This window comes from Dama dama, chromosome 5 (genome assembly GCF_033118175.1).
Source record: "Dama dama isolate Ldn47 chromosome 5, ASM3311817v1, whole genome shotgun sequence".
NCBI lineage: Eukaryota > Metazoa > Chordata > Mammalia > Artiodactyla > Cervidae > Dama > Dama dama.
The window spans coordinates 19007246-19229187 of NC_083685.1; the positions used below are offsets into that span (position 1 = coordinate 19007246).

The 221942-nt window shown below is 46.8% G+C and overlaps 4 protein-coding genes, 1 long non-coding RNA gene and 1 other non-coding gene across 12 annotated transcripts; 4 read left to right on the forward strand and 2 right to left on the reverse strand.

Moving 5' to 3' along the window:
• Nucleotides 1–23166: 23166 nt before the first annotated feature.
• On the forward strand, nt 23167–41778 carry RNF34 (ring finger protein 34). The gene is made up of 6 exons (XM_061141968.1): nt 23167–23293; nt 35076–35294; nt 36518–36925; nt 38414–38515; nt 38774–38975; nt 40836–41778. Exons 1-6 carry the CDS (start codon nt 23288–23290, stop codon nt 41024–41026), a joined length of 1128 nt encoding a protein of 375 aa, XP_060997951.1. The 5' UTR covers nt 23167–23287; the 3' UTR covers nt 41027–41778.
• Nucleotides 41779–45027: 3249 nt separating this feature from the next.
• On the reverse strand, nt 45028–159019 carry KDM2B (lysine demethylase 2B). 6 transcript variants are annotated; one of them, XM_061141963.1, is made up of 24 exons: nt 158882–159019; nt 157660–157804; nt 154598–154676; nt 153181–153227; nt 135073–135251; nt 134771–134877; nt 123430–123523; nt 122005–122158; nt 114393–114508; nt 108663–108789; nt 105877–106361; nt 88683–88769; nt 61249–61473; nt 56442–56585; nt 55141–55227; nt 54699–54959; nt 54403–54516; nt 53679–53717; nt 52867–53546; nt 51919–52082; nt 51672–51833; nt 50807–51025; nt 46156–46348; nt 45028–46025 (listed from the first exon to the last, which is right to left on the reverse strand). In XM_061141963.1, the coding sequence occupies exons 1-23, from the start codon at nt 158912–158914 to the stop codon at nt 46167–46169; spliced, it is 3930 nt and encodes a 1309-aa protein (XP_060997946.1). In that variant the 5' UTR covers nt 158915–159019; the 3' UTR covers nt 45028–46025; nt 46156–46166. The 6 variants fall into 6 exon arrangements, with proteins under 6 accessions (XP_060997946.1, XP_060997945.1, XP_060997948.1 ...); XM_061141962.1 differs by having other exon boundaries at nt 54699–54967; nt 55140–55227; XM_061141965.1 differs by lacking the exon at nt 158882–159019 and adding an exon at nt 158483–158512.
• Nucleotides 100293–100364, forward strand: TRNAC-ACA (transfer RNA cysteine (anticodon ACA)). The gene has a single exon. It is a non-coding gene; the product is annotated as a tRNA-Cys (tRNA).
• An 886-nt stretch (nt 159020–159905) lies between the features above and the next one.
• Nucleotides 159906–177681, forward strand: LOC133056557 (uncharacterized). Of its 2 annotated transcripts, XR_009692850.1 has the most exons (4): nt 159906–160141; nt 169116–169559; nt 173784–175326; nt 177564–177681. It is a non-coding gene; the product is annotated as an uncharacterized LOC133056557 (long non-coding RNA). The 2 variants fall into 2 exon arrangements; XR_009692849.1 differs by having other exon boundaries at nt 173784–177681.
• An 8703-nt stretch (nt 177682–186384) lies between these two features.
• On the forward strand, nt 186385–201391 carry LOC133056555 (calcium release-activated calcium channel protein 1). The gene is made up of 2 exons (XM_061141970.1): nt 186385–186854; nt 200368–201391. The coding sequence occupies exons 1-2, from the start codon at nt 186555–186557 to the stop codon at nt 200971–200973; spliced, it is 906 nt and encodes a 301-aa protein (XP_060997953.1). The 5' UTR covers nt 186385–186554; the 3' UTR covers nt 200974–201391.
• Nucleotides 201392–205150: 3759 nt separating this feature from the next.
• Nucleotides 205151–216627, reverse strand: MORN3 (MORN repeat containing 3). Its single transcript, XM_061141971.1, has 7 exons — nt 216420–216627; nt 214001–214174; nt 211371–211528; nt 209616–209775; nt 207041–207225; nt 206711–206794; nt 205151–205735 (listed from the first exon to the last, which is right to left on the reverse strand). Exons 2-6 carry the CDS (start codon nt 214143–214145, stop codon nt 206717–206719), a joined length of 726 nt encoding a protein of 241 aa, XP_060997954.1. The 5' UTR covers nt 214146–214174; nt 216420–216627; the 3' UTR covers nt 205151–205735; nt 206711–206716.
• Between the last annotated feature and the right edge of the window lie 5315 nt (nt 216628–221942).

The window sequence follows — 221942 nt, forward strand, 5'->3', positions numbered from 1 at the left end:
TATGTTGTCACCCTGCTTATTTACTTATACGAAGAGTACATCATAAGAAAGGCCAGACTGGATGAAGCACAAGGTGGAATCAAGATTCCTGGGAGAAATATCAGTAACCTCAGATATGCAGATGACACCACCCTTATGGCAGAAAGTGAAGAAGAACTAAAGAGCTGCTTGATGAAAGTGAAAGAGGAGAGTGAAAAACTCGGCTTATAACTTAACATTCAGAATACTAAGATCATAGCATCTGGTCCCATCACTTCATGGCAAATAGATGGGGAAACAATGGAAACAGTGACAGACTTTATTTTCTTGGGCTCCAAAATCACTGCAGATGGTAACTGCAGCCATGAAATTAAAAGACACTTGTTCCTTTGAAGAAAAGCTATGACAAACCTAGACAGCATATTGAAAAGCAGAGACTTGACTTTGCCAACAAAGGTCCGTCTAGTCAAAGCTTTGGTTTTTCCAGTATTCATGTATGTATGTGAGAGTTGGACCATAAAGAAAGCTGAGCACCAAAGAACTGTGGTGTTGGAGAAGACTCTTGAGAGTCCCTTGGACAGCAGGGAGATCCAACCAGTCCATCCTAAAGGAAATCAGTCCTGAATATTGATTGGAAGGACTGATGCCAAAATTGAAACTCCTATATTTTGGCCACCTGATACGAAGATCTGACTCTTTGGAAAAGACCCTGATGCCGGGAAAGATTGAAGGCGGGAGGAGAAGGGGATGACAGAGGATGAGATGGTTGGATGGCATCACTGACAAAGTGGACATGAATTTGAGCAAGCTCTAGGAGTTGGTGATGGACAGGGAAGCCTGGCATGCTGCAGTCCATGGGGTCACAAAGAGTCGGACATGACTAACTGAACTGACCTGAACTGAACTGATTAGGGTTGTTGTTCAGTTGCTAGGTTGTGTCCAACCTGCCAGGCTACATGGGGTCCATGTAATTAGTCCATGGGGTTTTCCAGGCAAGAATACTAGAATGGATTGCCACTTCCCTCTCCAGGGGATCTTCCTGACCCAGGGATCAAACCCAAGTCTCCTGCACTGCAGGCAGATTCTTTACTTTCTGAGCCACCAGGGAAGTCTGTACTTCCATGTGCAGGAAATACTGTAGATTATAATTGAATGTCATATGCAACTGTCTAGTGCTTTGGTCATGCACATATTTCTTCATTGTGGCTCATTGGACAAGATGCTGTATCTCAAATAATATAACATTCCTCTTTTAAATCTACCCTTTCGCCTTGTTTTTAACTTAACGTGGGATTCATCTTGCTTCACCAGGGAATTTTTCTTCAAGTGTCAAATGATGAAATGACTATTTGAATAAAAGAGGCCATTCTAAATCAAGAGTTACCTTGAATTAGAAGAGATAAGAATCGAATAGAATTGAGCTAGTTGAAACGAAAACATCTTCAATGTAAGATCAAAAGAGCTATTTTGGATATCTTTTCATCACCACCAGTGATGAAAAGAAAACACCATTTAAAGACAGTTGTGTGTTAGGGAATACCATTCGACATCATGATCTATACAAAATTATTAATGCTACAAGCATCATGACCCCAGCAAATGTAAGGGTTTTAGAATAAAGATGGACAGAAGATTGACATTTTAGGGAACAATTATGAGACACTTACATAGTATTATGTTTAAGATTTATTTATTTATTTTTGGCTGAGCTGGGTCTTTGCTGCTGTGCAAGGTCCCCAGATGTGGTGAGCAGGGGCCACTCTGTTGCCGTGTATGGACCTCTCATTGCAGAGCCCCCGCCCATTGTGGAGCACAGGGTCCAGGTACAAGGGCTCAGTAGCTGTGGCTCATGGGCTTAGCTGCCATTCAGCATGTGGGAGCCTACAAGACCTGGGATCGAACCCTTGTCTCCTGCATTGGCAGATGGATTCCCAAGCACTGGACCACTCGGGAAGCCCTATATACCCTTACATGATTGTCAACGAATATGGCGTCAAAGAGAAAAAAGTACTAAGCCTACAACTGGAGTTTTTCAAGATGACTATCCTTATCTCACAAAGAGTTGGACACAGCTGAGCAACTGAACTGAACTGAACTGATCCTATCTCAACCATCTGAATATCTCCATCCCTGCATGTTTATCTTGTTCATTTATGAGTTGACAGTGTTTGTATTCCATTGTCTGTCCAATTTGTCTGTAAATGTGATTGAGCGTCAGCCTGTCTGCCTTGGACTGTAAATTGTTAAAGAGAAGAGACAAGGCTTAGCTAATTATCTCTGTGAATCATTGAGCCCAGCATAGCACCACATGCAATTAGAGATTTTATAAATGTGTTTATTATGGCCCTTGGAAGGAGGCTCAGTCCCATTTATTGCCTTCTTGATCCTGCCGGCACTTCTCAAGAGAGTAGGGAAAGTCGACTTGATTTGCACTGTCAGCCTGGAAGCAAATGCTCAATGTGATGCCATATTGCTGAGGCCTCTCAATGATATCTGCTGGTGAAAGTCTGTGTAGTATAATAAATACATTTGGCCTTTATCCCCAGGTTCATGGCACAGAGAACTTAAAACCTTTGGAATTTCATGAATGATCGGGGTATCTTTTGTTATCCCTAGGAGCCCCTTTTGAGCGCACCTGAGCTAATGAGGGGTCTTAGGGTGGGGTCCGTAGATGGAGCTTGGTCATCAGAAAGATCAAATGATTAGAGAGTTGGGATTTTCGGTTGATCTTTTTGCCTCTTCAAACTGCCCATGGGGTTCTCAATGCAAGAGTACTGGAGTGGTTCACCGTTTCCTCCTCCAGATTGTATTTTCTTGGGCTGCAAAATTACTGTGGATGGTGACTGCAGCCATGAAATTAAAAGACGCTTGCTCCTTGGAAGGAAAACTATGGCAAACTTAGACAGTGTATTAAAAAGAAGAGACATCACTTTGCCAACAAAGGTCCATCTAGCCAAAGCTATGGTTTTTCCTGTAGTCATGTATGGATGTGAGACTTGGACCATAAAGAAGGCTGAGCACTGAAGAACTGATGCTTTCGAACTGTGGTGCTGGAGAAGGAAGACTCCTGAGAGTCCCTTGAACAGCAAGGAGATCAAACCAGTCAATCCTAAAGGAAATCAAACCTGAATATTCACTGGAAGAACTGATACTGAAGCTGAAGTTCCAATACCTTGGCCACCTGATGTGAAGAGCCGACTCATTGGAAAAGACCCTGATGCTGGGAAAGATTAAAGGCAAAAGAGAAGGGGGCAGCAGAGGATGAGATGGTTAGATAGCATCACTGACTCAACGTACATGAACGTGAGCAAACTCTGGAAGATAGTGAAGGACAGGGGATCCTGTTGTGCTGCAGTCCATGGAGTCACAAAGAGCTAGACATGACTTAGTGACTGAACAACAGCCACTGATCTTTGGGGAAGTGGGTGGGACTGGAGATTAAGCTCTATAAAAATTCTTGAACAAGATTTGATGAGTTTCTGGATTGGTGAATGTATCTGTGTGCTGGAAGGGTGGCATACCCCAGTTCCGTGGGGACAGAAGCTCCTGTGCTCAGGACTCTTCTAGACCTTGCTCTCTGTACCTCTTCATCTAGCTGTACATCTGTATCTTTACAACATCCTTTATAATGAACTGGTAAATATAAATAAATGTGTCTCTGAACTTTGTGAGCTATTCTAGCAAATTATCTGTCCAGCGGAGGGGATCATGGGAACCCCAATTTATAACCAGTTGGTCAGAAGTACAAGTGACAATGTGGACTTGCAATTGGCATCTGAAGTGGAGGCAGTCTTGTGGGACTGAGCCCTTAACCTGTGGCATCTGATGTTATTTCCAGGTAGATGGTGTCAGAATTATGTTGTTTGTGGGACCTCCAGTCAGGGACCACTGAAAATTGAAGAGTTGGGTGGTGGTGTTGGAAAACATTCCAGTCTGAAATGTTATGTTTTCACTTATTTTTTTTTGGCCATTCTGCGTGTCATGTGGGATCATAGTTCCCCAATCAGGGATCAAACTTGTGCACCCTGCATTGGGAGAGTCGAGTCTGAACCACCAGATGGCCAGTGAAATTCTTCAACAGCAATTTTTTTATTGTCACAGGTTGGATGGGGGCGATACTACTGGCTTAACTGTTAAAGGCCAGGGATGCTACTAAATATATTACAGTGAGCAGGAAAGTCCCCCCGCCCCCCAGCAATGTTTTCAGTCCAAAATTTCAATGGTGCTTGCATATTACTGGTTATATTTTCTAGGAGAATTGGCCCCTTTATCATTACATAATATCTTTTTTTATTCCTGATAACTTAGCTTACTTTGAAGTCTGCTCAGTCGGAAATTGATAGAACTCCTGCTTTCTTTTGATTAGTGTTAGCATGATATGTTTTCTCCATTCATTTACTTTTAATCTATATTTGTGTGTGTACTTAAGGTGAGTCTCTTGTAGACAACATACAGTTGGACTGTGTTCTTTGACGCACTCCAACAGTCTCTTTGAGTTGGTTGGTGCATTTGGAGCTTTGACATTCCAAGTGATTATCTGATATGGTTGGATTACTATTTACCCTATTTGTTACTGTTTCCAATCTGTTGCTTCTGTTCTTTATTTGTTGTCTTCCACACCTTCTCTGCCTTTTGTGGTTTCAGTCAAGCATTTTTAATTTCATTTTCTCTCCTTTCTTAGCATAGCAGTTATACTTCTTTTTTTTTTTTAACTCTTTTTAGCAGCTGCCCTAGGGTTCACAATATACATCTACAACTAATCCAAGTCCACTTTCACATAACTCTATACCACTTCATAGGTAGTGTGAATACCTCCTATTAATAATAATAAAGTAAACTAATTCCTTTCTCCTTCTCGTGTCATTGATGTCATTAATTTCACTACATATAATTATACATGTGGTAGTTTGGTGGTTTAGTCTATGAGTCGTGTCCAACTCTTTCGACCCTGTGGACTGTAGCCTGCCAGGATCCTCTGTCCATGGGATTTTCCAGACAAGGATACTGGAGTGGATTGCCATTTCCTTCTCCAGGGGATCTTCCCGACCCAGGAATCGAACCTAGGTCTCCTGCCTTGCAGGCAGATTCTTTGCTGACTGAGCTACGAGGGAAGCCCTAATTATACGTAAGTGTATATGTAATGTACAATATGTAAAGAAGCAAGTATAATCAAATACATTGTTGCTATTATTATTTTTAACAAACTGTATCTGTTAGATTAATAAAGAAAAATAAGTTCCTATTTTGCCTTCATTTACTCCTTTTTTAACGTATGGTCTTCCTTTCTAAATGTAGACCCAAGCTTCTAACCTATATTATTTTCCTTCTCTCTAAAGAACTTATTTTTTTAACATTTTTTGCAAAGGAGGTCTACTGGCAACAAATTCCCTCAATTTTTGTTTGTCTGAGAAGGTTTTTTTGAAGAATTATTTCCCATGATACAGAACTTTAGGTTGGTGAGTTTTTCTCTCAGCACTTTAAATATTTCACTACGTTCTCTTCTTGCTTGCATGGTTTATGAGGATAAGTTGTATGTAATTCCTTTTTAAAAAAATATTTATTTAGCTATAGTGGATCTTAATTCCTGTGTGTGGGATCTAGTTCCCCAACCAGGGATTGAACCTGGGCCCCCTGCATTGGGAGAGCAGAGTCTTAGACACTGGACCACCAGGGAAGTACCTGGATATGTCTTAACCTTGTTCTTCTATATGTAAGTTGGGTTTTTTTTTACCCACCTCTGGCTTCTTTCAGAATTTTTTCGTTGATTTTCTGAGCTTTGAAAATGATATGCAGAGGTGTAGTTTTCAGACATTTATCCTGCTTGGTGTCCGCTGAGGTTCTTGTTATCTGTGTTTTGGTGTCTGACATTAGTTTAGGGAAATTCTAAGTCCTTATTGTTCCAGATATTTATTCTGTTCCTTTCTGTATTTCTTCTCCTTCTGACACTCTCAGTATGCGTATGTAACACCTCTTGCACTTGACCCACAGTCTTTGTACAGGGTCAGCTAGAAGTTTGTTTGGGTTTTTTTTTCCATATGATGTAATGGAAAAACCAGAATGAAATTTTTGGCCAACCCAGTATAATTTACTCTGGTTTTTTAGCTTTGTTTTCTTTGCTTTTCAGTTTTAGATTCTATTGCAATAGCCTCTAACTCTCTCCTCAGCTATGTCCAGTCTACTAATAAGCTCATCAAAGTCTGTCTTCATTTTTATTGTAGTGTTCTTTAGCATTTTGGGTGTTCTTTCTTAGAATTTCAATCTCTCTGCTTAGACTGTCCATCTGTTCTTGCATGCTATCTACTTTATCCATTAGAGCTCCACCATATACATATATATATATATATATTTTTTTTTTTTTTTTTTTTTTTTTTTTAATTTTTGGCCACACACCCCAGCATATGGAACCTTAGTTCCCTGACCCAGATTGAACTGGCGTCCCCTGCATTGGAAGGCAGAATCTTAACCACTAGACTACTACCAAGGAATTCTAGAGCCCTTACCACACAAATCATAATTGTTTTACATCCCCCCAGTCTGATAATTCCAACATCTCTCTCATGCCTGGTTCTGTTGCTGGCTTTGTGTCTTCAAATTGTTTTTTGCCTCTTGATACGCCGTCTAATTTTTTTCTGATAGCCAGTCATGATGTCCCAGGTACCTGTAGAACAGTGATGGTGAGGTGTGGGGAAGGGGAAGTCATCTATAGCCCTATGACTAGGTCTCAGTCTTTTAGTGAGCCTGTGCCTCTGGATCGAGAACTTCACATGTTTTGAACTTCAAAAGTGTTTCTCAGTTTTTTCTCCCACCTCTCGCAGGATGGCTGGAATGGGCTGGAGTTGCCTATTTCCCTTCTCCAAGTCACTTAGGCTCTGATGATATACCAGTAGGGTAAGCTCTGGTTAACTAGCTTGTCCTGAGGGCAGGCCTTGTTAAAAACAGTGTTCTGGGGACTTCCCTGGTGGTCCAGTGGTTAAGAATCCACCTTGCAATGCAGGGGACACACATTCAATCACTGGTTGGGGAACTAAGATCCCACATGCTGCAGAACAACTAAGCCCATGTGCCAAAACTGGAGAAGCATGGGCTGCAACTGAAAGATCCTGAATGACACAATGAAAATGTCACATGCCACAACAAAAACCTGATGCAGCCAAATATACAAGTTAAATAAAATTAAAACAAACAAACAAACAAAAAAACAACAACAGTGTTCTGGCTATTTCAAAGTGGTTCCTTTTCCTGCCTGAAGCCTGAGGAGACTTTTCTTTGATATTTGCTATGGGAAACTTGTCTTGCTCCTAGAGGTAAATCTCATGATGCTATGGGTCCCCCACCCCCACCCCGTGACTGGATTTCCCTGGAGTCTTACATTCTCAGAATCAGTTGTGGTTCAGGTTTCCCTGCTCAGGCCCTGGTGCCCACTGGCCGCTTCTCCTCCTGAGTCTCTGCTCTGGGAAACCAGCCTCATCATTTCCCGTCTGTCAAACTAGGAGGCAGTGGTTTGCCTTGGTGCCCTCTCCTCTCGTGTGGATTCAGAAAGAGGTGTTGATATCTCAGCCCCTTCAGCTTTTTGCTTGTCGACATTCAGAAAACTAACATCATAGCATCTGGCCCCATCACTTCATGGCAAATACATGGTGAAACAATGGAAATAGTGAGAGACTTTATTTTGGGGGGCTCCAGAATCACTGCAGATGGTGACTGCAGACATGAAATTAAAAGATGCTTGCTCCTTGAAAGAAAAGCTATGACTCACCTAGACAGCATATTAAAAAGCAGAGACATTACTTTGCCAACAAAGGTCCATCTAGCCAAAGCTATGGTTTTTCCAGTAGTCATGTATGGATGTGAGAGTTGGACTATAAAGAAAGCTGAGTGTGGAAGAATCGATGCTTTTGAACTGTGGTGTTGGAGAAGACTCTTGAGAATGCCTTGGACAGCAGGGAGATCCAACCAAGCAATCCTAAAGGAAATCAGAACTGAATATTCATTGGAAAGACTGATGCTGAAACGGAAGCTCCAGTATTTTGGCCACCTGATACGAAGAACTGACTCATTGGAAAAGACCCTGATGCTGGGAAAGATTAAAGGCAAAAGAGAAGGGGGCAGCAGAGGATGAGATGGTTAGATAGCATCACTGACTCAACGTACATGAACGTGAGCAAACTCTGGAAGATAGTGAAGGACAGGGGATCCTGTTGTGCTGCAGTCCATGGAGTCACAAAGAGCTAGACATGACTTAGTGACTGAACAACAGCCACTGATCTTTGGGGAAGTGGGTGGGACTGGAGATTAAGCTCTATAAAAATTCTTGAACAAGATTTGATGAGTTTCTGGATTGGTGAATGTATCTGTGTGCTGGAAGGGTGGCATACCCCAGTTCCGTGGGGACAGAAGCTCCTGTGCTCAGGACTCTTCTAGACCTTGCTCTCTGTACCTCTTCATCTAGCTGTACATCTGTATCTTTACAACATCCTTTATAATGAACTGGTAAATATAAATAAATGTGTCTCTGAACTTTGTGAGCTATTCTAGCAAATTATCTGTCCAGCGGAGGGGATCATGGGAACCCCAATTTATAACCAGTTGGTCAGAAGTACAAGTGACAATGTGGACTTGCAATTGGCATCTGAAGTGGAGGCAGTCTTGTGGGACTGAGCCCTTAACCTGTGGCATCTGATGTTATTTCCAGGTAGATGGTGTCAGAATTATGTTGTTTGTGGGACCTCCAGTCAGGGACCACTGAAAATTGAAGAGTTGGGTGGTGGTGTTGGAAAACATTCCAGTCTGAAATGTTATGTTTTCACTTATTTTTTTTTGGCCATTCTGCGTGTCATGTGGGATCATAGTTCCCCAATCAGGGATCAAACTTGTGCACCCTGCATTGGGAGAGTCGAGTCTGAACCACCAGATGGCCAGTGAAATTCTTCAACAGCAATTTTTTTATTGTCACAGGTTGGATGGGGGCGATACTACTGGCTTAACTGTTAAAGGCCAGGGATGCTACTAAATATATTACAGTGAGCAGGAAAGTCCCCCCGCCCCCCAGCAATGTTTTCAGTCCAAAATTTCAATGGTGCTTGCATATTACTGGTTATATTTTCTAGGAGAATTGGCCCCTTTATCATTACATAATATCTTTTTTTATTCCTGATAACTTAGCTTACTTTGAAGTCTGCTCAGTCGGAAATTGATAGAACTCCTGCTTTCTTTTGATTAGTGTTAGCATGATATGTTTTCTCCATTCATTTACTTTTAATCTATATTTGTGTGTGTACTTAAGGTGAGTCTCTTGTAGACAACATACAGTTGGACTGTGTTCTTTGACGCACTCCAACAGTCTCTTTGAGTTGGTTGGTGCATTTGGAGCTTTGACATTCCAAGTGATTATCTGATATGGTTGGATTACTATTTACCCTATTTGTTACTGTTTCCAATCTGTTGCTTCTGTTCTTTATTTGTTGTCTTCCACACCTTCTCTGCCTTTTGTGGTTTCAGTCAAGCATTTTTAATTTCATTTTCTCTCCTTTCTTAGCATAGCAGTTATACTTCTTTTTTTTTTTTAACTCTTTTTAGCAGCTGCCCTAGGGTTCACAATATACATCTACAACTAATCCAAGTCCACTTTCACATAACTCTATACCACTTCATAGGTAGTGTGAATACCTCCTATTAATAATAATAAAGTAAACTAATTCCTTTCTCCTTCTCGTGTCATTGATGTCATTAATTTCACTACATATAATTATACATGTGGTAGTTTGGTGGTTTAGTCTATGAGTCGTGTCCAACTCTTTCGACCCTGTGGACTGTAGCCTGCCAGGATCCTCTGTCCATGGGATTTTCCAGACAAGGATACTGGAGTGGATTGCCATTTCCTTCTCCAGGGGATCTTCCCGACCCAGGAATCGAACCTAGGTCTCCTGCCTTGCAGGCAGATTCTTTGCTGACTGAGCTACGAGGGAAGCCCTAATTATACGTAAGTGTATATGTAATGTACAATATGTAAAGAAGCAAGTATAATCAAATACATTGTTGCTATTATTATTTTTAACAAACTGTATCTGTTAGATTAATAAAGAAAAATAAGTTCCTATTTTGCCTTCATTTACTCCTTTTTTAACGTATGGTCTTCCTTTCTAAATGTAGACCCAAGCTTCTAACCTATATTATTTTCCTTCTCTCTAAAGAACTTATTTTTTTAACATTTTTTGCAAAGGAGGTCTACTGGCAACAAATTCCCTCAATTTTTGTTTGTCTGAGAAGGTTTTTTTGAAGAATTATTTCCCATGATACAGAACTTTAGGTTGGTGAGTTTTTCTCTCAGCACTTTAAATATTTCACTACGTTCTCTTCTTGCTTGCATGGTTTATGAGGATAAGTTGTATGTAATTCCTTTTTAAAAAAATATTTATTTAGCTATAGTGGATCTTAATTCCTGTGTGTGGGATCTAGTTCCCCAACCAGGGATTGAACCTGGGCCCCCTGCATTGGGAGAGCAGAGTCTTAGACACTGGACCACCAGGGAAGTACCTGGATATGTCTTAACCTTGTTCTTCTATATGTAAGTTGGGTTTTTTTTTACCCACCTCTGGCTTCTTTCAGAATTTTTTCGTTGATTTTCTGAGCTTTGAAAATGATATGCAGAGGTGTAGTTTTCAGACATTTATCCTGCTTGGTGTCCGCTGAGGTTCTTGTTATCTGTGTTTTGGTGTCTGACATTAGTTTAGGGAAATTCTAAGTCCTTATTGTTCCAGATATTTATTCTGTTCCTTTCTGTATTTCTTCTCCTTCTGACACTCTCAGTATGCGTATGTAACACCTCTTGCACTTGACCCACAGTCTTTGTACAGGGTCAGCTAGAAGTTTGTTTGGGTTTTTTTTTCCATATGATGTAATGGAAAAACCAGAATGAAATTTTTGGCCAACCCAGTATAATTTACTCTGGTTTTTTAGCTTTGTTTTCTTTGCTTTTCAGTTTTAGATTCTATTGCGATAGCCTCTAACTCTCTCCTCAGCTATGTCCAGTCTACTAATAAGCTCATCAAAGTCTGTCTTCATTTTTATTGTAGTGTTCTTTAGCATTTTGGGTGTTCTTTCTTAGAATTTCAATCTCTCTGCTTAGACTGTCCATCTGTTCTTGCATGCTATCTACTTTATCCATTAGAGCTCCACCATATACATATATATATATATATATTTTTTTTTTTTTTTTTTTTTTTTTTTTAATTTTTGGCCACACACCCCAGCATATGGAACCTTAGTTCCCTGACCCAGATTGAACTGGCGTCCCCTGCATTGGAAGGCAGAATCTTAACCACTAGACTACTACCAAGGAATTCTAGAGCCCTTACCACACAAATCATAATTGTTTTACATCCCCCCAGTCTGATAATTCCAACATCTCTCTCATGCCTGGTTCTGTTGCTGGCTTTGTGTCTTCAAATTGTTTTTTGCCTCTTGATACGCCGTCTAATTTTTTTCTGATAGCCAGTCATGATGTCCCAGGTACCTGTAGAACAGTGATGGTGAGGTGTGGGGAAGGGGAAGTCATCTATAGCCCTATGACTAGGTCTCAGTCTTTTAGTGAGCCTGTGCCTCTGGATCGAGAACTTCACATGTTTTGAACTTCAAAAGTGTTTCTCAGTTTTTTCTCCCACCTCTCGCAGGATGGCTGGAATGGGCTGGAGTTGCCTATTTCCCTTCTCCAAGTCACTTAGGCTCTGATGATATACCAGTAGGGTAAGCTCTGGTTAACTAGCTTGTCCTGAGGGCAGGCCTTGTTAAAAACAGTGTTCTGGGGACTTCCCTGGTGGTCCAGTGGTTAAGAATCCACCTTGCAATGCAGGGGACACACATTCAATCACTGGTTGGGGAACTAAGATCCCACATGCTGCAGAACAACTAAGCCCATGTGCCAAAACTGGAGAAGCATGGGCTGCAACTGAAAGATCCTGAATGACACAATGAAAATGTCACATGCCACAACAAAAACCTGATGCAGCCAAATATACAAGTTAAATAAAATTAAAACAAACAAACAAACAAAAAAACAACAACAGTGTTCTGGCTATTTCAAAGTGGTTCCTTTTCCTGCCTGAAGCCTGAGGAGACTTTTCTTTGATATTTGCTATGGGAAACTTGTCTTGCTCCTAGAGGTAAATCTCATGATGCTATGGGTCCCCCACCCCCACCCCGTGACTGGATTTCCCTGGAGTCTTACATTCTCAGAATCAGTTGTGGTTCAGGTTTCCCTGCTCAGGCCCTGGTGCCCACTGGCCGCTTCTCCTCCTGAGTCTCTGCTCTGGGAAACCAGCCTCATCATTTCCCGTCTGTCAAACTAGGAGGCAGTGGTTTGCCTTGGTGCCCTCTCCTCTCGTGTGGATTCAGAAAGAGGTGTTGATATCTCAGCCCCTTCAGCTTTTTGCTTGTCGACATTCAGAAAACTAACATCATAGCATCTGGCCCCATCACTTCATGGCAAATACATGGTGAAACAATGGAAATAGTGAGAGACTTTATTTTGGGGGGCTCCAGAATCACTGCAGATGGTGACTGCAGACATGAAATTAAAAGATGCTTGCTCCTTGAAAGAAAAGCTATGACTCACCTAGACAGCATATTAAAAAGCAGAGACATTACTTTGCCAACAAAGGTCCATCTAGCCAAAGCTATGGTTTTTCCAGTAGTCATGTATGGATGTGAGAGTTGGACTATAAAGAAAGCTGAGTGTGGAAGAATCGATGCTTTTGAACTGTGGTGTTGGAGAAGACTCTTGAGAATGCCTTGGACAGCAGGGAGATCCAACCAAGCAATCCTAAAGGAAATCAGAACTGAATATTCATTGGAAAGACTGATGCTGAAACGGAAGCTCCAGTATTTTGGCCACCTGATACGAAGAACTGACTCATTGGAAAAGACCCTGATGCTGGGAAAGGTTGAAGGTGGGAGGACGAGATAGTTGGATGGCATCACCGACTCAATGGACATGAGTTTGAGTAAGCTCCAGGAGTTGGTGATGGACAGGGAAGCCTGTCGTGCTGCAGTCCATGGGGTCACAAAGAGTTAGACACGATTGAGCAACTGAACTGAACTGAGGTATAATAGAGTGACAACTTCCAGGCTCCTTACTTGCAGAACTGGAAACCAGAAATTCCATTTGTAATATTTTGATAGCTATCTTAGTGCTTAAATTGCCAACATCTGTTGAATCATAGAAAAGGCAAGAGAATTCCAGGAAAACATCTGCTTCATTGACTATGCTAAAGCCTTTGACTGTGTGGATCACAACAAACTGGAAAATTCTGAAAGAGATGGGAATACCAGACCACCTTACCTGCCTCCTGAGAAATCTGTATGCAGGTCAAGAAGCAAGTTAGAACCAGACATGGAAGAACAGACTGGTTCCAAACTAGGAAAGGAGTATGTCAAGGCTATATAATGATACCTTGTTCATTTAACTTATATGCAGAGTACATCATGAGAAATGCCAGGCTGGATGAAGCACAAGCTGGAATCAAGATTGCCAGGAGAAATAGCAACAACCTCAGATATGCAGATGACACCACCCTTATGGCAGAAAGCAAAGAGGAACTAAAGAGCCTCTTGATGAAAGTGAAAGAGGAAAGTGAAAAAGCCAGTTCAAAACTCAACATTTAAAATACTAAGATCATGGCATCCAGTCCCATCACTTCATGGCAAATAGATGGGGAAACAATGGAAACAGTGACAGACTTTATTTACTTGGGCTCCAAAATCACTGCAGCTGTTTACTGTAGCCATGAAATTAAAAGATGCCTGCTCCTTGGAAGAAAACCTATGTCAAACCTAGACAGCATATTAAAAAGCAGAAACATTACTTTGCCAACACAGGTCTATATAGTCAAAGCTTTGGTTTTTCCAGTATTCATGTATGGATGTGACAGTTGGACCATAAAGCAGTCTGAGTGCCAAAGAATTGGTGCTTTTGAACTGTGGTATTGGAGATGATTCTTGAGTCCCTTGGACTGCAAGGAGATCAAACCAGTCAATCCTAAAGGAAATCAACCCTGAATATTCATTGAAATGATGCTAAAACTGAAACTCCAATACTTTGGCCACCTGTTGCAAAGAGCTGACTCATTAGAAAAGACCCTGATGCTGGGAAAGATTGAAGGCAGGAGGAGAAGGGGATGACAGAGGATGAGATGGTTGGATGGCATCACCGACTCAATGGACATAAGTTTGAGCAAATTCCAACAGATGGTGAAGGACAGGGAAGCCTGGTATGCTGCAGTCCATGAGGTCACAAAGAGTCAGACATGACTGAGCAACTGAACAACATCTTAGCATTCACATCTTATAGTTCTGTGTGCTCTCACTTCATTTTTTTGATTATTTTATTAACATATCTTAATTTAAAAGTCTTTTTATACTTTTGTATATTTGCATCCATAGATCTTGCCTCTGATAGCTTCCACATCTTTTATAATCCTAAACCTATTTCATGATACATCTGGAGTAAATAAAATATGCTTTCTCTTAGTTTAAAAAATATATATGTTAAATTTCTTGTTTGATATAGACTTTATTGTAGATTGGAGTATAAGATCTGTTTGGGAAATTCCCAAAACCCACATTCCCCACGTTATCAGACAACTCCAGATTCTGAGTGCTGGATTGTCTTCAAACTTAAGAACAAAGATGGATCAGATTTTCCCTAAGTTGTTAGTGAAAAGCATGAGCTTGGAAACTAGAGACTTAACTTCTGCGCCCAGCTTTGCCTGCAGGTAGATGAGCACATTTGACTCTCTGAGACACAGTTTCTTCAATTCTAAAATGAGGAACATGTATAAGGTCACCTTGAAGGGTCCTTTATGGCTCAAAAATTCTGTAGCAAACTTTGAAGGACTCATTATTTAAGTCCTGAATCTATAGGCCATAGTAAGACTCTTTTCAAACTATACCATTCCGTGAAATAACTGTGAAATAAATGGGGTGGGTAAGGGGGTAATTAAGTTAATTCATATATTAGGACCCACAAAATGGAGACCACTCCAGTGGCCCAGCCCAAATCACAAATCTAAACATAAAGTCAGTCAGGTATTTATGGGAAATACCTACCAAGAAAACCTAACATACACCAATTACAATCCTCTAGCTCAGCTTTAACTAGTTTAGCTTATCCTTGAAAACAGGACCTGATAACCTTATAAGGAAATTCTCACCTTCTAGCCAGTCAGGTCCTGTTTCCATGTTGCTGCTTGTATTAATAACAGCTCTTATAAAATTCACTGTCACTCAAAATCCTTCGAGATGGTGCTCCATAACTTATGAGGTCCTATACTCCCCCAACCCATGGATTGCTTTTTCTTGAGTTAGGGACATTGAACTCGTTACTAAATCATCTTAGTTTTGTCATTTGACAGTAGTCAAAAGGTACACACCTTCAGTTATAAGTTTTGGGAGTGTAACTAAAGTACAACGTGGTGACCATAGTTAACAATATGTATTCTATATTTGAAAGTTGCTAAGAGAGTCAGTCTTAAAAATTCTCATCCAGAAAAGAAAGTAACTATGTGAGGTGATAACTAAACTTATTGTCATAATCATTTCACTATATATATATATATTTGTATGTATGGATCAAATCATAATGCTGTATACCTTAAACTAATATAGTATTACATGCCAATATCTCAAAACTGGAAAACATAAAATTAGAAATGGGGAGGAATTCCCTAGTGGTCCAGTGGTTAGGACATGCACTTCCCTTGCAGGGGGCATAGTTTTGATCCCTGGTTGGGGAACTAAGATCCTGCAAGTCAAGCGGCACAGTCAAAAAAAAGAAAAAGAAATGGGAAACTGACTAACTTTTTTAAAAGAAGTGGTTTTTTTTTTAACTGTTTAGCATGTTATTTTCTTTTGGTGGGCGTCCCTGTTTAGCGCACTTAGTACAGAGCTTGCTATAAGTAAGCAAACCAAACTTCTCTTAAAACTTAGAAAGGCCAAGAAATATACAACCAGAAAGAGCACATGGAATGAGACAGGTTTTGCAGTACGTGGGAAAGTTGTGCCCTAACACTCTGATCTGGATACAGCTCATCTCCAGTTGGTGAGTGAATGTATTGTTTTCATGCTCAGTGCTACCATTTCACATAAGTTTACTGCTGAAGACCAACAGTCACCAGGACTTCCCTGGTGGTCCAGTGGCTAAGACTCTCTGCTCCCAATGCAGGGCCCATGGTTTGGTCCCTGGTCAGGGAACTAGATCCCACATGCCACAGTGAGGATCAGGGATCTGGAGTGCCACAACTGAGACCCACACAGTCAAATAAATAGATAAATGTGTGTGTGTGTGTTTTTAAAGTAATTGTCACCAACTGATGATGTGACCATAGTTAGCTGAATCATCACCAACCATTGTTTCTTTCCAAACCCATTGTTCACCCCTCTCTGTTCCCCTTCCATAAGTGTTCTTGGGCCTTTTGTCCACTGAGTTTCACCCGAAAGCATTGGCTCTGATTTTCAAAGAACAGAGAGGCAGAGAGAGAGTTTTGTTTTAAAGAATAACTTCTTGGGCTTCCCTAGTGGTCCAGTGGTTAAGAATCCACCTGCCAAAGCAGGGAACCAGTTTGATCCCTGGTCTGGGAAGATCTCACATGCTGCAGGGCAACCAAACCCGTGTGCCATAACTACTGAGCCCAAATGCTCTAGAACCTGTGCTTGCCAACAAAAGAAGCCACCACAAGGAGAATCTCACACACCACAGGAAGAGTAGCCCCCACTCATTGCAACTAGAGAAAGCCTGCGCTCAGTAATGACGATCCTATGCAGCCAAAAATAAAATAATTTTTTAAAACCCCAAACTATGAAAGCAGACAGTGACATAATGTTTACTAGGGCCTGGGGGTGGGGTGGGGAAATGGGAGAGATGTTTAAGAAATGTTGAGAGAACAGCATCGAAACATATATATTATCTAGGGTGAAACAGATCACCAGCCCAGGTTGGATGCATGAGACAAGTGCTCGGGCCTGGTACACTGGGAAGACCCAGAGGGAGCGGGTAGAGAGGGAGGTAGGAGGGGGGATCGGGATGGGGAATACATGTAAATCCATGGCTGATTCATGTCAATGTATGACAAAAACCACTACAATATTGTAAAGTAATTAGCCTCCAACTAATAAAAATAAATGGAAAAAAAAAATGTTGTTGTTCAGCAACTAAGTCATGTCTGACTCTTTGCAACCCCATGAACTGCAGCATGCCAGGCTTCTCTGTCCTCCACTACCTCCCGAAGTTTGTTTAAATTCATGTCCATTGAGTTGGTGATGCCATCCAACCATCTCATCCTCTGATGCCCCCTTCTCCTGCCCTCAATCTTTCCCAGCATCAGGGTTCTTTTCAATGAGCCCACTTTTCACATCAGGTGGCCAAAGTATCAGAGCTTCAGCATCAGTCCTTCCAATGAATATTCAGGTTTGATTTCCTTTAGGACTGACTGGTTTGGTCTCCTCACAGTCCAAGGGCCTCTCAAGAGTCTTTTCTAGCACTACAATTTGAAAACATCAACTCTTTGGCATACATAATTGCAAATGGTCGATAAGTAAGTCCTGGAGACCTAATACACAATTTAGTGATTGTAGACAATGATTGCATTAGACGTTAAACTTGCTAAGAGACTACAATGCTCATTGTGTAGAATTTCATCTTAAAGCTAGAGAAGGAATATTCGGTAGAATACTGAATATGTATTTCTTTCCTTAGTAGGCTTGCCTTGTATAGGGGGTTGTATGGTGCCCTTCCAAAAGATATGTCCATCCAGAACCTGTGAATGTCACCTTATTTGGAAAAGGAACTTTATAATTAAGTTGGGGATCTCAAGATCAAATCATCCTGGATTATATAGTTGGCTGTAAATCCAATGACAAGTGTCCCTTTAAAAAAAAAATTGAGGTATAATTGAATATAACATTAGTGTCAGATGCATAACATGATTTGATATTTGTTTATATTGCAAAATGACCACAATATGTCTAGTTAATGTCCATTACACACATAGTTACAGAATTTTTTTCTTGTGATGAAAACTTTGAAGATTTGCTCTCTTAGCAACTTTCAAGTATACAATACAGTATTATTAATTTATAGTCACCATGCTGTACATTGTGTGTGTGGATGCTAAGTTGCTTCAGTCATGTCTGGCTCTTTATGACCTCGTGGACTGTAGCCCACCAGTCTCCTCTGTCCAGGGGATTCTCCTGGCAAGAATACTGGAGTGGGTTGCCATGCCCTCCTCCAGGGGATCTTCCTGACCCAGGGATTGAACCGGCACCTCTTACATTTCCTGCATTGGCAGGTGGATTCTTTACCATTAGCGCCACCTGGGAAGCTCCATGCTGTACATTACCTCCCCATGATTTATGTTTTTTTTTTTTCTTTGATTTATGTATTTTATAACTGGAAGTTGGTACCTTTCACCCATTCCACCCATCCCAATGACTAGCGTCCTGAGATGTGCACCTGAAACTAATACAATGTTACATGTCAACTATGTCTCAACAAAACTGAGGGAAAGAAAGACAGGAGACCATATAGAGAAGGCCATGCAAAGAAGGAGGTAGAGAATGGAGGGACATGGCCACTGTCAGGGAACACCTGGGGTTACCAGCAGCTGGAGGAGGAAAGGAAGGGTCCTCCCTGAGACCCTATGGAGGAAGCATGGGGCCCTGCCATCACCTTAATTTAGGATGTCTGGTCTCCAAACTGTGAGAGAATACATTTCTGTTGGTTTAAGCTACCAAGTTCATGGGGTTTGATATGGCAGCCCCATGAAACATAGATGCCACTTCAGAAATTTCTCTCATCATGGCCATTTAAGCTCCATGAGGAGAGGCGCTGAGTCCCTCTTTTCAATGCTTGGCACATAGTGGGTGCTTAATATATATCAAATGATATATCAATACCAGTGGGAAATTGTACTGACTCTACATTTCAGTGGTAGGTGAATTGTTTCCCCAATACTTTATGATATCTATGAAGAGGTTCTATGTGAATGCAAATCTAATGTACAAGAATTAACTTGTTTTGCAAGGTCTGTCTCTTTATTAGAAGAATAGTAATACAGGTGAGTACTGGGCTGGGGAGAGAAGTCTTGGCAACTATTCTAACTTTCATCATGGCCTCAGGAGCCTCAGGCAAGAGGGTTCACTTCTGTGGCTCAGTTTCCCAAGCCATGAAAAGAAAATCCTGTCTCCTTTCTAACTACTAAGGAGGATCATGGGGGATTGGACTGCACGGGGGGAGTCTGTAAAGTGCTCCAGCTTACTTTTTTTTTTCTGATGTGGACCATTTTTGAAGTCTTTATTGGATTTGTTACAAGATTGCTTCTGTTTTATGTTTTGGTTTTTTGGCTGTGAGGGATGTGGGATCTTAGCTCCCAAACCAGGGATTGAACCCTCACTCCCTACACTGGAAGGCAAAGTCTCAACGACTGGACCAAAAGGGAAGCCCCTCCAGCTTACTTAAGAGAAGTATGATGTGGCCCTACATTATTTGACTTACTCTCTGGGAACAGTTTCAAGTTCTGTTTCTGTCTCACTTTCTATATCTGTATTCTTCAACCATTCAGCAAAGTGGAAGGCAATAGCTGCCCAGTTAATAATCTTTTTTTTTTTTTTTTTTACAGATGGAGAAATTTAAGGCAGAAGGGGGTTACATGTTCAAATCAGCGAAGTAATTCACCGAGAGAATTCCGAAAAGATTCTGTGAGTCCAGAACAAAATGATTTGGTGGAGCCATCTGTTCGCCAGCTGCAGAGATGGTTTGCTAAAGTGCAGTGTTGTTGGAACCATTTGACTGTAGCACAAATCAATCAGGATTCAGATAAGACCCAGATTAAGCACTCCAGTGAAGAGATGCTTCTTCATCATACAGGTGAGCAAATTTTGTGACCTCTCTACAACTTTGGCATGTGTAAACCCAGGTTAAAAGAGGATGGAGAGTCCTTGTGGTCTTTTAAGTCATGCAACTTAAGCAGTGACCACAAAGAAGATGTATTATCTTGACTGGGTGAAAGAGTTTCACTGTATTTGTGAAGGTGACCAAGGATAAACAACACAGCAAACCAGATTCAAGGCTCAGATACTTTTGGCTCATATCTAGGCAACAGAGTCATGCACTAATCTCATGATGCAACTTAACTCAGATGGGGGGTGGGTGGGGAGTGGGTGGAGAGATGCTCGTGCTGGAGATGAGACAAGAATGGCAGAATGTAGAGAGTTGTTAAAACTGGGTGAGGGATATATGGAAATTCATTACACTATTCTGTTTACTTCATCTGTGTTTGAAATTTCCCCAAATAAGAAATGGCTTAGTACAGCACGTTGCTAACATTGCAAAAGGCTCAATGACTTACTTCCATGTCTTCCATGACTTACTGTCTTTGAGACAATCCATTGCTAGAATAAAAACTGCTGTCCTTCTACTATATTGTCTAAAGAGTACACGTGCTGTTGAAAGAACCATTTATTCAGTAACTTTTAAACATTTTAATAAAACTTTTGCTGCTTCCTGAATTTGAAAAAGGTTTTGAAATTATGTAATTGACTTAAGAGTGCATTATGAATTCAATAAAAGAATTCTTTTTCGGGATTAAATAAAAGACAAAATCAGAGAACAGCAAGTAAGTTTAGCTGCAATAAATTATCCCACATGTCTTGGGAATACTTTTATTCTGAAATACAAAGTATTAGGCTGTTGATGGTTATATCAGCAACAGACCACATTTTCCTGAACCCTAATTGGTACAATTAATATACAATTGAAAGAAGGGTGTTATTATACAAAGTTTGAAACAAAGAAAAAATTTCAATCACCCAATGTGTCTCTTTTATTGAAAAAGTATGATGCTGAAGCACAAAAATGCCTCTCAGGCTTCAGGGGGTTCCAATTTCAAGTATTTAGCAACTGTGAACTTGTGTGTACCCTATTTACTTCCTTTTTAAAAAAATATTTTTCTTATTTTTCTCAATGTTATATTCCTTCTTAGTCTTCCAGAAGAAAGAACTCACTCAAACATTTATGGGGAGCTTTGTTTTAAGTTAGGCACAGAAAAAGACAGGTCATCCCCAAGAATTGCAGTGTTAAAATGGTTTCCAATACAATCTCCTCCTACTATTGTTTTCATTGCTTTTTCCTGGTCACTCTCCAGGAAACTGCATTAACTTTTGTGTGTGTGTGTGTGTGTGTGTGCTTTGCTTCTCAATATCTTTATTATCATGATCACAGCTTTATTAAGATATAATTCACATACAACTCACTCATTTAAATTGTACAATTCAGTAGTTTTTAGTGTATTTACAGAGTTGGGTAACCATCACCACAGTAAATTTTAGAATATTTTCATTGTCCCCCCCACAGAAAGCCCTGGGCCCATTCACAAATCCCCCTAACCACCTCAACCCTAAGCAACTACTACTCTACTTTCTGTCTCTCTGGATTTGCCTCTTCTGGATATTTCATATGCGTGGACTCATATATGGCCTTTTGTAACTGGCTTCTTTCACTTAGCATCATGCTCTCAAGGTTCATTCACATTATGACAAGTATCAGTACTTCATTCCTATTTTAGTTAATTTTCCATTGTGTAGACCACATTTCATTTATCCGTCAAATAATGGACACTTGGGTTGTTTCCACCTTTGACTATTATTGATTATGCTGCTATGAACGTTCATGTAATAAGGCTTTTTGGTGGACTTACTTGGGTTTTTATACCTAGAATTACTGGGTCATATGGTAATTGTGTTTAATATTTTGAAGAACTGCCAGTTTTCCAAAGCAGCTGCACCATTTTAGCATCCCACCAGCAATGTAATTAGAGTTCCAATGTCTCCAAATCCTTAACAGCATTTATTATCTTTTTTATTTTAGCCATCCTAGTGGGTGTGAAGTGGTGTCTCATTGTGGTTTTAATTTGCATTTCCCTGATGGCTCATGATGTTGAGCATCTTTTCATGTGCTTAATGGTTAACTCTTCAGGTAGACCTGCCAGCTTCCTTTCTAAAGAGGGAGAAATATGACTTTACAAAGTCATACCACCAGCAAGATTTTACTGAGTTTCTTTGCGCCTGGATCATTAGAAGAATTAATACTTTCTCCTCCATTGAGATTCAGCTGCTGCTTCCACATAGTGAATTAAAGTCTTTCTTTGCATTTTTCCAAAGAAGAAAATCCAGGACTAAAGAAGCTAATCTATATTATCTGAGCAGTGCTTTAAGCCAGAAAAATAAGCAAGTACATAACGAGTATTATTGCAGCCTAAGGAAGTGGGATGGCTTTACGTTTTAATCTGACACAGTACATATAAGCAAATCTATTCAAAAGCAATAGGCTATACTTAGGTCCCCATGAGAAGAACTGATATCTTTATATCTCTTTCTCTACTTAAATATTTAAGTACTGGTTAGAGGGGAGAAGAAGAAGTATAGGAAAACCTACGGAGTGTCATCAAGTCAGACTGAAGAAATCAGTACTTTAATTTACAAACTAATTTTCTCGGTCCAAATAAAGTCAACTCCAAGGACTCACCTTAATTCTCTCACCGGTGCTAGGATTTGGTTATTTTGAACATCGCTCTAAAAGAGCAGTTGGGATTGAGAACCGTTGGTTCTTCAAGTGTTTTCAATAAAACCTTGTTTTTTAAGGCCGAGTCCTTGTGTGAGCAGCTGCCACTGCTCAGTGGACGCTCCAGAGAGGAGACCTGAGGTCATTACCGAGTGTGAGAGGCTTGACCGTCTGAAGAGGAAATCCGAGGCCCTGCTTTGACCGTTATTGTAACAAAAACCTTCCAACCAAACCCGCTTTTTCAAATTTACCACGCCCCTTACCGCCCTCACCTCCCAGAGAACTTGACTACCCAGCCTTAAAGCCAAATCTTTGCCCCACAGATTCTTCATGGGACGCTGACTCCGATTTCAGCGACCCAATGAAGAAAACCTCTGGGAGTGTGCCTACCGGCACCCCTCAGACCCGCCCATCTCCGTCTGCGGCGGAATGGATTCTTCCTTTCAGGGCTAGAGGCCCCGCCCCATTCCCGCCCCTTTATTGGCTTTGGTGACCGGCCCCCGGAGTGTCGGCTTCGGATTGGCCGACTCGGCCGCCACTCAGGGCGCGCAGCGGGCGTGACCACGCCCCTTACGTCTGGACGCTGGGTCGCCTCGAAAGGCCTCGTAATCGCCGCCCAGAAGGAAGGAGGGCGGTAGTGCTAGAAGCTGCTATGGTGCTGAGTTCCCTGGCAGAGCCGACCCAGACGCGGCGGTCGCGGCCATGAAGGTGAGGGGCCGGTGGGGTCGGGCAGTCCGTCCTCGTCGCTGCTATTTGGCCAGGGCGCCTGAAGCGCCTTCTTTTCGCCTCAGCTGTTACCTCGCCGGCACCACGGAGAGCTCCGCGGAGACCTGGGGCGGCGGGGAGCGGGGGGAACCCCGACCGGCGTCTGGGGCCCTGACCCGCAGGGTGGGTGTCCTGGGCTGTCGTCCTTTCCCAGTTCCCACAGCGCTTCGGTCAGCGAGGCCGAGGCCGGGCGCCCCCCGCCCTCATGCTTGGCCGGCCCCTCTCGGCGCCGGGCCCTGTCCGCGTCCTTGGGGGCCGGAGGCAGACCCGCTGGTGCTCACCTCACCCTGTGTGCCTTTGCCCACAGCATGCCCTCTCCCGTCCCGAGTCCTTGAACGAACTCAAATGTCGGGAGCACCGCGATACTGTCGCAGAAAGGCAACCACAGGACGAAGGGAAAAGGAGTGGTGCGGAGAGTCGTAAAGGCTCGGGCTAGGCTCCCTGTTAGAAATGCCTCGGGGCGGGGATCCCAGCCTGAAGGATCTGTTTACAGGCTTAACACTGGGGCCGTGACCTAGAGCGCTAGCAAACCCAATGTGTCTCCATCGCCGCTAGGTACGCAGCAAGTAATTTGACAGCTTGAGTCTCCAAGGTGGGTGTGAGAGCGTGGGAGCATCACTGAGTGAGAAGTTTAGGGGAAGGGTGGGGGGTAGATTCTGGCCCACTTTTCGGAACTGATTCTCTCAACTCGATCGCTGAGAGTTCTGAAGAACTCTGGGTACAACAATCAATTCAAGTATTGATTCAAACAAAGTGGGGTGAGTCATAAGGTGGATACTCTTTCAGACCTAGATGGTTTCTTTAAGTTCCGTGAAGATGTGTGATTGACCGTGCGTTAAGAAAAATAACAGAGTGAACCGCTGGCTTAAAACTCTACTTTCACAAAGCCCCAAGGAAATATTTTGTTGAGCATTTCCCATATGTTAGCTAAGAGGGATATATCATGCATAGAAGTAATTCACAATACAATCCCATCCTTTGGGAGTTTGCCAACCAAAAAAGAAGAGACATTCTCAAGAGACCACATTCTGAGGGAGAATTTTATGTAAGGTATCAAAAATGCAAAACCCTCAGGAGCAAGAAAGGATTTTCTCTGGCTATAGGAAGCAAGGAAGATTTTTGGAATAACTGGATGTTAAGTATGAGTATATTCAAAGAGCTTATTTTACCTTCCCATTTCAGGTATAAAATGTTTCAACTTTGAATTTACCTATTAAAATATCTAAAACTAGCTTTCTTTGCTGAAAACCGTCATCTTGCTGTGTTTTATTAATAAGATCCAAAACCAAAGCAGGAATCTTTATACATAACGCCTCAAAGAATGTTAGTATCTTTATTAGTATTAAATTTGTGACCCACCAAGAAACAAGGTGTCAAAGGAGAGAGTGAGGGGCAAGTCCAGCGTTGAAATCTTTTCAGCAGTGTTTTTGAATTTAGGTGGAAGATGCTGCTTTCTGAGTTGAAGTTTTAGAAACCAAATTGGATGGGATTTGAAAATGTAAAAAGACCTATATACTGTGAAACAAAGTACAGACCTAATAGACCAGTCTGAACAAGACAATTATGAAGATTCTGTTTTCCATTTAAGTTTCTGTGAAAATTGGATTCATAAAATTTAGGATTTGAGCTGTTTATTAACTTTGTTTCTCACTGGGATTAATTATGTGGTGTCATCTATAGATTTCTGGGCAGGGTCATTGATTCCTGATGTCATGAAATTCTAACATATGAATGTTCATCAAAGCAAGTACTTCTTTCACTGGAATTAAAATTGATTTAAAAGTCAAGCAATCAGATAAATACATCTTCACACAAACCCAGGAACAGTAGCTGATTTTTAATATATGTGTAAAATGGGTATTTACTTTCCTCCTCTAATTTTTTTTGGGGGGGAGTCTAGAAAACATTGTTTTGAAATAGGTTTATGTCTCAAAGATTCAAGTAACTGTTTTACCTTAGAGTAGTATCTAATTAACTTCCTATAAGGGATTTTAAGAAAATACAAATTACTATCGTATGTTCAGTTCAGTTGCTCGGTTGTGTCCTGCTTTTTGTGACCCTATGGGCTGCAGCATGCCAGGCTTCATTGTCCATCACCAACTCCCACAGCTTGCTCAGACTCATGTCCATTGAGTCGGTGATGCTATCCAACCATCTCATCCTCTGTCATCCCCTTCTCCTGCCTTCAGTCTTTCCCAGCATCAGGGTCTTTTCATCAGGTGACCAAAGTATTGGAGCTTCAGCTTCAGCATCAGTCCTTCCAATGACTATTAGGACTGATTTCCTTTAGGATTGACTGGTTTGATCTCCTTGATGCCCAAGGGACTTTCAAGAGTCTTCTCCAAACACCACAGTTCAAAAGCATCAATTCTTCGGCACTCAGCTTTCTTTAAGGTCTAACTCTCATATCCATACATGACTACTGGAAAAACCATAGCTTTGATAGACAGACCTTTGTCAGCAAAGTAATGTCTCTGCTTTTTAATATGCTGTCTAGGTTGGTCATAACTTTTCTTCCAAGGAGCAAGTGTCTTTTAATTTCATGGCTGCAGTCACCATCTACAGTGATTTTGGAGCCCAAGAAAGTAAAGTCTGTCACTGTTTCCCCATCTATTTGCCATGAAGTGATGGGACTGGATGCCATGATCTTAGTTTTTTGACTGTTGAGTTTTAAACTGGCTTTTTCACTCTCCTCTTTCACTTTCATCAAGAGGCTCTTTAGTTCCTCTTTGCTTTCTGCCATAAGGGTGGTGTCATCTGTTATCTGAGGTTACTGATATTTTCCCCTGCAATCTTGATTTCACCTTGTGCTTCAGCCTGGCATTTCTCATGATATACTCTGCATATAAGTTAAATAAGCAAGGTGACAGTATATAGCCTTGACATACTCCTTTCCTAGTTTGGAACCAGTCCGTTCTTTCATGTCTGGTTATAATTGTTGCTTCTTGACCTGCATACAGATTTCTCAGGAGGCAGGAAAGGTGGTCTGGTATTCCCATCTCTAAGAATTTTCCATAGTTTCTTGTGATCCACACAGTCAAAGGCTTTGGCGCAGTCAGTGAAGCAGAAGATGTTTTTCTGGAACTCTCCTGCTTTTTCGATGATCCAACGGATGTTGGCAATTTCATCTCTGGTTCCTCTGCCTTTTCTAAATCCAGCTTGAACATCTGGAAGTTCTCGGTTCACGTACTGTTGAAGCCTAGCTTGGAGCATTTTGAGCATTGCTTTGCTGGTGTGTGTTTTATGTTAGTTTGATTTAATCCTCCTTCCTGTTTTTCCATATTTATATTGATTTCCCCCTTAATTGTACTAATAATGTTCATTGTTCCAAATTAAAAAATGAAACATGAAGAAGAAAGGAATCTGTTTAATGTAATCTCTTTTTTCCTTCTCTTTTCCCTGAAAAGTGGGGGAGTGGTGCTAAGGGTTAAGTATACTGTTTAAAAAAAGAAAACCCAAACAGGAAGAAGACAACATTTATGATCTCCAGAACACATTATTGTAAAAATCAATCAATTTGGCCAATTGTCTTGCATAAAAATATTACATTTTTAAGACCAGCATTTGTTTTTGCAGCCTACTTAATGTCCATATGGTATGAGAGAAAGAACTTAGGATGCAGAATTTCCTCCTTTGTGGTATATGGCCTAATACTTGGTCATTAAGGTAGCAGAGTTGCTGGCGTATTATATTTCAGTTGAAGCACCAGTTTCAGTAAGAAATCCTTTGATGTTTTAAGGAACTGTGTTCCTCCAGTGGCTCTAAATAGGGTAAAGGTTTTTGCTTATTATGGTAACTGTTTCTTCTGGTTTACTTTAAGTTCTGTAGGGAAGTTTAACCTCATTAAAACTGTAAAACTTACTCTTTTGTATCATGGGTACTGAGATTTGAAACACCTTTTCTTATTGTTTAACATAAGGACATTGAGTTTCAGCAAACTGAAGGTTGTTCAGAGTTGAAAGACAGAGTTTGTGGTGATTGAGTTCTCTGAAGAAGCTTCCACTAGTAGAACTGAATTCCTGCCTGGTCCTTATAACTTCTTACGGCATCCAAGAAAACTAATGTTTCTGAAATGGAAACCTTTAGGTTTATCCTTAACTGTGTAAATTATTACCACATTTAGAGTTGAAGCAAACAATGCTTAGGAGGTGGCTTCATGATCACCTAGTTTAATCAAAAGCAAATGATTTAGACCATGATCATTTAGATCATTTAGCTTTCCTGGTAGCTCAGCTGATAAAGAATCCACCTGCAATGCAGGAGACCCTGGTTTGATTCCTGGTTCAGGAAGATCCCCCTGGAAAAGGGATAGGCTACCCACTCCAGTATTTTTGGGCTTCCCTGGTAGCTCAGACCGTAAAGAATCTGCCTGCAATGTGGGAGACCTGGGTTTCCCCTGGAGGAGGGCATGGCAACCCACTCCAGTATTCTTGCCTGAAGAATCCCAGGGACAGAGGAGCCTGGTGGGCTACAGTCCATGGGGTCGCAAAGAGTCGCACATGACTGAGCAAGTAAGCGCAGCACCCATGATCATTTAGTTTTTTGCTGTTTTCAAACCCATTAACTCCCCCTGCTTCCAGATTTAGTCTTCATGGAAGTCAGTATAGCTTTTCTTATTCCTCATTCTAGTCTGCCTGGCTACTGTTAAATTTGGTGGGCCCACTAAGAGGGATCACATCCTGATATAGTTTAGAAGAGCATTCAAAGTTTGTGGTAAACTTTTTGTTAATTCTCTCAGCTGAGCATTTTAGAAGTCTCCCCCGCCCTCAACCCCTAGCTATTCTAAAAAACACATTAGAACACACACAGAGACAGCTGAACCTTGAGTCACTCAACACACACAACATATACACACACACACAGGCAACAGCTGAACCTTGAGCCACTCAAAAACTCTGGCACTGTGCCAGAAAGAAGGCTGGGCTGCTGCTTTCCCAAAGAAACAACACGTTTCTTCTTGCCTTTGTTGACTAAAATGATGATTCAGAATGGGCCTCTATTGTGACTCTGACTGAGGAACACCAAAGAGTGCTTATAAAATTGGTGGTCTGGTACTGTTGTGGAAATAAGTGTCACAGCACTGGAAACTGTTAGTCCCACTCTTCTGCAAATTGTTTAGGTTTGTGAATAACAGTCCCTGCCCCTCCTCTGTACCACTCTGGAGGAGAGGGACTTTCCTATTCCTTCTCTAGGAAGAAACTACAGGAGGAACACTTTCAGCCTTTCTGCTATTAGAAAATAAAGAGAAACTTCTATGTTGGTGATCTTAACAAAGGAGCTAAACATGCTTGTCTCAGTACTTTCCTGGGACCTTCTCAGATCTCACTTCCTTTGGTTGGTATGACACTCTGGTTAGCTGGATGGTAAGCTGCTGTTGGCCAGCTGTGTAGGTAGTTGGGTGACATGTTATCAAGACCAGTTGGCTGCAGAGCTAAAGTCATGTTCTCCTATTGGTGTTACCAGTAAAAAAGCAAATATTTAAATTTCTATTTGTCTTATCTCTTTACTCAGTTTTAGAATGGGAAACAAAATTAAAAGAAAACAACAAAAAAAACAAAGATAGTATTATTGGCTCCCTAAGATCTTGGTGTACTGGCTTTGGAAAAAAAAATAAGAGCTGGCATTGGAAACCAGAATAACATGAAGAGATCTAGGTGTCTGGGGCAGTTCAGATAGGAAACTTTAGAACTTAATTTCTTACTGTGGGTCATATAAGTTTTTAATATGATATCTGGTTCTTAACTGATGCCAGGCAGGCCATGGTTCTGTGGCTCATCTGTTCAGAAATAATTTTAGTCTAACAGGGTGTGTAGGAAAGGGATTAGGTTTATCAAGAAAGTCATTTATTTTCAGTAGTCATTGATGGCTAGAAAATCAGCTGAAAACAGCTAAATTCCCTGAGCTAGGGGTTTTGTGCCAGATATAAGTAGATGGTTGCCTTATTCAGTTATTCTCTATATTGTTTTTGAACTATATTAATGGCCAAGAGAGGAAATGTCGCCATCTTTAGAGATTATTGTTCCTTCTAACTTCTTGGGTTCATGTGGTTTAGTCTGTTGACTCCTGCTGTCAACCATGGCCCCAGGTAAGGTTTAGAATTGTTAGTCACATATACCCAGATCATAGCTTTAGTTTTCAGAGTTCCAGACTTCGTCTTTTTTCATGAAAGGGTAGTAGATTTTTTTTTTTTTTTTAACAAAGTAAGCAACTGAAAGGTGGGTGGTGACCTATATTTAGGTAACACACCTCTTTGTAACTGAGGCATAGCAACAACTCATTGAATTTACTGCAAATCCCAAAACCAAAGAGCTGTGTCTTGTGTACTGTCTGCCTAGAAATTGTGTTTGCTCAGAATATTCAGAAGAAAATGGAATAGTTTGGAAAATATGCTTCCATCTTACTATCAGAAGATGAACAGAGTGTGAATAAAAGCAAAATAAGAGAATGCAGGTTGATTAAACTGGTAGAAAATCTTAGAGGACAGGGAAAACAGAATTGGAAAGAACATGAAGTTGGGTCTCTAAAGCTCTTTGGGGGATGGTGCAAGAAAGGGGGCTTTTTGGTTATGACTCCCCTAGATTCAGTAACTGGGCTCCAAGAAAATGTAGCAGAGTCAGAGAGTCAAAAGCTCAGAGAATAAATTCATGTTCCCCTACCTGCCCCCTTCCTAAGAGCATACATTCAATTCAGTTGTTGGGAAAATGCTCTCTTAAATTGTTCCTTAATTGCTTTTGTAGATTCTGTCACTTGAAAAATGGGACTGTTATGTGTGTGTGTTGTTTACTCAGTTGTGTCTGACTCTTTGCAACCGCATGGACTGTAGCCCACCAGGCTTCTCTGTCCAGGGATTCTCCAGATAAGAGGACTGTAGTGGGTTGCCATTTCCTCCTCCAGGGAATCTTCCCGACCCAGGGATCGAATTCTCTTGCGTCTCCTGCATTGGCAGGCCTCCCTGCACCATCTGAAGCCCTGGAACTGTAATATCAAGTAGTAACAGAAGTTTGGATAGATTTGAAAGGGAAAGATTAGTATATGACACTTCAAGTACTATTAGCTGAATGGCAAGGTAACAGTTGTTAGGGAGGGATCCTTGTGCCCAAGGGAACATCAGAAGAAATTTAGGCAATTAGGACTTTAAGGGAAAGTGCTAGAAGATGAAACATACTAATGGAAGTCAGGGAGATGGAGCCCAAGCCTGGAAGCTTCATCTTTTGCATGGATCCTTCAACTTAGAGGTGAAGAGTGACAAAAATAGTTTGTGCAATGGCTGTTTTTGATGGACGCAGAAATCACTGTCTTTCTCCCATTATTGGAGATTGCACACAAGAAAAAGTGTAGAGGAATAAGTTAGGAAATAAGAAATGTGGGCAAAAAAGCAAAGAACAAATAAAATGAAGAACGGCATCAGATTTCAGCCTAAGTTCCAGGCTAATAATCTGTGGTAAAGGAGAGGAACTAATTTAAGAATCAGAGTAAATTGTTGAAAACTCAGGCTGAGTCTTTCTGAAAGAATTAGGGGAAACCATGCAGGGAAAGGAAAAACTGAAAGCATATCCCACTGCTTGGGACCTGGGGATGGGACATGGGGTGGGGCATGTACACAGGTCGTGTATACGAGGAGCACGAGATGGAGGTATTGGTCCTAGAACTCTAGAGGCACAGGCTTCAGAAGTAACTACAGCCTCTTCCACTTTGGAATCTCTGAGTGATTCTCCAGCTGAAATGATGGAGGCAGGAACGAGAAATCTAGACTCAGCAGTTGTTAACCATTTAACCTCGCCTGTACATGTACATCACATGGGGAATTTTTTTAATGGTTGACTTTTTTTTCTTTATTATACTTAAAAAATTTTAAAATTGGAGAATAATTGCTTTACATTGCTGTGGTAGTCTCTGTCATACATCAACACGAATCAGTCATATATGTCCCCTCCCTGATGAGCCTCCCCCACAGAGGGAATTTTTTTTTTTTTTTTTTTTAATTCTGATGCCTAGGTTGTACCCAGACTAGTTAAATCAGAGTCTTGGGGGTAAAAAAAAAGAAGAATCTTGGGGCTCAGTATTTTTTATGGCTCTCCTGGCCAGTCCAACTACTGTCTTAAGGGCAGTTTCACTGGCCTAGGCAACTCCTTGGTGAAAGGCAGTGACAGCAGCTCCTGTAGTACAGGATTAAAAATACCTGCTCCAAAGAAGTGGGGGAGGTTGACTCACTAAAGACATCACTTTCATTTCAGCACTGGGGTGCCAGAAAACACAGTCTTAAAGGGGAAATAGAAATGAAGTTTTTAAGGTATGCTAGACAGTAAAGAAAGGTACCTGGAGTAAAACTGGTAACTGGGCTTCCACTGTTTGAAATTTCTGCACTTTTTGAGAAAGGCTGGAGTGTCGCCAATGCTCCTGTCAGAGGGTGACAGTACACGCAGGTAGATTTACTCTTCACCGGGATATGAGGAATATTCTCTTACTGGGAGATTATTCTCATTTTGGGAGATTTTATTCAAAATTGAGTTCACAGATCTAAGGAAGCGGAAACAGATTTTCGGTGTTTCAGATTTTTCTTTTTTTTCCCCTCTGGTATGGTCTTTGGCTGACTTGTACCAAATATTAGGTTATAACAACACATTTTTGCCTGGGACAGTGCTCTGGGAGTTGGATTGGGCTTTGTGTTTTAATTTTTATTTTATAATGAAATAACTGAAAGAAGCATTCTTTCCATTATTTTCCCTTCTGGGGAATGAAGAGGAAGTTCTCTCCCCTTTACAGAAATGTGAGGAATTGGATGCAATTGTTACCCTTCAATATTGATGTCTACACAGAGATTCAGTTGTTTTCCCAAAAACAAATTCTTCTATTCCCTTCATCGGAACTGTGTGTGTTTTCAGCCTAGAATTTTAATGGTTGCACTCATTAACATGGTTTGAAAATTTGTATCCTTCCTTTACTCTCATTGTAAAAGTGTTTTGGGACAGAAAGAACAAAATGTGCAACAGAGCTACTTTTAAAAGGGAGTATCATTCATTTTTTCCACCCGCAAGTTCAGAATTTTTTCTATCTTTATTACTCTTTCTTAACAAGATACAATTTGAACTTTTTAGGTAGCAGAAAAAATTTAATTACATTGCCCTTTTAAAGAAGTATCATAATGAAACCTTTTACAGAGTTATTTATCAATTAGTCATAGTGATGCAACTATATGCTGTGGAGGAAAGAAGTTCTGTTCACAAGGAATTTTCACTGGAGTTAAGACAGTATCACCCAGGAATTAAAAGGGTCCTAACAACAATTTAATCATTTAGAAGCTAGATCAGCAGGAAGCTAAAGTTTCTCAAACCTATACCTCTTTAAAGTCTTAGAATGAAAAAAGTGTCTCCTGGTGGTACTTTCTGTAGTTGAGGTATTCCCCCCAAAATATGTGCAAGTTGAATATTTTGAAAACATTCTCAGTTATTTTAAGAGCTCACTGTTTAAAGCACTGCAGATGAATCCTTTGCTAAAAAAAACGCTCACTTTAAATGGACTATTAGTAAATCTGGATTTTTATGCTTTTATGTTTAAACAAATCATGGCTCTAGGGTCTGAGGTATATATTTATTTAAAGGTATGAACTATTAATTATAACTAACCTGACTTTAAAGGCATCACTATTTCTTGAGAATTATAGGGTTTGGAGCCATATAATACTTAAGTCAGTGACCCTGATGCTTAACACTATTTGAACCTTGTATTGTGGTTTCATGTTTCTTTACCTTCTCTTTTCCCGGTATTTAACATAGCATTACTACTTCTGCTGGGCTTCTCAAGTGGCGCTAGTGGTGGAAACCTGCCTGCCAATACAGGAGATACAAGAGACAAGGGTTTAGTCCCTGGGTCAGGAAGATCCCCTGGAGAAGGGAATGGCAACCCACTCTAGTATTCTTGCCTGGAGAATCCCAAAGACTGGCAGGGTACAGTCCATGGAGTCACAAAGAGCCAGACACGACTGAGCACTTGAGCGCACACATACACTACTTCTGGGTAGTAGTAAGAATGGCAAGATCCTTCTATAATATTCCAAATAACCTTTTAAGATTGTTTATAAGAAATTTTTTTTTAAGAGCTCATTGGACAAATAGTAAATGTTTGACAGAGTTAGATAATGAAGGGAACAGTGTACTATTGTCATGTTTTGCCCTTTTAACTTGTAAGACCTCACCTACCTGGAATTCCATTACTTATCACATTATCTAGAGTCTAGAATATGCTTAAGAATCAGGACAAGGGGCAAGAGCTCACTGGTTCCAAACACTGTAGCTTTTTGTTTTTAGCACGGGAAAATGCCTAAAGCCCTCACTGAAAATATATTTTTATATACACTTCTAACAAGCTTGGTTATCAGGTTTCTGAGTACAGTTAAAAAAAAAGTTGCTAGAGGTAGCTATAGTGATAGCAGTGATGATTCACAGAAAGGGAAGAGATGGGAGAAAACATAAAAGGCAGCATATTAGTTTCAAGCCACTTAGTGGTGTAGAAAATAGCCCTTAGACCTCATAACGTCATTATGGTTATCGAGTCATCAAAAATTGTGTTCAGTATTCTCAGTTTGCTTGTAAAAATATTTCCTTAATGTTAAATTAATATATATATTCTTTTTAAAAAATATTTGTTTATTTGGCTGTGTTGGGTCCTGGTTGCAATAAGCGGGATGTTCATTGTGGCATCCCAGCTCTCTAGTTGTGACGTGTGGGCTCTGGAGAGCTCTGACGGGCTTCGTTGGCCTGTGTCATGTGGGATCTTAGTTCCCCGACAAGGGATCAAACTTGCGTCCCCTGCACTGCAAGGCAGATTCTTAACCACTGCACCACCAGGAAAGTCCCTAATATTTTCTTTATAAAGATTTGGAAAGCAGGGGAAAACTCCAAAAAACAAATTACATGAGATCTACATGAAAACTTAGCGCCTCAGTTGGCATTTTGATGTTTTCCCAGTCATTTAAAAAAAACCAAAAAAGTATTCATATGCCACAGTTTATTATGTCCAGTTACAAATGAGAGGAATGAGAGGACCGAAGTTTAACGAAATTAAATAATTTGAATTTATATTCTTTCTGCTAAATGATAGGAAAAACTGCTTCAGCCTATAGAACAGTGCTATCTGTGGTCACCAGTCTTTAAGGTTGCCAGGTGTAGAATACAAGACACTTAATTAAATTTGAATTTTAGATAAAGAACAATCTGAGGAGGGGGAATAAGCATAAACCCCAAATATCACACAGCATGTACTTCTATCCAGTCTTTTTTTTTTTTTTCCCTGTGTTGTATGCACATCTCTAAGCATTTATGTGTGGGTTTTTTTTTTTTTTTAATGAAATTGGGTTCATGTTATATCTTCTCCTTTTCTTAACAGTGTATCATGAGTATCCCCAAAGCCAAATATTCTTTGTAAATACCAGAAAATAACCCACTGTCAAATAGCTTAAAATTTTGATGCTAAAAATATAATCTTGATGGGACTTCCCTGGTGATCCAGTAATTAAGACTCCATGCTTCCACTTCAGGAGGTGCCAGTTCAATCCCTGGTCAGGGAAGTAGAATCCCAGACCAGGCAGTGTGGCCAAAAAAAAAAACCGCCCACAATCTCAAAATTATTTAGGGCAAACGTGCTTCTGCAGAATGGCATTCCTTAAGAATCCCAGAGAGCCCAGGTTCCACTCAGGTTTAAACTGATGCCTGTTTTTGTTCCTTTTCAGGCGGGTGCTACGTCTATGTGGGCTTCGTGCTGTGGGCTACTGAACGAAGTCATGGGGACTGGAGCTGTCAGGGGCCAGCAATCTGGATTTGCAGGAGGCACTGGTCCATTCAGATTTACACCAAATTCTGATTTTTCTGCTTACCCACCAGCATCTACAGAAGGGCCTAATATAGTTTGTAAAGCCTGTGGACTTTCATTTTCAGTCTTTAGAAAGAAGGTGAGTTGCATGAAATGTTACATACTAAAAACTTATGTGTCAGAATTCTCAACTGTATGTTATTTTGAATACTTTCATTTCTTCTTATACCTGTCAAAAAGTTAGTCCTAATAACCATTTCCCACTTGGAAAAGTACTAAGTTGAAGGGGCTGTGTATCATTGCTCAATTTTTCTGACTAGACACTATTACTTCTCACGATGCTCAGCCATCCTTTCTCCTGGACTCTGACTTTGTTTATCCACTTTGATTCTTCCTGATGCTGCTTACGTTCTGAAGCAAAAGATTTAATTAGTCAACGGTGTGTTCAGAGATGATTTACTATAGCTCTGACCTCAAGTTTCAAAAAAATGTCTCCCTACCCATATGAACTCAAGTGAAGACGTGAGTATATTAATATTGACTATTGTTTAAAGATTCAACATACCACACTTGGGCTAAAACAGTTACTTTTCTTTAGGACAGAAAGGCATTCTTTCTGAATACCATCATATTGCTAGGTCATCTCCCAGTCTGTCAGTTCAGTCCTTTAAAATACTTAAGGAACAAGGTGTTAACAAGCATTGGTATTCCTAACCCCAAGCGGAAATGACCACATCTTAGTATCTTTAAGCTTTGCTCATGGAATGGCTTTGATAGTGATTTAAGGCTCTGTAGGATACAGATTATTGTGAAGTGGCGTCCTCTGTTTGCTTGGCTTGATGCTGAGAGATCAGTTGCCTTTCTCTTTTCCTCTCTGTGTTAGGCTTTCCCCTCTTCTCTTTACTTACTTTTAATTTTATGTTGGATATAGTTGGTTAACAACGTTGTGTTTGTTTCATGTGAACAGCCCCCCTTCTCTGTAAATGGGGAAATTTTCACAGGAGAAGAGCAGGAAGAGAGTTTGTGCTTGCTTGTGCTTTTCTGCTCTTTGTGGTTCAAGTCAGCTCTGCTTTGCTAATTACATGTTTGCACCCATGGGTGGAAAGGTTTTAATTCATTAACACAAGAGTATATTTTTCTTAAAGGACTATATTTGAACTTTGGTGAATCCAGACTGCCTCAGCAATGACTGTCTTGATTTTCACAGCTTTGAGAACACGAAATGCCCATGGGTCTGGTGCCATGGGGGGCTTCATAAAAACTAAAATTTAATTTTAATAGAAGGCAAAAGGAAAACTAGGGCTTTTGCAGTGGCTTATGTCTGGCTCTCATTAAACGCTTCTTTTCTCTCTGTCTCTTCAGCATGTATGTTGTGACTGCAAGAAAGATTTTTGCTCCGTGTGTTCGGTCTTACAAGAAAATCTCCGTAGATGTTCCACTTGTCACTTATTACAAGAGACGGCCTTTCAGCGCCCTCAGTTAATGCGACTGAAAGTGAAGGATCTCCGACAGTATCTCATCCTTCGAAACATACCAATCGATACCTGTCGGGAGAAAGAAGACTTGGTGGACCTGGTCCTGTGCCACCATCGGCTGGGCTCTGAGGACGACTTGGACACGAGCAGTCTCAATTCCTCAAGGTCCCAGACTTCTAGCTTTTTTACACACTCATTTTTTTCAAACTATACAGCCCCGTCTGCTACTGCATCTTCGTTTCAGGGAGAGCTTATGGTTGGAGACCGGACCTTAGGATCTGGAGCGCTGGCACAGGTACGAGGGTGCAGCTACCCCAAGGGCCTGGTACATCATCTGCTCTTGGCCAGTGTGGTGGGGCCTTCAGGGCTGATGGCTCCTTGCTGAGCAGAGTTTCCACGTTTTGCTGAACTCCGCGCCTGCAGGCTCCCCTGAGGCTCTGCACTTAGGTGCTGTACACAGGGTCTGAAAAGAGCTCATCAGTCTCTTGACCTTAGTTACCTCAGTTTCCTTATCTCCTATAGTTAAATACTAGCTGTTGAAATAATGGCTGTGAAACGTAGCACATAAATGTTTACAGGGTGTAAACATTTTTACTATTTGTGTTTACTATTAAAACTAGTAAAAATGTTTACTATTTGTGTGTCAGTGACCATGGAAACTATAAGGTAACCTAATGCCCAGTTGTCTTGCTACAGTAAAGTTGTGCTTATCTAGATATTGGGAAAGAGCCATGTGAATTAGCAACACGATACGGTTATTTACTCATTTCAAAGAAATGCCAGTGCAGAATGTTGTCCCAGTGAGGTCCTTAGGCACTCTGATGGAATAACATGCAAGGGCTTGTAATTAATATCCAATTTGTATATATGAATGATTCTAAAATGCTGAAAGAATTGTTTTGAACATTTATCTGCCCGTTTAATTTTCTCCTCTGAGGAAAGAGGTTAGAAGCAGAGGGAAATGTGGTCTAGTTGCTTTCTAAATAGTCATAAATTAAATAAACCCAAGTTAGGCATTTTGTTGTTTTGCCAAATGGCAGCTGGCACAATTATGATGCAAACACAAGATGCATGTGTCTGACCTTCGTGTCACTTTGGGGTATATGACACCACTCAGGAGGTGTGGGTTTTGGGTATTACAATATGGTGCTTGTGAACTACTAGGATAGAATACTTGAAATTGGAAATTGACATAGGCTTTCTGTTCTCCCTAAAGAAAAAAGTATCTGATGGTTGAGGAACTTCTAAAAACTAGAACTAGCATCCATCATCAGTGAATTATTCTAGAAAGCTTTGTTTGGAATTAGAATGTCTAAGTATGAGATAGTAGGACTGAGATCTTTGAAATCAAATAGCCCTGACACTAGGGCTGATCTTAGAACTTTAGTTTCTACCTGTATCTTAGAGGCTCCAGTTAAACTAGCCATGTGCAGGTCCTTTGATCAGGACACAGTGCAATTTCATACACTATTGGCTTTGGTATCCTGTGATGGGCCCTTCTTAACTCCTTGGGGAGTTAATATTCTGGTTAGATTTTTACAGATTCACACTCTCGTAGGTATTTGACTTGTGAGATAATTATGGAAGGTTAGTTGTTTAGAGAATCATGTGGGACCCAACTCTTTGGGAGGGGCAGTAGCTCTCAGGACCCTGGGAAGGTGTGGAGTGTACCAGGTGTTGGGGTCATTCTTAGGGAGGATGGCTAGAAGGGTTTTCTCCAGTGATAAGGATGAGTTGATAACTGCTAGGAAAAGTCCTGGCCTAATATCCATTATGTGTGTAGGAGCCCAGTGAAATAGCTTCAGCAAACACAGAAGAAGATGAAGATGATGACGATGACGATGACGATGATGACGATGATGATGAAGAAAACTTGGAGGAGCGGGTGAGATTGCCTGTATAATTTGTTTTCCTGACACGTCTTCACCCTTGTAGGGAAAATGTCCATGTGGACTTCCACTAGATTAGCACAGGTTGTTGCTTCTAGTTTGAATGCAGCACAGCATATAAAACACAACAAGGACTCATGAAAAGTCTGGGTCGAATCTCCAGGACCAGTGATGCCCATAGGGTGAAGGCAGTATGCTGTTTTCCTTGCTGGATTTGCAGGAACAGAGGTAATGGATATACTCTGTGATTTCAGACGCCTGGCCTCGCCAAGAAGAGAGTGAGAGCTTCTCTGTCTGACCTATCAAGCCTTGAGGATGTAGAAGGGATGAGCGTGCGCCAGCTGAAGGAGATCCTGGCTCGGAATTTTGTCAACTATTCTGGCTGTTGTGAAAAATGGGAGCTAGTAGAGAAAGTAAACCGGTTATACAAAGAGAATGAAGAAAACCAAAAGTCATGTAGGTTTATTTTTCCGTTTTTTTGTCCTTAGAGTAGCCTTCTTTAGGCTTTTTAAAACTGGGCTGTCTGTGTCACAATGAAGTCCAGTTTATTTTTGAGAAACTATCCTTTGAGTGTGAATTAGTCATATGAAGCTGTTGATAGATCTTTTAAGCAGTAGGTTCATTATGTGATGTTGGCTTTGAGATCACCATTACTTCACCATTGCTGGTGAGTCAGGTAATCATTTGTTCAGTCTGTTTTTTCTTGCCATAATTTGTTAGAACTCTAATGAAATTCCTTGGATCTATAAAAAGGCTTCTTTTCTCACTCACCTGTCTTGCAAACTGGTACTTAGGATTTAAAAGCTACAATTGAGATAATCAGTGGGGAAAAAAATTCCCTAGAGCCAAGATATTAAGTAGTTCTTAGCATCAGTATTAGTAGGTTTCTGTGTAAGTCGTGAAAAGCTGAGGTTAAGAACTTCTAAACTACATACTGGAGTGTGGAGCAGAAATCCTCAGCTAGTAAAGGGTCAGGGCCACAGAGCATTTATAGGCAAGAGAAAAGAATTCAGTGGTGTTCAGACTGACAGATATTACGTTCTAATCTCAAAAACGGTCCTCGCATCATTAACTTTTATCATCTTGAATTTTTTTCTTTAAAAGCTGGTTATAACACAGCGTTGGTTGGTAAACAGGTCTATGCCCAAAATATGCAGAAAGCCTTTTGGCACACCTGTTTCTAAGATGATGCCATAATAGTAGACACAGGCATCTTAGTCATTGGAGCCTTCAGAGGCTCATGTGTCATCTTATTCCATGCATGCTTTCTACCTACTTTCCACTAATGGTGTGGGCCGAGAACTAGGACCTCAGAGGACAAGAATCTCTTGACATGGCAGTGTTTATTTCTCTTAAATCCGGGGACTACTGGACTACTGGCCCTTTGAGCTTGGATTCCTGTTCGGTTTTTTCTAACCTTCATGCTTCCCGTTGTGACCTTTAGAAGGGGAAACCTCACTCTCCAAAGCTCTGTGGCCAAATCTCAGGCTGCAATGAACTTTTTAAACTCATTCCACACCTTTCTTGTTCAGAACCAGAAGGTCCCTTTTGAGTAGACTCAAATAGTACTATCATAGTACTATCATAGCCAGAAACACAGATTAATTTTAAGATGCTTCCAAGCCTCAGGGGGTGCCTACCCACAACGACAGGCAACTCAATGTATGACACTTTAATAAACTCTGCTCACACTCTTCCTCCAGAGCTGAGACTCTGGAGTCTGCGACTTTCTCAAGGCCATGTAGTTGGGCTGGAAATTCCAATCTTGTTCTGACTCTTGAGGCGCTTGTATCAACCAGTCTGGGTTTCTTCATATTTGTTTACAGAAGCAAGCCATCATTATCACAAAAACCTTGTATTATGTATTCTATAAAATAGAATTGGGGGTCCCAAGGTGGCTCAGTGGTGAAGAATCCACCTGCAATGCAGGAGACACTGGTTTGATTCCTGGGTCGGGAAGGTCCCCTGGAGGAGGAAGTGGCAACCAACTCCAATATTCTTGCCTGGAGAATCCCTTGGATAGAGGAGCTTGGCAGGCTATAGTCCTCAGGGTCACAAAAGAGTCTGATACAATTTAGCAACTAAACAACAGCAACATAAAATAGAATTAAATAGCTAACATTTGCTAGGCACATCATCCCTGGCCCTCAGCTTAGCATTTCTCATTTATTCTTCACACAACCCTACAAGGCGTCCTTATTGCCATTTCTAGGGGAAGGAAGTGAGGTGTGAAGAAGTGGGGACTGCTTCTCACGGTGGGGTCAGTGGGTCCCTCCACGGCCGTGCCCGCCACCCCAGTCCTCTGTTGCCTTTCAGATGGTGAGCGGCTGCAGCTGCAGGACGAGGAGGACGACAGCCTGTGCCGGATCTGCATGGATGCCGTCATCGACTGCGTCTTGCTCGAGTGCGGGCACATGGTCACCTGCACCAAGTGTGGCAAGCGCATGAGCGAGTGTCCCATCTGCCGGCAGTATGTGGTGCGCGCTGTGCACGTGTTCAAGTCCTGAAGCCCAGCCCCCTGCGCTGAGCTCCATCCTGGACATTTCCGTGCACAGAAGGGGACTGGAAACTTCCTGTTTGAAAGCTGAAGCTATTTTTAAAAAAATTATTTTCACTCCTAACTGGGGACGGGAAAGATTCATCCTGAGTTGCGGCCACACTGGTCCATGCCGTATGCCCGTCAGCCTGAGCACGGGCTCAGTTTCCCAGGTTCTGCTGGGCTCCCTCACAATGCCTCTGATGACTCCTTGCTCAAGTGGACTGCTTATGGCATCAGCTACTGCTCTCTTTGCAGGACATTTCTCTTGTTTCTCCTTCATCCTATTTTTAACTCAGATGTTTGAAACTTCTATTCTCTTTGGATGAGATCACTGTCTGCAAATGGCTGACACGGTACACGCTGAGCAGTGGCACCTCTGAATGTTCATTTTATTAGTCATGTATATTTTAAATGCTACTATTTGATGAATGTAAGTTTCCACATTGTTGCTCTTTCTGCGTTTCAACGTCATTGGGAACAACTGACATTCTATAGTCAACTGCCAGGGCCTTAGACTAAACGTGTCCAGTTTTGTTCAGGTACAGCTTTTTCTAGCAAGGGCTGCATCTAGCTTCCTTCATTAGAGAAGTGTGTGTGTTAAATTCTTTATTAACGTGTAATCAGTTTACACTGTTTTGTATAGTGAAAGTGTATTTTCAGTGCTACCCACTAGCTAATTTGAACTTTAGGAATAAAATTAGATTTTAAGAAATGTTTTTATGGACACTATTCCTGGTCAGTTCTTAATTCACTTGGGTACAGCATGAATGAGTGTCCACACCTGGTCCAGCACCTCACCTCCTTCAGGAGAGCAAGGAGCACCTTCAAAGATGTTGCCCCCATCTACCCTTGGCTGCTGACTTAATGGTAAGTTTAACTACATTTTCACCATTTACTGTGACCAGTATTGTGCCAGGTGCTTTGTATATTACCTCATGTCACAGATGGGGAACTCAATCTCTGAGAAATTAAAAAACTTGTTTGAAATCTGTTAAAAAGTCACCACAAGGAATTCCCTGGAGGTCCAGTGGTTAAGACTCTGTGCTCTCATTGCCGAGGGCTGGGTTCAATTCCTGATCGGGGAAATAAGATCCTGTGAAGCCAAGAAAAAGTGAAGCCAAAGAAAGTTTTTTAAAATAAGCCCCCACCTCAGAATTTGAACCTAGCTCTAATGTTTATTCTTAACTCCTCTAATACCAGAGATGTAAACCTGAGAAACTAACTTATGCAAAAAAGGTTCTTGGGATATTAATAATCTGAAATCTCTTTTCTTTTAGATCGAATTCTGATCACGGTGGTTGAATTGAGACCAACTGTGGATTCACTCCCACTGCTTGTGAGGAGGTATGTTTTTGGGAAATTACATAACTCTTTGGGTGAGTCCTGTGGGTTTCTTATCTTTTGACTCTGTGCAGTGGGTAACACGTACCTTCAGGTGCTCAGGATCCAGAAGTCAATGAACAAGACTTGAAAATTACAGCAAAGGAGGTAAATAGTCTTCCCTGCTGTGCTTAAGGCTGGAAGTTTGGCTAGCTATGAAATAAAGTTGCCTTTCTACGTTTTCTGATAGGGTCAAAGCATGTAAACCAATGCTTTGTGGATAGTCTCAAAACCTCTTTTCTTGTGCCTGCCTGCAGACCCAGAGCTCAGTCCCTGCTGAAGCTATATGTGCACTTAATCTGTACTTCTAGTCAGACAGTGAACTCCAGAAATTCAACATTACCCACAAATTACTAATTTGGTGGAGGGGTCTTCAAATCTAGGCTAGTGGGTGAGATAGTAAACACACCTAAATAGAAGCCAAGCAGCAGGTATTGGTGTTATCTTAAATTAAAAAAATTAGTTAAATTAAATTAAATTAAAAAAATTAGTTAAATTAGAAAATTGAGATTTGTTTGCTCATAGTCTCAGCTGAAAACAGCTTATTTACTGTTTCCTCTTGGACTTATATATATCATCAGGTGCTTGTTTTAGCAATGAACAAAAACTCCTAGTGGTGTATCTTCTTAGGTAGCATTTTCAAACAACCTTGGCTTAGTAAGAAGCAAACACATTTTCAGCCTAATATGTTGGAATAATAAGGTACTAATTTATTTGGCAGAGGGCAAACATGTCTGTCTGGAACCTGCATTTTCTAGCTGCATGCCATGTCTCTATTTCTGAATAGGTAACCTGTCATATGGATCCACAAGGGAATAGTGATGTCTCTTTATCCTCATGGTACGGAAGGATGCCATTCGATGGGCCATGGTATCTCTGTCAAGGTCAGCATCCCTCGAGGAAGGAGGTTTGGAGCCTGTCCTCTTTCCTGGGTTAAGATGTGGTCTTACCCAGGAAGTGCTCCCTATACTTTATGTGCCTTCCATTACTTCATCAGATATATTTGGGCTCAGAATAGCTGTTTGCAAGCATCTAGCTTGGCCCAGCCTCATCTAAAGCTCATTTTCTAAGGACTAGGTCTGTACTGGGATATACTAAGTACCCTAACATAATGTACCTTCAAGTTGTGAACATGTGCTCACATGCCCAGTCACGTGAGTTAGTTCACATACCTGGCATACATTGTCATGTGCATGCCTCCTCTATGAGTGGCTGTGTACTTCACAATACTGTAGAGAAGACAGTGTTTATTTCAAGCCCAGGATGTCTGGAAGCAAGCGTAAAAGCAGCAGTGATGTAGCTGGTACTGTACTTAAAAGTCTGTACTAGAAGATTAGAAATGTTTGTGTTTTTTAGGTGTTTGTGTCCAAAATATTATAAACCTGTATAGTTCTATATATCTGATTACATTAGTTGGTTATCTAGGCTAACTCTGCTGGACTTCAGAACAAATTGAATTTAGGAATGTGCTGTCAGAACAGAACTTGTTTGTGTGTAAGGGACTTAATATAATCTTAACTGGATTGTTTGGTATACCTGGGGAATGGTCATCTGACCAGCGCACTACAAACGTGACCGGAAAACAGGGTCAGTTTCTAATGCCAAGATTCCACCTGGAAACCACTGTCACCCTTCAGCAGTTCCCAAAGAAGATGCCTTTACTGGACATCAGGGTAACTCTTACTCAGAGGTTTGCAGCACTCAGGCTGCCAAGAAAACTGCAACTTGACCTCTGGTGTGGGTGCTCCACGATGAGTGATCAGGCTTGTAAAGGTAAGCCACATTTTTATAAACAAACCATCATGTGTTAAACTAATCTTACCTCTGTCAAATGCATCCCCTGAGTTAAATTCCAGGGTGCAACAGCTTCAGATGTCTCCAGTTTGAGTCAGAAAGGATCTCTGGATTTAAATGAATAGGAGGCATAGACCTAAATGGGATCTAAAACCATTTTACCATGGGGGGAAAAAAAAAAAAGGATTGGGGTGGTGGTGTGAGTATGAAATGACTATTATTGGGAAAGGCTAGTCCCGTGAAACCCAAGTCTGGTGGTGCTGTTGATGACTAAGGAAGGAAGCTGGGCTATCTTTATTTTCAGATGACTAGTTGCATCTTTCTGTGATCTCAAGTTGATGTCCTACCTGGAGCAGTTACCTCCTAGCTAAGGGCCTCCAGCCACCCCAGCCCAAGGTCACCAGTGCAGGTTGTGGTCTCCTTGAGTTGCCTCCACTGGAGTCTGAGCAAGTGGACCCCCATCCCCCCTCTTTGGCAGTGGAAATGCCAAGTGGCTGTGGAAGTTACCTTATACAGGTGTGGTCAGAGGCAACTACACAGGTAAGCCACTCTGCCCCTTAAAGCAGTTCGTACCTAATTCTTACATGTGGACGTTACCTTATTAGCTACGAACAGCAAGATCTCTTTCTGAAGATGGAAAAACATGTACCAAGGGGCTGCTGCATTTCTCTGGTGACTAAGAAATGATACCTAGTCTGGCTTCAGAATATATAACACTGGTGCTGAGACTGGCCTCTGGACCTCCCACTCAGACTTCCAGTCCGCCCCAGAACAAAAGCCCTCAAAGTCCAAGAGTGGGTTTTTTTGTACAATTGTTTATACAAATTCAACAAAGGTAAAACCGCATCAGGGAAGGTCTAGGAAAACAACATCTTACAACAATGGCACTTATGAATGCGTAACTTTACAACTGGGCAACAGCCATGTTCTAAACCTCAAATGAGAACTCAGCTCACTTCAAAGGAGAGAAAAAAAAAAAAGAAAGAAAAGGCTGTGTTGGGTCATTTATTCTATTTCTTGACTCACTGTATAAATTAGATCTATGTAGAATATAAGAGTTCATGCTGGAGCAAACCCCTCCTGAGTGCAAAGGCTGAAGTCTGAATTTCAAAATTTTGAGGGAAAAAAAAAAAAGGTGAATTCTATACAGAGGAAATTTAGCAAAGTGTCTCTCTCACTTTGACTATAATTTACATATATCCACATCATGCTTATGCAATTTCTTGACATACAAAGCAGACTCTCAACTTCCAGTTAGACATGCTTTTAACTGGAGGTCTTAGCCTGCTTTGCCGGATCTGGGCACATGTATAGATGGGTTTGTATGAAGTACAGGGAAAGTTCTCTCCTACCTTAAGGAAACCAGGAAAGTTGGCAATCTCAAAACAATAAAAACACTGGTATGCATTCAAACCTTGCATAAATAACTTTTAAACAATTTGTACAAAAATAGTTCTGCATAATGTAAGATGTAACAAAACCAAACAAACATGTTGAGACGGCAGATGTGGTGTGTGGTCCACTTTATGTTGACACCAAAACCTGCAAAGTTGCCAGGAGTAAGGTGTCCAAAACAAAAACACCACCACCCCCCCAAAATTTCCTAAGCTCATGCTTCAGTAAGAGAATGTCGCCCAAGTCCATCCTCCTCTCCAACGGGAATGTCTTCTCGGTAAAGGCCGTCTGAGCAATGGTCCAGAAAGCAGTGCAGTTTTGATTCAGAAAGACCAGAGGAAAGCACCAGGCTCGCTCATCCCCCAAACGGTGGCAGACTGGCTTCTCCCTCGGCAAGACTTGCAAAAGGGAATTGTTTGGGGTTTGTTGTTCCAAGTTCCAAATTGAAAATATTTAAAGGCCCTAGTTTTTGTAAAGTCTTTCCCCCTCCCCTGGCGTCTCCCCTCCCCTCACCCCATATTTACATACTTGTCCTTGGACTAACTCAGTTTTTGCAGGAGTTTTTCTTCCACTTGTCCGAACTGGACACTAACAGACATTTCAGCTATGAACTGCTCACAGCCTTCCTTGGTAACTTGCTTGCAGTACCTCAGGTCAATGTGACAGATATTCCCACAGCGTTTGAAGAAGGACAGGCACTGGTCAGTCACCTTATTGCAGTCTGGAGGGAAGAGGACACAGGTGAGGTGGAGGAGGCATGGAACCGAGGACCCCCCTCCCCTGAGCCCCTAGCAGCTCTCCTGTTCAGTCTCCTCAGATGGGGCCTGGTTTCCTCTACTACTTACAAAGGTTCATACATGCCTGAAAAACACCCACAAGTTCCAAGTGAAATTGCTCAGAGTCTTGTCCCATGTAAGAGTCTTACATGTATACATTCTCACATCAACAGGTCCTGTCCATATTGTTTTACAGATAAGATCACACAACACATGAAAACAGCTTGCTTTTCATGTCTACTCCTACTGAGGAACACCTCTCTCTACACACTCTTGTGTGCTTACCTGCTCATTCCCAGGGAAGAGATGCTGGGGGAGTGAGGACACTTGTAAGGCCATCTCGGGGCCCTCCTGCTCCCCTGGACACCAGTGCTTTACTGCAAGGCCCCACATGCTTGATCCCCTTTCATGGAATGTCTACCTCAAACCCACGTAGGAAACCAATGCACTAGAAGTGGCTGGAGAGATTCCATCCTCAGAGAGCAAAATCGGAACTCCAAACCCTCAACTGAGTATTTTTATCAATGTGGACTTGGGGTCTGTCATATTCTTTTTTTAGAACTGAACCCTCAGCCAATGAGCTGCAGTGCCAGCTCTCATCCAACTGAGGCCAAGTCCCTACCCTGAGCCCAGAGATTCCTTCATCTCAGTGGTATTACTGACCTTTGCTTGTCATTGCTAGCAAAATTTCATTTTGCTATTGAATTGAGTAGGAACAAATGTTAACAGTAAGGGCGAACTGCAGTAATGCACACAAGGCCCGTGCCAGCTCCATATGTCACAGTCCCTCCAGCTTAGGAGGTGGTCCAAAGAAGTCACGTCATAGCACCGCACGAGTCACCAAAGAGCACTCTCCTCAGGCCTGCACAACATCCTTGCACAAATGCTCAAAGTCTTGGATACACATGTCAGACAATGTCAATAAAATCCAATCCTGAACAATGAACTCATGAACTTAGAACAAGTGGTGATGGAAAGCTGTCTGCCTCCCATGCTAGCCAGGCAGATGGGAAAGTGACAAGGATGCTGCCAAAGAGGTGACTTGGAAGATTAACACCTCTGATTTTCCAAGGGTATCCCCTTACCTCATAATCCCTCAAATATTTGCCCCCATAATCTTACTGTAAAAGTCAAGTGAGAAAGGATGGTGTATAAACCCTGTAAGGGGCAGACGTATAAAGCTGGAAGACTCCCCAGCAGAAGAGGGGAGTTTGTCTCTGGGCAAGAAAAAGGCTCTAGACTAGGCACTACCAGGCACTGTGGAAGGCAGGGGGACCCACTGGAAAATGGGGTTACAGGGAAATTTACCTGCTGACTGTTGAGAGCCCCAGACTCCTTTCCTGCCAAGCCCTAGAACACCAGCAGCCTGGCCTGAACCCTTCAGTTGGGAGGTCAAGAAAGTGTCCTTGGGCAACTTTGACCAGCTTAAGAGGAAAGATGGATAGATGTCAAGTCTGGATTTCCCCAAAGAAACAACCCATGCTGACCACCCAATGACATCTACAGTCCCAAGCTCCCACCTTGTCCCAAGAGCAGCCCATCAGCTGAATAGAAAACCACATGTTGACGACAGAACTGAGAGAAGCCCCTTAGGCAGGCCCACTGACTGCTTCTGAAGGAATGCATGGTCTATGTGGAGAAGAAAATATAACTACCAGTATCCTCAGGATGGACAATATCTGGTCCAAGAAACAAGAACAGGCCACTCTCCAAAAGTTCTGAGTTAAAAATATAGGCTAAACCATGTGAGAACTGCCAATATGTGACTTTTTGACCTACATAATAAAGCAGTTTCATATGTCTGAAATGAAAAACTCACTACAGTTAGTTGATCCTTGAACAACACGTGTTTGAACTGTGCAGGTCAACTTATCTGCCCATGTTTTTCAACAGTAAATACTACAGTGCTACAAATTTGTGGTTGAATCTGAGGTTGTGGAGGAAGTGTGAATACCAAGGGCCAACCATCAGTTATATTTGGATTTTCCACTGCAGAGGGCTCCCCCCCTAGCACCTAAGTTGTTCAAGGGTGAACTATGAACTGTGTAAGAAGTGGGGGAAAACCAGAGAATAGAGCAAAAGACAAGAGGTGGGGAAAAAGTAAAGGTATAAAAAGACTACTAAAGAAAGAAAACAGAAGGGAAGGAAATTAAATAATTCAAGGAAATTTTCCAGAACCACAGAACATATATTTCCAAGTTGAGAGATTGATTATACCTTACAACATGAAGGTATAATGAAACCATTTCAGACACAGGAGGTCTGGATTATGTCCTCCACCAAACAAACAGATAAACCAAGAAGATACAGGACCAAGGAAAGAGGGGCCCCTACACAAGACAGAGACCAAGGCAATCCTAGGAAGCAGACGTGCAGATGGCAGAGGCAGTCAAGTTCAAGTGGGGACAGGAGGAAAGAAATGTAGGAGGGTGGTTTCCTACCAAGACTGGTTAAGGGCCTGACGAGTTCATGAGGGTAAAGAATAGTACTCGAGTCTGTTGTAGAGTCTGTTCAGAGACTGAGCAAACAAAAAGGAGGCAATTATTAACTCTAGGGAAAACAAAAAAATTGTGCAAGGAAAGAAACATAATACACACTTTGGCTCAACAGTGGACAATCCATGCATGGCCATAATGTGGTAAATAATAGTGACTTAACCACACAAACTGGGAAGACTGGCGGCGGGGGGGATGCGACGGCAGTGTAGAGAATTTAAGAACAGTAATCCTTATGCTCTACAAGGCAAGTTAACAAAAAGAGCATCTGAGTGAAAAGATAAACAAGAAATAGCAATGTAGGCTGTTTAGAAAAATGGAGGTAAACAAACAGCAAGAGCTCAAAATTTGAAGGTGGCTCTTCCATGTGAGAAGCAGGGGCAGGGAAGGCAAGGCACCAAAGTGGCTTCACTTTTCCTACTAGATCTGATCTGACCACACTGAAGGATCTGGAAATGTGTCAAGCACATTCCTTTCTGTGGCAGAGGCTTATTTTACCATTAACTAGTTACACTTACAGGAACAGAAAACATGTTAAAAAGAACCAAATATAGAAAAGACTGGGTATGGAGATTGCCCTTCATATATGTCACAGCTCTTAACACCAACGGAGAGATATGAATGTAGGTTCTGAGACGAAAAGATGAGGTGACTGGATTATGGCAGAAAACAATGCAACAGATGATTTACACAGACACACATCATGGACATCCTCTTCACTGCAGGGGAGGGGGATTTTATACCTGTATCCCTGCTATACACCCTAGTGACCCAGTCAGAACAGAGGGAAAGAGTTCATTACTACCAAGCACTTAGAACAAGCTGCCTCCCAGGCCCTTCTCCACGGGGCAGCCCGGCATCAGTTTAAGACCAGTAGCTGAGGTCTTGGTGGAAGCTCACCTCAGTGTGGTTCTCTGTTCTCTGCCTCCTTGGGGGGCCACCACCCCACTGCCACCTGCCACCAAAACTCCCTGAGGCGGGAGGGGCCTCCCAGGCACTAAGGTACAGCTTTAGCTCATGTGAGCTAAACCTCCCCGCTCCCAGTCGGATGGGGCATTAGCAACAGGAAGGAGGAGTTTCTTAGGAACAAACACAGGGTGAAGAGAGGCAAACAGCAAAACAGCATGTGAATGCTGACCAAGTCAAACAGCAGGTTGGATTGTGTCCAATATAATTTACATGAGGTGAGGATATTATTTATTCCTTGCTAATTTCTGGAGGAAAAAAAAAAATGTGTTTTTTTTTTTTTTTGGTCTCATCCTAATCTCCCACACCCAACCTGACCATCCCGAGCCATCAGACCAGTACAGGGTTATTGACTGGGCTGAGAATGGGTGGTGTCACCTCTGTCCACCTCCCTGTTGGTCATGCCCCAAGCTCTTAGGAACAAACTCCAGCCCCATCAGTAAGTGGAAGGAGTGAGGACTCCACTGTGGGGTTCTCTTCTTGTCAACAGCGGGCCCCTTGATGGCAGAGTCAGGAGGGGGACACGTGAGCGACAACAACAATGGGAGCCATCAAGCTGGGTACTCCATCCACCTGGCCTGGTCACACTGCCAGGCGCCCTCCCACACCGGCTGCTGCCCGGCACCAGCTCATCCAATGGGCCCGAGGGAAGTTTTCCTAGCCCCTATTTTGGGTCAAGAGCCACTGCTATGTGCTCACGTGTGCTCACTGCTACTGGCACTAATTTTTTGTAGCAATTATTGAAAATCTAATAATGCTTAATTGTTTAACGTGTTTCTCCGCTAGACTAGGCCGTGTCTTGTTCCCTGGTGTGTCACAGCACCTAGGACGTGACCCTGTAACAAGAGGCAAGCCAGTATTTCCCTACAACTGTGAAATGCACCCCTCCCCCCCCCGGACTATGGGGTCCTGGGCAGAGCCCTGTGGGTGCCCCTGACTGACCTGACAGGTTGATTTCAGTTAAGGAGTCCCGGGTGGTGGTGCCCACAGCAGTGAGCAGGTTGATGGACTGGTCAGTGACATGGTTACAGTAACTGAGGTGGAGCTTGGAGAGCAGGGGCATGTGGCGGATGATAAGCCGCAGGGAGGCGTCCGTGATGTCCAGGCCGGCCAGACGCAGCTCCACGATGTTCCGGAGCTTACTCCGATTGTCCATCTGACCTGAGAGGGCGGGGTGGAAGAGGCAACAGGTCACCTGGACATGACACTCTACAAGGCCCACCCGCCAGACGGGACACCTGGGTTTCATTCAGCCAGTGAGTGTCTCCCCTAAAAGATCAGGACTGGTTCCAACATTTAAAGACTGGCATATTCCACGTCAAGTTTTACACTTGCAGATTCTGTAAAAGTCAGAAGATCTACAAACACAGCCTGCATTCCACCAGCAGTGCTTAGCCAGTTAAAGCAGAGATAGCACAGCATCTCTGGGTCAGCAGAGTTTCCTCTTTGAAGGTATGGGTTTGGAGCAGTGAGCCCTGCAACCTGTTCTAGAGGGCTCCATCCCTGAGGCCCTGTCCAGCCACACAGACCCAGATGCTTCCGAGGCTTAGAGCTCAGAACAAGAAGTGAGTGAGCAGCGAAGCAGTCAGACCCACACAGAGCTCCCAGAGTGGCATGATGGGAACTGCTGCCCTCTCACGGATCCCTTCTGTGCCCAAAGCTGACTGAGAACAGAAGGGCTGAGGCCAGAGAAGATGAGGACACAAGCCCCAGACATGTCTGTAGTGAAAACCAGACCGACTCACACAGCTTGGTCACACCACCTTTACACAACCCCATTGGCTTGGCCCCTGGCCTAGCCACTCACCTGGCCTGTTATCTGTAGGCGGGGATAGGAGGTCCCGCATCTGGGCGTCCTTCAGTCCTTCTACCCACTGGACATCCAGGGTCCGGAGCAGCGGACAGCTGGAGCTACAGAGGGCGGAGACTGCGATCCATGAGCAGCCAGACAGCACCAAGTCTCGGAGCCCTGGGGGGAGAGGTGGCGATAGGTAAGGTGACACGCCCTCCAGCCCCCAATACCGCACTCGGGGGGTCCCTGGTCCAGTGCTCACCAGGCAACCGGTTGATGAGCCAGCTCAGCTGTTTCTTGGAGATATTGGTCCAGCTGAGGTCCAGGGAGACAGGCTGTCGCCGGATGATGCCGCTTAGCATAAGGGGCGTGATGGACTTGCAGTGGTTCAAGTCGATGCGGGTCCATAACCGCTTATCACAGCACCTGGGGGCCAGGCCCGGCAGAAGGGGCAACATCAGAGTTGGGAGCTCACTCGGGGAGCCTCCTGCATGGCTGTGGTCAGTCCCCCACCTACCAAGCCCAAGGGGAGGCTCCTTAACTTTGCCGTCTGGACTCTTCTGTTTAGTTTCTGTCTTATTCTCACCTGGAAGAGGCTGCTCTGGGGGGGTCACAGCCCTTCCCCCCCACTCCCCATGGAAAGTACCGGTACCTATAAAGTATTTACTGGGGGCTTTATGACACCTTCCACAGATCACATCTCAAAACAACCCTGCAGCATGCCTGTTCACAGATGAAGGTAAGTAACTTGACCAAGGTCAGAAAGCTGGGGACTCGCGAAACAGGAACATCAGGAACTTGCAAAGTGCCCTTAACCTGGGCTCGTATTTTTTTTTTGGTGCCAGACTGCTTGGCATATGGGATCTTAACTTCCTGGCCAGGGACTGAACCTGTGCCCCTGCACTGGAAGCACAGATTACCAACCATGGGACCACTAGGGAAGTCTCACCTGGGCTAACTCTTAAAGAACAAGGACATCACTTGGTTCTTAGTTCACCTCCAAAGGAGTTAAGCCAGGAAAGCAAATAGGGTTCACCTCTTTCAACAAGACCACACTGACGGGACTCTGGAACTCTCTGAGGATACTGAAGCTGGACTGACTTAGAAGGGGAGAGCATCACAAGCAACTCCCATGGGGATGCCCTGGCCCACCCAGGTGTAGCCACAGGCTGGCCCCCTAGTGCCTCCCAATCTGAGCCTGGCCCCTCACCAGCGGTTCCAGGTCTTGCAGACCCGCATGCAGACACACAGGTCTTGGTGGCTGAGGTAGCTGAAGACGGCCATCCACACCTCCCTGTGCATGACGTGGGCCGCCCCGTCATCCAGGGGCAGCGAGTCGGGCGGGGGGCTGATGGGGGGCGGCCGGATCACATGTCGCTCCATCTGGATGCACTTGGGCGGGGACACGGAGGGAGGGGGCCGGGAGATGACGCGGGGCGGGCTGCGCAGGCCGGGCCCCAGCTGGTGCCGCAGCTCCCGGGGGGTGCCGTTGAGCCCCTTGCTGAAGCGGTGGGGGCGCTCGCAGAGGCCCAGGGGCCGCTTGGGCTCCTCGTTCTCGCTCTCAGGCTCCGACTTGATGGGCTGGTGGTTTTCCTGGGCCAGGCTGCTCTCCGTCTTCTGGATCTCCTGGTTTAGCTCCTTGCTCAGCTCCTTGCTCAGCTCCTTGTTGGGGAGCCGCCGCTTCCGCCGCATCTTCACCTTCTTCTTCTCCTCGGGCCCCTCTGCGCCCTCAGTGCTTGGCCCGGCGGTGGGGGAGCTGGAGCGCGAGTGGTCGCTCTCCCTGGTCTTGGGGGGCGCCTCGGGCAGGTCCTCCTCTGGTTCCTGCTTGAACCGCCGGAGAGGCTTGTTGGCCAGAGTTATCCGGTCCTCGGAGTTCTTCCAGGACCGCCGCTGAGGGAGGAAGGGGAGCACGGGAGTAAGCCCCCAGGCCCAGGGATGAGCCCACCGAGGTCCTCCTACCCTCCACCCTAAGACTACTGCCTCAAGAGAAGTGCCGGGACAACGGCGAGGGGGAGATGGTACCTTTTTCCTGAAAAGCTTATCTTCTTTGCCAGGTTTTAGCTGTCATGGGAAAGAAAAGATGCAAAGCTTGCTCCCAGGGGTCGTTCGTAGGATTTGGTCCCCTCCACACCCAGCCCCACCAAGATTCCACAGTCTCTACAGAGCAGAGGCTATGGGGTCACCTTCCCAACAAACCCCCATCTCCTCCGCTCTGGGTGGGCCCTGCCTGCTGGCTTTAAAGGAAGATCTGGAAGTGGCGAAGGCTGATGGAACTGTCCCCACCCAATTGACCTCCCACCCCTGGACAGACCCAGGGAGCCGCAATCGCTCATTCAGGTCGGACTTGGCTTTGGGAGCCAGGCCTGGAGGCAGGGCCTGAGAGATTTCCCCACCGAGCCTTAATGGCTAGAGCTGGGAGAAGACAACCCGGCGCCACCTCGTGGCCGATGCTGGAAGGGTCGGTGGGCGGAGCGGGGCCGCCAGGATCCTCCGAGGTTCCCCAGATCCACCGGGCTTCCCTGCGGCAGCTTCAGCTTCCCAGGCCCCACGCCGGAACCAGCGACCCGGGGCTGGAGCCTGGGAAGTTACGGTGAACCGGTGCCTGGGAGCGTCTGCTTAGCGGGTTCGAGGACCGGTGGGGCGGGGGCGGGGTGGGAGTGGGGCGCGGGGGGAGGGGGGCCTGGGACTCGCGGTCCCGCGGGGGGGGGGGGGGGGGGTGCCTGGGTTGGGGGCGACGTGGGAGCACCTGCTGCTGGAAGTAAGTGAGACTGGATCTCCACCAGGGGCTGAGGCTGCTGCCTAGAGGGGGCCTCGGCGAGAGGTGAGAGGAGGAACCGGGGGATGTTTGAAGCGTCGAGGCCTAAAGGGGTGGGAAGAGGAGTGACTCGCTGGTTTTCCCCTCCTTTTCTCTTGGGCTGGGCTCAGGACTTCTGTGACTTGCTCGGGCGGCCCGCTGCCCGTCCCCGCCCCCGCGCCCCTGCATCCGGGACCAGCCAGGCCATCCCTCGCTGCCCGCTGCCCGCCCCCCGCCCCTAAGCGTACTCGCTTGCGTCCACTCAGCTCCTGGGGCTTCTCGTATTTCCGCTTCCTCCTCAGGTGCACGTCGTCCGACTTTCGGCGCAGGATGCCGTCGGGGGGCACCTTCTTGGGGTGCTCGTCGGGCCTGCGCCGGGGCGCCTCCTCACACTCACTCCTCCGCTTGGCAGGCTCCTGCCCTTCCTTGTTGTCCCGGTTCATCTTCTGCTCCTTGAGCAGGGAGCCGGGCAGGTTGGAGGCGTACTTAAAGCCAGGGCCACGCTTTTGCTTGTAGGCCAAAAACAGAGAAGGCACACACCAACTGTATATCTTTGGACTTGCCCCTGCCCCCCGAGTCCGCAGTAGCCCCTCCCAGCCAACATCGCCGTGGTGGGGACAAGCTGTGTCTGGCAAGGCCAAGGTCTACCCCTCCCGGGCTGACCCCTGGGACTTGGAGCCCGGCACTCACTTTCCCGGTCTTGCCGGCGTGGTTACACTTGGGACACTCCCAGCAGTTTGGAAGCTCATCGTTGACCACGCCCTCTGACTCCTTAATCTGGGAGGGACACACACCAGTCAGCAAGCAAGGAGGTGGGGGACAAGGCCAGCTCTGCCCCAGGCATGGACACCCCCCTCCCAAATGCTACTTCCATACCACCTTTGACCGAGAAAAAAACAAGAGTAGTAGTTAAGACGGGTGGCTCTGGATTCAGGTCAGGGTTCAAATCCTGATTGTGCCTCTTCCTAGCTCCATGATCCTGGGCAAATCGCTTAATCTCTGTGGACAAGTACCCTCAGCCATAAATGGAATGTGCCTATTTCCCTGGAGTTATGTGAGAATTCAATGAGGTAACCTAGTGAAAGCAATTAGCTCAGAGCCTGGCACCCAGCAAGGACCCACAAACTGTTCAGTCATTTTATAGCACCGTACTGGGTACTTGGTATCAGCCCGTCCAAAATGTGCTGTCTCTGAACTCCTGGAGCTTCAGATCCAAGAGAGAGAAGTGACCAGGGGCTGGGGGAAAGTCATAGCGCCCCTTTTGGAGTGGGAGGTGGGTGTGTTGGGGAAAAGGGGATAAGTGTCAAAAGAAACCTCCACTAACGTCACTGAGGGAAAGGGGACAGACACCCCAGAGTCGAAGCACCCTTTGAGGCAGGCCCACTGGCGGGCCCACCCTCATCTTTCTAAACAGAGATACACCTGGGCTGACAGGAGGTGCCAGGTGTGACGAAATTCACTTGAGACAGGTGTGAGCTATGTGCCAGCGCAGAGCAGTCGCTTCCTTTCAAAGGTGGAACCGGCTGCCTAAGAAGGGCAGGCCCAGCATGACAGTCCCCGGGAGAAGGCAGGCCTGTCCTAGGCACACCGAGGGAACAGGTTCCTGGCACAAAGGACAGGAATGCAACCACCTGTTGTTACACGACCTGCCCTCCCCTGGCCCAGGCCTTACTTTCCCAGAAGCCCCAAGAGCAACCCAACTACCCAGTCTCTCTGGCCCAGGTGCAAGACTCTGGGAACTCTGTGGGTCTGAGGTCCTGGCAGGTGGAGCATGTGCATGTGCACGCATGCATGTGTGCAAGGTCTGAGTGAGTCCAGGCCCTTCTGCTCTCAGCTCATCACCGGATGCATAGAATCCCCCAGACTCCCAGGTTTTCCAGGGAAGGAACTTACTCCCCTCCACCCCAAACACCCCCAGCGTCAGCACCACCAGAGAGAGAGCCAGGGTCAGGTGTTGAGCAGTGCAGCCCGACGCCCCCAAGCCTGCTCACCTTAAGGCATCCAGGGTGGATGATTTCATTGCAGATGGAGCATTCCATGAGCATGAGGTTAAACTTGCCTTCTTCCTCTTCCACTGTATCCTCTTTTCCCGCCTCGCCACACACCAGGCACACGGCGGTGTGGGGCAGCACTGGCTGCAGGGTGGGGAGAACACAAGGAAGTCGGCATGGCCGGGACCCCATGGGGAACAGATCAAAGGCAATGAGCTCTCCCCTTGGGCCTTCCAGGAGCCCTGGGAGTACCAGCCCAGGGCTGCCCATTGTTCATTCATTCATTCAAATCCTTATCCATGTACTACCTCCACATGCCAGGTACTGCTCCAGCACTGAACCAGACAGAAGTCTCTGCCATCCTGAGCTTACATTTTAGTGGAGAGAAGCAGACAAAATGCAGAAGAGTCTGTTAGATGGTGACAAAGGAAATGGAGAATAAAGCAAGGATGGCCAGGCCAGGGGAGAGGTGAGGGAAAAGAGGGCTGACCTGAAACAGAGAGGTCAGGGACCGCCTCACACTTGAGACAAGACCTGCAGGGGGAGGTGGGGCACAAGCCAAGCCTGGATGTGTCGGGGCTGAGGCTGTGTCTCTCCAGCGGCCATCAAAGCACGGACCGAGGATTCTGGGTCCTCAGAACTTTAAAGGGAGGTCAAACTATCTTCAGAATACCACCAAGACGCCATCTGCCTTTTTCACTGTGTTGATACTTGCCCTGGTAGGTGAAACCACTGGCACGTGTCAGGGCAGAGGCTCCAATATGCCCGAGCAGTCACTGGACCACTCCTGGCTATATGCTCCTCAAAGAAATGGCCAGTTTCATTTAAGGATATCGTCGACAAAGCAGTAGAAATGATTGATTTTATTAAAAGTCTGACCTCTGAGGTCACATCCTTTTCAGATTCTGCATGACAAAATAGGAAACAGCCATTAGCTGAACACCAAAGAATGATGGTTATCTAAAGGAAAAGCACTTGTGACCAAGTTGTGAGCTGAACTGGTCCTTTCTTCACAGAACATCAGTTTTTTTGGAAAGGATGACTGATTAAAAAAAAAAGGGGGGGGGGTAATGGCACATTTTTTCAAGGATGAAAATAAGTGAGCCTGTCACAGAAAAATAAAAGAAGACATTTGTTGCAGAGGATGAAATACAAATTTTCAAACAAAAATTAGAATTTTGGAAAACTTACATTAACCATCATGAAATAGACAACTTCCCAATACTTAAAGACATTTCTGAGAACACTACTGGTGGTGTTAACAAATGTGTTTGTTTATTTTTTTAACATTGTGTAACACTATGTGCCCCTACTTGGAAAATCTGTAAAAACTAAGTGAGCCAGTATTTTCCAAATGTCCAGTGTCTGATGTTACAATATTATGCAGGAATACATGAGGGGCAAGAAAGACTAATGAATTTTAATGTAACAGTGTGAAAAGTGTGTTGATACAGTTTCAGATTCCACATTGCAACTAACCGGTGAGCACTTGTCGCCTGTCCAGTTCTGGTGGTGGGTCAGAATATTCACAATTCCCTGAAAACACTAGAGTAAAAGACTACTCCCTTTTCCAACTATGGATCTACGAGCCCAAATTTTCCTCAGAGTTCTTCTAAGGCATTACCACAAGAGAATAAATACAGGAGCATACATGAAAACCCAGGTCTTTTCTAATGAACCAGGCATAAGAGAGATTTACAAAAACATAACAATGCTATTTTTCCTACTCATCCCTTTTGCTTTGGAAGATGTTATTTCTCATAAAAATGTTGTTTATGCTAACATATAGTGTGGGTTTCTTGTCATTTTTAAATGAATTCAAAACATTAAAAAATTTTATTACAGTAATGTTAATAAATAAATAGCCCACATAAACAAAAGCTCTTTGGGGGTTCTTATAATTTTTAAGAGGGTATCTGGAGACCACAACGTCTGAGAGCTGATGTAGTCCTAGACTGTAAACCCCTGTGGGTAGGCTCTCACTCTCTCCTCCTTATACATGCCCACCTCCTAGTGCTCAGGATCCAGAGGAAACACACGACCAATTTTTAGTAAACTGAGTTAGAACAGCTTCAAATAAGCTGGGATACACACTCCACCAATAACTAGTAAAAGTCTGTAAGATGACAACACATTTCTGTTCAAGTGAATGCAACACTGAAGACGAGTTCTCATTCATTCAGGTGAGGAGGCCTGAATGCGCGCACGGAGGCCAAGTGAATGCCTCTGTGAATGAACAGAGACACAGGAGGGGAAACCCCGGCCCAGGCTAGAGGGAGAGGGTGCTGCTGGTGGGAAGGGATCAAGCCAGTGGGGGAAGCGTCCTTGAGAAGGGGTGCAAGGGAAAGCTTCTAACAGGAAGAGGTAGACCCACACTTCAGGGAAATGGGCCTGGAGAAGCAGGAGGGGGCGGGGGGGGGGGGGTCTGCCTGGGTCACAGGTGGATAAAATGTGGCAAGAAGTGCCCCAACAGATGGCGAAAGCTAGAAGAGAAGAACAGAGGGTTGGGCTGAGGCTGCATTTGCCATCAGTCCCAGAAACGTCAGACTGGAGACACACACAAAGGTGAGGTTTCCTACAACCGACAATCCCTTTGCCAGGCACCGGGCCAGGCACCAGGGCTGCAAAGAGGTGATGGCAGGGACAGGTTCCTATAACTGGGCCTGGTTCACTGCAGGGGAGGCAGGGGTGAAAGAGAAAGCACAGCCAAAGAGGAAGAGACAGTCCTGGGATACCGCTGATGTGCCAGGTTTTAGGTGACACCATTCTCTAAACCCAGAGTCCCTACAGAAAACCTCTCTTAAATCGTGACAGAATGCAACAGGTCATGGACCCTCACTCCAGAAAAATGCACACGCACTCATGAACACAGATAACGATCTGTATTTAATTTCAGGGGAGCATTCAAATTCCCTGAAATCCATTCCAATGGTCTGGGCACAGGTCACAAAAACACAAGCCATGAAACTGTTTAACTCCCACACAGAAAAGAAAGACAGTCAACAGAGAGAAACGGCAACCTACAGAACGGGAGAAGGTTATTTACAAACCGTGTATCTGATCAGGGTTAACATCCAGACCATATGAAGAACTCCTACAACTCAGGGACAGAAATACAATCCAATTTTAAAATAGGCAATGGACTTTAACAGATATTTGTACAAAGAAGGTCTACAAATGACCAACAATCACATGATAGCATGCTTGACATCAAGAATCATCAGATAAATGTGAATCAAAACCACAATGAAGTGGCACCTCGCACCCACTAGGAATGCCCACTATCATAAAAAAGAAGACAGCAAGTGTTGTGGAAAATAAGAAGGATATGGAGAAACGAACCCTTGTGCACTACGGGTGGGCAGGCGAAACGGAGCAACTGCTGTGGGAAACAGTATGGAGATTCCTCAAACAATTAAAAACAGAACTAGCAGACGACCCAGCAATGGTACTTCTGAGTATATACCCAAAGGAATTCAAAGCAAGATCTCAAAGGGATATTGGCATGCTCATGTTCGCTGCAGCATTACTCACAATAATAGCCAAGAGGTGGGGGCAACTTAAATGCCCATCAACACATGAACAGAAAGAGAAAATTCAGCATATCCATACAGTGGAATATCAGTCTTCCTTTACAAAGAAGAAAACCCTGGCAAGGATGAGCCTCAAGAACATTAACACTAAGTGAAATAGATAGACCCTGCCTGATTCAACTTCTAAGAGATGTAAAAAGTAGTCACAATTAGAAACAGAAAGTAGAAAGGTGGTTGCCAGGGGCTGGGGTAGGGGGTGGGGGGAGGTGCTGTTCAATGGATATAGAGTTTCCATTTGACAAGATAAAAAAATTCCACAGATCAGTTTGCATTAAAAAAAGCACATTGGTAATATCACTGACATGTACATTTAAAAATGGTCACATAAGTTATTGACCACAATTAAAAACAGAGACAGAAAATACAAGCAGTATGCGTCGGAGGGAGAAGAGGAAGGTGCCCCAGGCTTGGAGGAGCAGTGGCACAGGAGGAAGGCTCCCTCGATGCCAGGCTGGGCCTGCAATGGGCTCACCTGGGCCGGAGGCCTTGATCCTCCCGCTGAGCCTGCTGTCCCCAGGGAGAAGGGAGATGGCCACTCCCTCCTGGGGGCTGGGGGCACAGTGCCCTAAGGAAGCCAGAGTGCGTGAGTGTGTGCAGGGCGGATGCACGCAGAGCTGGGACCCCGCCGAGTGGCCAGAGTCGGTGCCCACCGCCCTGTCCAGGGGCGAAGCAGGAGGCCAGGTTTGGAGGGGCTGGCCAGGCTCTCCAGCAGCCCACTCCTGGACACCATAAATCAGTCCTGTTTCTCTGGGGCGGCCCCCTCAGGAGGGGCGCTGACCTTCCACCCAGACCTCTGACTTTGAAGGCAGGACAGGAAGGAAGGGAGGGCCCACAACCATCATGAACTGGACCATAAATGTTGGCAACGGGGTCACAGACAGGACAGGCTGCCCCGACATTTTTAATGGCTGAGACTTCAAAGTACTGGGTCATCGAGGGAAGGAAGGAGTTATAAGACCATCGGACTATGAAGGAAAAGGAGCCCGAGCACATGGTAGAATCATCCTGTTGTCCTGCAGCCAGCAATCTGGAAACAGCGCTAGTGCCCCCCTCTTTCCAGGAGGAAGAACCCCTCCGCGATTTCTGCTGTGGCCACACTGTCAGCGGAGGGACTGCAGAGACCGGCCCCACGCGGAGGAGGTGGGGCCTGGATTCCGGCTCCGTGAGTCAGGGAGTCAGGGTCGGGGGAGAAGCGCAGCCCCGGGCGCACTCACCGCGATGCACTGCCGCATGATGCAGCTCTGCTTCATCCGCCCGGGGCCCCCGAACTTCTTCATGTCCTTGCAGAAGTGGCACTCGCCGCACTCCGTCCGCAGGCAGGCCTCGCACTTGCGGCATCGCGTCCGGCGCCGGCGAGCTCCCGCCGTGGTCCGGTTGGCGGCCAACTTCACCGCGGAGGCCGGGCCCAGCTTCCCCTTGGGCCGACCTACCGCCCGGTTCTGCGGGAAAAGACACGGGCGACTCGGTGAGACGGGGTTTAGGCGGTCAAGTGTGCCCCACCCACCAAAGACATACTGAAGTCCCGACCCCACAGCCCTAGAATGTGATCTCATTCGGAAATAGGGTCTTTATAGAGGAAATCACTAAAATAAGGTGCTTAGGGGGGGACGCTGCTCCAGTGGGACTGGTGTCCTGGTGAAAGGGGGAACGTGGAGGCAGGCAGAGAGATCTTATGTGAAGATGCAGAGAGACGACTGGAGGGCTGTCACCGTCTCCAAGCCAAGAAATGTCAAGAAAGCCAGAAGACGCCAGAAGCTGGAAGAGGCAAGGGTCCTCGCCTAGAACCTTCAGAGAAAGCAGGGCCCTTGACTTCCAACTTCCAGGCTCCAGAAGGGATCCGTTGTTTGGTGCTTCATTATGGCAAGCCCAGAAAACTGCAGGGGACATCCCCTGCTTCTGAGGGCAGCTCAAGAGCCTCCCGTGGCCCCCGTGCCTCCCCTGGCACCCCCGAGGCCAGGCTCCTCAGGCTATCTGTGTCTCTGCGGGGAGGCCACACAACCCGCCTCTGTTCCCTCTGCCAGGAACACCACCCCCTCCGCACACCGCTCAGCTAAAGCCAGCTCCGGCTGCAGGGCCCAGTTTACACACCGCCTTCTCCTGGCTGCCCTCCCTGACCGCCTGCTCCAGCCGTCACAGTGTAACTACCCGTCCTCCTGTGGGAGTCTTCTTTTGGAGACAAGAGCTCAGGGGGCAGTTACAGAGGGTGCTTGTCATCACTGTCCCTCAACTAGATGGCTGACACTTAACATGTGCTCAATAAACCAGACCTCAGGAGGAGACCAGAACCCTAAGGAACTGATTTCTGGGACCTTCTCCACATGGGCTCCAAATCCTATCAGAGAAACAGGTAAACAGAAAGTGGTGCTAAATGCTGAACAAGGCACGAGCCAGCCACACGTCCTGCTTTGAGACCCTTACGACCTGGCCACCAGCCCCAGAGCCTCTTGCAAACCATGATCAGAAGCCAGCTGCTGGGACACTGTCCACCCGGGATCGGATTTGGGAAGGACCCTGATGGCAGGGAGAGTTTGTCCAGCCTGGGGCAGCTTTCTGTTTGCTGAAAATTGGTTCATCCCTCAGTCAGGAAGACACACTTTCTTCCCAAAACTATCTGATCTAATTGGCATCGAATGCTTCAAGCCCTTCTTAGCCGGCTTCAGTCCATCTCGGCCTTTTCATTTTAGTTGCTTGCCAAACTTGGATCCCTCAGCAAAATCCTGCCCAGCGCCAGCTCCCAGGCCCAGAAGTGTGGTTACGATGTACCACAGTGCAGAGAAGGTCTTCCTTCCAGGGATGTCCCCCGACACACACAACACACACTTACAGTCCCCTCCCCCAAAACTACAGGGGCTGCTGAGAAACTTACAACCACATCAGTCCACGTTTCTCTGAGAATCACGCCTCACTCCCACCATGTTTTCTGAATCTTGATCCCTCTCAACTTGCTCTCAACTCCAGAGGAAAGGAGAGCCAGCTCCGCAGGTCCCTGTGTCCTCACTGTCCCCTGCCCTGACCCCACCACTCCCGCTAAACCGTGCCAGTGTCACCGGGTGGGGTAAGGGGCTGCCCCAACGCAAGTCACTCCTCCTGCGAGCTGTGGAGGGGCTCCTCGCACACCACACACAGCCCAGGGAGGTCTCGGGGCGGGGGTGGCCCGTCATTCACATGGGCAATTCCACAGCCCTGGCAGGCACCTTCAGAGGGATATGTCAGCCTATGCATATCCTGTCAATTCAGGTCAGGTCTTGCTGCCAGACGAGTAGTGAAAAAATAAAAAAGATCAGTTTTCAGAGTCTCTAGATTTGAGAACAGCACATAAGGAACCGTGGACCTGAACACTAAGCAGTAGGCAGCCATGACAGGGATGGTGACCACAGTACAGGTGGGCACCTGCCGGGGGCCTCTGGTCCTGCTCATCATTTCACATAGGGTATCACCTAATTTCCCAATAATAACCCTGTGGGAGATGAGGAAACTGGAGCTGGAGGGTAAGGGACCTGCCCAAGGTCAGGGAGCCAGCAGAGGATGTGCGAACCCTGCAAGTGTGTGTAAATACTATAAACCACAGTGATGCGCAGGCCGAGTAGGACGAGCACCCCCAGATCCATGGGAACTGACCACATGCCCTGGAAGGGGCCCACAGCTAGTGCCTCGACGCCCTTAGTAGAATGGAGGCCAACATGAGGTGCAGAGGAGGACATCAATTTCCAGAGAAATGGAGACCAGGAAGGTTTCTCCCTCTCTTTACAGCCCAGAAGAGTCTCTGGTAAAAAGCCCGAGTCCGGTTAGCAACTCACTCCTCAAATCCCTGAAACGTGGGAGATTCAGAGCCACGAGTCAGGTACAGAGAAGAGAGAACACAGTCCAGTCCCACAGACAGAACCAAGGCCAAGGGCTCGCACGCTGACCCTGGAGCAGGAGAGTCTAAGGACTTAGCTTCTTTGATAGAAGGGAAGAAATCCCAGGTGTCCAAAACTGACTTCTGCCTCCCACTCAGGAGCATCAGGTATAAACAGCCGCTGAGCGCCCCTAGCCTCACTGGCCACTCAGAAGCAACAGAGTTGAGTCAATTCGGCCAGTCATAAAGCTCATACTTGATTGTGAAATAAGCCCACTTTCCTTTGCTTCCCAAAGTTCATTTTCATCTGAAGAAGCACTTTCCCAGGCTATGGGAAAACCAAATCTGCCTGGATCTCGATGGCAGCTGAGACATCCTGGAAAATGACAAGAGTCAACGGCGGACAGAGCCTCAAAGGAAGAGGTGTAAGCCTGGCTGCTTATAGAGACCTCGATTCAGGCCCTCTTTGCCAGGCCACCAGACAACCAGAGAAGCTGCTACTGCCTGCAGCTTCATGGGCCAGCGGGAGTCAACTGCTCGAGAGTCAACCGAGCAACACCTGAAATGCAGGAGCCTCATAAGGACCGCTGAGAAAATCAACAGGTAAGATCAAAAGGTCCCTATTAGGGAAGGTGACGGTTCTGTCCTAACCTCTTTTGGGTGACATCTAAACATTCCCAAACTTTTTTTAGTCCCAAACTTTGGTGTCCGACTTTTTGTGACCCTGTGGACTATAGCCCGCTAGGCTCTTCTGTCCATGGGATTTCCCAGGCAAGAATACTGGAATGGGTTGCCATTCCCTTCTCCAGGGATCTTCCTAACTCAGGGATCAAACCCGGGTCTCCTGCATTCAAGTCGAATTCTTCACCACCTGAGCCACCAGGGAAGGCCAAACCAATACTCCTCTTTACTCTATCCTACCTGTACCTCTATTCAAATAACCCAGGATGTTCCTTTGTTAATTTCAGCCTGAAGTGTTCTTCTCAGCAAAAGGAATGGTAGCAACCACTGACTTTCACATATAAACCAGCCTCCCAAACCCCAAGGTTTGTTGATTTTATCAGCCTAGGACTCAGAGTCTCAGCTCCATCTGGTTAGGAAAATTGAACCAACACAAATCTTAAGTATTTCAACACTTTATCCCCATCAACATCTCATAAGTATCATCCTTAAAAGGAATGTTACCGATAAAAGTTTTAAATAATGAAATTTTAAAAAAGCAATACTACTGAAGTAGTTCATTCATTCCACAAACATTAACTGAGTGCCTCCTATCAGATCCTATTCTCCAGAATATTCATGGGCAGAACCTTCAACCCCTCATCTCTAACATACTGGGATTAACATTGTTTGGATTAACCTGAATTAATAAAAAGACATCCCACATTCATGGACTGAAAGATAATACTGTTAAGATGGCAGTACTCCCTAATGTGGTCTACAGATTCAGTGCAACCCCTATGAAAATCACAGCCAGTTCATCTGTAGAAACTGAAAAGCTGATTCTAAAATTCATGTGGAAGGACTTCCTTGGTGGTTCACCAGTTAGCACTCCACACTTCCAGTGCAGGGGGCAGGTTGGATCCCAGATCCCACAAGTTATACTTCATGGCCAAAAAAAAAAAAAAAAAAAATTCACGTAGAAATGCAAAGAACCTGAAAAACCAAAACAATCTTGAAAATGAAGAACAAAGTTGGAAGACTTACACTTCCTGATTTCAAAACTCACTTCGAAACTACAGTAACCAAAACAGTGTGGTACTGGCATAAGGACAGATATACAGATCATTGCACCAGAATTGAGAATTCAGAAATAAAGCCCCATAAATACAATTATTTATGACCAACTGATTTTTGACATGTGTGTCAAGACAATTCAGTGGGGAAAAGAAGTCTTTCTGACAAATGGTGTGGGAATAATTGGATATCCACATGCAAAAGGATGACGCTGGACCCTTACATCACACTACATACAAAAATTAACCCAAAATGGATAGAGGACCTTAATGTAAGAGCTAAAACCATAAAACTCTTAGAAGAAAAAATAAGGATAAATCTTCATGACCTTGGGTGAGGCAATGAGTTTTTTAATATGACACCAAAAGCACAAGTGACAAAAGAAGATAAAACTGGACTTCAAAATTTTAAATTTATGTGCTTAAAAGGGCACTATCAGAGATTTTCCAGGTGGTCCAGTGGCTAAGACTTCACTCTCCCAATGCAGGGTTCTGGGGTTCGATCCCTGGTCAGGGAACTAGATCCCATGTGCTACAACTAATACCTGGTGCAGTAAAAAAAAAAAGGGGGGGGGGGGCACTATCAGGTAAGAAGTACACAGAGTGGGAGAAATTATTTGCAACTATACATCTCTTAAGGGGCCAGTATCCAGAAGGTATAAAACAGGAACAACAGAAAGACAAATATCTCGGGATTTCCCTGGTGGACCAATGGTTAAGACTCTGCGCTCCCAACCCAAGGGGAGCTGAGTTCGACTCTTGGCCAGGGACCTAGATACTCTGTGTTGCAACTAAAAGCCCAAGTGCCATAACTAAAGATCCCGGTCATAGCAATGAAGGTCCTGCATGCTGCAACTAAGACCCGGCGCAACCAAAAAAAAAACCCAACAAATATCTCAATTTTAAAAGAGACAAAGGATTTAAGCAGATACTTCTCCAAAAAGAGATATAAGAAATGGGCAATAAGTGCATGAAAAAATGTCTCCAAACTAGGCCAATAAAGCACGTGATCTGTGCCAGAGACTCACTCATTAACCCCCTCACACATCCACCCACCTACCCACTCAACCATCTTCCGGCTCTGAATTATATACAGACTCAATGCTAGGTGCTGGGACTACAAACCTGAGTAACGTGTGTTTGTTCCCTACTCTCAAAGGCACTACAGTCTAGGGGGAGAAAGATATGTTACTACATAAATGCACGGCAACACAATGATGATAAAATCAAAAGCTAGCATTTACTGAAGTAACACTCTTTTTTCAATATTTGTATTGATAATCTATGAGGGAGGAATTATTATCATCTTTCCAGGTGGTTCTGAGGTAAAGAATCCACCCGCCAATGCAGAAGATGTAGGAGATGCAGGTTGGACCCTGGGTCTGGAAGATCCCCTGAAGAGGAAATGGCAACCCACTGCAGTATTCTCACCTGGAAAATTCCATGGACAGAGGAGCCTGGTGGGCCCCAGTCGATGGGGTTGCAAAGAATTGGACACAACTGAGCGCACGTGCGCACACACACATCCATTTAGAAATAAGGAAACTGAGGCACAGTGCAGTTAAGTGATCTCCTTACTATCATACTGCCCATAAATGAGAAGCCAAGATACCCAGGCAGGGGCTCTAAAGCCTGGCCCTGGCATGCTGACCCAGAAGTGCCTCATCTCATGAGGAAGAGAGACTGAGACAAGTGTCACACACAGTGACTGTGACTAAAGTGAGATTTAGAGAGAAGATAGGCTGCTGCAGGCCAGAAGGAGGGGTGGGGTTCGGAGGTGAATATTCTAGGCAGAAGGAAGAGTAAGATAGAGAAGAAGCTAGATGACTTGTACAAGGAATAGATTGATATGGCTCCTGGAAAACAGCCCTGAGGTAGCAGGAGCCTAAACCTGCAGGGCCCCATAGACCACATTATGGTGTTCTGTGTAAGAGCGGTTTAAAGGACTTTGCATGCAGGAACAACACGACTGTATTCTGGCCACACTGTGGGGAGTGAATTTTTCGGGTGGTGGGCAAGATGAAAGACAGGGATGTGAGTTGAGGATGCTACAGCAGTCAGGCGGAGGGTTGTGAAGGCTGGGGTAGAAGCCACAGAAGAAATGCCAGGGAGGGAATGATTCAGGGGTGTTTTAGAAGCAGAGCCGGTTTAGAAGACCTGGCAGGCTGGCTGCAGGTGGGGCTTACAAGTAGGTAGAGTCCTGGAAGACTCTGAGGTTTCAGGCTTGAGCAACAGGAGAGGAGAGAACACAAATCTGCTCTGGACACATGGAATCCAAGGAACCCATGAGACAGCCAAGGAAGATGGCCAGTAGCAAGCAGCCAGGAGGGACTGGAGCTGAGGCACACGGCTGGGAATCAGCATCGTGTGGTGCCGAACTACTTAAGTCCACAGGGTTGTTCAGGGACAATGGACAGCGTTGACCACAGGGTCCTGAGCAGGACCCTTCAGGAGAGAAAACATCCTAGGGCCGGGTGACAAAAAGCACCCTAATGAGGAATGGCCAGAAGGGCGGGAAAAGCAGCAGGAGTTTGTGGCATGGCAGACGGAAGCCAGAGACGAGTCTCAAGGAGGGAGCAGGCCAGAGTTTCAACTGTCAAGAGGAGTCAGTCAGAAGAGAACAGTAAACGCGCTGTGTCTGTTTTTACGATTTGGTGTTCCCCACCAAACCGCCCCTAACAGCAGCCCGCTGACACCTGGCCCCAAGAAGGGTAGCCAGAGCTGCCAAACAGCAGGGAAATCTTTGTCATACTAACATTACCTTCAGTTGTATAACAGATTTTTTTCAACATCATGTCTGTTCCCAGATCTTCAAGCATAATGGACATCCCAGGAAAGGCTGGTTTTGAGCTGCGTGGCAGGCTCCTTAACACACACCTGCAAACTCCAGGGAGGGCTTGGGTTTGTTTATATACCAAGAGTAAGGAGCAAGAGAATAAAAACACAGGAGCTACCAGAAACCCAGGGGAGGGGAGGGCCTCTGGAGAATCCGAGGAAAGCTGAGGACTTTTATTCCAGAAAAATGCACATACACACAAGGCCATAAAACTTTAGTATGGGATTTGGGGAAGGTTCAGGGGCACATATGAGAATGTCACTCTTAGTATTAACAGTTACAGCGAATAATGCAGTGGTTACAGCCATATAAATTTCTGAGATCTTCATCATAATTTCCTAATTTTTTTTTTTTTTTGGCTGTGCCATGGAGCATGTGGGATCTTAGTTCCCCAACCAGGGATCGAACCCATGTTCTCTGAAGTGGAAGCAGAGTCCTAACCACTGGACCACCAGGCAAGTTCCCCTAATTAGTATTTTTAACAAACAAGCAGTAATCATTTTTAGTTGGGAAAAAAAAAAAAAAAGGAATAATGGTATTTACTCTTCAGGAGTTTAAAAAAAAAAAAAACCACAAGATGGGATTCTCCTTACTAATAGCCCTCAAACTAAAAAATCAGAGCTGAAAAGAATCTTCTAGCACATTCTGCACTGGAGAAGCAAAGGAAGTCCATGGGAGAAGGCCCAACCAGGGGTCTCTCCCATTGCATGGGCCCAACACTGGGAGCAGGGGAGACCCAAGGTACTGTGGGAAGGTGCGGGGCACAAGGCCAGCTCGGCGGTACATGCCTAAGGAAGCCTGATGCCGCCCAGGACTGGACAGCACCCTCCAGCAGGGACCAAGGAAGTGCAGAGACTTTTAAGGTAGAGCAGGCAAAATTCTGATCAAGGGTGAGGGGCCAGGCTCAGCTGCAGGGACAGACCAAGCAAGAGAAGCTTCCTGACAGGGCCTCCACTGCAGGTGGCCCGCAGCAGGTGGCCGAGCATATCTGCATGCCCACACTCCAAGACTTCTGCCCCTCCTTGAAGGAGACTTCAGAGAGTGGGGTCTACAGTCTGTGAGCTGCAGATTCCATCCAGAGGCTCTGGCTCCCATGTGGAAGACACAGCTGCCTCAGAGGAAGCTGCTCTTCTCAGATCCAAGAAATCCTGGGGCTGAGGAAAGGGTTGGGGGTGGGAGGGCAAGCAGCAGGGAGCCATGGCCTGGAGGGTTGGCAAATGCAGGGTCTGTGGCTGACAGCCAACTTCTCTACTGGGACTCTGGGGAAAACATTCTGCCCACTGGCCTGGCTTACAGGTCATCTCCCTCAATGCTCCTGAGTGGTAGCATCATCTTAAAGCTAGCATGGCAACCTGGAGAACTTCCATTACTAACAACTCCAGAAGTGCCACAGTCTGGCTGACTGATGTGAGCAGGAGGGGGAAAAAAAATCTGCCTACAGGGAGTATGGGTCTTCTCAGGAGTGGCAAAAAGTGAAAAGGTGATTTAAGCCCAGAGACATACAGATGTCCTGTCCCATGTAGTGTCTACCATAGGGTGTGGCCAAATTAAAAAACCAAAACAAAACAGGTAACAGGAACCTCACCTGACACACCAAAACACAGTCAATACTGAATACAGGTGTCTTATGAGTGACAAGACACAGGAACGGTACCCTGTTGGCAGGGATCAGGCAGACCCACACTGAGCTGAAAATTTTCAGAGGAAGAGTGAACTAAGCAGCATGAACTGAGTACCTCACAGGTTGTGCTACTGCCCTGATGAAAGTTCCGAGGCAAAACCACTTGGGTTGTCTCTGTGTTCATATGATCCAGAAGACAAGTGAGATTCAGGAACACCTCATAAGATACACGATGAGCCTGAAAAACGTCCAGCAAAACTGAGAAAATGCACTTTAACTTCGTCTCTGCTACATAAAACCACTTAATAATATGTGTGTTACGACTTAAGTGCAGTATATATAGTACTTCCTCAACCACGCCTGATAGAAGGGAAAAAAAAAACGTTCCTACATCTTGGCCTGAACATTCCAAAACATCATTCCACTGAGGAAATGCACCCGGGATTATAAGTAAGCATCTTATTCACCTAGTCTCATGCCCACACGATAACTCAACCCGTCAATGCTTAATTCCTCAGGCAAGTCTACCAAGCCGGTGCCCTGTTTCAAATACCGTGCAGATTCTACTTCGTAAAACCTCAACTTTCTTCCCCAGCTTCCTAAACACGAATCTCCCCGGAGTAAATTCACGCCGTAAACACACCCAAGGCTTTGTTTTATACAGATTTCAACCCCCTGGTCCCAAGAGAGGTTGCTTTCCCTTCTAGATCCAACCGAGGCCAAATACTGCCATCTGGGGTCACGGCTTCCTCTCGCTGCTGCCGCCGCCGCGGAGCGGACTTGCTGGGTTCCGGATTCCCCGCGCCGGCCCGAGCCTCGTACCCCTTCCTGTCTCCGTCTGCCCACGGCGGGCGGCAGGCGCGCGGCGCCCAGACAAAAGCTCGGGCCGTCGGGCCCACGGGCCCCGGGCCGCCCACCCTCCGGGCCGCGGGCGTCCTCCAGCCCAGAGGCCGAGGGTCCCGGTGCAACTTTGCAAACAGAAAGGAAGGAGGCGCCGTCGGCCGCAGGTCCGGGTGCGCCCGGGGCGGCCGGCACGCGCGTGGGCCGCGGGCGAGGGCGCGAGGGGAGGGCGAGGCGCGCCCGGCCGCCAGCGCCGGCGCCCGCAACTTGCCCGCGGGCTGTGGCCCTCGCCCCTCAGGGCCCGCCCGACGGCGAGGCCCACATTGTCCCCGCGGCACGACCGGCCACCCTCACGCACGGACGCTCGCACACGCCCCCTGCCCCGGCCGGCTGCGGGGCCCGCGGCGCCCGGGCGGCCGCCGGCCTGCCGCGCTCCTCCACGCCCCGCTCGGGCCCGGCCCTGGCAGCTCCGCCGGCGGCGACTGCAAAACTTTCTCCTCATCGTGGCGGCGGCGGCGTCGCGGCCGCCCGGGGCGCGTCAGTCGGTCGGTCGGGAGGTCGAACGGGCGGGTGGCGGGTCCCTCCCTCAACCCCACCCCGGGCCACAGACCTGGTCCGGCTCCGATTCATAGTCGTCGTCCTCGGCGCTCACGGACATGGCCATGGCTCATGGTGGGCCCAGGCTCGCGCGCGCTGACATGGCTGGAGCGGCGCCGCCGCCGCCGCCGCCCGCCCGGAGCAGGCTCGGCTCGCCCTGGCTCGGGCTCGGGCTCGGGCTCGGGCTCCCGCTGCCGCGAGGAGGGAGCCGCGCCGCGCGCTTCGCACGCCCGCGCGGGAGGGGGCGGAGAGGGGCCGGCGCGGGGAGGGCCGGGGCGCTCATGCATATGCATGAGGCGAGCCAGGAAGGGGCTGGCCCCCCGGGCCGGCGGGCCAATGGCGCGGCCCCGGCGTTCGGGCCGCACACAAAGGGAGCCCGGCCTGCGGTGACACGGGGGCGGGCCCGCCGAGGGCGGCCCCTCGCGGTCGGAGCTGGGGGACTGGGGCTGCGTGGGGGCGTGCCCCGCGCCCCGCCCGGCCCGCGCGCCGCGGGATGCACATGGGTGGCTGCACGCCCCGCGTCTCTAACAGGAAATGCACGCCCGACCTGGGGTGGGGTCTTTTGTGTGGTCCTGCGGGGTGTCTTACAGGAGCCCCGGGGTGCATGGGCCGCGGGGAACGGCCCTGCACGCGACACCGGGGACGGGTCCCTGTGCCCCCGGCAGCGGGCACACGTACTCTCGGGTTTGCACAAGCTCTGGGACCACGACCTGATATGCCTGCGAACCCGGGAGTCCCGTACCCTCTTCGGGCCCGCTGGCCTGGGTACGGTCTAGGGAGCCAGTTCTGCAAGACGCCGTCAGTTTGGTTAGGCTGGTCCCCTGACGTTCCCCTCAGGTTTGCCTTTCCAGGTCGCGAGGGAGTCAACGTAAAATGCGGCATGGTGGTACAGGCGGGAGCTGTACTGACTTGGGCGGTTGCCAGACAGAACACCATGAATGCACTCTGCCCTGAGGTGGGCGCCCTACTGTCTTGGACAGGACCTCACCCACACCCCGCCCTTTCGTGAGGTGCCCAAGGATCGCCCTCGGAAGGGGTGAGGGCAGGCCAGAACCCAGTCTCTTAGAAGCCTTGCAGTGCCTGAAGCTGGCCCAGAAGGTGTGGGTTTCTAAATTCTTAAACTGGAAACATTCCTAAGGCTTACTCCTAAAGCAGCCCACTCCTGTAGAAAACTGTTACTGGAAATCCAGATTGAGACTGATTTTTTAAAAAAAGAAAAAAGCCTAGGGGGCACTTGGGCCAGCAGTCCTTACTCTGAAGGAAGAGCTCAGTGACCATTAGCTAGAGTGAGCAATTCTGTTACAAGCATCAACCAGAGCTAAACTCAAGCTAAGGACCAGACTGACTTAGCTAGGTAGCTGGCATACTCATCATCTAATCAGGAATGTCCAAGGTGACACTAACCATGTAATCCACTCTGAGAACTGAACGGACCCACAGGCAGGTCATGCCCTGGACTTTCAAGGAAGGCAAAATGAGTGATGGAGGTAAAATTCAGGAGTTTCTATCAGGGAGTCTGCCGGAGTGGATAAACACGGATGTCAGTTTTACTGAGTGGATTTTAAACTCTGAAATTTATACAACCATTGACACTTATGGGGGAAAAAAAATCCCAGCCAACTTGCTCTTTACTGAAACACACCTTTTCTGAATTACCTTTCTCCCTTCTTACATTTTTCACAATTCACTCAAGGATAACAACAAAAACTTGTCGTTTTGCAAAGAATACTCCCCCCTCCATCTCAGTCCACCCCCCATAGTCTCAGCCTTTATAAAACTACCTTGTCTGGATTAAAGTCTCTATCTGATGTAGTCCATGAACTCTCAGGGGCCACTCAACCTGGTAGGAAGTCCCTTAAAGAAAGAGGAGGGGCTGGGGAAAAAAAAAAAAAAGCGAAATCATGCTTTCACTTCACTGTAATTGGTCAAAACTGCCAGGATACAGAGACATACAAATAACACAATACACCAGGAGAGAGGTATGGAAACAGGACTTTTTCTCAAAGATTTTTCTCATTACCTAGCAGGAGTACAAGATTATTTAGACCTGTCTTTGGGCTGTTTTCTTTTGAGAATTCGCAAATGCTCACTTCTGTATTTAAGGAAGTAAAAAGACAGTTCTCATTTATCATGGTTCAAAGAAGAGAAAGGGAAAGTGTTAATGAACAGAAGCTGCAGCTAACATAAAACTTCCTTCCGTCACATCATTTCTGAGCTAAAAGGGGCCTCACCGGACACCACCATCCCTGACTTCACAGGTAAGGAAAGCTCAGAGAAAAGATAAGGAAGCCAAGAGAAAATCGGAAAGTAGCTCTGAAGCCCAGGATTCCTTATAAAACACCATCCAGAGACCCCCTCTAGGGGTCCAGGCAATAACAGGAGCTAATGTTTACTAAGCATGATTGAAGGGCTAGATCCCATGCTAAGTGTGGTGTAGATATATCTCATTTATTCTTTTAGACAGCCCCATGAGGTATGTTCTACCATTCACCCATTTCACAGATGAGGAAACTGAGACACATGGCTGCTAGGAAGTGAAACGACCTGGATTTGAACCTATAAGCAGCTGGAGCCTGCAGTCTGGGCTGTTAATCACACTGCACAAATGCCAGAATCAAAAAAGGAGGATGCCATGTGAGACCAGTGTAATAATCCAAGCAAAATACTCAAGATTTATGTGGAAAATTAACTGTCCCTTACTAAATTTAGCAAATTCTGTGTTGTCAGTTCAAATTCAATTTCAGGACAGGTAGGTATGGTTTTGGTAACCAGACTGCTGCCTGATGGATCCGTGGAGGTTGATGTGGAAGGAGGAAGCCAGGACTAAGATATGACAATGTGGTGGGTCCTCTCCAAATTCTAACAAGGCTCATGCCAGCAGCCACTGCCCTAACACCTCTTAAAAATTCCTCTTCTGACACTTGCAAAGAGCCTCTTAGCATTTTTACCTCCTTGATCAAAACTTCCTTTAGCTAACTGGTACACACAACTACCCAGCGTTTCTTTTCTATTAATAGTGTACTGGACTATATACAAAATACATTATTTACTTGCCCAGAATCACCACCTTAAAATTTAGCATTTATATTGCGCCTTAGGCTCGTCCTTTCTCCCTTTCAACCTCCTCTTCCAGGGACCCTAAGAACTGAACGGTCTCCCAGCTCCACTTAGCCAAGGTTTACTTTCTTTGAAAGAGTTCCCCAAAGCTGATGCCACCAGGGCAATCGGTGCTTGCCCTGAGCCAGGAGGGTCCAAAATTTTCACCAAGTGAGGAAGAAATAAATAAAAACAGATGGAAGCCAAGCCTGCCTCGGTCACAGGCGTCACCCAGTTCTTCGCTTTCTCTGAATGTCATTTAATTTTCTGGCCTGCCTATTAGATCATGAGACTCTAGGAGTGATCCCAGTCTGCCCAGAGATTTTGCCCAGACTTAGCCATCTGAGGGCACTGCAGGCTGTCCCAGGGCAAAGGTGGGCAGTGATCTAAGGTAGAAGGAAGAGGGCAGCTGTCCCCTCTAGTCCTTTACATCCTCACGCCCAGGACCAGTAAGAAAGGGACAGATTGAATAAATGCCCCCTGGACTCTGGGCTCCCTAGGGGAGGGTCTCTCTGGCATGTGGCCCATTTCCTTGTATCCATGTTACAAAGGGCATGGCTAAACTTGGAAACATTTTTTTCCAGAGGATCAGGACAGGGAAAGAGAATGCATTTCCTGTGTCCAGACCAGTAACTGGCTGGCACACTCCTGAACCAAGGGACACCATCTGTAAACATGCCCCTAAGGAAGGAACAAAAATGACTTGGGAGGGTTGCTTCCTAACATACACAATAATGTATATTTAATAAGCATTAGAGAATGCATGCTTCAGTTATTTTACTATTATTTTACCATTCATCTCTCTGTTCTTCAATGGGTTTTTCCCCATTCACAGCCCAAGAAGAAGGTCTTTTGGAGAGTTACTTTTCTAATAAAACATAAATAAGAAAAATTTTTGCATCGTGTCACATAGCAATTTAAGACTAATTTCAGAGCTGCCTGGATAAAACTATGGTTCAAAGAGTGACTGTATGACAGACCAAGGGCTGCACTGATTTTGGTTAAGGAAATTACTAATGTTAATTGCTTTTTATTTTGCCCCTGGAGAATCATTCCACAAACATTTAAAACCCACATATATCTGTCAGATGGCTCCTTTAAAGAGACCAAGCTTTAGAGTTCCTCTCCTAATACTGTCTCCTTACATTACAAAGATCAACCAATAAATATTTATATTCATTGGAAGATTTGTGACTGCACAGGATTTTTTTTTTTTAATTAACTAATTTAACAGGTGACTAGCACTGATCTGAGACATGTTTCCTGCCATCCATCCCATTTCCAACTCAATCACTGACCTTAGAAAGTTACTTCCCTTCTCCATTCATTTCCCTACACAAATCCAGGTTAAGGCTGAGCGCTCAGACAATTCAGACAAGATTAATGGATTCACTTTGCAATCCCACCTCCCAGCCCAGAAAATAGGGACTAAAAGTACATAAAATGCCAGCATAATTTGGGCCTACAACCAGGACTTTTTATTATTATTTTTATTGTTTTTTTGCCAAACTACTTGGTATGTGGGATCTTGATTCCCCAACCAGGGACTGAACCTGCATGCTTGCAGTGAAAGCATGGAGTCCTAACTACTGGATCACCAAGGAATTCCCTCATACAGAACTTTTGTAATTTTCTTTTTCCCCTGTCTACTTTGCATGTGGGATTTTAATTCCCTAACCGGAGATCAAACCCCTGCCCCCTGCAATGGAAGCACTGAGTCCTAACCACTGGACCACCAGGGAAGACCCCAAATATTTTTCTTAACAAGACCAAATCTCACCCTTGGTTTCCTTCCGAGTCAGAGCACCTTTCACTGTCCATCCCACCATCCTTCAAAGAAAGACCTTTGAAGACCAGGTTATAAAAACTTAAAAAGACCAAATACAAAGCTTACTCAAAATGGGACGATAAAGCAGTAAAGAGGCAAAATAGGAGTAAAATTAGCAGCTCTGTTCACAATGGTCAAATGGTGGAAACAAATCAAATTCTGTCCATCGATGAAAGGTAAACAAAATGTGGTCTATCCATACAATGGCATGTTATTCAGCCATAAAAAGGAATGAAGCAGTGACAAGCTACAATGTGTTGAATCTTGAAAACACGCCAAGTGAAACCCACCATATAGTATGATTCCATATATATAAAATGTCCAGAATAGAAAAATCCACAGGGACCAAAAGCCAACTCATGATTGCCAGGGGCTGGGTGGGGATGCGAGGGGAGAATGGAAAATGACGCCCTAATAGGCACGGGGTTTCTTTGGGAAGTGATGAAAATATCCTGGGGTTTAGAAAGAGGTGATGCTTAAACAACACTGTGAAAATACTAAATGTCACTGAATTGGTACTTCAAAATGGCTAATTTTATGCTAATTGAATTTTACTTCCATTTTAAAAAGTATGTATTAGGGAGTTTGGGATGGACATGTACACACTGCTATATTTAAAATGGATAACCAACAAGGTCCTACTGTATAGCACAGGGAACTCTGCTCAATGTTTTGTGGCAGCCTGGATGCGAGAGGAGTTTGGGGGAGAATGGATACATATTTATGTATGGCTGAGTCCCTTTTCTGTCCACCTGAAACTACCATAAGATTATTAATCAGCTATACTCCAATATAAAAAGTTTTTAGAAAGTGTATCTGTATATATACACACATGTGTTTGTGTATATATGTATATATATATAATATTTGCATATATATTATATATATTTGTATTTATATACAATACAAATATTTGTATATATAAATATACATACACACACACACACATATATATATATACACACCCACACATAATTTTTTTTTCATCAGTTATCATTTAAGAGTGATCTTAAAAAAAAAAAAAAAAGAGTGATCTTAGTTCCTGTCCCTGAAAGGTAACCTGGTTAGGAAATGTAGCCCCTCAGCCCTGGAGCAGGTTGAAATTTACCAAACCAAGGTGATAGTTGAATCACCTCCTAAATGAGCTGCTAACAGTCACCATGGGGGTCTGATAGGCTTTGACAGCACTTGAAAGCCTTTCACTTAAGGACGCCTAACAAATGCGAGTACGCACTGGTAGGGGGAACAGACACACACTCTCTCTCACACACACACTCTGGCTGCCTTCTTCACATATATTCTTGCTTTCCTTTAAAAATGGCTCAGCTCCAGCAGGCCAATTTGCCTCTACAAGCCCCATGGATCATGAAAATCCATGAGTTTACCAAGGCACTCAAAATAGAGAAAGTCTGACAAAACTCATCTGTCACCATCTGAAGCAACCATTATACCAACTCCTTGGTTTGAAACTGGTGTTTAAAGGGGAAGAACTAAGCACGTGTGCAGCAGAAGCCTTTTCAGGAGTATATTCAAGGGAAGTATATTCAAGGGAAGCTCCCATTGATGAGGGAAAAATGCAGAAAAAAGCCAGCTAGTGCATAAAGGAGGGATGATAATTCATTTATTGAAAAGATTCATCTTCTTTTTTTTGGGCTGTGCTGTGCAGTGTGTGGGATCTCAGTTCCCGACCAAGGATGGAACCCATGGTACCCTGCAGTGAAGCGTAGAGTCTTAACCGCTGGACTGCCAGGGAAGTCCCAGAGGTTCATTTTCATCTTCTGAGAAAATTACTGATACAGGAAAACTGTTGTTGAAATCATCAGTGAGTGGTAAATGAAAGCAAGGGCCTAACGTATTCCCTTCCAAATTATTCTCTGGAGCAAAGAGGGATGAATATAATTGAATGATGAGGGAATAATTAGACCACCATTGCTTTAATCCACTACTTATGATATTTAACTTCAATCTAACCAAACCTTTAGACCTAATTTCTAATTTACAGAAATTACAAGAGATAACGAAAAAGCTTAATATCACCACAAGGAAGCAATCAGACAAATGCATAAAGTGAGATACCAGAACATGGTTCCATCTTCTCTACCAATCAATATTCTGAGAAAGGTCAAGATTAAAAGAAAATTAAGAACAGACTCCTGGAGTGGATCCTGATTTGAACAAAGTAGCTGTGAAAGATAATTTATATGACCCAGTCTCAGGAGGAATTGTCAGTTTTGCTAGGTATAATGTTATTTCAAGAATGGAGAAAAATATTATTTTTCAGGGATGCAAACCTAAGTATTGAGGGATGGAATGACATGATGTCTGTAATACTCTAAAGAATACTTCAACATAAAAAATAAAGTTAGTTGAAAAACAACATACCCATTAGGAAAGCTATTATGAAAAACAAACAAACAAACGAACAGAAAATAACAATAGCCAGGATGTGGAGAAACTGGGACCCCTTGTGCACTGTTGATAGGAATGTAAATCGATGCAGTCACTGTGGAAAACAGTATGGCAGCCCCTCCAAAAATTAAAACATAATTATTCTGTGATTCCAGCAATTCATTTCTAGGTATGTACGCAAAGGAACTGAAAATAAGGATTTGAAAAGATTTTTACTCACCTCTGTTCACAGCAGCATTATTTATAACAGCCAAAGGTGGAAGCAACCCAAGTACCCATCGACAGATAAATGGGTAAATAAAATGTATATACATACAGTGGAAAACCATTCAGCTCTAAAAAGGAAAGAGATTCTGGCACATGCTACAGCATGGATGAACCCTGAAGACATGCTAAGTGAAAGGAGCCAGTCACAAAAAGACAAATACTATGTGATTCCACTTACACATGGTATCTAGAAGAGTCAAATTCACAGAAATAAAAAAAGTAGAACATGGGGGAATGGGGATTTAGTCTTTAAGGGATTAAGAGTTACAGTTTCAGATGATGAAAAAGTTCTGGAGACGGACGGTGTAGATGGTTAACAACAATGTGAATGTACTCAATGCCACCCAAAATACACTCAAAATGCCACTCAAGTACACCCAAAATAGCTAAAATAGTCAATTTTATGCTGTCTCTTTCCCACAATTCAAAGAAATGTGATAAAAGATAAAATAAAAAGATGGACCTAGAGATTACCATACTAAGGGAAGAAAGTCAGAGAGAGACAAAATTCATCTGATATCACTTATATGTGGAACTTAAAACATGATACAAATGCACTTATTTACAAAACAGAAATAGACTCACAGACATAGAAAATCTTATGGTTACCAAAAGGGAAAGGAGTGGGGAGACAAACTACTACACATAAGTAAACAACAAGGTCTTACTGTATAGCACCGGGAACTATATTCAATATCATGCAATAACCTATAATGGAAAAGAATCTGAAAAATGTATAACATTTACTATACAAAAATGAACCACTCTGCTATACACCAGAAACTAACACAACATTGTAAATCAATTATACTTCAATTTTAAAAAATAAACTAATAAGTAAAAAGAAATAAAAGAACATCCTCCCCCAGAAGAATCAATCAACTGGGTACTCTCAAACCAACAAGTTTCCCCAGATCAGTCCCCAATACAACCCTTCCTGCCATCTTGTCCCATAAATATTAAATAAGACAGAAATCAATTTAAATACCCCCTCCCAAAATCATTCTTTTAAGGGAGATTATCTCTGAATTCCTGCAACATGCTTTGCTGTTTAGTCATTTACATTCATTGAAGAAAGTGAGTGACTTAGAGCAGGTTTTACCAGAGCTTTCACTTTCTACCTATTTTCTTTGTATATAATTAAAGTTCCCCTTGTCCCAACAAATGGACTTCCCCTTCCCCCTTTTGTAACAGGAAGCAAACTTAAATAAAGCAAATATTTCACCTGTATTCACTTAACTGTGCCCCTTTTTCCTCTAGATCACCTAAATTTGGGGAGCAGATTATCTGGCAACATCACTTGGTCGCACACACATCCGTCTTCCTGATAAAGCCAGATTAGATACGCAGGGGTTGGGGGGAGGGGGGTGCTGTCACAACTTACTCCCAACATCAATGATCAAGTATCCTCCTTTGAAACAGGAAATATATAATGCCATTTGATAAAAACAAGAAAAGCCTGAAGGACAGACCACTGTTCTAGAAATAAAACCATGATAATGGCAAGCAATCACTTACAGTGCCAGCCAGGCCTTCTAATTGCTCCACCAAAGGCAGGAAAGCCTTCAATATCTCAATTGCTTTCCAAGAATTTGTCTTTGGCATTATTAACACAGACAGCCGAGCAGGTTATCAGACTAAGAAAGAAATCCTAGGCTGCAGACTTTAATTACAGGTTATTTCAGCTGATCGCTGTCTTAAAGTTTCAATAAAATGATACGGTTGATGGCTGAAAAGTTCCAGGTGAGATAAGATCTTTTTAAGTCCAAGAGGATGAAGGGAGATGCCTAAATATGAGGGACAAAAGGGTCTAGGGAAGACCAAGAGCCCTTCTTGGCGCTCTTCTATTCAGCATTCTTTTATTGGCTGCAACTGGGACACACAAGTTAAAGGAAGGAGAGAGGCTTGCTTTCACCAGCGGTGACTCTGAGGCGTCTGGAGAGCAGGTGAAAGACAGCAAGGAGACTGAACTGACCGACTACAACTTCATCTTCTAGAGGCTCTGGGGAAACCTTGCTATCAAAGTTCATTCATTCACTGAACATTTTCTGGGACCAATCTTGCATGACAGGATACAAAAAAGGATGAGAAAAAAATTAATAAGATGAGCTCCAGTCTCAAGAAGCTAATGGAAGCTTAAGACAGATATCCAACAAAATGCAGAGTATAGGGACTTCCCTGGTGGTTAAGAATCGGCCTTGAAATTGCAGGGGACATGGGTTCCCTGGTCCAAGAAGATCCATCAGGCCTCGAGGCAACTAAGCCCACGTACCACAGCCCCTGAGTCCTTGCGCCTGGAGCCCGTGCTCCTCAACAAAGAGTAGTCCTGCTCGCCACAACTGGAGAGAGCCAGTGCCCAGCAAAAAAGACCCAGCACAGCCAAAAATAAATAAATTTTTTTAAAAATGCAGAGTAGAATGTGGATGTCCAGCAGAAGGAGAAAAAGGGAAGTCTATCAGTCAGGATCTTAGCAGGAAATGAAATGGCATCCTGGCACCCTCCCACCAGGTCACAGAGAGGAGCTGAACAGAGGCTCAATTTACAGAGCATCGTTGGGGTCAACTAAAAAAGGCAGGGGGCTCTGATGGGATCCCAGTCACATAGTTCAGAGATTACGGATTCTGGAATCAGAGATCACATATCTGATCAGAGACCTGGGGTCTCAGCTTGTAAGAAACGGTGGCATTCTTTGACCATCAATGGGATTTTTCTCTTGCTGATGTTGGAGGCAACATTATCCAGAATTAGCAGACCATCTCTTGTGAGTATTCTGTGATCAGGGGTTTTTGCTGCCTGAGCTCCTGGGAACCTGCTGGCCTCCAAATGCCACAGATGACTTAGCTGTCACTTAGGGAAGCCCTGGGGACTCTAGGTGGATGTCCCGGATTGTCCACTTGCTGCTCGTGCCTCTCCGCCCTATGGCCCCTGCTGCCAGTCTCCCGGCTGCCTGTTCCTGATCTCCGAGGCTGCTCTCATGAGGCTTCTTCCAGCACATTCTAAGGCAAGTTACCCTTCCACTCATAGGCCTAGCGTTCCTCCCTCCAGTGGAGTGCAGAAGGCATAAAGAAGCAGTTCCTTAAACCAGCCCCCTTGCGGGAAATGCCAGCTGTGACTACCTCCTCGAAATTGAGCCATTCAGGCCCTTGCCTGAGATTGAGCTTTTGCACCAGCAAAATTATGTAGAGATGGGGACTGTCTCTAAACTAATCACCCCTTCTGACCCAGCTCCTCCTCTAGTGTCTTCTATTTCTGCCTTCTAGTTGGGCAGATTCGGGATTATTATTTATTAACTAACAGGACTATGAAAAAGCCTAACTGCTATCACTGATGGAAGGGCTACTATGGAGGTATTTTGCAGACAGCCCCTCACAGCAACCTTGTAGGAAAGCGCTATGAGCCCTTTTCACAGGTGAGTAAACTAAGGCTCAGACTGTCCCACGACCACACAGTAAGTGGCAGTGCCAGGGGTCAATCTCCAGGTGTACCTGACCCCAGAGCTCACCCTCGTTGTGCATGAGAATTACCTGTGAAGCATTTAGCAAGTGCAGATTCCTAGTACCCACCAACACCTAATGAATCAGAGTGTCTCAGGGGAGCACAGGAAACAACTTAGGAAAAAAAACGTTTCCCAGGTAAAGCAGATGTCACCAGCCTGAGCACAGGTCCTCATGAGGCCAAACGGCCTTTACAGGAAATGATCTGGCCCTGAGCAGGCAACAATAAATAGCAGGCATTATCCTCCTCCTCAACTGTACACCATCAACTTAATTACTTGGGGGAAACAGGAGCTGGGAGCAGGGCAGTGGGAACAGGAAGTAAATGGGGGCCTCTTTTAATGACTTATGTGACTATCCTTCAGGGAAAGGCTGTGTGTGTGACGCTCCCGGTGGGACCCCAGACTTATCAGGCCTCCCAGATCTAAATGACCAAGTATGGAGGAAGGGGAAGAGAAATAGAGCAGAACTGAGCATGACACAGACATCAGGTGTGTGTGTGTGTGTGTGTCTGTCTGTCTGTCTGTCTGTCTTCCTCCCGTGGTTCCGGTGACGTCACCGTAAGGAAGCTGATCCACTAACTGCTGTAGAGGCCTGTCCCCATGTCCCCGTCAGGGTTCTTGTTGGTACACTCTGTAGCCTCTCTGCTCCTCCACTCCAGAAAAATTGACAATAACTGAAATTCAAGAGGCAGCCTGGTTTGGCCACTAGAGATTAAGAAGCAAATGCATTAACCTGTTCTCTTTTTAGGAAAACCGTGGCTTGTGTCTCACCTCCTTCCTCGGTTTCCTTTTCTGGGAACCAACCTGCAGCCTGGCCGGGTAGAAGCATCTGGCTGCTGTGAGGAAGGTCAACATGCTAATAAGGCTGAGGTCAGAAGCCGGGCCTCAAAGTAGTTCAGTTTCCTCGGTTTGGTTCTAAGGTCACAGACAGGCCTCTCCCCCTCCAAATCTTACCACTTGGTCATCAAAGGAAGTGGCCAGAGTATAGACGGATCAAAACAAATCCATCACCACTGGTGAAAACAGCCAATGGGGTGGGGTGGGGGTGGGGTATGGTAACCGAGGGTGATTCAGTAGCATCTCTGATTTGAAAGACGCCACATCAGAAATGACCTCACGGCACCTAATCAGTTCCAGAAAGGGACTTTGTTCTCCAGGAGGCAAGGTGGGAGATCAAAGCATTTCTTGCTAATCATCATTTAGCATTAATTATTTAAGTAACCTGAGCCAGACCCAGGACCACTCCCGACTTTGCATCCTGACAGCCTCAATGAGCACCCTTGATCTTTCAAGCCAACCTGCATCAAATTGGGAGGAAGCCGACTGCAAACCTGGGAATCGAAAGACCTGGGCAGCCCAGGCAGTGAGTCGTTTACTTACTTCTTCCTTTCCTGTTAACTTTTTAACCCCACCAGCCAGGAAACGCATAAATACAGCACCGGCCTCCCCTCCCCCTGCCCCTGCCCTCCGCCACGTCTCATAGAGTTCCTCAGGCGCAGGGACAAATCTGGAGATGAACACCTTAGATTCATAAACTGTGTGGCCTCAGACTTACCAGTATACCTCTCTGAACCTCCAGTTTCAGATGCATCATGAAGATAATCCTATCCTCCCAGCCTCGTTGTAAGAATTCAGTAAGACCTCAGAACTGTTGCATACATTTAGAAGGAATACATGGGTGTTTGGTTATACCAGAAATATTTATTTCTAGAGTTGAAGGGGGAATCATGATATTCATTGGTTATACCAGAAATATTTATTTCTAGAGTTGAAGGGGGAGTCATGATATTCATTATTATATGATTTATTCCTTTTTGTATACTGTGTAATACATGTTATGGGCTAAACTGTGTCCTCAAATCCATATGTTGAAGTCTGACCCCAGCACCTCAGAATGTGACTGTATTTGAAAATAGATCTTTTTTTTTTCTAATTTGGCTGCACCAGGTCTTATTTACAGCACAAGGCATCTTCACTCTTTCATTGCAGCATAGACTTTTTTTTTAAATTGCAGCATGCAGGATCTAGTTCCCTGACCAGGGATGGAACTGGGCCCCCTGCAGTGGAAGCATGGAGTCTTAACCACTGTACCACCAGGGAAGTCCCTAGAGATAGATCTTTAATGAGATAATAACAAAGTTAAAATGCCATCATTTGGATGGACTCGAATTCAGTATAAATGGTGTTCTTATAAGAAGAGATTAGAACACACGCAAAAGGAAGACCAAGTGAAAACGCAGAGACAACGGCCATCTCTAACCCAAGGAGAGAATCCTCAGAAGAAATAAATCCTGCCAACTGACATCTTGATCTCAGACTTCTGGCTTCCAGAAAGGTGAGAAAACTAATTTTTCTGTCATTTCAGCCACTCAGTCTGGGGTATTTTGTTATGCTGGCCCTTGCAAACTCATACAATTAACTTCAAATAATTCATAGGGGAAAAAACTCGAATGGCTCTAATGAAAAAGACAGGCAATATGCGACTTCCATGGTGTCCAGTGGTTAAGATTCTGAGCTTCCAATGCAGGGGGCATGGGTTCGCTCTCTGGTCAGGGAACTAAGACCCCGTATGCCATGTGGCACAGCCAAACATTTTTTTAACTAAAAAAAAAGATAGGCAATAGGTGTTGGGTGAAGATGTGGAGAAATTGGAACTCTTGTAATTGCCGAGGGGAATACAAAATGCTGTAGCCACTTTGGGAAATAGTCTGGCAGTTCCTCAAAAACTTCAACATAGAGTTACCATCTGGTAAGCCAATTGCATGCCTAGGTTTCTACCCAAGAGAAATGAAAACATACTTCACATAAAAACCTGTACATAAATTATTCATAGCATCATCAATCACAATAGCCGAAAGGGAGAAAGAGCACAAATGCCCATGGACAGATGAACAGATAAACGGACTGTGGTCCACCCATACAATGGAATATTATCCAACCCTATAAAGGTATGAAATATTGATAGATGTACAACTGAGATGAACCTTGGAAACATTCTGCTAAGTGAAAGTAGTCACAAAAGGCCACATACTGTACAATTCTATTTATATGAAATGTCCAGAATAGGCAAATCCATGGAGACAGAAAGTTTCCAGGGGTTGGGGGAAGGGGAACTGACTGCTGATAGAGTTTCTTCTAAGGGGTATGAAAATGTTCCAAAATGAAGATTGTGGTTGTGGGGATGGATCCACAACTCTGAATATTTTCAGTATACTAAAAACATTTAACTATACACTTTAAGTGGGAGAACCATAAAGTATGGGAGTCTTATTTATTATAAGATTAAAAAAAAAAAAGAAAAGCCTGCTACCATGAACGTTGTTAAATGTCAAAGGCTCTTACTTCTCCCACCCACTCTTTCCCAACCAGCCTAAGGGCTGCAATTTCTCCTACTCATGTTGACACCAGCCATGCCATGTAGTCCCATGCTGATAAACCAATCCTCCAGAGGAAAAAGCTGAGGGTCTCCAGCACAGAAAACAGGGCACATTTATGGTCCTGAAGTGATCTCCAGAGGGGCTGGTCTAAACACCTCCATTAATTCTGAGATTACAGTGAGCAATGTCAAGTGGGTTCCTTTAAAAGCCCATGTTCTACAAACCCCAATCCATCCCATGAAGCAATTCCTCCACCATGAGGGAAGTGGGCAGCAAGGCAAAGCCACGGTTTCCTCTACAGGTTCAAAGCAACCATGGGGCCTGGCTGGGCTACTTCAAGGTGCAAGTACAGTCTGTGGTCTGACAAATGACATTTATATTTTTGCCCATTTAGGGGAAAGTCAGTTCTGAAACCCCACGCATGTCCACAGATTGGGGAGCTAAAGGTAGAAGATGTGGAGGCAAATCCTTTTCAATTCTATGGCCACTTCAGTTCCCACTAAGCTTCAGAGAGAATCAGAATTCAACACCCACAAGGAATTGGGTGCCTTCTCTCCATTAACAAGTCCACATTTAGAAAGATAATCAAAGATAATCAAAAAGGTGAACAGGATAACCCAGAACAGCAATGTCCAACAGAAATACAATGTGAGCCACATAAGTACTTGAAGCCACTCTTTAAAAGATAAAAAGAAACAGGTGAAATGAGTATTAATAATCCATTTTGTTTAATGGATTATCGGGCTTCCCTGGTCACAGATGGTAAAGAATCTGCCTGTAATGCAGGAGACCTGGGTTTGATTCCTGGGAAAGGAAGATCCCCTGGAGGAGGGCATGGCAACCCACTCCAGTATTTTTGCCTGGAGAATTCCATGGACAGAGGAGCCTGGTAGGTTACAGTCCATGGGATCACAAAGAGTTGGACACAATTGAGTGACTAACACACAAATATGATCATTTCAACGAGGGTTGCCAGATTCAGCAAATAAAAATACAGCCATATTACATTTCAGAAAAGAAGAAAAGCTCTTTTTTTAGCATAAGTATATCCCATGTAATATATGGGACATATTAAACTAAAAAACTGTCTGTTTAATTGTCTGAAAATCTGAAGTTCAAATTTAAATGAGCATCCTTTTTAAAATCTGGCAACTGTAATTTCAACATGCAATCAATATAATTGATATTGTGCACTGTTCTTTTTTACATTGTCTTTAAAATCTGTTATGTATATTATACTGGCAGCACCTCTTAATTTAAGCTTGCCGTATCTGAAGTGCTCAATGGCCACACATGGCTCATGGCCTTTTGGACAGTACAGATCGAGAAAGTTCTAGAAAGTTCCTCTCAGTGTTTTTTATAACAGTAAAAAATCAGAAATTAGCAAAATACCCATTAACAGGAAGGCTGCTTAGGTTACAACTAACATTTAGAGAACTTACCATGAGTCAGCCCTCGCCCTATGGACTCTGCATGCATTATTTTTAGTCCTCACAATGACTATTCAAAGTAGATACTGGTATAACACCTTTCTACAAACGAGGAAGTAAGGTTCTTGGAACTCATATAACTTGCTCAAGAAAGTGAGGAAGACAAGACAGACTGATGATAGATGAATGGGTTCATATATATATATCCCACCCTAGACACACCAAAATGTTTTTGGTTTTCTCTGGACGGTGGACACTGGGGCAGGTATTGGTTGAAAGTTAGGTCTCTGCTGTCAATTAGACCTCTTTGCATCCTCGGCTCTGCCAAGTAACCTAACAAGTAACTTCGCCTTTTTAAGCCTCGGTTTCCCCATCTGTAAAACAAATCATAAATGTTTATCCACAGGATTGTGGGAGTCTAAATAAAACAGGGCATGTAAAGGACTAAGCAAGGCAACCTGCCCCTGGCAAGTTCTCAGTGACATCACTGCTACTCTCCTCAGCATCTTTGTCCATTCCTGTTTGATTAGATTTTTCAGAGACAGCATCAACCCTTCTTGTGTTTTTGGTTTTTTGGTCACACTGCAAGGCATGCAGGATATTAATTCTCTGACCAGGGATTGAACCTGTGCCCCCTGCAGTGGAAGTACAGAGTCCTAACCACTGGACTTCCAGGGAGTTCCCAAGCATCCATTTAGGAAGAGAAAATAAGTTAACTTTGAAAAGAGGAGAAAACAGAGATTTCCTGTGGTGAAACAGGGATTTCATGGTGGTTTAGTGGCTAAGACTCCGTGCTCCCAATGCAGGGGGCCTGGGTTTGGTCCCTGGTGAGGGAACAAGATACTACATGCTGCTACTGAAGATTCCACATGCCTCAACTAAAACAGACACAGTCAAATACATAAAAATTTTTTTAAAGGAGAGAACAGCCCATGAAGCAGCTGGAGGACAAAGGAAGGAAGGAGACAGAGAAGAAAGGAGAGAGGGGAGGAAAAGAAGAAAGATCACCCTATGACAGGCAATGGTGAGGTGTCATCTCCCCGCAGTTTTCTGAGTGACCACAAGGGGGCACTGCCTGCAGTTTCCACAGCAAGGGAAAATGATCCCCCTTTGAAAAACAGAAACTTGCAAGGAAAAAAAATCACCAGCACCATTCATCTTGACTCTCGCAGGCCTCTCCCTGGAGTTCCCCCTGAAAAGCTGCTGACATTCATCTTACAGGAGATGTGAAAAAGCAGTGGATACAGTTTCCCAGCGGTGGGTGATCTGTGTCTTACCTTTGGAGTCTTCTTTGGCCAAGTGACTACGGGGACCCCAGTGATGGCCAGATTGGGGTCGTCCTCCGCATGCTCCTTCAGGACATTCTGTGGTCAAGCAAAGGAGCCAGATTAGCCCAGGGTACAGGAGATGTCTCTGAAGGGAGTGGAGGCTGGCCCTTACCGAGCAAAGCACAAAGTTCTCTGCAGCTTCACTGCCTGGCCCTTGACTCCACCAATACTCACACGCTCAACAGAAGCCAAGTTGCCAGGGTTCCCCAGGGTCCGCCAAACACAAAACATCCCCTTCTCCAAGAAAGTTCCTAAAAAACAAATCGCCCACCTCCCTGAGACTTCCACGAACGTATTGCTCACTGATCATACGACAACAAACATTTGTCCAGAGCACGAAAGACTCTCACGGACCCAACCTCCTTTAATCCTTACAGAGTCCTCTGGGAGGTGCTGGGCAGTGGTCTAACAAATCCTCTAATGTACACGAATTCAACTACATCCTCAGAGAAAACAAACAAAGCAACCATGAGGTCTCACCTATAAGCCCTGACTCTGGCTTTTCTACCAGTCAGCAAGCAAGCCCTAGGTCCTCTCATCCTGGTGTGTAAAGACATGTCTTTGTTTTTTGCATCAAGGTCCCTAAACGTAAGTATATACTCAGTCAAATGGGCTGTGATGGACACACTTCCAGACTTTGTGCGGGCCTCCCACATGGCACTTCACGGTCACTCCTTTGTAGGTGGTTTCAAAGCTTTACAGGGTAATCCCGACTTTATCAGCTTTTGGTGTTGTGTGCAGCCAACTGCAGAACCTCGTTAAGGTGTAAGATGTCACTCCACTGAATTATCCCTACCCAGTAAGGCAACCAAGATTCAGAAATGCTCCAAGGATTTGGATGCCATCCCAGACCAAGAGGGCAGAGCCCTGAACCCTGCTCTCTGGCACCAGACTTCCTGCCCCATGACCATGTCACACACGAGATTTGGGGCTGCATCCACACCATGCCATAAAAAAGTGTTGAGGGATGGACAGGAAACTCTTACTGGTCTATTCTGACCCCGACTATTAATTTTTGGATTGTACAAAAAACACTCCTGCAGAGACATCCAAGGACAGAGTAAGTTGCACTGGAGCACTTAACAGGAAGTGCAAAAGAGCTCAGAGAAGATAAATGTAGGTGAAGATGATTTTAACTCACTTTCCCTAGTCTTCACCAGAAAGAATCCAATTCACTTCTAATTTATTCTCCTTATTTTCCTGCTTTAATTTTCAATTGGTTGCCTGATTTTTCAAACTGTGCTTTATTACCTCCAACACACCTGAATAACTCCCTCCTCTTCCCACGGAAGGAGGCCAACAGCAAGGTCAGGGGTTTGGGCTCCGGGTTCAATTCTCAGCACGTACAACTTTCTTTAACTCCAACAGTCAACGTCAATGATTTATAAATGCTGTTTTTATAAAATGTCTTGGTTCACTGCGATATCCCCCAGCCTTATACAATGACTAACCTACGGTAAACCTCCAGTAAATATCTTAAAAAAATGAAGCCACAAATCCCCAAAGAGGGACTTTCTGCTGAATGTCTGACCTCAAGTCTGTCAAGGTTGACACACACAAGCGAACTCTGAGAGACTATCACAGCCAAGGGGCGAGAGAAAGGACACAAGGAAAAACTGAGGAAAACTGAATAAATTATACACATTACTTAACAATAATCTATCAATACTGGTTCATTAGAAGTAACAAACGGACCATATTAAGGTAGGAAAAGGAACATATTAAGGTGGGGGAAACTGAGGGTGAAGAGTATGTGGAAACGCTGTATTACAATCTACAGAATTTTTCTGAAAATCTAAAACTGTTCAAAAACACAAAGTAACAAATTACACTTCTAAAACAATTTTTAAATAATTTTAAAACAATAGCAATGAGCAAATAATCATTTTAAAAATGCCAATCAGACAGTAGTAACAGTTACAATAAAAGAAAACAAGATTCTTAGGCTGCCAATTTTGCTAACACCTATGCAGCATATTTAAAAAGAAATAGAACAGAAGAGAAACAAGCAGACACGATTCATCTCACGTATGTACTTCACATGGAGCATCAGAGGCAACCAAAAGCTGGGGCAGTGGCAGCGATCGTGCCTGGAGGAAGGAGTATTTCATCACTAACATTGTTTTTTGTTTGTTTGTTTTGGGTTTTTTTTTGGCTGCACCACCAAATCTTAGTTCCCCAATCAAGGATACAGAACCCGTGACCCCAGCAATGGAAGCGCAGAGTCCTAACCACTGGATTGCCAGGGAATTTCCACTGACAGTGTTTAGAATTGCCAATTCCTGGTGATGATAAAAAGCAAATCAACTTTTTATCAGCTTCTTTTTTAATTATTGCTTTCACAAACACTGCAGACACTGCACCCCTCAGAACTTGCATCTGAATGGGTCATTTCCAGGGCCCTCTCCCCACCTCGGTCCACTTCTTGGAGTAGATGGAACTAGCCAGGTTGAGAGGTAACTGTAAACATCAGGAGGGCAGGCACCTCACATTCTGTTGAATGAAAGGATGAGAGTAAGAGGTACTGAGGTCTTGCTCTGTGGCGGGTTATGTCCACACTCTCATCCAATCCTCTTGACCACCCTGTGGGATGAACTATCATTTCCACAGTGCAGATGAGAAGGGCAGGGCTCAAGGCAAGAAGGGAACTGTTGAATATCACTCAGCCAGGAAGGGGTGGAGACTCTTGACAACCTGGGCTCTTTAACCTTGGCATCATTCAGCCCATCTCTGAAAAAGGGAATGGAGCTGTGTTCACAGCTACACTGTTCACAACAGCCAAAAAGCAGAAACAACCCAAGTGTCCATGGATGGATAAATGGATAACATACAAACCATGAAATATTATACAGCCTGAAAAAGGAAGGGAATTCTGTCACATGCTATAACACGGATGAACCTGAACGACATTAGGCTCAGTGAAATAAGCCATACACAAAAGGACAATTACCACATGATGCCACTAATATGAGGCACCTAAAGCAGTAAATTCATAAAAGCATATAGTAGAAAGCTGGTAGCCAAGGGTGGGGGGAGGGGACAAGTGGGGAGTTACTGTTTAATGGATATGGAGGGGATTTTCTTACTTTAATTTTTTTTCTGGATATAGAGTTTTAAGTTTGGGAAGATCAAAAAGTTCTGGCTATGGATGGTAATGGTTGCACAACAATGGAAATGTACTTAATGTCACTGAACTGAACACTTAAACACAGTTAAAATTTTATGTTATGTGTATTTTACCACTGGCTGAGGGGTGACGAATCCACTCGCCAAAGCAAGGGACTCGGGTTCAGTGCCTGGGTCAGGAAAATCCCCTGCAGGTGGGCATGGCAACCCACTCCAGTATTCTTGCCTAGGAAATGCCATGGACAGAGGGGCCTGGTGGGCTGTAGTCCACGGGGCTGCAAAACAGTGCAGACACTACTTTGCAACTAATAACAATATTTTTAACTATTATATTTTAAAATATTTTTATCTGTTTTTAACTGGGGAGGAAGAAGTGGGGCAAAGCAGTCCCTCCCTAAGGAATGGATCCAGGACTTCCCAGAATGGTGGTCCAGTGGTTGGAAATCTGCCTGCCAATGCAGGGAACATGGGTTTGATCCCTGGTTGGGGGAGATTCCACATGTTGAGGAGTAACTAAGCTGGCGAACCACAACTCCTGAGCCTGAGGCATGCCTAGAGCCCATGCTCTGCAACAAGGAAGCCTCCACACTGAGAAGTCCACACACCACAACAAAGAGGAGCGCACTCTCATGGTAACTAGAGAGAGGCTCCCTGTAGCAACAAAGACCCAGCACAGCCATAAAGAAAGAAAGGAATGGATTCAAGACCGTCTAGAAAGTACAAGTTGGGTACATACTACCTCTCTCGTTAAACTTCTGCTGTTATGCCTGGGACAACACTAGTTTTAGGGTCAGAAGATCTGGGACAACCTGTGTGATTTCAGGTAAGCCACAGCTTCCTAATGTGTGGTCCTGGGGTAGAACAGTGATGTCTGCACATTGATAGGAGGTTACGAAGCTGGAGCATTTGTTAGGAACAAATGCCTTGGAACATTTGTTGAGTGCTTGCCCTAAACGTTAAAATAATCCCAACTGGGAGACTTCCCTGGTGGTCCAGTGGTAAAGAATCCACCTTCTATGCAGGGGATATGGGTTCAATCCCTGGTCTGTGAACTAAGATCTCACATGCCATGGGGCAACGAGGCCCACAGGCCACAACTAGAGAAACCTGCACGCTGCAATAAAGACCCAGCAGGCACAGCCAAAAAAGAAAAAAAAAAAAAAATTCCTATCTGTGGGGTAGGACTGATTCTCCCTGTTTCACAAAAGCAGAAACTTGAGAGAGGTTCAGTGATATAGTTCAAGGTCACACAGCTGAGAGGTGGGCGGAAGTTGGCATTGACCTGGTCCATCTGACGACAAGCCTAAGGAGTAACACTGGGTGATAAAGCCTCAGGAAATTGTGGTAGCAACCTCTCCAGCTGATCCTACCCCATTATTAAAAAGACACCTAGGAGAAAATCTGGGCTTATAGTTACCATTCAACTCACAAATACAGAAGTGAATCACTGTCACCTATTCCTTGCAAATAAGAGAGAACTAATTTGACTACTAATGCCTTTATAAAGCATCTCAAACAGCTCCCCCCAAATCACAGAAGAGGTTGGCACACCCTCCCCCCCATATCACAGAAGAGGCTTGCATGACCAAATTGGGCCTGCACAACGATGAAGTTTTGTTGACATTTCATGGTTCTTACTAACCCATATGAATTTCACACCCTCCTTCACAATACATCAGTTTGTTTTATCTAAAAATAATGTTTCCTGCCCACCCCCCAAAATCATTAACAAAAAAAGAGCTTTTCAGGAAGATAGTGCATGTTTAACCAAAGCTTATATGGTTATGAATATATGTACAGATACCTTGCCATATGGTTGGGGGGGGGGGCAGGGCAGAGGACTTCCACAGGACTTTCTGCCCCCACCCCTCATCCCAATCTTTAACTCTAGGCTGGGGATGACAAACTCAAATGCCTCTAGGAACCAATCAGGTAAAATGAAAAATATAAATGGACCAGAAAGATAAGAGAGTGGTGTGGTCACCTATGGCAAACTAGAGACCACATGCCCTGTTTAAAGATAGCAGATGCTTCCTAATTTCAACCTATTAACCTCCTGTGGGAATAAAAGCCCCACTAGATCTCTGATTTTCCAAAAGAAACCTAAGATCCAGAGTTTTATTTGAAATCTCTCCAATTTCAAATGTTGGCGACTGAAAATTTTTAAAAAATAAAAAATAAACAACACTTGTGAGCCAAATATATCTGTGGGCTGGCTTGGGCCATGGGGTGACCAGTTTACAAAGACTGCTCTGCATATGACTGAAAATAATGACTGCTTGCCTTGGTGTGGTTTGAGTTTCCTTCTGAACTGTCTCAAGATTTCCTGTCACTTCACTATCAGAGCTGGAGTCAGTGACTCACAAGCATTAAAGTGAGGCAGGCCTCTTTAGAGGAATGTCTGGTTACAAAATCTATTACTGAAGTCATAAGTATATTAATAATTAAGACATAATTAAAATTAACAGACACCTCCCCAAGTATCCTTGAGTCGGGGGATCTCAAACTTCCCTGAAGGAAGCAATACCTCTCCATGTGTGGCTGTCAGTGGCCACCAGGGGGCGCTCTGGGCCCTGTCCCTCAGGGAAGTATTGTGTTCTCATTTGTATGTGACAGGCTGCAGGAAGAGGAGATTATTCTAATTGGACATCTTCTCTCTGAGAAATAAATTGCGCTGAAGGGAATCATGTCACTGGCTTCCCTGGGCTCTGCCAGAATTTATACACTCCCTGGGGCTCTTAGAAGCAGAGACGAGGAAGCCTGGGTGCCTGCACCAGCCCAGCACTCTTTGGGTTATACCATACAAGCCTTTTAGTAGGAAATCACAGGGCAGGGTTTGCTAGAAAGAGAAAGACTGGGGTCACCAGGCCCTTTCTGCTAGAAACTGCCCTGCTTTTGACCTAACAAGATAACCACAGACAATGGATAAGCTGGGCTTCCGCTCTTCCTGATGCCAACTTCTCTCAAAAAGCTTAATTAGTCAACAATGGATTCAGGCCCCATGCTCCCCAGAATGCGGCGTTAATAATTAGAAACTGCATCTATAACTGTGACTAAAAATATCAACACTGTGACAATAAAGCGGAGGCAAGCATCAGCAAAGCAGCACTAACCACAGGCCTGTAGAGGGAGAGTAGCACGGCACGGACTAGCTCAGGCTGCTGTTGGGGGGAACTCAGCAGTCTCAGGGGTCCCTCCTGGCCACAGGTAAGGACCCCTGCAAGCAGGCATCAATGCACCTTGGGTCTCCCAAGATCCCTCCCTCCACTCCAGCCCAACCATCTTGTTCAATTCAGTTCAGTCACTCAGTTGCGTTTCACTCTTTGCAACCCCATGAACCATAGCATGCCAGGCCTCCCTGTCCATCACCAACTCCCAGAGTTTACCCAAACTCATGTCCATTGAGTCGGTGATGCCATCCAACTATCTCATCCTCTGTCGTCCCCTTCTCCTCTTGCCCTCAATCTTTCCCAGCATCAGGGTCTTTTCAAATGAGTCAGCTCTTCGCATCAGGTGACCAAAGTATTGGAGTTTCAGCTTCAATCAGTCCTTCCAATGAACATTCAGGAGCAGATCTCCTTGCAGTCCAAGGGACTCTCAAGAGTCTTCTCCAACACCACAGTTCAAAAGCATCAATTCTTTGGCACTCAGCTTTCTTTATAGTCCAACTCTCACATCCATACATGACTACTGGAAAAACCATAGCCTTGACTAGATGGACCTTTGTTGGCAAAGTAATGTTCTGCTTTTTAATATGCTGTCTAGGTTAGTCATAACTTTCCTTCCAAGGAGTAAGCATCTTTTAATTTCATGGCTGCAATCACTATCTGCAGTGATTTTGGAGCCCCCCAAAAGAAAGCCAGCCACTGTTTCCACTGTTTTCCCATCTATTTGCCATGAAGTGATGGGACTGGATGCCATGATCTTAGTTTTCTAAATATTGAGTTTTAAGCCAACTTTTTCACTCTCCTCTTTCACTTTCATCAAGAGGCTCTTTAGTTCTTCTTGTGCCTGACTGCAAAAACCCATCTGTACTGTGTTGAACTGCATCTCTCAAGAAGATATGTTCAGGGGATTCCCTGGCGGTCCAGTGGTTAGGACTCTGCGCTTTCACTGCCAAGGGCCCAGGTTCAACCCCTGGGTCACGGAAGTGCACAAGCCCCGAAGTATGGACAAAAATAAAGATATGTTCAAGTCCTAATTCCTGTTACCTGTGAATGTCACCTTACTTGGAAAAAGGGTCTGAGCAGATGTAATTAGTGAAGGGATCTTAAGAAGTAATTTTGGATAGGGTAGACCCTATATCCAGTGACTGATGTCTTTATAAAAGAAAGGAGGGGGGCTTCCCTGATGGCTCAGTGGTAAAGAATCCACCTGCCAATGCAGGAGACATGGGTTTGGTTTCTGATCTGCGGCTATCCCACATGCCTCGGAGCAACTAAGCCCATGTGCCACAACTACTGAGCCTGTGCTCTAGAGCCTAGACCCACAACTACTGAAGCCCATGTCCCCTAGAGCCCGTGCTCTACAACAAGAGAAGCGACTGCAATGAGAAGCCTGTGCACCACAATGAAGAGGAGCCCCCGCTTGCCACAATTAGAGAAAAGTCCGCACAGCAACAAAAACCCAGCAGAGCAAAATATAAATAAAAATTTTTTTTAAAAAAGAGAAAGGAGAAGAGATTTGAACAGAGACATAAAGGAGAAGGCCATGGAGAGACAGAGGCAGAGACTAGAATGACACAGCCACAAGCTAAAGAACTCCAGGCAATGCCAGAACCTGGAAGAGCAAGGAAGGATCCTCCCCAGAGCCTTCCCAGGGAGCACACCTCGATTTCTGACTTTTAGCCTCTGGAACTGTTATAGAATAAATTTTTATTGTTCTAATCCACCAAGTTTGTGGTCATTTGTTATGGCAGCCCACAGGAAACTAACACACCATATTTGTCCTAGTACATCACAATTAAAGGGAGCTTCCCTGGTGGCTCAGTGATAAAGAATCCGCCTGCCAAAGCATGAGACTCGAGTTCTATCCCTGCGTAGGGAAGATCCCCTGGGGAAGGAAATGGCAACCTACTCCAGTATTCTTGCCTGGAAAATTCCATGGACAGAGGAGCCTGATGGATTAGAGGAGCCCTGTCTTGTCCTTGGAGTCACAAAAGGAGTTGGACACAACTCAGAGACTAAACAACAGCAAATATCATGATTAAAAGCTTATTAGCTACATGATTTGGGCAAATCACCACATCTCACTGAGACTCAGGTTCCTGTCTAAGAAATGGAATAATAACTGTCCCCATCTTGCCAGGATCATAACGCATGAAAGGTATTTGGCATGTGGATAATGCTCAATAAACGTTGCGTGCATGCATGCTAAGTGTCTGACTCATTGTGACCCTATGGACTGTGCCAACGTCTTGTGCATTGGCAGGCAAGTTCTTTACCACTAGTGCCACCTGGGACCAGAAACAAATATCAGTCAATCTCTTTTGGCTTATGCCATATTTCCAGTTGGGATACGCTGTTCCCATTCTCTGTTTGCAGAATTCATCCATTTAACAAGTTTTAAGCATAGGGGGAAAAAATTTTTAAGTTTATTTAGTTGGAACGACAGTTTAAAAGCTGATTTAGCAAAAAAAAAAAAAAAAGTAATTAATTAATTAAAAAATAAAATAAAATAAAATAAAAGCTGATTTAGCTATACAACTAGAGGGGATAAAAATGTGATTCAGGGACCAAGAAGGTAATTTTAAGCCAGAAGGACCCCTAAGTGGCATGGACCAACATATCCATTTTTCAGGTCTAGGGGTACACAGGTGTCTAGAACTCAGATCTTCTGCCCCTCACTGGTCTCCTACATTCTCCTGAGGTGGTACCAGTAGCGGACTCAGAATACACGTGGCTTATTTGGTTCCTTAGGTGACAGGCCTGTCTCATTTATCCCTGCATCAATGCTCTATCCATTTACAGCTCATCCAAAATACCAAACCCAGGGCTCAGTATAACATGCAGCCTCGGGCAGAAGAGCCTCAGCGACTACTGGAGGCCTGACTCACTGACCAGGCTGAATCTGGTTGTTCTCTGTTTTCTATACTCTGGGTCATCTTCAGGGTGTGAGCAAAACAAGCTGCAGCCCTCCCACTGGCTTCCTACCTTCTGGCTCCCCTGAAGCAGGCAGGGTATGATGACTTTTAAAAAGCCAACAGTGTTGAAGGTCTGGGTTCTACATCTTACTGTTTCACAAAAGAGCAAGACCCAGGAAGGGCAACTTAGATAAGCAGGTGTGTTCTCTTGCCCAGACCTGATGACCCCAAGGGAGAAAAGCTGCACCTTCCTTTTAAAGTCGTGAGTTTCACACACACTCTCACACTTAACCCTTAATGAACCTGCTCTCACTCCACAGTATCAGCGAGCTCAGCTGTAGCTCACTGAGCACTTAAAGGCCCTATTCTAAGGCTTTTTTAATATGTCACCTCACTAAACTCGATGAGACATGATTCTTTCTATCCCTATTTTACTATATTCCTCCAGAGCGGTCAGCTGATTAATGGATGGTGCAGGGGAGTCAGCCCGATTCCAGAACCTTTGGTCTTAAAAGATAATACCTGTTTGGGTGATGCACTCTTATTTTGGATTGTTTCCCATTTGGGTTTTGATGAAAGAGCAATACCACTGATCTCTTTTTTAGTGTTTGAAAATAAAAATGGTAACACCTGAAAGCAGGCACCCCTCACTGTCTCTTTCAGCTCCTTGATTCCACTCTGCCCCACAATTCTATGCAGCCCCATAATTCTGTGCAGTCCCATAACTCCATGCAGCCCCATAATTCCTTGCAGACCCACAATTCCATGCAGCCCCATAATTCTATGCAGTCCCATAATCCCACACAGACCCACAATTCTATGCAATCCCACAATTCCATGCAGACCCACAGTTTTATGTGGCCCCATAATTCCATGCAGCCCCATAATTCCATGCAGTCTCACAATTCCACCAGTTGCATAACTCTGAGGCTCCATAATTCCATGTGGCCTGACAACTCCACCAGTCTCATAATTCTGTGAGGCCCCCACAGTTCCATGCAATAAGAAAGATGGTTATCCACAGTGCACTGGTGTTTCCACCCTTAGCCAGATACTCTGGCAGCCAAGGGAGCATGGAATCATGTAAAAGAGAGCTTGCCATTATCTTAATTAACAAGGACAGCTGCAGAATCACCTGGCAAAAACATATCTAACAAACACTTTCCCATCTCCTATCTCAGTGGTGACTACACACTTAGGCTCAAGTCCTCACAAGCTTGCAAAGCATCTGGTTATTTTCAAGTCATTTACAACTACTTAGAGTAATGCCCATATGCCCTCCTTCTCTCCCATCAGGAGCCTCAGCTCTCTCCTTGAGTTCTAGTCGAAAGTATAGACTCTTCAAGGAAGAACAGCATGCAGGTCAATTCCCATCTCACTATGAATTAGTCTGTCCACCGATTAATAGTTGCCAATCCAAGAGAGAAAAGGGAAAAAGACAATGCACTGAATTGAATAGCACGTGTGTGTATACACACACACACGCACTCAAGTCAGTCATGTCCAACTCTTTACGACCCCATGGACCGTAGCTCTCCATGCCCCTCTGTCCGTGGGATTTCCCAGGCAAGAATACTGGAGGGGCGGGTTGCCATTTCCTCCTCCAGGGAATCTTTGCCCCTCAAAATTCAAGTGCATGTAAAACTTCAGAGTATGACCTAGTTGGAAAATGGGTCATACTGGATTAGAATGAGACCTAATCTACAGACTGATGTCCTTAGGAGAAGAGAAGACACACAGAAACACAGACTGCCAGTGTAAAAACTGTGGCAGAGACTGGAGGGAGGTAGCCACAAGCCCAGGAACTCTAAGTATTGCCAGCAACCAAGAAAAGCTGGAAGAGACAAGGAAAAAATCCTCCTGTAGAGGCTTCAGAGGAAGCATAGTTTTGATTGCAGACTTCTAGTTCCCAGAACCAAAAGACAATAAATTTCTGTTGTTTGAGCCAGTCTATGGTACTTTCTTACAGCAGCTCTAGGAAACTAATACAGGTGGGAATCATTAACCCTTAAGCAGGGATAGAGACGCTGAAAGGCAGGGAAAGAGCACGGGAACAGTGGGGAGCTGGTCAAAGCCAGTCTGACTCTCCTTTGCCTGCTATCTAAGAATGGCTAATTTTTCTCCGAGGGCTTACTAAGAGAGCTAGGTGCTCATTACCTCGTTGTCCCACACAATAATTCAGTGACCGAGGTCCCTGTTATTATCCTTATTTTACAGTGAAGATACTCTGATGTCAATCAGTTACACACTTAAGAATGGCCAAGGAACCACAGAATCCGGGCCCTGGAGGAACACAGCACGTTTAGTCTAATATCTTAGATTTACAGACAAGTACACAGAAAGGTGAGGCTTCCCTGGTGGCTCAGTTGGTAAAGCTTCTGCCTACAACGCAGGAGACCCGGGTTCAATCCCTGGGTCGGGAAGATCTCCTGGAGAAGGAAATGGCAACCCACTCTAGTACTCTTGCCTGGAAAATCCCATGGATGGAGGAGCCTGGTAAGCTACAGTCCATGGGGTCGCAAAGAGTCGGACACGACTGAGCGACTTCACATTCATTCATTCATTCAAACAGAAAGGTGATGTGACTCGCTCAAGACCGCACGGAAACAGCTAAGAACAGAAATCAAAATCGAAGGAAAGCATGTTTCATGTCCCAATTTCCTGTTTTCCCATTGCACACAGGCCAATATCCTGCAACCCTAGCAGAATAATTGTCTTAAAAGAGAGTCAGGCTCCTCTAGTGGCTCAGTGGGAAAGAATCCGCCAACCAATGCAGAAGACATGGGGGTTCAATTCCTGATCTGGGACTATCCCACCTGCCTTGGAGTAACTAAGCCTGTGAGCCACAACTGCTGAGCCTGTGCTCTAGAGCCCAGAGCCCCAACTACTGAGTCCACATGCTGCGACTACGGAAGCCAGTAAGCCTAGAGCCTGTGTTCTACAACAAGAGAAGCCAATGCAATGAGAAGCCCCTGCTCACTGCAGCTAGAGAAGGCCTGCATGCAGCAACGAAGACCCAGCGTAAACAAAATTAAATAAGTATTTTTAAAAAACAGATACAAAAAAGGAAGCTTTAAAGGGACAAAAGCAAGTATGAACCAATTTTTTTAAAAAAATTCATATATATATATATGTTTATATACATTGATGTGAGGGAAAAAGCTCCAAAAGTATGTTCAGCAGATGACTAACAGAGGTTATTCTCCAGGAAGTGAGAACTGAGGAAGGAGACATTTTCTATACTGTAACCTGTAATGTTTATTAAAAAAAACACAACACCAATCACTTAAGATTATAATATTATACTCAAAACTTCCCTCCCCACCCCTTGGCCATGCAATGTAGCTTGCAGGATCTCAGTTCCCCAAATAGGCACTGAAAACCCAGGCAACAGCAGTGAAAATCTCAAATCCTAACCACCAGGCTACCAGGGAACTCCCTACACTTACAACTCTTAGATATATGAGCTATACAGAATAAATAAGTCCATAAAGACAGAATGCAGGTTGGGGTGAGTGGGGAAATGGAGCCTGACTGCTGATGGTATAAGGTTCTGCCTAAAGTGAAGAAAAAGTTCTGAACTAGACAGAGATAGTGGCTGCACAATACTGTGAGTATACTTAATACCACTAAACTGTACACTTTAAAATGGTGAAAATTAAAAAGAAAAGGAAAAAAAATGGTGCAAATTGTAAATCTTCTTTCTTGAAGAATCTTCTTTCTTCAAGATTCTAAGCTGGTGATCTAGTCAGTATAATTAACCAACCAATGAAAATGGTAAATATATGTTACCATAATTTTAAAACGTACCTTATGAATGAAAGAAAAAGAAAAGAATTTCTGGTAAAAGCTAAAACCTAGCCATCTGGAGACTGACATTAATATTAATACTTTGAGGAGTGTCTCTAATCCCAGGGGCTCTGGTTACCATGAGCCACCATTAGCAGCCATCTCTGAGGCCTCAGAGAAAGAGACAGAAGAAAAGACATCATCTTTTTTGCCACAGAAGTCAAAGATCATGGCTGATCAATCATCAAGGGGGAACCAACACTGGTGAGAAACACAAATCGTTCAATAGTAGTGGGAGCGGGGGGCATCAGCTAAGAATTCTATCTGGAACCCACATTCCTAAGCTGACTTTTATTTCTCAGCCAGTGCAAAAGAAACCCCAACATCTGAGAAGAGAGAACAAAAGGACCTAAAGCGTGCAGCCAGGAAGAAGCTTTTCACCCTCTATGATAACACACTCATTCTAGAAGCTAGTCTTAGGTTCAAAATCTCTTCTGGGTCTCCAGGGACTGGGAGGGGCTGATAGCCTGACCAGACAGCCAGGAAGTAGCTCTCCCTACTCTGGAAAAGACGATTGGTCCACTTCCCCCACACAGGCCATACAATACTCAGAGATGAAAGCAGAGGCTCCAATTTTCCTGGGGCTTTAAGGAGACTTGTCCACCCAATTTATAAGCTCCTTAGCCTGAAAAGGCTTTCCTCAGACAAGACTCAAGACCATAAATATCTCTGAAGACAAGTTAAGTCAATAAATAAGCTAAGTTGGCTAGATTATACCAAAATGAGATGTGTGAGCCTAATGGTAAGCCAACACTCAAAAGGCAGTAGGGAGTGGTGGGGACTGGGGTGTATAAGATCACTTGCTACTCATTTCTTGCTGCTTAGAGTCAGTCATCTGGAGAAGGAAATGGCAACCCACTTCAGTATTCTTGCCTGGAGAATTTCATGGACAGAGGAGCCTGGTGGGCTACAGTCAATGGGGTCACAAAGAGTCGGATACAAGTGAATGACTAACTTTCACTTTCAGAGTCAGTCAGAAACATAAGCCAGGATAGCCAAGATATTTTATATAATTCTCTTGATTTTTTTTCTTTTTCATTTACTCTTCTGATTTTTTTAATGTTGGCAAATAATTACAAAAATATGTTCAATACCGCACAGGTCAAATGCCATGCCTAGAGGCTAGATTTTGTCCTTAGACTACCAATTTACAGTCTTTGTCCCAGGACCAAACAAATCTATTGCCTGTTCTGTAAAGAATGCCATTAGCAGTCAGCTTAAGACTTTCTTCCTAAATTCAGAGTGGCCTCCGAGAAGAGAATCAGTTTCTCTACAGCAGCCAAACAAAGCATGGTCTAGTAGGTAAGCGCATGGACTTTCCCATCAAGCAGTACATGTAGCCTTGAGCAAGTTACTTAACCTAATCTGTACCTCAATTTTCCCATTTGTAAAATGGGGGTAACAAAAGTAACACAGAGGATTGCTAGGAGATTTAAATGAATTTATATATGAAAAAGACCTATAGGAGCACACAGTAATTGAAATCCATTCATTATCACACATCATCATGAGCTACCATTGAGCCCCAAGGTGGGGGTTGGGGAGGAAAGAGGCTGGGATTCTTGAAATTTGTCTAAGCTCCTACCCCAGGCCTCCTTCACACCATCACGGGCCTAGGCTGAATCTAGCCTCAGAGGGCCATCAGGTGGGCACAGGTGAGGGATACAAGAGGCTGAATCCTATCCCTAGAAAGAAATCTGACCAACCAGGGACTAGGAACACTGCACATGAACATAAAGTAAAAAAGGCTCTCCACAACACTTCCTTTTCAGATGAACATGTGTTTCTTAAACTCATTTACAACATTTTGGAACTCTAATGCTATTAGTGATATTATTATTGATGAAAATACCTGCTTTCATTTTACAGGAACTTAGAAGAGAAAAGTAGCCACACTGCACAATTCTAAGGTTTCCTTTAGGAAACCCAATATCTAAAACTCCATTCCACAAGATTATAGGGTCTTAAGCCTGGGTTCAAGAGCAGGCTCACGAGTCCAAAACCCTCTGATACTGCATGCAAAATTTTGTGTGTGTACGCGTACTTTCATGAAACTCTCAAGAGGTCAAGCAACCTCCAAATCAGTCAAGAATCAATTTAAAAAAGATCAATTTGAAAGTAAAGATATGCTTTGCAGGGATATTCATCACAAAGTTCTTTTACTTGGCAATTTCCCAGAGTCATAAGATCTGAATTCACAGCATCTACAGGGAATACACCTGCTATATAAAGTGAGATATACCTGAATTAATGATCCTGTACACCAGCTCCCTCTGCTGGTGGTACCTGTTAAGCTATCTGACAGAGCCCCAGGTCTCACCTCCACCAGACCCCAAGAGTTCAGCCCTGATCACTGAGCACCTCAAGGGCAGCAGAACAGTCTTAATATTTCTATATCCCAGGATCTGACATGATGTTTTCTAAGGGAACAAATGTACAAATCCTGGGTTGAGTTTGCAGCCATCAAGCAAGAGACTTGAATTCAGTTTTCAACTCCAGTGGGCAGATGGATTCACTTGAGAATCAGACATCAGAGAAGGAAGCCCAAACATCTCTGAGGCCTCACACCCAAAAGCCTTGCCAATGCCGTGATAGGAGGCAGTTCCACACAATGATATTCACACAGGCACTCTGAAGGCTTCATCCTGACCCTACTGTCCAGATATAGGTGACAGAGCTGTCACCGCAAGCAGGTCATTTTACCTCTCTGAGTCAACTTCCTCGTCAGGTACCTACCACCTGCTGAGCCCTGCTACCTGGCAGGTAGTAAGCTTTCAACAGATGGTAAAGAAACTGCCAACAATTCAGGAGACCAGGGTTCAATCCCTCTGTTGGGAAGATCCCCTGGAGAAGACAGTGGCTACCCACTCCAGTATTCTTGCCTGGAGAATTCCACAGACAGAGGAGCCTGACGAGCTACAGTCCATGGGGTCGCAAAGAGTAGGACATGACTGAGCAACTAACACACACACACATATAAGCTTTCAACAAATGTTATGATTACTACCAGACAAGGTCTCCCAGTGTTATTTCCTATTTCTTAAATACACTTCATGTTTGTACTCTGCCTAGAACAGCCTTCCCCCATCTGAAGAACTCTATGTAATCTCTGAGGCCCAACTCAAATCCCCTGTACATAACTGTCCCAGAGCCCTGGCCCTGATGCGGCCAATGAATGTCCCCTTACCCCACTCCCATGACCTGGGTGCACACAGTGGCACTCAATTCCCTGCCTCCCAATTTCTTTTTGGCCACACCGCAAAGCTTGCAGGATCTTAGTTCCCCAAACAAGGACTGAACCCATGCCACAGTGGTGAAATCACCAAGTCCTGGAGACCACCAGGGAATTTCCTCCTGATTTCTTTACCTGCCTGCTTCCCATTCCCCTATGGCCAACACAGCTGGTGCTCCATGAGCTTGCTGAATAATTAGGCTCTGGGAGGGAGGTGGGAGGAAGGTTCAAGAGGGAGGGGACATATGTATACCTATGGCCGATTCATGTTGATGTATGGCAGAAACCATCACAATGCTGTAATGTAATTATCTTCTAATTAAAAATTAAAATTAAAAAAATAATAATAATTAGGCTCCACTTGGAGACCTCTCAATCCTGGTGGCCCACCTGAGATGGTCACCTAGAGGACAACCGGGATGAATGCCCTATTCACATGAAACAGAAGCATGCTCTGGGGCAAAAAAGCCAGCCCAAGGCAGCAAGTCTCCTTGACCATGATGTCAGGAGTTTGTCCCCAAGCCCAACCACAGCACTACTGGTGCACTCTAAGTAGTGACACCTACTGCCCTCAATGGCTGGGATTCTCAACACGTCCTAAGAGGCAGTTCATTGTCAACTGCAGAGCCAGCTTCCACTATGAGATCCCCTTGCAGGGATCAAAATGGTGGCCTCTACTCAAACACCCCAGATGGGCTTGTTTGGACTCGAGGTCCCTCTCCACACACGGATGTCCCCCCAGGACAGCCTGTACCAAGCTCCCTGGAGCTGAGCTACCCTCGAGAATCTGCATGTTGAACAAGACCTGCCCAGCCCTCCTTAGCTGCCCAGCCCGAGGCAACCCCCTTGCCCACCTTCACACCCTCAAGGAGGGCCTGGGGGTCCTCGATGCCCTCGGGGACACACTTCTTGTTCTCCGGGAGGGATTCAAGTTTCTCCACCAGAGCTTTCAGGCCCTTCAGTTCAAACTCGGTGAGGTGGGTCCACTTGGCAGAGACCTCAGTGGCGGGAGAGCCAGTGGGCGTCTTGGGGTAGTCGGTGGGCATCGTGGCGGACTTCACGCTGTCCTCTGACTCGTTCGACAGAGTCCTTTTGAGGAACCGCATGGCAGGGGCTTTGGGCTTCTTCCCGGGGGCCTCCTGGTCCTCGGACGGGGTGCTGGTGGGTGAGGCAGGGCCATCAGCAGATGCTTTGGGGGTCTTATCTGCACCCTCCTCCTCTTCCTCCTCTTCCTCCTCTTCCTCCTTCTCCTCCTGGGGCTGCTGCTCACAGGACTCCTCCTCCATCTCCAGCCAGGAATCAGATGAGAAGCCGTCTATGCTGGGCTTTCTTGGGGCATCTAAGAAAGGGGTCGGGGCAGGAGGCATGGAAGGAGAATGTCACAAGAAAGAGATGAACACCCCAAACTCCCTGCTGGAAGTCCCTGGAAGCCCCACTCGCTGTGCCTCCCCTTTACTCTGCACATGGAGCTCCTTCTGACGATTCTAATGGCCTTTGCCTCCCTCAGGCCCTAGAAAGGCTGCCATCAGCCAGGCAGAGCTCTGCTTTTCCCCAGTTGTGTGCATCCTGACAAGTTGCCTCACTTCTCTGAACACACCTGGTATTGTATCTTTCAATATGGGAAGAAAGTAAAGCAAAAATGAGCACATATTAAACGATTCCACTCATATGCAATGTCCAGAACATGAAGAAACTATACAAAGACAGAAAGTAGATTCGTAGTTGCTTAGGGCTGAGGTCAAGGGCATGGGGTGAGAGGAGGACATGGTAGCTCAAGGGTACAGAATTACTTTTGGGATGATGAAAATGTTCTAAAAACTGACTGTGCTGGTGTCTGCACAACCCTGACAATAGACTAAAAATCACTGAATGGTACATATTTAAAAGGGTGAATTATATGATATGTGAACTGTATCTCAAGAATGCTCTAAATACTTCCCTTGAACACTCATAGTGAGCATTAAATAAGACATCACAGAGCATTGTTCCTGGCACACAATTAGCACTCAAGAAATGAGGCGTCCCCTAAATATCCCCCCTTCTCTTTGGTAGGGGGAAACTGGCAAGAAAATTGAAGAGAAATGTGGGTACCAGTGACCCAAACGTGGCCTTAACACTTCTATCAAGCCTGGAACAGAATAAGGAACTTTCTTCTATGGCCCTAAATTTTCAAGTGAGAGCGGTGACTCTCTTCCGGTCCTGGGGACTGCCTCAAAATCCAGCCTCTGGTCCCCAAGGGAACATGTAGCTACTGCAACCACAGAGGTCATCACACTACTTCAGGATCATTTCCCATCTCCTACCAGGCTGGAAGCTCCCCAAGAGGAGCCTGTGAAGGTCTGGATATTTTTGAACACCTGAATCATCTAATAGGGATGAAACGTCACAACAGAGCCCCCCCCCGCCCCCCGCTCCAGAACCCAAGATAGAACTGAATTTCCAAAAGGCACTCCCCAGTCAAGAACCCCCACCAGCATAAACATTGGTTCTCCATCACATGTCAAGCCTGAAACCCCTGGAAGTCAGGACAGTAGTCAAGGGAAGGAAGGAAGAGGTTTAGTAAGAGGAAAAAAACAAATCTAAATATCTTGTAAATCGCAGCAGAAATTGTTCAGGCCCTAAAGGAGATGGGCCGACCCCATTTTTCTATCCCATGATGAGAAAGATGCAGTGAGTGAGGCACAGTGACTCTAGCATCCAGAAGAAACCCTCGACTGTAGCAGCTCAGAGGCTGAGGGGAAGAAGCATATTCTTCCTACAGATCGCTCTTTGAGGTGTCATAAGCTAGATACAACTTCAACTTCAGGGTGGGTGCCTGTGTGCCAAGATTCAAGGACTGAGCCATTTGGGGGTGGGGGGTGGGTGTGATGTCCCTTTAAGTAATGGCAGCCGGGTAGGGCGTTGCAGCTGCAGTTATAAATGCTCTCTCCCTGCCTCTGTCAAAAACCACCCACGGCTCTGCCAAGCTTGCACCCCCAACTCCGGTCAACCCCTCCTCTGGCTTATAACTGACCTGGGTTTTGGGGAACTGGTTGAATCTCTTAGGCCTGTTTCTATATAGACAAAAATCTAACCTCTAGTGCAGTGAGAAAAAAAATCAGCTGGTGGCCAGGGAGGGATTAAAAAAAAAAAGAACCAGGAATCTTTATTCAGTGGGGGCCCGTTTCAGTAACCATGCCAGGGGACTAGTCCCTCCCCATCTCTGTAAAATCAACCAGTAAAACCTGGCGACCACCAAGATGACTCTGTTGGAGGTCATGATTTCCTTCACTTACCACTATTTCAAGTGGGAAGCTAAGAAGGATGACTTCCCTGCCCCTCCTCAAGAGTCTCTAGGAATCTGCCCAATAACACTGGCTCAGAGGAATTCCTGGAACCCAGGACTCCCAAAGCCCCACTGAAAAAAATTACTTCTGGGAGGGGATATATGTATATGTATAGCTGGTTCATTTTGCTATTCAGTAGAAACTAACAGAACATCAGAAAGCAATTATACCCCAATAAAAATTAATCTTTAAAGATAAATAAATAGAAATACTGACCTAGAGATGGAAAAGACAATAACACTGCTGAGTATTAAAAACAAAAATTATTCCTGCTGCAGCTGAGCCGTTGAGGCAGCCGAGCAAGGCTCACTCACCAATAAGCATTGATTCTCTCTGGTATTCCTGAGTGAGGTAGGACCGCTGGGTCATACAGTACACGTATCTCTCCAAGACATACCAGCACATCTCATAGTAGAAGGGGTAACGGAATTTGGGCTGCACCTGAAAGCAAAGATCCAGAAGCAGAGGTCAGTTTCTGGGGGTCAGAGGGGAAAGGCGGGAGAGAAGGGCACTGGGGTGGGGTAGGGGGGTAGTTCCTGGGAGTGGGAGTCATTTTCATCATCTTAGCAAGAGCACAAATGGTGTGAAGGAAAAATGGGGGGGGTGGGCTGGGGCGGGGGTATGGGCTGGAGAGAAGGGCTGAAAGGGGCAAGATACCAGCATGCACGAATGAGGAGGAACAGCGGGGAAGAGGCCTATGTGAGAGCGTCATTGCAAAGGTCCTCGAGCTTTGCGCAGGGAAAGCTGTACGGGGTCCACTTTATGCTTCGGTGAGATGCAGAGAAACAGAGGTGTCCCCTGATCTGATGGCGGAGTGCGCGGGTACCTGAGGCTGCGAGCCCCTGCCTGATTCTAGCTACCAGAGCCCGTTCTCCAAAATCCTTGCATAGATTCTACCACCGGTCCTTCCCACCTTGAAAAACAGAAATCAAACCCCAAACCTTACCCATTTGCAGACAGGCTGTCAAGCATCTCCTGTACTCAGAGGAGGAGGCCACAACAGACGGACCAATGAGGATGGAGGGGGTGTGGCCTCTCCTGCCATCGGGGGCGGGGCCTCAGAGGGGCCCACCTCCTGCGCCTCCCCCACGACACCGGGCACTGCCAGCCGTATCTCCACAGAGGACTCCCTCTGACACAAGTCCCCGGTGTGACCTGGGACCGTCCTAACACTGAAGGACACACCCCCCGGGTCTGGAGCAGGCGTCCAGCTGGAGATCCCCTTTTGACTGTTTCTTACAGGAGAGGAAGTATAGGTGCAGAGAGCTTGATGCATCAGAGCTGTGAAAAGGCCAGGGCCCCAGGGGGATTCCAATGGTTGGCAGCACGGGTTCTATACAGATGAGATGGCAGCAAGAGATGGGAAAGAAGCAATAACACTGATGGCCCTGGCATGGAGGAGCCTTCCAGAAACTACATCCCGAGCGGGCGAGGGTGGTGGGAGATGGTGTCTCCCACAGCTGGGTCCTCTTCTCCGAGACCACACACGGCTCCCACACGTCCACATTCACTCCCGGACCCTCTCACCGAGGATGCATCTGCCTTGAGGGACCTGTGCGGGGGCCAGAGACCCCCTCCTCACCTCTCCTGTCCTCTAGGAACTCAGGGAATTGGGTGTCAAGGAAGCACACTCTCCCACCTTGCTTTGCTGACAACCAACGGGTGACATTCTACATCTGGGAGGAAGGCAAATACAGACAGACTTAAGACGCTCCATCTACTCCATCATCCCTAAAATCTGGTCTTCCTGCCTCTCTTGGTGTCCATCCGGACAAGGCCCCCACTCTGCTCTCTGCGAGTCCCAGTTCCAGTTCCCATCCATCCCGGATCCTACTGACTCAGTTTCCCAGCTGCAAGACCCTGTCCCCACTTCTCCCATCTGCATCCTGGGTCCATCTGATCTCCCTGCCTCTGGGGGATGGTATGCTTTAGGATGAGATCCTGGCTGCCGCATGCTTTTGAGCTCCTGGGGAGATGCATGGAGTTGGGAATATTATTTAGTGGTTTCCTTGGCTCCAGCTTACTTTCCCAAGAACCCCAGTTTTATTGCTGGGAGAATATTCATCGTTTTTCACAGTCATTGGATCAGTGTCCTCCAGAGTTTGAAAAGGAGAGAGGCTCTTGGGCCTGTGGCCGTCCTGGCCTCCTGTGAAGAGAGTTTGGGGAGGGGGTGGTTCTCAGCCCCACCCCACCCTCACTCCAGAACAAGGGCCAAGAGATTTTGAAACAAATCATCAAAACCTACAGAGCAAGTTGAGGACAGGCAGGCCTGCCTCTTCTCAGACCCTCCCCTCGCATCTCCTGACTTGATTGATAAAACTCTCAAGTTCTTTTGACTTTTCAAATTTGGGAAACCGTCTGAGCCACTCGGCCCTAATGGGCACCATGGCACCTGAGAATCTTTCTAGATTAGGAAAAAAATTTTTTTGTAGTTCCGGAGAGGAAGATAAGTCTCCCCTCATCATTGCTGAACCCAAGGGAAACCAGCTGGGTGAAAACAAATGCTGATGAAAGAATTTTTTTTTGTTTTTTTTTTTGTTTTAATTTTTTTTTTCCAAGAGAGCACCGCAGGAAACAAAATTTGCAAAGAATTGACTTACAAACAGGTTGTCGCCTTCCACCCTTCGCCTTCAAAAGGTTTCAGCCACATGCCTGGGAACATTAAACACACGATTGCTCAACATTACTTGTTGACACATTCGGAGCCTCACCAAATTGAGCTGATCATTGAAAGGCAAGGCAGTCAGAAAGCATGCAATGCTCCCAGCCTGGGGGAGTAATCAATCTCTCAGTGGGTCTCAAGGGGTCAGTTTGAGTTCCCAAAGGTCCAATCGAGTGGCACCTGGCCTAAGCCCTTCCTCCTGGAGCTGAGTGACCTCAGGAGATCAGAACCAAAGATGTTTCGGTTCATCTAGAACCCCAAGGTCTCAAGGACTTGAGACACTAAAATATGAGGGTGGGTGGAAGTGTCTTAAAAATTGTTTTTCTCCTGGAAAAAAAAAAAAAAGTCAATGGAAAAAAAAATCCAATGGTAGGGGAAAGGTGAGAGGAAGGATAAATTATCTGCAATTTCCAAATAGATTCGCTAGCTGAGAGGGAATGGGGCATGTTGGCATTACCTTTCCTGAGAAGGCTGTTTTCACTAGAGCCATTGGGGGGGAAAAGAAAGATAAATATGAGAGACGGCAGTTTAGTGATCAATTGGACCATTTCTATCCTTTATCAAGCCAACTGGAGTTAAAAATATGGAGTGAGAGTTGTTGAGATGCTATCTTCAAATAATAAACATGCGACACATCCAGTCTTTGGTTAGCTCTTCACCCCTCTGCTTATCTTTAGAATGAGAGAGGGAAGATGGTCAGGAAATGAAAAACACCAGTCCCAGAACACCTACACCTGTTCATGCTTGCTTTATGGGCAGCAGGGTGATCACCTCTCATCCAGCCCAGAAAAATTCAAATCATGAGAGCCAGACATGCTTCCTAAACATAAGAGAACATTGGGGTTCCCCTGGTGTCTATGGGGAGGTCCCCCACCTTGGGCCACAAAGGCAAATGATTTTTCTAAATCAAGCCCACACCCTAGGGCTTAGAGACTGATGGTTTCCTCTGTCCCGCCCCCAGCATTTGGTTTCCAAGCAAATCCATGTTTTCGGACTCTCGAAAAACTATTTTTAAATGGCCATAACCTTCTTAAGAAAGCTCACAGGGATATAAAGAATTAAGCTGTAGCGAGCTGACGAGGAGCAGCCCTGGCATTTTATCTGGCTTCCAGGGCTCTCTTCCCAGCATCTTTTGTCTGCTTTGGCTCCTAAGACATAAACAATTGGGCCTTGTAGCCAAGCCCTCTCCAAAGACCAGAAATCAAAGCAGATTAAACAGCCTGCTGCTGGTTCCCGCCCAGCCTGCGCCCCAATCCCCCCACCCCACCCCCGGCCTCTCCCCCTCAACCCCCCGCCCATCCACCTGCTTCAGAGAACCAGATGGGATGCCCACTGAGACGACAGGGAACGGTAGGCCTTGGGGGAGGGGGCCCTGCCGTGCTCATCTCCATGTGGGCGCGATTTTCCACAGCAGCTCAGCTTGGCGCTGGGGGTTCCACTTCATTACCCTCCCTCCCGCCTCCTGCTGACGGGGGAGGGGAGCTGGGCTCCTAACAGAATGACAACAGGACCCCAATCCATGGAGAAGTAAGATCCAGATTCCCTCGGGGGAAGCGGGGACAGCTGCCAAGTGAGTTGCTGAAGCCTTTAGAAATATCCCAGCCTGACTCTGGCTTTCAGGAATTGCCTGGAAAGTTGTGTGCTTGACTTCTTTCTCCTTTGCTCTCCCACACCTACCCGTCTGCTCGCAAACAAACCGGTCCATTCTTCAGGGGCTGGCCAAAGGACAGTTGGCCAGAGTCCCAGACAGCACTTGACCCAGACTACAAGTTGACCACTGGCACCCAAATGGTGCCTTTCTCTAGAACGCCATGGGGCAGCAGCCTCCAGACCAGGGCTGGGACTGGCCTCCCCAAGACCAGGAGAGGGATGGTCGGCAGGCAACAGAAGAGGGGCACAGAATTCCACAAAGCAGGACCCCTGGGATCCGGGCATCCCAGCTGCAAATCCACCAGGCTGAAGATATGCACGCGCCCTTGTGAGCACACCTGCCCACTGAACACGGCATAGAGTGGTCCCCAGGGAACCTGTGGACGACGCTCCTCAACATCGGGACTACTAAAAAGGTCAGTGCACACAGAGTGGCTAAGACTTTGACCCATGCATGTGATTCCAGGCAGACCAAGGCCCGGAAACAAGACCAAGAAAGGCAGGACCCCTGAGCACAGAGCATCTGCTTCTATAAGAGGGTCCACAAATGGCAACCCTCTCTGGGGCAAAAGTCACTTCCAAGGCAAAGCCCGAGATGGCCGGGTGTGGTCCTCCCATACAATGAAATATAATCAAGCCATGGGAACAAAGCAATGACAAACACCACAACCGTAGATGAACCTTGAAGATGCTGCTAAGTGAAAGAAGCCAAACAGAAAAGGACAGGTTATACCATGCCATCTCCATAAAATATCCAGAACAGGCAAATCCAGAGACAGAAAACAGACCAGTGACTGCCAGAGATTGGGAGGGGGGAGTGGGGAGTGACTGCTACTGAGGACAGGGTTTCTTTTTAGGGTGATGAAAACCCCTTTGCATTAGAAGTGATGGCTGTGCAACATTGGCACATGCTAAACGCCACTGAATTGTGCACTTTGTGTGTGTGGATTACATCTCAATTAAAAGGGAGAAGAGACATTTGAATAACTGTTAAGAATGAAGAAGTAGGCCTTTTGTGTCCTGGTTTCCCACTCTCAGACCTGTCTCAGATGCAGGGGGCATTGGGTCAGTTTCCGGCATGGAAGGGCCAGTGATTTTCAGAGGAAACTTGTGGAATGGGAACAGAGTGGAGGACCCAGGTCAGGTGTCTGAGCCTCGGACTCTGCTCCTGGGGCGCGAGGTGGGGGAAGACTTTCTGTCAAGAAGACAAGAGACCCCCCCCCAACAGCAGCAAGCAGACACTGAGACGGAGCTCAGAGACAGTCCCCCAGCGGACTCACAGATCGATACTGGCTTCTTCAGGGTCCCCCCATGTTCAAGATCTGAGCTACTTCCCAAGGTCCTAACCCCGCTCCAAGCTACCAGCACAACCATGAACCACCAACCACCCCCACCCCCACCCCACTCCCTTGCATCCCTTTATACACGTGGGAAGAAGGAAGAGCCAGGGTTCCTGACATCTCACGGTGCTTTCTCAAGAGATACTTCCTCTTCGACAAGGGGGTTTTGGGCACCACGGGTCTGGAGGTGAACAGAAACACCCGGGGCTCTGGGTGGAGGCTCTCGTGGGCACCCCCTGCCCCAGAGAACCAGGACCAAGACCCGGCTTGAGGCAGGGAACTCAGGAGGGACAAGGGGCCAGGAAGGACTTTGGAAGGACTGCCCCGTGTGCCCCGAGGACCAGGCAGAGCTCAGGGGCTGGCACGGTCACAAGAAAAGGAAGCCGCCTCACCCGCGTTCTGTCCTCGATCTCGTAGATCCGCAGCTGCATGGGCACGTTGAAACTGTGCAGGATGTTCCCGCCGAACACCAGAGAGTCTACAGGAGTGTAGACTGCATGGATCCAGCCTGGGGTGGGGAAGGGCACAGAAGGAAAGGGTCAGCAGCTGGCCCTGTGGTAATACCCCAGTAGGCCTGCACATAGGATTGTGTGGAAGGCCCGGGTGAGCACCCGAGGATGCTCAGGCTGTGTGATGCAGATAGCCGAGCTCCCAACTGTCCTGGAGGACCCAGACCTGAAGCCCCACTGGACCACTGCAAGCCAAGACCCCTGGCTAGCTCAAGTCCAGCCAAGGGGGCAGCTACAGACCAGCCTCTTGTCCTGAAGACCTTGGTGACAAAGTGTTATGAAAAACCCGACTGTAGATGCCAAGAGACAGGCTGTCCCCTGCCACTGCCAGTCAGAGAGCTGGAAACCCCTCCCTCAGACTACTCATACGGCCTGAAGCCTCTTCTGCATCATTCCAGCGATGCCTCATCTCAGAAGGAGTCAAGGATTACTCAGGGATGGCTAAATCACTGATGAGAAGACTGAGGCACAGCAAAGTGAAGTCAGTTGTAAGGATCGGAACGCAAGGAATCAGCCCCCGCGCTTGGCCCATGACATGATGGCTAGAGACAAAGCAAGCCGCCTAACTCCTCCAGTGAGTAACTAACCCATCTCAGACTGATCATGTTCTCAGAGTTCAGCAGACCTCCCTGCGGCTGCCAGCTACCACACTGGACAGTGCAGAGCTGGGGGAGATGGGGTGTTATACCCCACTCTCCTTAACAGATGCTGAAGCTGAGGCTAAGAGAAGGTAAGTCACTTGCTGAATGACGTCACAACTGGTGAGGGACAGCATCTCGGTTTTTAGACGCTGCATCAGAGGCTTAGCACAGGTCCTGGGAGTCCCGGGAGACAAGCTGGCAAAACACAGGAGCAGAAGCAAAGAGAGAAACAAGCAAGACAGAGGCAAAAAGACAAGGACAGGGGACTCCCAGGGAAAGACAGGATCAGCAGAGGGGAAAGGGGACACACGGGTGACCTGAGATTCTGAGCCTTCTACCCACAACCTGAAGCCTAACTCATTTGCTTGAAGGAAAATTACAGAGGCCTCCCCGCCCATCCCTGAGCGGGAGCAGATCCAGCCTCCTTCTTCGGTGAGCTGAACACGCCAGCCCTGAGTCAGGGTCAGCGGCGGGTGGCCACGGCTGCCGGGAGCAATGCTACCACCTGGGAAGAGAGCCCGGAGGCTGCAAGGCCACTGCCGGCATCTGTGTCGACACTCTGGGCGGCTGGCCCTCCCCTGCTGGGGACAATAGGTGGGACAGAGCTGGTGGCACGCGGGCTGGGGAGGGCAGGGGAACCCGCCAGCTAACGGCATGGGAGCGAAGGCTTTATGTAACCCGGTTCTGCTGTTACCTCCCGCATCTCCGGCAGCATCTGTGCCAGCCAGGTGTGCCCTTGTGGCGTGTCCTGGGCTCCTTCCCTGCCCCCTCCCCCACTCCGTGCAGCCTCCAAAGCCACAGTTCCCACATTTGCTTCAGCCTCTCCGCCTCAGCTGTGGACCAGCTGATTTTCTCAACTGTACATTGTTTTGTTTCTACCAAGCAGAGCCACGCTGTCTGTTATGATTGTGGTTACCACCATCAGCATTATTTAAGCAACACTTCCCAAGGCTGGGACCTAGGACAGGGGGACTCAGGCAGATACTTGTGGTGGGGTGAAGCCCAAATGGGACAAGGATTCCTGGGTCCCCTTCCTATGCTCCACCTCCCACCCTACGAAAGCTCATGCCCGGAGATGGAGATTATCTCCAGGGCTGATCTATCAGGTGGCCTGGGGCACCTGACTGTCCCCACTCCTGGCCTCCACGTGCCTGTGTGAAATGAGGAAGACCACTGCTTCCCTTGTGAGTAAGAACTCAAACCATGTAAGCAACTGCTGCTGATATTCACTGAAGTCTCAGCCATCACGAGGGCTTCAGAAAGAACAGCGGCCACATGAATCTGCGTTCATCAGCCCTGGACTCTCCCTTCTGGAAAGGCAGACACACCTGACTTACAGCTATCCCTCTGATGTGAGAGGTGCTATTGCGGGGCTGGTGGGGGGGGCGGGGGGCGGTGAGGGCAGGGAATCTGTGCTCTCAGATATTCCAAGGGTTCTAGAAGCTTCTCTTCACTCTCCTCTCCAGGCCAGTGCCCTGCAGGTGGGTCGGGCAACCTTACTTGGATTAGAGTTGCTGCCCAGCTCCTCTCCCCAGCCCTTTTCACATCTTAAATGCTTGTTCTGGGACTTCCCTGGAGGTTCAGTGGTTAAGACTCCACGCTTCCACTGCAGAGGGTGTAGGTTCTATTCCTGGTAGGAGAACTAAGATCCCACATGCTGCGTGGCACAGGCAAAAAAAATTTTTTTAATAAAATAAATTACCTCTGAACGACCAGGGAGGGGAAGTAATAAAATTCAGAAGTCCCATCTGAACCCACCCTCCCGATGGCAACTCATTCACTGCACCCCAGGAAGCACCAGGGAACAGGTGTCCCCAGACTGGCAACTGTACCAAGGAGACTGGCATCTACCTCCTGCTTCTGGGCCAGAGTCTCCAATCTCCAACAATATGAAGGTAATAACAAAGGCTATTCAGGCCAGGCAATGGGAGACAGATCCAGTCATGGAAGGAAAGCAGGCAACCCAACAAAACCTACTGACAGGTGTGTTCTCTGGGACCTGAGGGGCTGAGAAGGCCAGACCCACAGCCCAGCCACTCAGGATTCGGAATGCAAAGGCCCTGACCCACATCTGTCTATCTCAGTGGCTACTACAGGGGTATGTCCACAGTTCACAAAACTCAGGGTGCCTCCCAGAGGCCCATGGCCTGCTGCTTTCAGCAACATCCATGAACACCCTGTTTCGGGCCAGGCCCAGGGCTGCGCACAGCAGCTGCCAGCACGGCCTCTCCATTCCTGGACCTCCTCGCTGGTACCAGGCCATGGGCTGCATCACAACCAGGGGTGTGTAGAGTTTGACCTGCCTGTGTTATCACAACAGGGAAATTTCACAAGGCTATCTGAATTGGCTTCCACTCCAGATAAATGGGCTTCCCTGGTAGCTCAGACCATAAAGAATCTGCCCTGCAATGCAGGAGAGCCAGGTTCAATCCCTGGGTTGGGACAATCCTTTGGAGGAGGAAATGGGAACCCACTCCAGTATTCTTGTGTGGAGAATCCCATGGACAGAGGAGCCTGGTGGGCTACAGTCCATGGAGTTGCAAAGAGTCGGACATGACTGAATGACTAACACTTTGCTGATAAATGAGACGATGGCCCCCCCAGACCCCATTCCTACCTGGGCCTAACTGGCTGGAGCTGAGCAGCAATCCTCTGGGCTGCCAGAGGCCTCCACCCCAGCCTGCTTCACTGTCCTTCTTTCTCTGCTTGCTCTGTACCCATTTTACAGATGGATCATCTCAGGTCCGAGCCACAATACACTGTTAAATAGCTGTGAGTTACTGTTTTCTCAGACTGGCCCAAGTCTAGGAAATGCCTGGAGCTACTATGAATTTTACCACCAGGCAAAGATGACTGACTGAGGGAGTCTTTCCCAGGCGCCTGTACTGGGCTCCACCATCCTACTGCTAGCTGGCTGGCTATGCACTCACGATGGAGGAAATCTGTTTCTTGGCCTCCCCAGCACCTTTCACACTGCCAGGTGGACCCTTAAGAAAGTCTATTAAATGAGCACACAATTATCCCCAAGTCACAGAGCCAAGAAGGGGAACCAGAGCCCAAGTCTGCTGACCCCCAGGCTGCAGGAAACCAGGTGGGATCTGAAACCAGACACACTTGGGCTCCCATCTTGCCCTGTCACTTATAAACTGTGTGACCTTGGACTAGTGTGTTCACTTTTCTGGACCTTAGGAACCTTCACTTTTAAAAAGCAGGTGGAATGGGACTTCCCTACAGAAGATGAGGATTCAATCACTGGTCAGAGAACGAAGATCCCACATGCCGCAGGGCAACTCAGCCCAAGCGCTGCAACTAGAGAGCCCACGTGCTGCAACTAGAGAAGCATGGGGGGCAGTTTCCTTATGTACAAAGAACTTATGTACATAAAAGGATCATTACTCAGTAATGTAAGATTATTACTAACTACAGTTCTCCAAAAGAGGACCTGGACATAGGTCAGATCAAGCAAAGGAAAAAGTCACCAGGTCCACTGCTGAGTTCCAACTCCAGCTTTCCTTACTCCCAATGATCAGACTGAATCTTGGGGATGCCCGACCCACTCTGGACTCTTGACTCTGTGTGGACTGGCGAGGCCATTGTAGTCCCACCTCCTCCACCTTTGAGAGCTGGCCAGTTCAGCGGGACAGACCCCAGCCCCTTTATCTGGGTCATCTTACTCCTCGGTCACCTTCGACAGTCTTCCTCTTCCAGGCAGCTTTCCTGGACTACCCAGGAAGGAAGTCTGAATAACCACCACCTCTGAAGCACAGCCAGCACCCAACCCCTTCACCCTCAGACAAAAGAAGGCTCAACCAAGTCTCACAAAAATATCATTACATTTGACATCTCCCTCTCCCAACAGCATCTATCAGCTTGCGCAGGGCTGATGGGGAGGGAGGCCTGAGGCCAGCGTGAGGCTGAACACGTCTGAGGTCACCTGAGGTGAAAACCCAGGTCAGGGGTGGGAAATGCCAGAGTGAGACTCTCCACTTTCCACACCTAAAAGCTCACGTATGCAGGGGCGGGAATCCCCAAGGCCCTCTCTCCCCAAAGCCACATCCCAGCTACCACAAATCTCAGATGTGTGTTCGCTTCAGAGGGTATGATGCTAGCAAGAATCCCTGGGCTCCCGTGAGGACCCAAGATGCTCAGTGACCCCAAAACTCTGGCCCTTTAGTTTTTACAGTTTGGTAACAAAACAAGAAAAATGAAGATGGTATAGTCTCATAGACTCAAAACTAGTGACTGTTCTTTATTCTGGAATTATGTACGGTCATCTTTTTTAGTGTCAGAATAGTCTTCCTTTCATAAAACAACAGCACAAACAGGTGACAGGTTGTTGTTGTCATTTTTAAGTAATGCCCATATTTAGCAACATTACAAGGTTCATGAAATCAATGCCTGGAACCACATGTACACCCTGCCCCTGAGAAGGTGACAAATTTCAATTGTCTCTATTTTTCTTCCCAAAAAATCCAGGAAAAAAGATCCTAGAGTCTCACTCAAGACCCTTAGGGCCAGAAGCCTTTGCTGGGATCTAAATAGATTCCAGCCAGCTGCAGTTCAAATCCACATCTCTTCTTTCTGCCTTCAACACACAGTCATACCCCAGCTGGGGTTTACATGGCTGCTTCTTGAGACCTTTTCCAATCTGCCTAAGTCACCAAAATTAACACCCTTCCCATCCCAGATCTGGGGAAAGCGATGAGCCACCTCCCAGTTCAGCAAAAGACCCTGTGAGAAAAAGGCCTGTCTTCCTGGGAAGGCTGGGAGGCGTGGACTCAGGGGACAGAGTTGGGAGGAATCTTTTTTTTTATGGCCACACCACACAGCATTTGAACCCGTGCCCCCTGCAGTAGAAGGGTGGAGTCTTAACCACTGGACCACCAGGGAAGTCCCTAGGAGGGATCTTGAGGGTCTCAGAGCTCAGCCTCACCCTGCCCCCATTGTAGAGATGAGATAGTTGAGACACAGAGAAGGGAAAAGATTAACCCAAAGTCACAAAGACAACAGCAAGGTCAAGAGCACACCAGCCTTCCTTTGATTCCAGCAGGGCCAATCCTCCAAAACCCAGAGTGGCCCTGAACCCACTGCAGAATACCACCTCCTCCCCGCCTCTCTACACCACACCAGCCAGGGTATGCTCCATAAACACTGCCCACCAACTACAATTCCTTCCTGTCTCAAGCAGGGGTCCCGACCCTCCCCAAGTCAAGCAGGTCCAAAGATGGATCCGGGGCCCTGACAACAAAGTTACCCCCACGAAACCCTGCCACCTCCGAATCCCAGATTTCCTGACCAGTGAAATCTCTGCCCAACTTTCTAGAAGAACCCACGTGTACAGGTCCCACACCCCCATGGCAGGAACTATCACCACAACCACTCCTTCAGTTGACACTACAGCTTGGTCCAGACCCAAGGCCAACTCCAGTCCAACTCTCAGAAACTTAAGTGTGACTATCTTCTCCATCCAATGAATCTTATTGGCCTCAAAGGATATGCCTGCCCTAAGATCCACACTTACATTCAGCAGCAAATTCTCTGCAGGCTCCTTGGCATATAACCTCTACTTGTATACTTCCAGTGATGGGGAGCTCAGTGCCTAGCAGAGCAAGTCAGTCCAATACTACTTGGCGACACCTCTTCTTCCAGATGATCCTTCAACTGGCTGACAGCCATTACCATACATCTTCATTTCCGCAGTGAAACAATCCAATTGCTCCTTCAAATTGACCTCAGTTCAGTTCAGTTCAGTTGTTCAGTCGTGCCCGACTCTGCAACTCTCTGTGACTCACCTGATGTGATATCCAGACTCTTTTCTCTCTCTCCAGGTTGACTTCTCCTCCAAATTACAACCCACAAGGAACACAATCAGGTGGCCTAATCCTCTCACTCACTCTTCTATCCAGTGGGACTGTTACCTCCCCTATGCTGGGTAAAATGCTTCCACTAATGCAGTCTACGGTGAAGGAAATGGCAACCCACTCCAGTAGTCTTGTCTGGAGAATCCCATGGGATTGCAAGAGTTGGACATGACTTAGAGACTAAACCACCACCAAGGCAGCCTAAGGGTCCCAGGTCCCTGGCCACATCCACTAGTGACTCAGCCTGTAACTGGCCAAAAGCCCTCAGCCCATCTCCCAGGAGATGTAGGCAAATAGGTCTTGGCTCACTCAGTCCTCACTACTACCCGGTAAGTCTCCCATTTTACAGATGAGAACACTGAGGCACCAAGAGGTTAAGTCATTTCCAGGAAGTCACAGCTGGTAACCATCAGAGAAGGAATTTGAATTAGGGCGGGGTATTCTGGCCCCAGGGCCCGTGATCTTAATTACTGCCCTCTGTAGTAGTTATGGAGCTAATTATTTTCGGGGGAAGGGGAGAGTCCAAGTGCAGAAATTGACCTTGAGCCCAATTACATTTCATCTCATTCTGCAGGAAGGAGGCTGCCACTCTGGGTGCATTTCCCTCTACCCAGGCTTCCATGGGGTCTGTCCTTCCCCTGGACCAACCCTCCTCTTCCCCCTCCCCAGCCCGTAGGGTAAAGTCACCCCTTCCCTCCCCACAGGACCACCCTCATCCTCACTATCAGAAATCTCAGCAGGACTTCTTAGAGGAAGGCATTCAAACTTCCCCAGACTGGGAGGGCTCTGGCTTTCTCCCAGAAGAAAATCCTAGCCCTCGGGCAGGAAGAAACAGGTACGATGTGAGAGGTTGTTTTTCCCCTGCAGCCTGAGGCCTGCTTCTCTTGGAGACTGCCCAAGGCCAGGAGGCCCAGAAAGACCCCATCGCCTGGCCTAAACCCCTGGTCACAGGAGGCTAAGAGACAGCCCAGTGCCAGCCTCACAGGAACCTACCGGAAGGGATGAAAAACGTGTAGCCCTGTTTCAGCTCAATTCTTTGGCATCGCTCCACACGGTCTCCCAGGAAGATGTCGCTCTGTTTGCCTGACAGCACCCACTCCTCATACAGTGCCAAATTGTGCAAGGTTGGAGGTATCAGCCAAAAGATCTTCGGAGGGAAAGGAAGCAATCGGTTAAAGATCCAGGCCAAAGTCTCTGATTTCTTCCAGGCTCTGCCACCAGCCAGGAGACAGCCCCACCTGCCTGGGAGCGGAGAGGATGGGGGAGGACCCATTCCCGCGGATCCCTCTAGGACCAGGCTCCCCAAAGGGTCTCTGGAGGGGCAGGGAGGGCTGTGCTGCTGGTCTGGGAGGCCTCCTGCCTGCCTTTAGAGAATCTTCATTCCAGCTGAAACACCAGGGTGGAAAGACTTTCTAGATTGGTTAGAACATTCTTTCTCCTGAGCCATGGGCTTGTAGGGGGTGGTGGGGTGAGGAGAGGAAGGGGGATTTAAGTTGTATGATAAAATGGCCAAATAAATAAACCCAGCTTGTGCTTGCTCTGGAGAAGGAGGAAAAACATCTGGAACCAAGTGGGGTGACTTTCTACCCAGAATTTCTCCCAACATGTTTGGTTAAAACACATGCACATGCAGACCCAGAGGAGCAGGACGGCACACACATATTCTCAAGGAACACCCACGCCCATGCAGGGACCCCTCCGTTCCCACGTGGACAGGCACACAGCGGCAGACACAGCAGGAGCATCCTGAACACATGCCTCACCTCCTTTCCCTGGGTGATGTCTGTCCCTCATGGAAAATGTTCTTGGAGGCAGGTGGTGCCAGCAACTAGACTTTTGAGTTAAAAGGTCACGGTGCTGGAGCTGAAACTATAGCTGGGGGAAGTGAATGCTGGGGGGTTCTTGGGAGCCAAATCTGGAGTTCTAATGTGGCCTGAGATGCTTCCCAGGTGGTGCAAGTGGTAAAGAACCCACCTCCCAATGCAGGAGACATAAGAGACTGGGGTTTGATCCCTGGTCGGGAAGATCCCTGGAGGAGGACATAGCAACCGATTCCAGTATCTTTGCCTGGAGAATCCCGTAGACAGAGGAGCCTAGCAGGCTATAGTCCATGAGGTCACAAAGAGTCAGGACTGAAGCATGCGTGCTCCTAATCAGGCCTAAGATGCTTAGGACATTGATTGGACTGGCTGAACAGGGGTGAATGGGTGATCAGAAGTGATGCAAAAGAGTTGACCTCGATCTTTCCCTCCAGAAAAAGACACAGAGTGAGGAGGTGGCCCCAGGGGACCAAGTGGCCCTCAAAGTACTCACAGGGTGGGGGCTTGCTGGGGAAGGTGGGTGGAAGGAGAAAGGTGAGAGCCCCTCCATGCACAGTCAGGGATGCACAGAGATTTGAAGAGACTCAACTCAACTCACCTTCCCACCCCGGAAAACATGGTACCAAACGGAAGTGCCTCCAAAGTCGATGTGGAAGTCAGTGAAACAACCCTTCACGCTCATCAGACAGTACCTGCAGCACAAGAGTGAAAAAACAGAAAAAACAATTCAGTGCCTGAATCACAGGAGGTAAGCAAAGAGTTTCAGAGATGCTTGACCTGCTGCCCTTTGATAAACGCTGACGCTGGGGAATTTTCTTTTTTTTAAAAACCCAAACCTAATTGGAGTTCCCCACGGGGGAAGCCCCTGTGATCACCCGTGATGAATCTCGAGCATTGGCTACCTGCCCCCAAGGCTGGGGGAGGCATCTTTGTTCTCAGGTTCCCGCCAGAGAAAGAACTGGCAACCCACAGGCCACTTCGTCTCTTCCTTGCAGACAGTTTCTACTCTTGCCCCACCCCCACACCTCCTACCCAAGCAAGAGGCTTCCTTTCTACTCCTTCCAGCCCCTGTACCTGCTGTTCTCCCAAGCTGCCAGGCCCCTGTGCAGCAGCTGGGCCCCCTGGAATTCAGTTGTAAACCACCTGCATTGCTTGCCAATTACTAGTCCCCATTCATCTCCTCCTTCATTCAACAATCACTGACTGAGAGCCAAGCAATGGTCCGGCCCAGAGCTAGGAATGGCACTTAGAGAAAAGCATAGACCCCTGACCTGAAGGATGAAACGCTCTTACTGGAACACAGCCCTGAAAATGTTAAACGGCAAGAGAAACTGCAATTGATTGCAAAGTAAGCAATGCAGCTGAAAGTACAAGGGTATCAGCCGTAAAAGACCACAGTGTTCGATTCCATGTATGAAATGTCCAGAGTAGGCAAATCTAGAGACAGAGAGCAGGACAGTGGTAGCCAGAGGCTGAAGGAGGTTGGGGGAGGAAATGGGGAGTGACAGCTAATGGGTACTGGGTTTTGTTGTGGGGTGACAAAAATGTTCCAAAATTGATGGTGGTTGCACGACTCCGTAAACATGCTAAGAAACACTGAATTGTACACTTTAAATGGATGAATGGTGTGTGAAGTACATCTCAAAAAAAGCTGCTAAAAAAAAGTCAAGTGGTAAAGACCCTAGGGGTAAGATGGTGGAGAGGCAAAGAGGGAGGGAAGGAAGGAGGGAGAGCTTGGCCCTTAGAGGCTGGGACAGAGGGAGTGCATTTGGGAGAAGAAAGCTGCCAGCAACACTGCTTTCTGAGCTCCAGCAACTGCCAGACAACCCATCCTTCCTTACTCGGTGGTCTCCTCCCTCCTCCCTCCACTTGCTGCCCTCCTAGGGGTAGGCAGAGCTCAGGAGGGGGACGGACAGGCTTCCAGGTCTGGGCCTGGCAGATGGCGGTGCCAGGGCCCCCTCCCTCCCACCTACCCCTTCCCACAAGAGCCACTGTTGGGGGCAGTCCCCCAGGGCTCATGCTCACACACCCTGGCACCTCCAGAGGCCCGCACACACATGCTTACCCCACTGACCTCTTTTCCCCGCTGCACTTTGCTTTTCCACGGTTTTGGGGAAGAGGGGAGGAATGGGGCGGGGACGGGCAGGGAGGAACCTGCAGCTGAAGAGGAGATAATGGGGTGGAGAGGAGAAGGGGGGCGTGGGGCAGAGCTGGTTAGGAAGCTGGAGGGTGCCAGCTGGCCCCTCCCTCTGGTTGCCTTTTGCACCTCACATTCAGGTGGACTGGGGCTGTCGGCAGTATGCAGGCGGCGTGCCCCGCGTCCCTCCTCCGGATAGGCTGGAAGGAGCCTCAACCATGTGTCTGCAGGAGGCTGACAAATCAGAAGGCCTTCCCGCACATCAGAGCCCCGCTGCCTAGCAACCCCATCGGAGGGGTGTAGTTGACAGCGCAGGACGCAGCCCAGTCACGAAGACAGGAGCGGGCTGCGGTGCTGGCGCTGAGGCTGTTAAAGTCCCAGCTCCAGCTCCGGCTCCACACCCCACTGCCTCCTCCGAGCCCACCCTGCCGGGTCCCCATGCCGAAGGCCTGGGTGTTTCTCTTCTCTCCAAGGAACTCAAGGGGCAGGGGGTGCTGAAGCCCCCACCCCACCCCCACCCCCATGGGCCACACTGGCCTCTTCTCTCTAAGCACCACTTCAAAATATTAGTCCTCATTTTCCTAAAACCATCTCTTCCTCTCGATTTTCTTTTCTTTTTTTAATCTAACCTTGATTTCCACCTCCTCCAGGCCCCTGGCAGAACAGTCTAGGAAAAACAATTTAAGTGTTCGTGGGATGGAGCAAGGCGAGATGCTTCCTTTGGCCTGCAGCTGGACACTCTCCCCGGTGCCCAAAGCAGAAAAGAGAGCAGTTTTGCCTCCTGGGCTCCAGATCCAAGCCTGCTTGGTCAAACAGGTCACCCACCTCAACCTGCCCATCTCCAGCCCCAGCCCCAACCTCCCCAGCTAGGGTGGAAAGGGAATCCCTTGGAGCTGCGGCTGCTGCGTGCAGGGGAAAGTTCTCCAAGTTGAGCTGGTGTCTGCTCTGCCCTCCCAGTCACCCTCCAGCATCCTCTGAGGCCCCTCAGAGCTCCGGGGAGCCACTTCCAGACCCGCCTCTCCAGGAGAGGTCCCTCCTCCCAGGTCCCTTATTTCCAGGCGGCCGGACCGACCCGTCCCTCCTGCCGGGCAATTGCATGCTTTAGGGCAGCCCAGGGAGCCGGGAGAGGACCGCTTCGGTCCTGGTGCTTGCAGCCTTCGCCCGCCGTGCTCATCCCACGTCTCCCCCCTCACTCCGGCTTCTGGCTCTCTCTGGCGTGACGCCTTTGCACTGACCTCTAACAGCTTCCTCTTCCAAAGCACACCGCAGTCACATGGGCATCCCGGCTCGGTGCCACGGCCGCTAAGCTCTCGCGGCGGCCGGCCAGCCAGCCTTGGTTCCGCCTGGGCCGCGGCCGCCCCCTGCCCGGAAAGCCGCGCCCCCCCACCCCCGCCCCACCGGCGCGGGTGATTTTCTGTGCAGGACACCGTCCAAGTTGGCGGCTGAATATCAGGCGCCCCCAAGCTAAGCCTTTGGGGGGTTCCCGCCTCCCAAGGCTCAGGCTGGTTGGGGAGGAGCCTGGAAGGTGGGGGCGCTGCACCTGCAGCACTAACTTTGGGGCGCTGCCTGGGGTCTGGGGAGGCGGGGCAACCCCACCTCCCCACCCCGCCCTTTTCCCTCCAACTTGGTGAAACTCCCCCAGCAGCCCAGGGGGCGTCCCCTCGGGCAAAGGTCTGGCGCGCGGCGGAGGGGGGTGCCTGGAAAGCTGGCACCGGGTGATGGGGCTGGAGGCGATGAGCGCGCGCACGCGTGCACACACACTACACACTTACACGCAGCCCCGGGAGACACAAAGAGCCGCTCCGCGACGCCGGCCGTTCAGCCCGCGGGCGGGAGGCGACCCACACCCCGCCCCGGCGCGCCCCGAAGGAGTGGGGGCTCCCGGGCAGCCCGGGGCCCACGGGGCGCCGGGCAGGGACACCCGCCCAGCCCCGCCCGCGGTTACCCTCGGCGGTGCGGCTCCTGGGTGTCCCCTTGGGCGGTGGAAGCTGGACGCTCGCCCGGCCCCGGCAGCCAGAGCAGAGCACCCTCCAAGGCGCAGCCAGGCCCCGGTAGAGAACCGCGAAGCCCTCGCTTGCTGGCTTCCTTCCTTTCTCAGGGAGCTGGGCGCAGCCTGCACTCATCCCCGCGCTGAAACTGAACACCCGCGCGGCACAGCAGCCACCAGGGAGGCGGAGGGAGGCCGCGGCGGTGACAAGGAAGCGCGCCAGACCAGCGCCAGGGGACGCCGCCGCCGCCCACGGCCGCCCCCTCACCCGGGCTGGGTGGGGGCACCAGGATAGCTCTCCCCACCTCTGTTCTACTGGCAGGCGCCCGGGGACTCCCGCACACACGTTCTCAGGGAGTGTGGATGCTATCCTGCTGTTGAAGGCGACGACCCAGCAAAACTAGCTTCCTGAAATGCATCCATGGGGCAAAGCTACAGGAAGGGCCAGTGCCAGCAGGTGGAGGGCTTGTCAGATCCCGGGTGTGGCAGCCCAGGGACCAGGGAGGCTGCTCTGGCCTTAAAACACACTGCCAGTATGACTTTGGACAACCACTTCCCCTCTCTCAGCAGGATCCTTGTCCTGAGGGCAGGGAGGGGACCTGAAGTTCATTTGCAATCTAAGATGCTCTTGCAGCCCTTTCCCTTATCTGCCCCCTTAGTAGCTCTGTAAACCCACATCATAGAAATCCTGTGGAAATTCACTGAGATAGACATTTTGATGATTAATCCAATCTTCACAACAACCCTGTAAGGTCATTCCTAGGATTGTACCCATTTTACAGGTGAGAAAGCAGAGAGGCTCAGAGGTAGTGCCTCACCCTGATCACTACCCTTGAAGTGAGGTACTTATCCAAACAGCCTGTCTCAGAGTTTCTCAGCCATTCTCCCCACGTCTCCCTGGTAAATCCCAAGACTCAGAAACAGCAGAGTCTGCAGGTTAAGCCAAACCTCAGACACTAACTGAAGGAACTGTTGTTTAGTCACTAAATCTTTTTTTTGACCCCGTGGGCTGTAGACCACCAGGTTCCTCTGTCCATGGGATTTCCCAGGCAAGAATACCAGAATGGAGTCTCCTGAATTGGCAGATGGATTTTTTTTTTTTTAATCACTGGGCCACCAGAGAAGCCCTAAAGAGTCAGTCCAGCTCAAATCAGAAGTCCCCTCCATCCCAGGCAGGCTCATCAGGACAACAGCCCACTTTTCATCCCACCCTTCCCCCCCACCCCCCAAACTATAAGAAGGGCAGGAGATGGTGGTATGCTGGCTGCAGGGACAGAAATCAAACTACTCCTTTCTTTAGCCAAATCCCATTCCCCAGGCTACCTATTCTTAATGAATAGGTTCCAATTATCAGGTGCTCATAATAATAGCTGTTTACAGGTATGATAACATTTTACCCTCAAAACAACCCAATAATCCCCATTTTAGGGAAGTGAACACTGAGCCATTTCAAGGTGGTCAATACCCTGGCCCAGGGTGCTGCTTTCCGGTGTCATTTACAGGATGGCTCACGCGTTGGAACCTCCCTGATGGCCTGCTGTGAAGTTAAACTGTAAACGCCCTAGAAAAGGTTGAATTTTTTACCTTATGAATACTTTGCTTATTTAAAAGAAAAGATAGTCATGACAATGATTATCCCTGACCTTGAACCTGAGCACCAGTCATTGAGTTAAAAGATCTAAGAGAGAAGGCCCTGACAACAGGATTAAGCTGTCCACGTGAGAGACATATTACCTTTCTTTTTTTTTTTTTAAATTTTGTATTTTGGCCACATCACCAGCATACAGGACGGTTCCCCGACCAGAGACTGAACCGATGTCTTCGCAGGGAAAGCACCCAATCCTAACCACTAGGCCACCAGGGAACTTCCCCATATTACTTTTACAAGTCACAAACGCCTCAGCTACTTGAGAGGAGGGACCACACCAGATTCATTCGTGTAAATGCAACACCCAGCAACAGCCCTATAATTATTCTAATCAGCTATGTGAACTGGACCAAATCTTTACCCTCCTCTGGAACTCAGCACCATATTTGTTAAACTACCCAGGGCCCTCTAACTCATGGCCCTCACAGATCAAACCAGGCCCTGAACTGACTTGGTTTGGCCAGCACTGTTTTTTTTTAAAAAAAAAAAGGCTTTTTTTTTTAACGTTGCCTCTCCGGTTATCCAGAAGCCACACCAGCTCCTACTGACTTATGCTCAGCTGCCAGCTACATCCATACTGCATTGAACAACCGTGAATTTCAGCTTCCATTTATCTGTTTATGGATGTGACAGCTGGACCATAAAGAAGGCTGAGGGCCGAAGAATTGATGTTTTTGAATTGTGGTATTGGAGAAGACTCTTTAGAGTCCCGTGGACTGCAAGGAGATCAAACCAGTCAATCCTAAAGGAAATCAACTCTGAATATTTACTGGAAGGACTGATGCTGAAGCTCCAATACTTTGGCCACCTGATGCAAAGAGCCGACTCATTGGAAAAGACCGGACTCATTGGAAAAGACCCTGTGCTGGGAAAGATTGAGGGCAGGAGAAGGGGCAACAGAGAATGAGATGGTTGGATGGCATCACCAACTCAATGGACATGAGTTTGAGCAAAATCGGGTGTGCTGCAGTTCACAGGGTTGCAAATAGTCCCATACGACTTAGCGACTGAACAACAATGAAAGTAACCTGCTTCCTATATTTTTGAGATTTGTGTGCTAAGTATAAAACACAGCACCTGGGTCCATACATGGCACCACAGGAAAGGACAATTTTCTTTGCTCTTCTTTTCAAGGTACTAGGAAAAACCCAGGAATCCAGAGGCCTGGGACCAGGGCATGGCCCATGTGTGACATCAGCAGCCTCACCATGTCAATTTCTCTGTGTGATGTATTACACAGGGAAAATCATTTACGATGCCAGCAAACATGACTGATGAGAGTGAGAAGGTAAATATGTGTTGTAGAGATGCCCTATGCAAATGTGAGGGAGGGTAGATTAGAAAGCAGTGGATGCCAGGACTCCAATAGCAGCTGCAGCCTCTGTGTGTCTATACATGAGGCCACATGGACAAAAACATTTTATCCCAACTACATTTCACATCCACTGTAGGCTCCATCTTCCCTTTAGCATGGCAGGGAGGCAGGGCAGGGATGAGAGATCCCCGCTTTGTAGACAGAAGAAAAGATCCGGACTTCCCTGGTGGTCCAGTGGCTGAGACTCCATGCTCTGAATGCAGGGGGCCCAGGTTCAATTCCTGGTCAAGGAACTAGATTCTGCATGCCACAACTATGAATTTGCATGCCACAATTTAAAAAAATCCTGCCTGCCACAGCTCAGACCCTGGACAGCCAAAAAGATAATTTTTTTTTTTTTTTTTAAAAAGGAGGTGAAACACTTGTCATAGCTACAGAGAGTAGCAGAGGCACCCCCAAACTTGGTCTTCCCAGTGCCTGCCTTCATCCTCTTTCACCTTTGTACCCCCATATTATTCCCCTGTTCTTCCTGCCACTTCCAGAAAGTACATGGAGAAAAAATGTGGTCAATTTTCAACTTGGGGGGAGCCAAGTGTATGCTTTCTGTGGGATCCCATTTAGGCTGGGCTTCTGAGCTCTTTTGGTCCACAGTATATCTCCAATACACCAGCAAACCTCATTTCTGCAAGCCTGGAGTGTGAGCAGGTGAGAAGGGAAACGACTTGCCCATTTCTTTCTGAAATGTGTTAAAATACCCCACAGTCCTAAGTGAAAAACGTGTGTGCTCATGTCACAGACCTAGGAGATTACTGTAGAAGCTGTAAAACACTTCCAAAAAGTCTCTGAGTGCTCCCCCACCTCTTGAGAGGCAGAGCCAAATTCCCCTCCCTTGAGTGTAGGCTGGATTTAGTGACTTGCTTTTAACTAACTAGAATATGGCAGAAGTGAACAGTATGTCAGGCTTCCCACATGGCACTGGTGGTAAAGAATCCGCCTGCCAATGCAGGAGACATAGGAGACGCGGGTTCAATTCCTGGGTTGGGAAGATATTCTGGAGGAGGAAATGGCTATCCACTCCAGTATTCTTGCCTGGAAGAGTCCACAGACAGAGGAGACTGGCAGGCTATATAGTCCATAGGGTCGCAAAGAGTCAGAAACGAATGAAGGGACTTAGCGTGACCGAAAAAGTATGTGACTTCCAAAATTAGGTCATAAAAGGTACTGCAGCTTCCTCCTGTTCTCTCTCAAACCACTCCTGATGGAGGGTAGGAAGCTGCCATGTCTTGAGGACACTCAAGCAGCCTTACAGAGAAGCCCACATAGTGAAGAATTGAGGCCCAGGCCTAAGCTGGTTTTGTTTTTTTTGGCCGCACCCCATGGCTTGTGGGATCTTAGTTCCCCAACTAGGGATCCAGTGGGAGCCACAGTAGTGAAAGCACCAATGTCCCAAACACTAGACCACCACAGAATTCCCATACTAGTGTACCCTTTACACATATTCTGTCTCCCACAACGTTGCAACTACCCCCTTGACAACTGTCTCCACCCCTTCCTTGCCTGAAATTCCTGAACAAAAATCCATTAAAATTCTTTACCTCCTCACCATGATCAAAGGGCATAAATCCTGGAACCAGGGAGGAAGCAGTCACGGGTTTGTAACCTTCCTCTCGCCCCGCTGCAAACCCTCGGTTCAGGTGACCCTTCAGCTGTTTCCACTCTCCAGGCACCTCCAGCATGAAAACTCTGATTTCTAGAAAGTGTCGTTTTAATTAAATTCCAAAGAACAATTCTATGATCCCAGAGGACTTCATCATCATGGGATTTTTACCTTGTTTATTAACTGAAATCAGCATTCGTTTCAGCTGAACAAATGTACTACTTCCAAGGCAACAATTTCCGTCCTAACAAGCTTCAAATCCTGTAACAAGTTCTAGGCCACTGACAGGGTTTGTAAATGTACTTGCCACATGATCCAACCAATATGTCCAAGACATGTGGTTCTAGAAAATTGTGGGTGACCCTTTTTTTTGGTAATTAGATAGAACTCTCAGTGTATTAACAGAGCTTACTATTTAAAGGAATCTTTCAATAAAGTGAAGAATACACTGAATATCTCAGACAGGCAAGGTAGACATTACTCAATTGAAATCTGTCACCCAAGGCTGTCTATCTCACCTTCCTAAATACATGTTCCGTTTGTGCTCTGCTCTCCCCTAACACTGCCCCATTACCCATCCTCAGGTAGATGATGCAATGGCTGCTCCTATCAGTCTGCCCCCACATCTCCTTCAATCCACACTGCAGCTGCAGAATTTGCAGAATGCAAACATGAACACATCCCTCTCTGCTTAAAATCTCCAAGGTTTCAGGGGTTGGTGGTCCACTGGTGGTCCAATGGTTAAGACTCTGCCCTTCCAGTGCAGGGGGTATGGGTTCAATCCCTGATTGAGAAACTAAAATGCCACATGCCGAGTAATCAAAAAATGATTTTTTTTTTTTTTTTGGTAACTCAAGAGGTTTCTGATTGCTCTTAGGAGAAATACAGACCCCCATGGCAATCCACTCCAGTATTCTTGCCTGGAGGATCCCACGGATAGAGGAGCCTGGCGGGCTACAGTCCATGGGGTCACAGAGTCGGACAAAACTGAAATGACTTAGCACGCACACCAGCTTTACGACTCTCTTAAGACTCCTTTCAGCCTGACCCTCCCTCGCTCTGCTCCACTCCCACTGGCCTTTTTGGCAAGTCCTTCAGTTCCACCCTCTTCCCAGCCTATCCCACCGCCCCAGGCTCTCGGTACACAGTCAGAAAAGCTCTTCCAAGGTCTCTTCACTTAAATAACTCCTCTTCCCTTCAGACCACAGCTCAGGATGGCTTGCCCTGCCCTCCCTGACCTGATGAATCCCCTAGTACACGTGCTATAGCACCAGGTGTCTCTGCTTTGTGGCCTCATCACAACTGCAAACTTCCATTTGTTTCTCTGATCGTTGGATTAATAGGTCTCCTGCATAGACCATAAGCTCCATGAGGGCAGGGAGCTCACATGGTTTTCTCCCCGCTGTATTCTCAGTGCCCAGCACCCATCAGATGTTCACTATACAGGTGGAATCAATCGATCGATCAATCAAAGAGAGCCAGGATCTGCCTCTAATCTGAGTCCCTCTCTTGTTCCTCAAGCTCCGCCTCTGTGATTCCATCAAGGCCCTTGGCCCTTGCCTACCTCCATCCCTCCTCACTTCCCTCCCATCTCCTCTGTCCTTTAAAGCCCATGTCAAATTTCACCTCTGAGAGGATTTTCTGAGGCCAGCAGCCAAAAAGGATTTCTCTTCTCCCCATTTCCCTTCTGGGAACCTGTTTCTCTCTGCCTAGGATGAAAGCTGGCTTCCCTGGTGGCTCAGACGGTAAAGAAACCACCTGCAATGCAGGAGACCTGGGTTCGATCCCCGGGTCGGGAAGATCCCCTGGAGAAGGGAATGGCGACCCACTCCAGTATTCCTGCCTGGATAATACCATGGACAAAAGAGCCTGGCAGGCTACAGTCCATGGAGTCGCAAAGAGTCGGACACAACTAACACACATACACAGAATGAGAGCTGCACCCTGCCCTCACGTTAATGGCCAGTTGTTCGCCAGAAGGTACAGGCTTTTAGACCTGTTTCTCTTTTACTTCCCTGTCCCAGGGTCTCCATGAATTTTGCTGCGATCGCATCGAAACAGAACAGAATTGAAAACCCTCCTACCAACCCCACCTTGAGCCCAGTCTTTCCCTTCAAGGCAGCCCAGATCCAAGGGGTGTTAAGGAGCATCAGCTTTGAGAGGAGAAAAAGTGCCTGAGAAGTAATTAAACAGAGAGAGAGAGCTTGAAAGCAAAACGGACCAGCGTGCTGGCCTCCCTTACAAAGCCTGGCACAGAGTTTGCATTCAATATGCACTGAATGAAGGGCCGAGTGAATGAGAAGTTCATAGCCTTTAAGCTCCTGGGGGCACTCCTGGCAGCAGGGCTCAGCAGAGAGATGCTAATGGATTCAGAGCCACCAGAGCCAACTCTTCTAGGAAGCACAGAGCAACTCCCTGGGCCGCGAGCATCTCATTCTCATTTTAGAGATGGAAACAGAGGGCCTGAGATGGCAGGAGCCCCGAGGTGACTTCGTCATCGCAAGGGTCTGCCACTCAAATCCTAGAACACGGAGGTGCGCGCAGCCACCGCTGCCCGTGTTAAATAACTGGTCTCAGGACTTGCTGGTCATGCTGCCTGTAGTGATGTCCCCGTAATTAGATGTGGCCAACCTTTCCAGCACAGCACCAACTTCCCCCTTAGAGGACACTGTCTCTCTAAGGAGTGTCTGGTGAGGAAGTGGCCCCTGGCTTTATTCAGAGAAGGTTCTTCTCCATCAGAGGTGCCTGGTCTCAACAACAGAAAGCAAAATAATACCAGACCCCTATCCAGCCCTCGGCAAAAGCAAAGTGTCCATGGTGGGTCCCTAGAAAATCCACTCCTAGGACAGACACACTGTCACTTAGAGGGAGTAGATGAATGTTTGACAAGCACACGCACACACGCACACACACACACATATGCACAGAGAGATGGTTTCCATGACTCCTCCTCCTCTTCAGATCACATCCCCCTGGGCAGGGCTGGCAGGAAAGCCAAAGAACCATCTGGATGAAGAATCCAGACCCAGAGCAGAATGCAGAGCCAACCTGCTCACACTCAGGACCCCCAGCACTCACATCCCAGCAGCACCCCAAAGAGCTGTGGCCTCAGCCCAGGCCCATTTCCAGCCCTCACCCCCTACAAGGCTGAGAGTCACCCACTCCCAGCTCCCGCCACCAGCCAGCCAGTCTTACTTCTTCACTTTCGGGTACTTCATCTCTGCAATGGCATTCGTGGCTTCCGTCTGCTTCTCCTTCAAGTGCTGAGGCCACATGTTGTCCACCCAGTCCACCAGGTCTACCTGAAATCCAGCCAGGCCACCATCAGTGCTTCCTGGCCCCAGGTACCCTTAAGTCGGACCCCATCACTGCCTCAACCTTCCTCCTCCTCCTCCTCCTGCTCCCAAATCCCTCCTGCCCTCCCGCCATGGGCTGGCCTCGAGCTAGGAGAGGATGGGGAAGGTGACCGGGGAGGGGATCCGCAGCCCGGGACTTACCACGGTGGGCCGCTTGACCAGGTGCTCCAGTTTGGTGTGGCTGAACTCAAGGCTGATGACGTTGTACAGCTTGTCCCGCTGGGCCTCGGGCGTCTCGTAGTACCGCACAAACTGGGACATGCTCATCTCCGTGCCTTTCTGGGTGTTCACGTCCATCACGTCCACCAGCCGCCGGCTACCTGAGGGCAGAATCCACAGGCTGGTGGCTCCAGCCAGCTAGGGCTCCAGATCCTACTTGGGAGGCCCCACAAAACAAAACCTGCTCCTAACCCAGCATCCCGAACATGCCTCAGCATCCTACACCCCTACGCCTTATCTGCTCAATGACGTCATCCCATCAGTGTTCCTCACTGAATCGTTCTGCAATCTTTAAAGGAATCCCTCTTCAATCGATCTGTTTCCCTCGGCAACTAACTTGCCCCCAAACACTCAGTTATTGAGCAGCAAAGCTGGGATTTGAAGCCAATTCCATCTAACACCAGCACCAAGGTTCTTAACCCCCAACCCCGGCCCCTGGCCCCTGCAATACTGAATCCTGATCACATGCTAAGGCTGAAAAATGATCCCCGCCTTCAGAGGCTGGCTCCTCGCCCCATAGATCCCAGGAAGCCTTAGAGAAGCGCTCTGGTTTTGAGTCAGGAGTGCAAATCCACCAGGGGGCATCCCTGAACTTTGTTGGAAATTCTGGCCAAGCTCTGGACAGTGCCGGCTCCTTCCTTACCAGGGCTCCTAGAACAGGTGGGCTCTGCTCAGCCTTTCTGGAAAGCCCACCTGGCAGAGAACCGCCCTTAGAGTGAGGAGGGGAAAAGAACAGCTGCCCCCCCCCAAGCTCTCCCCACTTTCTGGCCAGCCTCCAGCCTCCCCCTGCCTCTCCTCCCTCACTTTGCTCAGGGTCCCATCCGCAAAGCCCCCTGGGGAAGGAGATTCACTGGGCAGGTCTAGAGCTAGCTGCCCCATCAGTACAATATAGTGGTTATGCTGGGGAACTCCCTGGCAGTCCAGTGGTTAAGAATCCACCTTGCAATTGCAAGGGATGCAGGTTCAATCCCTGGTTGGGGAACTAAGATCCCACATGCCAAGGAGCAACAAAGCCCACACGGCAACTACTGAGCCCACGGACAAGTAGAGAATCTGTGTGCCGCAAGGAATGATCCTGCATGATGCAATGAAGACCCCCCCATTCTGTAACTAAGACTTAACGCATTGAAAAATGCATCGATGCATTAGAGACTGGATAGATTAAAAAAGATTAAAAATAAATTATATATATATATATATGGTAGTTAAGCTTCCCTGGTGGCTCAGATGGTAAAGAATCTGCCTGCTATGTGGGAGACCTGGGTTTGATCCCTGATCCCTGGGTTGGGAAGATCCCCTGGAGAAGAGACCAGCTACCCATTCCAATCTTCTGGCCTGGAGAAATCCACGGACAGAGGAGCCTGGTAGGCTACAGCCCATGGGGTTCCAAAGAGTCAGACATGACTGAGTGACTTCCACTCACTAAGCTAAGACTTTGTGGGTTTGAACCCCAGCTGCCCCTCAAGTCTCTTGACATGAAAGTAGCAGTTTCTCCATCTATAACATGGTAGCCAGCCTATGGTGTTGTTGTATGATTTAAGTGAGCTAATGCACATGAAAGACTTCTGAGAAGTGTCTGCAAGTAGGAAGTGTTACCTAATTGGCCAATTTCATTTATAATCACAGGTGGAACTACTATATTTAAAATAGACAATCAACAAGGACCTACTGTGTAGCACAAGAAATTCTGCTCAATATTCTGTAATAACCTAAATGGGAAAAGAATTTGAAGAAGAACAGATACTTGTATATGTATAACTGAATCACTCTGCTATACACCTGAAGTTAACACAACATTTTAATCAACTACGTGTCACGTCTGAATCTTTGTGACCCAATGGACCATAGCCCTCCAATATCCTCTGTCCAAGTGATGCCATGCTCTCCTCCAGGGGGATCTTCCCCACTCAACTACACTCTAATAAAAAATTTAAAAAAAAAAATTTTTTTTAACATACAGGTAGAGAAAGTGAGGTGGTGGGAAATTCAGCATCAGTTAAATCTCTGCCAGTCAGTCTAAAAGGATGGCTAATGGAGAGGGTTGAGGGGTATGAGGGGTGATGAAAATGTTCTAAAATTGACTGTGGTGATGATTGCACAAACTCTGTGGACAGACAACAAACCATTGAATTGTACACTTTAAACAGGTGAATCGTATGGTATGTGAATTATAACTCAGTAAAGATATTATTAAACAAAAACACTCAGACACTAAATGACCAACAAAGTTGGTTTTTATACAATTATCTTTTTTCTTTCAAAAGTCTTCTACCCACTTAAAACACACATCATAAGAAATATAGAGGGACTTCTCTGGTGGTCCAATAGTTAAGAACCCACCTGCCAATTGCATGGGACGTGGGTTCAGTCCCTGGTCCAGGAAGATCCCACCGGCCTGGGAGCAACTAAGCCCCTGAACCATAACTACTGAAGCCTAGGTATTCTAGAGCTGGTGTTCCACAACAAGAGAAGCCACCACAATGAGAAGCCCCAGCATTGATACTAGAGAAAGCCAGGGCACAACAACAAAGACCTAGTGTAGCCAAAAATAAATAAATTTGATTTAAAAATATACGGACTTCCCTTGTGGTCCAGTGTTTAGGGCTCTGCTCTTTCCCTGCAGTGGGCCAGGGTTCTATCCCTAGTTGGGGAACTAAAATCCCATATACGGCAACTAAGGGTTCACATGCCGGCAACCAAAGATTCTGCGTGGGGCAAGGACACGTGCTGCAACTAAGATCAGACACAGCCAAATAAATACAGTAATAAATAAACAATCAATAAATATTTTAAAAATAGTGACTAAATAAATAAATAAATAAATGTTGAGTGTTATCCTTATTACTGTCCAGCATTTAACCTATTACTTCACATATAAATGACAGCTGAACTGAAGAAACGACCTGGGGGTACCCAGAGGCAGATAAGAGTAACCCTCCTTGCATTGGTCAAGATGACCCACACACCCCTCCCTCCCAGCCTGGAAAACATCCAGAAGTATTGAGCAGTCCAGAGCCCCACCTCTACAGACAACCATCATTGAACAAGAAAGAGGCCCATGGGAAAGGCCTGCTTTTTACTTTTTTGAGCACTAGCCAGGTTTCTGAACTGTGGTGTTGGAGAAGACTCTTGAGAGTCCCTTGGACTGCAAGGAGATCAAATCAAGAAATCCTAAAGGAAATCAACCCTGACTATTCATTGGAAGGACTGATGCTGAAGCTGAAGCTCTAATACTTTGGCCACCTGATGCGAAGAACTGGCTCATTAGAAAAGACCCTGATGCTAGGAGAGATAGACGGCAGGAGGAGAAGGGGATGATGGAAGATGAGATGGTCAGATGGCATCACCGACTCAATGGACATGAGTTTGAGCAAGCTCCTAGAGACGGTGAAGGACAGGGAAGCCTGGAGTGCTGCAGTCCATGGGATTGCAAAGAGTCAGACACAACTGAATGAACAACAACAAACCAGGCTTCCAGAACCCCCTCTCCCCACACAATCCCCAGGGCTTTCTGTACATCCTCACTCCACTCTAGTCCTGCCCAGGTGCAGGTCCCCTGTTGACCCACCTCGATCTGCCCCACCCTCAGCGGAAAAGGTAAGTCCGGACCCCGGAGTGGTTAGAACCGCGAGGGGCAGTCGGGACGGAGGGGCGCCGGAGGGAAGATGCCCTAGGGTGGGAGGCCAACTGACTGTATCCGGAGCGGTTCTAAGAAGAGCGTCCTCAGCGTTCAGGGAACGCCGTCCGGCTCCCCCAGGTGTCCTGCAAGCCGCAGCGGGTGGGTGGGAGGAGACGAAGTAGGAATACAGGGAGGAGCAAAGAAAGTCAGTTCTTCTGGATGCCGGGGCTCTATAAACCCCCAGGGAAACATGGGTGTACCAGTAACCGGATTCAATCCCGCTGCGTTCCAGCCCGCAGGCGGGGATGAGAGATGCAGGAACCTCAGAACGCGTCCTGGGGAGGCGAAAGGATACAGAGTGAAGTGACTATAGGTTTAGAGGTCTGACACAGCTGAGATAAGGGCCAGCTCGAAGCAAGCTGCAGAGGAGGGTTTTTCTCCATAGATGTATTCCAGACAATAAAGGGCAAAGGAGGACCACTCGTGGTCCAATGGAGGGGCCCCAGGGTTCCACTGCACGGATGCGGGGTGATCCCTGGTTGGCGAACTAAGGTCACGCAAGCCCTACAGCACCGCTAAAATTATATAAAATAACGGAGATAGGCGTCAATAGCTGCTAACGTCAGGAAGAGAGAGGGAGAATCGAGAACCTAACATGCCCCTCTGACAGATCTATGAAGCTGTCAGGAAAAAAAAAAAAAAAATGAATGAACTAATTATGAATGAGTGAGACAGGCTCTGAGTCTGATCAAGCATCTATTAATACGGCCAACTACCAATTTACAGAAACTCCTCTGTCCATGGGGATTCTCCAGGCAAGAAAACTGGAATGGGTTGCCATGCCCTCCTCCAGATCTTCACAATCCAGGTATCGAAACCAGGTCTCCCAAACTGCGGGCGGATTCTGTATCGTCTGAGCCAGCAGGGAAGCCCAAGAACCCTGGAGTGGGTAGCTTACCCCTTCTCCAAGGGATCTTCCCAACCAGGAATCCAAACAGGGTATCCTGCATTGCCGGTGGATTCTTTACCAGCTGAGTTACCAGGGATGCCCACAGAGAAACTACTCCAAGGCAGAGTCCAAGTAATGAAAAATTCTATACCTCAAACAATCCCACTTCTTCAGATTGGAAAGAGATGGGAGAAGAGCCTAGAGATTATAGAAGAGTTAAAAGATACCTCAACCAATCACAATGCAAAACCCTTATTTACATTCTGACTCATACAACTGTTTAAAAAAAGAAAGTAACATTTGTGCCCTATAGGAAACAACTGGAAATTTGAACAAAGGATATGGATATTTACTCATTTTAAGGAATTTTAAAAGCTTTTAGCTTTTAAGAAACAAGCAAACAAAAAAAATTCCTTAGTTTTTAAGGTTCCTAGTTTTTAAAAGACTAGGTGTAAGAGAGCACTCTGTGGCCCTGCAGACCTGTCTTTTGCTTCAACAGTGTTGGGGTGGAAAAGACCCAGGAACACCCCTTCCTCCAGCTTCCGACCACCCTCCAACCTTTTTTCCAGTTACATTTTAGGAACCAGCCACTCAAGTACACCTGATCTCCAGGACCAGCCAACAACATTTTTAAAAAATGAATTGTTGAGTATTTTTATTTGGGTGTGGGGAGACTGCATTAGGTGACATGTGGGATCTTAGTTCCCTGACCAGGGATTAAACATGCACCCCCTGTCATGGAAGCAGAGTCTTAACCACTGGACCACCAGGGAAGTCCCAGCCAACAGCATTTTCTTTGACCTTAGCTCTTTATTACCCATCAATCATGAGCTCTCAGATGCATCAGAATTATTCCACCACAGTGGAGGGTGCTGTCTACCACCTGGTGAACATGCATCTGCAGGCCTCCTATACCTACCTCTCTCTGGGATTCTATTTCCACCACAATGATGTGCCAGGGCGTGGCTCTGGAGGGCATGGGCCACTTTCCCCAGAATTGGCAGAGAAGCTCAAGGACACCAAGCATCACTTGAAAATGCCAAACCAGTGCGATGTCCACATCATCTTACAGAACGTGCAGAAGCCATCCCAAGATGAGTGGGGTAAAAGCCAGAACACTGTGGAAGCTGCCATTCTCGTGGAGAAGAAACAGAGCCATGCCCTTTGGATCTGCATGCCCTGGGTTCTGGCTTTATAGACACCACCTCTGTGACTACCTGCAGAGCCAAATGCCCCTCCTCTAGGCCTCAGCTGCCTCATATGTAAAGACAGGAAGAAGTTGATCTTTATATTTTTTTCATTGCCGCAGAATTCTTCCTTCAAACAGATGCTTTGACGAGAGCCGACTACATAAATAAAAACAAGCAGCTCAGGCTGAAGTGGGTAGGGAGAAGGCACTCATAATTCAGAACTGGATTCCAGGGATTTTCCTTTGAAAACCACTGGGTTAGGTCATTTTTAGGTCCTCTTCCAGGGCCGACACACTGGTTTCTAGCCTAGTTTTTTTGCTGGTGGTGCCGATTTAAAATTTTTCTCTTTTATTTTTAATTTTTATTTTTTGGCTATACTGCATAGCACGTGGGATCTTGATTCCCTGACCAGGAATCAAACCCGTGACCGCTACAGTGAAAGGGCAGAATCTTAACCCCCGGACCTCTGGGGAATTCTCTAGTCTAATTCTTTTTTTTTTCTTAAGTTTATTTATTCTTAATTGATGGATAATTGCTTTACAATATTGCACTGGTTTCTGCCATACATCAACATGAATCAGCCATAGGTAAACCTATATCCCCTCCCTCTTGAACCCCCCTCCCCATCCTAGCCTAGTTCTTACTTAGATCATATCCCTTAAATGTGAACTGAGGGACTTCCCTGGTGGCCCAGTAGTTAGAGTCCACCTTTCTATGCAGAGGATGCGGGTTAGATCCCTGGTCGGGGAACTAAGATCCCACATATCTTGGAGCAGCTAAGCCCTTAAATCACAACTAGACAGAACCCTGAGCACTGCAATGGGTGATACGTGCACCACAGCTAAGACCTGACACAGCCAAAAATAAATTAAAAAAAAAATTTTTTTTTAATGTGAACTGAGGGGAGTAGGAGGAAGAGGGAAGAGATGGACAGGCTTGCCCTCGGGGTCACTGGGGACACTTGAGGCCTGCCAGTCCCTTTCAGTCTGAGCTGGGAGATTAAGCACTAGGACTCCGTCTTCTCAGGTTCCCAGGCTGGTCTGCCACTGGTGGCAAAGGGGAGCTAGACCTAAGTGCCGGGTCTCCGAGCTGGAAGCTGAGCCCTGGGGAGGAGGCAAGTGGCACAGCTCAGTGCTGAGAAGGGAATGTGGCAGTCCAAGCTCTGGGGAGCACCCTGTGGGAGCAGGTGACAGAGACAAGGAGCCTTCTGGAGCCTGCAAGGGATCCATAGCGCTAGAACCCAGGCCCCTGAGGTCAAGGGGTTACAGGAGAAATTTTCCATGTCGGCATGGTGCTGGAGTTCCTAAGTAGGCCAACAGCTGAGCAACCCCTCTGCCTCTCTCTCTCTCCTTGCTCCCTCCTCCCTCCTCCTCCTCCAGTCTCACTGGTTCTCTGCACTCACAGGCTTCACCCACATCCAACAAATTCCAGCTGCAGAAATTAATCCGTGGCCCTATGGCCCTTGCTTTGAAGGCTCCATCAGTCAGTTCCAAGAGCCATGGGCTCGGAGCTGGGAGTCGGCTGTGGGGTCACCTGGAAGGCTAATATAAAGCAGGCACGGGCACTGACCCCAACTCCCCCTGAGCCCACTCTTCAGAGAGTGCATGCAAGTGTCTTGCATCATAGCTCTGGAACCTTCTCTATCATCTCAAGTTTCTGGTTTGTTATTCTGCTCCTTGGGAGTATTTCCTCATCCATCTCATAAAGGCAGTGTTTATTAGCAAGAGCACCAGTCATGGTTCAAATCCTGCTCCTCTGTTTCCCAGCAGTGAGGCCTTAAGTAAACTTCTGACCCTCTCTGGCTTCAGCTGCCTCACCTGCAAAGTGGAGATAATAGGACCTGCCTAGTGGCCCAACAAAATTATTGGAGGGACTTTTTAAACCTAAAAGCAGGGGTTCTGGTAAGGATGCTGTCCCAAATTGAAGATGCAAGGGTACAGGAAAGATAGAGCCCAGGGCTGAGTCATTGCACAACTTGGGAAACTGGATCAGTTTTCCTCTTTGTGAAATAAGAGGATGCTCTCAAAGGTCCACAGGCTTTCCCTAAGCACCAATATCTTCTGACTTCCTCACCTTTGCACCTTTTAAGATGATTCCCAAGGCAGATCCGGTGCCAGGCTGTCCTCTGTGCCCTGGGCTCACGACTCTGAGCCTTGGGACTTCGCTGGTGGCCCAGTGGCTAAGACGCCACGATTTCAACACAGGGAGCCCAGTTTCCATCCTTGGTCAGGGAACTAGATCCTACATGCCACAACTAAGAGTTCACATGCCACAACTAAAACTCGGTGCAGCCAAATAAATAAATAAAAATAAATATTTTTTTAAAACACTCTGACCCTCAGAGAGAGGGGCACAAGAAGATACAAAACAGGCTAACAAACCAGAGTTGAAACCAATCAGGCAAGAATATCCAAAAGACACCCAGCCAACAACAACAAAGAATTCAGGATGAGAAGACACCTGTACCATGTAGAAATTAACAGGACAGCTCTGCGGTCAGACAAATACGGGCACAAAGCTCAGCTCTTCCACCCACTAGCTATTTGACTGTGGACAAGTTGCTCTGAGCCTCAGTTTTGACATCTATAAAATGGGGGTAGTAATAAATAGGATTTCATGTGATCAGACAAAAAGCTACAGTAAAGATCCTTGGCTTTTAACAAGGTCTCAGTGAACAGTAGTTAATGCAAACAGTGAGCAGAAGTAAACACAGTTTCCCTAGGCCCCTAGCAGCATCAAGAGTTTGATTTTAGGGACGTCCCCTGGCTACCCAGTGGTTGGGACTCTGTGCTTCCACTGCAGGGGGCCTGGGTTTGATCCCTGGTTGGGGAACTAAGACCCCACATGCCATGCAGTGGAGCCAAAAAAAAAAAAAGATTTTGATTTTAGAGCCTAGATTTTAGGGAAAATGGAGACAGAACAAATCAATGAGGTGGGTGTTTCTCTTGGAAAGAAAACATAACTGAGAACATAACTGAACCCCTCTGAAACCCTCCTCACTTGGGATCCTCAGCACTCCAGGCCTCATGCACTCTCCCCGCTCCTGGCACTTCTATCTGTCCTGCCGCCCCTACCTATCTGTCCAGCCTTAATGTCACTCCTGAGCTCAAATTCAATGTGGCCAGAACTGAACTCATCTACACCCCAACTCAAATCGATGTTTCCTCTTGGGTTCTATTACAAGCATCATTTTCCAGTTGCTGACATTCAAACCTACATTTGAATCTGATGTGCCATCTACTTGGGCGACTCTCAAGTAACTTCTCTCCAGGTTTCAGTTTTTCCCTCCTGTGAAATGGGAAAGCAAGACTACAAGAATTCTCAAAAGTTGTCCAGGATTTAAAATATTTTCAATTTTTATTTTACTGTTATTATTCCTTTTTTTGGACCACACCACACAGCTTGTAGGATCTCAGTTCCCTGACCAGGAATTGAACATGGGTCCCAGGCAGTGGAAGCGAGGAGTCCTAACCATTGGACCACCAGGGAAGTCCCTAAAGTCTATGCTTTTAAACCAACTTTAAAAAGGTCTACACATACCCTAGATCCTGTGCTTTGCAACAGGAGAAGCCACCAAATGAAAATCTCAAGAACCGAAACTAGAGAACAGTCCCTGCTCACCACAAGTAGAGAAAGTCCATGCACAGCAACGATGACCCAGCACAGCCAAAAATAAATTAAATAAAATAAATAATAAATTTTTAAAAAATGTAAGTTCTAGGAAAGGTGGAAGGATAAATTAGGAGTAATCGATTAATAAACTATACATATAAAATAGTAAGCACAAAGGATTTACTGCATAACAGAGAGAACTATATCCAATATCTTATAATAACCTATAAATGGAAAATAATGTGAAAAGATATGTATATGAAACACTTTGCTATATACATGAAACTAATGTAATATTTTAAGTTAACTCTACTTCAAGTTAAAAAATTAATGATTAGTTGGGAATTTCCTGGCAGTCCAGCAGTTAGGACTTGATGCTTCCTCTACAAGGGCACAGTCTCCCTAAACGCAGCCAGTCAAGGGTAGAGCTAGGACCAAAGACATCCAGTAAATTTGTGAGTGAAGAAGGAATGGAGGAGGGTTAGGGTAGAGTCGGAAGCCATAAAGCAAAAGCATGAGCTTGGGGTACGTCCCTGGAGGTCTCCCCAGTCCCAACACAGGTAGCCCAGCCGGGTTCCATTCCTGGTCAAGGAACTAGATCCCACCCACTGCAACTAAGACCTGGCACAGCCAAATGAATAAATATTTTTTAAAAAGCATGAGTTTGAGAAATACCCTGGACTGGGTTCGGACCCTGTCTCCACTGCCCACTAGCTGTGTGGGCAGCTCCCTCTGAGCCTCAGATCCCCCATCCAGAAAAGTGAACAACAACGCTTAATTTCCAATTATTAGTTTGGACAAAATGAGGTCACATGGTAAACATACAGTAAAAGATAGGTGAGTATTACTCTAATGGTATGAACACATAAATACTGAATGAAGTGATCTGTCATGAAGATTTTTTAAGAAAAACGGCCAAAGAAAACATTACCCTCATTAGAGAGAAATACAATGAAGAGACAATATGCAAGTCTCCCTCCTATCTTCGGTGATGTAAGTCCAGACAAGGAGTGAAGACCCTGCACTTTCTGGGTACAGGTTCTCAAGGGGTTTAAAGCATCTTCAGAGACAACAAGAAATCTCTTCCCCAGTCTCCCTATCCCCCCATCTTCTAAACCATAGATGTGAAAATATCCCCGTGTTCTTACATGAACTATCCAGAACAGCGATCCTGGGAGTGGAGGACACAGGTTAGAGCATCAAACAGATTCAGACAAATGCAGTCACTTGTTTCCCAATAAAGTAACCTGATTCAGTGCCATGAAGAAAAGAGTGATTTTTCAATAATGGTCTAGATCAACTGGATATCTATATAGGAGGAAAAAAAAAAGATCTTGACCCCATTTCATACCCAAACACAAAAATCAACTCCAGGTGGACTACATGTAAGAGTTGAAACAATAAAACTTTTGCAGAAAAACATATGAATATCTTCATGACCTTGCACTATGCAAAATTTTCTTAATTTGAAAAAGACACAATGTGAACTAAAACTGCCTGTTCATTCAAAGACATCTCTTTTTTAAATTTATTTTTAATTGAAGGATAATTGCTTTACAACATTGTGTTGGTTTCTGCCATACATCAGCATGAATCAGCCAGAGGTACACATATGTCCCCTCCAAGACATCTTTAAGAGGATGACAAGCAACCCACAAAGTAGGAGACTAACTAACATCCAGAATACAGAAAGAACCTTTATATTGTCAGCTGAATTGTGTCCCCTAAAATTTATATGTTGAAGTTCTAACCCCCAGTAACTCAATATGTAACCATATTTGGAGAGAAAGTCTTTAAAGAGGATATTAAGTTTAAAATGGGGTCTTTGGTGGTGGTTTAATCACTCAGTCACATCCAACTCTTTGCAGCCCTATGGACTGTAGCTGCCATGCTCCTGTTTCCATGGGATTTCCCAGGCAAGAATACTGGAGTAGGTTGCCATTTCCTTCTCTGGGGGATCTTCCTGACCCAGGAATGGAACCCAGGTCTCCTACAAGCAGATGGATTTTTTAACCAACTGAGAGGGTGGCCCCTACTCCAGTAAGACTGGTGTTCTCATAAGAGAAGGAGATTAGCACACAGATACATACAGAGGGAAGACCATCTGAAGACAAAGGGAGAAAACAGCCATCCAGAAGCCAAGGAGGGAGACCTTCAAAGAAACTAACCCTGATGACACCTTGATCTTGGACTTCCAACTCCAGAATTATGAGAAAATTAATTTCTGTTGTTTAAGTCACCCATTCTGTGGTACTTTGCTATATTTGGCCATAGCAAGCTGATACACCTCACAATCAAGAAGAGACAATCTTTATCATAAATAAAATGAAAAGACAACTTACAGACTGGGAGAAAATATTCACCAATGATGCAACCGGCAAGGGCTTAATTTCCAAAATATACAGTTCATACAACTCAGTATCAGAAAAACAAACAACCCAATCTAAAAATGAGCAAAGACCTAAATAGACCTTTCTTCAAAGAAGACATACAGATGGCAACAGGCGCATGAAAAGATGCTCAATGTTGCTAATTATGAGAGAAATTCACATCAAAACTACAATGAGGTATCACCCCACACCAATCAGAATGGCCAACACCAAAAAGTCTACAAGTAATAAATGCTAGAGAGGATGTGGAGAAAACAGAATCCTCCTACACTGTGGGTGGGAATGGAAATTGGTGCAACCACTGTGGAGAATGGTATAGAGTTCCTTAAAAAACAAAAAATAGAGTTACCATATGATCCAGCAATCCCACTCCTGGACATATATCCAGAAAAAAAAAATTCTATTTAGAAAATATACATGCACCCCAATGTTCAGAGCAGCACTATTTACAAAAGCTAAGACACAAAAGCAATAGATGAATGGATAAAGGTATGGTGTATACACACACACACACACACACACACACACACATATGCAACAGGAATATTACTCAATCATAAAAAAAGAATGAAATACTGCCATTGGGAGCAACATGAATGGACCTATTATGCTAAATGAAGTAAGTCAGACAAAGACAAATAGTATATGATATCACTTACATGTAGAATCTAAAAAAAAATGATACAAATGAACTTATTTATTTATAAAACAGAAACAGACTCACAGACACAGAAAACAATCTTATGCTTACCAAAGGGTAAGGGGAGGGGAGGGATAAATGAGGAATTTGGGATTAATAGATACACATTATATATAAAATAGATAAACAAGCACCCCTATTGTCCAGCATAGGGAACTATATTCAATAACAGAATCACTTTGCCGCACACATGACAAACACGACATTGTAAATCAACTACTCTTGAATAAAAAAAAATATGTTTTTAAATAAGAGATAGTCTTTACAATAATGGAAAAAAGACTTGATCAATCAGTTCCCAAAGATCTCCAAATAACCAATACATGTAATGAGACGGAGCTCAGTTTCATGAGTCACTAGAAAAACACCAACTGAAATACAGTGAAATAGAACGATACTCCCATCAGCATGGAGGCATGACTACAATGGAAACAATGACCATGCCAACTCTTGGTGAGGTTGTGGAGCCGGCAGAACCAGAACAATCCCTCTAGATAATTATTGGACAGTGTTTACTAAAACTGAACATACATGCTAACTCTCTGACCCAAGCAATTCTGCTCTTAAGTATATGCCCAATGGAAATGTACCCGTTTGCTCACCAGTCATGCCTAGAATGTTCATGGCAGCATCACGCACACAGCCTTAACCTGGCAGTCACCCAGGTGCCCACTAACAGAATGAATAAACCAACTGGGAAATAATCACATAAATGGAAAACCATACAGCAATGAAACTAAGCCATCTACAACTGCACACAACAAATTGGGTGAATCCTGTAAACACAAAGTTGAATGAAGGAAGTCAAAATCAAGAGGACAGACACCCTGTATGATTTTACTAACATAAAGTATGAGAAGAGGCAAAATTCATCTACACTATTAGAAGTCAGGAAAACAGCGGAGGGAAAGCCTGGACGGGAATTCAAGAGGGGTTGATCCTGGGGTTCCATGGCACTAGTGGTAAAGAACCCACCTGCCAATGCAGGAGACATAAGAAATGCGAGTTCGATCTCTGGGTCAGGAAGATCTGGCGGAGGGCATAGCAACCCACTCCAGTATTCTTGCCTGGAGAATCCCCATGGACAGAGGAACTTGATGGGCTACAGTCCATAGGGTTACAGAGAGTCTGAAATGACCTTGCAGGCAGGCAGGTTCAATTGTTCAAGTCACACAAATTTAAACTACTGTGGACTTCTCTGTATGTATATTAGACTTCAATAAAAAGCTTCTATTTTAAGCATACAGTGCCAAAGAAATGAAAAGTGCCACTTTTTATTTCTGTTCTTTAGAGGTAAGGAACTATAAACAGAGGCTAGGTGCCTGTCTTCCCAATAGGCAGATAAACAGGGCTCAGGGGAAAAAAAGCCCAATCTCAGGAGATTAGAGAAGAGTCTGGAGCCCCAAGTTGTGACCTGAGAGCTGGTCATGCACCCGCTTCTCCCAAGAGACAGGGCCTGGGGAGGGGGCAAGTGGCTGGAAGACAGGCTGAGATGGCCCATGAACTCAAAAGGGATGGTCCGGCTACCCCTATACTCTGCCCTCCACAGCAGAACTCCCAGTTGTGGGAATTCCCTGGCAGTCTAGTGGTTAGGGCTCCACGCTGTCACTGCAGAGGACCAGGCTTCAATCTCTGGTTGGGCAACTAATATCCCGCAAGCAGCACAACCAAAAACAAACAAACAAAAACCTTCCATTTGTGTTAGGGGCCTGGTCATGTCACCAGCAACCCTGGGAAGTCACTCCTTCCCCTCTCAGTTCACATGGTTCTGCTTGGGCGGACCCCACCAGCAGCCCTGGGTGTGGGGTTGTGCTCCCCATTTTTCTTGCCACATGGGGAGAAACTTGCCAGAGAGTGAAGCAGAAAGAGGAAACAAAAAAAAAAAAGGGAAGCAGAAATGAAAAAATAAGAACTGAGTCCTTGAGATCTTCTTGGAGCATCTAGATCTAGCTATGCCTAAGGTCACATCCTGAACTTATTACGTAAACCACTGAATTCTGTTCTGCTTAGGGCAGATTGAATTACATTTGTCACTTATGTCACTGTGACAAATGTTCCCCATCGCCACTCTCCAGAAGCCTGCGTGCATTCCCAGAGACTAAAATGGGCATTATCATACCCCCTGCCAACTGCCATCGCAGGCATCCCTCACAGCGTCAGAGCTTCCGGACTTCTACAAAGCACCTTCATGTTCTCCAGTCCATTCAGTCATCACCAGAGACATGAGCTGCAGGTATAACTCTTCTCCCCTTCCCCACCCCCCTTTTTTTGGCTACATCGTGCAGCATGCAGGATCTTAGTTCCCTGATCAGGGATCAAACCCATGTCTCCAGCATCAGGACTATGGAATCTTAACCACTGGATGACCAGGGAGGTCCCACCATTCCCACTTTCTTTGCCATACTAAGCTTTTCGAGAGCTGGGAAGGAAACTGAATCCTGCTCTCACGATGAGAAGAATGAGGCTCAGAAAGAAGAGGCAGCCTACATACAACCAGAACTAATAACAAAACTACGGAGGGCTTCCCACATAGGTCAGTTGGTAAAGAATCCACCTGCAATGCAGGAGACCCCAGTTCAATTTCTGGGTGGGGAAGATTCCCCTGGAAAAAGGATGGGCTACCCACTTCAGTATTCTTGGGCTTCCCTGGTGGCTCAGACGATAAAGAATCTGCCTGCAATGTGGGAAACCTGGGTTCGATCCCTGGGTTAGAAAGATCCCCTGGAGAAGGGAAAGGCTAACCACTCCAGTATTCTGGCATGGAGAATTCCATGGACTGTATAGTCCTTGGGGTCGCAAAGAGTCGGACACAACTGAGTGACTTTCACTTTCACGGAGGGCTTGGAAATTTTTCAAAAGGGCAAAGAGCAACATTACTCAGGCTTTAATGTTGATGCCTGAACCCCAGATTTGAGAATCTGGTTTTAATCCTTTTCCATAAAGATAACCTCATCAGATTCACATCCTTCCATTAGAATAATAATAGGGACCATTTATTGAGAACCCCCCCCCCTCGCCCCAGTCAGCTAAGCATTCATTCATTTTCTGATAGGATCCTTATTTGAGGCAGATTCTGTGATTAGGTCCATTTCATAGCTGAGGAAAGTGAGGCTTAAGCAGGTGAAGTAGCTTGCCCCAAATGACTCAGTCAAAAAGCAGAGCTGAGCCCCAACAACAAAGGCTGGGGCTGGGCAGAGGCATCAGCGAGAGTGACCTATGCCAAGACTCGACTTATGGGGTCCATCGCCCCATCTTCTGCTCACTGCTGGAAGGTTGCCTCCTTCCGCTCTGACATCCACTTCCTTCAGTGTTTCTAGAATCCAGCTTAAAAAAAAAATCTCTCCTGAGCAAACCTTCATCAATTAACTGAGATCCTTCTGTCAACAGCACTATCTCCTCATAACCAACTGGTCCTCTCTCCTTTTTTTTTTTTGGCTGCAGGCACGTTCCCTGATCAGGGATTGAGTCTGCGCCTTCTTCAGTGGAAAGCAGAAGGCAGATTCTTAGCCAATGGACCACCAGAGAAGTCCTAGTCTTCTTTCCTGCATTAACACACCTCTAGGTCAATAACTCAAGCTGGATCATCTGCACACCCCCTGGTCAGCTGCCTGCATCCTCCACACAGCCACCAGAGTCAGCTTTGATAGAACTTAGATCACATCACTTCACACTCACCAGGATGGTTAGCATCAAAAAGACAATAACAAGAGTGGGCAAGGAAGGCAAAGAAATGAGAACCTTTGTATGTTACTAATGGGAATTTAAAACGGCACAGCTGAAAAAAAAAAAAAGGGCGCAGCTACTTTAGAAAACAGTCTGGCAGTTCCTCTGGAGATTAAATGTAGTTACCTCATGACCCAACAATTCCCCTCCTACGGATCTACCCTGAAGAAGTGAAAATGTCTGTTCAAACTAACACTTGTACATGAATAGTCATAGTATCATTATTCACAAAAGCCAAGAAGCAGAAACAACCAAAATGTCTATCAACTGACTTATGGGTAAACAAAATGAGGTCTATTCATATAATGGGATGCTATTCATCCATAAAAAGAAATACTGAGACATGTTACTACACGGATGAACCTCAAAAACATGAGGCCAAATCAAAGAAGCCACATACAAAGGACCACATATTATTATTCCACTTATACGAAATGTCCAGAAGAGACAAACCCACAGAAGCAAAAAAGTGGATTAGTGGTTGTCAGGGGATGGAGGGAAAGGGGAATTGGGAGGTACAGAGTTTACTTTGGGGGTGATGAAAATGTTCTGGAATTAGTGGTTAACAATTACATAACACTGTAAATATATGAAGAACCACTGTGGAAATCCCTGGCTGTCCAGCAGTTAGCATTTAGCGCTTTCACTGCTGCAGCCAGGGTTCAATCCCTGGTCAGGGAACAAGATCCCACAAGCCCTGGGATGCAGCCAAAAAAAAAAGAGAGAGAGAACCACTGAACTGCACGCTTTAAAATGGTGAATTTTATGGTATATGAAATTTCTCAATTTTAAAAATGTTTTTAATTCCCCCTCCCAAGAAAATAATCAGATCACAATGCTACCACACTTTAAAATCCCCCAAGGGCCTCCCCATTATACCAGGAGACAAACCCAGGTTCCCCACCAGGGCCTAGAGGGCCCGCTGTGGGCCTGGCCCTGAGGCCTTTCCCACCTCTCCTCACTCCTCCCATTCTTCCCCCGCCTTCTGCCCTTGTTTATCCCTCCATCTAGAATGTTCTTTCCCACAGTTAGTTTCTCATCAGTCAGGTCTCTGTCCAAATGTCCTCATCGCCTCCACCCAGAGGCCCTCCCTGAATACCTCCATCTAAAATAAACATAGCTCCAACAACCTCCATCCCATTACGCTGCTTTATTTCTTCATAGCCCCATCACCTTCTGAAAAGATATAAATTTTTAAAAATGGTTTACTTCTTCTTTGCCTGTCACTCCAACCAAGAGGGCAGGGCTCTTGTCTGTCCTATTCACAGCTCTGAATTCGCCTACCATGTACGAGTTACTTGAGAAACACTTCTGGAAAGAATGGATGTATCAAAAAACTTCCTGTAAAATGTGAAAGGCCACCCACTACCTGGTCAAGAGTCCGGGACACTCAGTGATCAGCCGAGTTCTACAGGTGTCCAGGGCCAAGCCCCGCCCTAGACCTGTCTGGAACCCAGAGGAAGTAGGAAAGAGTAATCCCTCCCCCTTGGAAGTTCTCAAAGTCTTTCAGGGTTCACACAGCACCCAATGTTTACCCAGCAACCCACAAACACCAGGAGAGATCTAAGATTGCCTTGCTGACACTCAAGCTGGAGGCTGGGGTCCAAACCGGCCTCATAAAACTGCATTGGTAAACACCCTCTAATACAGCTTCTTACGGCTCTGCAATCCAACCTGTTCTCCAGAGTGAGACGGTTGCAGCTCACACCTGCTCCTGCCTCCTCCCATGAGGACTTTCTTCTCAGAGGCAGTTAAATATCCAAATGGGCAGGTGGTACCGGCCTTGCTCCCTGGGCCCCCCATCCCCAACTGCAGCATCTCCGCCATACATGCAAACAGCAACTTACCCACTAGGAGTTTGACATCTCGGACTGTGAAATCAGGGTCAGGCATCCTGGAAAAAGAGGAACACAGACATTTGGTGGGAAGCCAGAAACAATAGGGTTAGATCTCACAATGGGGGCGGGGGAGGCCATTTTTCTAAGAGAGTTCTCTAGGTCTCCGGCTGAGAACCCACAATGAGATAACTCAGCAAAAGGGTAGTGATGAGTTGGTGCCTGGAGGGAGGGCCACCCCGGAACAAGTGAGCAGTTTTCTCAACTCAACAGGCAAATCAAACCCCACTCTCCCCGACACCGAAATTCAACACTGCTACAGAGAAGAGGATGGAACTCACTGTCCCCCCACCCACTTTTCCCGGGAAGACTGAGTGTGCTGTCAAGGTAAGCACCAGAGTTGGGCATTCAAACCTCTGCTTTCTTTCAGAGTGGCTAGCTCTCTCTGTGGCTCCACTTTTAGAAAATACTTTCCATAAGGTATTATATGGAAGGTGGGAGGAACCTCTTTAAGTTTAGAGGGGAAAAACAAAAACCACATCACATCAATTGCAAGGATTTGGTGACCTTGGCTACTGTGGCGGTGATGATGTTCACTATTGTCAGTGATGCCAAAGGTTTCATTTCTATTCATAGGAATGAGACTCTTGAGCAAATCTGGCAGTATTTGCTTGTGGAAGGAGGCAGGCTGTGACGAGGACACCCTCAACCTCCTCCAACCCCTGCCCCAGGGGCAGAAACCTGTTCTTCCAGGCTTCCTCCAGGATCTCTCCCCCACCTGGAGCTCTGACAGATTTCCAAAAAGAATGTAAACCAAACAAGCCACTGTGGGGAGGCAGGTGCTGGGGCACCAGCGGAAAGAGGAGACAGGACCTAGTGTTCTGACATCCCCTCCAAGGACTTCCCCAGCGGTCCAGTGGCTAAGATACCACACTTCCACTGCAGGGGGCACAGGTTCGATCCCCAGTCGGGGAACTAAGAACCTGTATGCCACGAGGCAGGGCCAAAAAGAAAAAAAGGAACATGCCCTCCAAAGAAAAGGACCAGTTTCCCATACAGTAGGAGTCTGAGTAGAAACAGACATGTAGGCATTCTGCCTCTCCGCCCAAAGGCTGGCTAATCCCTTCTCAGCTTAGGCACTGCTTCAGTTTCCCTTTAGGAAGTAACTGCGTGTAAGTGGGATGGATCAGGAAGCAAAGTCCACACCGTTGACCTCTCCATCCAAATTCTCTGAAATTCCAGACCCATCGTTGGAGATATCTTCCCCCCTCTTTCAGGTGTTGAACAAGGAGGTGCAACCCCCAAATAACAAAGAAAAATCCTGCTCAGTGACAAAAGGTAGGGGAAAGAGTAGAAGAAATGCATCCCAACCTATAAACTGTGTGAGGGAAGGAGACAGGGGAAGAAGCAATTCATTTCAGCAACTTACTTAATTCCCAGGCCATCCTTTTCTCGAAATACCAGGGGAACTCTGAGAGCTTCTCTCTGCACATACTCATAGTTGAAATCTGTTTGGAGACGGGAATTAAATCAGGTTGGTTAAGTCATGAAGGAGGAAATGAACCATGATCCATCAGTTAGGGGAAGAACATTGATGGAGGAAGGGGCAGGGGTTACATGAGATGCAGGCACCAGCTCAAAGAACAAGAGATCCCTAGAAAATGACAAGGAAATGGATGAGGCAAAGCCCAAGAGAAGCTATGCCAACTCTTGGCTCCTCTGCCTACTCAGTCATTCCCTGCATGCCCCACGGGTCAGAACTTGTCAATGAACAGCCCAAGGGCTGCGAGGGTTGGGGAAGGAAACTCAGGAAAGAGCCCCAAACAGAAAGAGCCCCAGCTCTCACTGCGAAAGAAGGACGGATGGAGAAAACGCATCCCAGGCTGAGCTCTGAAAGTAAAGGAACTGCAGAACTGAATAATGCCACCTGGGAGGATCTGAAGCCCCATAGAGGAGGCTGGGAGGAGGGTTCTCATTGTAGCTGAGCATCAGGGAAGATCTTATTGTAATATCCTGCGTAGTGAAGGGGAGGGGGGGAAAAGCCGGTTTCCCTGGAAACTGTGTATTTGGTGCCAAAATAACTAGGGAACTGGGCACAGCTTTGTTGTCTTAATAGTGAAATTCTGTTGCAGCCATCACAACACTTGCTTCAGCTGGATAACCCAGAAGGATGCTGCCCAGGTGAAGGCTGTATGAAGGGGACAGAGTGAGGCCCAAAGAAAATTCACCACTTAGTTTTCTGTCTGATGGATGCTTGTCTAGTGGAGACCCCAACATCCTTACAGAATGCCCCAGGGAATGAAGGAAGCCTTAGTTTCCATCCTCCTGAGTTCCAAAAGTAGGGGAGAGCTCACTCAACCTTATCTCTAAATATGGAGATGAGGGAGGCGGAGACAAATACTCACATCCCCCAACCCCTCAGGTAACTAAAGCAATTCACAAAGACACAAGCCCGCCCTGGCCGGTCAGAAGGGAGACAGATGGGATCTCAAGGCACTGAAACCCCTGCCCCAGAGAAACAGTTCACTAGGACAGCTTGGGGGGTTGCAGGGGCGGTGAGGCCAAAGCAACTCTGCTCAGAGGAGAGAGAACAAAACCAGAGCTGGGGAAAGCCCTGACCTTAGCAGCTCAGATCCCCAGGGGCTCCTAGTGAATGGGGATTCCTAAGGATTTAAAGGCAGAGAAGTTTAAGAAGCTTCTATTTTGAATCCAGGCTAAGGGCTCCTTCTGTTTCTCAGCTCCTCCCTTGAGTTTTGGGGCAAGATCTGAATTAACAACCAACAACCCTAGAGTCCTCTTCTTTGAAAGGAGCCTGAACAGTAGATTTAAGGAATCTCCCTTTCTGGAAACCTCCCCCCACTACCACCTTCCTCCCCAATACACACACACCCAAAGTCCAGCCCCAGGGTCAGCTTCAACTTCCTCAAATGAGCCTGAGAAAACATGAGATCCTGGGCAGAGAATTCCTCACCAATGACCAGGAAGAGTTGCATACTGTTTTCTCCTAAAATATGCCAAACGACTCAAGAAAAATGGGGAAGGAGAGGAATTAAAATCCCATTTGTGCTAAGGAAATTTAAATGTAGTTGGGACTAGACCCCTGAACTATCCAGCCTCTGTGTGCAATGCTCTTTTAAGACCTGGCAAGCTGGAAGAAATTTCTTCCTCCTTTCCCCTACAACTACCCCCTACCACCCCAACCCCGGCACTCCAGGAAGCAATGGACACAAAAGAGAAACTTCAAAAATGCAGAGCCAGGCCCTGTCTCTCCTAGGGGCTAACCCCACAGCCCCAGTCACTCAACCAGAACCTGGAGGTGGGCGAGGCTCTTCCCCTGTTATCAGCTCACTGAGGGACTGGAGGGTTTTCCAAGGGGGATGGGGGATCAACAAAATAGAAACGTTAATATAAAGGGAAACCCAAGTAACTGAGAGGCAAAAATGAACTTAAATCACAGAAGGGCACAGAGAGACAAGTAAGTAGGCAGAAACAAATCCAAAACCCCAATCCCATGGGCCCAACCAGGGGCCTTGCAGGCCTTAGACCCAAGTCAGAGCATCACTTAAAGGTCTGGAAGACACCCCCCAGACACCTTGCAAGTACCAGGGTCAGGCTGAAAGTCAGGCCCCAAAGGTCTCAGGTTGGGGTGACATTGCCAACCCCCATCCCCAGGCTTCTCCAACTTCTCTAAACTGGCAGGGCTCACAAGAGGGACAGAGCTCTCAAGGCCTCAGACTTGGGAAGAGACCCTGTTTCCCAGGAGGGTTCCCCAAGTCTTCACCTCCAACTGCCAGGAGGAAGCCTGAAGCCGGAGGGGGGATAACCCCTTTACCGGCAGTCCCCACTTCAAAGCGTCAGGGCTGCAGGACTAGAGGCCTCGGGCTTCACTGGGGGCCAGTCAACAACTCCGGGCTCACCCACCCTGCTCCCGTCTGGCAAAGCCCACGAAGTGATGGGGTGCAGTAGACCCCAGGCCTGAGGAGATGTCACTAAGTGACCCGGGCCGTCCCCAGCTCCAGATCCCAACTGGCAGGGTCCGAAATGGCACGGGGTTAGGCAGGCTTCAGGCCTGGGGGGCCCTCACCCCAATGGCCCTGGGGTGACCCTGGCCCGCTGCAGCCCGTCAGCCGCATTTCGTGCAGCGCAAGGAGCTGGGCCGGCTCCGGGAGGGGTAGAACGCGGCGCACCCGCCCTCCCTCGGTCCACCCGTCGGTCCCCAGGTCCCTCAGTCCGCCGGGCCCCTGGCTCTGCCCACCCTGGGGCTGGTGGTGGGCGCGGGCCGGGCCTAGGCCCACGGCCGGCCCCGGCTCCCGCCTGCCCTCCTCCCTCGCCACCCCACCCCACCCCCCCCAGTGCTCGGCCTCGTTTCGTCACCGGATCCCCTGGAATGGGGGACGCGGGCGCGAAATACGAACCCAGCCACCGGCAGCTCCCTCCCCACGTGCGCTCGGGCCTCGCCGCGGAGGACAGCCCGAGGAGGGGGCGCCTCACCTTTGCCCTCCATGGCGTGCACGAAATCCCCCTGGTACAGCTGGCTGCGCAGCTTTTCCTCCAGGCTGAAGCCGCGGGCGCTGACGATCTCCTCCACGTCCGACAAGTCCTCGTTCTCGTCGTATCTCTGGCGGTCAATCGGGCGCTGCGGGGACCCAAACCGGAGAGCCCGGGACATTATTGGGGGAACTGGGGGTCGCCTCTCACCCTGGGCCCAGCTCGAACAGGTGCAGGAGCCTCGTGCCCCCCTGCACCCCACCTTTGGGACTGGAGCAACTTTGCGCAGAAGCCAAAGATGCTGAAAATCGGGATAAGGAGAGGGACCCGCACCCCCCAGGGTCAGGCGGCGCCCTATACAGGGCACTCCCCTCCTGCATCTTTGGAGGCCGTGGAAGGGATTTCTGGGGGACTCTCCCCTTGCTTCCAGCCCCCCACCCCCGAGAGGTGTTGAGTTTTGCCCACTCGACCGGGAGCCTGGTTATGTAACCCGCGAGGGGGGCTCCGCGCACGGGCTGGCGGGGCATTTGTAGGCCCCGGGAGGAGCCGCCGCAGCGCCCGGCTCGGCGGTAACAGCAGCCCTGGCGGCCGCGGCGGCAGAGCCGGGAAGCCGGAACCGGGGGCCGGCGGCATTTCTAAGCCTGGAGCCGCCCCCCGAGCTACCGGGTAAGCTGGAAAGCTGAAATGGAAGGGCTGAGACCCCAGCCGCCCCCGCCGACCGACCGCTAGTGCGAGAAGAAGAGGTGGAGAGGGGGGGTTCGCCGCTTGGGAGGGGGAGAGGCAGACGGCCCGCCACAAAGCTCCCATCGGAGACCCCAAAACGCACCAGCAGCTGCCTCATCTCCCCACAAGCGCGCGCGCACACTCACTTCTTTAGGAGAATCCCCCACCACTCCCCGCATCCCCTGCCTCCTCCCTCCACCGCCGAGCGCCCGGCCCCGCAGCCCCCCAGATTCCGGGCGAACCCCGAGCCCGCTGAGCACCCCCCCTCCACGCCTTTCCCCGCTACCACCTCCCCACGTAAGTGTCTGAGACTCAGTCTCACAAGGGACTGGAGGAGTAAGCTGCTTGCTTCCTTTTGCATGCAATTTATTATATTTTTTTCCGGTCCTCTTGCAAAATACAGAAAAGGAAAGAAAAGGCAGCAAGAAACAACGACCAAAAAAAAATAGATCTATCATAAACCAGATACAGATTTGGAAAAAAAAAAAAAAAAGCTACACACCAATCTTCTTCCAGAGTCTTTCTCTGCCTCCATTTTTTTAGGAGAGTTCACCAATTAATTGTCAACACTCCTGCCCCCTGCATTTTGGCGGAGGGGGGAAGGAGGGAAGACCAAAGAAAACAAACCAGAAAATAAATAAATAAAGCAAGCCAGAGCCGAGATCTACAAAGTTTTGCACCAACACTTAAGCAGATCCGTTTGCAAAGTCCTAGGAAACCATTTTCAGCAGTTGTGGGGGGGGAGGCGTCGACGTCATAATCCCCGGAACGTAAACATTGTTGCCGATCGCGCTCGGAGCCCGCGGCCGGGCTAGTAGCGGGAGGGGGCACTCGGCCCGGGATGGGGGCGAGAGGGGGCGGCGGCCCGAGGAGGTGTGGGGCGGGGAGGGCGCCCGGGAGGCACCGGGCGCCGTTAGCGCCCTGGCATCGCTGTTTTGTTGTTGGGTCACGAGTGCGCCTCTGCACGCAGGCGCCGCCGCCGCCCGGGAGTTGTGTGCAGAGCTGACTTTTGGAAGGGCTGAGTTGCAGGCGGCGGGCGCATCCCGGAGATGGCGGGGCAGGGAGGAAGGGAAGGAGGGAGGGGGTGGGGAGGGAGGTGCAGATTTGCACGGCTGGCCTCAGCGGGAGGCGCGGAAATGCAAGCCGAGCCTGCTGGAGTGAAAGCCCCCGGGGCCTGGCACCCCCGAAAACGACCTCCCACCTTAATCCCTGCCCCCATCGCCCATGGCCCCCATGGGCGACCCCTCTTCTTCCTCTTCCTTCATTTACCCCACCTCGTTACCTACGTGGCTGACCCAAATTCAAAGCATTTTGTGTGTATATATATATATTTTTTCTTTTCTGCTATGTCTTTTTTTTGGGGGGGTGGGGGTGGAGAAATCCTCTGTAGAGCCGTAAGCGGATCGGCCACACGCAGGAAACATTTGGGGGCTCAGGAAGAAATTAGCGCAGCTCCATACCTGTACGGACTACATAACTCTTAAACTACTGGACTCAAAGGATCCACATACACACAGGTAACAGGAAATACAGCCAAACCAAAGCCTTTTCAGGCCCGAGCTGACCGGAAGACGTTGCCTTTCATTCATTCATTCTGCCCGCGTCTGTGGAGTCCTTTACTAGGCGAGAAGCCCTAGAAGAGAAGTTGGACATTTTTTAAAGGTCCCTGCGCTCTCCAAGAAGAGGAAATAGATGCTCAGGAGTGAACTACCGAGAGAATCGGATCTGGCGCCTCCTAACGCAGCTGGCAAAAATGCGAAGGGTAAGCTCTTATTGGCGGGTTACAGGAGAAATGTCGGTGGAAAGGTGCAAGGCGCTGGGATGGGGCCCAGGGAACTTTGGGTGCACCTTGATTAATCCTACAGTGCTTCTTGGCGGCGGTATGGCCACCCTCTGTATATAAATATGGAGTGTCATTAGATCTGGGTATACTTACCTGTCGACACACCTAGTTCACTGTGCCCACCTCCCAAAACTAGAATGGTAAAGGTGTTGTCCTGTAAGTTCATCATGAACAACAGTCTGGTCGACTTTGATTGTGAGAAAAAACTGGCCCTGAACATTCTTCCAGCCCAACTAGGCCCGATCTTGAAGGTAAAGATCGTGATGAGATAACAAGGCACCAGGGCTACAAGAAAGGAGCCTTATACCTGCTCATAGGTGGCTTTGCAAAAAGAAAAACTTGCCATACTTTTTTATTTTTACTTCTTTCCTGAATCCTGTGGGATAGTTGGAGCAGATCATTTTGCAGATAGGAAACTGAGGCTCAGAGAAGTTTTGAATCTGGTTGATTGCTCTACCCTCATATCCTCCTCATGTCAACACAGTGATCAGATAAGTGGAGAGGAAGTGGCTTCCCCATCAGCGATCAGATGTGAACCATCAGCTCAGTGTTGGTCACCCTATGAGACAGCTCCCCCCTCACTCACCTTGAAGTTTCCTTTCCTATCTTTCTGTATCTTTTTCCACCCACCCTCCAAAGACTACTCTTTGAAGTTTGTTTTAATCCAAGTCCACTTAACTGGCAAACATCACAATTTTTTCCAAACTGAAATCGCCCACCTTGTCTTAATGGGGGTGGGAAGGTTTTTGCCTTTAGCCTGTGTCAAGAACCAGGGACTATTTTATTTGCTTCTTTCACTCAAGAACCCTTTAAGGTAAATAGTTTTGCAAATAAGGAAAGTGCGATTCAGAAAGGGGAAACCAATCCCCCAAGATCACACAGCTTATAAATGGGATTCCTGGGGCTCAAACTGGAGCCTGCCTCTGCCATCACATCCACTTTTGGATACTGACCCTCTTAACTGCTCCCACATGAGATGAGGAAGTGAAGTGAAGTCGATCAGTCGTGTCCAACTCTTTGCGACCCCATGGACTGTAGCCCGCCAGGCTCCTCCATCCATGGGGATTTTTCAGGCAAGAATACTGGAGTGGGTTTGCCACTTCCATCTCCAGTGGGATCTTCCCTGACCATGCAGTGGGCTGGAAGGTCATGAGTTAAGTGCAGTAAAGCAAAAAGTGTGAAGCAAATCACTTAGTCTTAATTCTCCTTTCCTCACGGAGACCTTTCTGTCTCCCCATGTGGTCGGTCTCATGGTGTCCCCAAAAGCTGGTGTCAAGACCCGATGGCAGACACCTTAGTGTAAAAACAGTTAAGTCCATATATCACCCGGTTGGGGAGTTCCTGGCCTGTCGGAGTGGGAAGGGGTTGAGTAGTCACCTAATTTAATCCCGTCCCTTTACAAACTGCCAGGAAACCACAGACCAGAGAAAAGAATGGGCCAGCCAGGGGTTTGTTCCCCTTTGACGCCCCCAGAGTGCCTACCCTGCCGCCTGGTCCTAAGTGGTCACTCCATAAATGTTGGGCCCTTGATGGATCACCTTCCTTAGCAATATTTGCATTTTCCCTTTATCAGTAATTGGCAGATGAAAGGCTTTGTCCTCCTGTTGAAAGAATTCCAGGCATTTGGTCAAAGTGGGGGGAGGAGGTTATGTTGGGCCAAAGGGGGAAGGGCCAAGACCCTTGAGCTCCTTCCCTGGCTAATTGTCCCAGAGGAGTGGACTGTAGGTGAAAGAGGGAAGGGAAGCTTAAGGTGATTCCCCAGGAGAGGGTTTTTGTTTTGTTTTGTTTTGTTTTTATCTTGCAGGAAAAAAAAGACCAGGCCAGTTGTATTTGAAACAAAGTAATAATGACTTTTGGACCTTCTTGCTCATTCTTACAAAAGGCCCAGTCAGATCCTGGCTGTGTTGGCCCCATTCATTCATTTCTTCATTCATTATAGGTTGATTGAGCAGCTCCGTGCTCTAAAGACTTCAAGGATGGAAAAATCAGCTCTGATTGTAGCCTCTTCCTCCAGACTGGGCAAGGGGTGGGCTGCCAGCTTCCCAAACAAGTCAGGAAGGACTGATATTGGATGGAACCCCCAGAATCTAGGATTTTTCACACTGTTAGAAACTGAAGCTGTCATATTCATGTATCATTATAATAACTCCTGATTTTTGAGAGCTTACTCTGTCTTTGAGCAAAGGCTCTCACGTTTTGCTATCTCTTGGAATCCTCATCAAAGTTCTCTGAGAGAGGGTCTGTAATTGCCCACTACAGCTGAGGCTCAAAGAGAGGTCAAGTCACTTGCCCACAATTTAGGGCTGCGAAATAGCAAAGACAGGTTTTGAATCCTGGGCTGGTAGGAATCCAGAGCCCAGAGGCTTCCATCTAGTCATTCCTGCAGGGCGGCCCCCTAGAACAAAAAGATGGAAATGTTCTATGTCTGTGCTAACAGAGGAGCCTCTAGCCACATGTGGCTGTTGAGCACTGTCCAAGAATTATTTAATCAGTTCCCCAAATTTCAGAATGAAATGTGAATAGTGGGATTAAGGAACTAAATGCTGAATTTTATTTAATTTTAATTAAATTTAAATAACTATATATAGTATCTCTCTTACTGGACCTTAGAGTACAACCTTAGAGTACAATCCAGAATTTGTCTTGCGGGGAGGAGGTCAGGAATATCTACAAAGGTTTTCTAGAAGGAGCCATCTGTGCAACATGAATAGAGTGTTAGTGCTTAAACCACCCACTCTGTGTGCCTGCTAAGAGCATGGCACCTTAGGCACCTGGGGATGCCAGCAAGATATAAAATTGTCCCACCTGCCCAGATCTGACGAATAAACTTCTCAGGTACAGATGACTGGTGACAGAGCAGGAAGCCTTAGAAGTGGATGACTACTTCCTGATATATATCTGATAGTCATACTCAAACACAAAGATGCAATGCATTGTAGCCCTGTTTGTAATAGGAAAAGATTAAAAATGATCTGAAAGTTGGGGAACTGATTAAATAATTCTTGGACAGTTTGTATGCCCAAGGAAATGCTATCAAATCATTAAAAAGAACAAGGTAGCTATATCTATATCTATATATATATACGCATACATATATATTATGTAAATAGGGCTTCCCTGGCTCAGTGATAAAGAATGCAAGAGATGTGCACTCGATCCCGGATCGGGAAGATCCCCTGGAGAAGGAAATGACAACCAACTTCAGTATTTTTGCCTGGGAAATCTCATGGCCAGAGGAGCCTAGCAGGCTACAGTCCATGGGGTCCCAAAAAGAGCTGGATACGATTTAGCAACCAAACAATAACAAACTCTATATATACTGATGTAAAATGATTTCATGATATCCTTACATTAAAACAAAACAAGGTGTAGAATAATACCAAACTGTGATGACCACTTATGTAAACCAGAAAGAATATATCTATATCTACATTTTTTTATATGCACGAAATTTTCTTTGGAAAGAAATACAACTTTTAAATGGGGAAAAGAACTGGAAAAGACGAAAATACTTTTTCTTTGGTACAGTGTGAAATCTTTACCATATATAAGCGTTCGTGTTGCCTGATTTTGAACCTTATAGATTTCATTTTATATGTTGTGTTATCTTTTGAATTTTATACTATGCATAGTGTAAAATTGTATGTATTACCTACTCAAAATTGAATTTCACTTTATTTGTGATTTTTGAGCCTATGAGTTTCAAAATCAGGCAAATCTAAACCAAATGAATATTATTTAGTTATACATACCTAAGTGGTAAAGCATAAGTAAAAGCAAAGGAGTGATTAACAGAAAATGCAGGAAGAAACTCGCTATGGGCTAGGGAATGTGAACAGTGAAAGGTAATAGTGATTTTCTGTTTCTTGATCTAGGTGGAGGACACCTGATAAATTCTACTGTATTTATGAAATGTTCCACTTTCTAAAAATTGTTTTAAAATTGCTTTCTTTCTCTCCCACTCCTAGTTTCTCCTCTCCACACTCCCACCCCCAGAAAACTTAGTAAGTCTCTTGGGTATCCTCCCAGAAATGGTTTATGCTGTTACAAAACCTCTGCGTATATTTTCTTTTATTATTGTGTCACACAAATATACACACTGTCCTTACCCTTCCTTTTTCATTTAATATAATCTTGGAGTTCTTTCCATATACTATCTGTAGAACTGCCTCATTCTAAAATATTATTTAAGGATGAGATAAATCTGAATCATATGATACAGAAAAATTCAAGATTGGTTAAGAAACATAATAAGTCACAGAATAACCTGTGATGATCCCATTTATGTTAAAACAAACTGTAATGTATAGACATGCAAAAGAGAGAAACAAAGAAAGAAAAAGGCTTGAATAGAACAACAAACCATTCATTGTTTGATCACTTTTGAGGAGAGGACAAAGTTTTTAGGAGGTTATATAGAGTCTACACTTAATTATTTGCATTTTTTAAAACCATTGTGCCCTGTTAAATTTATCAGATATTTCAAACATAAAGGCATAGAAAATAAAATATAAATACATATAGGAAGAACTTGTGTATCTAGCATCTCCATTTGCCAAACCTTAGAGTTTTGTCATATTTTGGGTCACTTTTGCAATTTAATAAGTACTCTGGGACAACAGACCACACTATCATAGTTAAAGTGATTGTAGTTCCCAGAGACTTGTGTGTGTTTGGGGTTTTATTTGGCTCCTCAGTCCTTGTGGATTGCAATATCTGAGTAAGAAAAACCATGGCCAGATTACACATGGCCTGAGTGTCAGGCTTTGATCCTTTGAGGAAGACAGGTTTGTGCCTAGAGTTCTACATATTATAATATCTCTTCCTTTCTGAAAATTGGAAGGAAACTTGGAAATAACAGGTGAGTTAATCAAGGGGTTAACTCCAGGAAGAGAGTCATAAAAGTTCAAAGATACTTTCAAAACTTGCATCTTTGGATTTATGGACAAGCATGTTAACCAATGGAAATCAAAATTCTGGCATTACTTCATCATGCTAAATTGTTATTGGCTGCCAATCGCTGAGGGCTGGACCGCCGGGCTGGCAGTTAACCCTTTCCGGGACGATCATGCCCTTTACATTCATTTTATTTTGAAAGATGAAGCAAGGACAGATGAAAAGCTTAGAAAGGTCCCCAGGCCTTCAAGCTCCACCTTTGGTTCTCACCCCAGAAGAAAGAGTTTCACCCTGCAGAGGAACACCCGGGGACAAATTTTCTGGAGAAAAGTTTTGAACTTTTAAAGTGTGGAATCAGCTGACCTTGCTTAGTAAGAGGAGAGGAGGAAAAGAGAGGAGTTTGATTCACTTTTTGTGCTGTCAGAACGGAGACCAGAGTTGGAGAGATTCCATTAATCTTACAGAGCAATCAGTCATTGAGAGGATTGAATTGCATTTCCTGCCCAAAGATGTAGAGACAGATGACCTTTGCAGCAGCTCTCAGACCCCCAGTTCACAGCTGGAGAGAGGATGTGTCAGCATTTACTTAGGGTCTCACCCTGCCCTTTGTTCAAAATTCAAATTCTTTTTGTGTTCAAGCTGCTGCGTGGTTTTTTGTAGTTGTTGATGCTGCTGATTTTTTTTTTTAACCTCCCACGTCTTGTAACTTATGAGAAACAAACTCTGGCTGATGATAATAACTGGAGGTGCCCCAGAGAGGGAACCAGAACAGATGAGGGGGAATTTTAAGAGAGACCATTGGGCCTTTTGGTTTTCATTTACTGCCCCTTCCTGGGCTCCTTGAATGCTGCAGGCTGAACTGGATGGAGCCAGAAATCCAGCAAAACTAATAATAATGCTTCATGTTTACATGGCTCTATTACCAAAAAAAAGCTTTTACATGCGTTACCTCATGTAGGAGGGGAAAAAAAAAAAACAACAAACAGCTTCTAGAATGGAAGCATTTACATAAAGGAACATTCTAAATTCCCAAATGTCATGAGCTACATGACTTGGACCAAGGACCCAAACTGAGCCTCAGTTATCCCATCTGTAAATGGGGCTGAGGGGACTCATGATACCAAACGTTGAAGAGTTCATATGATGATTGAATGAGCCAGTGTTCTGGAACAGAGTGGTCAGTAAACGGTGTGTCTTCATTAAAATGAAGGCAACCACCTGGACTTCATAACCCTAACTAGTTGTGGAATCAAGAAATTTAGTTTGGGGACTTCCCTAGTGGTCCAGTGGCTAAGACTCTCTGCTACCAATGCAGGGGGCCAGGATTCCATCCCTGGTCAGGGAACTAGACCTTGCATGCTACAACTGAAAGGACTCCACAGGCCCCAGTGAAGATCCTGTGTGCCGCAACTAAGACCCAATGAAGCCAAATAAAGATTTTTTTAAAAAAGAAGAAATTTAGTTTTCCCCCAGGAGGAAGGCAGTCTGAGATGAAGGCATCAGCCCTGGTTTTCTCTCCAACATTCTTTCTGTCTCCAATAGGTCTCCTTCAAAGTCTGAACACACCAAACTACTTTGCATTCTTTGAATAAACCTGCTTTCTCTCCTCCAGACCTTTGCATATTCCGGTCCCGCTGCTCAGAACACTCTCTCCTGGCAGCACTCCTCCTCTTATTTGTAACATAATAGTTCTTATTTATTCTCCTGGGATCAGACTGGATGGCTTCTCTTCCCTCATTCATTGATGTATCTTAAAGGTAGCACAGTGCCAGCACCTACTCTAAAATAGTGTTTAATGGAAGTCCAGCATCCCTTACATGCCTCTCCAAATCCCCAAATTCCTCCTCTTCCAGAAAGCTAGGAATGAAAGTGCTAAGACCTTCTCTTTTCCTAGCGATCCATAGTATACCACTCTTCGCAGATAGAATCAGTGGCTTTTTAACTGTCCTTGAAATGGCATTCAGTAATTCACCAGTTCTTCACTGAGTACCTCCTAGATTCGTCCACAGCGTGGACTTTATGGGAAACACTCCTCCTCACCCAGCAACACCCATTCATTGCTCCTGTGCTGTGCTCAGTCTCGTCCAGCTGGATTGTGGCCCTGCCAGGCTCCTCTGTCCCTGGAATTTTCCAGAGAATACTGGAGCGGGTTGCCATTTCCTACTTCAGGGACTCTTCCCCACCCAGGGATTTTGAACCCTCGTCTCTTAAGTCTTCTGCATTGGCAAACACGTTATTTACCACCACCGCCACCAGGGAAGTCGTGTTCACGGCTGAAAGCAGGTCTTTCATGCCAGTGTCGTTAGTTAGGATGGTCTGAAACAAGACCATTGGCTCTTAGCCTCAACCTGAAGAGAGAAATCTCGCCAGTTGCAAACTGAGAGCAGGTGAGTTGGCCCAGTTTACCTTAACACAAACCCTTTCTCATCCAGAACACTTCTCACGATTATGATATACTGCTCATGCATTAATGGTCTACTGTGTCTCTTAATGAGAACCTTCTGTAATAGCACAGGGAACTCTACTCAGTACTCTGTGATGACCTAAATGGGAAGGAAATCCATATGGATATATATCCATGTGGATATATGTATATGTATGGGCTTCCCTGGTGCCTCAGTGGTAAAGAGTCAGCCTGCCAATGCCGCAGACATGGGTTCGATCCCTGGGTCAGGAAGATCCCCTGGAGAAGAAGATGGCAACCCATTCCAGTATTCTTGCCTGGAGAATCCCATGGACAGAGGAACCTGGTGGGCTACAGTCTATAGGGTTGCAAAGAGTAGGACGTGACTAAAGCGACCGAGCACCCACGAATATGTGTATATATAGAACTGATTCACTTTGCTGTGTAGCAGAAACTATACTCCAGTAAAAAAATAAATGCAAATAATGTCTGTCTAGTGGAACCCGAAGGTTATGGGTTTATGACCCTGTTATACAGTCACCAGTTTTTTATCTAATTTAGCAGTCTAATAAACTAATAAATTTGATAACCCACCCCCACCCCCAAAAAAGAAGGAAGTCGCTGAGACTGACCTTGGTCTTACTCGCTGCTTATCCTCAGCCCTCATGGCTTGGCTCATAAAATATACCCACCAAATGTTTGTTGAATGAATGAATTCTGCAAATTCCACAATATGTCTGTTTTCAGCTTGAGCAACTAAACCTTAAGGTGTACTTCTTTGGAGAAAATGCAAGGGCTCTAAGAGCCCCTCTTGAAGTGTAACAAACGAGGCTGTGGCCTGGGGGAGACAGTGCTCTGTATGCTTTTCTAGCTCCAAAGCCCACGCTCCCTTCTGTATTCCAGACTGCCTCCCAGGCTCAGGGTTCATGACATCTGCTGGGCAGAGACTGAGTCACAGGGCCACCTAGAGATAGGGGACTAGCTAGAACAACACCCGGCCCCTGAGGCCTGCAAGCAGGTATCCCGCCCCAGGCCCCAGACCCTCACCATCTATCTGGAAGGCCCCTCAAGCTAATAATGCTGGGAGAGGAGGCCTATTTGCATGTGAGTGTGGCTTGGAGAGGGTGTGGTAGCACTCTGTCATTAGCCACTTTCTAGATCTCTTGATGGCCTGGAGGCTGGAGACCTGGGGCAAAAGGGGACAGGGCACAGAACCAGTTGTGGGGGCAGGGCTGATGGGTCTTTGGGTCACCAACAGCTCCCCAAAGAGCTAGGCAGCCTGGGTCTTCTGCTCCTGATTTCTAAAATTGATTTGTCAGGCTGAGCCTTGACTTCAGTCTCAGCATCAGCAGCTCCTATAAGCAATCACATCTGCCCTGGGCAAGGCATAGACACTTGAGTACTGACTGCTTTGTGAGTCCTCCACTCACCTGGCCCAACTTATTGACCTGCCAGACCTTAAACTCTTGGAAGAAAGTTTGATGCTCCTGGGACCTCCCTGATGGTCCAGTGGCTAAGACTCCATGCTCCCAATGCAGGGGGCCTGGGTTTGAGATTTGCACACTGTCACTAAACAGTTTCACATGCCACCAGGAAAATCCCTCATGAAGCAAAAGAAGAAGAGGAAGAAGAAAGTTTGATGCTCCTTTTGTCTCCAATCCTACACACTCGGTAGGTGCACAGTAAAAAGTACAGGATGGGTTCCTATGTTTTTCCAGAATTTTGACTTAACCTATGAGCTGTGTGCCTTTGGGGAAAGTGACTTCACCTCTCTGAATCTCATTATGACTTGTACAATGGGAAAAATAATAGATCGTTGAGGGTATGAGATGAGATCATGGAACTACTGTCATAACACTCTGTATTTCATTATTCTGCTTCCATATGCTCTGTAGCACTGACCACTTTTATCACATAGTTTATTTATTTTGTTTCATTTTTTTCTCCTCCCTCTAGGATGTAAATTCTGCAAGGCAAGGGTTTTATTGTTTCATTTGCCTCTGTACTCCCAGCCCTGCAAATAGAGCTTGGCCTGTTGTAAGTTCTCAGTATTTGTTGAATAAATGCATAGAGGGATATAAAGTGATTAGTTGTCAATAAATGCCCTATAGTGGTATCAATCATTAATTATCATTGTGATTAAGAACTCAGTCTCTGGAATCTAATTGAAAGCAGTGTAGTTGGAACAGGGGAAGTTTTAACATCACTGTAGGAGGTTAGGTGCTCTGGCTGAGAAATCCTGTCCACACCATTTACTAAATGTGTGACCTGAAACAAGTGATTTCACCTTCTTAAGCTCAGTTTCCTCATCTGTAAAATAGAGGCAATACTACTACCTCCCTTGTATGCTGTGAGGATAGGATAAGATGGTAAATGCAAAGCACTTAGTGCGTGCTCGATAAACAATGGTCATCAGGGACTTACCTAGTGGTATAGTGGTTAAGAAGTTGCCTGCCAATGCAGGGAACATGGGTTTGATCCCTGGGGAAGATTCTGCATGCATCAGGGCGACTAAGCCCAAGAGCCGCAACTGCTGAGCCTAAGTGCACCCTAGAGCCTGTGCTCAGCAATAAGAGAAACCACCACAATGAGAAGCCCAAGTACCACAACCAAGAGCAGTCCCTACCCTCCACAACTAGAGAAAGCGCACACACAGCAACAAAGACCTAGCACAGCCAAAAAAAAAAAAAAGTCATCATTACTCATTATAGTAACATTCAGACTGGAAATGACTTCTGAGCCAATTAAATAGTTCTAAGTACTTAGCTTCGAAGCACTTAAAACAGGTAAGGGTCCAGAAAGCTCAGTTAATGTTTATTAGACTTTAGTTGCTCAAGGAATGGGATTTTGCCTAGTGTACCCTGATATTGGCCCCCGGTAGATGGCAAATAATGTTAAAACATGCTGAAAATTTTACACACTGAGCTCCAACATGAGTGAGAACAAAGAATATCTATTAGAATAATAATCAGAACTTACCTGGTGGTCCAGTGGCTAAGACTCAGCGCTGCCAATGCAGGGAGCCCAGGTTCAATCCCTGCTTAGGGAACTAGATCCCACATGCCACAGCTAAAGATCTTGAGTGCTGCAACCAAGACCCAGCGCAGCCAAATGAGTACATAAATATTCAAGAAAGAAAAAACAGTAATATCGATTGCTTAGTGTGTGCCGGGTATGGTGTTGGGTGCTGGAGCTAGAGTAGTGAGCTGAAATAAACATGGTGGTCATGACTTTCAGACTAGTGAAACTTAGCAAAAGGGAGATTGTACCAACAGTTGCACAGACAGAGGGAACATCACAACTGATAAGTGGGTCACAGCAGAGAAGTATATGAGGCTTGAGATGTATAATATGGGTGGGGGGAGGAAGGGGGTGACCTAGCTTGGGGTTGAGAAGGAAGTTAGGGAGCTGGTCCAAGGAAGTGAGGCACAGAACTGAGCTCTGAGGCAAGAGTTAGGCTGAGTGTGGGGGAAGTGTTCTCAGCAGAGAAAAATAGCAGATGCGAAGTCCTCGTGATGGGGGAGTACATATGGGAAAGGAACTGAAAAAAGGCCCGTATGACCCAAATGTAATGAGCTGAGGATGCGGGTTAGGGATGAAATAAACTGGAAAAATAAGTAGGCACTTCAAGAACTAATTGAGGAGCTTTCCTGGAGGTCCAGTGGCTAAGACTCTGAGCTCTCGTTGCACGGGGCCCGGGTTTGATCCCTGGTAAGGAAACTAAAATATCACATGCCTCAACTAAGACTCGGCACAGCCAAATAAATAAAAATCTTTGGGAAAAAAAAAAAAAAAAGAACTAACTGGGCAATATCTGACAAAACTGAAGGAGTGGGTAGCCTATGATCCTGCAGTTCTGTGCTAGGAACATTCTAGAGAAACAGACACAAGTGCACCAGGAAGTATGACCAAGGATGGTAACCTCAGCCGAATTGTATGCAATCTCGGAAAACTTGGAACAACTCATGTTCATAGACAGGGGAGTGGACACATTGCAGGTATGTCTGTCTTGGGTTCCTCAATAAACAGAGTCTGAATCAAAAGTCTGCAGGACTACTTTGTTGGGGAGTGCATTCCCAAGGAGAAAGATTGCAGAAAAGTGAGAGTGAGGCAGGGAAAGAGTCAAGTGAGGGTACCAAGGAGAGGCCATAGTTACCATGGCAACTCAGGACAGTTCTAGGGAGAGGAAGAAGGCAGAGGAATTATCTTCTAGCTCCTGATCAAAGGTTTGCCCCACTGGGGTGTAAACACCCTCCTTCTTCAGTATTACCCATGTGTGAGTACCTAGGTGGTCCTCAATATCACACAGGAAAGCCCCAGATAGAGGCTGTTTGTCCAGAGCCCACACAAAATCAGTCAATGTGGTAATCAATGGTTAGGATGAAAAAAGTAGCGAAAGGAAATCACCCAAGATGGGAGGTTAAGGGCTCTGAAGAAGCCTGTGGCCTGCACCTTGTAAGCTGGAATCTATGTAGCAGTGAAAAAAAATGGCCTTGAGCGTTCCTCGTGTCTACAAGATGACTCTGACCAGAAAATATTGAATCACATGACAAGTTGCAGAAGTAGGCACAGGCTAAAGTTCTGAACTTTGTATAAATTTCAGAAATGGGCCAAAGTAAACAATATATAGAAAAGCAATGGAACACATAAAGGATAAAGGCCAAACTGAGGAAAGTAGTTACTTCTGGGGAAGAAGGAGGAGGAGACTGGGCTGAATGAGAATTTCAAAGAGAAATGCTGGTAATGTTAGGGTTCTTTTTGTTCGTATTGTTTTTTTTTTCTTTCTCTCCTTTGTTAATGGTACACTTCACAGATATGCATGTTGTGTCATCCCTGTGTAGGGGCCATGCCAATCTCTGTATTGTTCCAACTGTAGTAGACTGCACAGTTTTTTAAAAAGTATTTATTTGGCTGTGCTGATTCTTATTTGCAGCACCTGGGATCTAATTCCCTGACTAGGAATCGAACCCAGGCCCTCTACATAGGGAGTCTTGACCACTGAACCACCAGGCAAGTCCCATATTAACTATTTCTTACCAAAATAATTGGTTCGTTATAAAAGCTATCTTTGTATATTATAAATGTTCTAAATTAACCAATCATTAAATGTAAGATCCCAATAAAAGATGAGGAGAAAATAGTGACTTATTTTTAATAGAATTTTATTTATTTGGCTGTGCCAGATCTTATTTGCAGCATGTGGGCTCTTTAATTGCAGCATGGGGGATCTAGTCCCCTGACCAGGGACTGAACTCAGGCCCCCTTCATTAGGAGCTTGGCGTCTTAGCCACTGAACCACCACGGAAGTCCCAATATTGATGTCTGAAATTATAATCTAAAAAGAAGAGAAGGATGTCGATGAGGGGGGCATAAATGTGAATGTACTTAATGCCACAGAACTGTATGCTTTATTTATTTATTTATTTTGTATTAGTTGGAGGAGAACTGTATGCTTTAAAATGATTAAAATGGTAAATTTTATATATATTTAACCCCTATTTTTAAAAAAAATAAAAGGGAAGGAAGGAGGGATGGAAAGTGGCAGATCAGGCAAAGCCTTGCGATCATGGTGAGGATTTGAATCTTTCACAATTTCTACCCATTGTCTGAACTTTTATAAGAATAGATTTATATAGTAGTCCATGCAAGGAGTTATACCAAGGAAGGAGACCAAATCCTTCACTGATAACTGGAAAAGTCAGGCCAAATAGGAGAGTGGGTCACCTGTCAGGGGCCTCCAGCTCACTGCCAGCAGCACCAGAGTTAGGACCCAGCTGCTGCCCTCTTGCTCAGGGTCTGAATGAAGGAACAACTGCCAGTAGAGGATCAGCAGTAATCAGACAAGAGGCAATGACTGAGCACATCGTACAAGCAAAGTCCTTCCTGGGTGCCCAGGAGACGGACAGGCAAGTGAGTGACGGGTGAGTCCACCTGACCTTCAGAAAGCTAGTTCCCAGGTGAGACGATAAGACTGGTAAAGGTACCCACAAGTACAAGGTGATATGGGGGCCCCTTTGCATTCTGAACACACCCACATAATAGCCGTATCTTTCCATGTTAGAGTTATTTATTTATAGGCATTTTAGCAGGAAGACTGGGGGCTCCTTGAGTGCATTCATTGATACAGGCACTTATTGAACTACTGTGTACACAGGCACTGATTTGGGGCAGCTGGTATATAGTAGATGTTTGATAAATGTACATTGCCTTGCATTCCATCATCACTCAAATGCTTCTTTTTTTTTTTTCTTTGCTGCACAGATGTGGAATCTTAGTTCACAAATCAGGAATTGAACCCCACAGCCCCTGCAGTGGAAGGCAAAATCTTCAACACTGGACCACCAGAGAAGGCTCTCAGATTTGTTTTAAAAAACTTTTTGCTAGTTGCTGTTACAGAATGGCTTTAAAAGCAGAGACATCAGGGAGCAGTTTACTGCAGACCTCTCGGCAGGCAATGATGGTAGCCTGGCTAAGATGGAAGAGGCGATGCTGGCCACAAGAGCTGAGATTTTAAGAAAATGTGGGTTTCCTAATGGATTAGATGTGGTAGGAAAAGGGCACAGTGAGGGGAAGCAAGGACCCAGGGGTGACTCCTAGGGTGAGCAGCACCCCAATTTCCCCTTCTCTAGGGCCTCTGGAGAGAACCACAGAACCGCATTGCACTTGACAGTCTGTTCCTGGGATGCTGGGCATTTTTATGTGATTAGGCTGGAATAGTTCTCTGGGAAATAAATGCCCTCAGTCTAAAAGGCTTTTACAAGCCAGGGCAGGGGATTAAAGGCGGCCAGGCTGAGGAGAAATTCCAAGGTCAGGAGACAGCTGGGCATGGAGACTTTTAATCTAAACCTTAAACATTTTTATTTTTCACTCCCTGAACCCAGGGTGTCACTTTAAATACGTGTTTGGCAACATCGGCTGTTCTATTTTTCTTTTTAATTATACAAAAAGAGATCCTGGAAACAGCTCAGCCCCCAGGCTGGGGGAGGCGAGGAAAGTCTGGCAACAGTTCGAGGAGGCAGACACCAGCTAAAAATTGAGTGGATCGAAGTCCCTTTGAAGGCGAATGGAGACTCTACCCTGAACTTGGTGGGGGGAGCCCTGACTCAGGGTTTCTAAAAGGAGACTGACAGTCACTAGCTTAGAATGGAGAGATGACAGATGGACAAATCTGCAAGATAAAAATATCACTAACACTAGCATAGCTCTCGTACCTTGAGTGTCTTCCCAGACCTCTGTCCTCCTCCTTCCTTTCATCCTCTGAGCAGAAAACACTTAACTAGACAATTCATTCACATTTACAGGCTACTCCCTACTATATGCTGGACTCCGGGTTCAACTGTTTGTATGTGTTATCTTGGGATTTTTTTTTAATATATATTTGTTTGTTTGCTCCAGGTCTTAGTTGCAGCACATGGGATCTTCCATCTTCATTGTGGCATGTGCGAACTTTTTCTTTTTTAAGATTTTTGTTGTGGACCATTTGTTTTGTCTTTATTGAATTTGTTACAATATTGCTTCTTTGTTTTTTTTTTTTAATGTTTCTTTCATTTTTTTTTTGCCCCAAGGCATGTGAGATCTTAGTTCCCCCACCAGGAATTGAACCCACACCCCCTGCACTGGAAGATAAAATCTTAATCACTGGACCTCCAGAGAAGTCCCAGCATGCAAACTCTTAGTTGCAGCAAGAGGGATCTAGTTCCCTGACCAGGGACCAAAGCTGGGACCCTGAATTGGGAGCTCAGAGTTTTAGCCACTGGACCATCAGGGAACTGTTGATACCTTGTTTCATGCAGAGAGCAGTGTTGTGAGTAGATAATCATACATATCATTATCCCCATTTTCTAGATGGTGAATCTGAGACTTAAAGAGATTAAATATAACTCCAGTTCCCCAGTGTTGGGCCTGGCCTTGTTTGCCCTCAAATCCATTCCTTGCCCTTCCTCTGTTTAGCTCTGTATCACTGGGAGGCCAACCTCTGCAGGCTGCCAAAAGAGCTGACTTCCTTTATAGATCAACGAATGGGAAGCAGAGATAGGAGCCTAGTGGGCGGGAAGAAGGGAGAAGCCAGGGTTTTTCTCCCTCTCTCTGTCTCTGGAAATAGTTCCAGGAGCAGCTGCATTTCCTGTGTCTCTACCTCCCACCAGACAGTGCCACTATGGGTCCAGCTTCTACCTGGGGATTCCAGTCCTTCCTGAGTACCAGAAACACCACCCCCTGCCTTTATCCATCCAACTCCAGGGGTGGTGCTGACCTTCCTGCTGTTGCTAATCTGTAGGTTCTTCACCCTCCCCTGTTTGCCTGCTTCCATGGTTCTTCTATTACCTAGGAAGCAAATGCATACATTCCCCTATTCTAGTGTCTGCTTTTCCTGCTTGGATTCTCACTGATTTTCTACCTTTCGTGAATAGTCACCATCTAGCCAATTCATCTGGTTTGGAATGACACAATTCTCTTTCCTTGAGCACAGGACATCCCATAAAACGAAAAATAGTAACCACCGTTTATTGAGCATTATGCCAATTGCCAGACAAATGTTCTTTCGTGGAACACTCATAGCAACCCTTTCTGCCAAATCCCATTAATTACTATCCCCATTTGACAGGTGGCGCTCAGAGAGGTTGAATTGCTTGCCCAAAGGAATGCAGTTATAAACCGACAAAGCCAAGATTTACATCAAGGGGCTCCTAAACCCAAAGTCTTCGACTTTATCTAATCTCGGCTGACATCTTTTTGTTGTTGTTGCTTTTAATTTATTTGGCTGTGCTGGATCTTAGTTGCAGCATGTGAGATCTAGTTCCCTGACCAGGGATTGAACCTGGGTGCCCTGAATTGGGTTCATGGATTCCTAGCCACTGGACCAGCAGGGAAATCCCTCTGGGGACATCTTGAACACACTTGCAACCCCATGATAAACCCATTAGGACTCAAGTCCCTTGGGTGACTGAAGATCCCTCCTCAACTCAGTCCAGGGTACATATATGAGCTTTCCTAGTGTAGGGCTTCCATGGTGGCTCAGATGGTAAAGAATCTGCCTCCAATGCAGGAGACCTGGGTTCAGTCCCCAGGTCAGGAAGATCCCCTAGAGAAGGGAATGGCAACCCACTCCAGTATTCTTGCCTGGAGAATCCCATGGACAGAGGAGCCTGCTGGGCTACAGTCCACGGGTTCGCAAAGAGTTGGACATGACTGAGTGACTAACACATACAGACACACAGGACTGCTATAACTATCACAAACTGGACAGCCAAGAACACAGAAATTTATTGTCCTATGTTTTGGGAGGCCAAAAGTCTGAAATCAAGATATCAGGAAGACGGTGATCCCTCTGAAGCCTCCAAGGAAAGATCTGACCCAAGCCTCTCTCCCAGCTTCTGGAAGCCCCAGACACTCACTGGCTTGTAGATGGCCATCTTCACCCTGTGTCTCTTCATATCATCTTTTCTCTGAGACTCTGCGTGTCTAAATCTCCTCTTTTTATAAGCACACATCATACTGGATCAGGGCTTACTATAATTAAATGACCTCATTTTAACTTGGTTGCCTCTATAAAGACCCTGTTTTTAAATAAGATCATACTCTGAGGTACTGGGAGTTGGAACTTAAACATCTTTTCTCGGGGGGAGGGACATAATTTAACTCTTAATAGTCCTTGATGCAGGTGCTGTCTCTCTACAGTGTGACTGCGTTGGTCCTATTTTTCTATTTTTGGTGGCTCTGAGAAGCTTGCAGAATCTTATTCCCAGGCCAGGGATTGAACCCAGGATCATGGCAGTGAAAGTACTGAGTCCTAACCACTAGGTAGCCGGGGAACTCCCACTCCTCTTTTTCTAATGAAGGAGGCTAGATTTCCAGGAAGACCCTACCTGTTTAAGAGATTGCGATAACTTCCAAGTCATGTTTGTATTCCAAAATTTTTATCCCAACATCCTACCCCAAAATATATAGAGGGACGTAAAGCACGTAATATAGCCAAACCCATTTTGAAAAAGTAGGACAAAGTTGAAAGACTTAACCTATCTAACTTCAACACTTATTTTAAAGGTAAAGAGTCGGACACGACTGAAGTGACTTAGCAGCAGCAGCAGCAGCAATCAAGAGAGTGTATACTGGCATATTAGAAAATAGATCAATGGAATAGAATAAAGAATCCAGAAACAGACACTCACATATAGTTGTTTGATTTTTGACAGAATGGTCCATGCGTTTCAATGGGGAACTGGCTTCTTGTCTTTTAAAAAAAATATTTATTTGGTTGTGGCTGACCTAATTGCAGCATGCAAGATCTTCAGTGTTGGCACGTAGGCTCTAGTTCCCCGACTATGGGTTGAGCCTGGTCCCCCTGCATTGTGAGCATGGAGTTAACCACTGAACCACCAGGGAAGTTCCTCTAAGGTTTTATATATATATATATATTTATTTATTTGGCTGCACCGGGTCTTGCTTGTGGTATGTGGAATCTAGTTCTCTGACCCGGGATCAAACTCAGGCCCTCTGCATTGGGAGCACAGTCTTAACCACTGGACCACCAGGGAAGTCCCAAGGCTTTTTTTTTTTTTTTTTTTTTTTAATTTTATTTATTTAGGCTACTCTGGGTCTTTGTTACTTTTGCCCTGGCTTTCTATGGTTGAGGTGAGCAGGATCTACTCATTGTTGCTCTGCCCAGACTTCTAATCATGGTGGCTTGCTGGGGAGCATGACCTCAGGGCTCAGGGACTCAGTAGCTGTGGTGCACAGGCTTAGCTACTCTGTGGCATGTGGGATCTTCCCGGACCAGGAATTGAACTTGTGTCCATCGCTGCACTGGCAGGTGAATTCTTACCACTGTGCCATCAGGGAAGTCCCCTCTAAGATTTTGTAAAACTCTTGTGTTTTAAAGTTTTAAAACATAGGTGAATATCTTTATGAGCTTGGGACTAGCAAAGATTTCTTAGCCAGGACACTAAAAGCACTCACCATAAAAGGCATGAGCACAAACACACAGTCCCAGCGATGGCTTCTGACCAGGGAGGAGAGTGAGCCCTAAAACCTCAGGGCCTGAGGGGCAGGAAAGTGGGGTAGGGGCTCCCCTGCACATGGTCTCTGAGCTTCGGGTGCAGAGAATCATTCTGAGATCAACACAAACCCTAAATCTGAATTTTGTACCCAGTCCCCTGCTTCCTTCCGTCATCCAATTCTTTGACTCTCAAAGCCCCTGGATCACTCACTAATGCCGCCATCCTGATGTCTTGTGGAGCTGGCACCAGGGATGGGCAGCAGAGGGATTTCACACATTCTGTGTGACACCTAGAGGGAGTCACATGCATAGAAGGAAAACTTTTGAACCATTAAAAATAACTGTAGAGGGAACCTCCCTGGTGGTCCAGTGGTTAAGACTTCACCTTCCAAAGCAGGGGGCATGGGTTCAGTCCCTGGTGGGAAAACTAAGATCCCACATGCTGAATGGCATGTCCAAAAAATGAAAAAAAAAAAAAAAAAAAACTACAGAAGGAGGGTACTTCCCATCACCAGAGGTATAGAAGCACTGGTCTATAAAGTCAGGAGCTCAAGAAATTATGGCTCTTTTATTATTATTAATTTAGAGCTTTCAAACCTCAAGGTAAGGCAGAGATAAGGGAAGGAAATAGCAAGCATCCACGATGGGCTCTGACAAAATGCTCTTTTTTCAAACTGAAAGTGAGGAATTCTTTATGGCCTTATTGGGCAGGAAGGGGCAAGGGATTTCCTCTTCATCTGGGCATCAGATTTACCCCTCCTAAAAATGTGCCTGGGGGTGGTGATGAGGTCTCCAGACTCGGGGTCCATGAATAGGTATTTGTAATATCTTTCTTTTTGCTAAGAGTATTGTTTGCTCATAGAGGTTAAGTAAGTTGCCCAAGGTCACACTGCAACTGACTGGCCAAGGGAACAGTCAACCTTAACCACCATAGAAGACTAAAAGTATTTAAAACTGAAGCTTATCTAGTGTGGTGGTTCTCAAACTTTACCCAAAAAACTGGCTAAAAGGAAACTGCTTGGGTGGGTTTTAGTAACTTGCATTTAAAAAGAATACCTCTAGAGATTCTGATGCAGAAGCAGGAGTCACTTTGGTGGTCCTTAAACCCCAGCTTCTAGAGACTCACCAACTCAGTAAGTGTCCTTACTACTTACTGGCTTTCTGTGCATTTGTTTTTTCATCTACCAAGTGATAATATAGACCTGAAACCAACACAATATTGTAAATTGACTATAATTTTTAAATGGTGATATTAATATGAAAATGAAGGAATTTTTGAGTTCAATATAATATTATATTCAATACAATAAAATAATAACAAAATAATTAAACATATTTTAAAAACATTTAATAAGATAATATAGACAATTGTTGTTCAGTCAGTAAGTTGTGACTCCGACTCTTTGTAACCCCATGGACTGTAGCACACCAGGCTCCTTTCTCCTCTAGTATCTCTTTTATGCGTGTGTGAGTCACTCAGTCATGATTCTTTGCAACCCCATGGACGCATGGGGTCCTCACCAGGCCCCTCTGTCCATGGAATTCCTCAGGCAAGAATACTGGAGTGGGTTGCCATACCCTTCTCCAGGGGCTCTTCCCAACCCAGGAGTTGAACCTGGGTCTCCGGCATTGCAGGCAGATTCTTTACCATCTGAGCCACCAGGGAAGCCCCCACTATCTCCTGGTGTTTGCTCAAATTGATGTCTATTGAGTCGGTGATGCTATTTAACCATCTCATCCTCTGCTGCCCTCTTCTCCTTTTGCCTTTAATCTTTCCCAGCATCAGGGTCTTTTCCAGTGGGTTGGCTCTTCACATCAGGTGGCCAAAGTATTGGAGCCTCAGCTTCAGCAACAGTCCTTTCAACGGATATTCATGATTGATTTCCTTTGGGATTGACTGGTTTGATCTTGCAGTCCAAGGGACTTTCAAGAGTGTTCTCCAGCAGAATTCAAAAGCATCAGTTCTGTGCTCAGCCTTCTTTATGGTCCAGCTCTCACTGTTGGAAAAATCATAGCTTTGACTATACGGACCTTTGTTGGCAAAGTACTGTCTCTGCTTTCTAATACATTGTCTAGGTTTGTTATAGTGTTTCTTCCAAGGAGCAAGCATCTTTTAATTTCTTGGTTGTAGTTACCATCCACAGTGCTTTGGGGACCCAAGAAAATAAACTCTGTCACTGCTTCCACTTTTTGCCCTTCTATTTGCCATGAAGTGATGGCACCAGGTGCCATGATCTTAGTTTTTTTATACTGAGTTCACTCTCCTCTTTCACCTTCATCAAGAGGCTCTTTGATTCCTCTTCACTTTCTGCCATTAGAGCAGTATCGGCTTGTCTGAGGTTGTTGATACTTAATATATTTAATAAATTATCAATTACTCTGTTCTTTAATTATATTTTATGTGGCTCAGATGGTAAAGAATCTGCCTGCAATGGGGGAGACCTGAGTTCAATCCCTGGGTCAGGAAGATCCCCTGGAGAAGGGAATGGCAACCCACTCCAGTATTCTTGCCTGGAGAAGTCAATGGACAAAGGAGCCTGATGGCTACAGTCCATTGGGTCAGAAAGAGACAGACATGACTGAGTGACTAACACTATATTACATATTTATTTCTAATAATATATAAACGATTTACTAATACATAATTTAGAATGGTGTCTGCCATTGGTTCAGTTCAGTTCAGTTGAGTCACTCAGTCGTGTCCGATTCTTTTCAACCCCATGAAACGCAGCATGCCAGGCCTCCCTGTCCATCACCAACTCCCGGAGTTTACCCAAACTCATGTCCATTGAGTTGGTGATGCCATCCAACCGTCTCATCCTCTGTCATCCCCCCCTTAATCTTTCCCAGCATCAGGGTCTTTTCAAATGAGTCAGTTCTTTGCATCAGGTGGCCGAAATATTGGAGTTTCAGCTTCAACATCAGTCCTTCCAATGAACACCCAGGACTGATCTCCTTTAGGATGGACTGGTTGGATCTCCTTGCAGTCCAAGGGACTCTCAAGAGTCCTCTCCAACACCACAGTTCAAAAGCATCAATTCTTCTGCGCTCAGCTTTCTTCACAGTCCAACTCTCACATCCATACGTGACTACTGGAAAAACCACAGCCTTGACTAGATGGACCTTTGTTGACAAAGTAATGTCTCTGCTTTTTAATATGTTGTCTAGGTTGGTCATAACTTTCCTTCCAAGGAGTAAGCATCTTTTAATTTCATGGCTGCAATCACTATCTGCAGTGACTTTGGAGCCCAAAAAAATAAAGTCAGCCACTGTTTCCCCATCTATTTCCCATGAGATGATGGGACCAGATGCCATGATCTTAGTTTTTTGAATGTTGAGCTTTAAGTCAACTTTTTCACTCTCCTCTTTCACTTTCATCAAGAGGCTCTTTAGTTCTTCTTCACTTTCTGCCATAAGGGTGGTGTCATCTGCATATCTGAGGTTATTGGTATTTCTCCCGGAAATCTTGATTCCAGCTTGTGCTTCATCCAGCCCAGCATTTCTCATGATGTACTCTGCATATAAGTTAAATAAGCAGGGTAACAATATACAGCCTTGACGTACTCCTTTTCCTATTTGGAAGCAGTCTGTTGTTCCCTGTCATTGGTAAATACTATTTAAGTGCTATTTTATTTTTTACCCTATGCCATGTGGGAGTTTGCTACCTGCCAAGGCAGCTCACACCATCTTTGGCCAGCCCTAGGCTGATCCATTGGCCACAGTGGTGAAGCAGGTTGCAGTAGTCCCTTCAGTTGGCTCTTTATACCTACACACACACAGTTGATTGAAAAATTCTATTTGGCTGTTTCAGATAAAACTCCAAAAGGCTGAGAGCACACCGCCCCCCTAGCCACTAGAGGGAGCCACACATAGTCCTTGGAGGCGCTGCTGGAATGGGCAGCCCGGGTTCCAAGTCTGATTCTCCACTGGCTTCTTTGGTGTACTTTGGTAAGGTGCTTTCTCTCTGGGGCATCAGTTGCTGTTAAGTAGGGGTTTGGAATGGGGTGCATCTCATGGCCCCAACTAGCTCTAATGTGCTGCGAGCTCAGTCGCTTCAGTCGTGTCTGACTCTTTGTGACCCCATGGACTGAAACCTGCTGGCTCCTCTGTCCGTGGCAAGAATATTGGAGTGGGTCACCATTTCCTTCTCCAGGGGATCTTCCCAACCTAGGGATCGAATCCACATCTCTTGTGTCTCCAGCATTGGCAGGTGAGTTCTTTACCACCAGCCCACCTGGGAGAAAATTTATTAACCACTGACCCTTCAGGGCTCTAATATTCTAAAACAGGAAGCAGGGTTTGCCCAGATGCCCACCCCATCCACCCACCAACCCAAGTCTTGATAGTGGTTTTTTTTTTTTTTTCTTCTCTTTTGCTCTGTGCACGTGGCAGTGGGATTCAAACTCCATAGAATTGGGAGAGTGGGAACCCTGGCCCCATCCCTACCCCAAAGCCCCCAGCTGACCTGCCACTGACAAGTCCTTTGGTTCCTTCTTAGTCAGCAAATCTTCCCTCCCTGCTTCAAGGTTCTTCTCTTCCAGACCTGCTGGCCCCACTCGGGCTCCAGTGGGCCTGTAAAACTGAGGTGGGGGGGGGGGGGGGGGCGGCTCTTAGAACCAAGACCATCTTATTATCTTTTTCATTAAGCCTTTTCCTCTTGGGAATCTCTGTTGTGCCAGTTTCTGTGAAAGGCCATGGGTGATAAGGAAGTAATTTAAAGAGAGGAGAACTTTGCTCTCAGATAGCTTCCCAGATGGTTCAGTTCAGTTCAGTCACTCAGTCATGTCCGACTCTTTGCGACCCCCTGGACTGCAGCACCGCAGGCTTCCCTGTCCATCACCAACTCCTGGAGCTTACTCAAAGTCATGTCCATTGAGTTGGTGATGCCACCCAACCATCTCATCCCATGTCTTCCCCTCCTCCTCCTGCCTTCAATCTTTCCTGGATCAGGGTCTTTTCAAATGAGTCAGTTCTTTGCATCAGGTGGCCAAAATACTGGAGTTTCAGCTTCAGCATCAATCCTTCCAATGAATATTCAGGACTGATTTCCTTTAGGATGGACTGGTTGGATCTCCTTGCTGTCCAAGGAGTTCTCAAGAGTCTTCTCCAACACCACAGTTCAAAAGCAGCGATTCTTCGGCGCTCAGCTTTCTTTATAGTCCAACTCTCACATCCATACATGACCACTGGAAAAACCACAGCTCTGACTAGACGGACCTTTGTTGGCAAAGTAATGTCTCTGCTTTTTAATATGCTGTCTAGGCTGGTCATAGCTTTTCTTCCAAGGAGCAATCATCTTTTAATTTCATGGCTGCAGTCACCATCTGCAGTGATTTTGGAGCTCCCAAAAATAAAGTCTCTCACTGTTTCCCCATCTCTCATTGTTTCATTGTTTCATCTCTCATCTCTCAATGTTTCCCTACCTATTTGCCATGAAGTGATGGGACCAGATGCCATGATCTTAGTTTTCTGAATGTTGAGTTTTAAGCCAACTTTTTCGCTCTCCTCTGTCTTCATGAGGCTCTTTAGTTCTTCTTAGCTTTCTGCCACAAGTGTGGTGTCATCTGCATATCTGAGGTTATTGATATTTCTCCCGGAAATCTTGATTCCAGCTTGTGCTTCATCCAGTCCAATATTTCTCATGATGTACTCTGCATATAAGTTAAATAAGCAGGGTGACAATACACAGCCTTGACGTACTCCTTTCCCAATTTGGAAACAGTACCCACCTGCCAATGCCGGAGACACAAGAGATGCAGGTTCGATCCCTGGGTTGGGAAGATCCCCTGGAGGAGGGCATGGCAACCCACTCCAGTTTTCTTGCCTGGAAAATTTCATGGACAGAGGAGTCTATAATCCATGGTGTCACAAAGAGCCAGACACAACTGAGCAACTGAACGCACACTCATTTGTTGAGGGGCGGGGGTCACAAACAGGTCAGTACAGAAATAAACTAGGTGATTTCAGATACTGTAGTGATCAGAACTATCAGGGAAATAAAACAGGGTGAGGTGACATAACATGAAATGGGGCCTCCTTTAGAAAAGGAAGGTCCCTCTTTGGAGGTGATATTTGAGCTGAGACACAGATGGTAAGTGAAAGAAGTGACAAGTACAAAGGCAGGCAAAGAAACAAGCCCAGTGGGATGAGATTTCAAATTCCAAGTTCCCTGGTCTTCATAAAAAACAGAGAAAGGTCTCTGGAAGAATTCCAGAGGCTTTTGGGAGGGGGCCTTCAGGTCTATCCCATGATGTGGCTGAGTGGAGGGGTGCCCTCTAGTGGTGACAAGAGTTAAATTTCACATAGCTGACCTGGAATGCGGCATGCTTGTGACTCTGGGATAATTATAAGTTTCACTCATTCTTGTCACTCCCACACTTACTCATTCAACAGATATTTACAGAGCTCTGTGCCAAGCAACCGTCTAGATGCTAGAGTTGTGAAATCGACAGAGACGGTCCCTGCCCTCCTGGAGCTGATACCCTAGGGAACAGTTCTTACCTCAATACTCTAGCCCCACTTCACCTCTTCCCTCTATTATTCTGTAGCTAAATTGGCCTCCTAATGTTCCAACAGGCTGATATTGTTGCTTCAGAGTCTTTGTATTCCCTTCCGCCCCAGGAAAGCAGGTCCCTGCTTCTTTGCATTGCTGGTTCAGGTCTCAGCTCAAAAGTGACCAAGTCAGAAAAATGTGAACTTATTTTGCTCGTTGACTGCCTATTCTCTTCACTAATATATAAGATTCCATGAAAGTTACTATTTTATTGGAATTCCTCAGCCTTCGGCTTAATAGGTGCGCAGTAAACTTACTGGATGGGCTTATTATCCTGCACCCCAGCTTGTTTCAGAGGATAGTGAGCGGTAAGTGAATGAACGGGACAAAACATACCACAAATCTCAGCCCTAGAAAAAAGAAAAAAGCTGTTGCACACTACCTCTGCCCCCTCTCTCTGCTTTATTTTTTCTTTCTTTTTGATCTGCTTTATTTTTCTATACACTTATCACGTTCTAAACTATTATAACTTACTCCTTGGTGTTTGCGTGTCCCTGCTACTAGATCAGAATGTAAGCTTCACGAAGGCAGCGGATTTTGTCCATTTGATTCACTACCCGACCCTCAGTGCCCAGAACAGTGATGGCACCCAGTAGGCGCTCACTTTGGCCACCTGATGCGAAGAACGGACTCATCTGAAAAGACCCTGATGCTGGGAAAGATTGAAGGCCGGAGGAGAAGGGGACGACAGAGGATGAGATGGCTGGATGGCATCACCGACTCAATGAACATGAGTTTGAGTAAACTCCGGGAGTTGGCGATGGACAGGGCTGGCGTGCTGCAGTCCACGGGGTCGCAAAGAGTCGGACACTACTGAGCGACTGAACTGAACTGAACTGAGGCGCTCAATACACAGAATGAATGAACATCACAGTTTGCTCTTTCCTGCAGATCCTAAGTCACCTTATTCCAAGGGGGAAACGGGCTTCAGGAGGCGACCAGAGGTGAATTCAGGTGGCCCGACCCAGGAGTCCGACCTCTGGGAGCAGGGCCATAAGAGCAGCTGCGGAGATGGGAGGCGCCGGCAGCAGGAACAGAGAGAGGCCCGGGGGCTGAAGCGGTTCCAGGAAGAGGCGCGGGCGCTGACGGCGCCTGGCCAGGGACTGTGGGCTGTACCGTCCGATGGGACGAGTCACATGACTTACACTGACCACGCCCACCCCCGATGGGCGGGGCTCATGCAAATCAGCCCGGGCGGCGGCCAATCGTGTCGCTCGCCGAGGGTCCGGGCCCGGGGATCCGGGACGCTTGCTTGAGCGCAGGCTCCTGTCTCTGCTGCCCCGGGCTTTTGCAAGCGGCGCGGCGGACCTGTAAGTTTGTGCTGTAGTCACTTCTTCGAGTTACTTTTGGCGGCCCGGCGGCTGAGGCCGGACCCGCGCGGGGGCCAGGCGGCGGCTTCCTCAAGCGAAGGCGGAGGTGCGGCGCTGGGTGGGGGCCGCTGCCCTAGCAGGCGCCCGGGCCGGCCCGCGCCTTTGCAGCGTGCTCCATGCATCCGGAGCCCGCCCCGCCCCCAAGCAGCAACAGCCCCGAGCTTCCCCTCAGCGGCGGCAACAGCACCAGCGGCAGCCGCCGGAGCCGCCGCCGCAGCGGGGACGGGGAGCCCCCGGGGTCGCCGCCGCCGCCGCCCGCCGTCACCTACCCGGACTGGATCGGCCAAAGTTACTCCGAGGTGATGAGCCTCAACGAGCACTCGATGCAGGCGCTGTCCTGGCGCAAACTCTACTTGAGCCGCGCCAAGCTCAAAGCTTCCAGCCGGACTTCGGCTCTGCTCTCCGGCTTCGCCATGGTGAGCTCGGGCCGCCCTGCCCTGCCCCCTCTCAGGTCCTGGCCACTGCCTCCCACAGCCCCGACGGGGCGAACAGGGGAGCTCGCTGGGAGGGCTAGAGGGTCTTGGGGTGAAGGGAAGAGCTGGGAGAAAGCTGTCGTGGACGCTGGGAGGACCGGAGGTGCTGGACATGAGAGGTGGGCAACAAGTGACACCCGTAGTGGGAGGTTGGGTATCATACCAATGTCCAGGGTTGGAGGGCTCAGATGGGCAAACTTGATGCAGCGAGGAGGGAGAAACAGCAGGATGCTCGACGTAGATGTAAGAAGACAGTCCCACGCATGTTGAAGTGGAAGGGAAATTGACATAAGCAGTCTGATCTCTTTGGGAGCAGGTGTCAGGAGGTTGGGAGGAGAAGGACCCCTGAGCCGTCTCTCCCTAGTGCCCCCACACTTGAGGCCAGAAGGAATTGGCCAGCTTCTTTTATTATCTACTAGAGGGGATTTCCTGATACCCTTTCTCCCATTGTATTTTCCGAGGGCCTCAGCCTGGGGGTTTGACAACCACTCCCCACCCTCAGTTTCTGCTCCAGAAACTTGCCACTGAGTCACTGAGTGTGGGGGAGGAGGGTGGGACATGTTCCCGTTGAATGGGCTCTTTCTTGACGTTGGGGGTAGGCTTAGTTTCCCCCCCGCCCCCGTCCCTTGTGTGCTGGGTTGGAGTGAGAACCAGCCTCTGGCGGGTGGGGTAGGTGAGGTTGCAGGTTGGCCTGAGAAGTGGCTCTGAGGATGCTTTCAGGCTGGGAATCCTGGCGTCTCCCAGGACAGCTACAGAACAAGTCCTGGCCTCAGCCTGCACGGATGGGGTCTGCCTCCCCTCCCCCAAGGTGTTTAGCCCAGAGCACTCTTGCCTCACTGGTGAGCTAAGCTCTTGACCTTAGGGGAGGGAGTGGCTGCACCCTTTGAGTTTTCTTGGGAAGGGAGTGTGTCTGGGACTCTCCCTGGGCTCCACAAACTCGTGGGTGATGCAAGGGAGCGAGAACTTTTTAGAAGCCCTAAGCAGGCCCAGAGCACCCGGGGCCATGGTGGCAAAACCAGCTGTCTGAGATAGGGGACGCGCTTTCCTGGGTCTGCCCTTGCTGCTGCCTCAGACAAATCCCTCTGTGGGCCTTGATTGATTCCTCAATTGGTGAATGAAGGCTGCTTCTCAGGAGTTTCTCTGACTTTTAAGCATTTAATTGAGGACTTCCCTGGTGGTCCAGTGGCTAAGACTCCACTCTCCCAATGCAGGGGCCCCCGGTTTGATCCCTGGTCAGGGATCCCACATGCTGCAGCTAAGAGTTCATGTGCCACAAGTAAGATGTGGCACAGCCAAATAAATAAATAAGTTTTTCTTTGAAAAAAGAATTTAATCAAGGAAGCCTTTGAGAGGGAAGGATAGAATGTGTGTGTTTGTAAGAAGTGTCACTCTTGTTTTTAGTTTAGGTCTATAGGAAAGGATTCTGTTCCATCACTCCCAAATCCTAGGAACAGCTGACACTTAGCCAAGCACCCACTAGGTGCTTTGCACTGTGGCGGTGCCCTAACTGACACACTAAGTCCTCCACGGCGCTTGGAGGTAATTTTGGTGTGGGACCTTCCCAAGGCCACACAGCTGTCTTGCTGGAGCAGGATTTGAACTCAGGTTGGCTGGTATGCAGAACTCTCTTGGACACTTATGCAATTTGTGGTGTATGGAGCTCCGAGCCCCGTCCTGCCAGGGACCTCTTAGGACCAGGCCTTGTAGGGAATGAGAAATCGAGCAGAAAAACTTCTCTTGAGCAAAATAAAATGTTACAGTTAGGGGGAAGGGAGTGACACCAGCGGCTGCCAGCTCTTCACAGCAGTGAAGTGTTTCAGATGGTGGGGTGCCTGTTCCCGTTTTTCTTGGGGTGGTGTATTCATAGCTGCCCAGGCCCCTTCCCACGCCGGGAGCAGTAAGGAGGCAACAGGTGAAGCTTTTCTGCCTTCTTGAGTCGTCTCTTAGAAGCCGGGCCTTCTGATCAGATGTCACCTCCCTCTTCCTCTTGCTAAAAACAGTGTGGGGAAGTCAGGCTGTAGGGGCGGCCAGGGGCACTTGGTGGGCCTTGACTCAACCAGACTATCTCTTGGGGACCTTTATGTGACCCAGCTGGGGTGGAGAAGGCTTCCTGGCTCCAGCGATGAAATCCCCCAAGTTCTGCCAGCAGGGAAGGCTGAATCCCGTGCCCACTTCCATTCTGGGAAGGCACTTAATGAGAGAGTAACTGCATCTGCCATGAGTCTGCAAACAAGGGGGAGAGATAGGGTTGGGGTGGAGAGAAGGGCTCAACAGGGCAGGTCCACCTGCACCCCACCCCCCCACAGGCACCCAGCCTTGTGAATGCGCCTCAGAGAGGAAGGGGTGCCACGAAGCCAGGTGCCATGGAAACGGAGTGAGCAGGTTTCCTGGACTACTCTCCCTTGGCCTGTGAGTCAGCACAACCAACTTCCTGCCCCCAGAGGGCTTCCTTCTGAGAGACTGGGAAACCCAGAAGGAGTGATATGATGTGACCTTTGATTTCCAAGGGGTAGAGAGTTGGTGAGGTTGCCAGACTCAGCTGCACACAAGGTGAGATTGAGGGAAGGTCTCCCAGGAGCCTGGAGGGCATGGAGAGACTCCCCTTTCCTGGGCGGAAAGGCCTGGACAGCTGCCCTGATGTGCTGGGGAGATAGGCAATGGGACCTCAGGCAAGCGCCTTTACTCTTTGGGGGGCAGTTTTCTCGCGTGTACAAAGGAAACACATATCCTGCTCCCCGATGGACTTGCATGAAGAGTCGTTAAAAGGTTCACTTGGACCCACAAGGGTTGAGGAATAGTCAGGATCTGATGATGGACCCTTAGGTGGGCCCTCTGTGGTCTACAGACAAGCATCCCACTCCTGATGGAGCTTCTGGAAATAGCACGCCCTGTCTGGGTTCAATATCCAGACTCCAAAACCAAGGGCCCAGGATGTAGCAGAGGATCAGCAGCCTGCAGGTGCTTCTTGAGCCTAGAGTGCCGTGATTCAGGCCATCCCTGCCTCAGTTTACCTCTCAGCAAGAGGCAGCCAGCCTCAGCCTGACTCTGTCCCCTGGGGGCCATGGTGAGCGCACTCACGCGCGCACACACATGGCAGTCTTGGTTCCTGGGGAGGGCAGCCTGTAACGTTAGCCTAAGCAGAAGATAATTGGGAAGGTCAGCCTGTTGCCGTAAACAAAATGCTTTCCGTGACCTGGGATCAATTATTTTTGGATTATCTGCCTCCTCAAGTTCTCTGCTGGCCAGCACTCTTTTGTTCCCAGGTTCCAGAACCGGCTCAGAAGCAGCTTGGCATTTCTCTGAAAATGAGTTGGAAGGAAGGGCTCAAATCATAAGACGTTATTGAGCCTCTATGACATGTTGGGAGTTCAGGGGGCATGGAGATGAGTAAGAAATTAGTATTACTCCTCATGGTGCTAAATACTAGTGGTGAGCATTGCCACTGTTGATTGGGATCTTGGAATAGGTTAGACACCTGCTAAGTACTCTCCTTGAACCATCTCTTGTGAGCTTCAGAATGGGGAGTGAAGGTAAGTGCCCAGTGAATGACTTGTCTGAGGTTACCTGGCTGGGAAGCTTCCAGGCCCTGTGACTGTGGTGTGGCCCCCACTGCTGCGGGAGAGGAAGCACCAGAGAGAATGATGGAAGGACTGACTTGGGAGGCTTGAGTATTGTAGAGTGAAGTAAAGAACAGGGACCCTGGAGCCAGACTGCTTGAGTGGGATCCAGATAGATCCCCGCTCTGCCACGTAGAACTGTGAGATGCTGGGGAAGTTGCTTAATGTCTCTGGGCCTCAGTTTCCTCAGCTGTGAAATGGGAGTAATAGCAATAACCAATCTCAGTGGGTCAGTGTGACAGTTCATTTGTATCTGCAAAGCACGTAAAATATACGTGATCCAGGTGTGACAGAAACTCGCTCACCCTTGTTCCCATAATGTTGAGACTACTTTTTCTTGGCCAAGCAGTATGCAGGATCTTAGTTTCCTTAGTTTTCTGACCAGGGATTGAACTCGAGGTCCACGGCATTGAAACTGCTAGGAAATTCCTGGGACTGCTTTTATGAGAGTTAACTGGTTTAGAAGAATGTGATTCCAGCCAAGCCTTAAGGATGGTAGAGTCGAGCTGAGAAAGAACCCTCTATCAGGGGAAGCATCAGAAGCAAAGTTACAAGGATGAGAAATGATAAGGTCTTAGGGAAGGAAAGGTAGGGAGTCTCGTGTAGCTTGAGTTGAAGCCATGTCCGGGGATAGTCGAGGAAGGTGAATCTTCCCAGACTAGACAGCGCAAGGCCTTCTGATATAGGCTGCGGGGAGCCAGGGAAGATTTTGGAGCAAAAGAGTTCCATGATGAATTTTTTTGATACGTTTATTCATTTATTTATTTTTGGCTGAGTTGGGTCTTAGTTGCAGTACACCATGTGGGGTCTCAGTTCCCTGACCAGGGATTAAACCCAAGTCTCCTGCATCGGAAGGCCGATTCTTAACTGCTAGACCACCAGGGAAGTCCCATGATGAATTCTTGAATAATGTTGGTGATGTTACTATTTACTGAACACCAGGCATGAGCCTTTCTTTCTTTTTTTAATCCTCAGAACAGCTCTTAAAGGTATGTACTGTAGGTGAGAAAGCTAAAAGGCTCACTGAGGTTGCGATCATCCAGCTAGTAGATTTCAAGCCGTGGTCTGTCTGACTTGGAGCCTTTTCTACTCAATCACCCTCTCGCCATGTCCCATGTAGCTGGCTGAAAACTGGGTCTTCGAAGTCTTACAGATGGATCCTTCTGTACGCTGAGTCGGTATAAATGGAATTTTGTTAAATGCCCCAAGGGAAAGGCACTCCCTGCCTAGCTGAGAAGCCTTTTGGAAAACTTCACAAGTGCCTGTGCACGTGTCTGGGGTTTTCAGCCAAGGTCTGTGTTGAGCTCTGCTGGTTTCTGGGTCTGGGGCTGGTGAAGGAGAGTTCTAGGGTTTCCCAAGGTGACACTGTGGTAATCAGTGTTCGGAAGGAGTTCCCTTGGAGAAATAAAACTGTGACAGTTTATGGGGTGTCCCTGGTGGTTAAGACTCCGCCCTTCCACTGCAGGGGACGCAGGTTCAATCCCTGGCCAGGGAACTAAGGTCCCACATGCCATGTTCAGTTCAGTCGCTCAGTCGCGTCTGACTCTTTGTGACCCCATGGACTGCAGCACGCCAGGCTTCTCTGTCCATCACCAACTCCTGGAGCTTACTCAAACTCATGTCCATCGAGTCAGTGATGCTATCCAGCTATCTCATCCTCTGTCGTCCCCTTTTCCTCCTGCCTTCAGTCTTTCCCAGCATCAGGGTCTTTTCCAATGAGTCAGCTCTTCACATCAGGTGGCCAAAATATCGGAGTTTCAGCTTCAGCAACAGTCCTTTCAACGGATATTCATGGTTGATTTCCTTTGGGATTGACTGGTTGGATCTCCTTGCAGTCCAAGGACGTAGTGCTGCCAATAAATAAATTAATTAATTAATAATATTAATAAAAACTGTGACAGTTTGCACTTTTTAAATTTCTTGGCCAGGCTGTGCAGCATGGGGGATCTTAGGCCCCCAGCCTGGGATTGCACCCACATCCCCTACAGCGGAAGCACAGAGGCTTACCCACTGGACCACCAGGGAAGCCCTAAAACTTCTGAGAAAATTTAAACAAGAGCAAGTTTCTCTCTGGTGGAACTTCTTCTTAGGGGGCCTTTAATATGCTTCCCAGAAGGGAATGCTCCAAATTGATAGAACCACAAACTCTTCAGAGGAGAATCCTCTGGGACCGTGGTTTGACATTCCTTTTTAGGAGCATGATCTAACCCAATAATGGGCCACCTTTTTCTGTGAAGTAAACGTTTTCAGCTTTGCTGGCCACGCGGTCTCAGTTGTAACTACAGGTGTCCCCCCACTTTTCGCAAGTTCACTTTACACCTCCTTGATTTTACAGAAGACCTGCATTTGTACCTGTTTTCACTAGCCCAAAGGAAACCCAAAGAGAATTTTTACTTTTACCAAAAAATGGTGAAAGCCAAAAATAGCATGCAGCCTTTGGTTTGCAGCTAGCTGTTATAGACGCAGCATGCGCCCTGCGGGATAAGACTGGTACCACCAAGCTCCTTTCCCGGGAATCACACTCAGCATCTCGGCATCAAGCTGTCAGAGCTCTGAGCTGTATCTGTGAGCGTCAGTGCTTTAATCTCAGTTTATTTGTGCATATGTTAGTAAGATATCTCCTAAGATAATTGCTCCGTCCCTTTAGGCCATTTCAGCTCATGAATGGTTTCAGAGGTACATTGCAGGGGGAAACCTGTACTCAGTTCTGTTCTTCTAGCTTGAAGCAGCCACAGACCTTAGGTGAGTGAGTGGGCGTGGCTGTGTGCTAGTAGAACTTCATTTGCAGAGAGTACATCACAGGCCAGTTTGGCGACCCCTGGTCTAGGTGGTGGTCTCCAACAACACTTTGAGTGCACACCCCGCTCAAAATATTGTCAACATTATACTCAGTGTTCATACATAGGTATATGGTAATTATGATATGAATGCTAATAAAGCATGAGTATTAAAAGGTACATAGGCGATCCAGTGGTTAAGATCCTGTGCTTCCACTGCAGGGGTTGCGGGTTTGAGCCCTGGTTGGGGAGCTAAGATCCCTCAAATCACACAGCATGGCCAAAAACTAAAAATTAAAAAAATAAACGAATTATTTTAAGGTACATAGGAACTTCCCTGGTGGTCCAGTGGTTAGGACTCAGCCCTTTTACTGCCAGGGCCCAGGTTCAATCCCTGGTTGGGGAACTGAAGTAAGTAAAGACACAATATTGAAAAGTTTAAAGGATGAGCTAAAAAAAGGAATGTCATGAGAGTTCGCCTGTGGTCTTCTGGTTTCCAATGGATCACATAGGATTGTCTTCAGGCACTTCAGAGACCCTGGGTCAATTCTGACCTTCATTTATTCCTTTAACATTCGTTTCCTGAGGCCCCTAGAGGGACAAGGGAAGTGCAGGGAAGCTAGAGAAGCAGGAAGCAGGAAAGTAGAGTGGAGGAAACCGGACGTGTCGTTACATCTTCAGAACGTGTTTGGCAAGTGCAGTGGTGGAGGAGCATTGGTGGACGGACGCTTATCACCATCTGAAAATACCTGCCTGCACGTTCAGTGCCTGTCATCCTCCCCAGGGCAGGGGTTCTTCCGGCTGTCTTCCTGCTTTCTTTGTCTCCAGCAGAGCCACAAGATCCTCCAGGCACACAGTAAGTTCTCAGAAAAAGTTCATAAGGGCAATTCCTGGGCAGTCCAGTTGTTAGGACTTGGCTCTTGCATTACTCAGGGTGCAGGTTCGATCCCCGATCAGTGAACTGAGGTCCCATAAGCCTCGCAGCACCACCAAAGGGGGGAAAAAATGTCCATGATTGAATGAATGGCCCCATCCTCACTTGGAGAGCCCTGGAACAGAGGTGACTTGGGAGATAGAGACTGGAGGTGCTCAAAATTAGCCAGATGAACAGAAATACTAGGCCCGTTCTCCGCCCCTTTCTGCAGCTTCAGCCTGTTAGTGACTCGTGACAAGAAGTGAGTCGCAACCAGCATTTTAATTTTTATTGGAAGAAGAGTGGAATGAAATAGAAAGCAGCCGCATACGTCACATGTTGTAAGAGTAGACTGGATTAGCATGCTTTAAAGATAATTATTGTTTGGGGAAACTTGTTTCTGTTACAAGTGGGTATGTGTCTATTTATGGAAACCTTTGGAATACTGCACTGTAGTGGTCAGAAAAGTTTGTAAACTCTTAGAGGAGCCCTCAATCCTCTCTTAATAGACGGTTTGCATCTGAGATGGGGGCCGCAGGCTCAGACGGCCCTGGGTGACCTGGGGTGACTGTGGCTTGGCGGCCTGAGTGATCAGGAGAAGCTCAGGCTGGGGAAGGCAGAGTTATGTCTCCCAGCTGTTGAGCGCCCGCGTCGGGCCAGGCATCGGAGGGCTGCCTCAGAGGGGCCCAGCCTTCTAGGCCAGGTGGCAGGGGGTCTCCAGGGAGCCCAGCAGGAGTGAGGAGAGGTGGTTGGCATCCGGGTGTGGTGGGCAGACACCCGGCAAAGCCAGCCAGGCCCTACCCTTCTTGGGATCACAGGCACCTTTTCTTAGCCCATGGGTGAGGTTTGATGTCCCTGTGGGGGGCGGGAGAGGGAGGCATTGGAGGCCCACGGACTAGAGTGACGTAGGGCTGGTGGTTCCTCGCCCCTCCTCACCCTTTAGGACCCATGTGTCCAGGTTTAAGCAGGCCCGTGGCTGGCTGGGAGCTGTTTATTTTGGGTTAACGGCCCAGCACTCTGGCTATATTTACCTTGCGAAGCTGCTTGCAATCTGATCTGATTTGATCTCTCTGGGACTCAGCTGGGGCCCTGGGAGTTGCCTGCCAGATTCCACGAGGCCCTCCTGGCTTTACCCTCCCTACTCTTGGGGAGATTTCCCAAGTGGGACACATTCTGGAAAAAGCAGTCATTTTTCTGCTTGTGAACAGTTCTCATCAGAAGACCTGATCTGTGTCAGCCATTCCTTCCCACAGTGCCAGGACATGGAGCTTGGTCCCCCAGGTGGGGACAGTACCTAGAGCCAGCCGGTGTGGTCAAGTTCCAGGAACTATAGGGTCCAGCACGGTTGATGGGGTTTCTCCTGGAGCCCATCCTCCTCCTTGAAGGAGCTCAGTTCGCACACTGAGCTGCCCAGCCTAGCTACCCTTCTCCTCCCAGCTTAGGACCTCAGGGGAAGTTCTGGAGTCCCCTGGCCAGGTGTGTCCCAACAGCTGCAGTGTTCTGGCTCTGGAGCGTGACAAATGGTGTGGCAAGGGTGGTCCCTGTCCCGCTGTGGTGGTCAGCTGTGCTTTGGGGCACACATTCTCCTCCTACCCAGGGTTTCTAGCAGGGACAGCCTTAGAAAGAGGCAGACTGAGTCCAGAGTGGGGCATCTGAGCCCCTCACCCTCCCTGGGGGATAGAACGTGGGGTCAGCTCTCACCAGCCTCAGCTGAGGGCGTCCAGGAGCTATTCGTCTTCCACTTTAAGCCCTGTGTTTTTCTTTTTTAACCGAGATTTATTGAGTACCTTCTGTGGGCTGGCCCTTTGTTAAACACATGTCAAGACCTCATTTAATCTCCTTGGTGATTGTCTTAGTCTGTCTGGGCTGCTAAAACAGAATACCACAGCTTGGGTGGCTTATAAACAACAGATATTTATTTCTCACCGTTCAGGAGGCTAGAAGTCCAAGATCAAGGTGCCAGCAAATGCAGCGTCTGGTAAGGGGCTGACTTGCTAGTTCATAGACACTGTCTTACTACTCGCTGTGTCTCACAGGGCAAGAGAGATGAGGGGGTCTCTAGGGGTTCTCTTTTATAAGGGCGCTAATCCTATTGCAAGGGCGCCACCCTCATGACCTAATCACCCCAAAGGCCCTACCTCCTAACACCATCACCTTGGGGGTCAGGATTTCAAATATGAATTTAGAGTGTTCACAGACATTCAGTCTGTAGTAGCAGGTGTGAGGAAAATGCTGTTAACCCCTTTGCACATGGGCTTTAGAGCTAAGTGGACTTAAGTATAGATCCTCCACTCAACAGCAGAGTAATGCTTGGGACTGCTGACTTCACCTCTCTTGAGCTTCAGTTTCCTCATTTGTGAAAACGTAATAATAGTGTTGCTAATAATCATTGATGGGCTTCCCAGGTGACTCAGTAGTAAAGAATCTGCCTGCCAATGCAGGAGACATAGGAGATGTGAGTTCAGTCCGTGGATCAGGAAGATCCCCCAGAGGAGGAAATGGCAATCCACTCCAGTATTCTTGCCTGGGAAATCCCATGGACAGAGGAGCCTGGCGGGTTACAGTCCATGGGGTCGCAGAATCGGTCACGACTGAGCGGCTAACACACACACACACACACACACACACACAGCCGATTAACAATGCAGAATCGGTCACGACTGAGCGGCACACACACACACACACACACACACACAGCCGATTAACAATGTTCTGATAGTTTCAGGTGCGTAGCGGAGTGTCTCAGCCATACATATGCATGTATCCATCACTGACGCTTTAAGTGTAATATAGATGTATATATGCATGCCAGGTCTTGTGCTAAGGGCTTTATTCATTAATCTGTTGAATCCTTGTAACAACCCCCGTGGCACTGAGAGCTTACCAGTTTTGTAAGTGGAGGACTCAGTTCACTCTTAATGGCTCTCTAGAGGTGGAGATACCAGGTTTAAGGGAACAGACTGGTTACCGTATATGTTGGCATGTTCCCCCTCCCCTCCCATATAGGTACCCAGCTCTGGGCCCCGTGTACCTGATGGGTCTGGACATTTCCAGTGAGTGAAACAATAGCCTGTGGGCCTAGAGCAGCTAAGCAGCTGGCTCTCCTGCTCGTCCTTTCTCCAGTTTCAGCTTCCAGGGCAGCAGGCCAAAACAGGAAGAGGAAGTGCCGGGGGTGGGGAGGAGGCAGGAGGTATGCCCTGCTGGGGGTGCCCCCCGTTTCCAGCGTGGTCAGGCCTGAGGACAGAGACCAGGGACCCTGGGGTACAGCCCATAACCCGCCGTGCCCTGATGCCCTAAGTGCTAAGAAATCTCAGCATTGGCCTTAGGCCACCAGTGATCCTAAAAATGGCCCAAATCCTCATGGCGCACTGCCCCAGATTTATGTGAACTTAAAACATTTTACAGACTCCTGGGCTGAGAAGTTTATACAACCATCAATTGTGGGAATTCAAAGACAAAAGTGTGCGAATCCTGTTGAAATTGTCTGAAAAGCCCTATGACTATATATACCTGGGTGTCTTAAGAAATATCCAGTATTTTCACCAGATTCTCAAAGTATCTGACCCCAAATCAGCTCTAGATGGTGACCTTAATCTTGCCACGTCCGCTCCTTTGTCAGAGACAAAGGGAAGGGTTTTGACCAAAGTCATCCAGGGGGAAGCAGGGGTGATTCTGGAGCCAAAACTCAGGCTTGCCAATTTGGCTTTGGTGTCCTCAGCTCAGGTTGGGGGATAGAAACCCAGCCCAGGCAGGGGCGTTTCATATAGAGATGCTGGGATTGGGAGTGAAGTTTTTAAACTGAATTACAACGATACTAATAAAGCTCCTTTTATTGAGGGTTTACGCTAGGCCAGGCACTAAGAATTTGAAGTGAAGTGAAAGTCACTCAGTTGGTTCAACTCTTTGAGACCCCATGAACTATACAGTCCATGGGGTTCTCCAGGCCAGAATACTGGAGTGGATAGCCTTTCTCTCCTCCAGGGGATCTTCCCAACCCAGGAGTCGAACCCAGATCTCCCACATTGCAGGCACAGCTGAGTCACAAGGGAAGCCCAAGAACACTGGAGTAGGTAGCCTATCCCTTCTTCAGCAGATCTTCCCAATACAGGAATCAAACCAGGGTCTCCTGCATTGCAGGCAGATTCTTTACCAATTGAGCTGTCAGGGAAGCCCAAGGATTTGATGTGGGATTAATTCAGTCCTCACAACTCTCTGAGTTATGTACTACTATTCTGTTGTTGTTTTTTTAAATATTTATTTATTTGGCTGCATTGGGTCTTAGTTGTAGTGCTCAAGATCTTCAATCTTCATTGTAACACATGGAATCTTTAGTAGCAGCATGCAGACTGTTGGCATGTGGCACTTGGAATCTAGTTCCCCGACCAGGGATCAAACCCAGTGCCCCTGCTTTGGGAGCGTGGAGTCTTAGCCACTGGACCACCAGGGAAGTCCCTGGGTTTTTTTTGTTTGTTCGGCCATGCTGTGCAGTGTGCAGGATCTTTGTTCCCCGACCAGGGATCAAACCTCAACAGTGAAATTGCTGAGTCCTAACCACTGGAGTGCCAGGGAATTGCCTCTATAGTCCCTTTTTTTTTTTTTTTTTTAACAGCTGAGGAAACCGAGGCTCAGAAAGTTGAAGGAACTTGCCAGAGTCAAACAGCCTAATAAAGGGCAGAGGAGTCAGGGCTTGAAGCAGGCAGCCTGGCTCCAGAGCCCATGCTCCTAACCACTGCCCCACACTGCCTTTCCAGGCCTCAGAAGGCTGAGGAGGTACAAGAAATGAAAGCAGACAGGGCCAGGTATTACAGGCAAGAAAGCTGGAAGGAAGGAGCCCACTCCCTCCCCAGGAGTAAGAAGGGATCAGGGCAGGTATGGAGCTTGTGGGTACATTTCAGCCTCAGACCTCCCCCTTCTGAGCCTGGCACATACAACAGCGAACCCTTTATAAAGGGTCATTCTCCTTAATGGTATTGCCATTGGCACTTGCGCCCCAGTCTCTGGCCTCGGCAGGCAGCCACTCAGCAGTGTGCCCACCACCCGCTTCTCCCAGCCCAGATCTGATGAGCTGGCTTCTTTACATGGGGGTGATTTGCAAGGCCCAGGTGAGAGGAGGTGGGTGGCGGGGCCTGGAGCATGCCCCTGGTAACCCCGGATCCACAGGTCTCCAGGAACTGGGGAGCAGCTAGTACGTCAGCCCTGGGGCTCTGAGCCCAGTGCTGGGGCCGGAGGAGGAGATGGCCCCAGGGCTTGTGGTCTGCACTGTAGCACCCTGTCATAGCCTGTCTCTTCTGGGAAGCCTCTCTTGATTCCTTTGTGGTTGGTGCTCTATGTTCTCAGAAAGGGCCTGGTGTGACCTGGGAGGGCCTTCGTCTCTTCACCCCTCAGCTCTTCTTATGCCCAGAGGAAGGCAAGAAGAAACCTCTCCTTGGGAATGGGAGTGTGGCTCCAAAAGGGAGGGTGCCTTTTTTCATTAATGTAAACTTTTTTTTTGGTCATAGTAAAATTTACATACAGCTTACCATTTTAACCATTTGTGGTGACTACTATTTGGAGGGTGTTTGTTATGTACTGAAAGTGTTAGTTGCTCAGTTGTGTCCATCTCTTTGGGACTCTGGACTGTTGCCTGCCAGACTTCTCTGTCCACGAAATTCTCCAGGCAAGATGCTGGAGTAGGTTGCCATTTCCTCCTCCAGGGGATTTTCCCAACTCAGGGATCAAATCCAGGTCTCCTGCGTTGTAGGCAGCTTCTTTACCGTCTGAGCCACCAGGGAAGCCCAGTACTAGGAACTCTCATTCAATTGTTAAAATGAGCCTATGAACTGATATGATGTCCCTATTTTACAAATAAAAATGCTGAGGTTCAGAGAGGTTCAGTGACTTTCCCAAGGATAAACAGCTCAAGAGTAGCAGAACTGGGATTCAAATCCAGGCAGCCTGGCCTCAAGCCTATCCTCTTGACCAGTACTTTCTGCCATTTCTCAACCCTAAGTGGGTGGGTCTGTCATCCCCATTATACAGATAACAGAAGCTGAGGCTCAGAGAGGCCTCGGAGTGACTTACCCAGGGTCCCAGAGTCTGACAGGAGGAGAGCCTCTGAGCCATGACCATCCTTGTCACTCAGCCCACCTCTCCCCGCTCCTCCCCGCCAGGTGGCAATGGTGGAGGTACAACTGGACGCTGACCACGACTACCCCCCGGGGCTGCTCATCGCCTTCAGCGCCTGCACCACGGTGCTGGTGGCCGTGCACCTGTTTGCGCTCATGATCAGCACCTGCATCCTGCCCAACATCGAGGCCGTGAGCAACGTGCACAACCTCAACTCGGTCAAGGAGTCGCCCCACGAGCGCATGCACCGCCACATCGAGCTGGCCTGGGCCTTCTCCACCGTCATCGGCACGCTGCTCTTCCTGGCCGAGGTCGTGCTGCTCTGCTGGGTCAAGTTCTTGCCCCTCAAAAAGCAGCCAGGCCAGCTGCGGCCCACCAGCAAACCCCCGGTCGGCGGGGCGGCGGCCAACGTCAGCAGCACTGGCAGCATCACCCCGGGCCAGGCCGCCGCCATCGCCTCCACCACCATCATGGTCCCCTTCGGCCTGATCTTTATCGTCTTTGCCGTCCACTTCTACCGCTCACTGGTCAGCCATAAGACGGACCGACAGTTCCAGGAACTCAACGAACTGGCCGAGTTTGCCCGCCTGCAGGACCAGCTAGACCACAGAGGGGACCACCCCCTGACCCCGGGTAGCCACTATGCCTAAGCTCTTCCTGGGCTGGGCAGTTGAGCGCTTTGGCCTTACGCCCTTCCCCACGACCTTGTCCTGCCCCAGCCTCAAGGACAGCATGTGCAGGGGACTGGGCTTTCGTCAGGGGCGGGCAGAGAGTGGAGGAAAGAGGCTTTTTTTTTTTTTTAAAGAGAAGTTACTGCACTTTGAAACTTTCCTCTAAGAGAATAAGCACTTCCTGTTCTTCCAGCTCCAGGTTCACCTCCCGCTCAGAGGCCGCCACCGGGAGCCAGAGCGGGACAAATGCTCCCTTTGTCTCTCCTCCTCCCTCGAGCAGGTACCACCTGGATGCCTCCTGTTCTTTCCGTCTTGACCCTCCCTCCCCGTTCAGCGTCGGTGGTGTGTGTGTGTGCGCGTGTGTGAACACAGAAATATACTCATAAGGGACACCTCCTCTTGTGTCTGTATTTGTTGGGTCTGAACTTCCTGGCGTTTCTCCCGGTGGGTTGACCAGGCAGGTGAGCCTCTAAGCAAAAAAAAAAAAAAAAAAAAAAAATTCAACATTTTGGGGTATTTCCAACCTATCCGAAAAAGTTGCATGAGCAGTAACTGAAATGTCTCTGTAGGCAGTTCTTATCATTCACAGTTCTGTTTTATAGTTACAGAACACTGAATTAATTGAATGCTGAACCACTGCTCCTAAGAGAAAGGGGTTAGGTTCCTGTGAGCATCTGGTCACATTTGTTGTTGTTGTTGTTTTTTATATGGACCTTTTTTTTTTTTTAAGTCTTTATTGAATTTGTTACAGTACTGCTTCTGTTTTGGTTTTTTGGCCAGGCAGCATGTGGGATCTTAGCTCCCCTGCCAGGGATTGAACCTGCACCCGCTGTGGGCATTGAAAGGCAAAGTCCTAAATACTGGACCACCAGGGAACTCACTGCATGTTTCTTTTTAAAGACACCTTACTTAAAATATATTTTTTAAAGATACCTTAATAACATTGAACTTATACATTATCACAACAGCACTGTCACTTATTTGTAATACACACGTATGTTCCCCATAAGGCATGTCAATCTTCCTGTGCTCCGAACACTATAGACAGTGCTTCCTTGCTACCCTTGGGGGTCATTTTAAATAGTGAAATCACCAACTTTTAAAAGCCCCAAAATATGAGGGCTTTTAAAACCCCAAAACCCTGCCCTCCCTCCAACCCTCGCCTCTCCCTCCTCTCCAGGTGGAGGTGGGTGGTGGCAGGGGGGATGTGTCAGCAGCCCCCCGACAGGCGACCAGGCGCCATTGGGCGCATTTCTACTGTGGCGATGCGCCACTACTGACTGTGGGACAACTGGGAAGGCCTGTGGGGAAGATGGCTCAGGGGGCCCCATCGTCCCCTCATCCCCAGTTGCTACATAGGCTATGAAAAGGATAGATGTTTACAGCATGAGCTGAAACTAAGGCAGAGGGTCATCTTGTTTGACCTCAGCAAGTAGACAGATTTGCAGATACCAAAACTGAATAGTGAGGATGCCACTACGTGTTTCCCTCTGAACCAAATATATTAGTTGCAGATTTCCTTCTAAAATCAAGCACATTCCTCTACATAAGCACAGTTCAATGATCAAATTCAGGAAATTTGACATTGATGTGATACTGTTATCTGATACAACGTTTTCAATTTTGCTCTTATACCCATCATATCCTTTCTTGCAGTGATTTTTCCATCCAGGATCATGTGTTGCAATGAGTTGTCATGTCCCTTTGATTGCCTTTACAACAGTGCTTCTGTTTTATGTTTTGGTTTTTCGGCCACAAGGCATGTGGGATCTTAGCTCCCCAACCAGGTATTGAACCTTCATCCCCTGCGGTAGAAGGCAAAGTCTCAACCACTGGACTGTAAAGAAAGTCCCTCTTTAGTCATCTTTAATTTGGAACAGCCTTTCTTTGTCCTCTTTAATAACATTTTTGAAGAGTTCAAGCCAGTGGTTTTGTAGAATGCAACCTCCATCTAGTTTCTCTGGTATTTCCTCATTTTTATGATCAGGTTGTACATTTTGGCAGGAATTTTATCTCCATTTTGCAGATGACAAGAAATTGTTGTCTAAAGAGGGTAAGTATTGGGCAGGATTCAAACCTGGAAGTAAGTCTGGCTTGGAGCCTAGACACTCCCAGAAATCTTACATCAGCTGATCCTGGCATTGCTGAAGAAATTGGAAGATCCAACAGTGGCATTACTGGCCTACCTTCTTGCAGAGCCACAATGAACAGGAGCTGAGTTGCAGCTCCTTCTTCCCAGGAAATGAATTTGCCATAGCCCCCTCCACTCCCTATTGTATAACACCAGCCCAGCTTCCTATGTTACTTGTCTGGCCCAGAGGGCCTTTGAGTTAACCCTGTTCTGTCCCATAACCCTGACATAGAAAGTGGTTTTACAAAAACAAAGTGCTCTGACCGAACGAAGTGAGAGTTCATGGGGGAAAGCGTGGCCTTCCTTGGGCTTCCTAGGTGACTCAGTAGGTAAAGAATCTGCAAGAGATGCAGGAGACATGGGTTTGATCTCTGGGTCTGGGAGATCTCCTGGAGGAGGGCATGACAGCCCACTCCAGTATTCTTTCCGAGAATCCTATGGACAGAGGAGCCCGGCCAGCTACAGTCCATGGGGTCGCAAAGAGTTGGACACGACTGAAGAAACTTAGCACACATGCACATGCATGGCCTTCCTCAAGCTCTTGTCCTTCTGTAAAGACGGACATGGCCAACAGCAGCTTGGTGGGCTGAGCGGGGAAGGGAGCCCTTCTTTTTCCTATTGCAGCTTCTAGCTTCCGTCCTGTATCACATGTACCAAGACCCACCCCCTCTTCTGTCCCCAGATGGCCCTCTGACTGGGACTGAGTAGGGTGGAGCAGGTACTCCTGTGTGAAAAATCACTGGCTCCCCAGAGAAGACCTGGGCATCTTCTTCCATCCTTCTCTGAGATTCCCACCTCCCTGCTTCTGCAAAGACCTGTGGTCCAGGTAGAGTCTTTCCTGAGTGTTTGGTTTTCTTTTCTTAACTTGGCTGAACTCAGGAATCATCAGATTGGCTTGTAAAAGGAGGATTTCCAATCTATTGGAGTCTGCCCTATTGCAGATTCCAATTTAAGTTGGTCTGGGTATGTCTCTGGAATCTTTTTGCCTTGAAAATGCCAAGTTCTAACCACTGGACCTGCAGGGAATTCCCTGGAATCTCTCTGTAACTAGCACTCCAGGTACTCAAATGCAGGCAACTTGTGAGGGAAACATTGACAGTTAAAAGAACAGTCTTTAATATCAATTTGATGTTTTGAATAGATAATATGTTCATAGGTTCCAAATACAGCAGTGAAAAATTGCTATTGCTCCCCTGTTTCCAGGTTCCCAATTCTCCATAAAAATAACCACACTTGCCAGTATATTTTGATCCCATCTAGAGATTTTATACATAAACAAGAACACACCCTACTTCTTAAAAAAAAAAAGTCTATACACATTGCTACTGTTCTCCCCACTACCTGTTCTCAACTGTCTGAGCAGACAGGCCTAAGTTTAAGCACAGGCAGTTTCTAATTTGATGACTTGTGAGCCTCCCTGAACCTCAGTTTCTTCTAAAATGACATGAATAATAGCAGGACATCTCATAGGTCATTGAGGGATCACGAGAGAGCACTCATGTAAAGCTCATGTAAAGCTGTCAGCACTGGGCCTGGCAGTGAGTGGCTCTGTATCTGGTTAATGGTGTGTCCAGAGGCAACCAGGCTCAGCTTCCTGGCCTCAGAGGTACCGACTGAGAACCCTGCTGTGGATCAGGCCACCTGCTTAGGGTTCCAATGGCAGAGAGAATCTCCATAATATCAGTGAACACGTTTCTGAGCCTTTTACTATGTGGTGGGCATTTGCCGAGGGCTTTATGAACACTGATATTTCAACGTTCTTTCATGGTTTTATACCAGTGAAGTTGGGTTGGATTCTTCTGTGGAGTGTTTACATTATAACATGTTCAGCAGGTTCCCAACCTCTACCCACTGGGTACCAGTAGGACTCTTCCCTGCCAGTTGTGACAACCGAAAGTGTCTCTAGACTTGGCCAGATGTCCCCTGGGAAGGAAGGGGGGCAGAATCACCCTCAGATTAGAACCACACCTTATTCCATTCTTCCACAGTAACTCTGGGTGGTAAGTACTATTATTGTCCCAGACTAGGAGAGGAAACCTGGAGAACAGAGAGGGTGGGTGACGTCCACAAGAACACACAGCTAAGAAATCAGTGCTGGGATTCACATTCTGCAGCAGTTTGACTGCAGAACTCCTATTCCTAAACATTATGTAAGAGGTGCTCTTATCTTGCAGGAATGTTGTCCAAAATTTTGCAAAGCCTTTCCCGGATATCTGCTTACAACTCACCTCAATAACTTCATGTTATCTGTTGTTTTTATATCTGCCAGCAGATCCTCACAACACCCCATCCCCACCCCAGTGAGATCTCTGAGGTTCACATTTTACAGACAGGGCAACTGAGGTCACTTGTTTAGGTTCACAAAGCCAGTAAGTCAGAAGTTCTGTGCCCCAGCTGCACACTAGAGTCAAGCTGGGGAACTTCTGGAAGGCCCAGGCCTCATCCTAGACAGATGAGGCTCTCTGGGTGTGAAATCTGGGCATTCTTAGCTTTTACATCTCCCACGGGATTCCAAGGTTGGGAGCTCCTGTGTTAGGGTGAGAAGCCAGGTCACGTTTCAATGCCGAATCTTAATGACGAGTGGAGCCTGATGCAGGCTCTGTCTCATTTCTGGAATGAGACAGAGATCAGTTATCTCATCAGAGATCAGAGACCTGGAAGCACCACCCCACTTTGCCCCAAGGGAAATCCATGTCGCCCGTGGGGACATTTCACTTCTCCACCTGAAATCCCTCCCGAGGGACCCTGCACACACACCCCCCACCTCCACCCACTGTAGGCACCCGGCTCTTGCCACCAGGGTCCTCCTTTATTCTGGTGCACTCAGAGATGAGGTCCAAGAAAAAAGGCGGTAACAAGAGGGTCCCCAAGGCCAGCAGGGAAGAGAAGCACTGGCCTCCTTCTGGGAAGGAATGAGCCAGTGCTGGGAGGAGTAAGGTGCCTTCTGAGGGTGCCAAGGGTGTGTCCCCACTTGCTCCTCCAACGGGAGCCGCACCAGTCCGAGCAGTTGGGTGACTCCGGTTTGAATTTCTCCTGAAGTGCTGGTGATCTCTCTGCAGGGGTGAGGAGTGGTGGGAGCTGGCGTTTCAAAGATGCTGAACCAGTGCTCTCTCCTCGACCCCATTTATACCCACCAGGAGGGACTGCACGGAAAAAAGCCCCACAGGACAGATGGGCAAGTAGAGGACGGGGGCAAACATCGGTACTCAAGGGCACTCGGGTGAGCAGAGCTCCTGAGTCCAATCCCATAAGCCCACGGTGGGAGGATCTGGGCAGGACGTCTATAGGGAAAAGAGGGTGTGTGTTTGCTCATTCATTTGGCCAACCAGGCAGCATGCGGGATCTGAGCTCCCCAACCAAGGACTGAACCTGTGCCCCGTGCATTGGGAGCACAGATTCTTATTTATGCACAGAACCGCCACAGAGGTCCCAGGGAAAAGAGATTCCAAGGAGAGGAAGCAAAAACGACCAGCAGGACTTGAGGTAAAGTCCTGTGTGGCCCTGCCCCTGATCTCTCCTGGCCAGAGGAGAGCCCAGGAGCTGCCCAGACCACATCAGAGGGTGGCTGGCATGCCCGCTTCTCACCTGGCATCAATCTCCTTCTTCTTCTGTCTTCTTGAACATAGCCAAGGCTTCCTCCAACACACCGTCGGGATCTAGAATTTTGACCTGGAGGGAAGTAGCAGGGGTTGGTCTGAAGAGTGTGGAGAAGACCCAGGCTGTCAGCCTTTGGGACACTGCCTGCTTTGTGGGGGGTACTGCCAGTCTCCCTGAGGATGCCCTGACTGAAAACAAAACCTTGTCTGTTTCCTGACTGGGCTGGGCTCAGCTAGGTTGGGTGTGGCTGGCGGGGGGGCTGCTGTTTCCTGTCTGTAGGTTGGGCGTGGTCCCAGGATCCTGGGGAGAGCTGCCCACCTCAGGAATGGGGAACTGGGTGGGCTGGGGGGCCTCATCGCGGCCGAAGTCAATCATTGTGCCACACTTGGCCACGTCGTCCACCCAGAAGCCTTCAAACAGCTGACCATGGTCCAGGTGGAAGAAACGCCCTGACCCATTCTTCACACCTCTCTGCCAATTGCCTTCATAGCGGTTCCCATTCTCTGGGGGGAAAAGACAGGGGGTCATGGGTGCTGGCCCACCACATTCCCCCACCCACCGGGCTGGAGCTTCTGCCACTCCCAGGCTAGTCATCACGCCCACCAGAAAGCCATAGACCCCCGGGGTGTCAGTGGTTTCAGACCTGATTCACATATCACCTCACTTCAACTACCTACTTGAACTTAGGTAAGTGGCATCGTTTCCTGCCTGTAAAAAATACAGCTAATGATACTAACAGGCAGTGCTTTTCCAGCACTTACTCTGTGCCGGATTCCATGCTGCTTCTGACCTCACTTCTCACAAAAACAGTTCTGTGAAGGATAAAGGATTCCATTTTATACATGAAACTTGAAAAGCTCCAGAGGTTTGATTGATTTGCTCAAGGTCACAGAACTAGGAAGGGTTTCAAACCAAATCCTGTTCATCCCAGGAGCCCCTGCTCTTAACTGGGAATCAATTCCCCTTCCCATTGGATGGTGGTGATGCTGTAAAAATAAATGATAAATCTAACATGTCTCAGCTCAGACACTTATGAGCTGTGTGACCCTGAACAAGTCATGCAGCCATTTTGTCTCATTTCCTCATTTGTAAAATGAAGACCAGAGTAGCACCTCCCTCATTAAATGATTGTAAAGATTAAATGAATCTGTACACAAAAAGGGCTTAGAAAAGTACTGGATAAACTCCAGATCAGAGATTAACAAACCTTTTCTGCAAAGTGGCAGATAGGATTTTCGGCACTCCGGGTGTCTGCCACAGATGGTCACCTCTGCCATTGGACAATACATAAGTGAACGAGCACATCTGTGTGCCAACAAAACTTTATTTACAAGAACATCCAAACTATGGATTTGGCCCATAGTTTGCTGAGCTCTGCTATACACGTATGTACTGATACTGAGCGCTTACTATTTATTCTGTGTCATGCTAAGCATTTTACAAATATAAACCTCCCTTAATCTTCACAATAACTTTAGCTAAGCTTTATTTTTCCCTTACTTCACAGTTGAGAAAACCAATGTGTAGAGAGTTTAAGGAGGTTAATTGCCCAAGGGCCCACAACTAGTAAGAGCTGGTTCAGACTCTGAGCCTTAGAAAGCCTGCACTTAATACTCCTTCACTGTGTGGGCCACAGCAGGTGCTCACTAAATGCAGGCTATTAGTAGGAGGTACGCACTAAAATCAGGAATGGAAGCAGGGTGTAAGGAGGATTAAGAATGATAGAGTGGCTGCCTTGACCCTCCCCAGTTTTCAGGAGCCTAGGTTCTGGTTTGTGTCCTCACCAAGAGTATCTACTACACAGCAGGCACTGGGGGAAACAGTAGGGAACAAAACAGACACAGTCCCAGTCCTTCTGCAGGTCACAGTCTGAAGGGACAATGATGCTAAATTTATGGACTCTAGATGAGTGATAATACCATTGTGGTTATCTGGATCATTAAGCTCTTTTTTTGTATAGTTCTTCTGTGTATTTTTGCCACCTCTTCTTAATCTCTTCTGCTTCTGTTAGGTGCATACGTTTCTGTCCTTTATTGTGCCCATCTTTGCATGAAATGTTCCCTTGATATTTCTAATTTTCTTGAAGAGATCTCTAGTCTTTCCCATTCTATTGTTTTCCTCTTATTTCTTTGCACTGTTCACTTAGGAAGGCTTTCTTATCTCTCCTTGCTATTCTTTGAAACTCTGCATTCAGATGGGTATATCTTTCCTTTTCACCTTTGCCTTTCGCTTCTCTTCTTTTCTCAGCTAACTTGTAAGGCCTCATCAGACAACCATTTTGCCTTTTTGCATTTCTTTTTCTTGGGGATGGTTTTGATCACCACCTCTTGTTCAATGTTACCAACCACCGTCCAAAGTTGTTCAGGCACTCTGTCTTTCAAATCTAATTCCTTGAAACTGTTTGTCACTTTCACTGTATAATTGTAAGGGATTTGATTTAGGTCATACCTGAATGGTCTATTTGTTTTCCCTACTTTCTTCAATTTAAGTCTGAATTTTGCATTAAGGAGTTCATGATCTGAGCCACAGTCAGCTCCCCGTACAGAATTGTAGTGTGGATATAATAAGCTCAGGGCTGCCTAAGTGTGAGCTATGATTACTATGGACCAAAAGACAAAGTCTTACTTGTTTATATTTATTGCTGCTGCTGCTAAGTCACGTCAATCGTGTCCAACTCTAGGCACCCCTTTTAGATTATAAACTCCCCGAGGGCAGGGACCCGGTCTTGTCTCCTGTCACTCACCTTAACCCGCCAACCCGAGCAGGGCTATGCGGGGGCGTGGCCCGATGGGCGTGGCCAGGACCCGGCCTTGCGGGGCCGGAGGAGTGGGCCTTGAGGGGGTGGCCGAGTGGGCGTGGCCAGCAGGCCATTGGGACGGGGCTGGACACTCACTCAGGCGCAACATGCCTTCCCCTTCTGGCTTGTCGTTACGCCACTGGCCCTCGTAGATGTCTCCGTTGCTGTAGTACATGCGACCCCACCCGCTGCGCTGGTTGCCACACCAGTCACCCTCATAATACTCCTTGGGTCCGAAAAACTGGATCCCATAGCCCTGAAAGCACGAAGGAGTCCTTGTTCACGGCTCCCCACAGCACTGGGAACTCCCACCAAACTCCCTGGTACCCAAACACCTGGACTTCTTCCTTGCTTCCTCCCCAAGCCCTACATCCAAGCTGAAGGTCCTGTTTTGTAAAATCTCCCAGGCCTTCCATTTCCCGCTACCCTTGTGCTACCGCCTTCCTTCAGCCCACCATCATTTCGCCCCTTCTCACTGATCTTCCTCCTCCACTCTCCCGTTCTCTCCCTCATCCCATGCATCTGCCATATGACTGCTGGGAGGATCTTTTACATGGCCTGTCTGATCACGTTTGTTCTGTCTTCCCAACTCTGATTTGACCCTATTAAAAGTCGCAGATGCCTGTCAATGAGATCAAAGCTATGGACTTTCTCCCCAGAAAAATGAACATGAGCGCTTATCATGTGACCGCAGAGTCACCGTGGGGTCCCCACAGATCACACCTGAAGGGGCTGGCTTATGCAGCCCAAGTCTACTCCTCAAAAATTCTTAATCCCCCACATAACCTTCAAGGCCCCCTCCTACCCCTCCTCCCTCTGCCACCCCTGTGGGTAGACACACCTTGCTGTTTAATATTTCCTTCCTTTAACAACTTCTGCAGCCTTTGCTACTTCCCCTTCTCCTTTTTTACTCCCTAACACCTTGCATCTTATGTGTCACCTTCTACAGGAAGCCTGCCCTGAATTCTCAGTGAACTTCCATTGGACTTTCTATGAAAACCTCAATCCTAGCACCGTATTATACAATATAAATTATTTATTTGGGGATCTTTGTCCCCCACTGGCCCAGAAACATTTTGAGAGCAGAGATCATGAAATCCTGGGGTCTACAACTTCCAGCAGTGTGACCCCAGGTGAGGCACTTCACCTGCTGCACCTTTCTGAGCATGTTTCCTCATCAGTAAGAGGAAAATAATAATGATGATGATGACGATGTTGATGTGGAGTTCTACAATATATCATATTCCAGGGTCATAATAGCAGTTGTTCAATAGCAGTACTGTATGATATCTCTCTCCATGACCTGTGGTGAGGAGTCAGGTGTTTATGGGTTGGGGGCATGCCTCTGGCTGCCTTCTAGCCCTCAGGACCTTCTTCTCTTGGCAAAGGGTGTAGCTTCTGCTTTCTTTCTTGCTCTCATTTCCCCCCCACCCCGCCCCCCACCTCTTATCCAGTCCCAACAGAAGGGGTATTCTCAGAAAGGGATACCAGGGGAAAAGAAAGCCAGGAAATGAGGAAATGAGTTGAGGAGGTGGGGGAGGAGACTTTGCCCCTCACAGGCTGGCTGGCTTCTTGTAGCCACAGGGTTTCAGGGGCTCCTCCCTGGGCCCTCTCCTCCTGCTTCCTGTTTCTGGGTTTTGTTCTGAGAAGTCTTGATGGTTCCCCCACCCCTTCCTTCTCCCACCCACGCAGAACCCTGATCTCTTCCCCTAGATCCCCCTCCCTTTTTTCCCAGGCCTCTCTGACTGCTCCCCCTACACACACACACACACACACACACACACACACACACACACACACACGCTTCTTTCAGCCTGGCCCGCACCCCAGAGCATGATGGGAACCACTCACACATTTCTTATCGCCTTTCCACCAGCCTGAGTAGACTCTCTTGTACTTTCCGGTCTCTTGGTCAGGAAGGCTGAGGGTGCCATAGCCATCTCGCTTCCCAGACTTCCAGTCCCCCTCATAGATGGCTCCGTTCTTCTTCCAGACCTGTGTTCCTTTCCCTGGTGACACAAAGACGGGCCAACACTGCAAACATGGTCTTCATGGGGCCAGTGCGGGGAGACAGGTGCTCTGTCTGCCTGGGCCTCGGGCACCTGGACTGGACAGTTCTTAAGGACTGAGAGGGGCATCTGCCTCGTATGTAGACCACCCTCTCCCTAGCACCCAGAGAAACTCCAAGAGAGGTCTATTTCTACAGTGCTTTGCCCTGACACCAAACCCATATAGCAAACACCAAGCAGAAATTTTCCCCTTTGGTGTTTCAGCTCCATCTTTTAGTGATACTGAGTGTATACACCAGATGGTCAGGATTTCTGGAGAATGTTCTGCATATTTCTTCAGTTCTCCTGATTATACATGGAGACCCACCTCCTACTATTATACTCCAACCCCTTCTGTGTCCTCCACTCCCATTTTCCATTCTGCCCTCCAATTCCTGGTGGCCTGGTCATTCCTGGAACCCAGCAGGTATGCTTCCGCCTCAAGGCTTTTGTACCTGCTTCTCCTCTGGCCTGGAAAACTCTTCCCCAAATATATTCACTCACTCCCTACCTCCTGCAAGTCTTTACTCAAATATCATTTTCTCATTGACCATCTCACTTAAAATTATTTAATATAAGCTTCCCTGCTGGTTCAATGGCTAAGACTCTTCCCTCCCAATGCTGGGGACCCAGGTTCCATCCCTGGTCAGGGACCTAGATCCCGCATATACTATAACAATGATTGAAGATCCTGCATATTGCAACTAAGACCCAGCCCAGCCAAATGAATAAATATTGAAAAAAATTAATATAAGCTTCTTTTAACCCCTTACCCTGTTCTATTTCTTTCCACATCACTTGTTAACTCCTAACATAATAGATAATTCACTTATTTATCATATATTGTCTACTGTCTGTGACTTCCAGGAGAATGTACACTTCACAAGGGCACAGACTGGTCTGTTCTGTTCACTGCTCTATTTCCAGCACGGAAGAACAGTGCCTAGCGTGTTGGAGGTGACCAATATTTGTTAAACAAAGGGATGAATACAATATGTGTGGAGTACCTATGCGTGCCAACTTGTGTCTCAGTCCTTGGTAGCTCAGGAACAAATCCAGCATCGTCCCTGTGAGCTTTTTGATCTATTGCAAGTAACTTAACTCTCTGGGCCTCAGGTTCCTCATCTGTAAAATGGGAACAAGAAGATCTCATGGGGTTGTTCTGCTCACTAAATTCATTAATATATGTATAATACTTAGGACAATGCCTGAAAATAGAAAAGATGCTATCATTGATGTTTGCCCTTGAGGCAGGGTCCAGTCACACTGTAGGGGATGAAAAGTTGTTTATAACAGCCCACAAGGTCATATCACAGGTAGGGCAGCCAAGTTCAGACAATGGGAAATGACTTACCCAAAGTCACATAGCCTCTCAGTAATAGAGCCAGGCTCAGAACTTCAGGGTCCTGACTCTTAGACCAGGGCTCTGTCCACACCACAGGCTGCCCACAAAGACTGAAACACACAGGCAGTCATCCTTAACCACACAAAGAGCTCCAGGCAGCTGCCTAACACTTTACCTTTAAGTTAGTGCTGAGGGTGGGTGTTGTGTTATGCGCGGGGTGGGTTCAACTTTTGGGGGCTACTTGGACAAGGAAAGTCTGAATAATGTCCTGTGCCATGCTCAGCCCTCAGAGGACATTCAAGAAGTTCCCCTTCTGCACAGATCCTTGGCTACATATTTGATAGATGGTATCTCTTATCTTAACAGATAGGTATTCCCGTTTTACAGATGGGGAGACTGAGGCTCAGAGTGGTGTAGTAGATCTCTCAAGGTCACAGCTGATGGAGCTGAGATTGACCCAGGTTTATGGACTCAAGCACTTAACGCAGGAAGGCAGGAGAGAAGAGTGGCCAAGAGCTAAGAATCTGGAATTGCAAGACTAGACAGAGAAGCCATAACACCTTTTTTGAATAAAAACTTTGTTTTTCTTTCTTCAGGGCTCACTATGTTATCACAAGGAGTCCATACTCCACCCTGGGAGCCCCAGCCACTGCAGGGTGGAGATGTGGTGGGAGATGTACTACTTCACCCCCTGCTGGTTTGAAGGACTGAGCTTGAAGGCCAGAATCCCAGTTGCAAGGTGGTTTCTGGAGGCCACCTTTTCCTCCTGCTAGCCAGTTCCATGCTTAGTGCAGGTCTCAGAGGGTAGAGAATGAGCTGCTGTCCTGGGAGTCCCAGCTGAGGCTGTGGCTGGTGCCTAAAGACAGCTTCGTTTCCTGCTGGCCCCTCTGCTCACCTGAAGCCAGGGTTGAGTTGGATTTCAGAGCCCCAGCATGAGGATGCCCCGGCTGGTCCTAGTCAGCATTCACCCCTCGGCCATATATCTAATGTCCCCAGTGAGCTCTGCAAGCTGCTTCCTTGGCCCCAGTGGTCCACCATGGCCCAGACCCCATACTCACCACCTGAGCCCCCAAGGGCCCCCCACTTACCGTGTTTCATGTTGTCCTTCCACTCGCCCACGTAGTGGTCGCCATTGACAGCAAACACCTGGTGCCTCAGTCCGTTCTTCTGGGCCTTCTTGTCCCACTCCTTCCACAGGGGCTCCGACTTTTGCGGGCACTTGAAGATAGGCATGTTGGCTGCTTCTGTGGGGCCAGAGGGTGCTAGCAAAGGGTTAGAGACATCAGGGGTTCAGTTGCTCCAAGGAATGCTGGGATCTTGGGATTTCCTGGAGAGACACTTGTCTGAGGTCAGGTGGGGTGAGTCATGTGTGTTCTGAGTGCCCGGGGCAGATGAGCAGCCCTCGCGGGGGATTCTTTTGTGCTGGACTGATGCTTGGATGTCTCCTCCCTTGCCTCCCTAGGGGCCCCCTGGGGTGGGGAACCTGATGGCACAATTGCTTGGGATGGAACCCAGGGAAACCAGTAGATCAGAGGGGTTTGTGATGACATCAGGAAGAAGTTGCCCTGGGGAGAGGGTGAAAGTCACATTAATAACTGGTATGACCAATCAGGGGCTTCCCTGGTGGCTCAGATGGTAAAGAATGTGCCTGTAATGTGGGAGACCTAGGTTCCATCCCTCAGTTGGGAAGGTCCCCTGGAGAAGGGAATGGCAACACACTCCAGTGTTCTTGCCTGGTGAATTCCATGGACAGAGGAGCCTGATGAGCTACAGTCCATGGGGTTGCAACTGAACAACTAACACTCATTCACTCACTCATGACCAGTCAGAGTGGATGCTGGAGTGGTGAGCACTGGGACCCACTACGGGGGAGTTGGGACCTAGCCAGGCCACTCTTGTCTGGGCGGGCAGACAGTCCTGTGGCACAGCCCCCAGGGACATCCCATTACCACCACTGGTTCAGCATCTAGCACTTTAGGCCCCAGGTCCTGCCTCTGGTGGAAAAGCCCAGGGGCTGGCTTTGCAGGTGTTTGTGAGCTGTCAGCAGAGCCCATCAACTGAAGATACTGTCCCGGTTTCCCTGGGATTGAGAGGTTTCCTAGGACATTGAACTTTCAGAGCTAGAACTGGGACAGTCCCAGACACACCAGGATGATTGATCACCCTGCTACCTCTGCCCTCTGCCCTCTGTTTAGGTACTCTTCCTGTCTGCCTGGTTAGGTTTTTTCCATCAGACCAGGGCTCTCCTACCCTCCCTGCCCAGTGCAGAGCACTATTTAACCATCAGCAGGCAGAGTTATTGACCAATGAGTATGACCTCAAGACTGAGCAGGTTTCAGGAAATCATGGTGTTCCAGGCATCCACCCATTCAGGGTCAGCATCACAGATGTCCAACCTGACAGGGCCTGGTCCTTAGACAGGTATGTGCTTGGTCTTGGCTCTGCTGTCACTTTTTAAAAATTCCTAATACTTCCTGATCCAGGGCCTCATTTTCATTCTGCACTGGGCCCTGTCCATCAGGGAATTCCCTTTAGGGACACAGCAGGGACCTCCAGGAGTCTGACTAGGCTGGCCAACTGCACTGGCTAGTATGTATTTTGACAATCATTCCCAGGAATTGGGAAAGGCACTCAAAGCAAGGAAGACAGCCAGGGCATGAACTGGGCAGAGGTAAACAGTCTCAGGTCCTAAATTTAATGTTTTTCTTTTTTTCCCTCCCATTTGCGTGTACCATAAGTACTGTGATTAATCTTTTTTTTTTTTTAAAATATATATTTGGCCATGCTGTGCAGCCTGTGGGATCTTAATTCCCTGACCAGGGATGGAACCCACGCTCTTTGCACTAGAAGCTTGGAGTCTTAACCACTGGACTGTCAGGGTGGTCCATGATTAGTCTTTATATTGAAATTAATTCACTTTAAAATTCAATACAGTTATCCAGGAAAGATTTTGCGATCATTTCTTAAGCCTTAGCTAGATACTGGGGCTTACAGTTGAGACTGGCAAATGTTAAGAAAGATATTAATGCCACATTAGCCTCAAGCTGACACTTTCTCCTTGACTTACTCAGAATTTTAAGAGAATCCAAAATCTAATAACTTTCTTACAACATCATTGGGTGATTACTCTTCATCAGTGTAACACATCCTCTGTCCTAACTTTCAAGAACTTAAATTCTACCCTAGAGGAGGACGTGGTCTTAATACAGAGCTTCTGATAGGAAAAGAAAGCTTTGGGGAATTCCCTGCTGGTCCAATGGTTAGGACTAGGCGCTTTCACTGCGGGGGCACAAGTGGGCTCCCTGGTCAGATTCCGCAAGCCGTGCAGCGTGGCCAGGAAAAAAAGGAAAAAAGGAAACAAGTTTTACAGCGCGGTATGCGGACTCTGCTCGGGTTGTTTTGATACTGAATAACAATAATTACCACCAGGGAAGGTGGAACGAGAGGGGCTCAGACGGCTGAAGGTTACGTGCTCGCCCCCTCCCCGTCACACCTGCGACCGCTCACCTGCGCTCTCCTGAGGGGCGGAGTCTGGATCTGGAGTCCCAGGCAAACAGCGATGGGGTCGCCGCCCTCAGCCTCCAGCTTCTATCGCTGCCTGAGGCTAGTGCTCTGGCGTCCAGAGCCCGGCCAGGGTCGCTATGGCAACGCGGGGCCTCTGCAAAGCCAGCCGGCAGGGCCCGCCCCTTCCTGCGGAGACTGTGAACTCGCGGGGCCGCGGATGGGGAAGGCTGCAGATCCTCCCGCGAAGAGGCAGAACGTCTTTGGGCCAGTGGAGGTCGAGGGCAGGCTCGTGCACCAGCCTGGTGCCAAAGGCAGGTGGGCGAGCCCGGGAGACCCCGTATGCCGGGGCCTGGGCACGGTGTGCCCGGGAGGTTCGCCTTTCCTCCTGCCCCGGGTTCCCCATGGCAAATACCACGCCCGAACCTGGCAGAAAAGGATCACAAGCTTTTTTGCCTAATTGAAAAAACAAAGGGACAGATTTGAAGGACAGATCAACATTACACCTGCTCTTTGTTTTATGGTGGTCTACAGACTCCTCTGAGAAGCTGAAGGGAGCTATAAATAGCCCCTTCACCCTGCAAGATGCATCCGGTTTAGGTATACACAAGTCGGCCCAAGTTATTCCTTGCTCACTTCCTTGTGGTGGCTCCCCTGGTCACTCAGCGTAAAAACCATAATGACTATAGTGGCTTCAACGCCCGGTGTCACCTGCCTGCCTCCCTCCCTCCTCTCTGAACTTGTCCCCTCCTCTGTGTGCCCAAGCCCACTCCGATCTAACCTCACACTTTCTTACTGTTCCTGGAAAATGCTAGGCATGTTCTTGCCTCAGGGCCTTTGCCTCTTCTGCCTCCTCTGCCAGGCAGGCCATATCTTCTTCCTTCAGAAAGCAGTCTGGCTCACTCCCTGCCCTCCAGGGTTTGATTCAAACATCATCTCAGTGTGGAGCTTCTGGATCATCCTGTATTTATCTACCTATATATAATTGTTGTTGTTCAGTCGCCAAGTCGTGTCTGACTCTTACGTTTTCGCTGTGCTGGGTCTTCGTTGTGGCTCTCGAACTTAGCTGCCCTAAGGACAAGTGGGATCTTAGTTCCTCCAGGAGCCGAACCTGAGTCCCCTTCACTGGAAAGTGGATTCTTTTTTTTTTTTTTGGAAGGTGAATTCTTAACAACTGGTCCATCAAGGAAGTCCCTGGACCACCCTATTTAAAACTGGAATCTCCATATATGCTTTCTGACTTGTTTTCCTCTTTCCCACTCTCATCCTGTTTCATGTTTTCGTTAGCCACACACATGAACACACACACACGCAAACACACTTTATTTATTATCTGTCTCTTTGAAGGCAAATTTTTTTCTTTCAATTTTTAAAAAATATATATATATTTATTTATTGCTTTTCCTGGCTCTTTATTGCTGCACAGGCTTTTCTCTAGTTGCAGCGATCATGGATTACTCTCTAGATGTGGCACTCAGGCGTCTTGTGGTGACTTCTCTTGTTGCGGAGCAGGGGCTCCAGGGCGTGTAGACTTCAGTAGCTGTAGCACATGGCTCAGTAGTTGCAGTTCCTGGGCTCTAGAGCACAGGCTCAATAGTTGTGGCACACAGGCTCAGCTGCTGTGTATCATGTGGGATCTTCCAGCACCAGGCATTGAACCCATGTCTCCTGCATTGGCAGGTGGATTCTTTACCACTAAGTCACCAGAGAAGCTCTCTTTCAACTTTTAACACAGATAACTTTCAACAGTAATAGTACAATGAATACCTGTTATAACCTCTGCCTGTACTGGACAGTTATTGTCATGTTGCCATGTTGAAACTGAGTTCCCCTGATAACCCAGTTTCCCAAGTTTGTGATTAATCTTTCTATCGCAAACTTTATTCCTTTTCCTATCCTGGCCCTGTGCCCCTCAGGATTGGGGATCATCAAGAAAAGGGGGAATTGAAACCAAGCAGGCACTTGTGAGGGCTTCCCAGTACAAAAGCCCCTCCGTGCCCCCCTTTTCTCATTTGTAGGAAAAAGGCTGTAGTCTCCTGGGCCTTCCCCAGGGAGAACAGGCTTAAGCAGTTAATGATGAGAACAAAAGAGACACTGGACTCCTAGTTCCTTCTGAAGGGATATAGATAACATCTGACACATATCTTTGAGTTGTTCAGCAGAAAGTAAGACCTCCCACCCTCCTCCAGGTGAAGGCTGGCGATGACATGCTGTCCTCTGGCATGTAGAGCCAGACTTCTTGGAACCACCAGAAGGTTGATGATTGACATTCCTGAAACATCACCCTGTTAACTCCACACTTGAGTACTCATCTTAGGACCCCTTTCCCTAAAAACCTTCCCCTGAAAACCATCAGAGAGTTTGAGTCTTTCGAACATGAGCTGCCCGTTCTTGCCTGTGTGCATGTGTGCTTAGTCGCTCAGTCGTGTCTGACTCTTTGCTGCCCCCACGGACTGTAGCCCACCAGGCTCCTCTTTGAAGCAAAGTAAGTGTTTGAGGAGCCTGGTGGGCTACAGTATGGAGTGAGTTGTGGTCCTCTTCTCCAGGGGATCTTCCTGACCCAGGGATTGAACCTGGGTCTCCTGCACTGGCAGGCAGATTCTTTACCATTGAGTTCCCTGATAGCTCAGTTGGTAAAGAATCCACCTGCAATGCAGGAGACCTCGCTTTGATTCCTGGGTTGGGAAGATCCGCTGGAGAAGGGATAGGCTACCCACTCCAGTATTCTGGTCTGGAGAATTCCATGGACTGTATAGTCCATGCGGTCTCAAAGTGTCGAACACGACTGAGCAACTTTCACTTTCACCCCTGCAAATAAACACTTACTTTGCTTCAAATTCCCACTGTGAGTTGGTTTGCTGTGCCCATGCTCGGTAATAATATGTGCAGGCAGAGAAGTTTTTGTATTTCTTCACTGGTCTTCCTAGGACCTAGAAGAAATTCCTGGCACCTAGTAGTTGCTTAATAATTTGTCGAATGAATGAATGATGTGCTTTTAGGGAGTCCTGCTCTGGGAGTCCTTGGTCATCCGGTTGAAGATTCCTACTCAAGAGGAAACAGAAACTGCATGAAATGCTGTGGAAGTAGTATCCTGCTCAAGAATATGCTTGCCCCCACTCCAGGGGATGTTCCCGACCCAGGGATCAAACCCTTGTCTCCTGCATCTCCTGCACTGCAGGCAGATTCTTTACCCACTGAGCCACTGGGAAGCCTGGACATAGGTATACCTATGGCTGATTCATGTTGACATGGCAGAAACCAACACAACATTGTAAAGCAATATCTTTCAATTAAAAAAAAATTAAAAATTTTTTGTAAATAATAAAAAAGAAAGAAATGCTTTAAAAAAATTTTTTTAAAAAGAGACTGGTTCCATTTCATGGTTCCACCTCAGTTCCAATCACTCACAGGAATTAATTTGGCTCTTTCCAAACTCTCCATCCCAAATTCATGATTGGCTCATCTAAAATCCAGAGTCTGCCCAGGGCCAGTCAGGCTGTAGTTCTCCTTAAGACATTCTCTTCTCCTCCTCAGGTACTTGGCCAGCTGTCCCAGAGGTTCTCTCCTGGTGTAAACAACCCCTGTGCTGTGGCTTTGTTCAGGGCTGCCCGGCCACCAGCTAAGTGGTGCCTCTATGGCCTAGTTTTCTCTCTCCCAAGGTCAGGCTAAGACACAGCTTCAAGCCTCAGTCCCATCCCTGCAAGAAGCCCTTTTACAACCCCTAATCACACCCTGACTCAGGGGAAGAAAGGACTGTCCGCTAGAGAAGAAACTGGAGTAGGTTAATGTTGTTTCTTTTAATTATTTATGTATTTGTTTGTTTGGTTTGGGTTGCACCAGGTCTTTGTAGCTGCACTGGGGCTTTACTCTAGTTGCAGCCAGCAGGGGCTACTCTTTGTTGATGTACTAGGGCTTCTCATCGAGGCTACTTCTCTTGTTGCGGAGCACAGGCTCTAGGTGCATGGGCTTCAGTAGTTGGAGCACACAGGCTCAGTACTTGTGATTCATGGGCTCTAGAGTATGGGCTCAGTAGCTGCAGCTTTGGGCTCCAGACAGTAAGCTCAACAGTTGTAGTGCACAGGCTCAGCTGCTCCATGGTATGTGGCAGCTTCCCAGGCCAGGGATTGAACCTGTGTCCCTTGCATTGGCAGGTGGATTCTTATCCACTGGACCACTAGGGAAGTCCTGTAGGTTAACATTTATCTGCCTCTGAAGGCAATCTGGATCGGCAGGTTACAAATCTATAACATTATTCTCCTTATGGAGTCAGAATCTGGTAGCATTATTCACAAACTCCTAAGTGGGTGCTACAGACCGGCCACTCCTTAATACTGAAGTGCCAGGAACATCAAGCATGAGGGCTTCTGTCCCATACACCCTTTTGATAATTATTTGCCAGGTTTGAATGGCTAGAACTGGTACTTCCCTGGCAGTGCAGTAGTTCAGACTCCATGCTTCCGCTGTAGGGGGCGCATGTGCCATTCCTATTGAGGGAAATAAGATCCCACATGCTACGTGTGGTGTGGCCAAAACAAACAAACAAAAAAAGGTAGTCAGTCTTGAATAGCTTGGGCTCCTCTTAAGGACCTTGTTTACAGCTTGAGGTGAAGGGAGTTCTCCTGTGTAGTCAGAGGTGAGAGGGACTCCTCCCCACACCCACAGATAAATATTCCCTTGGGGGGATATACTTTCCTGGGCACAGAGCTTTGGCTGGAAGCCAGGATGCTCCACCCTGGCAAGAAATCCCAAGTTTTTGTCCAATGCTTGCTGAATTGTCAGCTCCAGGACCTGACATTCACACTGTAGTCCATTCCTGAGAGCACTGTCTAAATAAAATGCAAATGGAGCCTTCTGGAGCTGAATGATCTGGGTCTAAACCTTCCCAGAAGTGGCAGGAAAGACCCAACTAGAGACAACTCAAATGACCATCAAAAGATGAATGGATAAGGGAATTCTCTGGAGGTCCAGTGGTTATGACTTCATGCTTCCATGGCAGAGGGCCCTGGTTTGAGCTCTGATTGGGGAACTAAGGCACAAGCTGAGTTGCACAGCTTTAAAAAAAAAAAAAAAAAAAGATGAATGGATGAACAAAATGTCATCTATCCATACATAATAATAGTGGAATATTATTCAGCCATAAAAAGGAATGAAGTACTGACACAGACTACAACATCAATGAACCTTGAAAACATTGTGCTGAGAGAAGCCAGACACAAAAGGTTGTTTGTTTCTATTGATATGAAGTGTCCAGGATAGGCAAAACTATAAGACAGAAAGAATTTAGATTACTGGTTACTTGGGGAAGGGGAGGATGGGAAGATAGGAAGGTGATAGTTAAAGGGCAAGGTTTTTGTTTTTTTGTGGTGATAAAAATATTCTAAAACTGACTGTGATAATGGATGTATAACTCTGTGAATATACTAAGAACCATCAAATCGTACGTTTTAAATGGGTAAATTGTACAGTGTGTAAATTCTCTCTCAATAAAGATGTTTTAAAGTCTCCAGCGCAGAATGAGCGCCCTCTAGG

Coding starts and splice junctions, on each gene's coding strand:
- MORN3 (XM_061141971.1), bottom strand. CDS start 214,145: ATGCCTATCTTCAAGTGCCCGCAAAAGTCGGAGCCCCTGTGGAAGGAG. Junction 211,529..214,000: donor GAAGGACAACATGAAACACG/GTAAGTGGGGGG, acceptor TTGTGTCACCAG/GGAAAGGAACACAGGTCTGG. Junction 209,776..211,370: donor GGAAAGGCGATAAGAAATGT/GTGAGTGGTTCC, acceptor TCGTGCTTTCAG/GGCTATGGGATCCAGTTTTT.
- RNF34 (XM_061141968.1), top strand. Junction 36,926..38,413: donor GATCTGGAGCGCTGGCACAG/GTACGAGGGTGC, acceptor TTATGTGTGTAG/GAGCCCAGTGAAATAGCTTC. Junction 38,516..38,773: donor AAGAAAACTTGGAGGAGCGG/GTGAGATTGCCT, acceptor CTGTGATTTCAG/ACGCCTGGCCTCGCCAAGAA.
- KDM2B (XM_061141962.1), bottom strand. CDS start 158,914: ATGGAGGCAGAGAAAGACTCTGGAAGAAGATTG. Junction 52,083..52,866: donor TGCAAGACCTGGAACCGCTG/GTGAGGGGCCAG, acceptor CCTGGCCCCCAG/GTGCTGTGATAAGCGGTTAT. Junction 51,834..51,918: donor GCTCATCAACCGGTTGCCTG/GTGAGCACTGGA, acceptor CTCTCCCCCCAG/GGCTCCGAGACTTGGTGCTG.
- LOC133056555 (XM_061141970.1), top strand. CDS start 186,555: ATGCATCCGGAGCCCGCCCCGCCCCCAAGCAGCAACAGCCCCGAGCTT. Junction 186,855..200,367: donor TGCTCTCCGGCTTCGCCATG/GTGAGCTCGGGC, acceptor CCTCCCCGCCAG/GTGGCAATGGTGGAGGTACA.